Source organism: Amblyomma mixtum, chromosome 1 (assembly GCF_055824585.1).
Source record: "Amblyomma mixtum isolate Tamu chromosome 1, ASM5582458v1, whole genome shotgun sequence".
In the NCBI taxonomy this organism is placed as follows: Eukaryota; Metazoa; Arthropoda; class Arachnida; order Ixodida; family Ixodidae; genus Amblyomma; species Amblyomma mixtum.
This window is the reverse complement of record NC_143012.1, coordinates 83,390,631-83,644,990: the sequence shown is the minus strand read 5'-3', so window position 1 is coordinate 83,644,990 and position 254,360 is coordinate 83,390,631. Positions and strand designations below refer to the sequence as shown.

Genomic DNA, 254,360 nt, shown 5'->3' with positions numbered 1-254,360 from the left:
TTTGATTTTAACCAGTGGAGAGGCGGGCACGGGAAAGGGAATGTTGCTGGGTGTCAGCTCTTGTAAAGGCCACGACCGAAGGTCGGTCCGGGGGCCACTCATCATGTGTTCACAAGTCGCTACAAACATGTTCGGCGATCGGCAAGTGGGCACGGCGGACCAGAAAAGCCGCAACGCATTGGTCGAACGAAAGTTGGAAGGCAACTTTAAAGTGGTTGGCAACGCTGGGAAGCAGGAAAAAAAAAGGATACGAGCTTTTGTCCGCACCTGTATACCGACCCCGTCTTTCCAATTTACCACTTCACCTTTATAGCCGCATATAACTCAAGAATGAATCTGCAAATGCCGTAAAAGGTGCCCATTTAGTCGATGGCGTCTACTCAATCACCCCCCTGTCGATTCTTTCCCTTTCCCTGTTGATCAGTCACCTTGGGCCTCCTAGTGCCAAATCGGAACGGGTGGGAGTAGAATGGGGAATAACTAGGACTTAATAGATTAACAGCGGATTCATGGAAATTGATCAAAGTGAGAGACATTTAAGGCAGCCAAAACAATTGTAGCCACCCTACTGAAACGCTGAGAAAATTGGGCTGGTTGCCAGACCTAGCGCGCACAGCTTGGAAGCTAGCCGCAAAATCCCGCTGAGAAAAGCCCGCTTGGCATTCTTCTCTTGACCTTTCCGCGGAAGACAGTTCCTGGCATAGTAGGGACATGTGAACACGTGATGCGCGGACCGACCGTTCAACGTGTGAATGGGCCTTTATACTATCTGTCAGCCTACAATATTCCCTTTCTAACGGCCGGTCGGTCGATGTCCGCCAGTCCGCAAGTTAAATTCAAACCACCACAGTTCTCAGCGCACGCGCTAACGACCAAAAGCTGTCAAGCAGGCAGACTGTATGACCTCGCTGAACCGGATCTCAGCCTGCGTCTGGTTTATGGGGGTTTAACGTCCCAAAGCGACTCAGGCTATGCGGGATGCCGTAGTGAAGGGCACTGGAAATTTCGACAACCTGGGGTTCCTTAACGTTCGCCTCCACCGAAATTCAGCCACCGAGGCCGGGATCGCACTCGCGTTTTTCTGGTCAGCAGTCGAGCGCCGTAACCACTGAGTCACCGTGGCAGCTTCCACATCAGTTACCTTTCAGCATGTTCTCTCGGTAGCAGACGAGTTTTCGCCCATTCCTTAAAGGTTCACCCATCTTCGGGAAACGGCCGACTTTCGACTCTCCCTTCCGAGAAAATCCCACTCCTTCCCTCTCTTGGACTTTTGTCGACCTTCTTGCTGTTGCCAATACAACTATACAACCATGACGGCTCCCACATAAGCTAGCTTTCAACAAGTTCTTCTTGGTAGCACGGAGTTTTCGCTCATTCCTCAAAGCTTCGGTCATCTTGAGGATACAGCGGACTTTTGACTCTTGTAGGACCCCGTTTATTGTCCCTTCGGGGAAAATCCAAGCAGCCACTCCCCTTTCTCCCTTGACACCGGATATAAGCACCTGCATAATCCCTCGCTCTCTCCGACTCTTGTCCACCTTCCTGCTGTTGGTACCACAATTCTATGGCTTTGTCCCTGACCTCATTTCTTGGCTTTTCACTGTTAAGCTTCTTGCAACTACTCCCCTCTTTATGAGTCACTTTTTGACAGCTGCTCGTGATCCCGGCTACCCAACCTATTTCTCTACATTGGCCAAGTTACCCAGGTCATTGCCCATTCCGTGCATATGTTCTGCGCTGGCATGTCCGCCATTTTCATTTATAATCTCCCTAGAGGGAACTTTTTCCTACATTTCTAGCCAGCTTTCCCCAGTTTCCTCTTCCGTCAGCCTTTCCACGTCAACGACACGCGTCTCTGTGTGGAGTTTTCAGCTCTCGGCAATCAACACGTGCACACGAATATTTCGCAGTCCCTGCATAGAACCTGCTTTTAAAGTGCGTACTGCAGATCACTGATGCTCGTCGATTTTTTTTTTTTCTGGGGGTGGGGTTACATAGAGGACAACAGCTGCTCGTGATCCCGGCTACCCAACCTATTTCTCTACATTGGCCAAGTTACCCAGGTCATTGCCCATTCCGCGCATATGTTCTGCGCTGGCATGTCCGCCATTTTCATTTATAATCTCCCTAGAGGGAACTTTTTCCTACATTTCTAGCCAGCTTTCCCCAGTTTCCTCTTCCGTCAGCCTTTCCACGTCAACGACACGCGTCTCTGTGTGGAGTTTTCAGCTCTCGGCAATCAACACGTGCACACGAATATTTCGCAGTCCCTGCATAGAACCTGCTTTTAAAGTGCGTACTGCAGATCACTGATGCTCATCGATTTTTTTTTTCTGGGGGTGGGGTTACATAGAGGACAACAGCTGCTCGTGATCCCGGCTACCCAACCTATTTCTCTACATTGGCCAAGTTACCCAGGTCATTGACCATTCCGCGCATATGTTCTGCGCTGGCATGTCCGCCATTTTCATTTATAATCTCCCTAGAGGGAACTTTTTCCTACATTTCTAGCCAGCTTTCCCCAGTTTCCTCTTCCGTCAGCCTTTCCACGTCAACGACACGCGTCTCTGTGTGGAGTTTTCAGCTCTCGGCAATCAACACGTGCACACGAATATTTCGCAGTCCCTGCATAGAACCTGCTTTTAAAGTGCGTACTGCAGATCACTGATGCTCGTCGATTTTTTTTTTTTCTGGGGGTGGGGTTACATAGAGGACAACAGCTGCTCGTGATCCCGGCTACCCAACCTATTTCTCTACATTGGCCAAGTTACCCAGGTCATTGCCCATTCCGCGCATATGTTCTGCGCTGGCATGTCCGCCATTTTCATTTATAATCTCCCTAGAGGGAACTTTTTCCTACATTTCTAGCCAGCTTTCCCCAGTTTCCTCTTCCGTCAGCCTTTCCACGTCAACGACACGCGTCTCTGTGTGGAGTTTTCAGCTCTCGGCAATCAACACGTGCACACGAATATTTCGCAGTCCCTGCATAGAACCTGCTTTTAAAGCGCGTACTGAAGATCACTGATGCTCGTTGATTTCTTTTTTTTTGTGGGGGTGGGGTTACATAGAGGATAACAGATAGAAATGACGAGTGTACTCAAAGTAAACTTAGACGAAACAATCTGAAACAGCAACGCTGTGTTATCCGTCTTGCTCGAGAGCGTAATCTTCCCTACATTTTTTTTTCTTCACAGGTGAATATTTCACCAGAACAATTATAAGCATACGGACAGGCTACGACACCGCGTGAATCAACGTGTTGAGATAAAGTTTATCATCTGGAAATGGTGACTCCCGCCTGTAAACGATTTACTATTTTTCGGGCACGGAATTTTCTATTGTAACTCTATGGCAGGAAATCGTGACTCATGGGTTAGGAGCAAACCTGACGCTGGCTGAGATAGTAGACTTTTCGCGGTACCCCCTCGAACTTATCTGGAAGCGCATGATTTGTCACCCCTCGCAGCTGACAGTGCTGGTGGGTTCCAGTGAAGGTGTGTGGAGATCGCGGAAAAAGATTAAGCTTCTGAATAGCCCAGCCGCCTGAATGACCTGCAGGCGGCCGGTATCTAAAGCGCTTATTCCCTGAAGAAGGTAAGGGAAAGAGTTTCTAGGGCGTCTACAATAGACGAACAATCGAAATTCCCTTGACTCAGAGGAGGGCCACTGCCCGACTAGTGGCCACTGCCCACCTATTCGCTACGGGTGGCGCCAACCAATACCGTACATCTCTTTTCGTGCTCGTGGTACTATGAACGCAGCTTTTTAAAGCAGTCGTGCACCGGTCGGAGACAGCATCGTCCAGCTCAGACGCTGCTGCTTTTGCGGTAGTGTGCATTGCAGAGCGTGGAATCGCGGTCGCGTTTTCTCTTTTTCGTGATGACTTCTGCCAGAGAGACGTTGTCCGGCACTGCGAAGATCAGAGACGAATTTTCCGCCGTTGTTATCGACGCGAAATCGCAGACAGAATACACCATTGGCAAGTTTCTCGGCAAGGTATGTGTCCTCAGAGAACGGGCGCGGTGCGTTCCATACAGCAGAACGTGGTGGTATACGCTTTTAGTCTAGCCTGATTGTAACGACATCCCTTCAAAGAAACCAGAAAGTTAATTGCTGCTGTCGCTTCGTTCGTTGGGTTAAATGCAATAAAGGCGTGAGGGCCCGTACACCGTGGGAATAGATTAATGTACAGTTTTTGCGAAACGTAACCATGTCACAGACGTTAGCAAAGTAGGGCAGAGCTCGAACGGCTCTCCATAAGCTCTATATACGGGGTGTCTCACCTAAGACTTTACACATTTGTTAAAAACAAGCCTTTTGATTTAGAAGAGCATTTTTTTTTTTCAGAGTATCGTCAGCGGTGTACTAATTACGCCAGAATACAATCAAGAAAAGTGAACTAGCAGACTAGTTAATCACAACTGAATAGTTTACTTTTTAACTATTGCTAGCAGGTCCTTAAGTCATTGAGAGACGAGTAGCCGACTGTTAGCAATATCCGAATGAGTTCTTAGAATTTCGAAAACGTGTTTACCCGGCGCTGGAGCTCTAAAAAGTGTGGCTACATCGCGCCAAAATAAATTTGCTTTCGAGAAGCTTGCAGGAAAAGTGACCTCTCCAGTGCGCGTAACTCGTTGAAATACCCAAAATTTGTTGGGCCACAGCGGCGACGGTAACGGCATTTTCGAAATCCTAAAAGCTGATACGGATATTGCTTACGGTGGGCTACACACCTCTCAATAATTAGGGAACATTATTATAATACTTAAAAAAGTTGACTAGTCAATATCAATCGACCAGCATGCTAGTTAGCACCTCTTAGCTGCACGAGCGTCTCCGAGCCTTTCTAGACAAGGAACTGATCATAGTATGCCGATACTGCGGGCTGATGCCGACAGACGTTTACCCAATGAGAAATCTTTCGTACTTGTTTATCACACGAACTATTAAGGCTTTACTGGCTTATACTGTCGTCCGTCTGTTAACGAATCGTGTCACACGCGTTTAATTCGGGAACTAAGAAAGACAGAAGAAACGAATCGTCGCTTCTGATAGAGGAAGGTAAAATGATTCTAGAATCCAAGTTTGATGACTGTAGGTTAATTAGTTTATTATAGGCAAAATGGCGGAATAGCGCGGACGACTATATAGCCACGGGAACGGTGTGACGGCATAGCCACCGTAAGTCCTCACGGCATAGTGACAATTGCCACAGAATGATCTGAAAACCGCCGGATTTGTGTAAAATTAGAAGGAGAAATGTGTAATTAAGCGTAATTAACACTTCAGATCCCCGAAAGGGGTATAATTTGGTTATCGATATAGAAGTCGTCACGCCATAGTGTCCTCGGGTTTCGCCTCTAGACACTTTAGTTGCCAAAGTGTCCTCACAATTTTACCGACATTGTAGACCGCTCACAATGTTATGCCTAAAAAAGAGCTTGTCTAACTTTTTGGTGCATGTACTCTCTCCTCTGCCTTCCTCTTCTTAGTTGGGGAAGATTGGTTACCAGGAAGTCAAATGCGCTGTAACTGTTTCACATGTTGGTGGACACCTCAACCGCGCAATACGGGAAGGGAGGAAGGTAGGAGTGAAAGAAGGAAAAGATAGAGAGGTGTTGTATGGGAGTGCTACAGACATTTCCACCAGCTAATGATTTCGTCCAGTTGGGATTTTTAACGTGCACTAACATCACATACACACACACATGCGCGTTTTGCGTTTCGCCTCCACCGACACGCGGCTGCCGCAGCCGGATTCGAACTCGTGTGCTCCAGCTCAGCATGCAGCAAGGGCGCTATAACCACTGAGCCATCGCGGCGGGTTCTTCGTTTGGGAGATTTACAGAGTATAGCACAGCATGTAGACGGGACCACCAGGACTGTGCAAAAACGGGGAAACTCGGTTACAGATGGTGCTGTAAAAAGTTGTCAGTTGCAAGTCATGTTGCTCAGTTTACCAGTTAACGCGATTCTCCTGTTTTCTAACGTCCTTCACTACAGGCATTATTGTGCCAATAAAAGGCATCTTTATGCCTCAAAAAGCCTATGGTGAACAATTACTTGCGAATTCCTCCAAGGCACTATATTTCTGCACTTTTCCTGTCTGGTTGCATACGACAGCCTCCAAATATACTGAATGGTAGGGAAAACAGCGCTGACGGACGGGACAGAAGAAGGCGAGACAGACACATGCGCTCAGCCCTCTCCAAATATACTGTGTCTGTGAAGAGACTATCAGTCATTTCCTGTGTGAGTGCCCTGTCTTCGTGAACGAAATACGTAAGCTGCGTTGTGCTCTGGACCGCCTTGATCCTCGCCCTTTCACAGAGGCTAAGATCCTCGGTCCGTGGCTACAACAGTCGACTGCCACCAAGGCTTACAAGGCACTGTTTTGTTTTTTGGGAGAGATTGGTTACCAGGAAGTGAAAGGCTCTGTAACTGTCTCACATATATCGGTGGAGACCTAAACCGCGCAGTACGGGAAGGGAGGAAGGTAGGAGTGAAAGAAGGAAAAGATAGAGAGGTGTTGTATGGGAGTGCTCCAGACATTTCCACCAGCTAAGGATTTCGTCCAGTTGGGATTTTTAACGTGCACTAACATCACATACACACACACGTGCGCGTTTTGCGTTTCGCCTCCACCGACACGCGGCTGCCGCACCCGGATTCGAACTCGTGTGCTCCAGCTCAGCATGCAGCAAGGGCGCTATAACCACTGAGCCATCGCGGCGGGTTCTTCGTTTGGGAGATTTACAGATATAGCACAGCATGTAGACGGGACCACCAGGACTGTGCAAAAACGGGGAAACTCGGTTACAGATGGTGGTGTAAACAGTTGCCAGTTGGAAGTCAGGTTGCTCAGTTTACTAGTTAACGCGATTCTCCTGTTTTCTAACGTCCTCCACTGCAGGTATTACAGTGCCAATAAAAAGCATCTTTATTCCTCAAAAAGAGTACTGTGAGCAATTACTTGCGTATTCCGCCGAGGCACTATATTTTTGCACTTTTCCTGTGTGTTTGCAAACGACATCCTCCAGATTATTCCTGTCTGGTATGCTTTGTAAACTAAACCATAGTTTTGAAACAAATTTCGGACAACTTTGCCAAAACTTACCAGGCTGAACGGTTTGCTTCTCAGTCGCATATTAAAAGTTATTATACCAGCCCTCAAGCTATAAATCTGTGTATGGTAAAGAGGACCACTCTCCTCACCTACAAAGAACTTTTTGATCTTTAGGGAAGCCTTGAGGGCTCTACTATGCGAATGAGAAGCAAACCATGCATCCTGGTTACTTTTGGGAAAGTCTGTACCTATGCCCTTCTTCCGTTCGTTCCGTCTGTCTTGAATTTCAACTAGTGCGTATTTTGTGCACTTAGGCGCCAAGCTCATTTTGCCTTCAGGTGAAGGGATCCTTCGCTGAGTGTTTCAGTCACACTGTGCGACAGCAATTGCCGCGCATTCGTTTGGAGAACCGTGCAACAAGGCTGGCATTGCTTTTCCAGGGCGGACACGCGCATTGCTTCGAGTTTGTGGACAAAAAGGCGAACGTGGTGTACGCAGGGAAGATCGTCTCCAAGGCTCATCTTACATCGGCGATCGTCAAGTTTTGTGTGAGTTCCTATATCACTGCACATCGTCTATTCTCCTCCTTCCCTTTTGGTAGAAATTTTGTTGATGGGACACTGAGGACAGAATAAAACGATTTTCTGGACTTGCTGGTACATCGTGCCGATCCACGAATAATTCAAAATGACGGCTTGTATAAGCGAGCCAGTTCCAAACCCAAACGTTTAATGGATTTTGGCCCTGGGGATACATTCTATAAGGATCCATTATCCACTTTCGATTCAGTCACTGTTTTTCAGTCGTGCTGCTGCGGCTTTCAAGCGTCAGTAGGAAGCAACCGTGAGATCCGGTCCCATGTAAGTCAATGCCGAGGTCATTTCCCAGGGACGCTTGAAAGATGCGGCAACATCACAGAACAACAGTGACTATTGCGATAGGGCCGCATATATACGAAAGGGATAGTGGATCTTGATAGGTTACGGCCCCTGCTTGTAGTTTTATGGCCTTCTCAAAAGCTTACCTAACCACAGATTTCGTTGACAGTAACACCTTTCACACGGTAGCCTGTCGAGACAGACGAACTTCAATCTCTCCATGTCCTTTTAATGCTTCTAAACATTTTCTTTCAACTTTTTATCTGCAGAAAGGTGTCACTAGCGGGGGACAAAATTTACACTTGATTCTTCCAACACAAATAAAAAAACAGTGATATATGTCAAGATTGGCTTTTGTCATCTCCACGTACGTACGGCTTTATCAATCATAATTATCAGCTTCTCAGTCCACCACTTTTCCTTCATTTGTTTGCGCTTACTACAACCTTTCCGAGGTTATTAATTAATTTGTCTTCTGCAGCTTGAAGGTGAAATCGACATCCACAAAAGCCTGCGTCATAAGCACGTGGTTGGTTTCCACAGTCACTTTGAGGACGACAAGAACATGTACCTCATCTTGGAGCTGTGCACAATGCAGGTGCGTCAACGTTCCTGCTCTCGGTGCTTCCCATTTGCCCTGAATTTTTTTGCGTTCATTCTAAGATGCTTCTAAGGTTATCAAGGTTCGTTTTTAGTTTGTTTAATGGTGCTTAACGTCCCAAAGCAACTCAGGCTAGGATCGAGGGACGCTATAGTAAAGTGCTCCTGAATAATTTCGACCATCTTGGATTCTCTAACGTTTCCTGACTGCAAAATGCTAACCATACGATGTAGTCAGTGTAGGAATGCTTGAGAATTTGTTTTTGAGGAATAGCGATGGCGCAGTAATCGTCTCACATCCCCGCGGACACCTGAACCGCGGCTTGAGGGAAGGGATGCAGGAGGGAGTAACCATACGGTCTAGTTGGTGTGTATGAAACCTAATGAAACCAGAGACAAAGAAGTTCGGCAGACACTGAACTATTTTAACGTGTATAAATGCGAAAGCATTACTATCCCTGGGTGCTTAATCCTGTCCTTTACCAACTGCGTGGCTAGGGACCCCGGAACCTTTTTGGGAGGGGGGGGGAAGCAAGTATTGTATTTCCTTCATCATCATTATCAGCCGGGCTAGACCCACTTTGATGAGAGGTGCTTCCCGCTGCCAGCCAAAATACAAATACGAAGGAGCATTAGAAACACATCAATTATCAAGGTGGTGACAAAAAATGTGACGCAATATACCTTGTGCAACCACGCGTCCATGGCCTAAACGTTTCGTCCCAGCCGCGAATAAGTTGTTGATCTTCTTTTGAGACACAGATATCTTCCTAGGCAAGTATTAGTAGTGTAAATCTTATTTTCGCAAGATGGGACGGGGTTTAGGGGTTGGGGTCTTGAGCTGCATGTGGTGTCCCTAGGTACATGATCCCATTGGTTCTTGCTGCCTCCTCGGCCCGCTCAACCAGCGCCAGCTGACCTTGCGGGTCGGAGCTGGACAGAAGCTCCTCCCACTGCTCGACTGACGGGTTTGTAACTTTGGGCTCCATAGGGCTCGCCCGACAGCCCCATGTGGAGTGGTAGAGGGTGGCTATCTCTCTGCACCACACGCATTGTGGAGTGTATTGCGTAGGCCAAATCTTACTGTATATGCAGCGACTTGGGTATGAGTTTGTTTGCAGCGACATTGTAAATCTGCAGTTATTAAAAAATACACTCAAGGGATGAGAGACGTGCAAGTAGACCGCGTTACGTTTCGCCACGGCCTGCGAAATCAACGCGGCTGCAGTGGACGCAGGAGTATCATTCCGAGCAACGGACAATTCTCTTGGCCGACTGCCGCCCATGGAGCCGTGTCGGGAATCGTGTCCAGGCAGATCCACTGGCCACGTGTCGTCGTGTGCGTGCGTGTGTGCAAACGCTTGTGCGAGCACGGCGCTCGGGGAGAGAGTGTTCGCCCCGGGGCCGGATGGATCCGGATCACGGCCCCGCGGGGTCTGAGTCAGCGACACTTGCCATGAACATAACCGCTGGTTCGACACGTGCGCGTCTTCGGAACCTTCCTCCTTTCCCTCTGAGGGATGCTCCCGCCGCTAGGTCGCCGTCGAGACACCTCCTGTGTGGGCGTGTCAGATTTCTCTCTGGGGCCAGCTTCTCTTGCAGTTCGTACGAGATGCAGTATTAAACCTTGTTCTTGCTAGACGATGCCATCGTCCTTTGCCGGGACCTGCCGATGCTCTCCGTAGGACACCGGACCGCCAGGTAAACGCTACCCTTGGGGCTAGCGTGCGACAGAGGTGGGATGTCGCAGGCGAGCCTCATGTAGCATCCGGTATAAGTCTACGTTTGTCACGTCTATGTGACCGAAGCGGCGAGCACCGCCGATCGGGCGAAACCGCATCAACTATCGGGAAAGATCGAAAGGGGGGGGGGGGGGGGGGCGCTTCCTTCACTAGAAAAAAGTTGGGGGGGGGGGGGGGGGGGGGGGGGCGGCCGCCCCCTGGTTTTGGAGTCCCTGACTGCGTCCACCGTATCCCCGCTAACTTCTTAATCTCATCCTCCCATGTAACTTTCTGCGGCCCCCTGTTACACTTCTATTCCCTTGGGATCCGCTCCGTTACCCTTAAGGACAAGCAGTTATCTTGCCTTCGCATTGCATGTCCTGTCCAGGCCTACTTCTTCCTCTTGAATTGAACTATAGGATGTCATATACCCGTGTTTGTTCCCTCACCCACGCTGCCCTCCTCCGGTCTCTTAACGATACAGCCATCATTTTTCCTTTCATAGCTCGCTGCGTTGTACTTAAGCTGAACCCTATTTGTTAGCCTCCACGTTTCTGCCCCGTAGGTGAGCACCAATAAGATACAACTGTTGCATGCTTTTCTCTTGAGGGATATTGCTAAACTGCCATTCATGACCTGAGAGAACCTGCCATATGCGCTCCACCCCATTATTATTCTTGCAGTCATTTCGCTCTCATGATCCGAATCAGCGGCCAAAATCTCCGCATCCCTCCCATTCCCAAACGGATGCACCCGGAACACCATGCCGAGAGACGGGCCGACCGTGCACGTCAATTCGAGAAACGCTTCAGCGGACGTCCGGACGTCACGTATACGGACGCCTCTTACCATCCCTCGAAGCCAGCGACGGTGGCGGTAGCTCTCGCCCCTCACCGCAGCTGGTACGCAGCCTGCAGCATTCGCAATGCAGAAACAGTCACCGCAGCAGAGGAGGTTGCCATTGCGCTAGCGCTAGCTGACCCTAATACCAAAGTCGTCATCAGTGATTCTCAACAGGCTATCCGCAACTACGATGCTGGCCGTATCTCTTGCCAGGCGTTACACATTCTCCTTTCTACTGCACCCTCTTCCAACTCTCGCTTATTTCTTTGGGCCCCAGCCCACGAGTCGCTCAGCGGAAACGCCCAGGCGTACACCCTCGCCCGAGATCTCAGCTGCCGAGCAGAGTGTATGATCGGCCTCCCTGCTTCCTCTGACACTAATATCTCATGCGCTTCTCTACTCACCACTTACACGGACATACTACAGCACTACCGGCTCGAAAGATGTCACACCGTGATCTAACAAGACGCGAGGCCGTCCAATGGCGCAAACTACAAACTGGCAGTTTTCCATACCCCCTCTTATACAGCAAGATCTTTCCGCAACAGATAGACCCCATGTGCAAACACTGCTCAACTCCAGCCACTCTCATACACATGGTGTGGACTTGTACACATTACAACACAAACAATCCAAACACCCCAGAGACGTGGGAGTCTCTCCTGCATACTTCCGAGCCGGCAGACCAACGCCGGCTTATCCAGCGCGCGGTGGAGGCCGCGACATCCCAAGGGATCCCCGCCGACCTCCTCTAAGCCAGCGCAACCGGTCCTTAGACTGGTCCCCTGTTTTGGGAGTAATAAAAGAGATCACCACCACCACCACCGGCTCATTCATTGCTTATGCCAAAAGGAAACTTGAGTGCGTGATGCTGGCGTGGCAATATCAGCGTTTGCCAAGAGCGGGTTACCTCACCGCCGGCGCGGCAGTAAGTGTGGAGTCTTCATGATTTAGTCGATCGGCAAACTTGTGGACCGTAGTGCAAATTTGTACAAAGCGAAAATGAACACTGCAGCAAAAATGTGGCGTCGTTTCTTCTTACTTTTCACCTGTTAGACAACTGACAGTACTTATCTATTTTTCGAATTCCTGACACCACGATATTAGGGTTGTCTATCATCCAAACCGCTCTTATGAAATTACGTTATGCCAGTATCTATTTGGGCCTTTAGTTGTCACGGCATTTTTGCGAGAACGGCCACATTGTGTCCTGGAATCATAATATAGGACGCAGCCAGACTGCAAACTGTCTTCGTTGTTACTAAAACTGTCACTTTATACTGTGGCGCACTATTGTGGACACTGATTTCTGTACCACGAAAAACAATTATACCCGCCGCGGTGGCTCAGTGGCGCTCGTCTACCGAGCCGGAGTACCCGGGTTCGAACCCGACCGCGGCGGCCGCGTTTCAATGGAGGCGAGACGCAAGAGGCGCCCGTGTGCTGTACGATGTCAGTGCACGTTAAAGATCCCCAGGTGGTCGAAATTATTCCTGAGACCTCCACTACGGCATCTCTTTCTTCTTCCACTCCCTTTCCTTCCGGCGCGGTTCAGGTGTCCGCCGGGATATGTGAGACAGATACTGCGCCATTTCCTTTCCTCAAAAACGAATTCAATTTAAAAACAATTACTTATGTCAAGCTACTGGCGTGATTTGAACGAGCGTGCTAAAGTGGACATGTCCCAGTCTAAAACCTGAAGGAATCCTCATTTTCTCTGCCATGTTCTTAAGCGTTTCTCACGTTCATGCGTCGTCCGCAGGCTTCATTGGCGCATTTATTTCGCAGTCTCTGGAGGATGTCCTCCAGCACCGCAGGACCCTGCCCGACGCAGAGGTGCGGTACTTGATGCGCCAGCTGCTCCTCGCCTGCCAGTACCTGGTGCAGGAGAAGGTCATCCACCGGGACCTGAAGGTCGGAAACCTGCTCCTCACCAGGGGCTGGCAACTCAAGGTGGCCGACTTCGGGTTCGCCACCCGCCTCCACTTCAAGGGGCAACTCAAGATGTCCATTTGCGGTACCGCCAACTACATGGCCCCCGAGATGCTGAACCTGAAGGGCTACAGCCACGAAGCGGACATCTGGGCCGTTGGATGCATCTTGTGAGTCTCACTCGATTGCGCAGAAATGTCTTCAGCTGTTTTAATGCTTCCTTCGACACCTCGCAATGCATATATCGTACAGGTAATAACCCGTCCGTAAATGTATTAAAGGCATAGGCTACTGTCCCAAAATGTGAATATAAAAACTGACAAATTCTTGCCTATATTGACAATAACGTGTGAAGAACTCATGGCCGAGGCATTTACTTATATTTTTATCTGGCGAAGCAAGTCGGGCCTGAGTGGACGGCGGTGATGAGTTCTGATCAAACTCCGCAGCTTTGCCGGCAGTGGGGTTAAAATAGATGTGAATTCTGCGGATGAACTAGGAGCTATTATAAAGGGTTAATTTAATTACAGCAAATTTCCGGCACCATATTTTTTCGTATTTCATCTAGTGATCGTATCCAGCAGAGTTAATTATGCTTGTTCATTCCACTATATTGACAGGTGTGCTTTTATCGGGATAAAAAACTTGCGCATATCTGTGATAGACATCATTACCCTTATTTTTTTATGGCTTTCGAACCTTCATAATGCGTTAATGTTTGGTTGCGAGAAAAGTTGAGAATCAGTAAACGGGGCGCTCATTATCATAATGGTGGGAAACAGTTCAGACTGGACGAGAGACAAAGAATGAGGCAGACGTGAGATGCGCTTCTTCCTTCATTCCTGTCTCATCCAATCCAGGATGTTCGTCATAATAATCAAATAACGCCACTATCCCAAACTCCTCTTTACAACCCTCATTACCACCAACTTAATTGGCGGGCAGTCGTCTGCAAAGTCCTTCCGCTTTCATGCCTCGGCATGAAGTCGGGATTCGCAGACGCCGGCTCAGACGGGAAGAGACGTTCAAGTGTCGAGAAAATGAGTTTGAAAAGTTTCTATCGTGATTCCGAGGTATGCAACCGGGTATACGTATCTTCAAGCAAAGAACTTACGCATGCCAAAGAGAAAATATTGTTCATAAAAATCGCTGTCCGCTCCCTCTTGATGTTAAGAAATGATGAGATCATCCACTTCACGTTCAGAATCGGGCACTTCGGTGCATCACGAGCGTACGTTTACGCGCACTTACGTTACCATTTGGTGGGGATACTAGTTGGAAGGGGTCTCCTGCAGCATTGCTGTGCCCGCACTCCTTCGAGCTGTGTCGTGCTGAGATGACAGACGGTGCGGACACTGACAGGCCGCAAACTGCTCTTCGCAGGTACAAGCTGCTAGTGGGGAGTCCCCCCTTCAGTTCGTCGTCGAAGGCGATGATTTACGACAAAATCAAGAGGAACGAATACAGGATCCCCGCGACTGTATCTACAGAAGCGAGCCCCCTCATCCGGTGGATTCTCCAACCGGAACCCGCAAGGCGGCCCAGCATCGAGGCCATCATGCACCACGAGTTCATGACAAGAGGTAGGCCTCATCTTGCATCTCTGTATGCTGTGTGCTGTACTGCTTCCATCATGCTTTCTTTCTTTTTTGAGCGCTAGAGCGTTCTAGCTGACGTTCGGCGAAAACGCCGCGCTCGTTGTCACTAATTTAGGATTGTTCGGCAGAGGTCGTGACGTCACACCCTAGTCAACCAATGAGAGTGAGGCATGAAGTCTGACACGGAGAGCAGAGGGGTAGGCGGGATACCAGACGCGCAGAAGTCAGAGCATGCGGAAAGTTTCCCCTGCTCTTTTTTTTTTTTTGTTCGCGAGTCGAGTCTTGTGACAGAGTGCATGACGTGGCTGTCGGGGTGGGGGTGCAGCGATGAAGCGCTTCTAAAAAAAAAAGAAAATAAAGAAAGGCGGGGGTTCGCGTTGGACGGATGCGTACCGTAAAGTTGTTTGTGGAGTTTCGGTGGAGCGCTGCGTCAAGGGTAGGAGATTTGCCATATATACCAATGTCCGATCACTCTTTACTCTCGTGCAAGCTTAATTCGAAAGAACACAGAGTTATGTCACTGATTGTACTAGTTCGTGTTAAAGCGAAACATTGGGTCTTCCGATACAAGTCGTTTCTAGAACGACAAATTTCTCCTTTAGTGTGTAACCACTAATCCGACGGGAACCAACCTCGCGCAAAATCGTCCGTTGTCTGTTCCCTTGTCAGTTCGCAGCTGGCCCAGCGCGAGCACTCCGTCCCGCGGCACTGCCCGCAAATCGTCGTCTGCTACGTAGCAGAAATCAGCGCTTACGCTCCGGTTCTAATGTACCGCGTGTTCCGTATTTATCTGTCCCTGTTACGAAAAATTCCGCTGCGCAATCTACTGAACTATATGGGCTCAAAACGCCGACTACAAGGTACCTTATGATAGTCTTCGTCTTTCGATAAGTAATTTAACATCTAAAATTGCCTGCATTTTCGGGAATCGGCGAAAAAGTACATTCAGCTGCGGCAGAACTTTTCGTCCAGCGAGCGAAGAAGCCACTTTGACAGGCTGCGCCATCTGGTGAGCGGTGAGGCAACCGATGTCACGGCTTGGGGCTGGAACATTATTCTTACACCGTGGGCTGGAATGCTCACCTCACGCGGTTTCTTCGGATGTGCGTGTCGTCTGCTCCTTGAAATTAACACCGCTCGCCAGATGGCGCAGTCTGTCACACTGGCTTCCTTGCTCGCCTGGGCGAAAAGTTGTGCCGCAGCCGAATGCAGTTTTTCGCCGATTCCTGAAAATGTAGGCAAGTTTAGATATTAAATTACATATCGAAAGACGAAGACTATCATAAGCTACCTTGTAGTCGGCGTTTCAGCCTATACAGTCCAGTAGTTTGCGCAGGAGAATATTTTCTAACACGGACAGATAAATACGGGACAGGCGGTAGTAAACATTCTCTGTAGTTTTCCCTTTTGCCAGAACTGCTAACCACCTCGGCTATAGTTTCTGGCATTGATCCACCTGCACAGCCCCTGAATGCTCTTCGCCCTCTCCTTCCAGGCCTGCTTCCTGCCCACCTGCCTGCATCTCGTGTCACAGCGGAGCGGAGCCTCGCACGGACGCCGTCGGCAACGCCTCGGACACAACCCAAAGGAAACCCATCTCGGAGGAGAACGAAATCCATGGAGGGTTGGACTGTGTCTCCGACTGAAAAGGTCCACATGGGAACGGCTGCACTTATTTAATGCTTCAACAGCTCCAGTTTTTTTGTGTGTTTCTGCAGTTGTTACCATTGTTTTATTTGCGCAATACAAGTTTTAGGAAACGTTTCTTTTCTTTCAAGCTTGAAGGCATCCTGTTTCTTGTTGACATGCACTGTTAATCCTTTGCCATTAGAGTACATGTACTGACACTATTTTTGATAATGCTTCTGTCGTTACTGGCAAGCCTGTTATTGGGCTCAAAAGGTGGATTGCGGTGAATGCTACGGCTGTGATGCGATTTTAATTTTTATGTGTCGGACTTTTTAATAAATATTTGTACCCAGTGTGTTGTATCCATTTGCACTTTACGAAAAATACTCGTTATCCTCTTTTCGACCATACCAACTGGGAACTGTGATTCAGAACTATGCTATCCCAGGTGGCCACTTTGTGGAGGCTACTAGAGTTACTGTATACATATACAGTAACTCTAGAGGCTGCCAGATGGTAGCGCCACCTATGAACGAGCGGGCCAGCTATCGGTGGTGGCCTATAACTTTTTGTTTAATGTGTTGTTACTTATTTTTAATCCTGTGGGCCTCTTTACGAGGCCTTATAGCAGGTGGGCAAACACAATTTGCACACTCAGTCCGAAGCTACGACGAGACAAGAAGCATAAAACGCAACCACACGGCGGCAAGAACAGACACATGATCAGAACAGTTACAAATAAACTGTTAGACCATGTTGAATAGGGGTAAACATTTATTTATTTATTCAAAATACAGGGCCCAGAAGGGCATCGAGTAAGGAGGCAAAATGGCGGATCAAGTTTGATAGGAACAATTAAATACAGCGCGCCATACAAGCAGTGGCGCTTTACAACTAGCCCAAGTTTCCGCCTTAATAGGTGTCATTTCTTGTACAATGGGCCCTTTCTTTCATCCGGTCCCAGAGGTTGGTTTTAGGGAGGGGGTCCGGAAGGACTTTTGTATACACGAAAAGAAAAAAAATGGAAACAATTTTTTATTTACATCTCATTTGTACAACAATTTTTGTGCGTTTTTTTTTTGAAAAATAAGTGGCGAACGATATAGATGTTGTACCATAACTTGAATGCTAGCGGTTACGTGAGCAATATTCAATTGGATGCCAGGGGAAAACAGGTTGTTGGATAAGGTATTCGGCCTCGGTGGGTACAGCAAGGTCAAAGCACCTGTCCGGTCATTTCACGAGCCCGGTTGGCGGCGTTCATTACTCAGTTCAGGGAAGGCCGCTTTCACCTTCTAAGGACCACCTTCCAGCCAATGGCATCATACCCAGCCGCGGTGGCTCAGTGGTTACGGCACTCGGCTGCAGGCCTGAAAGATGCGGGTTCGATCCCGGCCGCGGCGGCCGAATTTCGATGAAGGCGAAATTCTAGAGGCCCGTGTGCTGTGCGATGTGAGTGCATGTTAAAGAACCCCAGGTGGTTGAAATTTCCGGAGCCCCTCACTACGTCGTCCCTCATAGCCTGAGTTGCTTCGGGACGTTAAACCCAAATGAACCACATGAACCAAGCCAGTGGCGTCGGCCGATTCTCATGACTCTGCTAGCCTGGCAATGCAGGGAGCTACGCGACTATACAGGAAGGAGACCAACTCGTACAATGGAGGGAGGGGACTGTCAACTTTTATCTGCCCCTCCATGCATTGTCACTCTATAGTATGCTCATGGGAGTCTACCGACGCTATTGGCTGGAAGGAATCCTTTAACGGGGAAAAGCCACTTCGTCCTTGAGTTTGATCTGACTGTAGAAAAATCCTGTCGCATGTGTGAATTTTCAGCTTAGACAAAATAAAAGCATCAAAGTAATCATCGAGAGTAAATCCAACTGATTTTTCAAAATTGTTTCATACACTGTAGGAAAAAAACTGACCCAGGCGGGAGCAAAAACAACTATAGTCCTCAAAAGCCCGTTAGTCCTAAATTTGCACATGGCACACTTCTTGCCACAAATGCACGCCGTGCGTGAACTCAAGGGACTAACTGCTCAGAAAGGGACGAACGGAATTACAGTATAGCAGAATCGCAGCATAGCAGCACGCGAAAATCGCGCGAGGAGACCTCGACTGCAGTAGTACTCGATTTTCAACGCGCAGGATGTCGTCTAAGGTCAGTGAGCACTGTCGCTTCCCGTGACGAGGCGGACAGAGTGTTTTGCGTGAGAAAAAGGCCAATGGTAACGGTCGGTAGCTGTGCAACTGCATAACCAAGTACTACGAGCTTCGATACGTGTCGAATGTGAGTTGTATACGTAGTTTCATCTCGTTGCCATTTGTTTACGAGCTTATGGGATGCTGTGTAAATATCGGCGACGCTTAGCGAAACGACGAGTGGCAAGCAGTAAATTCTCCGTCACCACTGTCCGCCAGTAACAAAAAACGAAGTGACCACGGCCTTCTATATTTGTTTTCAGCAGACTGTAATGTGCAGTTGACAGAAATAAGACCATTTTATCCGCAATAAAAAAGGAAACAAAAAGAAAATAACTGTTGTGGTCGTGAAGTACCGGTCGTAATGCATACACGGCTTAGCACTTCTTTTTTTGCCAAAAAGCGATTTAGACCGCTGTGCGTACGCATTAAGGCTTACCGCAGCTTTCTGCAATAGCATATGACAGCAAAATCACCATACTGTGCTCTAAACAGCAATACGCTTGATAACAATGCGAGCGGTAAACTCAGGCGAAGTATGTGCTTCGCATTAAGGCCTTCACACCGTCTTTTGTGGTGGCCCAGTCATATCCGTGCCCGGTTTCCAATGCAAAGGTTGTTGGTGCGATTACTGGTGTTTTCATGTGTGTTTATACCTTTTTCTTTTATTGTTATATGTGTCAACTGCTGTCGAAAACTATCCCGCACTAAATTACGCTGTGAATCATGCTTCATTTGCATTTTTTCTTTGAACGGCTGCTCCCGGGGACTAACTGTTGCACCCTTTTGCAAGGGGACCAAAAGTTCGACCCTTTAGAATAAATCCCGAAAAGGAAGAACTGCAGTGGCAAGTCAGTTAGTCCCCAAAAAGACTAACCTCTCACCTCCTGTTAGTCCCTGTTAGAGCAGAAAGCTCTACTCCTTCTATTTTTAGCCTGAAGGTCATCTGGCTCTTAGATTTGACCTCTAATGGGAGGCGCGCCGCATGTTCAAAATCGCGCGTGACAGGTGCCTTCATCTTCTTCATCGACGCATAGCTGCGCGCTTGGCAGCCACGTGAGCAGCTCTGGACGCTCGGTATTGCACCTGTGGCACGTGATGCATCACGTGATTTGCTCTCGCTTAAGTCTTGAAAAAAAAAGTAACCAAATCTAAACCACGTGTAACCATGCTTAACAGAGTTTTCACTCTGTATATCCTGGCTCAGCTGAGTGGAGCCACAACCACTTTTTTGCTAAGCCACAGCAACTTTTTTTTTGAAGAACCGATATAAAAGCAGAAAAATTTTCACGCTGAAAATCGTACTCCTTTGCGTGCCATTGCCTTCCTTAAAACTGACCTTCCTTGAACGCATAGCTTTTTGAAGAATGTGATATTTTGCTACAAAATTATAAGCGGCACGAAAATTGTTTTGCTGCATCACGCAGAAAAGTTTTCACATAATTAGTCAAAAAAATTCTGGGGGCCACTTTGTTGACCTGAAGTGCGGTGAGGCGAAAGCCTTAGGCGCGGTGTTGCTGCTTGTGTCACTGATGTGTTGTTGAGATGTTAAGCTTCGCCTCTAAGAGAGGAACGCGACAGCGTCTTGCAACGCGGGGAGTCCACAAAACGCCATCGCCGGTTCGGCTCTACGCCTTGCTCGTCGGTAAATTGGTTTTTGAGGAAAGGAAATGTATCTGTCTCGGTGGACACCTGAACCTTTCCGTAACGGGAAGCGAAGATGGGAGTGAACGAAGACACCGTATTCACTAGAAGCGCCTTTGTTCATTCCAAACCATCGAGCTGTCATGGCGGAGTGGTTAGCGTGCTGGTCTCGCACTCCGGAGACCCTGTTCGATTCCCCAACTCGACCAATTTCCCACTCGTATTTGTCTGTGGTCTGACTGGAAAGGTTAAGTAGGCTAATTGGTTAATTACTCATTAACTCAACTTAGTCCCATACTTGCAGCATCACTATACCATCCCTTTAATTGGTTGCATGGTTACTAGCCAAAGTACAATTGGCCCCGTTTGAAATTCGCGCACAGTGACGTCACGAGCATTTTGACCAATTGAAAAGCGCGACATTTCTGTCGACAACGCCTGCTTACAACTATGAGGCATAGAAATTGAAGTTGGCTTGTATCGACAGAATACCAGCTCCTGATTACAAAAACGTCACTCATACTGACAACAAAGCTCTTGTAACATAGAAAAGAGAGAGAACCAAAATGCAGGTATCGCCGCCACAGGCCAAACTCGCAAGTACGAGCGTGATGACGTCATAGGACAAAACAGTGTTGCTAGAACAAAAACTGGGACACGAGAAGCCACGAATCACTGAGGCGCAGCTAATGCATGCGCAAATCTCCTTGACGCCGCCAGATTGCGCCACGTACCCAGCAGCTACGCGCGCGCCTGCAGCATCGGGACCAATCAACGCCTGCTCACCGGCGGTAGGCGGGCTCCCGGTATTCCGCTAACGGTAACAAGGTACACAGTATGCTAAAGGTGTCTATTTGCGAGAACTTCGTTGACGACTTCGAGAACGAGATCCATCGTCACGCTGGCAAAACGCCGGTGCAAACGTAAACGAAGCGACGGTAGCGACGGCCGCAAAAGAAGATAGATGCCTTCAACGTGCGGCCGGCGGTAGCTTCCTTTTCGGCTGCTGCTGGGCCGCTCTGCTGGCCGCCAGAAATCACGGAGTCTGCGTTACGTCATGTGCACGTCATGTTTCACGTCACTTAGTCCTGTGTCGTCATAAGACAATCCCAAGTTTGAATCAGAGCGGCGGGAAAAACATTTTGAACTTCGCATCCAAATTTCTTAGAAATAAATGCATCTTTCGCTGCCGGCCAACTGGCAACAAAGCCATGAAATGCCGAACTATTGGGTTTTGCTATAAAAAAAATATTAATAGAGCTCTTCTCACTGTCCCTTTAAAATATCAGATTCCACAAAATTGTTGGAACCAAGGGAGCTAAGGTGAAACAATATAATTAGTAAATCATTCAATCAGTAAGCGAGCCCATCTTTCATTCAACCTTCAGCCAGTCAGTCATTCAGGCTGTCAGTCAATTAGTCAGTAAACCAGCCTACCAGTCAGTCAATCAGTCAGCCATTCATTCAGTCAAGAGATCAGCAAGCCATTGAGTTAACGAGTCAATGAATCAGTGGTCAATCAGCCAGTCAATCCCACAGCCACTCACTCAGTCAGCCAATCAGTCAGTCAGTCATCCATTCATTCAGTCAGTCAGTCAGTCACTCAACCAGTTAGCTAGTCAATCAGTCACTCATTCAGTCAAGCAATCAGCCAGCCAATCAGTTAGCGAGTCAATGAATCAGTGGTCAGTTAGCCAGTCAATCCCACAGCCACTCAGTCAGTCAGTCAGTCAGTCAGTCAGTCAGTCAGTCAGTCAGTCAGTCAGTCAGTCAGTCAGTCAGTCAGTCAGTCAGTCAGTCAGTCGGTCAGTCAGTCAGTCAGCGGTTTGGTCGGTCGGTCAGTCAATCGAACAAACATAAACACTCATACGCCTTTCACGGGCGTCGACTCGAGCGTTCTACAGATTCTGCTGGCGGACGCTTAGCTGTTGAAGCCCGCGGCTTCAATTCCATGACTTATCGGCAATGCGTAATTGTAATATTAATATTATCCCCCTGAAGTACGCCGACAAGTCGCGTCTTTTATACGCGAAAATAAAGTATACGCACCCGCAAAGCCATTTGAACATGTCAACTTTTGAGACATGTCGGTCAGCGCCGACACTGGCTGGCATGCTCTGCATTGCTAAATTTTAGGCCGTTTCGTGCCGCGTTTCGAGTCCACGTTTTCCTCACATAAGCCATGTGCACAAGGTCACCTACGCGCTTTCTGCCCTCCGAATTCTCCCTCGCATTCGAAATCGGCCATCTCTCTCGTCACGAAGCGTCAGCATAAAGGCACGACGTATTTTCTTTTCAAGGACTCGCCGTAAACAAGCACGCACCGTGAGCTGGCGCGACTAAAACGTCGCTGCTTCGGAGAGCACGGGCTTCCGAATTTGCCTGCCTGCCTGCTTCGAGGTCTTTGAGGCGGTCCAAGTGCAGTTTGCTGGCAATAGCTGTGAGAGAAACACTTATGAAGTTGCTATACAATCGAACTCCTCTTTGAGCCATTTGGTGCATGGTTTTTACGGAAACAGGTGGGCGCGTACATGAGACAAACCACCAGGAACTCTTGCCTATTCTGTCTGCGCATTCCTGAAGAATGCAAAGACGTATAGCATTCCTATGGAATCGGTTATCAGATAATCATGTGTGAATCAAATGCAGGAAAGCTCCGACTATCTGGTGCGCTGGCTTTTGACATCGGGTTTCTCTGTGTCGCTGTTGACAGCTATTTCCGAAGGCCTGTACCAGAAGTGAAAAACTGGAACGGTAAGTAAAAGGATGATGGCCGAGCCAAATAAAGCAGATCCTTATAAAAATGGTCTATAGATACTCTATAGACTGCTTATAGACTCTATGCATTCCAGTATATAATACTTTTTGTTTATTCATGGCCTATATAGACTGTCTATAGACAGAATTCTACTAAAAGCGTAAGGCCATAAATCTGTAAACTGTCTACGCCGCGGTGGCTCAGTGGTTATGGTGCTCGGCTGCTGTCCCGAAAGACGCGGGTTCGATCCCGGCCGCGGCGGTTGGATTTCTTTGGAGGAGAAATTCTAGAGGCCCGTGTACTGTGCGATGTCAGTGCACGTTAAAGAACCCCAGGTGGTCGAAATTTCCGGAGCCCTTCACTACGGCGTCTCTCATAGCCTTAGTCGCTTTGGGACGTTAAACCCTATAAACCAACCAACCAGACTGTCTATAGCATTTGTATTGCCTATAGACTGTTCTCTAGGATTTGTCTACAGAGAGTCTTCATAGACAGAAGTCTATGGAGAGTCTATAGACCGTCTAAATATTTTTTTGTAAGGGGAGGCGGCCTACATCACATGCTTCATTGGAAGGGTGTATGCCTCTTCTCTGTCATGTGGGAAGATTTACATCGGACATACCGGTAAATGCATTAAATCAGAGAACATGCACGAAAAGCAACAAATAATGTATGAGTATGATTCAGCGTCCCATATTAATGCTTGCCGCAATCGTGCTCTACGTTTTTAAAAAACTACGCTTCCCGGCAGAAGTAAAGACCAACACCACGGCTGACCTTGTAAGCACAGGGGGGGGGGGGGGGGGGGGGGGGGGGCATCACAAGTGTTTTTAATGCGATAGCATTAGAGTTCACCTTCCACAAAAATGGCGGCGTGTGCATGATACTCGCTGATTGGTCGAGAGAGGTCACGTGAGCTTGTGATGTCGCCGCAGCCTGCCCACCGCCGCAGCCGCAGGTAGGAGATAAATTAATACTGGCAATGAAAGTTGAGGTAAACAAAGCCTTAGGAGCAATGCAGAGGGGGAAAGCAGCTGGTGAGGATCAGATAACAGCAGATTTGTTGAAGGACGAAGGGAAGATTGTGCTAGAAAAACAAGCCACCCTGTATACGCAATGCCTCGTGACCTCGACCGCATTGTAATCTTGGAAGAACGCTTACATCATCTTAATCCATAAGAAAGCGGAAGTCAGGATTTGAAAAATTACAGACCGATCAACTTACTCTACGTTGCCTACAAGGTATTTACCAAGGCAATCGATAACAGAATGAGTTAGACTTCAATCAACCAGATGAGAAGGCAGGCTTTCGGGCTTGTGTTAGGCTGCTTGACTATAGATTATATTCCCACTATATCATCTATCAATCAGGCGATGGAGAAATGCGCAGATGTGACTAGTCTCAATATGTAGTTTTCACAGATTATACGAGACAGCAGTTGATTCAGTCGAAACCTCAGCAGCTGTGCAGTTACGGAATCAGGGTGTAGTAGAGCCGTGTGCAAAAATACTGAAAGATTTTTATAACGGCTGCACAGCCACCTCCATAAAGATGGCAATAAAATTCGAAAAACGAAGAGTGTCAGGCAGGGATACACTATCTCTCTGTCACTTTTCATCGTCTCTTTACAAGAAGTATCCTGGATTGGGAACAGTCGGAGATAAGAGTTAATTGAGAATACCTTAGCAATCTGCGATTCCTTGATGAGATTGCCTTGCTAAGTCACTCAGGGGATGAACTGCAAATATGATCAATGAATGAGACTGGCAAAGCAGGACTGTGGGTCTAAAAATTAATATGCACAAAACTAAAGATAATGTTAGAAAGCCTCAGAGTGGAACAATGGTTTACAATTCGTAGCGAGGCGCTGGAAGTGGGAAGGGAATACACCTTAGGGCAGGTGGTGACGGCTGATCCGGATCATGAGAGGGAAATAACTAGAAGAATGAGAATGATGTGGAGCGCATACGGCAAGTTCTCTCAGATCATGCATGGCAGTTTACCAATATCCCTCGAAAGAAAAGTACACAGCAGCTTTATCTCACCCGTACTCACCTACAGGGTAGAAACGTGGAGGCTAACGAAAAGGGTTCAGCTTAAGTTAAGGACAACGAGGCGAGCTATGGAAAGAAAAATGATAGGTGCAACGTTAAGGGACAGGAAGAGGGCAGGGCGGGTGAGGAAACAAACGCGGGTTGAGAGCACCCTAATCGAAATCGAGAGGAAGAAGTGGGCTTGGGCAGGGCATGTAATGCGGATGCAAGATAACAACAGCTGGTCCATAAGGGTCACTTCACTTTATTCACCTTAAAGACCCCCTTCAGGGGGTATTACATAAGGGGTGGGTTAGTATATTCAACAATAATAAATACATGTCATTGCAGTATGATACAAGTGGTTACAGCAGATAAGAATGAAGGTGGGCACGTGATGGCGGCAACATCGGCGGGGAGGGCATTCCAGTCAGCAATGGTGCGGGGAAAGAAGGAACCTGAAAAAGTTGCAGTGCGCGATAGAGTACGTTGACATAAATGGCAGTAAATCTTCCGTGCTGGCTGTATCAACTGGAGTCCCGCAAGGAAGCATACTTGGGCCACTGTTATTCATTATCTATGTCAATGACATTGTTCGATGCACAGACAGCGCTCAGTTTGTCTCGTACGCAGATGATACGACGCTTTTTGTTAAGGGCAAGACAGAAGCAGACATTGAATTGCTGTCGAATAAAGCGCTTGGCGATTTACACCAATGGGTTAACGCAAACTGTTTAAGGATAAACCCGTCTAAAACACAAGCAATTTTATATTCACCAAAAGGAAAACATCAGCTGGCTTCATTGAATCTACGTCTAGGTACAGATCGCATCCAAATAGTCGATACAGTGAAAATACTTGGTGTTCATTTCTCAAAGCATTTAACTTGGAACAAACACGTTGAGTACCTTCAATCGAAAATATCCAGTGCTGTTGGTGTTATTGCGAGACTGAGAGAAATTTTGCCTACCAAGGTTAAAATTATTCTCTATAATTCCCTAGTATTATCTATTCTTCAGTACTGTATTATTGTCTGGGGCACGACTGGTATGACTGACTTAAAAAAACTGCACTTACTTCAAAAAAAAGCAGTTCGGTATATCGCTAATGTGTCTTTTTTGCACCACTCGGCCCCCCTTTTTGAGAAATATAATGTTCTCCCAGTGTTTTGCCTATATAACTATAGGTTAATGCTAATATATAAATCTTTTGTGAAAGAAAAAAGTAATTTTTTAATATCTTTAGCCCAACTACAAGAAAACGCCAGACCTCGCCTTACGAGGCACAAGGAAAAATGGCTTGTACCTACACCTCGCACCTCATACCATACGCAATCTTTGAAATATATTACTCCCACATTACTCAATAGTTTAGAGTCGTCGAATTTCGATCCAGCATACGAACCTAAACATACCATTAGTCTGTTCTGTCGGCAGAAATTACTATAGTTGTCTTAGATCTTGTAATGTGAGAAGTTTTCTGCGCTGTAAATATTGTACCCATGTCCCTTGTAGAAATTTACTGTCGCTTCAATTCGTTACATACTGTGTCCAGAATGTCCAACACATTGTACTTCATCTATTTTTTTTTCTTTGTTTTCTTTTTTTCTGTGTTTGAAGCGTTACAAACTGTTGTTTGCCTTGCAATGTTGAATTTGTATTTTTTGTTGCGCTTGAACTATATTGCCTCTGTAATATGTATGCGTATTTATTTTTCCTTTGTTATGTTTATGTTGTTTCCGACACGCTGCAGTGCCACCATGTAGGGGGCCGGGGCCCCTGTCAAGCTGTTCTTACAGCTTTTAGTCCCGGCTCCTACCTTTTCGAAAGGAAAGGAAATAAAGAGAGAAAGAGAAAAGAGAGGCCGGGCGATCTGAAACGGGTGTGCAGTGCGGTGAGATATGCGGGTCGGATGAGAAATGTAAGGTGTTTGATGCAGAGTGCTATGGAAAAACTTGTGGAGCAAACACATGCAGGCGACGCGACGGCGAGTTTCAAGGCTTTCGAGACCGGAATTATTCTTTAGAGATGAAGCGCTGATAGTATATGAATATGCAGAATGAACGAAGCGAATGGCGCGGTTTTGAACTGATTCAAGTGCATTTGTTAGGTATATTTGGTGTGGATTCCAGATGGGACTGGCGTACTCGAGTTTAGGTCTAATAAGGGTTTTGTAAGCTAGAAGTTTCACTTGCTGCTGTGCACGACGAAGATGACGTTTTAGGAATCCTAAAGATCTGTTAGCAGATATGATTGTGGTAATGTGTGTTCGCCAAGAAGCCTACTGAGTGTTACATCGAGGTACTTGAACGATTGGACGCTTTCTATGGATGAGTTGGCAGCTGTATAGGAGAAAATAAGAGGGTTGCGTTGACGGTGAAATGAGACGAGTTTGCATTTTTTAGCGTTTAGTGTCATTAGCCAGAGGTCACACCATTCATGGACGCGGTTGAGGTCATTTTGAAGAGCCTCTTGATCAGTGGATTCCAAGAAAAAGCAAGTGTAGCAGGGGCTGGCAGAAAGTTAGGTGGGCGGATGAGATTAATAAGTTTGCGGAGATACGGTGGCTGCAACTGACAAAGAACAGTGTTAATTGGAGAGACATGGGAGAGGCCTTTGCGCTGCAGTGGGTGTAGTCAGACTGATGATACTGTCATAATATAATTTGTAGGAAACGTGTATTCTAGCTATATACCTATTTCACAGATTTAGCGCCCTTTCTGCCATTTTGGCAATTCAAACTTGCCGCCAAAGTGCTCCCCTCCTTTCTCCTGACGGACGCCCGTTGCGCCATCTATAGGGAGTTGCAGTAGACCGGTATGGTGGCCCTGAGTGGCGGGAAGGACAACCCGCCGACAGGTAGAGCAGTCGCAACAACTTAAAACAACTTGGAACGAGTGTTATCCTACTGAAAACCGCGCAGTTTAGCAGCAGCGTCGTTTCTCATCGTCGGTAAAGACCAATGGACATACTCGAAATCATTATCGGATCATTTATTTTATAGGAGAGTAATTTCCGGTCGCTAGATGTTCGAACTATTTCTAATTGTTACTATGCTTATGATATGATCACGTCACTACGAATTGTATTTTCTGGCTCATGCCAAGCGCTAGTTTGTTCAGGTTTTATACAGGTGATGCACAGCCACCCTGATTAAGAAGTTAATATAGTGCGTGACTGTGGCGATTATATTCATCTGCATTCGGGGTGCATTGCATGAGGATCTGTACCAGCAGAATTAGGAATTAAACTTATGACTGAGTGCACATTTTCTGGGGTTGGGTGCGACAAAAATAGCACGCACTGAACGTGCACTACGATTAGGAGACACTTTGTGTCCCCCGTCATCATGAAAAAGCATAAATGAAACTTCAAAAAGCATTACTGGAGCTGAGATTCGTTGCCATTTGATACTAATATATTCGAATATACTAACCGAGTTTTTAGACTGGGGTTCCAGCTTTCAAGCTCTTGTAATCAAAACTGGAATATATTTCAGTTTTGATTTGTTGAATGAACAAGGCGGCAGTACAGGGGACATCGGGTTCAAAAATGAAACGAAATAAAATAAAACAAAATAAAAAGCATCATTATATGTTTGAACAGCTCTTGGAGGCAATTGAAAGCAGGTTTGCGTTAAGCTTCTCTTTGGCTTCAGCTTAGTTTTTGTGACGTCCAGTTTCATTTTTTTTTTTTTTTTGCTTTGATTGGAGCAAAATCAAGAAAGTTTCTCACCACTGTCGGAAGAAGCTTTGCGGAGCAACAAATTAAACGTTTTCAATTTTGATTTTGTGGCGAAGGAAGAAGTGCGGGTGGGGGTCTTCATATTGTTGGTGGCACAGCGCGAAAAAGACAAAATACAAAAGAGGGCACGCGGACGAGCGCTGATAGGCAACAGGGCGCTGCGACGACAATGGCCTCCGAGACTGGTTACCAGCGAACAGCCTCCGAAGTCGATGAGCACGAACGCGATTGCGCGCGTCGCCCGCGCTTGGTTGGCTCGTCCCGCCCACACCCGGCGGTCTGCCTCATCGGCCGCGGTGACCAATCCTCACCCACGCTTCTCGGAGCGGCGTGAAGCCACCGGAGGAGGGAGCGCATCGTGACATGCGCGCATATTTTACGACCGAGCCCGCGCGGACAGGCGCCGACGGCATTCAAAAGGCGTTCATTTATCGCGACTTCCACATGCCTTCACTCAAAATGAAACACTCGATCGCTAGGCAAGCCTCTGCGAATATTTCCTTGGCTAGCCACTGATCGCATTTTCTCGGTTTCGTTCATCGTTATTTTAGTTGCATTTCGCAGTAGTCGTTCACACGTTTAAATAACGTCACCACGTTTCATAAACCCCCAGTCGCTCGGAGTACAATAAACTTCACTCTTGAACTTTGTTGAACCATTGTACGAACGATCTCTCTATCGTTCCTTCGTCCTTTTCTTCGGGACAACAAACGGACCCATGTGATGCCGTTCATAGCAGCTCTCACGTATGCGCATCCCTCCTGCGTCGTCGCTTCGGGAGCTCGCACCGCGAGCAGCAACAGAAGGGCGTGTCGCCGAAACCGAAACCGCTACCGGTTTGCGCTCCTACGTGTCGACGTCTGGGTTCCTTTGCGCAAGCGGCGGCGGCCAGCGTGCAGCTCCGTCCGCGGCGGCTACCCCCGCATAATCACCGGCGCGTGTGCGGCGGCCACTCGGCCACCGCTGCCACCACACACACCTGCGCGGCTTCTTCCTTTTCTGCCGCGCTGCTGCAGTCGGGGCTAATGGCGGCCTGAAGAAGGAAGAGCGCGCGCGCCTCCCGATTGGCCACGCCGGGTCACGTGGCGGCCGCTCGAACCCGCTCACGGGCCCTTTGAAAATTTTTCTGATGACGGCGGGTGAAAAGATGGCCGTGCGCTGAGGGGGCCCAGCAGCTGAGCCGCCAGCGACGACCATCGGCGGGTGACAGGCCGTCCCAAATTGGCTGCTCGGCGTGGGCGGCCGCCGCTTGCGCCGCGTCGAAAATCGGCCGCCGCCGCCCCTCGAGCTCGACCCCGCCAGGCCCCCGGGGGATGCGCGCCCAGGCAGCAGCCGTCAGCTGAGCGCACACCACGACGACCCCGCCGCCGCGGCCGCCGCCACGGCCCCGAGCGCCATGGAGGACATCAAGAGCGACGCCGTCCTCCACATCGCCGAGATCATCGCCGGTGAGTCGAGTAGCCGTTGCCCGTCGTTGGGACGCGTCAAACTTGGCGGCGCTGTGACGCGGTTGCGAGATAGGGGCTCGCGCACGCCCATCGGGACGGCGCGACGCGGAGGGGCTGGCCGTTTTGGGACGCCCGCAGCGGCGCTCAGGTTTCGCGGCTTGCCGCGTTGGCCGCCGTGGGGTCGCGTTCGGGCGACGCGGACACGCGGCTGCCGCGCGTCTAGCCCGCTGTCTTGACGGCTATCATCCAACGTAGTACGAACGCGCGGTCGCCTGGCTGCCGTAAGCCGCGCACAGTTCCGTGCTCGGACGTGCGTTGTGTGACATTTTTTGTTTGTTGTTTCTTTGCAAAAGGCAGTGTGTGTAGGAGCTGTGCACTGGAGCGATTTCCGTGCCCAATAAGAGCTGCACGCATGCGAAGAGAAAACGGCGGGGAAGCTCGCGCTCCGATGCTCAGGCTGCACGGCGGGACCCCGCATCGAGGCCAGGTCCTCGTTCAGTGAATCCGCTCGCGGCGTGCACGATCATGTAGCGCCAAGGCCGGCGATGGGAAGATGGGGACCTGTATGACATTCACGAAACAACCTTTCTGGAGGGCGGCTATTACGGAGACCGTCGTGGCTTGGCGCAGTCTGGGTGGTCGAGTCCCGCGCTGTGTGTGTACTCTCAGGTGTTGCTGGCACTCCGAGAGCTCGCTGAGGATTGTACGCTCTTAGGTATCTTTAAAGAAGGCTAGGAACTCGAAAAACGTAGTAGAAGGCAGCTTGTGGAGCAACAGTTTTGCGTTTTTTAATGACGGAAAGCAGGGATCTATCTGGGTCATGCGTTGTTATGTTGTGCGTGTGAGGATTCAGCATCATTCCTCTGCTTTGTTGCTTGTTTATGTGTACTGCTTGCATAGCTATCTCAACTTATTTAGTATTGATTTTAACATATTGGCGTAAACTTGGTTTATTCCATAGGCAAAATGCATTCTGATAATAGAAGTGCCTGCAGACTTACGTATGCACCCTTGTGCACATGTGTACCAATGAAACATATTGTGTCATCTTAGAAGGTTGTTAAACGAAGCAGTTGTGCAACAAGAGAGGCACACTGTCTGGAGTCAGGCAGTTTGTCCATTGAGGGCGTGTAGTTTAAGCAGCACACAGAGTACTGACAAATTTATGGGCCGAGCACTGCAGTGTCATTAATTAGTCTAGCACTGCAGCGTCATTAATTAGTCTGGCAGTGTTTGCCTTGAGCAAATATTTGCCGCTGTGGCTTTGCAAGACTTTTTTTTTTAATCACGTGACCAGAGGTTTCAGTGAAACTAAAATTTAGGCTGGTTTGTTGTTGCTCTGAGGATATGTGCCACAGGCTTAATGCCTAAATTTATTGGACATCTACAGTTCACAGTACATACTGTACAGAGTAGAATAATTATTCAAATAATGAAGATGTGATAGGAATGATACACCTGCTAGATGTTCAGGATGTTTGGTGGAGGTTCTAAACAGAATTATTAACATGTGGCTTTGTATGACATTCATATATGTAGATATTTAAGGCCACGTTTATATGTCGGTGGACTTGCACAACAACATGACTTTGGGTAAACAGTAGGCAAGTGTGCCAAAGGCCAACCAAATTATAATATATGCTGATGATACGAGTTTATTTTTCACCTCTAGCAATATACATAATCTGACTGAACAAGAAAACACGTGTTTACATCTTTTAAATCATTGGTCGATCGTAAACTCACTATCTATAAACATAAATAAAACAAAAGTCGTGCTTTTCAGGCCAAGAAACAAAACAGTATGCGATAGCGACATTTCACTTCGGATTAGGTCTGTGCCTTTAGAAGTTGTCCCTGTCGTAAAAAGCCTTGGAGTATATTTTGAGAAGCATTTATCGTGGTCAACACATGTCGATAAAACAGCGGACAAGCTGTCAAAAATAACTGGTGTGTTAAGTAAACTGCGCTATTTTTTGCCACAAAAAGTGAAACTAATTCTTTATAATTCCATGTTTGCTTCCCTTTTAAACTACTGTTTCACGGTATGGGGAACTACCACACTCTCAAACTTAAACAGGTTACATGTAATCCAAAAACGAGCCATAAGAAGCATTGCAAGCATCCCCCGCGACGTTACAACAAAACCCCTTTTTAATGCCTTCCACATAACTCCAATACACGATCTATATAATGTCAACTTAATAAAACGATATAGGAGAAGTAATACCTACCGTAATTTTCTTGAAACTTTGTCTCAACTAACACCTAGAGAACACACTCATGCCATAAGAAACCGCGATAAATGGTTCATTCCCCAAATACGTACTAACTATGGACGTCAAATGCTCAGCTACCACTTACCATTATTGCTGAATGCTTTGTGTTAGTCTTACAAACCAGTATTTTTGCATCTTATTTCTTTTGCTGTTTTTGTCTGTTTTTATCTCGTTTATTGATTTTTTCCGAGTCAGTTGTGTCTCGCTTATTTTTCCTCAAACGCAATTGTTTTGTTAGTTGCTGCCAATATATGCAATCAAACAAACCTTGAAACCTTGTACGGGGGCGCAGGCGCGCAATCAAGCTCCAGTGAGAGCTTTTTGTCTGCGCCCCTAACATCTGGATGATGTAAATAAAGATTTGATTTCATTTGATTTGATTGATTTGAAATACCACTCTAGGCACCTGATTCAGATGACTGAATATGCTTGTATGGTTATCAAGAAGAAGGTCCTTTGGTATGTTGGTGGAGAACCATTTATAAGCAAAGTTATCGACATATAACTTGTGGCTTTTATTTGTCCTGTGTTGCAAACAGTTTACTTCGTCGACCTGCACTGTTCTGTTAATGAAAACCTTGATAACTTCCTAGACAATAGGTGTAAAGACTAACAGCATTTGTTGTGTACGACTGGTTGATCACCTTGACTAATACAGCACTATTAGTAGACAGCTTAAGTTTCTGTATGAGCAGGTGAGGTAATCTGTGTGAAGCTTGTTTTGGGGATTAAAAATAGTTACCTTGGATGATTGAGCAAGTTCGTAGTTGTAGATGACTCACACTCTTGAGTAGTTAGATATATCAGTCATAAGAAATCAGTAGAAACAGATACATACTATTGCTCAGATGCAAGTCTTGTGCAGTTAATAATAAGGTACAGTGGATCAGCAGAGAGTAATGTTGGGGTTTGTGTGTTAAGTAATGCAAAAATTTAACATTACATCAAGTAAAACAACTCTGGGGAAACAAGTAAGCTCACCATTAGACAAAGTGTAAGTTTGGGCTAGTTGGTAAGGCATGATTTGAAAGGGGGGCTTGCATCAAGAGAAACAAGGACATGAAAGGAACACAGAAAGAGCCCTCACTTGGAACTGAAAGAATTGAAAGTGAAGTGACTTGAGGAATCAAACACGCACGACAGCTATCCACTGATTTTAGGAGGTGGATAGGTATCGAGGTAAACTGAAATAAGATAATATGGGGACTTAAAAACGATCAAAGGAGCATGGAAAAAAAGGGAGCACCTTCCCCACCTGCAAACGGAAACACCAAAGAGATTACTCAGCATTGTCTCCTCATATCGGTGGATCGTTGGGCATGTGCGTTTGATTCCTCGAATGCGTCATTTCGCTTCCAGTTCCTTCAGTTGCTAGTTAGTGCTCGTCCTGTGTCCCTCTTAGGTCCTAGTTTCTCTCGCACTAAGTCCCCCTCCAAGTCATCTAAGGACAAGCAATATTGCTCTGGAACAAATCAAACACGGATTGAATTTTAATATTAATATTCGATACTTGTGCGAATACTCGTGCAGAACGAGCACTTGTGTGAGACATTGAAGTGCCAGTGGTGGCACTGCTGTTTGGTGCTTATCAAGTTAGTGCTATAGCTGCTGAAAGACTCAACACTAATCACCACTAACATGTCGCAACATGATGTCATTATATTAATTCCAAGACCGTCAAGTTATATTATAGGAAAATTACTACATGCTTGGCTTGGCCAAAGACCCGTTTCCCAAGCATTTTCACCCCTGAAAAGCTGAGCTCTAGGCTGGAAGAAGCCTTGTACCCATTAGAGAACTGGTGGGCACCTGACAACACTACAACCACACCGCAGGAAATGAGACTGGTGGCACCTACATATGAGCCGTGGCCTCTGAGATCGAGCATCAAGATAGGGTTTTCCTCAATTTGCCTGAGCCGTGCTGCATTGTCCAGTCTTTGAGGCCATGTACAAGCATTTTGAATGCCACCACATAATGGACTGCGTCGTAACACTGAACCCTTCATCTTGCTCATTTTTTCCATGGAAGGATGGTGCATGGTGTCAGTGTGGACCATTTTTGGGACATTTGTCGGAAGAAAAATACGGCGGGCCACCTCCTACCATTGTTCGAAAACTATTTGGTTGAGAACACTTTCCACTTGTTTCGATAAATCTTGAAAATACTCTTTTCGATTCTTTTCGAACAGAAGGATGTTAGGTTTGCCGTTCGAAATTTTTAAATATTCGCACACCCGTAGCTTTTTTTCATATGTGAATGTATTTCAAATGTCTGCGCATATATATCTAAGGTGATTGTTTCTGGACATAAATTTACTTCTGGCATTGGGTACTGAGAACGTATGTGTGTCCGGTATGAATATCTACCCAGATGGATGTGTCAGTTTTTGGCTATTTGGACCAACGTTCTTTGACTAAAGTCAGTTTTGCAGCTCTGCTTGAAAGGTGGTCAGCAGGACAGTGCAAGAGCTAGTGACGCTGTGACCGAGCTTTGCTTCACGCTGCGCGCATTGTCTGTTGCTGTGCAGTTGCTGTGTGCAGGGGTGGAAGTGTTGTGTCAATTGCGTCATGCTGTGCCAATTTTATCTCCTGCGCCAAGCTGCGCCTAAACGCAATTCATGCTCATTGCAAGTATACAGAGCCGAATTTAGCCGAGTGTTATTGTCGGCTGGGCAACACTGGGTGCTTGCTACGAAACGGACGCAACCCCATTTGCATCAGCAGTTGGGTTCGCTTGTGGTGTGGTCCCTGCTCGTGGTGGTGGGCACGGCTGTCACGAAAGACTTGTACTGTACAAGCATGAGTAAAAATAAGTACTTTTAACTATTCTCTGGTAATATAACTTCAGCGCGGCCGGTATTGGGAACTGCCCTCAACATAGCAAGCTGTATTTATTGTGCGGACAACAGGATACCAGGTTCACTCGCATAATTTGTGCACTTTTTTCAGCAATATAGGGCTCCAAAAAGAGATGCGGAGATTTCGCGAACGCGTCCTAAAAAAAAACTTCGTCAAGGTCATAACGCACATATATGCCCTACATTGTCGAGCGTACGTTGACCTCCCACTCGCACCCCTCGCTGGTAAAAAAAAAATTCCATATACAGGTCGACGCAACGCCCGTCCCTGCGGGATGGCATGACGCCGCGTGCGCAGCTCAACGCGCAACGATACAATCACAGAGCCAGCAGTCAGGAGCCAGTGGAGATAAACGGCGCTAAAATGGTGTCCTCGCGATAGGCCTGGCTGACTAGCGGCAAACCAAACCGCCAGCGGTTTGGTTGTTTAGGATTCCGGACACCTTGTCCTAGAAAGCAACCGCCAGCGCGAGTGGGCCGGGTTAACGGCGTGCGAATATAATTTTTTTTCAGTGAAGTGCTCTGGGTTTGTTTAATACAAATAAGACTATTCACATTGTGTTGCTGTTTTCTTTTTTTTTCTGAACTGAAATTAATAACAGCTAATGTACTGCAACTACCGTTTGTAGTAGCTGCCACATGTCTTTTTTCATGAATCCTAGCAAATATCTTCAGAACAATTGCAGTCCTTTTAATTAATTCTGGCCTGTTGGATCCGTGATCAATATTTACGCAGTTTTTGGACTAGTTGTAAACAAATTGCTTTCAGTCGCATTTAAATGTCGCCAGCCTGCTGCAAAAGTGCTCTGAAATAGCTTACAAATTGCTCCAAACCTGCTCCAAAATTGGACTTTCGCTGCTCCAAAGCTGGTCCAAAATGAGACAAGCTGCTCCTAAGCTGCTTCAAAATAAGACTTTTCTGCTCCAGTGGCTGCTCCAAAAAGCTGGAGCCTGCTTCTACCCCTGTGTGTGGGCCATTTCGTTGGAGGCGAAACGCAAGAGGCGCCCGTGTGCTGTGCGATGTCAGTGCACGATCCCCAGGTGGTTTGAATTATTCCGTAAAGCTCCCACTACGGCACCTCTTCTCTCCTTTCTTCTCGCAGTCCCTCCTTTATTCCTTCTTTACGGCGTGGTTAAGGTGTCCAGCGAGATATCAGAGACAGTTACTGTGCCATTTCCTTTCCCCAAAACCAAACCGCTCTATATAAATGTCCAGCACATTCTATCAATGATTGTTATTTCGCTGCAAGCTCAAGTTTTTGTGAAATTGGGTACGCTCGAGTAAGCTGACATTTTCAGCGCTTGCCTTCACTCACTGCTTGGGCACGCTGCATGCTGTCTGCTCCTGAGGCTACGTCTTCGCTTTGCATTGTTGCATAAGTGCATCAACTATTTTACAGAATATTTCTTTGGCAGTGCATGAAGATATTGCAGTCGCGAGAAGCTGCTTAAGCTGACCCGCTTTTAAATGGACTGCACTGACTGGCTTAGAGACGATGCTGGTTACTTCTTTGCATGCAGTAATCTGAGAGCTGCATGGTGTAAGAATTTTTTTTTTAACGCGAGAGTGTTAGGACCTCTATTTCTGCAAAAAATTGTCCGCATTGGCAACCATTGGCATCGGCATTGGCATGCTGTGCCATCATGGTCCGCTTAAAGGTGTCATGGGAGAGTGGTTAACAATCGTACTGGAAGCCACTAAGCGTGTTTTCGCCCATTATCACGCTGTGCGCCATTTGGCGGCAGTTTTTCCTTCATACAGCAACATTTGCAGGGAGTTCAAACCGCTGAAAACTTAAGATACTTGAATAACTGTTACCGAAGGCACGATTCATTCTCCACACTTTCGTTACCCTTATTGGATGCTGCAGTACAATCCTCAGGGCAGTTTGATCAGAGTAGAGGCTGAATATTGGTTACTAGAAACACTGGCCCAAAGCAGTGAAATCAAATGACACAGCAAGGCTAGGCTTCCACTGGGAAAAAACCTTTTGATCTCCAGTGTTGCCAACAGCAAAATACTCAGCTCCTGTTTGGACAGAACTCGCACACTTCAAGTGAATATTTTGAGCAAAATACGGCACTGTGCTCCGTAAATATCTTTTTGGCATGTAAAGGGTTTCGCCTGAATGGTTTTACTTTTCTCCGCGTTATTCTTGGTGTGCCGATTGCATTTCTACCACATGCAACCGTCAGTGACGCGTATATCACGCACTTACTGTCACTCCAGTAGCCGTACTCTGTCTCACAGTTTGCAACGTTGCGGAAGTACTAGTCCGCATGAAGAAAGTAAAAAGAGGCATGTTACTTTGCACTTGTTTTGTGGCACAGTGGTGTAATGCGCAAGAAGCGACAACGGATCATCAGCACTAAGAGCACATTTAATCAAGTTCACAACAAATGGATTGTGGGATAAGCCTGCAGGCAAAGGATTTGTGATATTTTTTGCTCGGCACAAGGAACACACTACTTTTTGAACGCCGACATAGGCAGCACTAACAACACTGCTAGCTTTGATAGCATTGCACCTGGTGTATGAAAGGGAGTATAGAAGAAAGCTGGTGTTGAGACTAAGCGGTGTGGTTTGAAAATTGGTGCCACTCATTTCTAAAGTCAAACCTGAGCAGTACTAGGGATGCACGTTGTGCAGGTTCTGCCACCCTAGGGTACCCAAGCTGTGCAAAAAGTTAGGCTCAGAAAGTGTTGGCTTACTTAAGCTTTTACTAAATTGTCAAAAAATTGTGTTTCAAGTGAAATGGCAATCACCGACTGAGCGCTCCGACCATTTGTGTAAAACAGCATGTGCAGCCAGCGTACAGCAGCAGTACAGCTGATGACATGTGCAGTGTGAAGCAAAGCTCAACTGTAGTGCCACTAGTTCGTGCGACCACCATATTGTTCACTTCAGGGAGTGGGCACACAAAGGAAGTGAAACTGACCTTGTTCTAAGAACATTCACCTTAGCCTAAAAGAGGAGACTTAGCTTGCTACCTTTTACTGATCCTGCAATAACAGACTCCATTTTGATGGAGGTGGGATGCAGTGACGGGTGTGTACTATCGGGGACAAAAGTGGTATACTCCATGTGCCCGGAGTTGGAGCAACGGAAAACATTTTGGTGAACTAAAGTATGAAACATTGAAACGAGCCAAGTGACATGCCTGCTGATGATAAAGATCACGCATTGGCTGTCTCAATCCCAGATGCTGCCTGTAGATGGCATTGCAATGCAGTTTTTCGTTGGTCTCCCGCCGCGTGGAGTATACCACTTTTGTCCCCGATAGTACAAACGTGTTTGTGTGGGTATGAGAACCTCCATTGGTCAGTATTGAACTGGAGCCACATCTACATGTCCTTTTTAGCCCATAGTGTAGTGTTGGCACGTGTAATTTAATAATCATGATTGCTTAGGTTGCAGGGATTGAATAATGTTTTTGGTAGTTTTGGTTTCTGACTAGGCTTTCTTCAATAGATTTCAGCAGTGGAGCTACCATAATTGCTGAAATGCAAGCACTGTTTCAGCAAAGCCATGATTACTAGAGAGGCTTTGCTGAGCTGCGTTAAAGGTTTTCAGTGGTTTCTTTAATTATGATCTTTTCTTGCAGTTGTGTTCAGAAGAGTGGAAGCAATTTAGTTGGCTTTCAGGAAACATGGGGATATGGCGGATGAGCAACTTAACGCTATTCAACAGCCTCTTTACACATAAAAACGCAAACCATGGAACTAGAGAACTGAGTAACAACTGAAAGTACTGTGTTTTGTAAAGGATAAGGCTTGCACATGGGGGAATTAGCGGGTTGGGTGCATTGTTGCTTTTCGGACTTCTTCTTTCTGTTGACGTTTTTGTTTTGCTTCCACCAGAGTGAATGGTGGAACCATGTATCTTCTTAAACATCAGTGCTGGTCCTGTCTACTTCCTCTGTCCCTTGTCTCTGCACTGTTATTCGCAGTCAGTGTGCACTACCAACTAGCTCAACTTTCCATCTTACTGAAATATCGGCTCTCTCCAGCTTGACTTTTTACTTATTTTACAGTAGCGTAAAAAATAACGTGCGGTGCACAGTACCTTGAACATCTAGAGTACCGGTGACTCATGTACAGGTTCGATGGCCTTTGTTTTATTGTGATATTCCATTAACTTGTTGTTCTTCCTAAATCTTGTTTTCTTCCAAATGTATAGTGCTTCGTGAGAGGGAAGCACAGCGGCAAGCCGGTAGTCAGTCATTGGCTTCGTGACTCTTGAATAAATGGCCTTTGTTTTAAAGTTATTCTGGTGTGAAGGGATTATGTTTGTCTCATTCTTAAACCACGTTTGCTTTTAAATGAACAATGCTTGGTGAGAGCAAGGCTCAGTGCTAAGCCACTAGTAAAAGGGCAGAGTAGATTTTAATGCACATAAAAATTGTTTGGTGGCAGCAAACACAAACCTGTTCGGCGGTTGCAGATACGGAAAACTTAAAAAAGCAGGAAACATTAAAAAAATTTGATTCAGATTTTATTTTTTTCTGATATTTTGTAAAACACATGGTGCCCACTGTGAAATATTGTCATACTTTGAGTGAACTGAAGGCACTGACATGCATAATGGCATTCAAGCAGGCAGCTAGAACTGGCTGCCTGCCAATGACAAGATTGGTTCAGCAAATTTCTTGGACAGCGGGCATCCCTGTTTGTTGAGGGCACTGTGTGTTTGCATGAATTTCTGAGTTGGGCAGAAATTAAACTTTTTTTCTTACTGCAGAGAGACCAGCAAAAATTAAAAAAATTTGCTAGCAGTAGGGCAGAGTAATCTAAACCGGTAGGTTTGTAAGCAGTTCTTGCGCACAGCTGGAAAAAACTTGGGAAAGTGCTTGGACAGCTTTGTGACAGATCTGTCATGTGTCCTAGTTTTCAAGACAAGCTAAGAATGAATGGTCCGCTAAATATGGGAATGCTGTAGCTTGGAGTTGTCGTTTGGACTGTAATGCACCATTTCGTTGTCACCTTTATAAAAAAAAGCAGAATGGAGGTCTTTCAGCTCTCCCTGTGCAGACCAAATGTATTAGCCATGGCGCTATTTTAGCCAAGCTGCTTTTGCAGTGTGAAAATCAAATTCCACATCATCATTCGTATCTTCATAGTAGTACAGTGCTGCTGTTAATAATCTTGTCAGCAAAAACAGCACTGGCCCAGGTGCTAAGGCAGTTTGCAATGTAATAGGCCTCTCTTGTTTTTCTTATGGGCAAATGCTTGTTAGAGGGAGCCCAATGGACATTAAACTCCCATGAACGTCCTACGGACGTCCAGGACATCCAAGAGAGTTCTAGTGATACCAAATCAGTCGCTGATACCAAATCCAGCATCATATTATGCGGCACCGTATCATGCAAGGCCTCCGTTTTGGTGAGACTGTAGATATTGGGATAAGCAAGAGTGGATGGCAGAGGGTAGTGGCTGCAGTGTGGCGGCATGCCGGAGGGCATGTGTGTTGCATTTTCAGGTGTCCTGGACTGTTCATGGTGTAGTGTTGGGCTCAGTGGAGTGCCAGGATTGGGTCAGTTTGAGCCTTTAGAGCTGCCATTCTGTAGCTTTTGAGCTCCTGCCTGCTGAACTTAGTACCTGGTGGGGAGAAGGTTGTCTTGAAAGTCTGAATTATGTTCTCTCACAGGCACAAAACTAAGGGTGTGCAAAATGAAATATATGAATTTACACAGGAGTGGCACCTAAAAATAACATGAATGGATAGTAAGACCTGCAAATTCGGACTTGGAAAAAGCTCAAAAACTGAAACTCGTACGTGGCCGGGCTAGTTTTTGGCCTCGCGACAGTGGGCCTCCGATCATCATCACACCTGCTGAAATGTGGACAGGAGAGGTGTGCGGATTACAATGCATCATGGAATAGGCGGCATATTTGCATGACGCTTGCCTTGCTGGCGATGCCTTGGCTCTGCCCCCTTCGAGAGCCGCATGCATAAATCTGCAAGTGGGCTTCTCCGCATGTTATGGTTGGCCAAAACGAGATGGCGGAGCTCAGGCAAGAAGAGTTGTGAAGGCGACGGGACGAACTCCATAGGTCTGGGAGTTAAGTGTGTAACACTTCGTGGAAGGATAAAAGCAAAAAGCCGAGCATTTCAAAGTGGGTGCTTGGCTACCTTGTTCGAATAACATGTGATATGGGGGAAAGCCACACGCGGAATTACGCATGAGGTCAAAACGAGCAGTGTTCGAATGGGGTCGGTCCATGCGATAAACGGCGAAGAAAGCGAAGAAAATGCCTGTGTACTGTTTCCCGGACACTTTAAACTTTGTCTTTGGATAATTTGCCCTGATATTGTGGCTTTGCTATGGTCGGATATAGAAAAGCCTGTGTGGCATATGATTGCTGATGGACTTTCGGAAGTTTTCGAATATTTGGAAATTCTTGAATATCCCTTTCTTGAATCGAATGTGGACTGACTAACTAACGCATTCGATTCAGTATTTGAAATATCGAATATTCACACCTACGTACCTTCTTAGGGCCGTAACTTCTAGTTGCGCCTCACAAAAATCGCGATATTGGCTTAGCAACATCCTGCATCTGAACCTAAAGAGTAGTTACACACTTGGGAGATCATAAATAGTTAGCACACTGCTAATTTCGAGCATAAAGAAGGAGGAAAGTTAATTGCTGTTGAGGTGATTTGGATAGTCATCTTCTGCATCCAAAATTGTTGAGCGTATCCGCCACGGTGCACATCACCAACATGCGGTCTTGTGTCTAATGGTGGTATTGTAGAAGAACAGTAGATTGGGCGAGTTGGTGTTCCATGGCGAAAGTACATATAAAACAGCGCTAAACGACAGGACTAGAAGAGGAGTAGACAAACACGGCGCTCTTGTCAAGTCATTGCAGTGTATGCAAATGTGTGCCGTTCTTTGACGATACAGAATTGTTATTTTTTCATACTGACAAGATTACAAGAGAAGTCGCCGAAGCATTTCATATCACTAGAAAATCAAAAGGTTGCGTTAGCAATACTTCTTTAGCTTTGTCAAAGAAAGAAATGACATTGTTGCACAAAGGGTAGCTTGAAGGCAGGTACAACACGTGTGACCAACGTGGCTTGTTGATTGTATCTCCACTTTGATGTAGTGACTGTGCGCACGTGTGCGCGTTTTTTGTATGTATAGTATATTGAAAATTTTTCCTTCCAATAAATTCAGTTGTAAGTCAGCGCCGTGTTTGTCTACTCCTCTTCTAGTCCTGTCGTTTAGCGCTGTTTTATATGTACTTTCGTAATGGTGGTATTACCTGTTCCCATGAAATGCATCTTTTTTTTTTACCTCTTGGTGGTGCTCCTTCTCTGGAAACCCTGGTTTTGTGCCATTGGGAGAAAAAAAAAAATCGCGTTTACTGACCCCTAAGAGTGTGCTGTTGGTTTGCTAAAAATAGGCTATGATTTGTGTTTATTCCTTGAAGCAACAGGGAATCCCAGTGTGTTTAGTCCAGGTTGAGTGCTTCAGCCCTGTGGTTCATTCTGTTCTCAGCGTGTCCTGGTAGTGGAGGGCATATATCTTAGCTTGGCTGCCATTTCTGTTTGGAAAGTATCAGAAATGTGTATGAGAGGGCGTACTAGTATGAGCATATGTGCATGAGAGAAATATGTGTGAGAGAAGGGAAATGCTCCTCACTTCCCGCAATTTGCTCAAGGACTTTGTCTGTCGCATTCTTGCAGACCGGCTGTACTTTGCAACGGTGCGGAGCACGGTGAAGCCGGTCTCGGGGGGTCAAAATCACTTCTTCAGCATCGACGATGAGCTGGTCTACGAGAGCTTCTACGCCGATTTCGGACCTCTCAACCTGGCCATGCTCTTTCGCTACTGCGTCAAGCTGCAGAAGAAGCTGAAGGTGAGTGCTGGCGTTGTCCTTTGCAAAGCGGTGCGAATATGATGGTGTTTAACCCTTTCACTGCCAGGTTTTTTTACTCACATCTGCACACACCTTGCCGGGTTTTTTTTGCATGTTAGTTTCCTGGAAATTTTTTGCTAGTAACGCCCTAAAGTGCTCTGCAGGACATGTAGACATGTTTATTCAGGATAATCTTATAGATATTAGTTGTAATGAATCAAATCTTCCAGCACCAATCTGGCCTGTCGGATTTCCTCTTCTTACGCGGATTTTTCGGTGGCAAGGGGACTTCATCGCCGTCATCACTCGACAAGGCACTTTGATGGGCTCCTTCCTCATTCTCATTATCACTGGACTCCGAATTCACAAGCAGTTTTGAATTTCTTCGTCCGTCAAAGCGCGGATGAGTGTGGCACATAGCCTCATGGCTGCTGTGCGCAGACCAAAACGAAGTGACTCGGATGTGGAAACATGGGTGGCATCTGTTGTGTAAAATTTACCCTACAAGAACTATGAGTTTATAGCGTCTCTCCATAGATGGCGCTGCATGTTTGCATCGTTTTTTTTTTCACGAGTATTATCGGGAGCGGCAGGGGGCGAGTTAAAAAGCCAAAACGAGTTAACTCGGGAGAGGCAGGGGGTGTGCATATGTGGTAGCCCGAGTTATCTCGGGAGTGGCAGATTAAGGGTTAATGATGGTTACTATAACAAGCTCTCGTATTTTTACTCAAGATTTTTACAAATTGCTGGCCTCCCAAACCCAGAGAATGGCTCGGAGGGCAGTGCCCAGAAGCTAGGCCCATCCAGATAGCTGTAGTTACACAGGCATGGTTATGTGCTAGTAGGAAACAAACAAAAAAACAAAGGAAAACAACTAGTACTGGAGTTCACAGCAATTCAGAATATTGTGTTTTAATGTTGTGAGGCTTTTCAACAGAAAAAAAAAAAATCGCACCATAGGATGGGTGAAAAATTTAAATATTTTTTGCACAGCCACGAGTGGAACAGCTGACATGCTAGTATGTGTTGTAGAAAACGTTTGTACCCAAATAGTAATTGCAGCGGCCGTTTCAGTGAAACTGATTTGTTTGCATTGCTTGTAACAGGCACTGTCGATGTGGGTCTTCTCTGCATGCTCTTGATCAAGACACTGGTGATTAATACATCATGTTTTGAATGTGTTGCCTAGTTTGGGGGATTTTTTTTTCTGTTTAGTCTTTCATCTATTAACTTAAATTCAGAGCATGGAACATTCAGTCAAGTAAGGGCATTGAGGTTCGGTTTCTTCGAATGCATGAAAGTTCCATTTGGCTTCGGCGTAATCACTAGGGCATGAACTGACAGGAACTGCTTGAAGGTAAACACACTTTCTGTGCCTTCTGTTGAGAAAAATACAACTCTTGTGGTATCTGATGTGCGCAGAAACTTCGGTCATGTCAAAATGTCAAAAGAAAGCGCTAATCATTTAATCTACTCGTGAGGCCTGTCAGGGAGAGTTAATAAAGGAAAGGGATGCAAGACATCAGTTAGCTAGGAATTAAAAAACGTAAAGGGACATTGATAATCATTTAATCTACTCCTGAGGCCTGTCAGGGAGAGTTAATAAAGGAAAGGGATGCAAGACATCAGTTGGCTAGGAATTAAAAAACGTAAAGGGACATTGATAATCATTTAATCTACTCCTGAGGCCTGTCAGGGAGAGTTAATAAAGGAAAGGGATGCAAGACATCAGTTAGCTAGGAATTAAAAAACGTAAAGGGACATTGATAATCATTTAATCTACTCCTGAGGCCTGTCAGGGAGAGTTAATAAAGGAAAGGGATGCAAGACATCAGTCGGCTAGGAATTAAAAAAACGTAAAGGGACATTGAGGACAAATTGAAGCTGCCCTGTATTAACATCAGAGCATTAAGGCTCCTGTTCTAGAGAAAATCTGGCGACATGGTTGTCATTGGTAGCGGTGGTGTCGGCGTTGTGAGTGAAAAATTCCCGGAGAAGCAACTTAGGTGGGCCACCTATAAGGTCACGTGACCTTGTGGTGTCATCACAACCTGCCCACCGGATTGTGAGCAAACTGCCCACTGTGGCAGGTGGCAGTTATTGATTGGTCGCTCGGGAAGAGCAACCTGGGCCGCACTATGCCCCACAGGTGGCAGCACCTGCCACCAGAGGGCAGTGGTGCATTGCTTAACCGATGCACCACTGCGCCATAGGAGGTGTATGTGGACACTCCCAGAGGTCTATGAATGTAAAGTAGAGAATGACCAAGTACGCATATATATGGCCATTAACCCATTAACGCTGTTGCGTTACACCCTTGACGCGGAGCTTAAGTGTCTCCTCCAGTTTTTGTTAAAATAATTGTGTCGTTATGACAGCCAAGCTACTTTAACTACTTTAACTTAGAACAGAGCTTTTATAATGTAGAAATGGCCAAAAAACGAAATATAGGGGTCGCCACTGTCAGCCGTTCTTGTAAGCAAACTGCAGCAGTGCCAGGATGGTTTTCTGAAGCGATAGCTTCACTCTGCTAGGTAAAGCTGGGTGTCACCGTGTGTGCAACAGCATGAGCATGACTGGCAGGTGGTGCCCGGAGAGCAACCTGGGAGGCAGATGGGCCACTTGGGTCACATGACCTGGCTGCATCATCATCATAACATGCCCACCGGACAGTGAGCAAACTGCCCTCTGTGGCAGGTGGCAGTTGAATTAATGATCGGTCGCTCGGGAAGAGCAACCCGGGCCGCACTATGCCCCACAGGTGGCAGCACCTGCCACCAGAGGGCAGTGGTGCATTGCTTAACCGATGCACCACTGCGCCAGGAGGGGTATGAGGACTCCCAGGCATCTATGAATGTATAAAATAGAGAATGAACTTCTGCATATATGGACATTTACCCCAATACATTATCGCGTCATGCCCTTAAAGGTGCACTGAAGAGGAATCTGAACTTGTCTTTTTGCCGCGGGAACTCGATCTACACGTTCCGAGCTTTCTTAGAAACTGCGACTTATTGCCCTGTATGGCCGATTTCCCAAATTAAATCGAATTAACGGCCGGCTCCCGCCCTTTTTTTGAATTCTGCCTCGTACGGTGGGCGGAGTCGACCAACGCGTGGAGTGCCTTTCACCCAGTCCCGTGGCGGCTTGCCGCTCTGCCATCGGCGGAGTAATACGTAGTAGTCCGTGGTAGCAAATAATCCGCGCGTATTTTTTTTTCTGCGGGCTTATTTTGCGGCTATATTATCTGCGAATGAAATTATTTATTCATGGAAACCTAAAAAACAAAATAAAGCGAAAGCAAAGCCTCCATGGAGCTGGCTGAAAGGAATTTCACGCGTTGGTCGACTCCGCCCATCGTACGAGGCAGAATTAAAAAAAAAAGGGCGGGAGCCGGACGTTAATTCAATTTAATTAGGGAAATCGGCCATGCAGGGCAGTAAGTTGCAGTTTCTAAGAATGCTAGGAGCGTGTAGATCGAGTTCCCGCGGCAAAAAGACAAGTTCAGAATCCTCTTCAGTGCACCTTTAAGGCAAAGCTTAAGTGTCCCTCCCCCTTTTTTTTTCTTTTGTCGCACGGGCCACATCGCCACCCACTACTTGTCATTGATCACAGTGTCCCTTTCGTTGGTGATGCCGTGAGTTAGAATTAAATGGTGAGGGGAACAAATTTTTCATTTTTAAATCCCATTTTCTGCAGGTGCTGTGCAGTGTAATCTTTGTACAGGGCTTCATAGTAGCGCAGGTTTTGCTTCGAATTTAAAAAATGTTCAGCACTTGTGTTGATGAGCTGAGTACACAAACCAGTCTCGATTTGAAGTGCTTTTGTAGCAGTGGCCGAGTTTTGGGATGGCATTGCTCTCACATTCAGTGCGAGGCGCTAGCGATCAGATGAAGGTACTTGTCTTCTTCTCTTCCTTTGTTTGGCCATTGGTGAGTGGAATGTGTGAAAGCATGCGCTTCTGAGTGGCTTGGTACCACAGTCACTGTTGTGTGTGGAGCCACGGTTGGGAACAGACCTAGCTTAACACACAGTCGCCCGAAAAACATAGATTGAGGGGCCTCAAAGCAATTGAGTTGAACAGAACCCGATGCGTAAACATGCAATTTTTGCTGTGTGTATGGATGATGAATATTAACTGGAATGGTTTCTCACAGTGCTGAGTTTCTTTTCACAGTTAAAGGGACAGTGAGGAGAGCACTATTAATATTTTTTTTATAGCAAAATCCGATACTTCTGCATTTCATGGCTTTGTTGCCACTTGGCCGGCAGCGAAAGATGCATTTGTTTCTAAGAAATTTGGATTCGAAGTTGAAAAAGTTTTTCCCGCCGCTCTGATTCAAAGTTGGGATTCTCCTATGACGACACAGGACTAAGTGACGTGAAACATGACGTGCACATGACGTAACGCAGACTCCGTGATTTCTGGCAGCTACCAGTGCAGCCTAGCAGCAGCCGAAAAGAACGCTACCGCCGGTCGCACGTTGAAGGCATCTATCGGCTATTGTGGCCGTCGCTACAGTCGCTTCGCTTACGTTTGCACCGGCGTTTTGCCAGCGTTACGATGGATCCCGTTGTCGAAGTCGTCAACGAAGTTCTCGCAAATTGACACCTTTAGCATACCGTGTACCTTATTACCGCTAGCGGAATACCGGGAGCCCCCCTAACGCCGGTCAGCAGGTGCTGATTGGTCCCGATGCTGCAGGCGCGTGCGTAGCTGCCGGGCATGTGGTGCCATCTGGCCATGTCAAGGAGATTTTCGCATGCATTGGCTGCGCCTCAGTGATTCGTGACTTTTGGGTCCTAGCGTTGACACTGTTTTGTCCTATGACGTCACCACGCTTGTACTTGCGAGTTTGGCCTGTGGCAGCGATACCTATATTTTGGTTCTTGCTCTTTTCTACGTTACAAGAGCGTGTTTGTCGGTATGAGTGGAGTAAATTTCAGGTTCTTCTTCTTCTTCTTCTTCTTTGCACCATAGGTGCCCCGCCAGAGACGGGTGGTTTCAACTTGAAGACTTGAAGACACAGGGATAACAAAAAGGGATACTTGAAGTTTTATATACAAATATTTACAGCGTATAGAAGTTTAGACACTCGAGACAAATTAACGGCACAAGGACAAACAACAAAAAGGGCGGAACTGGCTAATACTAGGGGAGGCCCCTACTCGGCGTTGCCGAAGATGCGTTGCATCTCACCTTAGCCCAGAACCCCCGCTTCCGGCTCCGGGGCCCAGTTTTAAAGCCCTAAAGGCCCAGCCCACATTCGGTAACTTCCAATCATGTTGCGCTCTTAACATGGTTGGTTCATCCAGGGCATGGCCAGCCCTCCAGCTTCCGTAAGGCAGAGCGCTCTCTCCACCACAAAATAAAAACAAACACAAACAGACATCCGTGCCAGCACATGTGCGAATCAGTACCGCGGGTGGGGGGACACCCGTATACCTGCCGGCGCGTTCGCGAGCGGCCGCGTTCCAAGAAAGGAGACGCTTCGCTTTGAGCACCCCCAGCCGCGTTCCGATGACCCCCGCGAACGCTACCGAACCCTTACACGCCCTTCCCAAGATTCTACAAAGGGCTCAAATGCCACTTTTAGAATTATAACAAAGGGATCGGTACGGGTCACAAAACCACCCTGTGGGTGACATACCGCAGCTACACAAACACTGGCACGAACAAAACCAAAAACAAAAAAAAATGCACACGGGCACCAACACAACACAAGCAAATTGCACACTCAAATACACGCGGTGACACGCTTGCTGTGCGCCGTAAAACGGAGTCCAAGTTGACAGGCTACTCAGTTCACTTGCATGCACACTGTCGTCCTGCTCGCGAATGAGCACACATACGCACCGACACTCGCGACTGGAGCGTTCACTAGCACTCGTACGATGTCCGTAAGTGGCCACGTGAGCCTCCTTAGTCGCACCGAGCGTCCCTGTGTCCATTCGAGCCACCACGTGTTGTCAGTAACACAATTAACGCCTAAACGGTAACTCACTCATTAGGCTGGCGCCACAACGGGGCGTGAACTGAAAAGCCGGTGCCCTCCAGGATCAAAAACCTCGTGGTACTCGAAGGGTCTAAATCCCTGACCACGCAGCGCCCTTGAGGGCACGCTCGCTCCGGCGCGCCAGTACGAGCCGTGTCCTGCGTAAGGGGCATATCTCCTTCTCAGTCTAACCTTACCAGTGAGGCCGGTTTTACTACACTTGATCTGGCGTACTGCGGCACGGAACGTACTATTCCACGCGCCGACTTTCAGTGTGAAAGCTACCCACCTGCCTCCTGCCACTCCACCTCGCCCGGGGCCATCTGCACCTTTACTGCACGAGCAAACTTCGAAACCGCCGCTCCGTGCCTGATCGGCGCTTGCCGGCTTCGTGGCATAGTCTGAGGCTGCATGAGCTCTCTCGCAGTCGCTTGATCCGAATATGTTTTGTGGCAACTCGCCACGCATCTCCTTGTCCTCCAAGGACCTGGTGGAACACACGTCGAGTGCGTTCAACAAATGCGTGGCGCTCGGTCCCGTCGGCCCATCAGGCCAACCTTCGTTCTTTGCCTCGGATGGAACGCTCCTGCCACTATCAACGCTATGGGGCATTTCATACCCTATGCCCGACACAGTGTGCGGTTGCGGCGACGCCAGACTTCCTCCTTTCACTCGCTCGCCGATCTGACGTCTGTCCTCACCGACCGTTTCCTGCTGCACGAAATGCTCTTTTTCACAGCTTGCTTGGGACTGCGTTTTCGGAATTGTCAGAGTGACTTGCAACAATCCTGAACTCGCGTCCGCGTCCCTGGTCTCATTAGGGGTTGAGCTAACTTGTGCAGCTGGATCGTCGGAGTGCGCGTTCACCGCCTCTAACACCGCGACGCTGCGTTCCGTCAGGATACTTTCTTCACGAGAGATTCCAGTTTCGCGGAAAGCTGGCTCTCTTTTTACTTTTCTCTGGCTGTTTTCTTTTCCTGTGCTTGACAGGCATATGCCTTTGCCTTCCAGCACTGGCGACCTCTCTGCTCGGGACTCGGAGCAGTTCTCCCTGGCTAGTTGGCTAGCTCTCCTAGACTCCTTGATCTTAGAAATCTCGAGCTCTACCTGCTGGCGTCTGGCTTCTATAACCTTCAAGACATACTTTACATCCTGAGGTTCTTCCTCGCGAAGCAGCGCCTTTCCGCCATTTACTTTCGCAAGTTGAGCCTGAAGGTCCGCTAAGCGCGCCTTCGCTAATTCAACCTGGTACTTCACATCAAGTGAGGGCCGGCTTGGATAACTCTCCATACCGCCTTCCGTACCCCCAGCTGTCCTACCGGCTCGAACACAGGGACGTGAACAATGCGACCAAGGAAACTCACGGTTTTGATGCGTCGATCCGCATTGCCCGCTCCTTGGCGTCGGAGTACACCGCCACTTTCCCCGGACGCTGCGATGAGCTGTCGCACGTCGTTGCTCCGCCGCCGGTGACCGTCAAGTTATCGACGCGCTGCTTTTCTGGACCATATGCAGTCCCGCGTCGCTTGACTACTGCCGTGGTCCTTGCATCCTTGCCGCTGTCTCTCTGCAGGTCCTTTCTCGAACGCTGCTGTACCGTCGCCTTTCTCCCTGCGTTCAATCTTCTTCCTGCGCCGTCTTCCGATGGCCGCAGGATCCTGTCGACTGCGCCAGTAAATTTCAGGTTCTTCTTCTTCTTCTTCTTTGCACCATAGGTGCCCCGCCAGAGACGGGTGGTTTCAACTTGAAGACTTGAAGACACAGGGATAACAAAAAGGGATACTTGAAGTTTTATATACAAATATTTACAGCGTATAGAAGTTTAGACACTCGAGACAAATTAACGGCACAAGGACAAACAACAAAAAGGGCGGAACTGGCTAATACTAGGGGAGGCCCCTACTCGGCGTTGCCGAAGATGCGTTGCATCTCACCTTAGCCCAGAACCCCCGCTTCCGGCTCCGGGGCCCAGTTTTAAAGCCCTAAAGGCCCAGCCCACATTCGGTAACTTCCAATCATGTTGCGCTCTTAACATGGTTGGTTCATCCAGGGCATGGCCAGCCCTCCAGCTTCCGTAAGGCAGAGCGCTCTCTCCACCACAAAATAAAAACAAACACAAACAGACATCCGTGCCAGCACATGTGCGAATCAGTACCGCGGGTGGGGGGACACCCGTATACCTGCCGGCGCGTTCGCGAGCGGCCGCGTTCCAAGAAAGGAGACGCTTCGCTTTGAGCACCCCAGCCGCGTTCCGATGACCCCCGCGAACGCTACCGAACCCTTACAAGTGGCGTTTCTGTAATCAGGAGCTGGTATTCTGTCGGTGCAAGCCAACTTCAATTTCTCCTCAGTGTCCCTTTAAGAACTAGAATTTTTGCCTCTGCATCAGATTTGAAGAAGTGTTACTTGAGTTTTCTGTCCAGAGGGAAGCTGCTCTGGAAAAAAAAAGGAAAAAAAGGCATGTTTCTTGCATATACTTGATGTAATTTGGGGGTGATTGTGCAATCCGCTTGTGTGTGCAGTCATATGCCCTGGCTCAGAAGAAGATCATCCACTACACAACCAGTGATGCCAAGAAACGCGTCAATGCGGCCTTTCTGATGGGCTCCTATTCGGTAAGTGTGCTCTCGACTGGTCTTGACAACTAATGTGCATTCGGCTCTGTTGGCTGTCAGCACAACAACATACAGAGCTTCAGAGTGTTGTCTGAATGGAGTAATTGGCAACAAGTTGAACAATTTGCAAGAAAAATTAATGAGTTGAAGGCTTTGCTTGATTGTGGCATGCACATTTGAAGCGTTGCATTTTGAGTCACGTTAACGTTTACTTTGCTTCCGTACTTTATCATGCCATCTACATTTTGTCGAGAGGGGGGGGGGGGGGGGGGCACCCTCGTCTGTGGTTTTCCTGAATAGTTTGAGATTGCGGTATAATTGTAATATTATTTATTTTCAAAATTCTAAGCTCTGGCACTCCTCCCTTGCATTATATTCGGGCAAATGTGGTAAATTCTTCATATACCCATCAGTCTGCTGTTCCTAGGGATGTCTAATAACATTTAAAAAAATGAAAATGTGGTTGCTAACACACAGTTGTGAGAAAAATTCCAAAATGCACAATTTTTCTCAGAATCTTTGGGAACTAGGTTTCTTAGGCATGTCTCATAATCATGGTGTGCTTTTGGGTTTTGATATGATGGATGTGCTACATTGCTCAGAGTAAATCTAAAAATTCTTTCAGCTTAACCGCTGGCTAATTTAGATTAAAAATTTGCTCAGAGTGGCACTTGCTGGTAAGTTTTGTTTTATTCTGTGTTTTGTTTGGGCAGTTGCCTGAATCAGTGAGTATTGAGAGATTGCGTTGCATGTGGAGCCAGATATGCCAGATGCCAGTTATGCCAGACCCCAAAAAAAATTAACGGTTTTGCAACAGTACCATCTCTTTCCCCTTAAAAGAAGGTTAGAGACTATTGCTCGTTTCATGTCTTGCATTCGTCTGCTTTTGTCATTCTTCTGCAGACAGTAGCTGGCGCTGACAGTACAGCTGTTGTGAAACCGTTTTTTTTGGTTCGGGACTGCTTCATACTATGGGCAGTGTTGATTTAACTCTTACCGATTCATGCAAGTACCTGACATGGACGTAGGATAAAACAAAACTTAACGCAGAGTTCCACCTTTGTGCGAAATCTCAGCCCAAACAAGCTAGCGGTTCGACCGAGAGAATTTTTCTTTGATTTTCTGAGTGATGCAACGCACAGTTATTGGTTTTTATGTCAGCCGATAGTGTCTGGCGCCTGCAGAAGTGCAATACCCGCCTTTTTTTTGTGTGCAGATAATCTACCTGAAACGGACGGCTGAGCAGGCGTACAAGTCCTTGTGTGCTGGCATCATCACACCTTACATTTCCTTCAGGTGAGCAAGAACGTTGAGTACTTGCTGCATTGTTGCCAGCATGTGTGCAACATTGCTATTGGACACACACGTGACAAATATTGGTGAATTGGGCATCTAAGTGCAGACATCCTTTCCCCTAAGGCCTCCACACATGAGAGTACTGATCAGTAGAGACATGGGAGGAATGACTGTCATAAGCCAGTGGAGCTGTTGAGTGTTTTTTTTAGTGCGGTAACTCTAGTAGGCGCATTTTCAGATTTCGGGCATATGTAGATATGTATCTGAAGCCCGCTTTGTGGCAGGTGCTCACCTTCCCACTGGGTTGTGGTAAATCTGCCAGGTGTGTCCACCTGGCAAGCCTTCACCTGGGGGAAGGGTACGCTCGGGTGAAGGCCTTCAAGCTAAATGCATTCGGGGTAAACGACTTTAGGTCTTTAGGGTAAGACCGTTAGATCAAAAGCCTTTATGGTAAAGGCCTCTAGGTCAAAGGCCTTTAGCACGTAAGGACCCTAAGTGCCCACCGTAACCAGTGCTACTGAACGATATTCCGCACTTAGCCATGTTAAACCATCTGCTGTTAATGGCTGCCAGGCCCAGTCTGAAAAGTAGCCTACCAGAACTCATGGGGTGCTCTGAAAGTGTTTCACCACTCTGTGTGCTCATGTGCTTGTAAAGAGAGGTGCAGACAAGTTGAATATGAAAAATGCAACGATAGAATCATAAAAATCTTGGAGGTGGCTGTGGGAGGCAGATGTGACATGAAATGATTGTTTCACGATTGGTTGTTACTATGCAGGGATGCGTCCTTCGGACCATGCACATACAACCTGAGCCTGCTCAACTGTCTGCGGGCTATCGACAAGGTAGGTGGACAGTGGAGCCTTGAAGGGAAGCGTTTTCCTGGCCTGTCCCTGCCGCGCATGTTTTGTTGGTTAGCTTAGCTGGTGGACCATTTCTTTGTGTGATCTGCGACGGTTGAGAAAGTGTGCTTGCTTGCTTCCCCTTGCTGTGGCAAATACACTTACCATGCACCACCTGAAATGGTGGCCAACGAATCTGTGTGCCTTGTTCTATGCAAGAGAGTTCGCATCTCTGATGAGCAGCGAAGTTGAACAAAACAGAGAACACCTGTGAGGTGAACTACTAGTTAAAGACTGATGGCGCAGTGCACTGTGCGATTGTCGCTGCTCTTTAGCTCATAGGTTCTCAAACTGGGTTCTGCATGAAGCTTTGGTTCCTTGAAGTGCCTTCTGGGTCTGTGTATTTCTATCCATGCATGCCTCAATCCATGCATGCCTCAACCCCTGTTTCTTTTCCCCACAGTGTTTTTTTTTTTACTAATGGCTTCTGTAACTGCTTATAGCAGACTGTTTCACTCTACAGCCAGCCGTGGTTGATTGAACTTAGGCGTTATTTTGAGACCCTCTGCATCTGCCTACTCTTTTTTTTGCATCCGTGTCAAGCAAGAAGGTACAGAAAGTCACTGGGGTTCCCTGAGGCTGAAGGTATTGAGAACCTCTGTTTTAGGTTACTGGTATACCCTGTTACTGTAAAATAAAGCATTGATTGTTTCTGGGGTGTTTTTTTATGCACCCGCTCTTCTTCTACGGGTATGCACTCGGGAATAAGCATCGGGTCACTGGTTGCTGAGGAGACAGTCTGAGAACAGTACTATTTGAGGAAGATGGTTTTTTTTTTTTTAGGAATCTAATGTTAATGTTGGTATTTTTTCTTCCTGCATTTTTCTTTTTTTCCTCTATTTGTATAATATTTGTGCTGACATGTAAAAGTGAAAGCTGTAAAGCAAGCCCCCGTACATGATCTTCCATCTCCATGTGAACAAGCTAAAGTGGGCCACTGCCACAGGAAAGATAAGCGCACACCTGTAGTGCCTGCTAGCAGTTACGGCTATACAGGGAACAGGGCAGTACAGCAGAGGACCACTGAGGAGAGGTGGCTGGAGTTTTTTTTAGTTATGAAGGATTCCCAAACTCTGCTGGAAATGAGAAAACTAAGGCTGTGTCCCATGAAGTCCTTTTTTTCTCTTCCTTTGTGTTTTTCACGCACTAGTTACAAGTTCTTGGCCTGCAAAAATCATGAAATAAGCCAACTTTGTTCTTCAGTTTCAAACCTAGTCTCGTGTATAAATTTGTCTGTGCTTAGTGAAGATATTATGAGCTTTCTAGTTGATCCTAGTCTCATTGGCTTTATTGAAATACTAATTTGTCATCCTGACCTGGTTTCCAAACTGATTTGATAATAATAATGGTAACCATTCATTGAGGCAACAGGAAAGGCACAGTACCTGTTTCACTCGGGACGGGCGCCGAGACCTTGCCTTGAGGGAAGAGATGAAGGAGGCTAAAAGGAGTGACATTTTAGGTAGCAGTGTTGGAACGGCTTTGTAAAATCTTTTTGCTGCTTTCTTGACTGAATGTGTGAAAATGGCTGATGTGGGGCTGTGCAGGCGGTGCTTCATAAATTCCTCGATTTCGAGACCTTTGACCTGGAGGAGTACGAGTACTACGAGCGGGTGGAGAATGGCGACCTCAACTGGATCGTGCCCAACAAGTTCATCGCCTTCTGTGGGCCCCACCCCAAGAGCAAGATTGAGAACGGTATGGCCTGGGAAAATACTCAGCCGTACATCCTTCGGACATACACCTTGTTTCTCATGGAGATATACAAAAGTGGACACTGTTTATACCTTCAGCGGACGTACGAATAAGGATATCCGAAACTGGATTTTGTTGGTATGTCCGACGGACATCCGATCTTGGTGCAGGATGTTAGGATTTAGCTCGGATGTACGACGGATACCTGTTGTTGCTCGGTGTGCTTCTCATGGAGAGAGGCCAAACAAACTGAAAGCAAAGGGTCGGTGTCTTGCATAAATGCATTTGCTTGCCCTCGTGTGTCCATGTGACTTTCATCCCAGTTTGTTAGCCTTTTTTTTAATCTGTTTAGATTTACTGTACTACTGTCTCATTATAATGCATCCACTTTCAACAAATATCCAGATATAACATACCAATCTGCTATGTTTAGTATTATTTCTTCCACTGGCTTAATATCATCTGAAACAAGACGACTGAATGTAAATGAAGCTAAGGAAAGCATAAGCGAATGTCAATGATTGTTTTGGTCAATTGTAAATTTGCACTGTAATCATTTGTGTCTGAAAGGTAATTGACTGGAAAGTGCTTTCTAGTCCCGTCCTGCACTCTGCCCGCAAGCAATGCTGATTCTGTCCCGGCCGCTGTAACTCAACTTTTCGTTCTTTTTCTGTCACTGGGTGGTTCAGGTGTCCACTGAAAAAACGAGCCAGTTATGTGACTTTCCTTTACTCAAATCTGGGGGAGGGTCTCTACTGCCAATAAGGTTGGACTGGGAAGTGTACAGTCTTATTTGCTTCGTGCAACTGGGCCCTCGAAAGTATGCAGGGAATGCTGTCGAACAAGGCTGAGTATGCTTGTGAGCGAAATGACGCCCAAACGAACCTGTAAAATGCAAAATGGGCTTATGGCTCCAGACTTCTCGGCCGCTAATGCCAGTCGACTTTCACTGATTAATGTGCTAAGCCGGTAAGCTTAGTTCCACTAAGTTTTGTTCTGTTGTTGCCAGAAGGAGGGAAGGTGGGGGTTATGAACAGAATTTGCTACATTCAGCTCTTGCTGGGATTTTAGCATGGAGAAGCCCTCATCTGGTCCGAGCATTATAGTGAATTGTAGAAAGTAGCTGTTCCAAAGGCTGTTGTAGTCTCCTTATTTTCACTTGCTCTTTTTTTTTTTGTAGAAGAGACTGGCTTGCACGGTGTGTGAACTTTAGAGCGTTTCAACATCAACAGAAACTAGTATCACGACCTTAAAAACAAGTCACCTGTGCCAGAAATAGCACTGGTACATGCTATTTCGGTCAACACCTGTTTTGTGATAGTGTGTATGTTTCAGTGTGACTTTTTCTTGGGCTCTGAAAAGACATGATCAACTTATATTTATTCACAGGAGGTTTTAGTTGGGCTGCCTAATATATTTCTAGGCTAGAAATGTGTGAATATGGCTACACTGACAGCAGAGAATTAACTCCAGCCTGACTAGGTGTTGACACAGTTGCTTCTGTATTCACTGTTTCTGCGTCCCATTCGGTTTGCTTATTGGAAGGGTGTAAATACCGTATTTACTCGCATAATGATCGCACTCGCGTAATGATCGCACCCCCAAATTTTGTTCGCAAAATTCAATTTTTTTTATTCCCCGCGTAATGATCGCACCCTGAACTTGCCGCTGCAATTTGTCGACGATGTCGAGTCTAGCTGACGATGATCGTACTTGCTATCTGTCTGAAAGATGGCACGTGCAGATGACCATCTTGCTCTGTCAGCATTGCAGCTGACAGAGCAAGATGGCCTGTTGGCGGGCCTGCAGTCACACGGGAGTCTAAATGCGGTTATGCTTAATCGTTGATACCAAACTTATCTGCAGAAATCTCGAATCACGGTTTGCCGTTGTCGCAAGGCTCGCCACCGTTCAGGGTTGCGGTGCAACGAAGTGACGCGGTGATCCGGCTGAACTTTATTGTTCTCGTAAATAATAAGCCCTGGGATACGGGAACGTCAAAAATGAATCCGCCTTGAGGATCGCTGGCCTGTACAGAGTTGCTGGTAGGAGTAATAACTGCAATACAAGCTAGTTTTACGTTCGCAGCCGCGTAGCAGCTGCCGCCGTTGCAGCGCGAGTGACCCGATCTGCTGCTCAGCTGCTCCTGCTGCAATGTGTTCCTGCCAGCTCCTCAGCTAAGGCATCGCTGAAATTGATCATCTATATTTCTTTTAATACGAAGCAATTAGGTTGTCAGTAAGGCAGCATTATAAGTAGAACATTCATTATAGCGCTGGTCAGTTCAAAAGCGCCGTCCACTGTGGCTTCGATACGAAACAAGTTAGGCCTAGTGACGACTAGGGAGTACAGAGCGCCGTCGTCCGCCGCGCTCGCGGCCGGCATCATTGCGGTAAGCTCGCGGAATCTGGTGCTGCGAGCGTTCCGAATTTGTCGCCTACTTCAACGATGCGGCAGGGACCGGACATTTTTCGGGGTAGCGGCGGTAAAATGCGTAACTTGAGCGCCGCGGGACGTTGCTGTTACGCTGTTGCTGCACCATCGGACGAGATCGAAGGCTGCATAAAAGTGCCCGTGGCGCAGAACTATACACACTGCCTATTTTGATGCGTTGCTCTTGGAACGTGATTTAGTGCGAAGAAAGTACGTTCTTGAAGCAGGCCAGCTCGTGTGCTCTTCGCACGATTATCTTATTGGTTTTCGACGTAAGCAGAGATCGCAGAGCTCGGTTCGCGATAACCGCGTCTGGCGGTGTCGCAGGTAGCGCGCCCGAGTTACCCGAGTGACAAGGGTAGTCTGGCCTGCAACTTGTTTGCGTTTTCGGGGCTCAAAAATTTTTTGTTAAAAATTTACCCTGCGTAATGATCACACCCCTAAATTTGCGTCAATTTAAAAAAAAAAAAGTGCGATCATTATGCGAGTAAATACGGTAGCAGTGACATGGTGAATTTGTCCATTGGAAACCTTGCAACTGAATGGGAATAGCAAGTGGAATTGTGTAAGAACTGAAAAAGCTAAAAAACAAAATCTTGGGATCAAGAGACATAGCCAGAGGTTTTTACAATACAGACAGAGCGTGTGCAGTGGAGAGGGCAGAGCAAAAGGGCCAGCCGTAATATAATGTGCGTGAATGCAGGCCACCCGTTCCACTCGCCGGAGACGTACTTCCCGTACTTCCGCGAGCACAATGTGAGCACAGTGGTGCGGCTGAACAAGAAGATATACGACGCCCGCCGCTTCGCCGACCAGGGCTTTGAGCACAAGGACCTCTTCTTCGTGGACGGCTCGACGCCCAGCGACGCCATTATGCGCGAGTTCATTGAAATCAGCGAGAACACTCCCGGTGCCATAGCAGTCCACTGCAAGGTAAGGTGGCTCGCTTTGTTTTGTTTGCAGCAGTAAAGCAATAAGTCTCGGTAGCACTTCAGCTGTGCGCCCCATGGGTCAGCGGAGAACTGTTGTGGCATGTCTGAATGGCGGTGCGTGTGCGCATATCAGGGGTGCGAGAGACAGTGTTATATGCTGTTCAAGCCTGTGGACAAATATCTCGACAATCATCTGTCGAGTGCATCATATTTCGACATGGCGCCCCGTTGGGGGCCTGTCCAAATTCCGAATAAACGAATAAGCCTGTCCTGTCCGAATAAACGAGCTTCCGACGCCATCGACCTGCATGGGTGTTTGGCGGTACTCCAGCGACAGTACGAATTATCAAAATCTCGGAATTAACAGGGGGCTGCATTAACGAGGTTTTACTGTATATTCCATAGCTGCTGCTTTTACGATAACTGTATGGAGGATTGTCTTTGGAATAAGCGGCATTGGTGTGATCATAACTGTTGCGTGTCGCAACCGAGTACTCCTGTGTTGGCTAGTTGGCTGATGGTTGTACTATCCTGTGTGGGTTGAGGAGTGGCTGCTTTGAGGAATATGCCTGGTGTGATTGATGTTGGCTTGGCCAGGTGGCACATGGAAGAGGGCACACTAGTGTAATGTTGAGGTTGGTGAATGCTTGACAAGTGAGGCTTGTGAAGAATGCAAGAGCCATTTCTGAGGCAATTTCGCATTAGTCTTACGGCCTTTTCTGTTTTAAAGGTGGAGCATTTTTGCCAAGAAGGAATTGGGGGGGGGGGGGGGGGGGCTGCATTATGACATTAATGGAAGAACCAAATCGAGCTGATATTCAGTGCTTCATAATATGCTGATTATCTTGCAGTGTTGGGCTGAGTCTTCCAGTCTAATGTGTGCTTACATTTGTCTGTTCGAGATAAAACCTCTGCCCCTGCTGTAATTTACAGGGAGCTGTATTGTTGAATACCCTGAACCTGTGTGCAGTGTTTAAGTAGGTCCAGGATGGAGCTAAGGCAACTGATGTTTTCGTGATGCCAGATTGGCCTGCCTGTGTTTCATGCATTCATTTTATTTGGATGGGGATGGGGAGTACGCTGTCAGCTTTTATGTCTGTGGTAGTGGCAAAAAAGAAGGAAACTACAGCAGGTGTTCTAACCTGTAATCCCAGGGCTGTTGCAGCCGTCACTGTTCTCTGTTTGGTTAGCCTGTCAGCTTAATTCACATGGTTTACTAAACCGCATGAATTAGCCGAGGAAGATCACCGGTAGGTGCACCATGAGTGGACATGCAGCTTCGTTTTTGCCTGCAGTACCAGTCGGCAGTGGTAACGCTTTGGTGGGTGCGGCTCCTTGCAGGCGGGCCTAGGCCGCACGGGCACCCTCATAGCGTGCTACATCATGAAGCACTTCCGGTTCACGGCGGCCGAGGCCATCGCCTGGATCCGCATCTGCCGCCCGGGCTCCATCATTGGCCACCAGCAGCACTGGCTCGAGGAGTGAGTAGTGGCTCTGGGGATTGGCTTGGAATCCGGTGGCATTCCTCTCTTTAAATCGACTGTGTTCTCGCTCGTCTGTTGTTATCGTTATCTAGCCGTGACTAGTTTCAGAGCTGATGGTATTGTTTTTCTCATTTTGATGTGCCACACTCGGTAAAACAGTGTTTTGAGAAGTAGTATTATGACTTGATGTGGTTGGCAACTAACGGCATACCTAGTTTCATCCGTTAACCTGCATAATGTCTGACAGGTGTGGTTCAGGATATGCTTTAGTTTGCTTGGGACTCACTGGAAGTGTTTTGAGTTTGGAGGAGTACTAATTGCAAGGCTGGCTTTTTACTGCCCATATGTTTTCGGGAGGCTAATGATCCATGCTTTTTATTAAAAAGACACTCAGGACACCTCCATCCAATTTTTGTCCTGGTTGGGAGGCTAATGATCTATGCTTTTTATTGAAGCAACACTGAGACCTCCGTCCAATTTTTGTCATGGATAAAAATTGATTGCTGGGATTTTTGTTCCTAGTGTTGATATTTGTTCGGCCATGAAAAACTCATTTATTATGGAGAAAATTGCACTTTTTCTTGCACGACTTGATTTAAACTTGCGGCGTCAATACCTATGAGGACTCCATGATCACCACATGAAAGTGGAGCCTAGCCTCAGAGATCCATGTAGGAAAAAACTATCGACATCATTACAGTTAGCTTATAAGAAAAATGCCCGGTGACAGGCAGTACGTGCATTTCTTGTGTTTTTTTTTCTGGCCTATGAAAGCTGGAAGCACTCTGTCAGTTCGTCTTCACTGATGGGCCAAAAGCTGTGAAAAAGTGCTGAGCATGGCATAAAAGGCTGCTCTTTGCTGTAGGACTGTGCAGTGGCCTTTTCTACATAGTGGCTGTGAGTGATGTGCTTGCCTGTACACTGCAGGAAGCAGCACTACCTGTGGCTCCAGGGCGACCTGTTCCGGTCGCAGCTGAGCAGCGGTCAGCAGCTGCAGCAGCACGCCAACAACCTGAACAACAACCAGGCTGCCATCGGCAACACGGGGGCGGGCGGCATGACCCGGCGCTCGCTCTCGCCGCACAACCGCAGCGTGTCGCCGCCGGCCGCCACCAGCAACAACCGGCGGGGGTCGCCGCGGCGCGCCGTGCCGGCAGATACTGAGGGCACGGTGAGCCACATACTGGGCCGCTTCCACCTGACCGACAAGAGGACGCAGCAGCAGCAACAGCAGCAGCAGCAGGTGACTGGCCCCGTTTTGGTGTTAAGGCGAAAGCCTTTAATGGCTCATACTCGCGGCCATGACTCTGTCAGTCCGTCCGTTACGTCTGAAGTGAAAGTCATAACTAGTCATTACTAGTTACAAGTCATTAGCTAGTCGTTAACTAGTCATGACTAGTTAGTCATTCACCAGTCATTACTAGTTAGTCATTAACCAATCATTACTAGTTTGTCATTACTAGTTAGTTATTAAACAGTCATGATTAGTCATTGACCAATCATGACTAGCCATTCCAAGTCGCCTCGTGTGAGCCTACGGCCGTTGTCTCGTTAGCAGCCAAAGTTGCGTAGCAAGGCTTTCGCCTCGCGCAGTGCAAGTGTCTTGAGAACAACCGTCTGCCCTGAGGATTTGAATTCCTCATGTATAAAGTTTCCACCCCTGCTTGGGAGACGCATTTGGCATAGTATAGAAAGACTGGTGCAGAAGGTCTCGAAAATAATAGTAGTGCACTAAAGTCTGGCCTGTGATTTCTTGTTTAGAGGGTTTTTTCAGTGGTGGAAAATTTCCCTCGCAGCCATAATTAGCGTGCACTGTAGATGTCTTTCACTGTGTAGTTGCCACTGCTTTGCACGTAATTTGGACCTTGAAGATTGAAATTCAGTCTCTTAACCTGGAATCTGCAAACCTGTTTGGGGGCATTCGAAAAAATCTGAAATACAAAAAGAAAATTCGCGCCATTGTTTCCTATCAAAATGACACCCATGGTGTGAAATCTCTGAACAGACGTAAATCTTTTATGAATAGACTTCTTCATTTAAATGGCTTCAGTTGTGACCGCAGTTAGTTTGGCACCTAATGGCACAACTGTGCATGTGAAGGTGGTGCCATTATGTTTGGCATTTCTTCTGCTGTGGACTGGACTCAGATGATTGGGCCAAATTATGAGAGATGTTATGTATATCTGTCGTCGTGTGCATAGGCTGTATTTAGTGCACCGCGCTCAGCTGTGGTTTGAATGCCTGAGGCCTTGACGGCGCTTGACTCCTGCCTCTCAGGTGGACCGTGCCAACAACAACACCGTGGTGGGCGAGTCGGAAGAGGACCTGACGCAGGGTGACAAGCTGATGCGCATCAAGGCCCAGCGGAGGCACCCACGCTCACTCACGGCCGGTGCCGCCCTCGGGTGAGTGGCCGGCCAGGGCTGGTCGACCTACTCTCCAAGTGCAAATACGCCTGTGTGGGAGTAAAAAGGGAGTAAGCTGCCCTCTAGCTGTAAACAGACATGCGCTAGATGACAGCTTACTCCCTTTTCATTCCCTTTCATTTTACTCCCCTTCATTTCACTCCCTTTTTATTCCCTTTCATTTCACTCCCTTTTTATTCCCTCTAATTTCACTCCCCTTCATTTCACTCCCTTCTTATTCCCTTTCATTTTACTCCCCTTCATTTCACTCCCTTTTTATTCCCTTTCATTTTACTCCCCTTCATTTCACTCCCTTTTTATTCCCTTTCATTTCACTCCCTTTTTATTCCCTCTAATTTCACTCCCCTTCATTTCACTCCCTTCTTATTCCCTTTCATTTTACTCCCCTTCATTTCACTCCCTTTTTATTCCCTTTCATTTTACTCCCCTTCATTTCACTCCTTTTTCCCTTTCTTTTTACTTCCTTCTTATTCCCTTTCATTTCACTCCCTTTTTATTCCCTTTCATTTTACTCCCCTTCATTTCACTCCCTTTTCCCTTTCTTTTTACTTCCTTCTGATTCCCTTTCATTTTACTCCCTTTTTATTCCCTTTCATTTTACTCCCCTTCATTTCACTCCTTTTTCCCTTTCTTTTTACTTCCTTCTTATTCCCTTTCATTTTACTCCCTTTTTATTCCCTTTCATTTTACTCCCCTTCATTTCACTCCTTTTTCCCTTTCTTTTACTTCCTTCTTATTCCCTTTCATTTCACTCCCTTTTTATTCCCTTTCATTTTACTCCCCTTCATTTCACTCCCTTTTCCCTTTCTTTTTACTCCCTTCTGATTCCCTTTCATTTTACTCTCCTTCATTTCACTCCCTTTTAATTACCTTTCATTTTACTCCCCTTCATTTCATTCCCTTTTTCCCTTTCTTTTTACTCCCTTTTATTCCCTTTCATTTCACTCCCCTTTCATTTTATTCCGTTCTTATTCCCTTTCATTTCACTCCCCTTCATTTCACTCCCTTTTTATTTCCTTTCATTTTACTCCACTTATTTCACTCCCTGCACATTAATGAAACCCAAGTGGCTGAAGTTAATCTGGAGCCCTGTACTGTGGCATCCCTCGTAGCCTGTGTGTCGCCTTAGGACGTTAACAGATCAGAAGCAGGCGGAGAGGTTGAAGGAACACACACAGGTTAATGACATCCTAGTCGAGATAGAGAGGAAGAAGTGGGCTCCAAGAGAAGGCAAGCGTAGCAGGGGGCGGCAGAAAGTTAGGTGAACACGGATGAGATTAAGAAGTGTGCGGGGATACGGTGGCCGCAACTGGCGAAGGACAGGGTTGATTGGAGAGAGACATGGGAGAGTCTGCCCCGCAGTGGGCGTGGTCAGGCTGATGATGATGATGCCATACCAGTGATCAGTGTGCCGAACAGTGTCTTGCTGACCACATTGGCAAGACAGCAGTGGGTCATTACAGACAGGTGCAGCAGCGGGGAAACGTGTGTCAAGAACCCGACGACAGCAGAGCGGAACTTTAAATGGCCGATGGGTGCAGTGAAACAGCAGCCTGACTGGCATCGCCGCCGGGCTGAACTTTCTGTGCTCCGTGCCCGCAGGGTGGATGATGGGCGTCCGCAGCGGCGGGCTTCCTCCCAGCCCCTGAAAGGGGGCACCACGTTGACCCCTCCGGGGGGCCCCTTCCCTTCGTCGGGGGGCTACGCCTCCCCCGTCAAGTCCCTGCGTACGGGCAACCGCAGCCCAACCGTGACGACGGGCACCACGGGGCGTCGCCGATCGCCCACTTCGCCGCCTGCTCGAAGGTGGGTTTCTCCGATTGGTTGTGCAGTGTGTGCTCCACTTGAGGGCTGTAGAGCAGAAAAGTCGAGATCATGGTGTGTTCCAGCAAAGGTCTCATCATCATCACCGTCTTTTGAACGTTGGGAGAATCCCAACGTCTTTCTAAAGGGACTCGGAACCCTTCTGTCCCTTGCTACCTAAAATGCACGCAGAAAGATCATGGCCCCTTAAAGAATACCCTAATGCTATTAATAATGACTAGCCCTTGTATAACGAAACAGTCGGCTACAAGCAGTTGCAGTTATGATTAGTCCCAAAATAAAGTGGTTAATGGAATGGTGGGGTGTTTGAATAATAGATAGATTTAGGTGCTGCGGTAACCAAAAAGGCATGCCAAGGAACCCAGAGGTTCTTGTCATAACCAACAATTCCTGCCTAAACTTGCTAGCTTGTGGAAATGTCCTTTAGGATCTGTATTCTAACCTTGGTCTCTACGAGAAGTCATCCCCACAAATGCTCACTGTTGGGCTGGAACAGTGGTAGGGATTGTGGCAGTCCCTTACAACGTAAAATGCAGTGGTGAAGCCTCAGTGTCTGCACCTCTTTCCACCAGTTGTAGAAAACCGGGATCTCAGCGCACTTGTTTGGACTGCTCTTTTGTTAATCAGAAGCTCAATGCACTCAAGGTTAAAATATGTTCCTGCAAAGATTATCACTGTCATCACCCCTATAAACCATCTGAGGAAGTTCATGTCCATCGGTGAAAAGAAGCAGTTTTGTAGTCGCTGCGTTTGAGTACGGCTGCTATGCAGTTGCAACTACTGCAGGCCACCATACTTCGATGCGCTCAAAAGAATGACCTGTTGTTCCAGAAATGGTGGGTGTCGGAGGCCGTTAGTTACTGTAGCTCCATTGGTAGTGCCGGAAGGCATAGAGTGAGAAATAGTCACCAAAGTGGAACGCGGCCATTTTGATGGCCAAGCCAATGGCTGTCAGTATTAGACAATTTCATGTATTCGGTTAAAGAGTTAAGTATTGGATATTTGATTCGATCCGAATGTGTGTTGCTTGAAACCTCAGAAGTACTAGTCTCAAGGGAATAGTGTTTCCAGAACGTTCGCTTTGTATGGTTTCGGTTCAGCGTGCCTCCTGTGGGGTGGCATTGCCGCGTAACTGCATGGCAGCACTGAGAACAGGTCGCTTGAGAGTCCAGCACTGCGATTCTGACGCTGCCTCTTGCCTTTCGTCTCTGCCCAGCCATGGCCACGTGTGACGCACGGCTGCAGTCTCCTCTCTCCTGTTCCCGCTGCCAGTCTGCACCATTTCCTTCTCCTCCTCCTGCCTAAATTGCCTGTCTCGCCCCCCTTCATCGCTCCTGCAGTGTGGGCTTTCCTCAGCATTGCCCTGCGGAGTAAAAGAAAAAAAAAAGAGAAAGCACATGCAATGTGGACTCTGTTGCCTGCCCAGCCTGCTTGCCTGTCTGTCTGTCTTTCTTTATGCGCTGTCTTTCTTTCCCTGCGGTCATGTCTAGAATAGTGTGCATGCCACATCAGTGTGCATGACCTGTCAAACATTGTGCCAGCCAGGCCTCCACAAAAGTGGGCAGCTCCTTGGGTGACATAATGAAGTTGCGTGTCAACCTAGTGGCGATTCCGTCAAACAGTTGCTGTCAAGGTTTATTGGAATCTCTTCTCTGTGAATGCACATTACATAAAACGCCTAGTTTAAGCAGCGGTAATGTACTCAACGACATATTAAGTTTATGGCTGCAGCTTTTTAAACCGTACACTTCCCAGTGAATGAAAGTCGCGATTGGTGCATAGTGTGGAGTTTTCACGCATTGAAAAGCTGTTTACGTTGTGTAGCGGACTTTCAACACTGGTAATCAGCTTAGTAATGTCTTCAGTGCAGCTTAGCTTGGTGTCTTACTGCAGTCTGGGTTATGTTAAAAAAACTTCAAGAACTGGCGGTGGTGCTTCGCCACAGCTTTCTCCGATCAGAGATGGCAGGCAGGGAGAAAGGTAGGAAAGTTTTAGTGTGCTTTGCTGGCAGCAAATGCATAAATTTAGTGTTGTGATTCGAGAACCATGTAGCAACTTGGTTTTGTTCTTCGATGAGTTGATATGCTTGATATTAGAAGCCATGGTTAGTATGGTGGTCATTCAAGAACTATGCATGTGAAAGCCATGCTCTGTTTATGCGATGGTAGTGGAATGGGGCAAAGTAAATCTTAGAATTGCTTTTATTTCAGCAAAAGCTTGCCAAAGCATGCTTGCCGCAAACGTGTTACACATTGTCGTGGCATTTTTCTCCGCATATCTCAAAACTTCGTTTATCTTACCGTTTTTATTACTTCGAGTTAATGAGATTTTACTATATTAATAAGCAAGCAAATAAACAAGTAGATCGGAACAGCATTGTTGTGTTCCTTTGTGCTGTTTGCATGGCGATCTTTGCATTGTAAACACAATATATCATCCTGGCCACTTTGTGTGTCTTAAAGGTGCACTGAAGAGGAATCTGAACTCGTCTTTTTGCTGCGGAAACTCAATCTACACGTTCCGAGCATTCTTAGAAACTTCGATTTATTGCCTTGTGTGGCCGATTTCCCAAATTAAATCGAATTAACGTCCGGCTCTCGCCTTTATTTCTTTAATTCTCCCTCGTACGGTGGGCGGAGTCGACCGACGCGTGGAGCGCCTTTCACCCAGTCCCCCGCGGCTTGCCGCTCTGCCATCGGCGGAGTAATACATAGTAGTCCGTAGCAGCAAATAGTCCGCGCATATTTTTATTTCTGCGGGCTTATTCTGCGGCTATATTATCTGCGAATGAAACTATTTATTCACGGAAACCTAAAAAACAAAATGAAGCGAAAGCAAAGCCTCCACGGAGCTGGCTGAAAGGCACTCCACTCGTTGGTCAACTCTGCCCACCGTACGAGGGAGAATTAAAAAAAAAAGGCGGGAGCCGGTCGTTAATTCGATTTAATTAGGGAAATCGGCCACGCAGGGCAATAAGTCGCAGTTTCTAAGAATGCTAGGAACATGTAGGTCGAGTTCCCGTGGCAAAAAGACGAGTTCAGATTCCTCTTCAGTGCACCTTCAAAAGCTCGATGTCTCTCTTCCTAGTTTTCATGATGGCAGCCTCAGGCCACTAACTTACACCAGTCACCCAGATGTGGAGCACGAAATAGGCGCTCCCTCTCTCTGTTGTATCCCAGCATGCCTGGTGCTTGCATGTATTTCAGCTTGTGAGAAGAGCAGACTGGAATTGTTGGCATCCCTCTTGTTAAGGCTTTCCTTCTCATCATCTTCAACACCTTGGCAGCCAGTAAACTTAGATCTTTTTTCTTCTTTGACTCAGCCCAAAGGTTCTTGAAAGCATTTGTGTGCACAGAAGTGAGATCAGTGAGGACTGTTGTATTTACTTGCTTAACCCTTAATCTGCCACTCCCGAGATAACTCGGGCTACCACATATGCACACCCCCTGCCTCTCCCGAGTTAACTCGTTCTGGCTTTTTAACTCACCCCCTGCCGCTCCCTATAATACTCGTGTAAAAAAAAACGATGCCAACATGTAGCGCCATCTATGGAGAGACTCTGTAAATTCATAGATCTTGTAGGGTAAATTTTAAACAACAGATGGCGCGCATGTTTCCACATCCGAGTCACTTCGTTTTGGTCTGCGCACAGCAGCCATGAGGCTATGTGCCACACTCGTCCACGCTTTGACGGACGAAGAAATTCAAAATTGCTTGTGAATTCGGAGTCCAATGACAGCGATGAAGTCCCCCTGCCACCGAAAAATCCGCGTAAGAAGAGGAAATCCGACAGGCCAGATTGGTGCTGGAAGATTTGATTCAGTACAACTAATATCTATAAGATTATCCGGAATAAACATGTCTACATGTCCTGCAGAGCATTTTAGTGCGTTACTAGCAAAAAATTTCCAGGAAACTAACATGCGAAAAAAACCCGGCAGGGTGTGTGCAGATGTGAGTAAAAAAACCTGGCAGTGAAAGGGTTAATGAACTCAGTTCTTTTCCAGAGAAGTTGACATCAATTTGAGGAGAGGGTTCATTGTGCAGGAAAAAAAATTTCGACTTGCGATATAATTGTTAAAATTTCTGTAAATTTATGAATTTTGACTGATATGAGCCAAAATTTCATGTCATACGCCTGCCCACTCGTCCATCGATCTACAAAAGTTTGCGGTTGACAAGTTGCGTTTCCGCGCCACTTATGTTCATGAAACCGGTGTTTAGCATCATAGCATCATTTGTTTCAAAGATTTTTGCGGTATCACAGCGCGATCGGACGACTTTGTGATACAGTCAAGCCCACTTATAACAATACTGGTTATAACAATATATTGGATATAACAATGGTCAGTCATGGCACCATCAGCTTTGCCACATGTTCTATAGTAAAATAAACTGCTTATAGCAATGCTGTCAAGGCACATTATTGGTTATAACAATTAAATCTGGTAATTGAGCGTCAACCGTTATAGAAAAAAAAGAAGGGAATGCTACAACCACACCAGCAAAACCATGCTTACAACACAAAAGCGTGCATGTGTGGGGCCGACCAATGGACTAAGCTGGCGCAGCAACGCCACGAAAGCAAAAGAGGCAGGCGTCATCGCCTCAAGAGAGCTGCTGCATTGCTGCATTGGCTACGCGCATTGTGCGTACCCCCAATCAGTCGGTGCAGTGCGCACGCATGCAGCCAGCACGGTCTTTCTCTTGTCAGCTGTCACTGCACCCTTAGTTCTGCATGCTTCTTGAATTTCCCATAAGAATATCTTCCGGAAAGACGGCTTGATTCCTGTGACGTGGAGGTGCGCGAAGCTCCCAGTGGCGCAGTGATGGCGGTGCTTTGGTCATCGGTGAACGGTGAACATTGTTCCGATTCCCTGAAGTTCAAATTAACGAGCTTTTACAGGCATTAGAACAATCAAACCCCTCCGGGTATTTACTGCCAATAAATGCGGTGAAGTTTGTCATCTTTTCTTTTTTTCAGCACAACCCTGTTATAACAATTATTGGATATAACAATGGTATTTCCATGGCACTTGAATATTGTTATAAGCGGGCTTGACTGTAGTTGATGGCGCCGATCATTCGCATTGAGATAACGCGAACATGCTGAATAACGGCCCTGAAAGTCAGGTATGCATTTTTTGGGGGCGAGGTTAAAAAAAAAAGGTAAATTATCAACTGACAGAAGTGAACGGTAGGTTCATTATGTGAGTGGGTTCATTGCATGAGTAAGTACGGTATTAAAAAAAAAACAGCGAAAATGAGATTGCTAACAGTCGCCTGAAAGACACAGAATGAAGGGCATAAGACACACAAAAAAGATATTTGAATATGTTTGTGCAAGCACTCGTGGACTTTGCTAGGATGTTTAGGAAAGCTCGGATATAGATTCACAGTTGGGGTGCTCTTTTTCAGTTCTTGGTGATTTGTATTCTAAAACTTTGCCACGGAGTATCTCAGACATACTTGATGTAGATCTGCCGTTAATGTCGCTATACTGTTGTGCTGAGTCGTAGCCGTGTCGAAAATGAGGCGAGAGCATAGTGACGGAACAAAGGAGGCAGACAAAGTACAGTAGAACCCTGCTGTTACGTTCCTCACTGCTGCGTTTTCCCGGCTGTTACGTCGTTTTCTTCGGGTCCCGGCATAGCTTCCATAGGATCCAATGTATTGGGAACCCCGCTGTTACGTCGTAGCCGAGGAAACGATCCCGCATGATACGTCGCAACCGGGCTCCCCGAACCCGCCCGGGCAATGCGCGCCAACCGCCATTTTGATTTTTTGACTAGTCTTGGCCAGGCTTGGCTACGGAACTGGTTGCAAGAAGCCGCACGCGAGTTGGAGAGGCCGCCACTAGATGGCTATCTGCCTCGCACGCCGAACGCCGCGATCTTTATCGTGGGAGGTGGTGACGAGGAGGCGCGCGAGGAGGCGCGCGGCTGCGGTCGCTTATCAGTTTTTCTCAGCCAGCGTCCGCTTCGGGGGAGGCAGTTGTTGTGACGCGCGTCTTTTCTTTTCTTTCACTCTTTCTTTTTATCTTTTAACTCTCCTCTATCTGCAAGTGACAGCGGTGGTGGCTCGGCTGGAGCCAGTCAGCAGGCCCGTGCAATTTCCTTTTCATCCTTCTCTCAGTTGCAACAACATCTTTATCGTGCTTTGATGGCGTGATAGCGTTGAGTAAGCGGAAGGGGCTTCCCCTTGAGGAAAAGCTGGACGTACTAAACGCAGTCGACAGGCAGTCAGGGTGGCTTACGCGGAGCAGCGCGGCGAGCAGCCTACGAACATTTCAGTGCTTGACGCTGTGCACAACGTCGCTTCAGCGTGGACTGCAGTGAGCGCGTGAACTGCACAGCACTGCTGCGTGCGGTGTGGCCGCACCGCAAAGCGACGCTGACAGCAATGCGGCCTTGGCTATTAAGAAACGCGTTGTTCTTTCCAGTGAGCGAAAGAAACTGCAATCCACCATTCTCGATTTTTTAAAGTCCTAGGGTCAATTTGCGGAAATAAATTGTTTCAAGTCAAAGCTGCACTGTTTTCATTAATTTTCGGTGCTTTCCTCACTGTTGCGTTTTCCCGGCTGTTACGTTTTTTTTTCCCTGTCCGGTGAAAAACGTATGAACGGGGTTCTACTGTATGTGTCATCTCTCTCACTGTAGGCAAGTCTAAGGCATGTACTAAGCTATTAAGCTTGGTGGAATTAGCAGGTCTGTGGGCATAGGGTGGCCGTAGCTGGCAAAGGACAGGGTTAATTGGAGAGACCTGGGAGAGGCCTTTGCCCTGCAGTGGGCGTAGTCAGGCTGATGATGATGATGATGAGCTGCGGACAGTAGCTCTAGGGCATATTGGAGACTTTAAGATGATGGCGTGGCCTAATAGAGGAAACATAGAACTACCACACGTGCTTTGATTTCTCGCAGCCAGAGTAAGAATATTCTTACACAAATTTGCGAACTACTCCTGTTGGGAGCACTGGTTGTCTGACACTAGCAGTCTTTGTATTTAGCTGACGTAACTGTACAACGTAAAAGATGTAGCTGAAGTAAAATCATTGGATACATTTTGAGATAGTATTTTTCCGGCCGCTAACTGTTTGGGTCCTAAAGTGCCTCCTTTCTTGCATGAGAGAAGCCAACAGCCACAGAGACCAAGGAGCAGAGGGGATTTTTTTAAATTTATTTATTTATTTTGTGGTGTTGATCAAGTAAGAATATTAATGAATATGTTGTCGCTTAAGGCTAATTGATTAGAAAAGCAGAAGAAAAAACAACCACATGCCGCCGGTGGGATCCGAACCCACGACCTCCGAATTACGCGTCCGGTGCTCTACCTCTGAGCTACAGCGACGGCTGTCAAACCTTCTGCTTTCGGGGGTATTTATGTTTACAAATAACCTAAACTTGAGAGTGTTCATCAGCGCCACCCACGTTCGGAAGCGGCAGACGTGGAACGTCCTGAGTTACCGCTGGTGTGATGTAGAACGCCATCGAACGGCGAGGGTGGAAGCTCTGTGTGAACCCTCTTATTAAAAAAAAAAATCCCCTCTGCTCCTTGGTCTCTGTGGCTGTTGGCTTCTCTCATATTTATAACGAGCCCCTCATTCCCCTTCCCTTGTTTGCTTAATTGCTTAGCGAGGGCCTCGGTTCTGGCAGCCTTGACGCCATAGGAAGCATAAGAGGGTTCACACAGAGCTTCCACCCTCGCCGTTCGATGGCGTTCTACGTCACACCAGCGGTAACTCGGGACGTTCCACGTCTGCCGCTTCCGAACGTGGGTGGCGCTGATGAACACTTTCAAGTTTAGGTTATTTGTAAACATAAATACCCCCGAAAGCAGAAGGTTTGACAGCCGTCGCTGTAGCTCAGAGGTAGAGCACCGGACGCGTAATTCGGAGGTCGTGGGTTCGGATCCCACCGGCGGCATGTGGTTGTTTTTTCTTCTGCTTTTCTAATCAATTAGCCTTAAGCGACAACATATTCATTAATATTCTTACTTGATCAACACCACAAAATAAATAAATAAATAAATTTAAAAAAAAATCCCCTCTGCTCCTTGGTCTCTGTGGCTGTTGGCTTCTCTCATATTTATAACGAGCCTCTCATTCCCCTTCCCTTGTTTGCTCCTTTCTTGCATGTTATGCAGGCCTGACTGTTAAGTTGATCATTTGGGCAGTACAAGCGACTGGCTGAAATTTGCTGCAGGGGATCAGTTTTCATGGTGTTCGGTTGAGGTCGCAGGACCTATTTCCTGTAATGCCTTCCATTCTTTTCCTCATAGCATGATTCAGGTGCAGCCTTTTATTATTACAGTTGAGTCTCGTTTATGCCATTCGCTTAACTTGAACTGCCAGTTTATTCGAAGTAATTGTTTGGGCCATTTGGTATCAAGTGTGTCAGAAAGGCTCTGCTATATTAATCTTTGCTAGGGGCTTGAGAATGTTGAAATTTTACGGTATGAATTGAATGCAAATATGACAGAAAAATGCATTCAAATGTCAAATAGAATATTTGTCCAGCACAAAAAATATCAGAAAAAGATATGCAAACGTTGCATTTACTATTTTAAAGATAGTTTATGGACTTTGCAATTAAAGTTATCTATACTCAATGCTGTACAAAAAAAAATGCACAGGATGCACTTGCACAGGATGTATCCTGCTTTATCATACAGCATAACAGAACGCAACCTGTGATGTGATCACGTAAAACTTGTACCAAAATGAGGTCCATGAATTGGCGCAGCTGGGAAGATAACGCATGATGGCTAGTAAAATTTAGTTATTAATGCACCCAAAAGGCCCTGAGTGGCCATTGCGTTTTCAGTAATTTGAACTTGAAGGGGCTGAGCAATATTCTCTGATTATCTGAAGGCTGCATTATTAACATTCTACTGCCCTTTCCTCCCCTAGAGAAAAAGAAAAAAAAGCAACTAAAAAATGTGAAAAATGTGGTCCAACCTTGTGAGGCGACCACCATTGCATAAACAGCTTAAAGTGCCGTGATGAGCACGTAGTTTCGGTAAGGTGGAAGAACAAAGCAAACGTAAGTAGGGCTGTGCCTCTTTGCATCGGAACAGTGAGACTGCTTTTGAAAAGGAGAAAAAATTTAGGAGTGATCAACTGGATTGGCTTGGGGAAAATGTGCATTCTTCTTTTCCTCACCAATCACGTCACTACTGGTTCTGTGCTTCAATTCTGATTCTCTTCCAATTCTGAGTCCTTCATCTTTCACCCCCAGATCTATTCCAACTCTGATTCTATTCAAATTCCGACTACACAACTATGGAAAACATGTCACATTGTTAGATTGCTTCGAATCCTTACACCACTCCTAATGCAGTAGTGTAGTGGTTAAGCGATGCGCCAGTGCCCCCTGCAGGTGGATGTTTCAAACACAGCGACTGATGCCCAATGGGCACTCTTGGACGTCCCTCGGACGTCTGCAGAATGTACATGGGAGTTTTGATGTCCATTGGAGATGGGGCTTGTGACACCCAGGTTGCTCTTCCCAAGCAATGGGAGGAGGAATAGCTCCCGCAAGCTTCACTTTTGCACAGTTCTTTGGGAGGCTGTCTATTTTGTATGTAGGCATGCTGTTGTCGGAGCTTTTTTGTTCTTAGTAATTTTTATTTCTTCTGAGACAATCTTTGTCCTGAGCCTCTCTCCTCTGTCCTGTAGGTGGAGAGGGGAATGGTTGATAGGTGGCAGGTGGAAAGAGGGAAATCCTCCCAAACACCACCTGAGAGGTGGAGGCTTCATATAGATGTGAACGCTGCCAGAGTGTTTTCACCTTCAGGGCCCTCCTAATGCGATCACATTAAAGGAAATGACCAGCGATGTGCCATTTGGCCCCCAAAAGCGGCATGCAGCTGAGTTTGGACGATGGTGGAACGCGAGGGCTGGCGGCGAAGCTCAGAAAGCGATACTCCCAGCTCAGAAATGAAAGTCCAGGCTATTTCTGGGCCTAGTAAGAGGGCTCATCCTGTCGTTGTCATGTCTGCCATTATGCATATATCAGAGGTGCTCAGCTACAGTGCAGCAGAAGGCGGGATTTTCTGGAGCTCCATGCGGGGTTTCCGCTTGTCATAGTTGACCAAAATGGTACGGCAGAGCTCACGCTAGAGGAGTTGTATCGGTGACATAGACAAGTGCCGTGGTGGGTGTGGGTGTTAAGTGTATGGAGTCAAATAGACAAACCACATGCTTTTGCATCGGGATTGTTTGAAACAGGTGGTCGGCCATCTTGTTCTGATCGCGTGTGATGGAAAAGCCCATGTGCGGGATATCGCGCAAGGTCCAAGCCTAGCAGCGTCTGGATGTAATTGGCCCTTGCGATAAACGGCAGAAAAGAAAGCGAAGTGAACGACTTTGTACTCTTTTGTCGGCACTTTAAACTCGATCTTCAAATAATTTGCCCATATATTGTGGTCTTGCCACAGTTCGGATTTATGAAAGTCGGCATAGTATTCGATCGCCTCCGAATATTGGGAAATTTTTGAATATTCAAAAATTCCCGAATATCAATTTCTCAGATGGAATATGAAGTGAATAACAAACACATTAGATTCATATTCTAAATTTTGAATACACACTCCTTATTTCTGCATAATGCGAATGAATCTTTGGCATTCTTTCAGTTTAAGTTATTGAGAGTATCCTAATTTCCACTTAATTTGAATGAATTTTGGTATTCTTTGAGCTCAGATTATTGAGTTTTGGTTGCATTATTAACAGGTAACAGACATTTTGGCAACATGTTTTCTTGTTTGAAGCGATGCATAGGACTATTATACATTAATCACCATGTGAAATTCACCTCACCGTGGTAAATTATTTGTAACTGAATTTCTACTCTTTTATCGGTTTGATTTTGGCTTAAAGAGTGAAATGGTGGCTATGACATCAAAATTTAGTTTGTATCACATGATAAAAAAATGCGATATAATTGCTCGTTGGTCATTTTAATTCACTGCAACTCTTACACCAGCCTACACCAAGATTTGCAGTAACATTGAAGAAATGGCCGATACCCTGAACTGAATTGACATCATAGTCCCTGTTCGGCTGTTGAAAGTGGTAATAGCTTGAAAAATGAATATTTGATCATAAATTATTTAGCCCAATGTTTAGGGGAATCCTTCAAGGTGGAGCAGATATGTAATAAGGAAGTAATTACTTATTAGCTTTCTTTTATAGCCGCATGGCTGCACTTGGGTGGACGCTAACATGTAATTACTCCCTTATTATAAATTGCTTACTTAGGTTACATTTTATGTTTACTAATGTCTTGTGTATCATTACTAAGAAAGAACATGCAACCAAGATTTGTTGCCTGTGGTGCTTTAAAACCAAGACCTACTGAACTACAGACCTGCACAGATGACGAAGTCCTGTGGAGCAGCGTGCACCAACTTTCGTAGGCTTTTTGGCCGTTGAGGGCGCTTGGTTGCCCTGTTCGTCTTGCTATGATCATCATCATCGTCTGCCGTTTCATGCATGCTATTTAATACGTCTATTTTGTCTTTCTCTGCTATCTTAACGTCAGCAGTGAAAATAGCCTTAATAACGACTTTTTGTGTCCATGAAGAGTATAAAAAGCGTTTTCCTTTTTGGCTGCTTTCTTTTCAGCAGCACCACCGTGCCTAGCATAGATAAATTTATGATAATAATTATGTGGATTAACGATAAAACTGCCCTGTTTAAGCAAAGGCCATTTTCTCAACAGGTATATATTAGCGCCACACCGCCTGTAATGTTTCTATCCTGGTGGCAAAAGGCATGAACTAGAACATGCGCGCTGGCACAGCGCTATTGCGCAGGTCTGTGCTTCACTAGGTCTTGATTTGATTTGATTTATTGGGGTTTAACGTCCCAAAGCGACTCAGGCTATGAGAGATGCCGTAGTGGAGGGCTCCGGAAATTTCGACCACCTTGGGTTCTTTAACGTGCACTGACATCGCACAGCACACGGGCCTCTAGAATTTTGCCCTCATCCAAATTCAGCCGCCGCAGCCGGATCGAACCCGCGTCTTTCGGGTCAGCAGCCGAGCGCCGTAACCACTGAGCCACCGTTGCGGGGTTTCAGTAGGTCTTGTTTAAAACAGCATGTCAGACGTGTCCCAGCTTGGCAACATTGATGTTGAGCTTATGTTCCTTGCGGATGGCTCTGTTGCAGTGTTGCAGGCCGCCAGGCGTCGGGCAGCATGCCCAGGTGACGAGGGGGGCCGGCCCTCCGGAGGGCGGCAACGGAGGCGCCCCCCGGCCCCCCTAGCAGGCGCTCCCCCCGGAAGAGGCCCAAGAGATGCCCCCCACCAGCCACCTGCCGCTGACCCCACCCTTCTTTCCTCCTCTCTCCTCCACATCCAGGCGGGGAGAATGGCCCACTCGGCAGCAGGGTGGCGATGAGCGGACGTTGTTCCAACCAGCCCCAGCAGCACAGTTAATCGGCACGATATTGGAAATCTATTGGCGAAGCCCGGTGATACCATTGATTTCCGATAGTGGGCCGATTACCTGAGCGGACATTGTTCCAGCTGACTCCTTCCCTGTAGAACCCACCAGAGTCGTGTGCTTAACCTCGGCTGGGAGTCGAGCGGATGCTGTGTTTGCCACACGGGCAGGCATTTGAGCCACTGGGAGAGGTTTTCCCCCCGGTTTTTATTGCTGCGGCAACGTGTGCAGCCTTGGCTCAAAAGCCTTGAAGCCGCAGGGTTTGCTTTTTCAGCTGCGTGGTGCAGTGGAGCGTCTACGATGCCCGTCAAGCTCTAAATTTCCGTCAGGTGAGGAGAATCTTTGTTCTCGGCTTTAAAAGCGATTTCGGTCTTTAGGGCATGCCGTGAGAGCTGCACTGTACAGCTCAGAAGCAAACTTTGTGGCCTGAAGACCTTTGAGCTAGGCGTTACTTCAGCCTAACCTAAGAGGTGGTAACTTACGCTTCTGCGTGAGGAGACTGTTCTGACAAATTTCGAGTCTTGTGCTCGTACCGGTGCTTTCATTTTAAGTTTGCCAGAACACACCTGCTGATCTCTCTGGAAGCATGCAGCCGTAACACGTTCTCCTCGCTTGAATGCTGCATTTCTTGCTCTGTCATCTTTTGGCAGCATAGTAAGGTTAAAATATTTTTGACATGGATTTCATGCCTGTTGCGCACAGAACTGTCGCTTTGACGCACAGTGACCAGTCCCAGATGCACCTTTCAAACTATACGGCATCTTTCAAATGTTGAAAGCCCCGTACACTTACAGTGGGCTTTAAGCATTTGAAAGTTCGGGTTGAGATAGACCTTGAGGTGATGCACCTTTAGTCTGAGCTCGTGTGATGACGTGAGCCTCGAGTTGACAGAGGCCTGAGGCTGTGCCACAAGGGTCAGACACTCTGCCTCTGTTGTCTCTATTTCTGTTTTAGATGAAACGTAAAGCAGGGTTAATGTGTGCAAAGACTTTGGTGTGCATTGGACAGCAGGAGCTGTACCCAAGTAGCCATACATATTTATGGGACATCCAGACGCCCTTTCATACCTTCTGGATATTCATGGGATGTCCCTAAATATCCACAAAAAGTTTAGTGGACGACTATAGGGGAGTCTAAGGGTAGGAACTTGGATCTCCGGTGTGTTTCTGAAGTGTTCTTTCTTTATTCCAGTGGCAAAACTAGTAGCCCACCGATGTGCACAAATGGCATTATAATTTGCATGTGCCATTGCTTTTATGAATTTTTGGCACAGTCAACATATGCTCTAAGTGTTCAGCAGACTCATTTGAACACTTTACAGCATTGTGCTTTGTTCGTTTTGAACAGCCTTAATTGAAGTGAAATTTAAGCATTCTATTAGAATCAGTTGATCAAAATGTAATCATAGTTTCTGCAAGCTAATTTTTATCTGCTTATTGCTGTTGAACACATTGATCTGCAAAGGCCTCTAATTTAGGCTTGCTTAGTTTTTGCTTTTTATTTGGTACTTTGATCCCGGTGATGTCCACACGAAGTTAGTGGATATGCAGTGGAAGTCTAGTGGACACTGATTTTCTTCATCCAGATCAGGATTTTTTTAGCATACAGGTGTTTGTAATTATGGTTTTAAATTGGACATCCTGAAAGGATTACATGTCCACAAGTGAATATCTTGGATATGCAGATTTGACATCTGCAGAGTGATAGTGCTAACATGGAAACGACCAGTATGAATATCTGTGTAGGTGGATATGTAGAGTTGTAGTGGACATCCCATGGATATTCTTGGTTACTTGGGTAGTTTATGACGCAAATCAGCACTGTGCGGCACAGCCTATTGGCCAGTGTTTCCTAGTGAGGCTTAAACAGCTATGATCAGATTTCCTCTTTGCAAATCCAGTTGAACCATGAATGGATTTTGCAGTGGTTTCGACCCTGTGTGGGCGCCAGACCTTCGTTAGTGTAACTTGCCCATCAGAAATGAATGCGCTGTTGCGTCATAGGCTGTGGCAGGAATCTTGCCAGTAGATCATTAAGCTGTGCCTTGCTTTGGCGGTGTAATTCATGAAATTTATTTGTTACTGATTGATTGTGAGTTCTGGCTGTGAAAAGTTGTGAGACACATATCTGCTGTTAAGCAAGGCAGCTCAGAGATGGGCGCTGGATAGACAGTAGACAAAATCAGCCAATGAATGTCGTGAAGGCAATGGCCATTATCTGTGCAACCTATGCATTTGTGCTGGGAGATAAGTTCCACCAGCAGCAAAGGGTTTGATAGGGAGATGAATGGCTTGCCTTGTCGCAAAGCTTAGCTTACTTTTGTGGCAGTGATCATGATAGCTGGTCTACAGGGCCTGGCTAAGTACATTGAAGAAAAAATCAATTCATTGGCAAGGAGCTTGTTTTGTTTCTAAGCAGTGTCTCTGCATCGTCTCAAACTGTCCTGCCGGACAACTCCAATGGACTTTCATTAGTCAGTTGCCGCAGCAACGAAAAGAAATCTCACCGGGTAAGCCTTGAGGGGGCGCCGGCAAGCACTCTGCACCGATATGATGGCTCAGCTGCCAGCGTCTTGTGGCATTTTGTAAGCTGGTTGGCCTACATCAGACATCTTCACATCGCACGGAGACACATTCAAGTACAGGAAAACTGCAGCGTCACTTCTCATTTGCCTGAATGTGTCTTTCTGGCGACGCTCTCCCGGTTCTTCATCCTGTGAATTTGTCGCCCATATTCACCCCTCATTCCCATCGACCTGGCGAGAGTGGTGCCCCCATCCCGTCCTCGTAGTTGGCAGTGACAACCTGTCCACTTGATGGCACCACTGTGGCCGTGGGCCTGTCGACAGCGAGGGGCACTGTCTTTAAACTGTCCTGAGTGGTTGGTGTTTCCGGTAACTGCATTAAAGGTGCCCCAAACTTCGTTTTGGAGCATAGTGTTCGTGTCCATTAAGACGCGTTCACACTTGGGAGTCACGAAGGTTGCGCGACTGTCACGTGGCAGTCGCGATCGCATTGGTCGAAAAGCGACAGTTGCAGGATGGTCACTCGCTGCTTGGTTTTCCAGCGTTGCGACGCCGGTCTTGTCACCCTGCGTCGGGAACCACGAAACTGATCAGCGGTGCCTTAAAAGTAATCTCCAACTTCTCATTGCTAGTAGCAGCAAGGCCCTCTAGCCAGTAGCATTAAGTTATTGCCCTGACACCAGTTACACCAGATACACGTGAGTGACCGTAATGCTTGAGAGCACTGCTGGCAGCAGTAGTGTACACATTTGCACCGGTTGGTTTCTGCTCTATTGAATCCCTGTTTTATGTGCGAGTTGTTTCGAAAAGAGTTTGAAAGACTTGCGGATCTCGTCATCTGCTTTGCACCTGCCACGGCTGCTAGCAGGTGCAAGCCAGCAGGCATGGCAGGTGCAAGGCAGTTGACCGCAGCGGCGTTGCAGTAGCTCGATGCCATTGGCTAAAGGGCCTTTCTTGACGGGCATTTGCCGGTACGGACTTGAGTTCCCCCCCCCCCCCCCTCTCCAAAACCTTGTGTGAACACTGGTATTGTTGGCCTGCTCTTTGGTAAAAAAAATCACAGCTGGCTGCTTACCCTTTGTGACTCGCATGTGTGAACGCGCTTTTACTGTCCACCCATGCAGAATGGGTGGCTGCGAAATGGCAGGATGAATTTGTGCACCTTGAAACGATGCAGCAAGATTCAGTGTTGTGGATTATTGACGTGCCACTCACCACTTGTTTTGTTCCCGCACTGCGACTACACAGTAAGTTGGTGTGACTGCGCCCGATGCAGGCGCACGGTGCAGCTGGGCCACATTGTGACTGTCGCATACTGTGCCGCTGTTGTCCCCGCAGCGGAAGACCATGCCTTCCTTATCCACTGTCGGCCGCTTCCTCCATTTGTCAACGAGATTGTTGTCTGATCTGCAACCTGGGGTGGTGGATTGCCGCCGTAGGCCAAGTGTCTGAACAGCACAAAATGTGGTGCCACTTTGTTTTTTGGGGGGCATTGGATGATGGCGAGAACCAAACGTGGGTCTGCGCAGTGCCCCCGCCCGTTCATTTCTGTGCGAAGGCAGCCCTTTGCATTTATTTCTTTTTGTTTTCTGAGAAACAGTGGAGTTGTCAAACACACCGTGCTGAACGCTTGGCCGTTAACGGTAGTGAGAAACCGCCTTCTCAGGTTGCCGGGGAACAGATGACTCGGGGTTTCATGTAATGTCGGGTGTTTTTGAAGAACTCCTGCCTCCGGAATTTTTTTCTTTTCTTTTTGCCTTTGACCTGTCACTTGTTGACCGCGTACCCGCACATTTGTTCTTACTGTACGTGAACCATGTCCTTGCTGTCTGTGTTGTTCCTTGGAAAGGCGAGAGCAGGGCCAGGGAAACTGCATGGCGAAGTGCGGAGAGCCATGGCTTGTGTAGACGCAACCAGTCCCCGCCCCCGATGATGACACTGCTCCAAAGGGCGCAGCTGTGATGGCTAAAGCATTGTTCGGTTCATGCCAAAGTTACATGCCATGGCTCTGGCGCTCTCCCTTTTCCTTTCAACTGGATGTTTGGTGTCTCGAGTCTCTGTACAGCAGTGGTGTTTGTTTCCATTGGGCTGCAGCGAGCACAAAACTGGTAACCTCGTTCACTTTTTTTTTCCTGCTTACATCGAGAGATTAATGTGTGATTTGTGCAAATGCAGAGTGTTTTGCGATGCTGCGATTGGCCACTCACTTCAGTCGGGCCTCGTCAGAATCTGTTGAACCTTGCCTTTGGTTACGTGGGGGACTTGCAGTGGTTTAGTCAGTGGGTGGAAGATTGCCTCTCACGCTCGTTTCAATTTAGCGATTTTTTCGTTATTATAGAAAGCAATGAATTCGCTTGGAACGTTGGTTGATCGCGGGGTTGCGGGCATGTAGTCAGTCGAGTGATGACTGCTATAGGAATATGAGATTCTGTCATTGCCAGCCTCAGCCAGGAGCCGTGTTCTTTGCACAGCTGCTGTTTTAGCAGTGATCCTTTTTACTGGAGAGGATTTATCATTACCGCGCCCATTTGCAGTTTCATACCCGCTGACGGTTTGTGTAGAGCGGATAGACTTGCCCTCTGTCAGCATTATTGGTCACAGTCAACCCCGTGAAGCAACATATCCATAGTTCTGCACACATTCACGGAAAACGTACAGGGTTTATCGCATTACCTGTGGCATGCTGCTGCATCTGCTTCAGCAGCTTGCCAAAGTTTTGTTACAACAGAGTCGGCTCAGCCACTTTAGGACTTGTGCTGAGTGCCTCTAACTTTTTTTGAGGCCGGCATGAGCTCTCACGGTTCCTTGCCAGTGCAAGTCGCATTGTCACATTTTTACACATTTCCTCGGACGCTGGAACACAGAGACAGATTTTTGGGCAATTCTGTCCTTGTACCGAAATTTGCATGTAGGGCCGGGGTAACTGCAGTGATTTTACCGCATGAGAGTACCCAGTGGGCACTGAACATCCCATGGACATCCTGTGGACGTTTAGGACGTCCGTGGGATGTCCAAGAGAGTTCCAATGCCTATTGAGTATTGCTAAAGCACAGCCCACAATGGACTAATGATAATGCAGTATTGCCACAGCTCTGCCCCAAGTACTGGTGAAGTATTGCCACAGTAGTTGGGGCAGTTCTAGCACAAGGTGGTTGGCAGGGCAGCACTCACAAAAGCCGTGCCTGCTATCACAGTGAGTGGCACAGGCTCCAGTGCTCCGTTTTTTTGTGGTCTTGGAGTATGGAAACAGGGTCAGTAGTAGCGTTCATCACTTTTTGATGTTGGCACCAAATCTCACTGGCTTTTGAGTTTTTTGATGGTAGCTGCGTGACCACGAGGGCGCATTTTAATTTGACCGGTGATTTACCTTTCTTTGTTCAACTGTCGCTCGTCGTGACTGCCTCATGTGTACATATCACTCATGCGATGATTCCATCAACATTGCGTGCCCATCCGGTTAACACTTTTGTATCTTGTGCTCGTCACCTGTTATCTGACCTTTCTTGTCACATAGACCAATCACTCGTCCTGCATTGGCCATCACCTGTTGTTGTAGCAGTTTTACGCTAGTTGATAGCAGGTTCAGTTGGGTCACATAAAGACATCTGCACTTGCTTTTACCTGCAGGTGGACTTAATAGATATTTATTACGTAATGCTACACCTGATCTGTAGTGTAGTAAGAGGGGATGGTGGTGGAAGCCTCTGATAAGTAGCTATCTTCTCCATTGTCGAAGGTATTACCGATTACCTGTAATGCAGCTGAGATTTAATGCCTAATCATAACTGATAGAAAGGCACAAACTTCCTGGCAGTTAAAGATCATGGAACTGTAGGAAAAGGACAAAGCATTGCAAGCAGAATTCAATAGTCTGATGTCTTAACCTTGCTGAATCGTGCAGCAATCACGATTTTACAGTTACTACGTTTGGGTCAGATAGTTTGTAACTGTAATTTCACTGTGTGAGAAGCTGAATAAAAGCAAAAAAAGTGTGCTTTTCTGCCGCAGGCAAAGGTGAATGACATTCTGCACCGGTGTGATAGAGTAGCTAAGGTGTGCTGCGATTGCTAGAGTGGTTCATAATCCACACTTAGTGCCCGGTGCCTGACATTCTAGGATTTTGGTCTCATTTCTCTTTTTGCTTCTTGTCTCCTCTTTCTTTTTTTAATTTCGTCTTCAACTTTTCATACTGTTTCAGTCTACCGGTGTTAAGTGGTTTTTGGACTACAGGAAAGGCACAGATGAATTGGTTGGCTGGGAGTCTCAATTGTGCCATTATGGAAGTGCACAAAGTGCTGCTTGTGAATTGAGATTTTCCTGGGGGGGGGGCATCAGAGGCACGGCGTTCTGACGAGGCCTGATCTGATCCGCGAGGGAGGGGGAAGGGGATATGAGGCGGATGTTCTCTCTATAAGAAGTGTTTCTCCCGAAACTGTTGTCGTGTGTGCATGCTGTTATCGTGAATTTCATAGTCACCATCATTTTGAGTGCACTCGCCTGTGTTAACAGTGCTCTGTGTAGGTCCATTTCTTGTCACTAGTGGCATGTACGCACATATTCTGTTTATCCTATTGTGTCACTAACACGGTGCTTATGTCAGTGATGACAAATGAATCCACGCAGAGCACCATAGGAAAGCAGGCGCCTTCAAGAATTCAGTTTTCTGGCACGGAGAATTGTCTTTTCCTTTTTATTTCATTGTTGAATTTTTCGTTTTTTTTTTAGTGCATCTAATGCTCGTTCCGGTGTTCTTGTGTGAAAAAGCCAGTGTCTGTGTCATGCACTTTTATTTTCGTTTTGTGCCCCTATGAGGGCTTGCACAAGAGGTGTAATTCTTGGTGTAGGAAAGGCGGGATGAACAGCATGTCTTGAGGTTCCCCATATCTCCCGCCTCCCTGGTCATGTTCAACTATTGCCGGATGCAGTCCAAGGTCCAAAGAACGCGGCTTTTTGAAACCCGTATGTTGGCCGTCAACAGGGATCGTCACCCTCAGCTGCTCTTGATTTCATTAGCACCAAGTGTTCAGAGCTTTTCTGTTGCTAGCAGTCGGCAAGCGTTTATAATCAGCTCTAAGGTGAGGACCTGGGAAGTGGTTTATGAAGTCAAGAGTACTGGGGAGTAAATGGCGATCGTGATCGCTGTTGAACATTGACATTTTTTTTTGTGTGGCATTCAAGAGTGTAATAATACTTGCACGCCATGTAGTAATGGCGGGTCTGCTTGTGTGCTGGGTCTTTTAGCGCATGCTGTTACAAAGGAGTGTTCTTCCTGCCAAGAATGTCCCGCAGCCATGCAGGCTCTTCTACACCCTTCAAAAATTTTCTTTAGCATTCACTGGATTCCTCGTGAAATAGACTGTTGAAACAGTCTGTAGGAAGTCTGCGGAATGTTGACGAATACTTTTGTGAGGATAACCTCGCTTCTCCGCCCGTTCCCCTCTCTTTTGTGTTGTGTGCCAAGCTACTTACTCATTGCTCGCAGCTGGGCCGCTTGTCTTTGCGGCTACGTGGTTTTTCGTGTTTTATTCTCCTCACTATACTATAAATATATGCGTGTACGTATACGTGTACAATGTTTGTAATGGAGGCATCTTGTCTTGTAATATTGTGCATACAGGAGGCGAGCGACAGAAAAGTGTACTATTTTAGATTCCAAGTCCTAGAACTATAGCGTGTAATAAATTTTAGTTTTTTAAATAACACAACCTGCGGGCGTCTTGTCTGCTTCTTCCTGCCCGTTGCGAGCGCAGACACTCGTTGCAGTGTCAAGGCAGCGCTCATTCACTCTCATACATCTCTGTTGATGTGCATGACAGAAAAAGTAGAAGGCATCTTGGAGAAGAAAGAAAAAAACTGATAGGAACAAAAGTTTTTAGCACTAATCGCTGATTTATTGCTTGTGTCAATCACTACCTTAACTTAAACATGAGCTACCTTTATATAGCACGAAAGAATTTGGAAGTTAAGCAGGTCGTCACATGCGTGTTGTTTTCTGTCTGAAGTTTGCCGTCCTGTCTTGGTGGATGTAAAATCATACGTCGTGCCTTTTACCTCCGGGGCTATGCCATGGCATTGGGCTGCTGATTTGCCTCACCTCTCTCGGGGTATTGAATGTGTGCTGACGGGCATTTTCGCATCTAGTACTGATCGAAGTCAGTGATCGCGCTGAGTGGCAGCCGCAGAGTCTCCCATTTAAGGTATGTTTGTCAGAAACGAGCACTGGTATTGGTTACCAAAATCAGATGAGAACATCACTTGTTCCGAGATGTTGAGTGTGTTGTCTTGTCAAGAAAGTTTTCTATATTCGCTGCACGATCCACTTTATTTTTTTTTTCCAGATGTATCATGCACACATATCCGATGGAAGTCATGAAATTGGTGGATAAAGAGGAGGAGTGGCCAGACATTCGCAGTGCCCATATGGCTACTACAACAAACCAAGTTCGCGTTTGCGGAACTCTTCACGCGGCACCGCAGTCATACAACTGATAATCAGATCAGATTACAAAATCACAAAAAAAAAACATGCATCTTTACACGAAGTATTTTTAGTCGGACTCGACGAAGATGGTTTATGGTGCGCACAAAACGTGCCTCGGAATGACTACACATCAAACTGCCACATGTCGGACAAAATAGAAGTCCCGAATCCATTCAGACCGGCCCGGCTAAAGGGGACGGGGAGCCTTGTCTCGAATCCCTTTGTTCAGGGCCCGGCGTTTTGCATTTAAAGGCAGCCGCGAACTCCGGCAGCACCCTAACGGGCGCGTTGCACCGGCGACTTGCGTCTCCATAGAGTTCGTCCACGTAGTCAGCGCCCGAACAAAGCGCATAGCAGGAGGCAACGAAGAACAGCCTGTCATCGGCGAGGCTCGGCGTTTCCGGGAGGTCGCCTTTCGAGCGTCGAGTAAAGGCAAGTCTGTGGGCACTCAGGGCAGCTAAGAGTGCCTTGATGTCCAACTGATAGGGAGATAACTCTGGCAACGATGATGTAGATGCGCTTGCGTTGTCGTAGCCAACACTGTGACTGATTTCTAGCTGCTGGTTGTAAAGTTGGTTGTGTAACAGACCCCTCAGCACTTCGTCAGCGATGAGGCGTCCCGCACTGCCGTAGTTGACGGCCGGAGGCAAGTCCGGATGATAGAGGGGGAATACGAAGTAGTCTTCGGCAATATAAAGCGGAGCTTGGAAGCTCCATATATGGTGTCCAGGCTTGACGACATTTGCGAGACCTTCCGTCTCTAGTCGCCAGGCCGCGTTCATCAGGTTCAGCCAGTAGGTGAAAAAGCGCGACCTGGCAGTAGATCCCCCGAGCACGTCGGCCAAATAGTTCTCTTTGTTCCATACGGTGGTGTCCCACTTGACCCGAAACTCGAGCGTGGTTTGGGAGTGACGTGCAACTACGTCAGCGAGGACATCGCGCACGTTCTGGACAAGCGCATCCGATCCACGATGCCTAGAAAAGAGGCTTAGCCAGGCGACGCCTAAAGCGGTTTCCACCTGCATAAGACAGCGGTGCTTGTGCGCTGATGATGGCAGGCCCATCAGCTCCAACGTGGCGTCCGCGATTTCCCGGTCAGCCATCCAGCCCAGCTCGGTCGCCAAACGGAGGCCCAGGCTGAGGGTCAGCGCCTCCTGCGTCTCCGGCTTGAGCCCCAGCAGGTAAACAATGGACCGTAGCAGGCTGGGGACCTCAACTTGTACGATGTCGTCCGCCGTAAAACGCCGTGCCCAGATGAAGTGCTCATTGAGTAGCAGCAGCAGGCGTCCGGCGGCGATTCCGGGAGTCGCGGTATTGGTCATATTTCGAATTGGAACCCGCAGAACTCTCGGTTCACTCTCTGTGAGGGCCGGCCCCAGTGATTCCAGTGTGAGCAGGTCCATCATCTGGATTCTGGTGAGCACCTCACCAATCCGCGACTCGGGAGAGCCGAAGATGCGCAGCATCTTCAGGACGTACTGCGGGTACCGCAACGACCGCGTCTCCGCTGCCCCCTGAAGGGCGAACGTCCTCATGGAAGCGACCCAAGCAAGGAAGGCGGCGCTGTGACTGATCTTCATAACTGGCTCTCCTCTCCGGCTGGCGGCAAGCTCGAAGGTCACTCGGAACCACAGGTGCACGTTCCAATTTCCGGAGAGGTCGAGCAGAACCTCGAGCAGGTCCCAGCTGGACGTCTTTGGCCATGGCAGGTGGCGTTCGGCCATGAACCTTTTCAAGCCTTCGATGCTGCTCTCGGAGAGATCTATGCAAGACCTTGCCAAAGCGGCCACTCTTTCCTGGACGCTCCACTCCGACGACGCTACAGCGACCGATCTGTTGTTATTACTTGGCTGCCACTGGATGGTGTTGAGTGCACGGATGCGCATTGCGTCTTCGGCAGCGTCGACGACGGACAGCATGCGGTGGTGGTGCTTCCATCCGTCGCAGACATACCGGTAGAAATCCTTGCAGGGATCCTGGGACACGTTCCTGGAAGATTCAATGGCGGCTGTGTACTCTCGGCAAGCAGTCTTGTAGCAACCGGAGATGAGTGACAGGTTCGCGGGATTTGTGGTCGATCGCCTAAGGCGAAAGCGCAGCGAAGCTTGTTTCCCGACACGCATCCACAGGATCACCCCCATGTAGAGCATCAAAGCGATGGTGCAGAAGATGGCTGTGACGAGTACGACAACCTTCGACCTCTGGTTGATGCGCCAGTTCGTCTGGTGAATTACCACGTGGACCACGTTGCGTTCCTGCCATTGCAAACAAAAATGCCGACATCATTTAGACGGTCGCGTTAATTTGGCGAAGGGCGGTAGTTTGACATCTGCCGCTATGGCGGCATGGAGTTCACGTGCAAAGTTGTAACAGTAACAAAGTACGCTTGCCACAGCTAGGGAAAAGATTGGAGACGCGGGCATTACGCAATTTTTCACGCCCGGGCATAGTAAAAGGAAATATTAATGTGTGCTGAAAGGAAGGTGATCTTGTTACGATAATTAGGCTTGACAGCTATTTGTGGGGATCGTGGTTGATGACGATGAAATCTGATTAATCTGCGCGCACACTAAACGAAGGAGCTTAGAGGCGGAGAAGCGTCAGCAAAGGAGACGCAAAATGCTCATAGAAACACTAGTATTATTTAAACAAATTTCTGCGAGCTCCGTTAATGGCCTTTCATGTGCAGTCTATTAAACAAAAGGTTACATAGGAAAACTTCTCTTGCTTTGAAAACAAATTACGAACAAAATCAAGCCTGTAAGCTGTGTGTGTGGAAAAGACAAACTTTCTTAACATCTGATCTGTTATTTGAAGAATGAGTTCAAACTTGGGAAGATAGCAAAGTGGCAGAAAGGGGTGTGCGGGTCACAACGTAGCAAGCCGGCAAGGTCGGCGCCATATCATGTTACGCTGTAAACATGAATTAGCCCATATAGGAGTAAACATGGAGTAGCTAGCTCTACCCCAGACATTCCTCTTTAGGGGTACGCTCTGCTGCTCATGCCAAACCCTGAAAATGTTTTGCTAATAGGTGGCTCGTACCTTCGCCAGTGATCTCAAAGCCTTTCTGCGACTAGTTTGAGAGATCAGCCACGCTTAAGCGTATCCCGCTACATATAAACCTTTCCAACCTGGACGTCACCGTATAGCTCGCTGGACTGCTCTCTGCACCCAACGTTACTAGATTACCTGTGGTAACGTTGGTCTGCACCCGGCGCTAAGGTTTCCATCGTGCATGCTTCCTGCAGGTGCAGACATCATCATCGTCATCGGCCTGAGGACGCCCATTGCAGGGCAAAGGCTTCTTTCATATCTCTCCAATTAAACTTGTCCTTTGTCAGCTGCAGCCACCGTATCTCCGCAAACTTATTATCTGCCCATCTAACCTTCTGGCATCCCCTGATACGCAAGTCTTTTCTTGGAGTCCACCCCGTTACCCTTAAGGACCAGCGAATATCTTGCCTTCGCATTAGCTGCCCTGCACAAGCCCAGCGAGTATTCGGAAATGTCTACAACCCGGCATCGTTTCCTGGTGCTCACCTGGTCCATCGACCTCGATCCTGGCTCCATTGGCGTCGGCGAGATGTCCACTGCGACGTGTGCTGCGGCGCCGTCACCTTGGGCCGCGAACTCAGGCGCTGGCCGCAGAGCCCTCTGCATCTGGCGGACGTCGAGCAGCTCGATCTGTCGGAGGTGCTGCAAACTCGGCTGCCTCGACGGCGATTCACTGCCGCCCAACGTATCCCGGTGGCCCAGTTCGGAGGCGGTGCTGGCCGTGTTGTTGCCGCTGCTGCTGCTCGCCCACGAGGTGTCGGGCTCGACGTCGACCACGATGGCCTGCTCGAAAGCCACGGTGTCGTCACCGGTGCTTCCGAGCATCGCTCTTCTTCGTGCTGGACCCGCAGCCGATTACGAACGCCTGAAAATGACCAGAAAGAGCTTTCGAACCGTCCAGTAGATCAGTGTGCTCTTTCGGAACGGCGGCTGCACCACGCGCCACGTTCGAAGCGCAGCACGGTACACACTTCTTCCCCCTCAGTAAAAATGGCACATATACACGCGGGGGGATCGGCCAAGGTACGGCGATGAATGCCAAGGAAGTATTTGTGCAGGAAAAAAGGCATGAGGCGGCGAAGTAGAATAGTGGAATGACTGATGATGATGTCCTCAGGCTTAACAATCATCATCACCACAACTACCACAATCATCATCATCATCATAAGTCATTCACCTGTTCTACAAAAAACGTGAGGCGGCGAAGTAGAATAGTGGAATGACTGATGGTGATGATCATGATGTGCTCAGGCTTAATCATCATCATCATAATCAGGCGGAATGACTGAAACGTTCTTCCTCTTCTGCCTCCACGGCACAGACTACGGCGCTGGATCGGTTATTAGTTCATGTTTAAAAATATACCACTTTATTTAAATTCATCCGAGGCCTTTCCTGAGTCTCCTCTTGTTATGAGAATCAAAATTAATTTAATACTCTTGACAGTGATGAAAAGTAATAAAATTCTTCAACGCTTTTCCCCCCAATGCGGGTGAGGTGTCCACCATGAGTGAAAATATCCGGCTGTCCAGCTAGCTAATATGCTATCCAGCATGCACCGGCGCTGCGAGTAGCTCAGATCGCACCGTTGGTCTTCACTCCGGTGCAGGACTTGCTCGTGCCCCAACACGATAAGTTGCGTCAATGTCGGGAATTCTTCCGCCGCAAAAGTCAGACCCTTCATTGAGACCAAGGAAGGTGTAACCACCTCCGCCCCGGCCCCGGCCTATGCTGGAGTGGCTCTGTTGGACGACGACGAGTCAAGCTCTGCATCATATACCGATACCCATGGCTAGTTCCAACACACGCAGTCAGTCAATCAATCAATCAATCAATCAATGAATCTTTATTTCAACATCGTGATGTTGGGGGGGCACATCACAAAAAGCCAAAAAGAGGCTTGCTTGGGAATGCGCCCCCCTGTGCAAGGCATAAGCGGTTAAATTGGAGTGGTGAGAAAAGAAAAAAAAAAGGCTAAACACTGGAACTTCAAACTTAATAAAAAATAAAGAGGACATTAAACGTCATATGACATCTTCGTAGATCAAAATGTCTATAATTACATGGGAGCATTATGCAGGCTTGTCAATGAACAGAACAGCAAAAAGATCTTGTAAAAAGGCAGACGTATCCGTTCAAATTAGTGGAGATGGTAATTAAGCGACACAGGTGTTATGTATACTGTTAAGCATTCGGGCTACCAGAACTCGAAGCATTCGGCGACCATAGTTAGTGCGGGAGCGATATATGTACTAGTCATCATTAGCTCGTATTTTGTAAGGTTTGTCTTTCGGGGTTAAGGTCAAGTGAGCTAGAGTGTCGAAAATTGGTTCTTGTTTTTCCGGTGGTATTTATAACGACGAATTAGTAACGTGTTGTAGAGTTCGTCAACAGGTGTCATTCTTAATGAGTCAAAAAGGGGAGACATGGGGGCTTCATAAGCTACGCTGCAATGATGCGAATAAATTTTTCTTTGCAGATTTTTCAACTTTATTGTGTTTGAGAATGTTTTTGTGCCCCATACTAAGTGACAGTATGTTAGATTGGAATAAAAAAATGAATTTTATAACAACACCTTAAGCTTCTGCGGCAGTAGGTAGCGTATACCCTAGATATAATCCCTACTACTCTGGAAAGTTTACCGATGAGATAATTGATATGATTATCCGAGAGCATGTTCTCATGAAATATAACACTGAGATTCTTTATTGAAGAATCAGTTTCTAATGAGTGGGGACCAAGCGTTAAAACAGGACTAAAATTCCATCCCAAAGCCTGGGAAGCCACCGACAGACCTTGCAAATTTCCGGCCTAAATCCCATACGCCCGCTTTGTGCAAGCTTACCGAAAAATGCTTGCCACACAGCTGCCGTTGTGGTTTGAGCACCACGGTTTCTATCACCCCGCTCGAATTGGCTTTCGGACGTCCATAGGTACAGAAGATGGATTGGCTGTCTTGACGTCAACAGTTCTAGCATCAACTCGCATGGACGTTGAACATGGACGTTGAACATGGAACTCCCATGGACGTTGAAAAGGCGCACGGCAATATAAGTCATGCTCCTATCCTGGAATCCCTTGACATGCTGCATTTCCCCTTTAGAGTGTGGAATTCTGTAAAATCCTTTCTGCAAGGCTGACACTTTCCCATACCCCTCAATGGTGAGGCCGTCGGATCCTTTGTACCTCTTCGCGGCGTACCCCTGGGATCGGTATTATAGCCAACATTATTTGATATTGCTTTTATCCCCCTTTCTTAGCGCTTACATGATGTGTCTGAAATTAGCTAGTTTTTATTGTACGCTGATGACAACACTCTGCGGAGCACCCACCACGCACTGCTGTCTCAAGCCTCCGCCCTACAATCAGCCATAGATATCACGTCAATTTGTGCTTCTTCAATTGTTCTTCAGCTTTCAGTGAGCAAAACTATACGTATGTGTCAGTTGCCAACCGCTGGGGACGCCGTAAACTCGCTGCGACACCAATTCGTCTCCATCTATCCGGAACTCCACTTCAAGAAAGTTCGACCGTAAAAATCTCGGCCTGAATGCACGAGTCAGGAACAGGGACTGCCGCGGCTTTCTCGAGCTTTTTTAAAAAGCAAGCGATTCAGGCGTTGGGTCTGATTAGACGCATTGCTCCTAAAATAGGCGGCGCGAGCTCTCATGTTGCGGTTGGTGCGGGCGGTTGTGCAACACGCCTTGTACTACCAAGCCCAATTCCAGCATTTGACGAGGGCTCAAAGGGATCGCTTTGAAGTTGTTAATCGAGAGGCAATGAGAGTCATCACTTGCTTTCCCCGCATCACTCCGATCGCGCGCTCCAATAACATGCGCAGCCGAATACACTAAACGAGCTGGTGCAGCAACGACGTGCTGCACCAGCTACACACACACACACACGTAACGTGTGCACTCAGGGCATATGCTTCATCGCACTCCATTCTACAGCCGCCTCTGCTAGTTTTCCCGCAATGGCGTTTTGTGCGGCTAAGCGACAACCAACCCACTGATCTACGTCGGCCATCATCTACCCTAGCGGCGGCGCTGTTTCGCGACCGAATTAAACAACAAGACGCCCATTTGCCGCATGGCTCTATCGTTGTATACGTTGTCGCAAGCATCCAGGCCTGCGAAACAACGACTTCAATTTACTGCCCTTGGCAGCCGGCCCTGAACAAAGCGTCCAGGTTTCGCCTCCGAAAACCTCCTTCCTCCTTCTGCGCGGATATGCTCATGGTTCAAGAGGCACTTTGCTCTGTGGTCGCCATTCCCCTGCTACCTACGGCCCGCATTGTAATTCGCACCGATGCCTTTCGCGTCATACACCTAATACGACGCGACAATCGCATCCCAGAAATTTGCCAGGACATCCATCGTCTCGCTGCACGCATCCCGCAGCCAATAGGTATTGAGTGGGTCCCACGAGACCTCCTGAGTTCGCAAACCCGTGCAGATTCTGCGACCCGCCTTGTGACCACAACTTCGCCTCGAGTCCTGACTCTGGATGACACCACCCTCCTTTAAACAAGAAAGGAACACCTCCGGCGCCGCACACGTGCTCTAATCCCTCCGTGTGCGGTAACCCTCCCCCGCGGTCTTACCCGTGCAGAGGGGGTTGCGCTTCAGAGGATCCGGATCGGGGTTACCCTAACTCCAGCCGTGACACAAAAGTGGCCGTAATTCGACGGTTTATATCCCCGCCCCGGGTGCCCAGCCTGCAAGAACCGAAATCTTGAGGCCGAGATATTCACCACCGAGATATTCCCGCGGTGCTGAAGCCGACAAGAATTCGGCACCTGGTGGCAGCGGGTCTTTCATCGAACAATAGTGCTTCATACACCGCTTGGACACAGGGACCACATCATCGTTCTCTTCCCGATTGATGAGATGATGATGATGTCCTCGGGCTGAATGGCACATACCCACGGCGGGGGATTGGCCAGGGTGCATAGCGGATACAAACGCACTCATGTACAGGGAATGGAGTATAATTAAATCTAAAATTTGGGACGCAGAGCTAGAATTTGTACAATACAGAAAATACGGAGAAACAAAAGTTGTGAATTCACATTCTAGCAGAGGAATCTACCAGATGAAATTATATAATTGTGAATAGAATCGAACACTGGTTTCAGGGCATATCCCTTGGCGCTTGCCCCGAAGGATAAGAGAATCGGTATAGATAGAGGAAGCCCAAGCCGAGCGGGGGGGATCTCCAAGCAAATTCTACGGAGAGCAGCGAGCCGCCGGCAGGAGAGGAAAAAATGTTCTATAGACTCAATTTCGCCACAAGACTCACATAGGTTGGATATCGAAAGCCCCGATCGGCATAAATAAAGATTTAGCCGCGGTATCCTGCAGCGCAAAAGGGTCATGGACACCTCACATTGCCTCGAACTGCACATCCGCACACTCCAAGGAAATGCCAGGTGTTGAAAATCCGCTGCAGCGAGGAGAGGCTCATGGCTCAAGGTGTGGAAACGCTGGAATCGCTGAAAGCGTGCTAGAGTCAAGTAAATAGTATTTGGGACGAAAGGGACAATAGGACCATCAAGGGCAGACTTTGCTAAAAAATCAGCCCTCTCATTAGAAACAATGCCACAGTGCCCAGGGACCCAGTGAAAGCGAACTTCTGAAACATGTGGAGGAATAAAAAATTGAAGGGAACGGCTCATAGGAGTATCACTCGAGGTTTCGAGCGCTGCCAAAACAGAAAGGTTGTCTGAGAGTATAATAACCCGAGTGATACTGCAGGGAATCCTTATTAAGGCCAACTCAATGGCCAGAAACTCAGCTACAAAAATAGGGGTATAGTCAGGGGCCCGAAATGAGTAGCTCCAATCAAGAGCCCTTGAGTAAATACCAATAGCGGCCTTTTCATTTTGCTGGGAGGCATCTGTATAGACGGCAATATGGTTAGGAAAATTGTCTAGGTACTCCTCTATGAGCCCATTTAACATATTGGCGGGCAGGTTCTTTCCTTGGGAGGTTGTTGTCAAAGAAGACCGCCGTGTCAGCCCGCTTGTGGTTGACCAGTACTAAAGATCTCACTGATACAGAAATATTTGACAGCAGGGAGTTAGTGAACACCACCTGAGGGAGCTTATACCGAGGCCAGGGAGTACCAAAGAAGAGAGTTGGGTTCGTTGTAAATATAGGGTTAGCCAATCCAGGAACAGGCTCCAAAGACCTTAAAAATGTCCGCACAGTGATAAGCTCAAACTGGGAATTGAGATCAGGTATCCGCGCCTCCAAGTACAACACAGCATTAGTATACTGATTTAGGCAGACCTAAGCAAAGGCGCAGAGCGCGTCGCTCCATAACAAACAGGGGTTCACGCTTGTACTTTGGGCACCCAGAAAAGAGAACGGAGCCGAATTCAAGGATTGGCCGTACATAGGTCTTATAAAGAAGTAGTAGAGTGTCTCGTCGCATACCGAATTTTGTTGCTGATCCTCACCAACCGGCCGAGGGCACGCTCACCCTTAAGCGCAATGCTTCTAATGTGTGGCCGCCAGTCTAAATGCGGGTCATATATTATACCCAAGTATTTTGTTGAATCAACTTGCGGGATGAGGATAGAGTGATACGACAGAGAGATGTAAAGAGGGGTTGCTTGTGGGAAAACAAGGACGGCACACTTGTTCACATTTAAAGTTAACTTTATGCTGTCTAGCCAAACTTCCAGAGCATTTAAATACTCTTGCAGTAATTGGTACAGGATATGAATGTCTTTGGCAGAAGCGAAAAAAGCAATATCATCCGCATACACATAAACTTTGACGGCAGGGTGAATAGGGATATCACGCATTAGTATGTTAAACAATAACGGTGAAAGAACAGAGCCTTGTGGGACACCTCGAGACTGGGCGTATGTTGTAGAAGTTAACGCACCCTTAGAACAAAAGAACGCTCTATTCTTTAAGAACTCTCCTATCCACGCAAATAGGTACAATGGAGGTTGTACATTAGCCAGTTTATGTAGCAAAATGCTGTGTTCAACGCTGTCGTAAACCTTTGCAATATCTAAAGTAACCAGAGCTGATACCTCATTTTGCCTCATACCAACCTTAATACGGCTCTCCAAGTCTATGTGCGCGGTCCAAATCGAACACCCCCGGCGAAAGCCAATCTGAGCCTCGCTAAAACCTTGAAGACTCAGAATATGACTCGTGAGGCGGCTGAGGACTACCCGCTCTACAAGCTTAACCAAATTTGATGTGAGAGCAATCGGCCGAATATTGTCGAGATCAAAACCCTTCCCCTGCTCTTTCAGCAGTAAAATAATTTTCGCTGTTTTCCAATTTTGTGGAATCCAGGCTTTTTCCAAAGACCAGTTCACAATCTGCAAGAGGTACGGGGCAAAATCTTGCATTAGGATTTTAAGCATGCCAACTGTTACTCCGTCAATCCCAGGGGCAGCAGATTGCAGGCAATTAACTACGGACGCTAAATCCGATACAGATACCTTAGTGAAGTCTCCACCCAAATGAAACGGAGTTGATGGAAAGGTAGTGCGAGCTCGAAAACGCACAGCAAGGCCTTGAGCTATGGACTCTAGTATATCTTTTTCGTCCCGAGGTGGCAATACTGTGGACTGAGAGATGTGAGAAGAAGGCAGCAAATGAGTACGTTCCATGAATCTATAAAGAGACTTCCGGTTGACAGGATTAGACAGATAGGTGTTCAGGCTGGCATTGTACTCATCCTTAGCCTTAGATATTGTTCTTTTAAAAGAGGCTGCAAAGAATTTGTAATTTATCCAGTTCTTTGGGCACTGGTTGTGCGTTAGACTCTTCCATGCAGCTTTCCTTCGACGATAGGCTTTTTCGCAGTCGTCATTCCACCAACTGGAAGAAGTCTTATTTACAACGCCTGACCGGACTGTAAAGACTGCTCGCCGAGAGGCGTCTAACACTGAATTTAATACCAAAGGGCCCCCGTCAGATTTATCGGAGGGGGAAACAGATGAGAGGGCCTCACCTAGGAGGTTCTTGAACAGTGTAGTATTTATAAATTTTTGTGGCGAACCAGTCGCCCTGACTGGACTGCATGCAATAGTGAAAGTGATTGGGGCGTGGTCACTGGACGTACCGCAGTCAACTGTACACCACGAAGATACCGCTGTACCATTAACTGCTAGCGTTAAATCAATAGCTGATCGAGAATTAGCCCTCATGTAAGTTATGGCGCGACTATTGTAACAGCACACGCCGTTTGCTGACATCCAAGACCAAAGTAATTTCCCGCTAAAGTCTGATCTGAAACCCCAAATTACATGATGAGAATTGAAGTCCCCAGCTAGAACTACTCGTCTGCTGATGCGCAGTAACGCATCGAGCTCATCCGTCCTACGGACTCCTGCGGGGAAGTAGATATTTGCCACCGTAACAGGGGCGCACTGCGGAATAATGATTTCAACGGCAAGTATCTCACAATCAGGTCTCATAATTTTGTGAGACACTTTAGCACGATGATAAAGTTTCGTTGAAATCAATGTTAGTAAGCCCCCACCCCTGCCGTTTGGGCGATCATTTCTAAAAACGGAGAAATTTTTAATTGCAAATGGGCGATTAGGATTGAGCCACGACTCCTGTATTAAAATAATGTCTGGACTATGTTTTAGTATAAGCTGCTGTAAATCGGGGAAAGAAGATGATATAGAGCGACAATTCCACTGTAGAACAGATATTCCCGCCATGATTATTGCTTTAAAAACGTAGCCGCAACAGCCTCTTTCAACACATCTGTTTTCTTTGTAATTCCAGGCGAACTTTTCTTAGTCTTACCATGATGATGGTCAGATTTCGATGGAGAAGAGGAAGCACGACGCTTCTGAGATGGAGTAGTCATTTCAACATCTGACTCACAAGCGTTACCCTTATAAAAATGGTCTATAGACTTTCTATAGACTTTTTATAGACTCTATAGCCATCCTATAGACTTTTCCTTTTGTCTATAGACAGTCTATAGAAAATCTATGGACTAAAGTCTATAGCTGCTTCAATTTCCTTTTGTCTATAGACGGTCTATAGACTCTCTATAGACTAAGGTCTATAGCCGCTTCAATTTCCTTTCGTCTATAGATTGTCTATAGACACTTTATAGACTAAAGTCTATAGCTGGTTCAATTTCCTTTTGTCTATAGACGGTCTATGGACTCTCTATAGACTGAAGTCTATAACTACCTCCAGTTCCTTTCGTCTATAGACGGTCTATAGGCTCGCTATAGCCTAAGGTCTATAGCCGCCTCAATTTCCATTTGTCTATAGACTGTCTATAGACTAAAGTCTATAATTGCTTCAATTTCCATTCATCTACCCAGACAACACACCTACATCCTAAGGACGTCCTTGGGAAGTCCACGGCAGGACTTTACGCACATCCCGCGGATGTCCCGAAAAAATCCTGCAAACATCCGAAGTGAAACGCCGAAAGAAGTCCTTCGGATGTTTGACGAGTACATTTTTAGGACCTTCGCAGGACTGCAATAGGATGTTACTATTTTTATTTTTTCCTTCGCCAGGACCCAATATAACCTCATGTCCTTTTCAAGTGTTGCTACTGGTCACGCATGACTGACAAAAATACCAGAAGCAGTGCCTCATAGCCGCAACAGAACCAGCTTCCGCTTCTGGCATTTCGACCAATAGCATATGGCCGAGAGCGATGCTATAGTAAAAACGACACAAAGTTTGAACACAGGCCTGGATTATGCTGCACAGTGATTTAAAACACAAAGCTTTGGCTAAAATAGTTTTATTCAAATATATGGGGCATGCTGGTGATCAGGCCGAATGCTGATTCACAGCTGAATTTTATTTTTTAATAACAGCACATGAAACAGAACAACTCACATAAAGGAAGCACTAACACAGCTTTAACAGCTCCTCTCAGGCATTTCTCATTATTGAGAGCAAGGTCATGGATGGTGTGCACATAGACCTTCCTTCGCAATGTGTGTAATAGGCTTCATTAATTTTGTTTAGCTTGTCTGGTTATTATGAGCCAAAAATATGACGTTTTCAAACTTGAAGCAGTAGGATTCCAATACAATAAGTAGCCAAGCCAACCCCAGATGCAGAGTTGCAAAATAGAGAGATGCAAAATAACTATACGGCTAAAACAGCGGGTATATACATATAAGTCATGTAAGGTCTAAACAGGCTTCGGGATGATTATCTTGGTCAGAACAAAAAATATTAATTGCACTGCAAAGGAAATGACATTAAAACAAACAGTAGCGGCATACTGTAAGGCATAAATATTATATGACTGTCTTATAAATAATGAACGCAACAAAACACAAATATGCCACTCAGTGCCTCATTGGTCATATGGTGCTCGGCTGCTGACCCAAAAGACGCGGGTTCGATCCCAGCCATGGCAGTCCCATTTCGAAGGAGGCGAGAAGTTGAGAGGCCAGTGTACTGTGCGATGTCAGCGCACGCTAGAGGACCCCAGGCAGTCGAAATTATCTGGAGCCCTCCAATATGGCATCCCTGATAGCCTGGGTCGCTTTGGGATGTGAAACGCCAAAAAACCAAACTAAAAACACGAATGCAACTTTTTTTACTGAAACAACAATACCAGCATACGCAGCAGAGGTGAAAAAATCTCGATCACACTGCACGTAGCCTAGCTAAAATGAGGCAAATTATGTGACTGCAATAAGGCATAGGAACTATTGTTTTATTTAGAATAATCAATGTTCTTAAAAGACAAATGACCCTTTCTTGCTATAACAGCAATACAACCCAACTATGCAGATTAGAAATTAAAATAATAACATAAGCACTATCTGTCAGGATCGAATTTCAGCAAGCATGCAACTAAAGATAAAAGCAGGCATATAGCTGTGCATAAGTAGTAGATGGCCTTCACGGCAATTAGCATGGTCAGAAGATAAACATTTCAGTCAAGCTGCATGTGGAATGACTAAAATAAGACGGGTTGTCTGACTGCTACAAGGTACAGGAACTATACTTTTCTCACTCAAAACAATAAAGATTATTAAATCACAAATGAACCTTTTTTTTGCTGTAACAGCAATACATGCACACAGATCAGAGGTTGAAATATTGACACAAGCACAACCATTCAGAATCACATTTCAGCAAGCACAGGACAAGAAATAAAAAGCACGTATAAGTGTGCATAAGGAGTAGATGGGCTTTAAGGCAACTAGCACGGCCAGAAGAAAAAAATGTAAAACACGCTGCATGTAGTATGATATTAACATTAACAAGTTATAAGACTGCTACAAGCCACAGGAACTATGGTCGTCTCTTACATAGACAATAAAAGTCATTAAAATCCACATATCCTCTTTTTTTTTGCTGGAACAGCAATACAAACGCACTACGGGGGTGAAAAATAACTCCAGTAGTAGCAGTCAGGAGCAAATTTACACAAGCATAGTGGGACTAGAGACCATAACAGCAAGTATAGCTCGATACAGGCAAATTTCAGATGGGCAACAAAATGCCCAGCTTGGTCAGACAAAAAGAAATTGTTCATGCACAAAGCATCGCATTTCTAGACAAGTATACTACAACTGCTAGGTATCAATAAAGTGACACGTTTTCAAGATATTGCTCGGCTTCTCATTCTAGGCAGTCTTCTTTTCGGTTCTGCTATAGTGTCATCGAAAAGAAGAGTCACATATACATGTAAAGCAGAAATCCTGCCACCTGGGCCAATACTGAAATAGGCTGCCTTGCTGGAAGGAAGACAAAAAAAACCCAATACATATAGACACTTCTTTCAGTTCACCTTTTTTTTCAATCACTGACTGCATTTGAAAAAAAAAAACTTGCAGCACAATATACAAATTGCGGCACCTTCACATGGTGTTGGCACCAAATGGTACTTGCGGCAAGGAATTAATCCTTGCACAAGTAAATGTACATACTTCCAGGAGTAAAACCACCACAAACAGACAGCCAAGTAAAGAGAGGTGCGTGAGCACTTAGCAGGCTAAGAATACCCAAGTTAACTTAAAGATACATTTCATGATTCTACCTAACTACACAGGCTGATATGCAGAAGTTTTCACAATATCTATTGAAATAATCTACTGAATTCTGTGCTCTCTCAAAATCAATCATCTCTCAGCACAGTGTCACAGGAAAAATATCAACAGTTTGGAATGAAAAATCCTCAACCCAAGATGTTAATATAAATAAAAAAATGTAGCACACTAGCAACACACTCACCATTCAGTTTTCTCAGGAGCACAGCTTTGTTCCCCAGTTTTCTTGCACATTACCCGTTCAGTTGCATGCCGAAACCATGACATGGCTGCCTTTTTGATTTCTTTTAGCGTAGTTTGCTGTGCCTGAGTTGAGGTCTGCTGGTCGGTTAGGCAACCTATAGGAGGTATTCACATGACGTCATCCGCAAGGGGCGCTAGCTGCCGGCGCGGCGTTCGCCATGTTGGTGGTCGCGCGCGCGTCCGCCGCAGCCAGCTGCAGCGTTTAAGTAGCTGGTGATGGGTGAAATGTGAGTGTATTTCGCGTCTCGCCGCAGATAATTTCTGTCCGACCTGTACCGCCACGTGACTGAGTGAATATTCCGTGAACTGTGCGAAGCAGAAAAGAGCGGGCACGCTCAGAAGGTTCTACTTTGTGAAAAGGTCGACCCCCCGTAGGAATGCGGAGGCGCCGGCATGGTGTGCGACGTACAGGACTGCTGCCGCGCGTTGAATTCACCGGTATCGAGGCCCACCTTGTGCACGGCTTAAGTTTGCTTACAGGCCAAGGAATTAAAGCATACAAACCTATGAGAGGGTGCAATTACTTGACAAGCGGGTGAGTCCAAGAGCCGTGCTGAGGGTGCCGAAGGCCGAGGTGCCGAAGTGCCGTTTTTGGAGAGGTGAGTAATTCGAAGGGTCTGTTCGCTTAGCTGTAGCTTAAATTGTCACCTCTATCTGCTGAAAGTGACGTGTTGCTACGGCTTGAAGCAGCGCTACGTAGATACAATCAAAACTGCAAAATATTCTCGCTGGGTCTGACGTTCGTGCTGCGAGCATTTGTTTGACCGTTCTGCCGCTGGAATTATCCGTTTCTGCGGCGCTAGTTTTGGAATTTCGGTAGTTAATCGTGCTGTTTATCCACGATGTGCCCTGCATGACTAGCTGACAGTTATCAACTGATATTAAAAGGTGTAAGTCGTGTACATTTTTGCGTGCAGTGCAGCCAGCCAGTTTTGCTGCCGAGTTGAGGCAGCTCTGTTTTATCACGGCACAGAGAAATTGTGCTGCAAACTTCATGCACAATAAGTGTACGCGGTCGCTGATGCATTTAACAACGTGCAAATGTGTTACTGATCACTAACAGTTCAGGCCGGGTACCTCACGGCGTATGTGTTCACTGCGCGAGCTGGCGTGAAACGACCGCAAACATGGCGCGTTTGCCGCGGCGATGCTCGCGCCGTCTGGTAGCGCGGCCTCAGTGAATACCTCCTATATACAAATGAGAGGGTATATGTTATGTATTTTTTATAGAAAAATATACCCCACCTCTAAAAATTTCTGTAGCCAAACTTTACTGCATTTCCTTAATTTTGAACCAGCAGGCAAAGGGCATGGGTTTGAGTAACAAAGGATGGCATATTTCTACACATCTTATTACCAATTCCATTGCTGGGCCATGCCTTCTATGAAAACAGTCCCAAATGCACACTATGAAAGCTGTAATTCTAGCTTGTTCTAACCTGTGGTAATATTCGTGGCACTGCAGCCATGAGCCAATGAACCAGATGACAACAAAACTCCATGTGGCTAGTTGTGAAGTGCGTGAATGTGCAGATCTGAAAATAAACAATGAAAATTTGGCATTTTTTTTTTCGAAGCAAATATCACTGGTCTTGACGCAATCCTACCAAGAGCTACAAATTCAATTATAAACACTTAATGTAGATATTGATTCTGTGATCTTATTTATATTCGAAGTCTTAAAGGGATACAGACACAGTGTTTTGGGGTGTTCATTTTTCTGCTTTTAATGAGACGTAAAAGCCTATTAATCATGGAAATGAGCTTAAATATCTAGTCCACAGTGTGAACAGTTAAACTGTTTTATATGAGTACTTTTGGTCTCTGTCAGGTCAATGCCAGTGCTGGAGTCCATTATGGCATCATGTGATGGCACGGTTAGGACATACCCCATGTTTTGCTAGTGGCTCTGCCAACCAGTCCATATATAGATGATAGATGTCAGCATTGGCTAACAGCTCCTCTGTCAATGATTTTTGGCATGTGGAATCAGTGAAATCAGAGAATTTGGAATAGTAAAACCCTTTGTGCCCAGGACACAGATCGGATCACTTATTTGAGTTTAAAATTTTATATCTGTGCTCCTTTAAGATTTGAAATAGCTTCCTCCAAATAATACTTACTGCACATGATTTTGCATATATTCAGCTCGCAGAGCCTGTTCTTCCCTTGGCACCATACCAGCTGTAGCTAGAAGCCAGTTCAGATGTTAGAATACTTCACAGAATGTGAGATGTCTTTTCTCTTGCAGTGTCTCCATCTTGCACAGTCATGTGATTTCTAGATCAAAACAGAATTAGGTTCGAAATCAGACCAAGAAAATAAAATCAGGATTTCTCAAGTTAACAGTGGGGAACTCTATTGCTATAGTCAGTTTTTATCATATTGAAGGCAGCTGGCATGCTGTTGTGAGGTATCCCTAGGTGGTACAATTGAACATGCATATGCCCTCCATCATGAGCCGTCCATATGACACAGGGGCAGATTTGGCCCTCGCCAGCAAAAAATTCATATGTAAAAACATGCATGACCTCATTTTTTGGATGCAAAAGGCCCAAACAACACACACAGTTCAAATGAAATTGCAATAGTTCTCTTCAATACTATATATATCTAGGTTACAAACCAATAAAAGAAAATCTATGCGCATGCAACAGGTATAAACAGAATACAAAACTAATACAGCCCCGGCCCGGCTCAGTGGTTACTGCGCTCGGCTGCTGTCCCGAAAGGTGCGGGTTCGATCCACGCCGCGGCGGCCGAATTTCGTTGGAGGTGAAATTCTAGAGGCTCGTGTACTGTGCGATGTCAGTGCCCATTAAAGAATCCCAGGCGGTCGAAATTTTCGGAGCCCTTCACTACGGTGTCCCTCTGAGCCCGAGTTGCTTTGGGACGCTCAACCCAAACAAACCAATAAACCAAATCAAAATTAGAACAGGAACTTTAGGCGCATATTCAGTCGAATGTTGAAGGCACGGAACATGCGACGAGCTAGGGTCTAGTTGCTCTTGCGACTTTGCAGCAGCACACGGATCAGGAAGGGTCGTATGCAACACCATCGCCAGCAGCCGACGCTATACCGCATTGTGCGTTTTTATCGTAAAGACTTTAAAAAATTTTCCCGCCTCAACCGCTCGCTCGTTTGCGGTGAAACTGCGCACAGAGCTTGCGCAATACGGTAACTTTTGTATCGTAGCAAGTTTTACAACGGTACTTACTTAGTTGAGCCGTGCATGATGCGAAATCGTAGTTGTCTGCGTAGAGATCGTCGAACCAAAACCCGCAGACGCCGTTTTTTCGCTGAAGGGCGGCAGTGGCGCCATCTGTTTTCAGCAGTGAAAAGCGTCACGACAAGGCGTCGAGGTAGCCGAGGTGAGCGTTGCATGAAGCGCGTGCCTACGCTGTACGCGTGCCGTTTGAATATGCCGTTTTTTCGGCCAACTGAGCGAAAAAAATTATCAGAACAACTGATTTAACGAGGCTTTACCTTTGAGATGATATTATTTGCAAAATCGCCGCGGCGCCTTGTCGTGACGCTTTTCACTGCTGAAAACAGATGTCGCCACTGCCGACCTTCAGCGAAAAAACGGCGTCTGCGGGTTTTGGTTCGACAATCTCTACGCAGACAACTACGATTTCGCATCATGCACGGCTTAACTAAGTAAGTACCGTTGTAAAACTTGCTACGATACAAAAGTTACCGTATTGCGCAAGCTCTGTGTGCAGTTTCACCGCAAACGAGCGAGCGGTTGAGGCGGGAAAATTTTTGCAAGTCTTTACGATAAAAACGCACAATACGGTATAAGCTCAATATCATGACGTGCCTCTCGGCGTGCACGCCTGTAAGTAGTACTACTCGGCACCATAGCCATTATACTGTCACCAGATTAATATACTGGCCCCCAGTAAGCTTCTCCTCATATTCAGCCAGCATCAGTCACTGAACTTTAATACCGCCGCTAAAATTACTTCAAAAGGTAGAAATCACGCTACACGGCTCACACACCAGGCGAGGACTACCGACTGCCACTTACTTTCACTTGCCACATGTGCCATCCGTGTTTCCCGCTGCTGGAACCTTGCTGAATACGTAAAAAAAAATTACACTCGTTACGCAACCAACATGCAGTAGGAGCGTCAATAATTACCTGAGGTTTTGGTCCAAAAAACAGAAAACTGTCTAATACACGCCTCAAACCAACGTTACTAGAACCTACTCAGTTTCGCAGCTCACCATACCGCCCAGCGGAGGAGAGTGTCCCAAGCGGCGGTCACGAGAACTAACGGCGCTGCAGTCGAGTCTTGCTCCCTGCCGGGCGCGTCGTCTGCTACACGCAGCGCGGAAGCGTGGAGCGGCCGGCACATGAGGTTTTGGCGAGCTGCATTCGCACTCTACATGGCTGCAGTAAAATAATACTTCCATTACGGCAGCTTTTACTTCGAAGCTGCGTGTTATCTTGGAGAAAACGTTTGTGTGATGCGAAGGTAGGCTGTTAATATTGTGAAAAAATTGCAAAAACGCTGAAATGACTGTCCGTGGAGTCGTCGTTGGGATGCCCGCTATTGCATCCCGGTGCAAAGCAGGTCAGCATGAAGAGGCCCGATGTCACAAAATACTAAAACAAAATTCAGGGGCCACTTTGACGATCTAAAGTGCGCGAGGCGAAAGCCTTTCCACGCAACTTTGGCCGCACGGCCGTTGGCACACACGAGGCGGCTATGGGGCGACTTGGTTTGGCTAGCCATGACAAATTTGGTCGAGATTAATTAGCCATGACCCATGAATAACTAGTAATGATTGATTAATTACGAACTAGTTATGTCCGGTTAATGACTGGCTAGTCATGACTAACCAGTCAACTACTAATGACTAGTTAATGACTAACTTGTCATGACTGCTTAATAACTAACCAGTCATGACAATTAGTAATTGGTCATGGTTAGTCATGATTAATCCGTCATGACTAACCATGACTAATGGCTAACCAGTCATGACTAGCCATGACTGGTTAATTACCAACTAGTCATGACTAACCATTAATGACTAATGGGGTCATGGCTTGACCCATGACTTACTAGTCATGATTGGTTATTGACTAACTAGTCATGATTGCTTATTGGATAACTAGTCATGTCTGGTTAATGACTAGCTAGTCATGACTAACCAGCGATGACAAACCAGTAATGACTAACCAGTCATAACTAGTCATGACTGGTTAATGACTAACTAGTCATGATTGCTTAATGACTAACCAGTCATGACTAATCAGTCAGTAGTCATGGTTAGTCATTACTAACCATCACTAATGGCAACAAGTAATGACTGCTTAATGACTAACTAGTCATGACTAACCAATCATGACTAATTGGGTCATGACGTGACCAATGACTTTCTAGTCATGATTGGTTATTGACTAACTAGTCATGATTACTTATTGACTAACTAGTCATGTCTGGTTAATGACTAGCTAGTCATTACTAACCAGCAATGACAAACCAGTCATGACTAGTCATGACTAATCAGTCATAACTAGTCATGACTGGTTAATGACCAACTAGTCATGATTGCTTAATGACTAACCAGTCATGACTAATCATTGACTAACTAGTCATGACTAACCAATCATGACTAATTGGGTCATGACTTGACCCATGACTTTCTAGTCATGATTGGTTATTGACTAACTAGTCATGACTAGTTGGCTAATGACTAGCTAGTCATGACCAACTAGTCATGATTGGTTAAGGACGAACTAGTCATGTCTGGCTAATGACTAGCTAGTCATGACCAACATTACTAGAACTTGGTTCTAGTAACGCTGGTCATGACAACAGTCATGACTAACCAGTCATGACTAGTCATGACTGGTTAATGACTAACTAGTCATGATTGCTTAATGACTAACCAGTCATGACTAATCAGTCATTAGTCATGACTAACTCATGACTAAGGGCTAACCAGTCATGACTGCTTAATGACTAACTAGTCATGACTAACCAATCATGACTAATTGGGTCATGAATAACCAATCATGACTAATTGGGTCATGACTAATTATTCATGACCAATGACTTACTAGTCATGATTGGTTATTGACTAACTAGTCATGACTAGTTGGTTAATGACTAGCTAGTCATAACTAGCTAGTCATGACCAACTAGTCATGATTGGTTAATGACGAACTAGTCATGTCTGGCTAATGACTAGCTAGTCATGACCAACATTACTAGAACTTGGTTCTAGTAATGTTGGTCATGACAAAACAGTCATGACAAACCAGTGATTAACCAGTCACGACTGGTTTGTCATCGCTGGTTAGTCATGACTAGCTAGTCATTAACCAGACATGACTAGTTAGTCAATAAGCAATCATGACTAGTTAGTCAACAACCAATCATGACTAGTAAGTCATGGGGCAAGTCATGACCCAAATAGTCATTAATGGTTAGTCATGACTAGTTAGTAATTAACCAGTCATGGCTAGTCATGACTGGTTAACCATTAGTCATGGTTAGTCATGACAGATTAATCATGACTAACTATGACCAATTACTAATTGTCATGACTGGTTAGTTATTACGCAGTCATGACAAGTTAGTCATTAACCAGCCATTAGTAGTTGACAGGTTAGTCATGAATGCTTTGTCATGACTAGCCAGTCATTAACCGGACATGACTGGTTCGTAATTAATCAATCATGACTAGTTATAACCAGTCATAACTAGTCGACTGCTTAATGACTAACCAGTCATGACCAATGCGTCATTAGTCATGGTTAGTCATGGCTAACCAGTCCTGACTAATGAATAACCAGTCATGACTAGTAATGACTGGTTAATGAATAACTAGTCAATCATGACTAACAGGTCATGAGTGATTAATGACTGACCAGTCATGACTGGATACTTAGTCATTAACCAATCATGATTAACTAGTCATGAGTTAATGGCTAGTTTAAATGCCAAATGAGTGACTTCAAATGCCAAAGGCCCTGGTTCGATTCTCAGCCTCGACAGTTTTTTTAAGTAGTGACGCCGAAACGAGGACACATGTGCCGACACGGCTGCTAACGACAGTATGAGGCATTAAAGGCTTTCGCCCTAAAATTAACCGAGAAGCAGACGACACGTACAAAACGGCTGTCGCGAGCGCTCTCTTTAAAAAGGGCGCAACAGGGCCAGCGAGCCGCACCGAGCGGCGACGAGGAAGCAAGACTCGATCGCAGCGCCACTAGTTCGCGCGACCGCCACTTGGGACAGCTCTCCGGGCAGAGCTTTGAAACCAGAGTTTCTTACTATTACCTAGAGGGAAAGCTGGCAAGCCGTCTATGGGAGTTTGCATGGAGACCCCACGTGACCACCTCAGCCACCATGGGCGCTCAAAGCATCATGGGGCGGTGAGCTACTTGTTGCGGAACTGTAACTTTTGGCCAAAAAATAATAAAAAAATAAAGCTGTTTGATAGCTACAAACGTCCTAACATTCAATATCTTGTCTAATGATTGCAACAAACGAGCAGAAAAGCATTTAAGTGCAAAGTTTGCCTAAAATAAGACATGACTAGCTTTCCTATTGGCCAAGTGATGAACACTAAAAAAACTAATATTTCGTAATTAACAGGCGCACTTTTAAAAGTAAATATGTTTTCAAAAAAAATGTTGTTGTTTAGATACTTTAAGAGGTTTTTTAATGGCATTTCGGAAGAGTAAAACCTTTTATTGGCGTCGTGTGTCGTCGCGTCTTCACTACTATGGCTTTTGCACACTGCGTTCGCGCGAAAGTCGTCTGCGCACACACGAACTACGTTTTCGGAATGAAACGCCTTAGTACTGCCACTCTGTGTTCCCGAAAAACTACGACTGTGCCGCAACAAGTAGCTCACCGCCCCATGATGCTTTGAGCGTCCATGTTGGCTGAAGTGCAGCGCCGCCAGCTTTCCCTCTAGGTAGTAGTAAGAAACTCTATGTTTGAAACTGAGTTTGTTCTAGTAACGTTGCCTCAAACCTTCAGTAGTGCGATGACGATGGTGGTGCCATTGAGCTAATGAGCAAAGAGCCTTTTTAAGCAACATGCACCTAAGACAAAAAAAAAACTGTGATCCTAAATGAACAAAAAAATAACAACAAAAAAAGATGTGTGTTATTAATTTTCATGACCACTGCTCTAAGAGCACGACCAAGTTGCCAGTTGTTGTTGCTGTGGTGTCACTGTCATCGTCAGTGGCTGTTATGGTCGGAAGGCGGGAATACAATTTTGCGTCAAGGTGGTTATGTTGTGAGCTTGGAGGAGAAGAGTGTAATTAAGCTCACCCTGGATAGCTATAACAAAACGGGAATTAGACTATTTGAGCCAGGTTCAGTTAGAGTAATTAGGTCGCCCTTCCCTAATTTCGAAGTTTTAAAGTTTAGGGTTTCTGTATTTAGCTAATGGCCCTTTTGGAATTGCTTATTTTCGTCCTGCTTTTAACGGTTTTTTGGCTCTTTCAAAAAATAAGCACGGGGTTGTGTATTACTTTGTGACATCTTGCGCTTATACATCGCATGGATTATTGTTTACTTGTTCTAAACAGCTGTATCAAGCCCGCTAGCCAAAGACGTCGGAAAAGGACAGTGGAGCGTGCCACTCGAGCGCTCATGAGAATTGTATGGCCATCTGCACGATTCAGACCATCTGAATATAAACACTTCCTTATAACAATCGATCTGCGACTGTTTGCGGGATGATCCCACCGCGGCTTTTATACGGACGTCATGTCCGTATAACGTTCGAGCCGCGACTGTTCCCGGGATAATCCCACTGCGGACTTGATACGGATGTCCCAGGGATGTCCTGTTCGGGATGTGGGACGTGCGTACATTTTTGGGACGTCCTACGGATCTTTGGTGTTGTCTGGGTATAGACGGTCTATAGACTCGCTATAGACTAAAATCTATAGCTGCCTCAATTTCCTTTTGTCTATAGACTGTCTATAGACTAAAGTCTATAACTGCTTCAGTTTCATTTCGTCTATAGACGGTCTATAGACTCGCTATAGACTAAGGTCCATAGCTGCCTCAATTTTCTTTTGTCTATAGAGTCTCTATAGACTAAAGTCTAACTGCTTCAATTTCCTTTCGTCTATAGACGGTCTATAGACTCTCTACCCAGACAACACCAAAGATCCGTAGGACGTCCCAAAAATGTACGCACGTCCCACATCCCTAACAGGACGTCCCTGGGACATCCGTATGAAGTCCGCACTGGGATTATCCCGGGAACAGTCGCGGCTCGAACGTTATACGGACATGACGTCCGTATAAAAGCCGCGGTGGGATCATCCCGAAAACAGTCGCAGATCGGTTGTTATAAGGAAGTGTTTATATTCAGAGGGTCTGAATCGTGCAGATGGCCATACAATTCTCATGAGCGCTCGAGTGGCACTCTCCACTGTCCTTTTCCGACGTCTTTGGCAAGCGGGCTTGATACAGCTGTTTAGAACAAGTAAACAATAATCCATGCGATGTATAAGCGCAAGATGTCACAAAGTAATACACAACCCAGTACTTATTTTTTGAAAGAGCCAAAAAACCGTTAAAAGCAGGACGAAAATAAGCAATTCCAAAAGGGCCATTAGCTGAATACAGAAACCCTAAATTTTAAAACTTCGAAATTAGGGAAGGGCGACCTAATTACTCTAACTGAACCTGGCTCAAATAGTCTAATTCCCGTTTTGTTATAGCTATCGAGGGTGAGCTTACACAAGCTCACAACATAACCACCTTGACGCAAAATTGTATTCCCGCCTTCCGACCATAACGGCCACTGACGATGGCAGTGACACCACAGCAACAACAACTGGCAACTTGTTCGTGCTTTTAGAGCAATTATCATGAAAATTAATAACACACATCCTTTTTTGCAGTTATTTTTTTGTTTATTTAGGATCACAGTTTTATTTTTGTCTTAGGTGCATGTTGCTTAAAAAGGCTCTTTGCTCATTAGCTCAATGGCACCACCATCGTCATCGCACTACTGAAGGTTTGAGAGTTTTCCGTTTTTTGGACCAAAATTTCAGGCAATTATTGACGCTCCTACTGCATGTTGGTTGCGTAACGAGTGTAATTTTTTTTTTATGGGTTCCAGCAAGGTTCCAGCAGCGGGAAACACGGATGGCACATGCGGCAAGTGAAAGTAAGTGGCAGTCGGTAGTCCTCGCCTGGTGTGTGAGCCGTGTAGCGTGATTTCTAGCTTTCGAAGTAATTTTAGCGGCGGTATTAAAGTTCAGTGACTGGTGCTGGCTCAACATGAGCAGAAGCTTACTGGGGGCCAGTATATTAATTTGGTGACAGCATAATGGCTACGGTGCCGAGGAGTACTGCTTACAGGCGTGCACGCCGAGAGGCACGTCGGCTGCTGGCGATGGTGTTGCATACGACCCTTCCTGATCCGTGTGCTGCTGCAAAGTCGCAAGAGCAACTAGATACTAGCTCGTCGCATGTTCCGTGCCTTCAACATTCGACTGAATATGCGCTTAAAGTTCATGTTCTAATTTTGATTTGGTTTATTGGTTTGTTTTGGTTGAACGTCCCAAAGCAACTCGGGCTCAGAGGTACACCGTAGTGAAGGGCTCCGGAAATTTCGACCGCTTGGGGTTCTTTAATGGGCACTGACATCGCACAGTACACGAGCCTCTAGAATTTCACCTCCAACGAAATTCGGCCGCCGCGGCGTGGATCGAACCCGCACCTTTCGGGACAGCAGCCGAGCGCAGTAACCACTGAGCCGGGCCGGGGCTGTTTTAATTTTGTATTCTGTTTATAACTGTTGCATGCGCATAGATTTTCTTTTATTGGTTTGTAACCTAGATATATATAGTATTGAAGAGAACTATTGCAATTTCATTTGAACTATATGTGTTGTTTGGGCCTTTTGCATCCAAAAAATGAGGTCATGCATGTTTTTACATATGAATTTTTTGCTGGCGAGGGCCAAATCTGCCCGTGTCATATGGACGGCTCATAATGGAGGGTATATGCATGTTTAATTGTACCGCCTAGGGATACCTCACAACAGCATGCCAGCTGCCTTCAATATGATTAAAACTGACTATAGCAATAGATTTCCCCACTGTTAACTTTAGAAATCCTGATTTTATTTTCTTGGTCTCATTTCGAACCTACTTCTGTTTTGATCTAGAGAAATCACATGACTGTGCAAGATGGAGACACTGCAAGAGAAAAGACATCTCACATTCTGCGAAGTATTCTAACATCTGAACTGGCTTCTAGCTACAGCTGGTATGGCGCCAAGGGAAGAACAGGCTCTGTGAGCTGAATATATGCAAAATCATGTGCAGTAAGTATTATTTGGAGGAAGCTATTTCAAATCTTAAAGGAGCACAGATATAAAATTTTAAACTCAAATAAGTGATCCAATCTGTGTCCTGGGCACAAAGGGTTTTGCAATTCCAAATTCTCTGATTCCACTGATTCCACATGCCAAAAATCATTGACAGAGGAGCTGTTAGCCAATGCTGACATCTATCTTCTATATATGGACTGGTTGGCAGTCACTAGCAAAACATGGGGTAAGTCCTAACCATGCCATCATATGATGCCATAATGGACTCCAGCACTGGCATTGACCTGACAGAGGCCAAAAGTACTCATATAGAACAGTTTAACTGTTGACACTGTGGACTAGATATTTAAGCTCATTTCCATGATTAATAGGCTTTTACGTCTCATTAAAAGCAGAAAAATGAACACCTCAAAACACTGTGTCTGTATCCCTTTAAGACTTCGAATATAAATAAGATCACAGAATCAATATCTACATTAAGTGCTTATAATTGAATTTGTAGCTCTTGGTAGGATTGCGTCAAGACCAGTGATATTTGCTTCGAAAAAAAAAATGCCAAATTTTCATTGTTTATTTTCAGATCTGCACATTCACGCACTTCACAACTACCCACATGGATTTTTGTTGTCATCTGGTTCATTGGCTCATGGCTGCAGTGCCATGAATGTTACCACAGGTTAGAACAAGCTAGAATTACAGCTTTCGTAGTGTGCATTTGGGACTGTTTTCATACTGCCTGCACAGAAGGCATGGTCCAGCAATGGAATTGGTAATAAGATGTGTAGAAATATGCCATCCTTTGTTACTCAAGCCCATGCCCTTTGCCTGCTGGTTCAAAATTAAGGAAATGCAGTAAAGTTTGGTACAAAAATTTTTAGAGGTGAGATATATTTTTTTATAAAAAAATACATAACATATACCCTCTCATTTGTATATAGGTTGCCTAACCGACCAGCAGACCTCAACTCAGGCACAGCAAACTACGCTGAAAGAAATCGAAAAGGCAGCCATGTCATGGTTTCGGCGTGCAACTGAACGGGTAATGCGCAAGAAAACGGGGGAACAAAGCTGTGCTCCTGAGAAAACAATGGTGAGTGTGTTGCTAGTGTGCTACATTTTTTTGTTGATTTTTTTATCTTGGGTTGAGGATTTTTCATTCCAAACTGTTGATATTTTTCCTGTGACACTGTGCTGAGAGATGATTGATTTTGAGAGAGCACTGAATTCAGTAGATTATTTCAATAGATACCGTGAAAACGCATATCAGCCTGCATATCAGCCTGTGTAGTTAGGTAGAATCATGAAATGTATCTTTAAGTTAACTTGGGTATTCTTAGCCTGCTAAGTCCTCACGCACCTCTCTTTACTTGGCCGCCTGTTTGTGGTGGTTTTAATCTTGGAAGTATGTACATTTACTTGTGCAAGGATTAATTCCTTGCCGCAAGTACCATTTGGTGCCAACACCATGTGAAGGTGCTGCAATTTGTATATTGTGCTGCAAGTTTCTTTTTTTTTTTTTCAAATGCAGTCAGTGATTGAAAAAAAAAAGGTGAACTGAAAGAAGTGTCTATATGTATTGGGTTTTTTTTTGTCTTCCTTCCAGCAAGGCAGCCTATTTCAGCATTGGCCCAGGTGGCAGGATTTCTGCTTTACATGTATACATGACTCTTCTTTTCGGTGACATTATAGCAGAACCGAAAAGAAGACTGCCTAGAATGAGAAGCCGAGCGATATCTTGAACGTCACTTTATTGATACCTAGCAGTTGTACATTTAAGTGTCTAGAAATGCGATGCTTTGTGCTTGAACAATTTCTTTTTCTCTGACCAAGCTGGGGATTTTGTTGCCCATTTGAAATTTGCTTGTATCGAGCTATACTTGCTGTTATGGTCTCTAGTCCCACTATGCTTGTGTAAATTTGCTCCTGACTGCTACTACTAGAGTTATTTTTCACCCCCGTAGTGCGTTTGTATTGCTGTTCCAGCAAAAAAAAGAGGATATGTGGATTTTAATGACTTTTATTGTCTATGTAAGAGACGACCATAGTTCCTGTGGCTTGTAGCGGTCTTATAACTTGTTAATGTTAATATCATACTATATGCAGCGTGTTTTAGATTTTTTTCTTCTGGCCGTGCTAGTTGCCTTAAAGCCCATCTACTCCTTATGCACACTTATACGTGCTTTTTATTTCTAGTCCTGTGCTTGCTGAAATGTGATTCTGAATGGTTGTGCTTGTGTCAATATTTCAACCTCTGATCTGTGTGCATGTATTGCTGTTATAGCGAAAAAAAGGCTCATTTGTGATTTAATAATCTTTATTGTTTTGAGTGAGAAAAGTATAGTTCCTGTACCTTGTAGCAGTCAGACAACCCGTCTTATTTTAGTCATTCCACATGCAGCTTGACTGAAATGTTTATCTTCTGACCATGCTAATTGCCGTGAAGGCCATCTACTACTTATGCACAGCTATATGCCTGCTTTTATCTCTAGTTGCTTGCTTGCTGAAATTTGATCCTGACAGATAGTGCTTATGTTATTATTTTAATTTGTAATCTGTGTAGTTGGGTTGTATTGCTGTTATAGCAAGAAAGGGTCATTTGTGTTTTAAGAACATTGATTATTCTAAATAAGACAAATAGTTCCTATGCTTTATTGCAGTCACATAATTTGCCTCATTGTAGCTATGCTACGTGAAGTGTGATCTAGATTTTTTCACCTCTGCTGCGTATGCTTGTATTGTTGTTTCAGTAAAAAAAAAGTTGCATTTGTGTTTTTAGTTTGGTTTTTGGCGTTTTACATCCCAAAGCGACCCAGGCTATAAGGGATGCCATAGTGGAGGGCTCCAGATAATTTCGACTACCTGGAGTCCTCTAGCATGCACTGACATCGCACAGTGACATCAACTTCTCACCTCCTTCGAAATGGGACTGCAATGGCTGGGATCAAACCTGCGTCTTTTGGGTCAGCAGCCGAGCACCATATGACCAATGAGGCACTGAGTGGCATATTTGTGTTTTGTTGCGTTCATTATTTATGAGACAGTCATATAATATTCATGCCTTACAGTATGCCGCTACTGTTTGTTTTAATGTCATGCCCTTTGCAGTGCAATTAATATTTTTTGTTCTGACCAAGATAATCATCCCGAAGCCTGTTTAGACCTTACATGACTTATATGTATATACCCGCTGTTTTAGCCGTATAGTTATTTTGCATCTCTATTTTGCAACTCTGCATCTGGGGTTGGCTTGGCTACTTATTGTATCGGAATCCTACTGCTTCAAGTTTGAAAACGTGATAATGTTGGCTCATAATAACCAGACAAGATAAACATAATTAATGAAGCCTATTACACACATTGCGAAGCAAGGTCTATGTGCACACCATCCATGAACTTGCTCTTAATAACGAGAAATGCCTGAGAGGAGCTGTTAAAGCTGTGTTAGTGCTTCCTTTATGTGAGTTCTGTTTCATGTGCTGTTATTAAAAAATAAAATTCAGCTGTGAATCAGCATTCGGCCTGATCATCAGCATGCCCCATATATTTGAATAAAACTATTTTAGCCAAAGCTTTGTGTTTTAAATCACTCTGCAGCATAATCCAGGCCTGTGTTCTAACCTTGTGTCGTTTTTACTATAGCATCGCTCTCGGCCATATGCAATTGGCCGAAATGCCAGAAGCGGAAGCTGGTTCTGTTGCGGCTATGAGGCACTGCTTCTGCTTTTGGTATTTTGGTCAGTCATGCGTGACCAGTAGCGACACTTCTGAAAAGGACACGAGGTTATATTGGGTCCTGGCCAAGGAAAAAATAAAAATAGTAACATCCTGTTGCAGTCCTGCGAAGGTCCCAAAAATGTACTCGTCAGACATCCGAAGGACTTCTTCCGGCGTTTCACTTCGGATGTTTTCAGGATTTTTTCGGGACATCCGCGGGATGTGCGTAAAGTCCTGCCGCGGACTTCCCAAGGACGTCCTTAGGATGTAGGTGTGTTGTCTGGGTATAGACCAAGGTCTATAGATGCCTCAATTTCTTTTCGTCTATAGACTCTCTATAGACTACGGTCTATAGCTGCTTCAATTTCCTTTCGTCTATAGACGGTCTATAGACTCTCTATAGACTACAGTCTACAACTACCTCAATTTCCTTTCGTCTATAGACTGTACACTATAGATAGCCTACTGCCTATAGACCAGTCTATAACAATCGTAATTATATCTATGTTCGATACACTGACTTTCGGCTAAGTCCAGAACAATGTCAATTTCTTTTTGCACTGCATGTTGACGGGATGCATCTAGTGACCGCAACTATTTCGGGAGTCCCCCACCTCCTTCGTTATTACGGAAATTAAAAAGTATTGCGTACGGCCATTACAACACCCTCGTGTATATTGTTTTCAGGAGCATTGACAAGCTCCTTTTCGTTATACCATGACGTATATTGTCAATAGAATTAGATGTTTAATGCTAACAAGTAAGCCGAGGAAAGGCAGCCGTTCAGGAAGTAAGGGCGCCCGCAAACTGTACTACATCGAACGAATACGCTGTCCCGTAAAGGAATCGCTCTACACAATTCCATTCCATCTTTCGATCGTTACTGTCCAACGCGCTGAAATCAGAAACATTTCATCAACAGGTCTACATTTCTCTTTTAAACGTCCTGAAAATAAAGGGGGAAATACGGGTGCGAGAATTCAAGGAAGCGCCCATCCCTTAGAAACATCTTAAATTAATCTCAAAGAGCCTGGTCCTCTGTGCGATTAACATCTGCCATTTCTACCTTTGCAGTTTGTATTCACGTGAATAAGTGCTGCGACGCAACAATCACAAAGCCAGTATTTTTTCGTTCCTACCCTTAGACCTGTTGCTTCGGAGCCGATGAAACGCTGATGTGGCGCATATCAGTTTTCTAAACACGAACACACGCAAAAAAGACGTTATGCTATGCAATCTTATAATTATTATTTGAGAATTGTACCACATACTATTCGGTGGGAGATGCGGCGCGTATACCGACAAGAAGTTAGATTTCGGTTCTGTTTTCACGAAAACAATAAGATTTTTAGAGGGTAAGCGAAGAATTTAAGCTTATAAACCAATTTCCTTCTGTGGTCTTGGATATCCAGTTCAAGCTGCACGCGGCAAGAGTGCGAGCGATAAAGATACGACCGTGAAATGGGTTTCTGTTTCACGTTTTACACATTTTACCGCGAGACGGCGGAAAATCATTCGGGCTGCAAACAACCCTGTGCGTGGCTGCATCAATGGCGTTGGCGTGTTGTTCGCGGATTACGTTTTCTTCAAAATCCAGCTTCATCGTCCGCTTACGGTAAGTCTACACGTTTATATTTTATTAATTTGGTCTCCTAAACCACTCTAAGCAGAGCTGTGTGTGCAGAACAGATTATGTGCGCAGTTACAAACGTCCTATCTTCGTTTCTAAGGCGGAAGCCATCGGGTTCTCGACTAATGCCGCTTATCTCTGTCCCGCTGTCTTTACTAACGCGCGGAAAGGCAGTGTGTGCGATGCCCTTGATGATAAGCCGCTCCTCGCGAGCTGTCTACTAGATTTTTCGTGTTTCAAGATAGATGCGCGGCCAGAATGTCGTTTAGCCTGTGAATAACGGCCGAAATGGAACTGTGTGTTAGTTAGCGCCGTGTGAGCTCAATTTACTTTGCACCTCCGAAAACGTACTTACATACAGTCTCGTTCAGTGGTGGATTACATTTATTTTCTTATCTTTGTGTTATCGCCTGTCTGGGCCATGGAGTGCTGTTCTTTTTGAGGTGTGCATTGCTTGCTACGTATGGACGCTCGCTCGGTGCGCGTCGTGGACGCCGACGTTTCAGCAAAGGTGTCTTGTAACGGTATAGACTGGAGCGCGAGACGTTTGTCAAAGTTGTATTCAAGCGGCGCTGGAGGAATGCTTGTAGTGTGATGGGTGAATAAAATTCGTTGCCGGCGCGAATGGCCGGCGTGCTCAAACACCGCGAAGAACCCACGAGCTCCATCCCATCTCCCCTTCGTTGCACACGTATGGATTCGTCCGTGCCTGTCATCAGAGCCGTTGGCCGCCGCCGCTGGCTTGCGGGCACTTCATTTTGAAAGCTGGGTAAAGGTCGGCTCGACAAGAGGTGGCTTACATTTCGTTCCGAGTGGTTCGTTCATGAATTCCGCTCACGCGTGCACAGATTTCTAGAATACCATTTGCGCGAGAGGGAAAGTATGTGTTTCTGATTTCAGACAGCTACGTTACGAAAGCGCCGATGTGACTCGCCGCTTATTTACGCCTAAAATTAAATTAAGCTCTCGTGTTATTATAGCTGCGCCTGTTGAAGGCGTTAATTGTTTAATTGAAATACTTCCTACTTTGAGCACGTTCAATGCTTTCGCTGATTTTTCTAACAGCGTTGGGTTAGGCTGCCTCCATGCAAGAAACACACCTCTTTACTGCGCTGTTGGAGCTGCACTTGAAGGAAAAACTAAGTGAATTTCAGGCGGTATTTTGTCGTGACAGTAATTTGCTGTTTCAACCTCGCCACTGCTTTTGAAACGGCGCAGCTGCAGCCTCTGTGTGCTGTATTAGTTTTCTGAATAATGAGCGCGGCATGGAAGCGCTGCAACCCGCTTGTTTCTAAGAGCGCGCGCAAATGTACGAGTAGGCTGTTCCGTCTTTGTGCTTCAAGTTATAGGCGCAAATCTGTGGTGAACTGGTTGCTTCTGCCTGCTGGTTTTGTATAGCTTGTGCCCGTTTGAGTATCGGCTTACGTACACTCGGCCAAATCTTTAACTGGCTTAGGTGTGTTGCATCGCTAAATGCACCTTGTAAAAAGGTGCCTTTTGGCTACACTGCTGGCATATTCATGTTGTAATTTGACGCGTGAGATGGCATTTCATAGTTTCTGTTTGTTAATATAATGTTTGAGTGGAGTAGTTGCATGTTTAGATCAAAGTTATCAGAAATATTCATCCTCTGCCGCTACGAAGAGCCGAAACAAGCGGAATACGCAGCAATGGTTCTGGTAGCGCTTTTGCACTAATCTGGGTAAACGATTTGTCCGCCATGAAAGGAGTGGTACTTTACCCAGAGGATGAGGCCATATGGACCAAATCCATTGCTGCGTATGCCGCTTGTTTCAGCTGTTCGTAGTGGCAGACGAATGGTACTGATAACTTTGATCTAAACACGCAAGTACTGCACTCAAACATTATATGAACAAAAAGGAACCACGAAATGAGATTTCACTCGTTAAATTACAGCATGAATACGCCAGCAGTGTAGCCGAAAGGCACCTTTTTTACAAGGTGCATTTAGCGATGCAACACCCGAGCCAGTTAAAAATTTGGCCGGGTGTACCAGGCTTAATTCACGCAGGGTATTCTGAAGCGCTTCTTCTATAGCGGTTATAAGAATAAATGCTGCAATATTCTCCTTTTTGGATCCCTCTGTAAGGTGCACTGAATCTGTATTTTATGGAGGTGACATTCTTAACAGCTCCTTGCGAGTCAATGCAGATATGTGGCACAATTGTTCGAAGTCTTCTGTTACAAATATTGTAAAAGGATTGCCATAAAGAGATCAGTATTGGCTGTAACAGTATTGCCATACAGAAATCAATATCAGTACTGGATTCAGAGTAGAGTGTCCAGGGATTAGGGGTCTTTGTTGCAATGTTTTATGACGACACTTATAATCTGTCGTGTATTTACTGAAATGATTGAGCCGGCGTGATAGCTCAGTGGCTATCATGTTCGTATGGCGACCTGAAAGATGCAGGTTCGATTCCGGCCTAGGCGGTCGCATTTTAATAGAGGCAAAATGCTAAAGGCCTGTGTACTATGCACAGGTGACCGAAATTATTTCCCAGCTTTTAACTTCAGCGTCTCGTAGCCTTTGTCGCCTTGGGTCTTTGAACCCCCATAAAACCAAACCAAAAGATCAAGATTGCCTTTCTAGAATGGCATAGCCAGGATATGCCTTGCATTGTAAAGCACATGTGTCGAGATGGAATGGGAATTTTTTTTTTTCAGTTCCTCTTATATTATTTTTTTCCTTTTTGCTGTACAGGTGAACATGCCCGGATGATTTACTGCAGACAACAGGCCACAAGAATGCTTCTGAGGACACTAGCCGGACTGTTACTTTCAACTTTTATGTTACTGTGGTGCATTCTTATGGTGCATGTATTGCATATTCCCAGCCTGGATAGCTTGGAAATAAACTAAATTTGTAAGTATATTGATTGTTTCATGTGTGAACTCGGTCTGGTGACCTTTTTCAAGGATTGTGGACAGTCTATAGATAATGGTCTACCAATAGTTTAGTAGACAGAGGTCTATAGACTGTCTATAGACAAATGTCTATAGCACTGCCAGGCCACACACCTATGGAATGTCTATAGACAGTCTATAGACATATGTCTACTGGACCAGTAGACTTTTGTCTGTAGACTGTCTATAGACAGTAATCTACAGGATGTCTATGGCCATAAGTCTATAGGTCGTCTATTGTCCGTCTATAGACAAGTGTCTATAGACGGTCTATAGACAGCTCTATAGGAAATCTATAACCATAAGTCTATAGATCGTCTATAGACTGTCTATAGACATGTGTCTATAGACTTCCTATAGACCTATAGACTTTCAGTAGACATTTGTCTATAGACTGTCTATAGACAAGTCTACTAAAAGTGTATGGCCATAAATCTATAGACTGTCTATAGACCAGTCTAAAGGATTTGTCTATAGACTTCATAGACTAAAGTCTATAGACAGTCTATGGACTGTCTATAGAAATTTTTATAAGGGTAGAGAGGTGGACTTGGTCAAAGTCATTTACATCCACGGACGTGGAGGTAGAAGGGGTGGTGGGCTGAATAGCAGCAGTGGCAGAGGAGGAAGGACAGGTAGACGAGTTGAGGTTACTTAAAGCCGATGAAGCAGCCTGCGCGGAAATGACCTGGGACAAGGCGTCACTGAACGTACTGATCATGCGGTCAAGTACGCCAGCAACAGCCTTCTCCACCGCAGCAACAACGGACTTAGTTAAGGCTGCCTCCACATCAGCAGTGGACGTGCGGGCAATACTTGCGTATGAGCACTGCCGTCTGTCAAGGCGGGCGTATGCATCAGCGCGCGGGCACCTGTCACGCTGAATAATGTCCAAGACGTTCTGCTCATCGGCACGCTTGGGGCAGGTGGGGTCGTCAGCTGTGTGATCAGAGTGGCAAAGACAGCAGCTAAGCGACTCAGAAGTGCAAATATCGTGTGCATGATCACCGCCACAAACGCGACAGCGCGTTGCGCACTTGCAAGATTTGGCACTGTGACCGAACCGCCAGCAATTCTTACACTGTAAAGGACGGGGCTGCAGTGGGTCTACACGGTACACAATAGGCCAAACTTTGATCTCGGACGGACAAGAGTACCCTGCGAATGTTGCAATAACCGACTCCGTTGGTGTTCGAGAGCCTCCAGCCTCTCTGCTGCAGCGGTAAACTGAAAGGATGCCAACACCGGCGTCATGAAAGTCTGCAAGAATTTCCCCTGGTGTAGCGGAAGGATCCACACCGCGTATAATTCCTTTTACGCAGGCTAGCTGCTCATGAATGAATACCTTCACCGGTAGTGAGGCGAAAAAGGTGCACTGCAGCAAATCAGCAACGCAATCCAAGTGAGCCGATTTGCATAGAATTCCTCTCTTGCCAAATGGTCGCACCTCCGGAATCTCAAGATAGTGGCTGGTGGCTGCCTTCAGCTGCTCCTGGATCAATCGAGAGTTTTTTATTTTAATTACTCCATCTCCTACAGGGACCAGCGCCACAGGGATTAGCTTTACACCGTTTTGGCTAAAAGATGGTAACGGCAGATTTTCAGCCGGTAAACTGGCGAACCAGGTTACCGGACCTGAGCCCGGGGAAGACATAGCCATGGCGGAAAACCTACAAATCCTTCGAACCTACATCCAAAGGGGGAAAGACCTGGCCAAATCCCCCACTCGCGGAACGGCCTCACCAAAATTTGAAGACGGCCAGAAGACGCAGAGGCAGTCCGTGGTAGAAGCAGCTCCAACGGGCAGGAGAGGGAACAGCAGGAACAGGCAGTTCTTGACAGCAGGTTTTGACAGCGCGTAGTACAGCTAGCCTGAAGCGATTTCATTAGATCAGCGATCCTTTTCTTATTTATTTAGGCATCCACGTCATCTACCATTATATACCGGTTTTTTTTTTGCACTGAGGCAATAAACATCGCATTAAAAAAAAACTGCGTATAGAAAAAGGCAACAGGTTTTCGGACACTTGGCTATTCATAAATTAGGACCTAGTTGGTCTGTGTTATTGATTTTGGCAGACTAGTGTTGGACCTACTACTGATATTGAGCTTACAGGTGTTGGGCCTACTGGCATTGGCCCTACAGGTGTTGGGCCTACTGGCATTGGCCTTACCGGTGTTGGCCTACTAGTGTTGTCCTGCTGTTGTACATGTTGCCTTTAGTTTCTTGAGCATGGAGGTGCGGCCGCTTGGAGACATTTATGCAATGTGCAATGCTATGAGCTAAGACAATTCTCACTTTTTAAACCAAAGTTTTAAACCAGAGGCTTAGAGAAAATGTGCACCTCTAGAAAACGTTCACAGACGATATTACAGGAAGAGCTTTATTCAGGTCCGACACTACTTGCTCTGCAGATCCCTTGGCTTCAGCGCAAGGTGCTTGCGCACCGTGCTTGCGCGGGAACAGCCGCTGACCCCGATGCTCGTTTGCATCCGGCCCATTTTGAATCTTTGCATTTTTTTTAATGTTTCGGCTCATTAATACTTTGCTTTCAGTGAAAGTATCCTCAGTGTTATTAATATTGCGCAGTAATCAACAGAAAAACGCAAGCTTCAATTTGTCTTCGGTGTCCGTTTAAACTCAGCCAAGTACTAACGTGCAATTGTTTACTGTTAAAATTGGCAGCGATTATGCACTAAGGTTTGAAACCATTTAGTCATCTTAGAAACGACACCACACATTTTTAAAATTAAATTCACATCGCACTCACTCCTGAAAGCATATGAAATGTCTACTGCAATTATACAGGTCTATTTACTGACAGGATTTATTTGCTGTTGCAGAAGATAGCTATGTAGTGTTTCGATCAGCTGCGTTACTGTCGACAGGCCCTTCTTAAATCCGTGTTTTTTTTTTCAGCAATACAGATCATTGTTTTCTAGATATTCTACTAAATATTTTACAATCACATGTTCTAGAATTTTGCACGCCATACAAGTGTTTGAAATTTAATGGCAGTTATCCTCTAAGAGCTTATTACGTAGTTACCAGCAGACGAATGCTGAAGCCACTGACCCTCCGCACCGGGTAGCAAGCAACATTCTTCCAAGTTTTGCTGCGCGTTGTATCAAAGCCGGGACTGCTCAATTTAAGAGAGGTAAAATGAAACGTAAGGAAAACAAGAGCTAGAAAATACAGCCCATTGAGATGCAGTACGGAAGCAACAGATAGCGGGTTGCGCTGCCGCGGAGTACTGACCTAAATAGAGCGGAGAAACAGGTATCTCGACGCTGAAATGGGTGGCACTCTAAGGGGTCCCTTTCCATTCCCTGTGGGATGGCCGTGATCGCATAGTGGTTAGTACCTTGCGTTGTGGCCGCAATAACCCAGGTTCGAATCCTGGTCACGGCACTGTTTTGTTCAGTTTTCTTCCTTCGTTTATATTTAAGGACAGCGAAACTACAGCGTCGCTAATTTTTTGCAAACACGCTTCTCATGTATAGATCGCAATTTTAGTGGTCGTTTTGGTATTTTGTTCTTCCGTCACTGTGCTTCCTTTTTTTTCTCCCATGATCGTAACGGATTATGATGCCACCTGGTGTCCGTTTCTTTCCTCAAAAACGACCGAACGATTTCGCGGGGCCGCCAGGGCGCGTTCGGAAGATGTGTGATTGACGTCATTTAAAATTTGACACAGCCAGGCACACTTCTGACCGCTTACAAGGTTATGAAAAAAAAAACCAGGTTTATAGGCCGAGACTGCAGACAACCTTTTTCAGATTTGTTAAATGCGCGTTGCTTCCAAGGAATTAGCATCTTAGCCAGACATCTCAAGCTGATAAAAGTATGCCTGAACGTCTCCAAAAAGCCTGTAAGAAAGGCTTATACCAAAAACCTTCCCAAGGAATGCACAAAGCGCGTAGCACATGTTATGTACAAAATTCCATTACCTGTCGAAGCCTGAATATGCGGCAAACAGGAAGATGCTTCAATGAACGGCCTTGAGAGCATTCTTTCTTTCTTTTTGTTTCATTTTTCTACAAAGAAAATGGGACAGGAGCTAAAAAAGGATTCAGGAAGATCTGCAGCCGTGCGGTGTATATTATTGATGTTTATATGTTTTATAACTTGTATTGAAATATTTGTGTGCCTTAATGCATCTCCATAACAATGAACTGCAAAGCATGATCAATGAGCTAGACAGGCAGAGCTGAAGGGTGAGGCTAAAATTAACATGCAGAAAACCAAAGTAATATTCAACAGTCTAGCAAGGGAACAGCAATTCGTAAATGGTGGCGACGTGCTGGAAGTAGTAAGAGAACATGTCTACTGAGGGCACGTAGTGACCGCTGATCCAGATTATGACGGGGAAATAACTAGAATAAGAATGGGGTGGAGCGCATATGGCAGGTTCTCTAAGATCATGATTGGCAGTTCACCAATATGGAAAGAAAAATGATAGGTGTAACGATAAGAGAACGTAAGCGGGCGGGGTGGGTGAGGGAACAAACGCGGGTTAATGACATCTTAGTGGAAATCAAGAGGAAGAAGTGGGCTTGGGCAGGGCATTTAATGCGAAGGCAAGATAACCGCTGGTCCTTAAGGGCAACGGAGTGGATTCCAAGAGAAGGAAAGCGTAGCAGGGGGCAGCAGAAAGTTAGGTAGGCGGTTAAGAAGTTTGAGTGGATACGGTGGCCGCAACTGATGAATGCATTGTATGTTTGAAAAATAACTTCTCTGTCAATAAAGGATATGGTTTACCATGGTAGGTTTCCAATAATGTTAACAGGTTTTCTACGATTCCAACAGTACTTAGTAGTGCTATAGTGTTCTAGAACACTGTAGTAGTGCATCACAATAGGGAACAGTTTGTTAACTTAAAGGAGAAAAGGTGTGATACCATTTTTTGTTTTAACCATGTGGTAATAAGTTCACTGGCCCTGCTTACACATGCCAAAGCTTTGCCTAACTCTGCAGCTGATTTATTTGAACCTGTGTTCCATGACATATCGTTTTGAAACCATGCGCCCCAAAATTTTTGAGCTGTGACTTCTTGCGATTGTCTGATGCAGAAAGGAATATCAATGTTAGCACGAAGTGGTTTATTTAAGGATTTAAATATACAATATTTTGTTTTACTGATATGTAGCTGCAACTCATTCATCGGCAACCAATCAGAAATGCTGTTTACGTAACAATCAACTGATTTTTTGTAGAGACGCAGTGATGCATTAGAGAAAAACAGGCTTGTATGTTGTAGGAAGATATTTATCTACATAATAAATAACAATGGTGTCAGTACTGATGCTTGCGGAACGCCATTTAAAGCTATATTGGCGAGGACTGTTAATTGAAAGGTGATCTTGACAGATGACGTTTTATTGAAAGACGAACGGAGATATTCTGTTGATCACTTGGGATACACTTTCTCTGGTGTGCTTGTAGGCTAAACCTTGAAAATGCAATATATCTATGCAGAGGCCCTGACACCGCACACAGAAAAGTCATTGGTGTAATATTAATTGATTTAACAAAATAATTGAAATGGCTTCGTGGTCTTCTAATTTGCTCTCATCAAAAGAACTTGCCTTTATGATGAACACCGAGAGCAGATGTCGCCGCAGCCAATCACGACTCGTGATAAACTGCTCCCGCTCGTTCCCACAATTGATGCAAGCCATCTTTACACCAATTTCCTCGCTGCCTTCTGATCCGTGAGGGAAGGGGAAGGGGGGGGGGGGGGTGAGGCGGATGATTTTCTCTCTGTGGGAAGTGTTTCTCCGGAAACTGTTGTCGTGTGTTTGGCCATGCGGTTATCGCGAATTTCATGGTCACCATCATTTTGAGTCATATGCTTGCCGTTTTATGGTTTCGAGGTTTGCCGTCCCGTCTTCGTGGACGTAAAATCACACGTGCAATTTACCTCCTGGGCTATGCCATGGCATTGGGCTGCTGATTTGCCTCGCCTCTCTCGGGGTATGGAATGTGCGCTGACGGGGATTTTAAGTCAGTGATTTTCGCATCTAGTCCTGATCGAAGTCTGTGATCGCTCCGAGCGGCAGCCGCATGAAGTCTCAAATTTAAGGCACGTTCGTCAGAAACGAGCATTGGGATTGGGTATCGAAGTCGGGTGGGGAAGAACACTTGTCCCGAGAAGTTGAGTGTGTTGTCTTGTTGTAGCATAGCCATGCCGTGCTCACCGTAACGCGAGGCCAGGGAAGCAGCAGCATAGTCAGTAGAAGAAAAAAAAAATGTTTATTCACAGGTGTAGCGCGTATTTATAGCTAGTCGAGTGGCAGGAATATAGAAAAAAGCACGTGCTAGCAGTGATAGTCCGAAGCCCTGAAGGATCGCCAGACAAGGCGATAGAAGGTGCGCGAACTTCGAAAACACACGTGAAGTTCCAACACTTGTCTAGAAAATTATTTTTATATTCACTGCACGATCACCTTATTTTTTCGAAATGTATCATACGCACATATCCGATGGAAGTCGTGAAATTGGTGAATAACGAGAAGGAGTGGCCAGAAATTCGCAAAGCCCATATGGCTACTGCAACAAAGCAAGTTCGCGTTTGCGGAACTGCCCACAATTCGTTCAAGTCTTTATGTGGCACCGCAATCGTACAACTGGTAACCAGATCAGATTACAACATAACACTAAAAGCATATATCTTTGCACGATGTATTTTTAGTCGGACTTAACGCAGATGGTTTATGGTGCACACAAACGTGCCTCAGAATGACTGCACATCGCACTGCCACATGTCGGGCAAAAGTCCCCAATGCATCAATACTGGCAGGACTAAGGACTGTTACTATACCTTAAAGCGGAAGGGGACAAAAATCCGTGTCTCGAATCCCCTTCTGGGCGCGGCATTTTGCATTTAAAGGCCGCCGCGAACTCCGGCAGCACCCTAACGGGCGCGTTGCACCGGCGACTTGCGTCTCCGTAGAGTTCGTCCACGTAGTCAGCGCCCGAACAAAGCGCATAGCAGGAGGCAACAAAGAAGAGCCTGTCATCGGCGAGACTCGGCGTTTCCGGGAGTTCCCCTTTCGAGCGCCGAATAACGGCAAGTCTATGGGCACTCAGGGCAGCTAAGAGTGCCTTGATGTCTAACTGATCAGGAGATAACTCTGGCAGCGATGATGTAGATGCGCTTGCGTTGTGGTAGCCAACACTGTGACTAATTTCTAGCTGCTGGTTGTAAAGTTGGTTGTGGAACAGACCCCTCAGCACTTCGTCAGCGATGTGGCGTCCGGCTCCGCCGTAGTTGACGGCCGGAGGCAGGTCCGGATGGTAGAGGGGGAATACGAAGTAGTCTTCGGCAATATATAGACCTTTTTCAGGTGCGCGCGGCCATCTTTCGACAGCAGCGCCGTCTTGCGTCTGGCCGATTTCTCCGCCATGTTGGCTTGGGCGGCCGCCGCTGCAATACAAGTGGCGTGTACTCGCCGCGCTGTTCAGCCTTATCCGAGTGTTGATTTTTGCATGATTTTGACCTGCAAAGTGTTGCACTGTATGCACTGAGCAACTGTGAACAAAATGGCCCGTGCTTCGGCTAGCGGCGACGCGAATGTTTCCCTGCAAGTTGTGCCGAAAATCGACATTGGAGGTGCGCTTGTACGCAAGTGTGCCCAATTCATTTAACGGCTTTCCGGTATCTATAATGGAGACATTTATTAATGCGAGCACGAAACTTGCTGAGCGCTTCCATGTTGTAGTTATAATTGTAAAAGAAAAACTGCTCCATTCCGAGCTAACAGCATTGTTGCTGTCAAGCGCTCAAGCGGTCTGCTCTGCGTTGCGCCGGTGACACGAATAGATTGAAACTGCGTTCGACCGCGTCTTTCACTGCATGTTCCCTCTGCACTGTCCTAAAGAACGGTACTTTCTGTAGTGCTACACGGAGGAGCACCGCTGGAGCGCATAAGCGCACAGAATTCGGATGCGGCTTTTGGCTTTGCATAAATTCCTTGATTACTTCGTACTAACGGTAAAATAACTGGTGAAGCGTGCAAATGTAGGGTGTTTCACTCTTAGCGTGAACATGCGAGTGTGTGGCAGCGCTCTTCGGAGCGCCAGTGCATCCGTCGGCGCCGCGCTTCGAAGCAGTGCCGCAGAAACAGAGGAAACTGGATGTGGAGCTTCGCGTCGTCTGACATTTCGCTAAACTCGGAAAAAGATGTAGTAGAGAGGCACCTGGCCTTCGAACGCGATGTAATTTATACACTCGAAACTGGTGCACCTGCTGTGACAGTCCTGAGGGGCGTATCTCCTTCGTCCGTCTCGGGTGCGGCCGCTGATTAATGCCGAAAGAGCGAGAAAGCGCGTTCGTTTGGTCGGGTGGGCATCGCGTGCCTGCTGATTGCACGATAGGCACATTTTTTTAAACAATCGGCACTTTGCATTATGGCGTCGGTTGAAAATAGTATTTGGTCGAAGCATGAGGTGTCACGATGCAAGGTGGACACGTCAAAGCTGCGGCCTTCAGTTTTTTAAGTACTGCTGGTTTATCGGATATTTACTGCAAGCAAACAACTGTGGCATTTGTGCAATGCATCACGGTTTTCAAATAGCTGTCAACTGTCAAATAGCTATTTTTACAGTGCCGTTGTCGTTAGTAATCAGTCGCCAGTGCCGGCAGTTATAACAGATGTTTCACGTAACCCGCCGTGCTGCTGCATCATTTACCCAAATTATTATGTTTTGATTTTGCAAGGGTCACAGACGACACATATCTTAGCAACATCAGCAGCAGGTGCTCGCGTGTAAGGTATGTGTAGCTGAAACAGCCCGCAACCGCACTGCCGCCGTGGCTCTCTGTGTTCTTCTCACTGCTCCGCTTCAAGCCGCCTTCGCTTCCTGTAGTTGTTTGAACAGCAGACGACTGCTCAGTGGTTTCCCGTAGACCTCGTTGCAGCTTTCATCGCACATACACCCAAATCGGGCTACTACAGCTAAGCAACCGCATACAGTAAACACGAAGAACCGCAGAGAACGCACGGGACGCACGGACACCGCCTTCCCGAACCAGCCAGAGAGGAGGAAATCAACATGGCGGTGTTCGGCGCGCTGGGAGCGAGGCTAAAACTGAAAAAGGTCTATAGTGGTGCTTGGAAGCTCCATGGCCGGCTCAGATGGCGTCCCGGCTTGACGACATTTGCAAGACCTTCCCTCTCGAGTCGCCAGGCCGCGTTCATCAGGTTCAGCCAGTAGGTGAAAAAACGCGACCTGGCAGTAGGTCTACCGAGCACGTCGGCCAAATAGTTCTCTGTTCCATACGGTGGTGTCCCGCTTGACCCGAAACTCGAGCGTGGTTTGGGAGCGACGTGCAACTACGTCTGCGAGGACATCGCGCATGTTCTGAACAAGCGCTTCCGATCCACGATGCCTAGAAAAGAGGCTCAGCCAGGCAACGCCTAAAGCGGTTTCCACCTGCATAAGACAGCGGTGCTTGTGCGCTGATGATGGCAGGCCCATCAGATCCAACGTAGCATCCGCTATTTCCCGGTCAGCCATCCAGCCCAGCTCGGTCGCCAGTCGGAGGCCTAGGCTGATGGTCAGCGCCTCCCGCGTCTCCTACTTGAACCCCAGCAAGTAAACGATGGACCGGAGCAGGCTTGGGACCTCCACTTGTACGATGTCGTCCGCCGTGAAACGCCGCGCCCAGATGAAGAGCTCATTGAGTAGCAGCAGCAGGCGTCCGGCGGCGATTCCGGGAGTCGCGGTGTTTGTCATATTTCGAATTGGAACCCGCAGAACTCTCGGTTCACTCTCTGTGAGGGCCGGCCCCAGTGCTTCTAGCGTGAGCAGGTCCATCGTCTGGATTCTGGTCTGTAGCTCACCAACCCGCGATTCGGGAGATTTGAAGAGGCGCAGCATCTTCAGGACGTACTGCGGGTACCGCAACGACCGCGTCTCCGCTGCCCCCTGAAGGGCGAACGTCCTCATGGAAGCGACCCAAGCAAGGAAGGAGGCACTGTGACTGATCTTCATAACTGGCTCTCCTCTCCGGCTGGCGGCAAGCTCGAAGGTCACCTGGAACCACAGGTGCACGTTCCAATTTCCGGAGAGGTCGAGCAGAACCTCGAGCAGGTCCCAGCTGGAAGTCTTTGGCCATGGCAGGTGGCGTTCGGCCATGAACCTCTTCAGGTCCTCCAGGCTGCTCTCGGAGAGATCTATGCAAGACCTTGCCAAAGCGGCCACCCTTTCCTGGACGCTCCACTCCGACGACGCTGCAGCGACCGATCTGCCGTTGTTACTTGGAGCCCACTCGATGGTGTTGAGTGCACGGATGCGCATTGCGTCTTCTGCAGCGTCGACGACGGACAACATGCGGTGGTGGTGCTTCCACCCGTCGCAGACATACCGGTAGAAAACCTTGCAGGGATCCTGGGACACGTTCCTGGAAGACTCAATGGCAGCTGTGTACTCTCGGCAAGCAGTCTTGTGGCAACCGGAGATGAGTGACAGGTTCGCGGGATTTGTGGTCGATCGCCTATGGCGAAAGCGCAGCGAAGCTTGTTTCCCGACACGCATTAACAGGATCACGCTCATGTAGAGCATTAAAGCGATGGTGCAGAAGATGGCTGTGACGAGTACGACAACCTTCGACCTCTGGTTCATGCGCCAGTTCGTCTGGTGAATTACCACGTCGACCAAGTTGCGTTCCTGCCATGGCAAACAAAAATGCAGAGGCATCATTTATACGGTCGCGTTAATTTGGCGAAGGGCTGTAGTTAAGACATCTGCCGCCATGGCCGCATGGAGTTGGCGTGTAAATTTGTGACAGTAACAAGTACGCTTGCCACAGGGGGAAAAAGATTGGAGACGCGGGCATTACGCAATTTTTGACGCCCGGGCATAGCTACGGTCCTCTATAAGGAAATTTTAATGTATGCTGAAAGGAAGGTGATCTTGTTACGATAATTAGGTTTGACAACTATTTGTGGGGATGGTGGTTGATGATGATGAATTATGATTAATCTGCTTGCACTCTAGACAAAGCAGGTTAGAAGCGGAGAAGCGTCACCAAAGAAGATGCAAAATGCTCATAAAAACCCTAATATTTATTAAAAAAACTTCTGCGAGCTACCATTAATGGTCTGTGGTGTGCAGTGTATTGAAAAAATAAAAGGTTTACATAGAAAAACGTCTCTTGCTTTGAATACAAATTGTTTGAGAGAGTTCCCATGTCGGCATAAGGCATAGGAAGAGAGCCTTAAGTTGTGCGTGGGGAAAAGGCAAACTTTGTGAAGATCTGTTCCGTTGTTTGAAGAATGCGTTGAAACGTAGTGAAGTGGAAGAGGAAGAAAGGGGTATGTGGTTCACACTGCAGCAAGCCGGCAAGGTTGGCGCAATCTCAGGTTACACCGAAAACACGAATCATCCCACATAGGAGTAAACATGGAGTAAGCTCTGCCCCAAAACACTCCTCTTTAGGGGCAGGGTATGCTGCTCAAGCCCTGTGGTAGGTTTCCATCACAAAAAATACGGAATACTCACGGTTGGTAACTGAAACAAATTCCCTCTTCAATACAAGCAAAGTTCTTCCAGTTAAGAAAGTTTTCAACCGTGGTTTCAACCTCCTCTATTTGTTAACCTCAAGACCTCTGGTGCCCCATTCAAAGCCTTCTCCGATTGCTAACTGCATAAAATTACTGTGCTTCGCAGTGGGAATAAGCGTCCAGTGCCGAGAGTAAGCATTCCGTATATTTTGTGATCGATACCTACTCCGCGACTTGGGCAGCAAACCCTGCCCCTAACAAGGAGTGCTCTAGGGAATAGTTTACTCATTTTATTCCCATATGGGCGTAGTCGTGTTTAAAGGGTTATCCTAGAGGAAGCATATGTATACTACTATCTTTAGAAGAGTCGTGTTTCTGATCTGGAATAGTTTAGTGATTCTATTCCAACTAGTGTCCGTTTTGCCACGCTCTCTGATTATAGGTCCATCATCGGTCTGAAGTCCAAGGTCGCCCGCAGATAAACAGACCCCTGCTTTCTAGTAAAAGATTCCAAATTCCTCCAATATATGTCTCCCAAAACCTATGTAAAAATCAACCAGGTGGTAGCCCAGCTGTTATGAGCACATCGGCACTAATGGGACACAGTGGACCCAAGCCACTACCATTGCGCTCACACTATTGTGCTCCCAACCCAGTGAAAACTGTCAGAGTCCGTGCAGCAACGAACCAAAGGGAGGCACTTGGAATTCGGACGCGATGATGATAGTTGCAAGCCGGAGGCCAACAAAACATTCCTTTTTCAATTGTCGTGCTCTGGCGACGCCAGGAGTGTGTAAGATATTAATGCGAAACCACTCATCCAGCCGTCCTACTCCGAGGAAAAAAATTGTCAGTAATCTTGCTCTTCAGCCTAGCTGCCGGTGCAACAGCGACGCCTATGCTTAGCCTAACTTGGTATGACGTCATGCCTGACCATCATGATGCACAGTTGACTATAAATTTGGCGCGGCCGGCCCCCATGGTGACCGCGTCCAAACAATGGTGACGTCAAAATTTTGCCCGGTCCGACCCGAAATTTGTCCTCGGCCGATTCGCACTAAAATCGATTTCTAACTATAACTGACTGTACCCGACACGATGGTGACCTCCAAATTTAGCCCGGGCATCTCGAGTGCAAATCAAGCATAAGTCTCGTGTGAAAAAAAATGAAGTTCACAAAACAATTCAAAGATGATCAAGGAGATCCAAAAACCACTGTTTCGCACTATAATTGATTGAACCAAGTTAAAACCCTGAGAGGTTTTTGCTAATAGGTGACGCGCACATATGCCAGTGATATCAAAGCCTTTCTCGCGACTGGATGACTGATTAGTCATCCTTCATCGTGTCCTACTGCATATAAGCCTTTCCAACATGGACGTAGCTGTATACATCGCTGGACTCCTGTCTGCACCTTACCTTCATCATCATCAGCCTGACCGCGCCCACTGCAGGAAAAAGGCCTCTCCCATATCTCTGCAATCAACCTTGTCCTTTTCTAGCTGCGGCCATCGTAACCGCCGCGAACTTAATCTCATCCGCCCACCTAACTTTCTGCCGAGCCCAGCTACGCTTTCCTTCTCTTGGAATCCACTCGTTACCCCGGAATATCTTGCCTTCGCATTACCTGCCCTGCCCAAGCCCACCGAGCATTTGTCAAGGTTTACAAACGGGCATCGTTTCCTAGTGCTCACCTGGTCCATCGATCGCGATCCTGGCTGCATTGGCGTCGGCCAGGTGTCCACTGCGCCGTGTGCTGCGGCGCCGTCACCTTGGGCCGCCAACTCAGCCGCTGGCCACAGAGCCCTCTGCATCTGGCGGACGTCGAGCAGCTCGATCTGTCGGAGTTGCTGCAAACTCGGCGGCCTCGACGGCGAGTCACTGCCGCCCGACGCATACTGGTGGCCCATTTCGGAGGTGGTGCTGGCTGTGCTGTTGCCACTGCTACTGTTGCTCGACCGCCAGGTGTTGGGCTCGACGTCGACCACGATGGCCTTCTCGAAAGCCACGGTGTCGTCACCGCTGCTGCCGAGCATCGCTCTTCTGCGTGCTGGATCCACGGGTGATTACGGACGCGTGAAAATGACCAGAAAGAACTTTCCAGAGTTCCAGTAGATGAGTGTGCTCTTTCGCAACGGCGACTGCACCACGCGCCACGTTCGAAGCGCCGCACGCTACACACTTCTTCTCCCTCAGTAAACATGGCACATAGCCACGCGGAGGGATCGGCCAAGGTACGGTGATGAATGCCAAGGAAGTATTTGTGCAGGAAAAAAGGCGTCAGATGGCGAAGTAGAGTAGTGGAATGGCTGAAACGGTCTTCCTCTTCTGCCTCCACGGCACGGACGGTACGGCGGCGAATCGGTTAATGGTTCATATGTTTAACAATATATCATTTGCTGGGAAAAAAACAGCGCTGAGACGAGGGACAGAGAAAGAAGACGACAGTACCGGCGTTGTCTTCTTCTTTTTTTGTCGCTCGTCTCAGCGCCGTTTTTTTCCCAGCAGTATGTACCAAGTAGCTCAACTCTCCGTTTTACTGAATATACCATTTCTCTCCTGAGTCTCCTCTTGTTATGAGAATAAAAATTTTATTAATAATCTTGAGAGGAATGAAAACATCAATATGCAAAAGAAGGTCACATAATCGACTTCCTCAATGCTTTTCCTTCCAATTCGGGTGAGGTGTCCACCAAGAGCGAAAATATCCAGCTATCCAGCTAGCTAATATGCTATCCAGCAAGCGCCGGCGCTGCGAGAAGTCCAAATCACACTGATGGTTTTCACTCCGGTGCAGGACTTGGTCATGCCCGAACTCGATAGATAAGTTGCGTCAACGTCGGGAATTCCGCCGGCGAAAAAGTCAGACGCTTCACTGAGACCAAGGAAGGTATGACTACCTCCATCGCCCCGGCCCCGGCTGATGCTGGAGTGTCTCTCTTGGACGACGAGTTTAGCTCTGCATAATCTGCCGATACCCATGGCTATATATATTTCTCACGCACGCAATCAATCAATCAATCAATCAATCAATCAATCAATCAATCAATCAATCAATCAATCAATCAATCAATCAATCAATCAATCAATCAATCAATCAATCAATCAATCAATCAATCAATCAAAATCAATCAATCAATCAATCAATCTTTATTTCAACATCATGATGTTGTGGGGGCACATAACAAAGCCAAAAAGAGGCATGACGGGGAGTGTGCCCCCCAGTGCAAGGCGTAAGCGGTTACATCGGAGTGGTGAGAAAAGAAAAAAAGGCTAAACACTGGAAGTTAAAACTTAATAAAAAATAGAGACAATATTAAACATCATGTGGCATCTGCGTAGTGCAAGATGTTTGTAATTACATAGGAGCGTTATGCAGGCTTGTCAATGAACAGAACAACAAAAAGATCTTGTAAAGAGGCAGACGCATCCGTTCAAATTCGTGGAGATGGTAATTTAAGCGATACAGGTGTTATGTATACTGTTAAACATTCGGGGAACCAGAACTCGAAACATTTAGCGACCATAGTTAGTGCGGGAGCGAGGTATTTACTAGTCATTATTAGCTCGTGTAGTGTAAGTTTTGTCTTTCGGGGTTTAGGTCAAGTGAGCTAGAATGTCGAAAAATGGGTTCTTGTTTTTTCGGTGGTATTTATAAGGAGTAAGTTGTACAGCTCATCAACAGGTGTTATTCTTAATGAGACAGAAAGGGGAGACGTGTTTGTACCATAAACAACGCTGCAGTGATGCGAATAACTTTTTTTTGCAGATTTTTCAACTTTACTATGTTTGAGAATGTTGTTGCGCCTATACAAAGTGACACTATGTTAGATTGGAACAAAATAATGAATGATATAAGAACACCTTAAGCTTCTGCGGTAGTAGGTAGCGTATACCCTAGATATAATCCCATTACTCTGGAAAGTTTGCCGATGAGATAATTGAAATGATTATCTCAGAGCATGTTCTCATGATGTATAACACCGAGATTCTTTATTTGAAGGAACAGTTTCTAATGAGTTGGAATCGAGTGTTAAAACAGGGCTAAAATTCCATCCCAAAGCCGGGGAAGCCGCCGAAAGACCTCGGAAATTTCCGGCCTATATCCCTTACGCCTGCTTTGTGCAAGCTTACCGAAGAAATGCTTGCCACACAACTGTCGTGGTGGCTTGAGCACCACGGTTTCTACCACCCCGCCCAAACTGGCTTTCGGACGTCCTTATGTACAGAAGATGGATTGGCTGTTTTGGCGTCAACAGTTCTGGCATCAACTCGCAGCCACAATCTACGTACCGTACTCGCCATGGGCCTTGAAAAGGCGCACGACAATATCAGTCATGCTGCTATCCTGGAATCCCTTGACATGTTGCATTTCGCCCTTAGAGTGCGCAATTTTGTAGAGTTCTTTCTGCAAGGATGACACTTTTCCATACGCCTCAGTGGTGAGGCCGTCGGATCCTTTTTGCGCGTTGTACCCCAGGGATCGGTATTGTCGTCAACATATTTGATATTGCTTTTATCTCCCTTTCTTGGCGCTTAAATGATGTGTCTAAAATTAAGTTTTGATTGTACGCTCACGACATCACTCTGTGGAGCCCCCACCATGACCTGCTGTCTCAAACCTCCGCCCCATGATCAGCCACATATATTACGTCGACTTATGCGTCTTCACTTGGTGTTCAGGTTTCAGTGGGCAAAACCACGTAGTACGTGTCATTCGCCAACCGCTGGGGACGCCGTAAACTCGCTGCGACACCAGTTCGTCCCCATCTATCCGGAACTCCTTATCAAAAGAGAGTTCGACCGTAAAAATCTTGGGCTTGACAATACACTAGTGATGAACAGGGACTGTTTGGCCTTCTCAAGCTAAAAAGCAAGCGATTCAGGCGTTGGTTCTGATTGGACGCATTGCTCCTAAAACGGGCGGCGCCCGCTCTCATGTTGCACGGCAGCTGGTGCGGACGGTTGTGCAACCGCGCCTCGTTTACCTAGCCCAATTCCAGCATTTGACGAGGGCTCAAAGGGATCGCTTTGAAGTTGTTAATCGAGAGGGAATGAGAGTCACCACTTGCCTTCCCCGCATCACCCCGATCGTGGTGCTCCAAGATCATGCGCAGCCGAATACACTAGATGAGCTGGTGCAGCAACGACGTGCTGCCCGCCTGCTTAAGTCTAACGTTACACACGCAACGTGTGCACTCAGGGCATATGCTTCATCGCACTCCATTCTACAGCCGCCTCCGCTAGTTTTCCCTCCCTGGCGTTTTGTTCAGCCAAGCGACAACCAACCCACTGATCTACGTCGGCCATCATCTACCCTAGCGGCGTCGTCGTTTTGCGAAGGATCTAAAGAACAAGACGCACATCTGCCGTTTGGCTCCATCGTTTTATACGTTGTCGCAAGCATCCAGGCCTGCGAAACAACGACTTCAATTTACTGCCCTTGCCAGCCTGCCCTGAACAAAGCGTCCAGGTTTCCCCCCCGAAAACCTCCTTCCTCTTTCTGTGCGGAGATGCTCGCGGTTCAAGAGGCACTTTGCTCTATGGTCGCCGTTCCTTTGGTACCTACGGCCCGCGTTGTAATTCGCACCGACGCCCTTCACGCCACACGCATAATAAGACGCGTCAGTCGCACCCTAGAAATTTGCCATGACATCCTTCGTCTCGCTGCACGCATCCCGCAGCCAATAGGTATTGAGTGGCTCCCTCGAGACCTCCTGAGCTCCCGAAGCCGGGCAGATTCTGTAACCCGCCTTGCAACCCCAACCTCGTCTTTGCCTCGAGTCCTCACTCTGGATGACACCACCCTCCTTTAAACAAGAAAGGAACACCTCCGGCGCCGCACACGTGCTCTAATCCCTCCGTGTGCGGTAACCCTCCCCCGTGGTCTTACCCGCGCAGAGGGGGTTGCGCTTCGGAGGATCCGGGTCGGGGTTGCCCTAACTCCAGCCGTGACACAAAAGTGGCCGTAATTCGACGGTTTATATCCCCGTCCCGGGTGCCCAGCCTGCAAGAACCGAAATCTTGAGGCCGACATATTCACCTCCTGCTGTGGGTTTTCCCGCGGTGCTGAAGCCGACAAGAATTCGGCACCTGGTGGCAGCGGGTCTTTCATCGAACAATAGTGCTTCATACACCGCTTGAACACAGGGACCGCATCATCGTTCTCTTCCCGATTTCATTAGATCAGCGATCCTTTTCTTATTTATTTAGGCATCCACGTCATCTACCATTATATACCGTTTTTTTTTTGCACTGAGGCAGTAAACATCGCATTAAAAATAAATCTGCTTATAGAAAAAGGCAACAAGTTTTCGGACACTTGGCTATTCATAAATTAGGACCTAGTTGGTCTGTGTTATTGATTTTGGCAGACTGGTGTTGGACCTACTACTGATATTGAGCTTACAGGTGTTGGGCCTACTGGCATTGGCCCTACAGGTGTTGGGCCTACTGGCATTGGCCTTACCGGTGTTGGCCTACTTGTGTTGTCCTGCTGTTATACATGCTAGGGGCCTTTAGTTTCTTGAGCATGGAGGTGCGGCCGCTTGTAGACGTTCATGCAATGTGCAATGCAATGAGCTAAGACAATTCTCACTTTTTAAACCAAAGTTTTAAACCAGAGGCTTAGAGAAAATGTGCACCTCTAGAAAACGTTCACAGACGATATTACAGGAACAGCTTTATTCAGGTCTGACACTACTTTATCTGCAGATCCCCGGATTCAGCGCACCCTGCTTGCGCACCGTGCTTGCGCGGGAACAGCCGCTGACCTCGATGCACGTTTGCATCCGGCCCATTTTGAATCTTTGCGTTTTTTTAATGTTTCGGCTCATTAATACTTTGCTTCCCGTGAAAGTATCCCCATTGTTATTCATATTGCGCAGTAATCTACAGAAAAACGCAAGCTTCAATTTGTCTTCGGTGTCCGTTTAAACTCAGCGAAGTACTAACGTGCAATTGTTTACTGTTAAAATTGGCAGCGATTATGCACTAAGGTTTGAAACCATTCAGTCATCATATAAACGACACCACAGATTTTTAAAATTAAATTCACATCGCACTCACTCCTGAAAGCATATGAAATGTCTACTGCAATTATACAGGTCTATTTACTGACAGGATTTATTTGCTGTTGCAGAAGATAGCTATGTAGTGTTTCGATCAGCTGCATTACTGTCGACAGGCCCTTCTTAAATCCGTGTTTTTTTTTTTTGCAGCAAAACAGATCATTGTTTTCTAGATATTCTACTAAATATTTTGCAATCACATGTTCTAGAATTTTGCACGCCATACAAGTGTTTGAAATTTAATGGCAGTTATCCTCTAAGAGCTTATTACGTAGTTACCAGCAGACGAATGCTGAATCCACTGACCCTCCGCACCGGGTAGCATGCAACATTATTCCAAGTTTTGCTGCGTGCTGTATCAAAGCCGGGACTGATCAATTTAAAGAGAGGGAAATGAAACGTAATGGAAAACAAGAGCTAGAAAATACAGCCCATTGAAATGCAGTACGGAAGCCGCCGATAGCGGGTTGCGCTGCCGCGGTTTACTGACCTAAATAGAGCGGAGAAACAAGTTTCCCGGCGCTGAAATGGGTGGCACGCCAACGGCTCCCTTCCCATTCCCTGTGGGATGGCCGTGATCGTATAGTGGTTAGTACCTTGCGTTGTGGCCGCAATAACCCAGGTTCGAATCCTGGTCACGGCACTATTTTTGTATAATTTTCTTTCCTCGTTTATGTGTAAACAAATCGAAACTACAGCGTTGCCGATTTTTGACAAACACGTTTTTCATGCATACATCGCAATTTTAGTGGTCAGTTTGATATTTTGTTTTTCCGCCATTGTATTTCCTTTTTTTTCACCCAAGATCGTAACGGATTATTACGCAACCTGGTGTCCCTTCCATTCCTCAAAAACGGCCGAACGATTTCGTGAGGCCGCCACGACGCGTTCCAACGATGTGTGATTGACGTCGTTTGACGTTAGACACAATCAGGCACACTTCTGACCGCTTACGAGGTTCTGAAAAATCAAGGTTTATAGGCCGAGACTGCAGGCAACCTTTTTCAGATTTGTTAAATGTACGTTGCTTCCAAGGAACTGCCATCTTAACCAGGCATCTTAAGCTGATAGAAATATGACTGAACGTCTCAAAAAAGTCCGTAGGAAAGGCTTATATCAAAAACCTTTCCAAGAAATTTGTAAAGCGCGTATCACACGTTATGTACACAATTCCATTAACCGGTCGAAGCCTGAATATGCGCGGCAAACAGGAAGATGCTTCAACGAACGGCCTTGAGAGCATTCTTTCTTTCTTTTTGTTTCATTTTTCTAAAAAGAAAATAGGACTGGAGCTAAAAAGGATTCAGGAAGATCTGCAGTAGTGCTTTATAATTTATTGATGTTTATATGTTTTTTAACTTGTAATGAAATATATGTTTGATAAATAACTTCGCTGTTGAAAGGGAACATGGCTTACCATATTAGGTTTCAAATATTATATACAGCTTTTCTGCGATTCCGACAGTACTTATACTTAAGAGCTTTAGTAGAGCCTGACACTAGGGCTCAGTATGTTAACTTTGTGTTTGTGTTCATACCATTTGTGTTTTAACCAAATGGTAATACGTTCACTAAACCTGCGTACAGATCCCAAAGGTTTGCCTAAGTCTGCAGCTGATTTTTTTGCACCTCTGTTCCATGGCATATCGTTTTGAAACCATGCGCCCAAGAATTTTCCAGCTATGACTTCTTGTCATTGTTTGTTGCGGAATAGAATATAAATTTCATCACGTAGTGTTTCGTTTAAGGATTTGAATACAAAATATCTTGTTTTGCTGACATTTAGCTGCAACTCATTTATCGGCAACCGGTCAGAAGTGCTGTTTACGTAATCATTGACTGATTTTTTCTAGAGATGCAGTGACGCATTGGAGAAAAACAGGCTTGTATGTTCTGCATACATGATGATCAGGGGTAACAAAGATGTTGTGGGAAGATATTTATCTACATATTAAATAACAATGATGTCAGTATTGATGCTTGTGGAACGCCATCTGAAGCTATATTTGGCGAGGACTGTTCATTGAAAGGTGATCTTGGCAGCTGACTGTTTTTTGAAGGACGAAGGGAGATATTCTAGTATCACTTTATGATACACTGTCTCTGGTGTGCTTGTAGGTTCAACCTTGAAAATGCACTATATCTGTGCAAAGGTCCGGACACGGGACATAGAAAAGTAATTGTGGCCATTTTAATTATTGAACAAAATAATTGAAATTACTTCCGGCGCCTTCTGATTTCCTCTCATCAAAAGAACTTTCCTCTATGATTAACACCGAGAGGAGATGTCGCGGCAACCAATCACGACTCGTGTTAAACTGCTTCCGCCCGTTCCCAGATTTAATTCAGTTCATCTTTACACCAATTTCCTCGCCACCTTCAAACGCCTTAAGGCTGTCCGACACACATTCCAGACTAGAGAGTCCATTCATCTTCTCTGCGAAAAGTAGACTGGATTCGTGGCCATGCACACGATCCACTAAATATTTAAACGGATGCTGTGGCACATCTTGACGCATCAGACGACCCGCCACCTTCACCTCTTTGCCCTGACCTGTTCTTGTTACATGTTTCCGATTCCCAAGTTCTGCGCCAGTGAACACGCGCTCTAATTCCTCCGTGTTCGCACTCTCTTCCCCGTAGTCTTAGTCGGCAGGAGGAGTTATCCGTGCGCCGGATTCGGGCAGGGGCGGCTTTGACCACATCTGTCCGTCGTCGGTGGCGTTATAAAGATCTGCCAGCAACTGACAGGTGCCCTCACTGGGGCGCTGCACCGGACATTTGTGATGTGCGGCACTTGTTGTGTACTTGCCAGCAACGACCCCTATTAGAAAACGGCTCCTCGGGGAGGCTAGCCTGCGATGGAATCGTGAAGGACACTATGTGAAGTGGACAATGGACAACGACTACGCCGGCGACCTCTGCGACTGTCTCATCGAGACTGGACTTCACTACTTCTTCTTTCTATCGCCTGCATTCCTTTCCCCCTTTGTCAACATGTCTCACGGCACACTTCTCGAATAAAAAAAAAAATTGCCGACGATTACGGTACTTCTTAATGCGAAATTTGAGCGCAGCTCATCAGCTGTTTCAGCTTTTCGATAGAGTGAGGCAATGAATTCGAGCAAGACATGTATATACAATTACAGACAACTTGTTATTTTTCACACATTTTCCTTCTTCAAGAAACACTCCACTAACAGTTCTTGACTGTCATGAAGGAAGCCTTGTGGTCGGAGAAATGGGTATATGCTCGACTTGCTGCACCAATGCCTGGTTCTCAAAGACGAGGTCTGCACAAATATTTCGCGAAGTTGTCACAGCCCTAGGAGGCGTTACGAGCGAGAGGAGCGGAATGTTCTCCCGCATAAGTGGTAAGAAATTCCCGCTTGTCTTTACATCTACATTAAAGTCCCCACCCACCCTGCCACCTTGGAAGGTGTTTAATGGTTGATCGCGAGAGTTTGCTCACCCTTGTCAGCACTAACGCATGCAACCCAGTAGTAGTAGTAAAACACTTTTAATCAACCATAATTTATAGGCCGAGCATGTCGACCGCCTGGGCGACCAGAAGCCGCTGTTCTTCTTCCCCTTCAGCGCCAAGCCAGTCGAGCCAGGTGGTGATGGATATAGAGGGTGGGTGGAAGGAACCCGACTGCTGAACAGCCGGGCAATAGAAGAGGCAATGGGCCATGTCCGCATAGATACAGGGGCAGTTGGGACAGGAAGGGTCCGAACGATAGCGATAGAGGAAGAGGCGGGACGGGGTGATAACTGCATTCATCTGAATCTCTCTCTCATCACCCCACGGGCCGATGAGCACAGTACAGGCGTCCACTGACCTAGGGCGCCATTATGCGCACTTCCTTTCCTTAAAATGATCGGAGTGTAAAACGTGGTCAACGCCAACGCCAATGAACACAAGGAACGCCGACGGCCTATGACTTCAGAGCCGCGTTTATGGCACAACGTTGTCAATGCCAACGCAAGTAGCGCACATCTGTCACTGCCTCCACGTAGCTTAAAGCACGATTGAGGTGTCCACTGTTTCAAAAGGGCCGTTATGCGCCTTCCCTCTGGTTCAGGTGTCTACCGAGATGTGTGAGACAGATAATGAGCATTTCCTTTCCTCAAAAACCTATTTACCAATTTTACCGTCTGGTTTCCAAGCTCCCACTCCATTGGTTTCGCAGTTTAAATTCTAGTTCACTATAGTTTAAAGTGTGTCCACTGCTGGTTACAACGGACAACGGCGACGCCGCGAAACGCAGAAACGGGCGCCTATGAGCTGCGCTCTAAGGAAGGAAGGAAAAACTTTATTTTACTCTAGTCCTTTTTCCTGCGGTTTGGGAGCATCTTCAGAGACGTTTTCTCCTTGATTTTACCCCCAGGAGTCTTCTCTGTCGAAGTCGTCCGCCTCTAATCAGTGGTCGGTTGCCCTCAGTCCAGGGCTCCGCTGGCCACTGCCGCCCGTTGAGCTCGCTGTACCAGACCTTCTTGGTCTTCACAGCAGTCGCTGGACAGCAGAGTCTCCCACTGCTCCGCACTCGGGTTTTGTATTTTGGGGACCACGTCTATCTTTTGGCAGGCCCATGTGATGTGATAGAGAGTAGGTTTTCCGTCGCACCAGGGACATTTGTCCGCGTATATGGTAGGGTGCATTTTGTTTAGTATATGTAGGTTTGGGAAAGAGCCTGTTTGTAATTGTCTCCAAGTGACAGCTTCCTCTCTGCTGAGAGATTTGTGCGGTGGGGGATACCGCAATCTAAAAACAACTGGCGACACAAATGTTCAGGGGGCACTTTGACTGTCTAAAGTGCGTAGAGGCGAAAGCGTTTTCCGCACCGCTTTGACTGCCTCTGTGGCACTGGTGACGTCACACATAATGGATGACGAAAAAATGACAAATTAATAATTAATGACTAATTACTTATTAATCCCTTAGTACTAATTGAATACCTATTAATGTATTAATGGCGCTTAAGCTTCGCCTTTAGGAGTGGAGCGCGACAGCGTGTTGTAGCGCTGCTAGGGAGTCCACGGAACGCCACCGTCCGTTCGGCGCGATGCCCTGCCCTTTGAACGCAACGCTTTTTGAGGAAAGGAAGTGGCGCTGTAATTCTCAGCCATCTCGGCGGGCACCTTAACCGCACCGTACAGGAAGGGAGGTCTCAGCACGTCGGGGCACAATCATCAGCAGAAAAATTTAGGAAGAAGTGTTAGCTCTGATACTAGTTACAGTCGAGGTCGCGTCAGTAGGAAACACAAGGCCATGCAAGTGGGACCAGTGCGTGGTACCATTGCTACACAGATTGGGTTCCAGCTAACTGGCACAGAATATTCGGAGTAGAATCAAAAGATTCAGCGCGCTACGGAGCACAATATTTTTAGTCCACTCGAAGCGTAGCCGAACAAAAGGATTCGCACTGACGACCTTTGGTCACCCAAACAGTGATTTCTTGAAACTTCAAACGCCAATTACGGCAAAACTAATGGACGTATGATATTCGAAGTGGTGTCAAACGACTTGTCTTCTTGCTGGTTTGGTTTGGTTTGGTTTATGGGGTTTAACGTCCCAAAGCAACTAAAGCTATGAGAGACGCCGTAGTGGAGGGCTCCGGAAATTTCGTCCACCTGGGGTTCTTTAACGTGCACTGACATCGCACAGTACACGGGCCTCTAGAATTTCTCCTCCAAAGAAATTCTAGCCGCCGCGGCCGGGATCGAACCCGCGTCTTTCGGGTCAGCAGCCGAGCACCATAACCGCTGAGCCACCGCGGCGGCTTGTCTTCTTGCGCTGTATGCGTTGGCAACAAAAAAGTAGATATCTAACAATGATTAGAAATTTGTTCCGGATATAGCAAGGATGGCTAATAACGCAATATTTGTTCGATATTGCTAACTCTCGGTAATCATGCGCTGCTTCAGCGTTTTGCTCTTTAATTTAAAAAAAAAATATACGGCAGCAAATTCGTGAACTCGAGCGGCGCGCGAGGATTCTTAGGGCTTTGGAGGCATTCGTATTATTTTTGTGAAATAAAGAGTGGAGGATATACACACACAAATTTTAAGGCGAAAGCCTTTAATGCCTCATGCTGTCGTTAGCAATCTGTGTCGGCAGCCGTGTCTGCGTCCGTGTCGGCAGCCGTGTCGACAGATGTGTCCGCGTTTTGACGGGCGTCCACCGAGATATGAGAGACAGTTACTGCGTAATTTCCGTTCCTCAAATACAATTTTCAGTTTCTTCATTAAGGCCACTCTTTCTTCTTTCACTGCCACTTCCTGCCTTCCTGTACGGTGCGGTTAAGGTGTCCACCGAGATGACAGAGAATTACAGCGCCATTTCCTTTCCTCAAAGAGCGTTGCGTTCAAAGGGCAAGGCCGAACGGATGGTGGCGTTCCGTGGACTCCCTGGCAGTGTTACAGCACACTGTCGCGTTCCACTCCTAAAGGCGAAGCTTAAGCGCCATTAGCAGTCAATTAGCGCTGAGTGATTAATCAGTAATTAGTCATTAATTAGTAATTTGTCATTACTTCGTCATCAATTATGTGTGACGTCATCCAGTAGTGCCGTCACCAGCGCCACAGAGGCAGTCAGAGTGGTGCGGAAAACGCTTTCGCCTCTAAGCACTTTAGACAGTCAAAGTGCCCCTTGAATTTTAAGTTTTTTCTCGATAGTAGAATACGTGCCTGGAAGAACTAATATTCAAAACGAACTTTCGAATCCAATTGAACCACACAATGCCACCTAATCTTGGTGGCATTTTTTTCTTCTTTATAATGATGCGGAACCCTGCTGAAAAAAGTTCTATGATGCAATAACGTCATAGATCATTCATCATAGAATATCATACTATCTGTATGACATATCATACAATCTGTATGATATATCGTACAATTCGTATGATATATCATACAGATTGTATGATATTCTATGATGATCTATGAGGTTATTGCATCATAAAAATTTTTTTCAGGAGGGAAGACACTACTATGCATGAATCAGCATGTCGAACTGCGCGCTACGCACCTCGAATCGGCGTTTCACCTAAATGCCCTGTTCGATCGCTTTTGGTGATCGGTAACGGGTCGACTAAGAGGCCATGTCGAGCAATGTCGGACCAAAATTTTGAAAATTGAAAAACTGCGAGGCACTCGTGTGGAAATACTGAAGACAATGGTCCATTTTTCTGATATTGAGCAAAATCTTTAAAGTGTGTCCATCGATCGCATCGTACAGTTTAGGCTGCCATAGGAAACCAGTTTTGACGATATCCGAAACGTTCATAGAAGAAAAATACAAGATTGCCGTCGGAGTGACATCTTTCATCATATCAAAGAATTCCGTTCATTCGATTAAAAAAAAAGCTTGTTTGAGGATACTCGAAAAACAGATCTAATCACACCGAAACTTTATTGAATAGTGCCCCAGGGCGGTAGCGGGCGGAGTGGGTGAGGGAACAAACGCGGGTCAATGGCATCCTAGTCGAAATCAAGAGGAAGAAATAGGCTTGGGCAGGGCATGCAATGCGAAGGCAAGATAACCGTTGGTCCTTAAGGGTAACGGAGTGGGTTCCAAGAGAAGGCAAGCGTAGCAGGGGGCGGCAGAAAGTTAGGTGGGCGGCAGAGATTAAGAAGTTTGTGGGGATAGGGTGGCTGCAACTGGCGAGGGACAGGGTTAATTGGAGAGACATGGGAGAGGCCTTTGCCCTGCAGTGGGCGTAGTCAGGCTGATGCTGATGATGTTTGCTTGAGGACACTCGTGAATCGTATCTAATCACACCGAAACTTTATTGAATAGTGCTCCAGGGACCCCTTAAAGAACCCCAGGTGACCTGGACTAATCCGAAGCCCGCCTCTGCGGCTTCTTTCAGGAACAATGTGTCACTTCGGAATGTTAAGCCCCACAATTAGTAATTTATTTACTAATCTTCATCGCTTGCTTAGGCTTTGAAATCAATCGGACTGCTGTAAGGATCTCGCCACATGCCATACAAAGATGCATAAACTTGCCCGTCGCGCCAAAACACAGCCGCAGAGAACTGTTTTCTCACAGCCTGCGTTTCTTGGATCTCAGTTCTGGCTTCGTTGCTGAGTCACGTGACGTATTCCTGATGTGTACGAGTACTTGTCCTGCTCGGTCGAATGAACCGTTGGTATGCCTGTGTGTCGTCTTTCATGTGTCGTTGCCTGAGCAGCCTTATAAGGTGCACTGAAGAGGAATCTGCACTCCTTTTACCGCGGGAACTCGATACACACGTTCAAAGCGTTCTTGGAAACTGAATTATTGCCCTGTGCGGCCGATTTCCCTATTTCAAATCCGATTAAACGTCCCGGCTCCCGCCTTTTTTCTTTTTTTTTTTTTTAAATCCCCGCATACTGTGGGAGGAGTCGAGCAGCCTTTCACCCATTCCCGTGGCGGCTTGCCGCTCTGCTATCGGCGGAGTGATGCGTAGAGCCCACGCGTATTTTTATTTCCGTGGGCCGAATTTTCAGCTATGCAGACTCTGACTATAGACCTATTTATTCACGAAAACCTAAAAGAAACAAAATAAAAGCGAAAGCAAAGTCGCCGCGCGACGCCTAAAAGGCACTCTATGCGTTGGTCGACTCCTCTCACCGTCTGCGGAGAATTCAACAACAACAACAAAAGAAGGCGGGAGCCGGACGTTAATCCGGTTTAAATTAAGGAAATCGGCCGCACAGGGTAATCATTCGAAGTTTCTAAGAATGCTCGGAAGGTGTAGATCGAGTTCCCGCGGCAAAAATACGAGTTCAGATTCCTGTTCAGTGCACCTTTAACGCTTAGCAAATAGCAAAGGTTCTCCGCAGGGAAGAGCCGACACAACTCAGAATGGACAGATGCCTTCTTCAAAAGAATCAACAGGTAACTTTATATAAGTATATAGACAGTATGTGTAGGCTCTGGGCATGATAAGAGCGGACGCATACGCTTTGTTATGGGTCCGGACACACGTTCTCTGCTGAAGAATCCTGCAGAGACATGCTTCGCTGGTGCACTTCTTGCGAAATAAATAACCCGATGAGCCACTAGTGATTGGCCCCCACACCAGCGGAGAATCCTACAGAGACATGCTTCGCTGGTGCACTTTTTGCGAAACGAATAATCCGATGAGTCACTAGTGATTTGGTCCCACACCAACAGAACCAGTGGAGTCGCCTTGAGCGGCCGATCCTTGCTGCCGCTGGACGCCGCCCGGCGACCGTCGCCACTAGGCCTAGGTCGGTTGCACTGGAGTCGAACATGCGTAGAGAGAACAAGAAAACAGAATGTCACTCGGAGGACAGGTGGTTGAGCATCGTGCCATACCGATGAAGAAGGGTGGCCCACTTGTGCTTGGACCCAGGAGAGTGCCACCATTCACCAATTCAAGAGGAAAATGAGCCATCTTTTGAACACCCCCGAGTGAAATTTTGTTATGCATACCTGCTGCATTCATTGCTACTCCTAGTGTTCTGTACTGTTTGTATTTTGTTCTGTGCGAATGTTTTTCTTTTCTACACCGCTTACTATCGTTCATTGTTGATTACTTCTTCAGTGTTATTTCCTGCCTGACCAGTGCTTGTGTAATTACATTATGTTGAATTCCTGTCCCGCTGTGTTTGATGTATCACTGTTCTCACTGATATGTTACTCTGTACCATCTGCACCGACGTGTAATGCGGGCGTGTTAGGCCTCGTCAGGGGACATCTTAGTCTCTTTTAGCCGCTCAGTCTCCTTTAGTGTCACTGCTTTTTTTTCTGTGGAACAGAATCAGCGGTCTGTCCATGGTCACATTGGTACTCCAACACAGGGTGGAGGTTACATGCTGCTTAATTTCACATGTCTAGAAGGAAAAGTAAGGGAACTGATGATGGGCCAAATAATCTTGCAGCTATGACACTGTAACACACCCCCGTTAGATTTCACATCTCAGCGACGTTGCTACTCCGCTAGCTCACTGTTTCGGGAAATATTATAGATATATGTTCGATATATGGCATAAAAAACAGCCTATTCTACACATGTGAAATTGACCTGAAACAAAGAGCTCACTGCAAGGCTCAACGCACTATCGGAGAAAGCTGCGAGTTCCCTTTGTAGACAATTGGGCACATAACGAGTCAAAGGGTTAAATGACCAGCTGCTTACCGACACCAGTCGCTACAATCTACGCCGGCGGGACATGACTTACAGGTCAAGTGACTGGGCGTGGCTACGAACTCCGACTGAACGCTGACGGCACAGTGAAGAAGCACTGCGCCGTTATGTCGGATTTTATAAAATAATGTGACTACTCTGCTAAATTATTAACGAGCTCATTCCCAATTGCTGGATGTATACAGCGAGAGCACGCGAGGATATCAGTTATGCGTGTTTTGCGACAAAATTAACACTGCGTCTGACTGCTTGCGTGCTAATGCGTCTTTCGACAACATTCGGTAGCGTCAGATAAAGACATATTTTCATGGCGAGGGACAGTTCGCTCCTCAGTGACATACCAGTCGCCTAGCTGGCCGCGACAGGAAATGGCTGGAACGTAGGCAATAACGAACATATTTCTCTAGTCAAACAGCCCAGTTTTTTCTTTTTGCTTGATTCCATCCGTAGATGCGTACACACGTACGGTGGCTGCAGTAATATAAAGGCGTGCGCTCTTCAATACGCATAGTTTGCGTCAGAGCCCGTTCTTTTGTGTCTGAGTCACTGCGGCAACTCGCACTGAAGAAATGTGAAAACAAAAAAGCCCACGTATTATATCGACGTCCGTGGCTGTTCTGACGTCCATATACTATATCGACGTCCATGGCTATACTTTGACGTCTTAGCGTATTTCTTTTCGCGCTTAATTAATGAAGTTAATACACCTCATCAACGAAATTTTTCCCACGGTAACACTTTATCACACACTATCTGTCACAATCACACTTTCACGCATTTATCTTCAGAGAACGGCGTGATCGTGCGGACACGTTTTGCGGACACTTCTTGCTGACGCGACCGAGCCATACAATACTGTCGCATTAAAAAAAAAAAATGACTGAATTTGTTTTCTAATAAGCACCTTCTGCACATGCGTATGCATCGAAAACCTGAGCAGAAGGTTGCAAAGTGTAAGACGTTTACAGGAACTTGGTCACTCCTTTGTCCTAGCCTATAGCGCTGGCCGAAACATGAACGACGACTAGTCTCGTTTAGTGAAAGATAGGTCATAATTGGTGAGCGTGTTCGGTGCTGACAGCACGCCATCATGCAGGAAGGTCACTTACGTTGCTGGGTGCTGCAAGACAAAGAAACGATTAGAGCTACTGGTGCGGGCAGGGACGGTGCTGTATTTTACAAAAAACAAAACAAAACAAAACGAAAAGAACAGAGTAAGGAAGAAAAAAGGCCGGCAGAGAAAGTATTACTGTCCCTGGGTGCTTTGTTTGCGCGTGATATTTTTGCATGCATTAAAGTTCTTTTCTACGACTGCGTGTAAGAAACCATCCGCAACGATTTATGAAAAATGGTTGCATCATAATTTTGACACAAAAATCCATGCCGCAAGCTAGCCTCCGACGTGACTAGCACATGCAAGCTATATGCAACGAGCAATCATACTGCACAAGCCGGAATACGATGAACCGCTGCGTCACAATTTTGGTACGAATGTCATCACACGAATAGCGCCAAATAGAAGTCGGCCAGTGAGGAGTATATAAGGAAGAAGGAAATGTATAGGATAGTCTGAGTGGCGGTCATCGTCTTGCTGTGCAAGTCATACGGCCGCTTGATGACGTCACCGTATTTTTTTTGCCATCGCTGCAATTTTCTGCACCGAGTACACATATGCTCACACGCACGGCGCCGCATTTCTAAGGGGACTAGCAATGTTTTCGCATCAAAAATCAGATCCGGGCTCAGCAACAGCTACATGTACCTAGGACATCTGCTCACCTTTGGCTGCAGGCGCGGATAAAGACACAAGGCAGAGAGACGGGACACTTCGCCCCCTCTTTCTTCCTTGTGTTGTGTCTTTTATCCGCGCCTGCAACCAAAGGCGAGCAGTTACCAACTTACCCAGCAAGACGTTCTTTTAAGCTAGAACATGTGACACGTGGTGCGGAGATATAAAGGGCCAGACAGTGTTACAGGTAGCGCAGAAACAGCGATGGGAGGGAAAAGAAGAAGGGAGGAAAGTGACGATTTGTGATTTGTGCCAGAAAGCACAGGCGATATGTCACACTTGAGGGCATGGTTCTAGAACAAGCGGGTGTGGAAAGTAAACAAGAATAGACACCTTTAGCATACCGTGTACCTTGTTACCGTTACCGGAGTGCCATGAGGCCGCCCACCGCCGGTGAGCATGCACTGATTGGTCCCGATGCTGCAGGCGCGCGCCCATGGATGGATGGATGGATGGATAGGAGCGCCCCCTTTGAAACGGGGTGGTGGCAATTGCCACCATGCTCAGCTTTTCTTCTTTATTTTTTTTGTTTACTGTGTTGGGAATTCTCATTAAGAATCGCCACCATCTTTACCTACGGTTTCCTACAATTCTAACCTTATGCCAAATCTCTGCTTTTCAGCCACCAATCCTCCAATCGCTTTTTGCTGACTTCCACTGCAGATTTATTCACATGACCATTGTTATCTTTAAACCCTAGGGCCTCAGAAAGAGTGACTGTGCCTGCATCGACATCCGGATGGATACCATCACATTTGATTATGAGGTGTTCAATTGTTTCCACAGATCTACCACACACTGCACATGTGTCTTCTTCGTTAAATTTTTTTTTGTAGCTGCGCGTTCTAAGACACCCTGACCTATCTTCAAAAAGTAGGGCACTGCCTCTTGAGTTATCATAGAAAAATTCTTTCCTGATCTGCCTTTTCCAGCATCGATATAGATCTGCACTATGTTCCTTTTCCATTGAATTCATCCAATTTTTAACTTCCGAGTTTTTAACCTGTCGTTTAATGCTATTTCTTTCTCCGTCCTCATGACCTGCATACTTACTGGTTAGTTTTCTAGTTCTTTTCCGCCACTGTGAGTCAACGCTCTTTCTGTATAAATATTTAAATACCTTAGCTGCCCACCTGTTATCGTCCAATTTCCTCAGGCGTTCTTCATATAGTATTTTACTCTTAGCTTCCCGTGCTTCGAACGATGCCCAGCCCATATCCCCTTGTACTGCCTCGTTTGTGGTTTTGCCGTGGGCACCTAGTGCTAATCTTCCAACAGCTCTCTGATTTACGTCTAATCTCGACTGAACTTCTGCCCTTAAGCACAGAACCGCATTGCCGAAAGTAGGTCCCGGCACCATTGCCGAGTACCGAGTGCCCAGCTGCCGAGTACCTGGCGCCATCTGGCGCCTTCGAGGCGATTTGCGCATGCGCATTGGCTGCGCGCTGGCGCCCGGTACTCTGGTACCGGTAATTTTAATACGGTACACGGTATGCTGAAGGTGTCTTATGACGACTACACAGAACGCTACCTTTCAACCACTGAACGCCAGGCGTTTATGTCGCCGTTCTTCATGCACAGAGCGTGAACTTTCTATTTTCATGTTAAAAGTTAGCGTTCTCTGTCGCCGCCGTTCTTGTTCACTGTTGTCATCCGCTCTGCTTGCACCATTCCTTTTCATCAAGACCAACTGGCATAGCCGATGACTTTGACAGATATATGGCCGTCCACAGCTGCGCCCGTTGTCACTGAGTATACATACAGTAGCCACTCGCGTGCCCTGTCCTGCCACGTCGCCCACGGAGTGGCTCACTGTTCGGCAGCAGTCGGGGGAGGGCATATCCCACGCGTGCAAGAAGGGCTGCGTCACCTTGCTGCCGGACCCGCGTCCGCCCTGCGTATAGAGTGAGAATGCACTCCGTTTCAGGACGGTTTTGAGGCTTGAAAAATCACTTTTCTAGAAGGGCCCCTTCTCAATACCCTCGGGCACGTCCGAAAGTAACAATAACCGTCAACAAATATGACACTATGAAAATCGTTCGCAATGAGATCAAAGAACGGGTTCGTCTAGAGTATATAGAACGAACCCTTCTGGCGAGGGGTGTGCTATCCATTGGAACGAATGGAAAGTTTCTTGATGGCAAAAGCCAACTGCATTGAAAGGACACTCGGGACAGCTTCGTACAACTTTTGTTTTGGTAAAAATCAAATTAATTCTGTGCATCTTTCTCTGTTTGTCGACGTTTGACTGGCCTCAAAAGACGCATTCATTATTGAGCAAACCGCATTTAAAACTTTTGCCCCCGCTAGATTCGAACTCATACGTACCTACCGAAAGTGACTTCATTACCACTGTATTGAAATTAATGGCGGTGTAGCGTACCCTTTGGGACCCGTGAGAAAAAAAAAGGAAAACTGTGTCGTCATGCGTAATTGGTGGTGATGGCGACGTGAGTACTTCGTTTCTTGGCCTTTTCTAGCAAAAGAAAGCACGGTTTTCAGGCAAATTAGCACACTTTTCGTTAGAATGCAGTGATCTATAGATACAGACCTCTGTGTATAAGAAGGGTAGCTGTGTGCTGCTACGAGCAACTACGGGATCATCCAAGAGCGTTCGGAATTCAGATGGGTGTTTGGTAGACTACCAGTACCACAACATTTAGTCCATCGGTACGAGCGTGGGGAATCCATACGAACTGAACCGGGAATCATCGAGTCAGCGTGGTTGGCTGGTGTGCGGTCCGATATTTGCCCACGGCTGAAACCAGGTATTTGTGTAACGTATTCTTCAGCGCTCGTCTGCAAGCTCTTAACACTCGTTGAAGTTTACGGCAACTTAGCACATCACTGAAGTATTTAATGGGCGTAAAGACTACGTAAGGACTTATCGGACTCCCAGCTGACTGGACAAAGCATTGTCGAATTCCTGGGCCGCCAGCTAAAACTTTAGAATTATTTCTTATCAAGCTAAACACTGGTACAACGACCGCATTTATTTTACCGTCAAGTGTCATGACTTTACAGAGGGCATTGACCACTGTAATATTGTTTCGCGTGGTCACGTGAAGCTTTTTTCTATAAATTACACAGTGATCAGCATACAGGTGCATAGGAGACGATTAAATTGGGAAATTACGGAAACCTCATTTCCGTACAACTTATAAAGTGCAAGCACTTAAGCATAATTTTCCAGTCATCCTAAATAAATTCAAACACATAACCAATCCTACACTGAAACTGTTACTTGACCAATTCTTGTCTGCATAGCTGCACCTTTCTTTACAAATGATATCAGACGTGCACAAGTGTACTCAATTAGGTATAATTATTAATGTAGGTTGGAGATCATCTGTATTGTGTGTTGCCTTTTTTTCCTCGAAATATTACCAGTTAATTATTTGGTGAAGAGTTTGTTAATGCTACTGATTGCTTAACCTTAAGGTTTATTTTTGAATAGCACAAAATTGTATTCTAAAACACTATGTGTAAATTTCCTTTGAAGCTATAATCGATATTTCGTCAAATGCTGTTTGCTGTAGAACTTGTGTGAAATTTTAAATTTAACTCTTGTTAATGTATATTTTGTTACTTTGCTATTATGCATGTTTTTTATTATTATATTGTGTGCAAAACATATTCTATTTTTCTTTAATACTCTGCATCATCAAGCCATCGCCTACTGCCTCGTTGGTGATTTCGTAGGCCTTTATCAAGCTGTCAGGAACAGCATTTTGCCTATAAACTCGCCATAATCTTTCTGGAAATGAATTGAAATCAAATATAAAAGGTAGCTAGCACTTAGGACTGAACTTTAGGGGCCATGTGATGTTAATCAAGCGAAGTCATAGCTTTTAGCATTGAGGTATTGAGGGCGGATAATAAAGAAACATTCAACCAAGGTGAAAACTTAAGAATCAAGGTTTAGTGCTTAAACTCTAAGCAATAACAAAACGCGATTAACATTGTCGAAAGCTTTGGAGAAATAGAAAGAAAAAAAAAGTCGCAGTGCAGTTTCAATGAAAATAAGCGTCGGAAATTATGTTGAGCAGACGTGCAATATGAATGAGGTTAACGGAAATGAAATATGTGAGAATACAAAATATCCTCCATGAGTTTGCATGGACTGCTTGTTAACGACACGGATCGTAATTAGACGGCAAGGCAGCCGTCGAAGTGGCTCATCTCTTATCTTCATCGGCTGCTGACCTGAAAGACGCGGGTTCGATCCCGGCCGCGGCGATCGCATTTCGATGGAGGTGAAATGCTAGAGATTCAGTAAACAGTTTCAGCGCAAACAGTGACAACCACAGGAGGACGGTACACACACACACACACACACACACACACACACACACACACACACACACACACACACACACACACACACACACACACACACACACACACACACACACACACACACACACACACACACACACACACACACACACACACACACACGCGCGCGCGCACACACACACACACACACACACACGCACACGCACACGCACACACACACACAAGTGCTAGTGTATGTGTGCCGTCTCCCTGTGGTTGTCAGTGTTTGCGCTGTAACTTTTTACTCATTTACTACGCACCAACTCGCCCAAGAAGTTTTAATGAAATGCTAGAGGCTTGTGTACTGTGCAAAGTCAGTGCACGTTAATAAAATCCAGGTGGTCGAAATCACCCGGAGCTCTCCACTACAGCGTCCCTGACAACCTGAGTTGCTCCGGGGCGTTAAAACTACAAACAATTAAGAGCAAAAAGCTGTATCCCTGATTTATGTACCTTGCCTATTTTCCATTCTAAAGGCGTTGGTTCGGCTGCTGACGCGAAAGACGATGGGTTCGATGCCAGCCGCGGCGGCCGAATTTCGATTGAGGCGAAATTCTAGAGGCCCGGGTACCGTGCTATGTGAGTGCACGTTAAAGAACCCCAGGTGTCGTAATTTCGGAGCCCTTCACTACGGCGTCTCTCATAGCCTGAGTCGCTCTGGGACGTTAAACCCCATAGATCAAACCAAACCAGAGGCGGGGTACCGTTGATTAGCGAATGCTGAACAGTTTGGTTAGAAAAAAACGAGAACTACACTTTAGCTTCTCTGCCAGTGATCGGCAGTTGCTGCAGAATCCATTGATCGGCGCAATGGGATTGTTTGAGATCTAGTACTGTGTAACGCACTGGCGAACAGCCGTTGCAGCACAAAATGTGAGAACCGCCAATGGCGGGCACTTACTCGTCCTCGATCTGCATCCTCTGAAGTGTCGCGGCTCCAACACTGCAAGAAGGGCGCAGGTGATCAGTACAAGACGAGATAAGCATTGCCCCCCTCCCCACAGCTTACACTTGGCTCTTCCTGCGCAAAGAAAGAGAGAGAGAGAGAGAGAGAAAGTCAATTGAGGTTTTGTTCCAATTTTTTTTTTCGAAGCGGGCTATGGATGTTCAGTCGCGCAATCTAATGAGCGCAGTGCAAAGCCAGTACTTGAATCTGCACTCAACTCAGAGAAGATAGGCGAAAGAACACTGCAGGCAGTAGGCAGCGAACTCACTGTGGTCCTACTCAACGATTCCGGACAAAAAAATTTTTGAGCGTTAAACTATCTATAAACACAATTTTTTCACATAATGCAGGATTTCACTGTAACAATCAATTTATCCGCAGATCTTCTGACGGCAGTCTTGTATTTTTTTTCTATTAACGTTTTTGATATCGTCAAAGGCGTTGCCCATTGTTTTTTTATACGGCAGTTTTTGCTGCTCGTTGCGTTCGATGGAAACACTTTAAAAGATTATTTACATATGAGCAAAATGGACGGTTACCTTCAATACTTCCACAACAGTGTCTTACAAGTTATCAATTTTGTAAATTTATGTTCGAGAATGTTGCACATGGGCCATTTTGTGGTGCTTGTATAACGAACGGCGAAAGGCTGCAAGCGTATCCGATAGGCTTAACGTCACCTCCTCCGATTTGCACAGCTCTTGAAGCTGCATGCTGCTTCACAAAATGGCACCCGTGACGTCACGTGGATGCCTCGGATAGCGGAAGAAAACGCGCCATTTTGCTCACTGCCATAGGCAACAGCATCTACAGTCATCTACCAGTTCAATAAGGCGCGCTTTTAATATGACGTGAGGTATTCAAGCTTTCCGCTAAATTTCCGCTGACAAAATTAGAGGATTAACTGAAGTATTTTAGCTGTACCGGTATGTGCCACTGTCTCCAACGGGGGCTTCCCTCACATTTCGCATATAAATGGGTAGAAAATATGCGCGTCATCGGCAAGTACAGGGCGAGCGGCCGCAGTGTCTTCTACGTTGAGCTTTGTCACCTCAGTACTTTGCTCCAACCTGTTTGCGTTCCGCCATAATTATGTGGCACAGTCTGACGTCGTGTTATACAGAACGAGCGGGTTTGCTGAAAGATATGGTCCCTTGAAGGAGCTTTTAAGACAAAAGCCTTTAATGGCTCATACTCGCTGCCAAGGTCACGTCCGGTGTAACGCTGTCTTCCCCGAATAACGCGGCAACTAATCAGGACGGGAGAAAACGAATGGTAGCGTCAGATAGAGGGGACAAAATGTGACTCCGACGCCAAGTTCGATGACTGTAGAGTGATTAGTTAATTAATTATACCAATTATAGCGAACAAAGAAACAAAACAACCAAATGCGTCGATATAGCGCGGACTTCAATATAGCGACGGGAACGGTGTGAAGCCACATCCACCGGAAGTCGTCACAGCGTAGAGAAAATTATCACAGAATGAGCGGAAAAATGCCGGATTTGTGTCAAATTAGATTGAACAATGTGCAGTTAAGCGTAATTAGTACTTAAGATCACCGGAAGATCTATACTTTGGGTAAAAATTGCTCAAAAACGAGGATAAGTGGACGATGACGTCACATCAGACGAAAGGACGTCGAAGCAGTGTGATCCGCCGCCAAGCAGCAACTGCCGACGCGCTGCGCATGCGCAGCGTGACGTCACCGCTTCCTCTGGCCACGCTCTGCTCTTCTCTGTCGTGTAATGAATTCAAGCGCCGCAAATTCAAATCAGTGCAATGAGTAGCAAACGGCTTTCGCCTTCCCGCACTTAAGAGATATCTAAGTGCCTCCAACGAATTTTTTTATTACAAAAAATCGCGCAATGAAATCATTCAGGGATCGAAAATATTACTCCACAGAAAACACGCGCACTCATACGATGAAAGGCATCGGAGTGTCACGGTTATCATTGGGCATGCGGTAGTTCTAATGCGTATTCAGATATGTAATCGACAGCTCTTCGTAGGGATTGTTCAGTTTCCCTCTCAGAGTGCAGGTACGACAAAATAAGCCAGCGTCTTTTATAACAGTCGGTACTTGTGCAACTGTAGTGCAGTCAAGACCTGTGAAATTGAAAAGCAGCCGGGAAAGGGTGTGGCATCCAAACTTTGCAATTGTTTTTGGGGTGAAACGGTCCGAGTTGTATACACAGAAATGCACCCTAAGGGTGCTAATTTCTTTACAGTGTGCACAAAACGGCGATGCAGACTATCGTGACGCAGTTAAACTGAGTCGCCCAGCGCAGCTTGGTGTATCCGATGCATATTTACTACTGTTCTGAAAAAAAAAATTGTGAGGACACCTTGGCAACTAAAGTGTTGAGAGGCGAAAGCCTAGGACACTATGCCGTGACGACTTCCGGTGGATGTGACGTCACACCGTTCCCGTGGCTATATCGATACCCAAATTATACATCTTTCGGAGACCTTAAGTGTTAAGTACGCTTAATTACACATTTTTCCATCTAATTTGCCACAAATACGATGTTTTTCCGACCTTACTGTGACAATTTTCACTATGCCATGAAGACTTCGGGTGGATGTGACGTCACACCGCTCCCGTGGCTATTGGACGTCCGTGCTATTTCGACGCAATTTCGACATTTTTGCCTATAATTAACTAAATAACCTACAGTCATCACACTTGGCTTCTAGGTTAATTTTTTCCTCCTATATCTGAAGCAACCATTGGTTTTCTTCTATCTTTTTTAGTTCTATAGTTAAATGCGTGTGACACGCGTTATTAACGGACGACAGTATGAGCCATTAAAGGCTTTCGCCTTATGATGCTTGCTTGATTACACGCTAAAAAGCTTCCGCTAATGACTGTCATCAAGATCATAGCATTTAGCGCGTTTCCTGCGAGTTAACGGGAAAGGCGCGCCCAGGCGAGAGCTGCTTTTCGGAGCGAGCGCCCATTGCTGAACAGCTGCGAGGATGGACGCCACTCTCCTCCTCACCGCCTCGGACAACCGCCGCTACACTCACCGTCTGCTTTTCGTCAACCTGCGAAGAAGAAGAAGAAAACAAAAGAGGGCTTTCTGATGATTCCCCGTCGGAGATTTGCGCACTGAGTCAACCTACGCCATAATTATTTACCTTACAGGCAGCTGGGCAAAAAACAAGAAACGAGGAGAGACAGAGGGCGCCACTCACCACTTTGGCAGCGCCTTCTTGTCCTGAGTCAGGCTGATCGCTGAAGCGGTGGCTGGCCTGCACGTGAGTCAGCAAAAGGAAGCTGCTTATTTGTTCAAGCCAATCGAAGCCAAGCCGAGCGCTTGCACAAGCCAATCCAGCCACAGCAAGAAGTTCGATCATTGACAGTAACAACGTAGTGTCTAGCACGATTCGAAGGTTATAACTTTCGTTGCGGTAAAACGGACCAGCAATACTTTTGTGCAGTGGCGGTCACTTAAACCGTAAAAAAAACGACTGTGCAAGATAGATGAATCTTTTGGCGAGCTAAGCTCACGTATTCGCTGAAGTCTTCTTGCTAAAATGAACCACGTTATAACACTGTAATCCGAGTTGGTTAACCCTGAAGTGATAAACGCTTTAGACTGTGCACCGAGCTTTGAAGTATCAATCGAACGTTGCCTTATAACAACGTCTTTCGGGTCTCATACAATGCTCCTTCAGTGCATGACTGCCGCAGTGCAAATAGGTCTGAGTCCTCTATGCGCATTGGAAATATCAAAAAGCAAACAGCCATGGATAGAAAAAAGATGAGTTGAATTCAAAATAACAGTTACTTATAAGCTTTATATGCTTATAAGTGATTATGAAGTGATTCATATGAATTTAACAACTTACGCAGTATAGCGTAGACACTGCGTAATTTTTTTCCACCAAATGGATTCATCTGAGCTAGCTGGGTCCTTGCCTACAGTTCTAAAGTCCAAGGCGGAATGACTCTCCCACTGCACTTGTTCACAGAAGAAACGCGAAAGGCCCCTCGAGAGATGACAAAAATAGAAGCAGGGAGTTCGACGAAGTCGTTCCTTATGTTCACAGAGTTTCTAACGAGGATCTCACAAACTTTGATGTCAAGGTCGTTCTTTCGGCTCCGGGGAACCGTTCTCAACTTTTTTGCATTAGTGCGCAGAATATACCACTACGCACGGGTATTAAGACGTTGGCTACTAAACTGCTGTGGTGTATGAGGTCCTCTTCAGTTGTGGGAAAGTTTATGGGGGCTAGACTCTGTGCGGCAACAATGACAGTCAATGCAAGCACGCCGTAACTTTGAACTCTAGTCGTGGCCCAAGCAGGGCAATTAATCGGTCCGATATTGGAAATGTATCCCAGCAAACCAAAAACCTCTCAGAGACGTCTAGCTAGACGTCTCTGAGAGGTTTTTGGTTTGCTGGGATTGGCAAACACCGCTCCTACAAAGGACCAGAGTAAAAACCACCTATTTGCCTGCCTTTGGTCGATAGAGGCTGTGTGCTTTGACGTCCCAAATACAAGATATAAAGGGTATCATTGAAACTACGCAGATAGCATGATTTCACAGTTAAGGTTTTGTTAGTCTCTCCAGTGCGTATATTTATGAAAGGATTTAAAGGTGCACTGAAGAGGATTCTGAACTTGCCTTTTTGCCGCGGGAACTCGATCCACACGTTCCTAGCATTCTTAGAAACTGCAACTTATTGCCCTGTATGGCCGATTTCCCTAATTAAATCGAATTAACGTCCGGCTCCCGCCTTTTTTTTTTAATTCTGCCTCGTACGATGGGCGGAGTCGACCAACGCGTGAAGTTCCTTTCAGCCAGCTCCGTGGAGGCTTTGCTTTCGCTTTATTTTGTTTTTTAGGTTTCCATGAATAAATAGTTTCATTCTGAGATAATATAGCCGCAAAATAAGCCCGCAGAAATAAAAATACGCGCGGACTATTTGCTATTACGGACTACTACGTATTACTCCGCCGATGGCAGAGCGGCAAGCCGCCACGGGACTGTGAAAGGCACTTCACGCGTTGGTCGACTCCGCCCACCGTACGAGGCAGAATTAAAAAAAAAAGGCGGGAGCCGGCCGTTAATTCGATTTAATTTGGGAAATCGGCCATACAGGGCAATAAGTCGCAGTTTCTAAGAATGCTAAGAACGTGTAGATCGAGTTCCCGCGGCAAAAAGACAAGTTCAGATTCCTCTTCAGTGCACCTTTAAGGTTCGTCGGTTGGAGTCTAAAGCTTTTTCCTGCGTTTTATTTCTGTGCTACCTTGCATAAAGTAGACGTGCGTAATGTAGATTACTCGAGGAAAAAATGCCTTTCGATCAAGTTCAGCCCAATGGGCACTGAAACTCCCTTAGACGTCCATGGAACGTCCAAAGAATACTAGTGCCTATCGGGCAGTCCTCATCCTTTCCTCTCCTCGTCACTCATCCGTCGTGTCTTTTAGCTCAGCTCCCCTCATTGAGGATATCAAAAACTCGCGTTTGTTCTCCAAGAAACTCGGCTCTCTTCCTGTTATTTAGGGTTAGCCTTGCCGTTATCCTCTCCCTAGCTTGTTCTCTCCTCCACAATTCAGTTCCAAGCCGCGTTGTTATCCTCGATCTTTGGGCTCTGAAGGTTAGCACTGACAAGAGAAATCTTTGTAAGGTATATTCGTAAGCTGCTAATCATGACTTACGAGTACCTGTTAAATACGACCGACCCCATTTTTATTCTCCAACGTACTTCCACTTAGGTCCTACTCTGCGGTCAGAATTTACTCTGCATACATTCATTTGACAGTTGCAGTGCCTTGCAGCCTATCGAAAATTGGTCATCGGTTCCCAGACTGTATAGCAATACTTTATATTCGTTTATATTAATTCTTGATGGCACCGTTCTGCTTGGAGACTTTGGTTCAGAAATCAATTGCAAGTTATTTGGCAGCCTTGTTACATCAATACTTTGGAAGTTAGTAAGACCCTCACCATCATTATGTCTAACTATGCCCACTGTATGAGTATAGTATATTCTAGGCACTATAGTACGAGAAAGGAAGCTGACATACAAATAACCCTGATTTCCCCAGCTACAGGAACCCTATCCCCGCAGTCATTTAAATCTCATGCGTTCCGACCCCTACTATGACTGCCTTCGATTGGATTCTAGTGCGTTGCTCTTACGGATCATCGGTTACCTTCCCTTCTCGTTACTTGCACTGTCAATGCTCATTTATCCATCCTGATTTCGACTAGAATACCATTAAGCCAGGCTTGCTCTCTGATCTCTCCTTGCTCTCCTGTTTTCTCTAATGCTGATCCTATAATTTTCCTTTCAATACCTCTGTGCAATGTTTTCAGTTTGTCCTAATTTAATTACGAAGGTGTTTTCCTTCAGTAAGTCTTCATAAGGTGTCCCCGTAAGGTGTTCTCCACTAACTCTTATCCCAGCTCTTTCCAACCCTACCCTTTGAAACCTTTTGCAAACACAGTGAATAGTATATTGGACAGGTCGCTTGATCTCGCTTCGGCGAGCGCGGCTTCGGCCGCTTATCTGTTTTTTGAGCAGCGTCCGCTCCGGCGGACGCAGTTGTTGCTGCGACGCGCGTCTTTTCTTTCCCTTTTCTCTTTCCTCTGATCTTTTAACTCTCCTCTGTCTGCACGTGGCAGCGGTGGTGGCTCGGCTCGAGCCAGTAGGCAGGCCCGTGCAGTTTCCTTTTCATCCTTCTCTCAGTCACAACAACAACAACAACAACCTCACCTGGCACGCTTCCTGATTAAGAATTTATTACTTTCTCTAAGGAAGACCTTGGTATGTGTGCTGCCGCTATAGATAATTCCCAGTACTTTTACACACGCCTCTTCTACACCTGGTTTGGTTATGCTGACATGACTGCTAATGTTTCGAATGAATGGCACGCTTTGTTAACTTATGAAGGCTGCAGAGGAGAACCTAATGTACAGTGCAATTGTATATAAAGTTATTTGCGGTGCGAATGTTGCGCACTGTAGATTAAAGCTTTAATAAACAAGCCCGTGTCTTTGGTTATGAAATTGTCAAGTTACTGTGATTCTATTAGCAGTTATGTTGGTAGTACCCTATAAACAAAGGATGAGCCCAGATGGTCTACACTTTCGGTATCTGTCCCACATATCTCAGTGGACACCCTAACAGCGCCGTAAGGAAAGGGATAGAGGAAGGAGTGAGAAAAGAAAGGAAGAAAGAGGTGCCGTAGTGGAGGGCTCCGGTCAAACCAGTTCTCGGTATTGAGGAAAGGAAAGGTGCGGTAACTGTCTCACTTCTCGGAGTGTGCGTCTTTGGTGGCCCCTGGCTGCGGCGCAGCGGCGCCCGGGGCGGAGCTCGGGGACGTGACCTGTTGCGCTGGCTGGTCCGGTGACGTCTTGCCGGCCGTCTCCGTGCTGGTGCTACTGCTGCGGCAATAGAAAGGATGAGATGAGTGCGATTTGGCACGGCGAAGAGTTAATTTACTTACTCTAAAGCGAAAGGAAGGTTCACGCGGTTATGCCTAATCCGCACTCTGCCTCACCCATGAGGCAACCAATACGACTAGGCTTCAGGTACGCGAGATCTCTCGCGAAGGCTCAAGTGACGGCGGCAAGCGAAAAACGGCGTCGCTGTGTGAAGAGGTTTAGAGCGAGATCTCATCTCCTCGGTGTAAAACTTCCGATTTCGATGCGGATGAATGATTGACCTTCAGGGGCTCACATGGTCAAATCGAACTTAACTGCGTGGTGGCACTGCCCAAGCTATGGTAGCATGACCATGCCATAATATGACTATGACCATTGGGTACCCCTCGACCACTGACCTTGACATTTGATCTGAGACAGAGTTTCCGCTCGTATAAGTAGGTTCAAACGACGATAAACCCCAGCCATTTTTTCGCGCATTGTCTCGTCCCTCCCTTCTACCCTTCATAAAAATTTCACTCCCAGCCCGGCACTGTTTCTCGTGATCAGCCGATCTGGACCCGCTGGCCGTACCCGCATGGGGTTGGTAACGATGCTGCTTCTCTGTGATGTCCTCGCCGCAAAAAAGCTCGCCGCCCGGCTCTTCCCCGACGCCGTTGAGCTATGCCATAGAGAAAACAATTCATTTGGCGTGGCTGTGAGGCACAGACACAAAATTAAGAAGAGAACAATCTGGTTGTTGCTAACGGAGGGCAGACGACATCTGCTGCGGGCTACGGGAGGAGGTGGTGGTGGTGGTGAAAAACTTTAATCAAAGAGAGCTTGAGGGTTAAAAAAAAATAAATAAATAACCCTGCTGCATGGTCGGTATCCTTAGTCCGGGACACCGCATGACGAGGCCCCGTCTCGCGCCCGCTTGACCAGAGCCCTTTGGGACTCCAGTGTGGAGCAGTTGAGGAGGGCAGTCTCCCATGCCTCTCGGGTGGGGGTGGGGGAGGGGGGAAGGTGAGGATTCTGAGTACATGCCCACACCATGTGAAAGATATCGCAGAGGAGCACTGCAGTGCGAGTCGTGTGTCGAGCCAGTTTGTGTTCACTTCAAAAGAATGCCACGGTAAAGAACAGAAGTTTTGGAACACGCCGCGCACTGCACCTTTGCCGAAGTGGTACACAAGTTACCCATTCTTATGGCGATTACTATCTCGATCAGAAATGTCCGCTTGTTTGAGAGCAACAATTCTTGATTGGTGATAGCGTTTTCCAATTAATCTTGACACTGTGCCAAATGCAAATGTCACACGGGCATCCGCGAAACTGGGGTGCTTGGTTAAGGACGCGACCAGCGCACACGGGACATCATAGAATCTTATGGGGTAGCAAACAATCGTGGTAATTAATTGTGTGGGCGACCCATCTTTGTCTTCTACAAAAGAAGTGTGCGCGTACCTTACGAGAGCGGTGAAATAGGCAATGTACTCTCGCCATAGCAGTGGGAGTAGCAGTCGGAGGCGATGCTGCTCAGCGATGATCCTAACCGTCAGCACTGGCTGGGGGGGTGGGGGGGCAGCGCAGCAGCAATAACCAGCGGACTACCGGTCTAGGCGGCCCACCCACATGTTCTACGAATATTCAGCAGTTAAAGATGTTTTCACTCAATCGAAGGCGACGAAGGTGAAGATGAAGATCGAGGCACCTTCCACGCGCGATTTTGCACATGCGGCGCACCTGCCATTAAGAGGTCAAATCTAAGAGCCAGATGACCTTCAGGCTCAGCATGGGAAGAGTACAACTTTTCGCTCTATTTGACACCTTTTGCGAATTTAAACGGCCACAGCACCACTTTTTGAGAGTTCCGCAATATTCAAAGATTCAAACCTACATGGTGTTTCACTTAAGACTTTACACAATTTTTAAAACAGGCCTTTATAGTTCGATAAACGCTTTTTTTCGGCCTAAAATTGTCAACAGTGTAGTACATGAGAATACAGCTAAGATGTGCTAACTAGCAGGTTGGTTAACTAACACTGAATAGATAAATTTCTAACTTTTATGTGTCCTTAATTACTGAGGCACGTATTCCCCACCGTAACTAATATCCATATCTGTGCACCTTAATACTGCCAGGCTTTAATCTGAAGTTTATGAAGCAGCAATGGGTGAGATATACCACCTTGAAAGCCTATACTTGAAATCATAAGACTGCAAATACTTCTGACGATAACAAGAGACAAAACACAACGGTTTGCATGAAAAACCCTCACGAAAAACAATTCACACAAATACTTGACTCCATCCCAGTTAAATATTCAAGTTTTGCTCTCATAAAAAACGCTCAAAATTACGCAAAAGATTGTGGCATCAAACTATGCTCTAATAAATTATACAATTTCATTAGTTCGGCTCTCCAAACAGGGTGACAAGCGTGTGCCATTATACAGCGTTTTGAAGTCCACCGCGCAAAGGCAAGAGAAAATCGACCGGATACAGCGCTTCGCTATGCCTCGTGCACACAAAGAGTAATTTATTGTGTACAAACCAAACAAATAATTCAGTACACGCATATATACACTGGGGAGCCTGCTCCGAACAAAAGATCATACAGTGAGACAAATTACCCTTTTGGGGTTGAACATAGTCCAATTCACAAAGTATCAGAAAGGCACAGTGTGGTGCCTACACAAAAAAGGGGGAGTCCACACAAAGAAAAATTTATTGTGTACAAACCAAAAAAAAGGGGGAGTTCAACTCGATGTTGTAGCAGTGCTTTAGTATGGTACTCTCATGGTTAGGTAGGGAACCTTAACTCGGCTAAAACGCGCTGTGGGTCTTCGGGGAAACGTATGGGTGAGGCACGGGCGCCGAACCCTTCTCTGGTTGAGGGTACTAAGGCCGAGTTGCAGGGTGGATTGTGTACAACTGTGCACAAAGTTCTAATTCGAGTGCAAAGCTTGCCTGGAATACGACTCGACTTCTGAGCCGTCGTAGGTCCAGTTGACCATTCGGAGGAAGTACTTGGAGAGGAAGTGGGATACCGTGCCCAGCACCAGGAACATCCACAGACAGAAGCCGAGCGCCGTCCAAAAGGCGTTCTGCGTGACGTGGTGAAATGAAAATTAGTTTTGAGGACAGGAAATGACGCAGTAACTGTCTCACATATCTCGGTGGACACCCCAACCGCACCGTAGAGGAAGACAGGAAGGTAGGAGTGAAAGAAGATAGAGAGAAAGAGGTGCCGTAGTGGAGGGCTGCGCAATACTTTCGACCACCTGGGGATCTTTAACGTGCACTAATATCGCACAGCACACGGGCGCCTCTTGCGTTTCGCCTCCATCGAAACGCGGCCGCCACGGTCGGGTTTGAACCCGGGTACACGGGCCCAGTAGATGAGCGCGCACACATTTCCCGGCTGTTCAGTCATATCGTGTTCGGCAGTTCTTGCCACAGAGTCCGTGCCGTCTAAAACGTTTTAACACAGTATATGCGACAGCGTATAGAGCTCGTTCGGTCAGAAAGCCGTCGACGTCGTAGTTGTCGGCACCGCGCAACGGAAAAAAATCGTATCATGCCAACCGCTTGCTGCAGAATGTTCCGTATGGTGTCATACGATTCAGCGCTTCGTGCAGCATAAACTTAATAGAGCTCAGCTCGCGGCAGGGATTCGGAACGGCGACCTATAAGTATCATGCGAGGTTTGGGTGTCACCAAGACCACTGAGAATTACTGCGTTATTACCTTTCCTCAAAAAACTAATTTTGGATTTACTTGGGTTCGAACCCGACAGCGGCGGCGGCGTTTCGATGGAGGCGAAACGCAAGAGGCTCCCGTGTGCTGTGCGATGTCAGTGCCGTTAAATCTCCCCAGGTGGTCGACATTATTCCGGAGACCTCCACTACGCCACCTCTTTCTCTCTTTCTTCTTTCACTCGTACTTTCCTCCCTTTCTTAATGCGCGGTTCGGGTGTTCACCTAGATAGGTGCGACAGTTACTGCGCCATTTCTTCTCTTCAAAAAAAAAAACAATTTTTTAATTGGTCCAACGGGCAAAGTGTCGCGCCGAACGGGCGATGGCTTTCCGTTGGCTCCCTGGCAGAGAGAGAGAAAAACTTTATTGTAAGAGAGAGAGAAAAAAATGGCTGAGGCTTAGCTAAGGTTAAGCCTAGTCAGATGCGAAGCATATTGATGGCTAGGCTTGGTAATACTTGGCTTTCCTTGGTTGAATACTTGGTCATTTTAATACAACCACTATAGAAGCCTTCGTCGTGGGGGAAGACAACGGCATGGCTACTGCGGAACGCCGACTAACCCCGAGACGCGCGTTGGGTGAGCGCCTGGATTGCCACGGAAGCCGCGTCCGCCTGCCCGGTGGAGCCAGCGTTTCACCTACACCGAGTGTGAACGCGCGTTCGAAATGCGCGGGAGTGTGACGTCACCATACCACGTGATTCACACGGCGTGCAACCGCAGCGACGGCACAAGTTGGAGCCCTGTCTCTCATCTGTCGTGACGTCATTGTGTCACGTGGTGTGACGTCACCATACCACGTGGTCTGCACGGCGTGCAGCCGCAGCGACGGCACAAGTTGGAGCCCCGTCTCTCATCTGTCGTGACGTCATTGTGTCACGTGGTGTGACGTCACCATACGACGTGGTCTGCACGGCGTGCAACCGCAGCGACGGCACGAGTTGGAGCCCCGTCTCTCATCTGTCGTGACGTCATTGTGTCACGTGGTGTGCACGGCGTGTAACCGTCACGAATGGCTTCGGTTACCTATTGTAATATGCTTCGCATAAAAAAACTTTATTGTACAAGGAATTCGGGGCACGACCCACTGCACTCAAGTGTTTATGTTCCTAAGGTCCATAACACTGGCAGCACGGCCGGTGGCGATGGTCTGCACGGCCGGGTCCTCCGAGCGCAGCAGGCTCTCCCATTCCTCCCAGGTCTTGAGTTTCTCTAGGTCCCGCGGGGGAGGGTCCGCCGGGCAGAGGGAAAGGATGTGGAGGGAAGAGGCGAAGGGTTCTGGGCATAGGGCGCATGCCGGAATGGGGAAGGAGGGATGATAGTGGGTTAGGGTAAGGGGTGAGGGAAGAGAGCGTGTCTGTAGTCTGCGCCAGAGCGTTGCTTGTTTGTTTTCTAGGGAGGGGTGGGGCGGGGGGTAGAGCTGGCGTGAGGCTCTGTAGGCCTGCGTCAGCTCGCTGAACGAGTGCATGCGCTCCTTCCTGAATCCCCGATCCGAGGGCACCTGAGCCCGGTTTAAAGAACCTCGGGCTAAAAGGTTGGCGTCCTCGTTTCCGGGATTCCCGGAGGTCGCGGGCACCCCTATCAGCTCCACTTAGCGGGGCGGGGGTGCATCGGGCGAGTCCAGTATGCCAAAAGCAGGGACATGGACTCGGCCTCGAGCAAAATTTAGAATCGCAGTTTTAGAATCACTTAAAATTTACCGGGCTTCCGTGCGGGTGATAGCAAGTGCAATGGCGGCTTCCTCTAGTGGAGGCCTCCAGAATAATTTCGACCACCTGGGGAACTTGCACTAACATCGCACAGCACACGGGTGCCTTCTCCGTTCCGCCTCGCACTTCCCGATTTCGGGCATACCTATGTATACCGCCGACAGCTGGCAGCTTAACACGAAAGCACGAGCGCGCATCCTAGAATGACAGAGCTGCTGAGCGCCGGGCGCTGTGTCGCAGTCCATGCTGCACGGTGTGTTTGCGGTGGTTGAAGACAACTGGTGCTCTGCTTCCATCCTAATATTCAGAAGAGGGGCGGATCGGGCTAGTTGGTAAGTAAAATGGTAAATTGGTTTTTGAGGAAAGCAAATGGCGCAGTATCTGTCTAACATATCTCGGCGGACACCTGAACCGCGCCGTAAGGGAAGGGAGGGAGGTGGGAGTGAAAGAAGAAAGAAGTGCCGTAATTGAGGTCTCCGGAACAATTTCGACGACCTGGGGATCTTTAACGTGCACTGACATCACACATCACACGGGTGCCTCTTGCGTTTCGCCTCCATCGAAACGCGGCCGCCGCGGTCGGGTTCGAACCCGGGTACTCCGGCTCGGTAGACGAGCGCCTTACCCCCGAGCCACCACGGCTGGTGGCTAGTTGGTGCACGTTTGACATTTTGCAGCGTGAGCTAAACTTGTCGAGATTGAGCAGTTTCGCGTGGCTCTTGGAGAGCCGTGCTGCGCATACGTGACGAGCAGTGACGTCGCGCGGCGTACAGCTGGCGTGCCTCGCTGCGCGCGCTCGCCTTGTTGTCAACGCCAACGCCTATGAACACAACGAACGCCGACCGCCTATGGCTTCAGCGCCGCGTTTCTGGCACAACGTCGTCAATGCCAACGCATGAAGCGCACTACCGCCACTTAGCTTAAAGCATGGTTGAGGTGTCCACTTTTCCAAGAGGGCAGTTATGCGCCTTCCCTCTGGTTCAGGTGTCCACCGAGATGTGGACACCTCGCCCTCACCTCCCACTACGTATATCCTGGCATAGCAGAGCTAAGCCACTGCCAATTTTTTCGAAAGCGCTAAATCAACACGAACAAGGTATGAGTAGACAGGGACGAGCGCTACTTCGAACTGTGTATTTCGTGAAACCGCAAGTGCTTTATACAGTGGTCAAAGGCTACTATGACACGCCAGAATATTGTATGTGCGCGATGAAAAACTTACGGGGCAGAAGATTGTACATGTGCGATGAAAAAGTGTAGCTGCCGAGACTGACAGAAACCAGATGACACGTGCAAGATTACGTTGACACACTGCGGAATGCGAGTTATTTTCTTGACAGTGAAATGGAAGAAGTGCTGCCACAAGTACTTCCCAGCGATGCTATTTTCTCTGCTTCGATAATCTCTCGGATAAGTTGAAGCACGACTAAGTACTATAATATGGCACTGATTTAACAATAGCACACAGTTCTGCCACTTACCGCAGCGAATGGCTAGGCCGCTTCCGGACGAATCTCTAACATTATTGTTGTGCTGGCGTAGCCGGTCTTTGAGATAACAGCTTGTTTCTCCAACATACTTTTTGCCACAAGATAGAGGGATGCAGTAAAAAACGCAATCAATACACTCCACGTGCGCAGCTTGGTGTTTGATGCCACATATTTGTTTGACCGAGGAGTCGAGCTTTGTCAGCTTGCAAAGTTTGTTAAGCTTATGAGGGGCTGTAAACACTACTGTCACGTCTGATTTCTGCGTTATCTGCTTTTTTTTAAGTTGTGGGAGACCCAGTGTGCACGTAAGAGAGCTCAGCAACATTTTTCTTATCACTAGACTTCTGTGCGATATCTTCACGAGCGTTATAGTTTCTAAGTATGCGTTTTGCTACCGAGACCTGTAGTGGAACAAGGTAGCCAGCGGCGGATAACCGGTTGACTTGTTTGTGGAAGCTGCGGGGAATGAAGAGGGGTAAGATTTTGTGAAGGCGTTTCTAAAGCAAAGCGCAATGACTCCATGCTTTGCAAGTTTTGAGTGGGCGGAGCGAAAAGCTAAGAGGGGCTTATTGCAATGGTGGGGCTGGCCTGACGTTCACGCACTAACTACTCGTGGATCAATGGTCAGAATTTCCCAACTGGGGACTTTTTAACGTGACAGCGTCAAAAGCCGCGTTACCCAGAAAATCCGGCGACGGCGTTGTGATCGAAAAAATTGACGGTGCTTTAGCTTTGGTTAAACCGAGTGAGAAGAAGTAGCTTTACGATGTTTTAGCCTGGCAAAGTCTTGTTATGCTTCTGGTTAAGCGGATATTTGGTATTTTGCATGCTAAACCACTGTCAAGCTACCGCTTCTCACTCGGTTTAAACCAAAGCGAAAGCACCGTTAATTTTTCCTAGGCCTGCCGACGCTCCTTCCGTCATGTACTCGGTCAAAGATGGTGTGACGTCACGCCCTGTCACGTAACGCCTCGTTTAGGCTCCTCAGAGAGCCCAAAGTCAATCACGTGACCAAATTTTTGTTGACCTTGACGCCCCTTGTTTGACCTTCACTTGACCTTTGCCCTTGACCTGTCTATTAGCTCGACCATTGACCATCTAACGACTCTACAAAAATATAAACAGAAGGTTTGACCTTGGCTGAGCCTTGAAGGTCATCGGCAACGCACGGCGATTTCTCCCGCGACCTCTAATATGTGAAGCTACCGCTTCAAAATCGCGGGCATGTCTCTGACAAGAGGTGGTGCCCAGAGAGCAACCTATGTGGCAGGTGAGCCACATAGGTCACGTGAGCTTGTGGCGTCATCGCAACCTGCCCACCGGATAGTGAGCCCACTGTGGCAGTTGCCAGTCAAATTACTGACTGGTTGTTCAGGAAAAAAACATGAACCTCCCAAGCCCCACCGTTGGCAGAACCTGCCATCGCAGGGCAGTGGGGCATCGGTTAACTGCTGCACCACTGCACCAGGAGTGGTATGAGGACACCAGCAATTTCTGACTACATGTAGAGACGGTCCACTGTGTGCGTTTTTCTTATACTCACTGAACAAATCGGAATGCTAATATTGCGCTGCTGTAAACAATATCCATATTCCGCTTTACAATATAGTTAGCTAGCTACAAAGGAGACAACAGGCGTCTGAGTTGCCAAAAAAATGGCTAAGGCCTCTCAACGCTCCTCGCGTGTATACAAATGGCGTTCATTTATTTCAGCAGCGCATTGTTACGTGACGGCAAGCCGATGTAGACAGGGCTACATGACATATGGCGATGGAATGATTTTAATGGCGGCGGGCCAAGCGCGAGCGCTCCGTGCCGCGCCACTGCCCAATTTGTCTTCTAGCCCGTGACAGTGTGTGGAGTTACCAACCAAAAGCAACGGCAGTTAATATCGCTCACGAAAAATAAAGTGTGCTTGTTTTTTCTAGCCTCACCATTGTCGGCTTTCCACGCGCCCAAACCTGTGCCAATAATCCGCACATCCGATGGCACTGACTCAACGCAATAAAAAATAGTTTCAGCATGAAGAAAATAAAAATGTACCTGCCACAAATTCATGATAATTTTATTATTTGCGTAAACGTCTGTCTAGCCTCCTTAGCAAAATTTTTAGACAGTCTTTAGACTGTCCATATACTGTCTATAAAGTATATAGACTATTTATAGACATATCCTGGAGAACAGCTTATAGACAATATAAAATGCTATAGACAACCTAAAGACAATCTATACATTTATGACCACACATTTTCAGTAGACTTTTGTCTAAAACAGTCTATAGACAGTCTATGCCATGGATATACCATGGATCGCAAGCAACTTATCTGGCCCATATAGAATTTCTCCTCCAAAGAAATTCGACCGCCGTGGCGGGTTCGATCCCGGCCGCGGCGGTCGAATTTCTTTGGAGGAGAAATTCTAGAGGCCCGTGTGCTGTACGATGTCAGTGCACGTTAAAGAACCCCAGGTGGTCGAAATTTCCGGAGCCCTCCACTACGGCGCCTCGCATAGCCTTAGTCGCTTTGGGACGTTAAACCCCATAAACCAAACTAAACCAAACCAACAGTTCAGCCCGCCGGCCAGAAATGGTTGGTGGATTGGGCTTTACGTGAAGCACAAGCCCGTGGACTCCTGGACCAGTAGGGGACTACCCTGGAAATTTTTTTTTTGTGTAATTAAGTTGTTTCCATCTATCCATCCAGTGCTCTTGCAATGCTTTAGGAACGCTTGGTGTGTACAAAAATGATAACGGCCCAGTAAGCTGCTAACACGTCGAGCACATGCCCACTGTGATACAATTTTATTTCCTAGCGCACTTTTTTTTCTGCGCAAACAACTGCACGGGATGAGGAAAAAATTAGCTGAGGTTTAGCTGTGGTTAAACAGGGCAAGTTGCGTAAGCAAGCTGCAACTGTTGTTTTGCCCGTTGTTGTTGTTGTTGTGACTGAGAGAAGGATGAAAAGGAAATTGCACGGGCCTGCTACTGGCTCTAGCCAAGCCACCACCGCTGCCAACGTGCAGATAGAGGAGAGGTAAGAGATCAGAGGAAAGGGAAAAAGGCAAGAAAAGACGCGCGTCGCAGCAACAACTGCGTCCGCCGGAGCGGACGCTGCTGAAGAAACCAGATAAGCGGCCGAAGCCGCGCTCGCCGAAGCGAGGTCAGATACTCCGTTGTTTTGCCCGAGGCGAACGCGCATATTTATTCTCCGTTCCCCCCCCCGCTTCATCTCTCCTCTCTCCACATTTTGTGCGCGCGGCAGCGGCGGCGGCGCAGCGACGATCCTGCCACCTGGTGGAGCGCGGCTGAAACGGTTGCTATGGCAACGGCGCTCCATCTGTTTGACCTCGGCCAACGCCGGGAGCTACGCGACGGCTCGAAACCTGGCGCAGTATTGCTTACGCAATAATAAGAAAAAGCAAATGTGTTTACATTGGCCATATTAGACAGTGAAAGCAATAGCCGCCGAAAGCATCTGGACGCGCATCCAACGACTCCGACTAGGCAGCACGGCTCTGGGCAGCCCTAGTCGCGCCTAAGTAGGCGGGTCACAAGGCGTAGAAGTGAAAGTCGTTCTGCGTGTGTGTAATTATCTTATCCCGTCAGGCTAAATACATACATCGCAAAACTCTTGCATCTCGATAAAACATGCTTGCACGTGATGAAAAACTGCCTGATGTTCAAGTCGGCTGGCTGAGCCTGGTGGACGAGCGAGAGCAAAGCCGGCGGTATTTATAGCAAGGAATGGTGTGACATCGTTGTTGTCAACGCATGACATCAGATCAGGCAATGCAAATCTCAGCTATAAAGGTCAAAGTCAAAGGTCAAGTGACCACTGGTCATCAGCCACGTGGTTGCTGGTCATTAGCTATGGCCATACCATACAGGCATATCATGTCTATGTGCAGCAAGACTATCAGTCATACATATAGTCTTGGGGGTGTGTGCTTGGTTTGACCTTGGTCGGGATTCAAGGTTAAACGCGCGAAGCCAGGCGAAACTCTGAGTTGTACCTTGAGTAGTAGAGCTTTCGCTCCAAAAGAGGTTATCAGGCGTGACCAGAAAACATAATAATGAAGAAAGAATACAACAGACGACAGCACTTTCCTCTTTCTACCTTCCTTGTCTGGTTGCTCTTCGTGCTACTTACTGTCACTGAAAACCAAAGCGACCAGGCATCGATCCCTTTGTTCTAATACCTTGTCCAGATCACGAGAGAGTCACCTGCACATAACTCCTGTGATTTTCTTTGTGGGGAGACTTCAGAAATTCTTTTTTTTTTGCTGCTGGGAACGAAGAATGTACATGGGTTCTCACCAGCGGCCATCGCAAAGAAGCTGCTGATCTGCCCCATGCAGGTACAAGTGGGCGAGACCTGCTAGCCTTCCTCTCGGGTGTGGCGCCCTCTACTTGGATGGATGGATGGATGGATAGGAGCGCCCCCTTTGAAACGGGGTGGTGGCAATTACCACCATGCTCAGCTTTTCTTTATTTATTATTTTTTTTGTTTACTGTGTTGGCAATTCTCATTAAGATTCTCCATCACCTTTGCCTACGGTTTCCTACAATTCTAACCTTATGGCACATCTCTGCTTTTCAGCCACCAATCCTCCAATCGCTTTTTGCTGACTTCCACTGCAGATTTATTTACATGACCATTCTTATCTTTAAACCCTAGGGCCTCAGAAAGAGTGACTATGCTTGCATCGACATCCGGATGGATACCATCACATTTGATTATGAGGTGTTCAATTGTTTCCACAGATCTACCACACACTGCACATGTGTCATCTTCTTCGTTAAATTTCTTTTCGTAGCTGCGCGTTCTAAGACACCCTGATCTAGCTTCAAAAACTTCAAAAAGTAGGACACTGCCTCTTGAGTTATCATAGAAAAATTCTTTCCTCATCTCCCTTTTCCAGAATCGATATAGTTCTACACTATGTTCTTTTCCATTCAATTCATCCAATTTTTAACTTCCGCGTTTTTAACCTGTCGTTTAATGCTCTTTCTTTCTCCGTCCTCATGACCGGCATACTTACTGGTTAGTTTTCTAGTTCTTTTCCGCCACTGTGAGTCAACGTTCTTTCTGTATAAATATATAAATACCTTAGCTGCCCATCTGTTATCGTCCAATTTCCTCAGGCGTTCTTCATATAGTATTTTACTCTTAGCTTCCCGTGCCTCGAACGATGCCCAGCCCATATCCCCTTGTACTGCCTCGTTTGTGGTTTTGCCGTGGGCACCTAGTGCTAATCTTCCAAAAGCTCTCTGATTTACGTCTAATCTCGACTGAACTTCTGCCCTTAAGCACAGAACCGCATTGCCGAAAGTAAGTCCCAGCACCATTATTCCTTTAAGTCGAAAGTAAGTCCCGGCACCATAGGGCCACGATGCCAGTGCCATCTGGCGGCACTGTCTTATCTTTCTGATTGTTGGTCTTGCTAATCCCCGCACTCGCGAGAACACACCGAGCCGACTGCTTTGCGAGACTGGGGGCTCTCACCACGTTGCGTATGATTCCCCTGCAGAGAAGGCCGAGTGCCCGCTCGTAGCCCTTGTAAGCGGCGAAGCAGGGTGGGTTCCCCTGCAAGACGTATAGGGTGATTAGATCATCTTTCCAAGTTAATCTAATCAGGTAGATCAAATTTACAGCTCGAAAGCCACATTCTTTGGAATATGACAGGCCATGCAAATGATGTCATTGAAGTACATAGAACTACTGCGCAAAAAGAATGATAGATTAGTTGTTGATCTCCAGCAGAAACAGGCAGAAATCACTGAAAATAACAAGTAGGCATAAGAAACCTTCTTTCTTCGGCAGCATCTTAACACAATAAAGAAAAACAGCCGCTCGCTTAACTTGGAAATTGATGGAATTGCTATTTTGCCTGGTGAAGGCGTGTTGCTGAAAATCAATGAAGTAGCCAGCACAATGTCTGTTCGGGCAGAGACAAAACCAAGCGTTGAGGCCGTCCATAGGCTCCTGGCAAAAGCAAATCAAACCCTGACGTTCATAATGCGTTTTGCGAGCAAGTACTCGTGCACGAAAGAAAATTGGTTAAGAAACAGGAGTGAACTGGAAACTGTACGATGCACACAAATGCATCTATCTATTTTGGCTTTCTACTTCATGGACACGAGATAAAGGCTGCAGATTTGCGTGGAAAAAAGACGGCTTTGTAAAGAAAAAATCGGAGCCTCTGCTTTTCTTATCAGGGATGAGTGTGAAGTTGAACATATGTTGCGAAAATCAGAAAGAAAAATCAGTGCTCTGTCTCCTTTGTCATGAGTGGATCATTATTCTATATTTCAAACTAACTTGAGCAGGCTGCCAGTACAACTTTCTTCAATAAATTCACATATTAACTGATTAGCTCATGTTCATTAAAAATCTTGAGAGATGAGTGAACTTTTCACTAGTTATGATTTTTAATGCAATGTTGTGTTTATGGTGGCGTCGCTGAAGACAACGATGACATTTTTTTTGTACCATGCTACAAAAGCTAACTTTTGAATTGTGCTACTCATCGCTGTGGAGGTGCTTCCTTGTTTATAAGTAGGGGTTAGACTTTATGGTTATTAGTGATTGATAAGTTCAGAAGAATTTTTTCTGTGGTCATTTGAGAACGCAATTTTCCTTTCTTTTGTGATATAACCTGCGATGGAAAGTCGCTGTTTTCTTTCGTTGGTGTATCGGGCACCCTTGCGGGGTCAAAAGTCGCATTTGATTGATCTGGGCCTGTTTGTTAGCCAGAGCAGTTGATGTTGGTTTAGAGCATGGTTTCAATACAGACTGCTGTCACCCTTAGAAGATGTAACACTCTATGGAAATAAACTGTTCGCGCCGTAAGATCGAAGTGTAAACAGAAGTTTATTTCTGAAATATTGGTTATGCAAGCATCAAATAACCAAATAAACGAGAAAAAAGAAACAACCGCCAACAACAGGCGAAGCCCACGCATGTGCTCCTGCTTCGCCTCTGGAAGTGGAAGCAGCAGGCATCTCTTTATACTCGCCTTCATATCGAAATAACCTTACCTGGTTGTAGAAAAATCAGAGTATTTCATGCTTGCCACACACTCCCTTTACAAAAATGTTTTATAGACAATCCGTAGAGTTTTTATAGACTCTATTGCGTTCCTATAGATATCTATTTTTTCTGTTCATAGTCTATAAACTGTCTATACAGAAAATACTACTGAAACTTTATGGCCATTAATCTATAAATTCTGTCTATACTCACTATAGCATTTGTATTGCTTATAAACAATCGTTTAGGGCTTGTCTATAGAGTCTTTGAACATTAGTGAGAGAAGTACATGGTCAGTCTATAGACTGTCCATACTCACTCCTTCATTGACAGAACTAAGAAAGCGGCAAATGCTCCACAACAAACCCTCTGATTGAAAAGAATTAAGAAGAAAGTGACCACAGCAGACATCCTGAACATACCCAACCATTCTGGACAAAAGCATTTTTGAGCGGAAAACATTCTATGAACTAAGTTTTTTCATACAGTGAAAGATTTCACTATAACACTCAATATATCCGCTGATCACCCGACAGCAGTTCTGGATTTTTTTTCTTTTAATGTTTTTGCTATCGTCAAAAGCGTTCGGCATTGGTTTCCTATGGCAGTATTAACTGTTCGATACGATCGATGGAAAGACTATAAAAGATAAATTTTGCTACATATCCGAAGAATAGACCATTGCCTTCAGTATTTCCATACGAGTGCCTTGCAATTTTTCAATTTTCAAAATTCTTGTTCGAAATTGTTGGACATAGTAGCCATAGGGCCTCGAATTATGTAGTCCACATGACGACAGCAGTGATGGGAGTGCCGCTGAAGCGTCGCGGAAGCCAGAACATGACACTTTGTGGAGAGGCTTGTGCGTGGTCTAACGTTATCGGAGGCACCCTACGGGCGCAAACGTTGTCAATGCCCTTAAATGCATACTAACAAAGTAACGGCTCCAATTTAGTAATGGTAGTCAAGAAGGCGCTATGGTATTGAACGCAGCTGGATGAGCTAGTGGGGTCTATCGATCTGCTTCTACTATGTATCTAATGCAGTGGAGCAATGCCTGAAAATGCTCAATTGCGTGCTTAATTCAATATTTATATTGCATCATTCGCTCCCAGCTCCTCGCCTTTATATTCTGTCACGTGACTCAATTGTCACTGAGTGATTTAATTCGATTAGAATGTAATTTAAAAAGATGAATCAGGCTTAGTTTAGCGTTTCTTTTCGCGTTTAAAACAACAAATCTTATCCTTATTTATGAAAGCCTACCACAAAAGGGAAGTCATCACGCACTTCTGCTCACAATATACATGCGATTTTTTTTAAGTATCAGAGGAGAAATTATATCTTTGGCGATATACCAGGCACCAAAAAAGAAATTTATAATTTCTTTCACTTCACTGATTCTTACTTCGCCTTCATTCATAAAAACAAGGATTTTTCGTGGTGATCTCCACGTAGATATGGTGAACAGCAGCTTTACTACAAAACAACTGGATGTCACTTGTTGGAGCAATGCTTGGAAGAATGTGATTTCTTCGCCAACGTGTAAAATCCACTATTGTGAAGAAATTTGGAGGTGTCTATAACTATTGTCGATCGCGCCTTAGTTTCTAGTTTCTTCCTCTGCAGTTGGTGATATTAGTGGTCAATTAATCGTTTATATTTACGCAGAAAAGGAACAAAAATACAGAAGGTATATCAGTGTAAAATATGCGCAAAATGGTCTTGAACAATCTATGATTTTAATGAGGCATATGAACAATTTTTGGGTTCAGTGATTTCAGTTCAGTGAATAGCACACCTAAACAACGGAGGTTCCTTTAGGCTTCCGCTAACACATATCCACAGAAGTAGAAATTCTTTTACGAATAAGATAATATTTTACGCTCACGGGGGAAAAAAAGCCGCGGAAACGGAGCACCTTCACGAGAGAAGAAATGCTATCGGCCGACCATGGAACACACTGATTTTACCGCTCGAAAAAGCTGGAACAGAGCACGATGAACATGCGCACAAGAGTCACGAACCCAATGAAATAAATTCCAAAAGAATCAATGCACGTGAAGAAGCAATGCTGGCATGCACGTGTGTGCGAATGCTTCCTTGCATAAATTAATCCTGCTCATTTTTTCCCTTGGCAACCGTGAACCAACTGGTCCAAGAAGCCACGCATATTTTTGCGTAGATTCGAAGAAAGAAAAATTGTGCGGAGATTGTTCGTTGATTTTTCAAAAGCGCTCGACTGCTTGAATGGTAACTGAACAAGGTGGCATCACAGGCTTTTCCCAACTTAATTAGTCATATGTCTGTCATCACGAGCCTTACGCAAGCACACTGATTTGATCTAAGAACCAAGCATACTCGCTGCGGCTTTCCTCTTGGTGGCAAACTTCGGTCGATACTTTTTACGTTCATATTATTGATAGAGCAAACATAGATGACAAGACAGTTTTTTTTCATGTATGTCGAAGATATCAGCCTATTTGTTTCAGCTAATAACTGCGCTGACTTTACAGATAAAGCCATTATGTGGACTTGCCTGACTAAGCGTTCTTAAAATACAGAGCTGTTAAATTTCGACCCTAACATAAAATCCTAGGTGCTATGAAGAGATTGAAGAAAAATGAATTAATCGAGTTCGTAAGCCGCTTAAAGTAACTTGCTGTCGTCTTCTATGAGAATATGTTATTGGAAAATTATATCGACAGTGTTATACCGGTACTAGCCCAGATAACTGGGCAGATCGATCGGCATAAAACCATTTGCGCTCACCAAGTCTCCTCCACGGTCCAGTTCGTTGAGATCCTTGAGCTTGTCCAGAAAGAACATCTCGGTAATCTGCGATTCACAGAGGCAGAGTGTAGCGAGGTTACAAGTTGGGCTGATTGCTGTGTGCTCAACACGCAACCCACGATAAAGCAAGTAAACAGGTATTGAGAAGCACACAACAAACACCGACCTTCAACATAATTTTAATGAAGACAGCATGTTAAACGTACCAGGAAGGATCTGCAGACTGCGTATGCACCCAGATGTGAAACGTGAAGAGAGCCAGACACGTTATTACTTTTCTTGCGAAAGCAACACTCCGCGAGGCACCGAGCCATTTCGCGGAGCGGATGAAAGGCCATACTGCGCATGCGCGAGGAGCAGTGACGTCACATGGCACACAGCTGGCGCACCGCCGCCGTCGCTGTGTGGTTTGGTTTGGTTTATGGGGTTTAACGTCCCAAATCAACTAAGGCTATGAGAGACGCCGTAGTGGAGGGCTCCGGAAATTTCGACCACCTGGGGTTCTTTAACGCGCACTGATATCGCACAGTACGGGCCTCTAAAATTTCTCCTGCAAAGAAATTCAACCGCCGCGGCCGGGATCGAACCCGTGTCTTTCGGGTAAGCAGCCAAGCACCATAACCACTGAGCCACCGCGGCGAGTCAGAGGTGCCGCCGCCGCGCTCGCCAGTTGCGCATGCGCAGTAGCGGCGCATAGCTAGCGTGCCGCCGCCGCTGCCGCGCGCTCTCCATCACCTCTCTCTCTCTCTCATCGTTGCTTTCGCAATCCTACATTTTAACCAGAGCTAAACCACTGCCAATTTATGTGTGTTGCAATGAAATGGCATTAGTAACTGGTGATGCCTTTGCCTGAAGTGACGTCACTTGCAGTCTCGTACTCCAGCCAGTGGAAATGAAAATGTCTGTGGACGTCAATTCCCTCCTGCTAATGGGAAATCAGCGACGATATGCTAGCAGGCACAGCTCAAGAACAGCCCTATTCTTTACACACGAGTCAGCCAAACAAGCAGAACGGATATAGCACTTGGAACTTGTCTCGAGCACTTTCATGGCTGCTACTTGGTGCTAGCTTCACGTGTATAGTAGTTCCCGAGTATTCCACTTGTTGCTTTGCATGCACGACAATTCTGTACACAAGCATTTTTGAGCGGGAAACCATTTATGAATGCATTTTTTCCTGTAACTTAAGATTTCCCTATAAAGATCAATATATGCATACCATCAGACGGCAGTCGTATTTTTTTCTATTAACGTTTTTGTTATCGTTAAAAGAGTTCCCCACTGATTTTCTATGGCAATCTTAATTGTTCGATGCAAGCTACGGAAACACTCTAAAACAAAAATTTTGATACGTATCGTAAGAATGGACCATGAACTTCGGTATTTCCATAACAGTATCGTACAATTTTTTACTTTAATTTTTTTTTTGTCTCAGAATGCTGGGCATGGTGTCGTCCACGAATCCGGAAAGAGTGACCAATTTTTTCACGAACCTTGTCGACGTGGTCCCAGAGCTGCGCGCTCATCTGAGCGAAGAAAGGCTGCTCCGGGTGCTCCACCTGCGCACAAAAGACACTGTAGCAACCCTATCGAAAAACAGAACAGATAATTCCCCGTTGTCAAAACAGATTTCCCTGTACTATCTGGGAATCTGGGAACCCGACAACAGAAATTCTTTTAGTAACAACAGGACTTCCTGTAGCATTGAGCAGTCTCCTGTCGTAACGACAGAGCTGCAGTTCTGTCGCAACAACAGACAACTTCGCACTACTACAGGAAAATCTATCGCAACGACAGGACGACAGAAATTTCTGTTGTGTTTTGGCACCGGCTCTGTCGTATTTTTCGACTGGGAGTGGGACTCCGATTTAGTTGTCATTTCGGCGAGTCACCGCGCTACTTGCTTATTCTCTCAGCTCGCTTCTTTCTGCCTTGGTTTCTGCCTTGGTTGACCGAGGGCCTACCTAGTTTAGAGGCCACTCATCGTCTCAGGGTAAATCTATTCAGAGTTATAATTAAAAATCAGTCTTTATCTGACGACTACGACGAGTAGCAGCAAGCCGGAGTAGAAACGGTTTGGTTTATTGAGGTTTAATGTCCCAAAGTGACTCAGGCTATTAGTGGACGCCGCAGTGGAGGGCTCCGGAAATTTCGACCATCTGGGGTTCTTTAACGTGCACTGACATCGCACAGAACACGGGCCTCTAGAATTTCGCCTCCATAGAAATTCGGCCGCCGCGGCCGGCATCGAACCCGCGTCTTTCGAGTCAGCAGCCGAGTGCCGTAACCACTGAGCCACCGCGGCGGGCCAAACAATAATGTATTGCTTAGTGAAGGTTTCTGTAGGCTTTTGCTACGCACCAACAAACATGGCGTCTGTTGCGATTGATAAGGACGTGGAAGTTGTTAGCAAAATCTGGAATAACTCATTGCAATACGAATACAAAGAAATGTCGCGGTTGCGAATCGAATTAATGGAGTACATTGGTTTAGCGCCTCCATTCCAAAGGAGGCTTACTCACAAACGCATATTTTTCTAATCCGCTTAGTGACTCTCTTTGAGTCTTGAATTCTTTACAGAAAAGGAGCAGCCGATTACAACAATAAATACTTCGCATGAAATTTCACCGATTTAAGCGGGAAATTACAGCCCATGAAAAGTAACAATTACAGAGAGGTAATCAATTGCTCTTTCTTCTTTTCTTCTTTCACTTCCTCCTTTATCCATTACCTTACGGTGAGGTGCGGGTGTCCACCGAGAAATGAGACAATTATTGCGCCATTTCGTTTCATAAAATACTAATTTTCTTTTCTTTTGTCGCGAAAGCTACATTGGCCACGAACTTGCGATTTCGCCGTGGCGGTGCTCCGAGGAGGCACAGAGACCGACCTTGAGCCGTCGCCTAGCAACCGCCGCAGCTGGCGGACGCCGCGCGCTCGCCGCGCCATCTGGCATCACGTCACACAGCGCGCCTCGCCGCGGAGCCGCCGCCGCCGTTCGGTATGACGTCACACCGCTGGCCTCGTCGCTGCGCTCGCTTTCGTTACGTATATCATGGCATGGCCGAGCTAAGCCACTGCCAATTTTTTTTTATATCTACCCCACCCTCTAGTCTCCAAACTTCAGATTCTGCGCTGGGCAAGCAACCCTATCGCACATCATGTGGCCTGCCCTATTGCCCCTGCCACCTGATCGCTGCCGATAAGCGGTGGGAGACCGCGCTGCGCTGCGCAGCTCGGAGCCGAGCCTTAGTGCTCGGCTCATCCTACAGGATGACTGGGCCTCCGAGGCACATAAACTCTGGGCCATACAGCGGGGTTAACCTGCTGAGTTATGACTCAGGTAATACAGTTTGTTGTCTGTCCTTCTGTCAAACACCGCAGAAAATGGATCGCTTGATAATGGATGCTCTAAAGCAGCCTGGTGGCGTCAGACGTAACTAAGTGACACGGCGCGTACCGGAGGCAAAGAAAGGAAGAATATGAAAAAAAATCAGCATAAAGTTTCGCGGCAGTATTCCAACGTAAGGATGGTACCCTTCAATCGGAAGTAAAAAAAATTATAAAGTTTCAGACTCTTGTACCGCGTGAAATTTGGGAGCGCGCCTGGCAATTTGATTAAATAGGTTTTGAGATGACTTCCTTCAGGTAGTCATATAGGCGGTAGGGAAAATTACTGGCGGTTTTTAGAGGAAATGAGATGGCACAGTAACTGTAGCACTTCTCGGTGGATAGCTCCACCGGGCCGGGGGGGGGGGGGGGGGGGGAGTGAAAGAACACAGAAAGAAAGAGGTGCCGTAGTGGAGGTCTCCGGAATAGTGTCGACCACCTGGGGATCTTTAACGTGCACTCACATCGCACAGCACACGGGCGCCTTTTGCGTTTCGATGGAAAAAAAGCTTTAATTTCTTCAGAGAATCTGCTAACCATTCCGATGCTCGATTACTGCAATACTTCGTTCGTGCTACCGGCTAAGAACGCGTCGTATTAAGTTATCCGCACAGTAGTAATCTTCAGTTCTGCTTCCATAGGAAAAAACAATGTCAAACGCGAACAAATTTGGGCACGACTGGGCCCCATTTTCTGTCTCATTGCGTATCCGCCTCCGAGAAACGCTGTCTGTGAGGAGTACTTTAGCGTAGAAACATCGGTATTAGAATTGACGGTGTGATACGTACAGTAAAGATGAGGCGCGGGTCGACGGTCAGGGACAGCAGAAGATGCCGAATGGTGTCCTGCGGAGCATAGGGAAGATCCGCTGAGCGCTCCTTGAGAACCACGTTAGGGCAGTAAGAATAGCAAATAACTAAAGTGGCTGAATTAAAGCTTCTTGTTGGCCATTGTGTTTGACACTGGTACAATTATAACTGCGGAAACACGGTATATAGATGAGCGCACACTGGACGAATATTCTTTTTATTCCGGCAATAATTATAATAGAGGCAACATTAAAAACGGACTAGCAAGCAGAAAGCACACATAAGGCACAAGATAGAGTCTAACATTTTCTTAGTTTTGCTCCTCTACGGCTTCATAGTTACGGTACATTTCAGCTGCAGAAATAAACCTGATCTGCCTTTTCCAATTTCTATATAGTCTGCTTCTTTTCCATGAATTAGTCCCGTTTTTACCTTAAAAACCTTTACGCTCTCTACTTCTCCGTCCTAGTTTCCTGCACACTCACCGGTTAGTTTCCTAGTCCTTTCCGCCACTGTGAGTAAGCATTCTTTGCATACAAGTATTTAAATACCATAGGTGCCTATTTGCTATCGTACAGTTACCTCAGGCGTTTTCATATAACATTTTACTCTAAGCCTCCCGTGTTTTGAACGATGCCCAGCCCAAATCTTCTGTACTGCCTCCTTCGTAGTTTTTCTGTGGTCGCTTCGTGCTAATCTTCCAACAGCTCACCGATTTTTTCCTAGTCCCGACTGACCTTCTGCCCTTTGGCACAAAACCGCATTCCTTAAAGTAAGCCCTGACACCAGTATTCCTTTCCATATACGTCCTAGTACTCCATACTTGTAGCCGCCGAATGCCCCACATTTCATTATCGCGGCATCTCTTTGCCCTTTCGCATTAACAGACTGTCCGTCTTTCGTTTACCGATACCCCGATGTATTCTGTCAGTCTGGGTACTTTACGGCCTTTTATTGAAGTACATGATGAGTGGAAGCTTTGAAAATGGTCAGGCCTGACTGATTGCGCTAGAAGTGAAGCTTATAGCCTCTCCTTCGTCTCCACAAGAATTAACAGTCTGAAAATGTTCCTGGCTATCAGCTAGGAGTACAGTATCGCCCACATACATGCATTAAATAGGGCATCCGCTGCCCGTATGTAGACTACTTTCTGTATGTAGATTACTTTCCTGCAGCCTTCTCTCTTTTTGCACCTCCTCATAACGACAGCACCCACATTCCACGAAAACGGACCTCCCTTCCTCCCCCCACTTTGACGTTTTAAGGCGAAAGCCTTTAATGGCTCATACTGTCATCCATTAGCAGAGAGTGTCACACCTTTACAGCGTTTAACTCGTGTTAACTAGGTAACTAAAAACGATAGAAGAAAACGAATGGTAGCTTCGGATAGAGGAGGAAAAAATGAACCTAGAAGCCACGTTTGATGACTGTAGATTAATTACTTGTAGGAAAGAATGTCAAAACTGCGCCCAAATAACGCAGACGTCGATATAGCCACGGGAACGGTGTGACGTCACATCTACCGGAAGTCGTCACGTCACAGAATTGTCGGAAAAACGTCGGATTTGAGCCAAATTAGATGGAAAATCTGTAATTATGCGGAATTAACACTTAAGATTCCGAAAGGATGTATAATTTGGGTATCGGGAACAGTGCCACGGGAACGGTGTTCCGTCACATCCACTGGAAGTCGTCACGGCATAGTGTCCTCGGCTTTCGCCTCTCAACACTTTAGTAGCCACAGTGTCCCCGCAATTTTTATGGCCGCCCGCACCAGCCGTGCACATCTAGAGTTGCGCCTCGTAAAAGCTTCATATGTCCATAACTTATATTCTGAATTTGCCGATTACCTGGTGAGAGGTCCCTTGTTGCGGACTGGCTACTTGAACCGAGTCTAGAGCTTTTGCCAAGGGCAGATGTTACCACGAAATTTTAGGTCCAGTTGGGGAAGCTTGCACTAGTTTTGGGTCGTACTGAGTTCGCTGACTTGGCGAGTCGGGTCGGTATGTTGATCAGCAAGCATTATTTAACGAATTTTGCCGTTGCACTATAAATAATAGCGCAGTATATAGCGTCAGCGTCTGATGTCGTCATGTGGCTTCTACAAGACCTCTTACAAGGGGCGGAGTTTTGGATGGAACAGGATTTCTGCAGGTCAGCTTTGTGCTGTCATATGCCAACCACGACGACACAGTGCCTACGTGACGGCCGGATGTGGCAGCTGTGTGCGGGTGGAGCTACGGAAGTGTCGGAGGAGGAATGGTGTAGCACGTCGCAGCTTCGTTTGGTTTAGGCTTAGCTCATAGCGATCACTTGACAAGGACCACTTTTGCAGGTTGCATCGGTTATGCGAAATATGAAGAATCAACCAGAAATCGACGCCCCAGTTCTGCTGAGTAGTGACCTAATAATGGCACTGCTCCTAATTTCAAACGTCACAGCACGGCGGTTATCTTGCAGACACGCTGTCGCCTATCCATCCCACCCCCCTCACCAGCCCCATTGGTTGCTGTGTTTGAAACAGCCACCTGCCAGTGCAGTGGCACTTTTGGTTAGCCGCTCCACCACTGCGGCGGTAGTGGTGTGAGGACTCACCGATAAATGTGACACGTTTTGCGTAATTGCGTAGTCGCAATTTGAATAGCAAAGGACTGGAATAGATTGGCGAGTGAAATAAAGTTATTTGATTTCTGCGCATCAATCCCATCGATAGTCCCTAATTTTTTTCTTAACCCTTACCCCTCAACAATGCCCCCTCCCCTTCCACCGTAGCGCCTTCGGTGCATTCTAATGTGGAATAAACGTGGTTTCAATCAATCAATCAATCAATCAATCAATCAATCAATCAATCAATCAATCAATCAATCAATCAATCAATCAATCAATCAATCAATCAGTGAGGCATAGTACGAAGAATAAATGAGTGTCATGAACGTACGAATCGCAGATTGCCGAGACAATTTAAGGGGATACAACCTTCGTATATGTTGACAAGGGATGACTGAAAAAAGAGGCCGCCACCGTCTGGATGACATTGAAGTAACGAGCGTTAGCTGTTTGGTTTACTAGAATTGATATGAATGAGATTAAAGGGAGGTACACAAATGGGAACACGAATTTGTACGTTTATTTCCGCATATGATAGATATAGTCACAAACATTTCACTTCTACATATTGCAAGTAACTACCGCACAAATCACTGCTTAACATCTTCACTGGCACCTTCATCAAATACTCACATAGTTCTACCTCTATGCACCATATTTGACCGTGACGTCATCACTGACACATGGCAAGTGGTTGTTTCTATAATGCTGTTGTAGATGGCGCTACAAATCTCAGTGCGAGATGTGCTGTTTTCTACTTGCTGCCACAGATGGCACTGGGATCTCAGGGTGGTAGTAGACCCCACGAAATCTCTAAACGTGATGACTAGTTGCTACCACAGATGGCGCTGTGATCTCAGGGTGGTAGCACACCCCACGAAATCTCGAAACGCGATGAGTAAGATCTAACATTCACAAATTCGTCGCTGAGGGATGGCTGGCAGTAAATTGCACGTGGACATGTTAGACAAGTTAATACCTATAGACGTATGCTCCATGAGGGCACAGGGTACTGGTGAGCTTCAGACCGCAACAATCTTGCACACTATGGCAAGCGGATTAACGCACCCACGACGTAATGGGAAAAAAGTCTCCACACTCACCGTCAGCTTGAGCAGAGTTCTGACCGAGTCCACGTAGTCGCCCTGAATGACCTCGAACAGCCGACCACCGTTGCACACCCTGATGGGAAAAAGAGGGAATAGGTAATGTCGCTCAACATCCTGCCCGGCTATTATTGAAGCGATGATGTCTGACTTCGCGTGCGAATTTCGGAGAAACAGGTAAGTGCACATCCGTAGAAAATGACATACCGCGCCACTACCAGTAAGCCGAGCAAAACTATCTAAAGGCGGCACTTTGGCAGCCTGAAGTGAGCTAGGCGAAAGCCTCGATCGGCTTGACGCTGTTCACGCCTTCGTTCGGCCTCTCTATCTTTCCTGCCCGGCGACGCGTTCAGCCGCCGCTGACGCATGCATTCGTTGCTCTTTCGCCGTTTCGTGTTCGGAGAGTCGCCCTTCCTCTGCTGAGCCGAACCACCTGGCGCGGAATCGCAGCACCGCTTGGGAGCCATCCTCCTTCACTAGCTGCCGCTCACCGACTGACGACGGAGCAGCGCTCCACGCCGCCGCGCCGACAGCTCCACCTGTCGACGAAGATTGGCAGCTGCGCTCGTCGATGAGTCACCCCAGGCGCTGGATGTAACGCCGGGCGGACGGACGGGAGAATGAGCCATTAAAGGCTTTCGCATTAATGGTCAAGGAGTGTAGACTACACAAATCAGTTCCCAGGTGCTACTAGTACTGCTCTTGACTTTCAATAAATACGCCGTGGCTTCTGGCACAGTAACGAATGGAAGCAGGGAAGCTGCATCATTGCCGGCAAGAGAGCAGGCCACTTGGACCGCAAGAGGTGTATTACGCAAGTATTTTGCAAGCATACTCGCGCTCAGAAACGTGGACGAAAGCCGAATGAGATGACGACAAGCGCAAGCTGACCATATAGGCTCCTTCAGAAAGAAGGTCGATCGTATAGCCAAACACATGCAAAGACATTAGCAGCTGTATTTGGACACAAGAGATCACGATGGTCACAAAGTTCACGTGGCGTCCAGAGACTGGATGCACTCTTACAAAATTTCTTCTTAAGTGTGCCTCGGGGAATTTTCGTCTCAACTTACCCACTTTGCCAATCAACTGCTGACGTACGACGAAACCAGTTGGTGCTCGCATGTTATGCAGCATGCAGCGCCACGCAAATGTGCAGTGGCTGAAAAAAGCATGAGCAAACTCTCTAAAACATCCATGGTGGATAGAGGGCAGGCAGATGGTTTCTTGATACGCACAAAGTGAACAAGGGAGGAGAAAGCCTCAGGATGCTTGCCGACGTTTCGGCGAGAGGACTGTTCTTCGCCGGGGCAAAGCGTTCATCATAGGTGGGATTTAAATAGGGCCTTCACTCCGATGAGGATGGCCTTTATTTAAAAAAATTGAATTCAACTGAATTGAATTGAATTTATTTCTTCAGAACAACTCGAAGGATTTCCAGGCAAAAAGCTGCTTTCGCAGCTTGACTGGGCCCGGAAAAACGTTAGATAGCAGCGGCTTCGACAAATAAGGTGATGGAAATAAACATAAGAAAGATACAACAAAAGGAGAACAAAAGTGCGCACTATAGAATACAGACAATGAAATACACGTAATAAATACAATTGTGTGGTCAAAACAATAGCTTCTAGGCTCATCTAGTGCAAAATGATACGTAATCAAGAAATACACATGTAATAGAATCACAAAGATGTACTTAATGTTCACTAATACATATTTTGAACACATATACGAACATTAAAGCAGAATATACTCATCAATTTCTATGAAATATTCAAAATTTTAGAGAAATGCACAAAATTGTCTCTGTAGATCATAGTGCACCTAGAGAATCAGAAGTAATGAATGAAAAAAATACTTCACATATCAACAAAATACCGTCGCAATTGTTTGGATCTGAAATTTGTGGTATGTTTATATTTGTTGAGTACTTGCGGAAGATTATGTTGCAGTGTTTGGAGCTTATAATTAGTCCTAAAATGAGGAACAAACCAAGTATCCGTGCTGCGGGTATATATAAAAGCGTATATTTAAAAATTGCGTAGTGTCTTATGTGAAACACCCTGTATACCAATTCTACCGCAGCTCCATTCATGGCGTTGTCATGGGGCCATGCAGTCACTCACGTGAGCGTTGTGCCGGCCAGGAACCGCCCGAACCATTTACCCCGCTTCTCTCGGGGCCAGATGACGCGCATGGTCTGCGTGAGGGGGAACATCGCCATTAGCGCTATTCTTTAAAGGGCAACAGCATAAGTTTCAGAAATCGACGAGCTTAAAAAGGGTCGAATGTGTGAAACTTGCAGGAAAAGCATGCGTAGTCCTTTTGGGCTAGCTTTTGAAATGGTGACGTGATCGGCGATTAAAATCGCGATGCCCTTCAAGCTTCTCCCCAGCGCACAACGCCAAGTGGGGGGCACATGATGACGTCATCGAAGGTATGAGTATACTTGCCGCGGTGGCTCAGTGGTTACAGCGCTCGGCTGCTTGCCCGAAAGACGCAGGTTCGATCCCAGCAGCAGTGGTCGAATTTCGATGGAGGCGAAATTCTAGAGGCCCGTGTACTGTGCGATGTCAGTGCACGTTAAAGAACCCCAGGTGGTAAAAATTTCCGGAGACCTTCACTACGGGTCTGTCATAGCCTCAGTCGCTTTGGGACGTTAAACACCAATAAACCAAACCAAGGTATGAGTACATTTACAGTGCATAAACGCCTGCTTTGCAGGAAAAAAACCAACGCCACCGAGGGCAAAAACCGCTGAGCGCTGTTTGGCAGCTTCCAACGGGCCACGGTATGGCTTGTTTGACGGCAGCTGTAATTTCAAATCATGCCTTCCGTGACGTCACAATAAACTTCCCTGCGCTGCTCCGGGACTTTGAGTAGAAGCATAAAATTCAATAATCGATCTCTTCACTATTTTAAATGCGAGTGCAAAAACACTTGGCATGCTTTACCTTCAACCTATATAGATTTGAATCGTTGAATATCGCGAAATTCGCAAAAAGTGGTGCAGTTGCCCTTCAAGCACAGTGCACTCTCAAGAACCGACCAGTGCTTCCGATAAATTGTGTCTTGCGTAAACTCATGTAAAATGGTAAAAACAATTGTGCAAAATCGCAGATGTATCCGTTTTCTAATTGCGTGAATGTATTCAACCAGCGCGCCGTCATTGGACCAATCTTGCCCGGTAATTAGCAAATCTAGGGCAGAACTTTCAGCAGGGCGTTCACTAGTTAGGTCCATTATAGCGATCAATCCTTAAATATACACACGCGCACAATCACCCATTTCTTGGGCCGTACTATGTTCTTCCAGTCACACTGCCATCTTTCGGCACTCTGTTTCAGCTTAAGGTCGAATATTCTTGGTTTTAAATGCGGAGTTCCAACAACCTTACGTTCAAAGCCACCTTCCAGCGTTTCGCTACTGATGCCCAAATTTCTCGCACAAAAAAAAAAAAAATTGGAATGGGAAAATATAAGACACTGTCTCGGAAATATTGAAGGCAATGATCCATTCTTCTCATATATAGCAAAACCTTTATTTTCAAATATTTGCATCGACTGCATAGAAAAGTTAAGACTGTCATAGAAAACCAATGGGGAAGGCTTTTGAGTATAGCAAAAAAGTTAATAGAAAAAAAATGTAAAACTGCCGTCGGATGATCTGCGCATATATACTGATTGTTATATTGAGAGTGATAAACGGTTTCCTGCTCAAAAGTGCTTTTTTTCAATATTGCAGGTTATGAGAAGCATATCTATATTCCCTGTGCCCAGAATCGGCTTTTAGAAAAACACTTGAAACAAAATATTCAACATAGGTTTAGTCCTGTGGTTACGTGAACTGCGGAATAGCTGGTTGTCGCAGCGTTGGAGTGAAATGATGAGGCGAGTGATATTAGCAGAATGGTTTAGCTGATTGGTTTATCAGGGTTTAACGTCCCAAAGAGACTTAGGCTATGAGGGACGCCGTAGTGGAGGGCTCCGGAAATTTCGACCAGCGGGGATTCTTTAACGTGCACTGGCATCGCAGAGTACACGGGCCCATAGAATTGGTTTGGTTTAGTTTACGGGTTTGAACACCCCAAAGCGACTTTGGCTGCGAGAGACGCCGTAGTGAAGGGCTCCGGAAATTTCGACCACATGGGATTCTTTAACGTGTGCTGACATCGCACAGTACACCGGCCCCTAGGATTGGTTTGGTTTGGTTTATGGGGTTTAACGTCCCAAAGTGACTCAGGCTATGAAAGACGCCTTAGTGGAGGGCTCCGGAAATTTCGACCACCTGGGGTTCATTAACGTGCACTGACATCGCACAGTACACGGGCCTCGAATTTCTCCTCCAATGAAATTTCAACCGCCGCAGCCGGGATAGAACCCGCGTCTTTCGGGTCAGCAGCCGAGCACCGTAACCACTGATACACCGCAGCGGCTAAATAGTAATTTGGATGAGTGAACATAATGGCCTCGAGAAGTGCTGACAGGGCGCACTCACGTCGTCGAGCAGCGATATCTGGGTGACGTCGGCGGTGTCGTAGATGATGTTGTCGAAGGGCCGGCAGATGTAGTTGGTGAGGGTCAGGGCCACCAGCATCACCGCCAGCGTCACCAGCATGAGCAGTGAACAGGCCGGGAAGGAGAGTACCACTGCCAGCAGCATGGCGAGGCCCGCGTAGTTGGAGGAAGCACTGTGCGAGTTAGTAGCAACGTTAGTCGAGTGCGAGTTAGTCACAGCGAACAACACAAACGCTGTAACAACAAAATTTTATGTGGTATTATTCTGTTCCTTGTCGTCAAGAAAAATACTACAAGAAATAAAGCTCGACAAACTACAGAAATACCAGCCGTTAGACAAAACTTTTGGCGCAGTTTTGTCACGATTCTGTCTTGTTGTTATTTTTTTCCTCTGAGCTACCCTAAATAAAAGCGAGCAAAGCACACTGCCCGTTTTGAGGAAGGCGGTCTCCTTCAAATTTACGCGGATCATATCTGCCATTTCCCGCTGCGCCAGTCGTCTCAAAGCATATTTGATGAAATTGCTGAAACGTTTAAGCTTTTTAGCTCGGCGGGCGATGAAAACGTTGCATTACAATTTGCAGTTTTGCTTAATATACGGTGACAACAATATCGGTGCCGAGTAAATACACAAGCAGCCTCGATGAAATTTGATGAAACCTTGATGAAATTTCCATCGCATAGTAGAGCACTTTGGTTTGGTTTTCACATTTGTTTGTTTTATCTCACCGTTTTTTTATCGTTCGTACCTATTTGTTATTGTGTCTCTGGATACCCAATTGGCTCCGCGGAATAAAATCGATGTTTTTGAGATCACTGCCGCTTGCATACTTAATCTGTTTCTTTAAGACTAATCTGTTTAGGAGAATCCTCGAAAGTGGAGTGAGTAAGATTCGAAATAATCCAGGCGCAGCTGTAAGGCTACAAAGACAGTTGTATAGCTTTCGCAGAAAATTCCCAATTCTTGAAAAATTCATCCTGGCCCGAGGACGAGGTTATCTGTCTTCTTCGTCTTGCACTTAGCACTAATTTTTATATCAAACTGTGTGCAGCCTCCTGAATTCTGGTTCTATTGCAGGAAATTTAATTTTTTGCACACGCTTCAGTGGCAGTAGTTCAGTAACTCAACATCCTAACACTGTCCGCGTATTCAAGCGAAGCGCTGCGCTGACGGCCGCAGTACAAACACCTTTTACTTTCCCTACAAAAACCGGCACCTCACCGGGACGTGTCCTCGACCAGCGCCAGCGACGCAAAGGCACATGATGCAATACTGCAGCGTGTTATAATCCTTCACCCAGCAGGCGCCCCTCATGCAGCTTCGGATGCATTGATGCAATTCGAGATTATCATGTCATAATTTCCTCTTCCCGGGAGCATGTTGGAGGACTACATAGTGTATAAAAGTGAGAGCGGAGGCTGCAAGAGACGAGCAGAGGGAAATGTGCAGCCAGGTGATCTTAGGCCGCTCTTATCCGAGGCAAACTGCGTCTCAAGAAGACGCAACGCTGTCTGTCCGCGTGCCACACTTGTAAGAAGCAAAGGTAAACACCGCTCATGAAGGCGCTTGACCTTGCCCCGCCATCACCTTTTTTTTTTGTTGCGAAAGCAATACTACTTGCACTTTCACACCTTTGCCGTGCCGCGGCGGTGACCACCATTGACCTTCATTTGCGAAAGCAATACTACTTGCACTTTCACGCCTTTGCCGTGCCGCGGCGGTGACCACCATTGACCTTCATTTGCGAAAGCAATACTACTTGCACTTTCACACCTTTGCCGTGCCGCGGCGGTGACCACCATTGACCTTCATTTGCGAAAGCAATACTACTTGCACTTTCACGCCTTTGCCGTGCCGCGGCGGTGACCACCATTGACCTTCATTTGCGAAAGCAATACTACTTGCACTTTCACACCTTTGCCGTGCCGCGGCGGTGACCACCATTGACCTTCATTTGCGAAAGCAATACTACTTGCACTTTCACGCCTTTGCCGTGCCGCGGCGGTGACCACCATTGACCTTCATTTGCGAAAGCAATACTACTTGCACTTTCACGCCTTTGCCGTGCCGCGGCGGTGACCACCATTGACCTTCATTTGCGAAAGCAATACTACTTGCACTTTCACACCTTTGCCGTGCCGCGGCGGTGACCACCATTGACCTTCATTTGCGAAAGCAATACTACTTGCACTTTCACGCCTTTGCCGTGCCGCGGCGGTGACCACCATTGACCTTCATTTGCGAAAGCAATACTACTTGCACTTTCACACCTTTGCCGTGCCGCGGCGGTGACCACCATTGACCTTCATTTGCGAAAGCAATACTACTTGCACTTTCACGCCTTTGCCGTGCCGCGGCGGTGACCACCATTGACCTTCATTTGCGAAAGCAATACTACTTGCACTTTCACGCCTTTGCCGTGCCGCGGCGGTGACCACCATTGACCTTCATTTGACCCTGATTGCGTTAGATTGGATTAGATTGGATTAGATTGGATTGTATTGGACTGGATTGGATTGGATTGAATTGGATTAGATTAGATTGGATTGGATAACATTGGATTGGAATGGATTGTACAACCGATGCTTCACCACAAGTCTAACCACAAGCACCACCACCAGCTACACTACCAGCTGTACCATGGCGTAGGTACGGATATTGCTTTCGCAATTACCGGGCTTAACCAAGCTCAGCCACAGCGAATTTTTTCACCTGGCCTGCTCCTGAGTGGAAGTCGCGCCAACTGCCAGGAAGTTCGGCAGCACTAGCGTGATCACCATGACGTCACAACAGCGGTGATGGCGGGATGCCCGGTCACAGAAATGGGTCGGTTGAAAAGAACGAGAAAACGATAACAGTGCGGCCTTCTCAAAGCCTCTTGTGTAACCACAGGCGTATGGTTATTTATCTGTTGTAGTAATAGTAGATGTATGGGGTTTTATTCGGCCCCCAGACATAGGCACCTGAGACGCCGACGGCCTGCTGCACCAGCAGACGCTGTTCGTCTTCACAATCTCAAAGCCAGCCAAGCAAAGTCCCTACAGGTTAAGGGGGGTGGGGTGGGGGGAAAGAATCCCGACTGTACAGAAACCGGGGAGGAGAAAAAACAGTGGAACGTGTTGGTACAAGGGTCAGGGCAGCTTGAACATGAAACAAAGCAACAGAATTTGTACAGCTGAAGCCCTGCAGATGTGACAAGAGTGTTCAGTTGTGCCTGTCGAAGGATGTGGGCCCCACAGACAGAAAGACCAGGATGAGGGTCGGGGTAGAGTTTACGATCAAGGCGAGAGCGTTGTAATACTCTTTGACAGCGCCGCGAAGAGACAGTCGCTGCCCGCCCTCCGAGGGCTTAAGCCAGAGGATTAACGGTGTCGGGATAAGTGTTTCATGGGCGAGCTGGTTAGCTACGCATTCCTATTAATCCTCAACCCCGAGTGCCCAGGGATCTCAGACGGGAAAAGACGGGTCAAGGCTGCAGTGACGCAAGTGCGGCATCGATTTCAGTGGACAGATGTGGTGGGAGTGTTTTTGATTGAATGTAACGAATGGCTGCGTGGGAGTCAGTGTAGATGGTGTGTTATGAGGCACAAGTTAGACCGCATAAAAATGTAAGTCGTACGAATGATTAACAGGACCTTAAGCGAGAGAATGTCCAGGGTGGATAGGAGAGGTACGCAAGTGTGAGTGACAGAGATACAAAGAAGAGGACGAAATAGGACTTGGTTATCGGAGCCGATAAGAGCCACGTAAGAGACATCCGCGTACGCCGCTCCTTGAGTAACAAAGGAGGGACTATGATTACAGGTAGCAGCATTTAGGAGGCCAGAACGCAGGAAGAGGAACTACAAGGAGGTTAGAAGCATTCGGCGGGGAGAGAGTAGGAAGAGAGGCCATCTGGAGATCAGAGATAAAGAACGTCATCATAAGGCACGCCAAAATCTCGAAGAACGTGTCGCGCAACTTTCGGCCATCTAGTAATGCTACCAGATTGTCTTAATACAAGATTCCTTTAGTTTTATGTAAGTGGCGCGAAAAAAACCACTATTGTCTTGCAGCAACGTGCTTTTATTACTCGATTTTGGTGCTACCGTTTGCGTCTTTCGGCTCCTGAACAGATGCTTTGTTGGTCACTAAAACAACCTAGCTTGTAGCGAGCGCGCCTGTATGTCCACTTCTTAAAGAGAAGCTAAAATGGATTTCTGAGAATTCGAGGTCATTTAAGAATTCAAATCTACGGAGATTCTAGAGAAAGAGTGCGAAGTATTTTTGCACTGGCGTCTAAAGTGGTGACGTAATCATCGGTTAAAACCGCGACGATGATCAAGCTTCTCCTCACTGTGTTGTGGAAATGCGAGGAAGCTCTTAGTGACGTCATTACCGCCAAAACTTCAGATGTGCGCTGTCTTCGCTGCATGCAGCTCTGAGTCTTCCGATGCCGCGAAACAATGCTGCGTGAGCTTCACCTTCGGTGGCATTGGTTTTCTTCCATGAAACAACTGTTTCTTCGGTGGAAACGCAGCACCGTCGTATGTGGCGTCATTATGGGAAACTCCGCCCATCGCTGTACACTGCAGAGAAGCCTCAACGCCGACTCCGTTTAATTCGGCGATTACGCCGCCATTTCATATGCCAGGGAAAAACAATTTCGCAGGCATTAAATGCATGTTTCACACATTCGATCCTTTTAAACTCATCGAATTCTAAAACCTCTTCAGTTGCCCTTTAAGACCCTGTTTTCCGGGCTGTACTTTTTAAATCAATACACAAGACTCCAGGGTTAATGCGAGCTGCGTAGATTGTTTTAAAAATACCTAAAGCCACAACGAACTGTTGTCCATGAAAGAGCGGGTGGTGAATTTCCTTCCTGTCAAAGTACAGGGGGGGGGGGGGGGGGGTCAAAAGTTCCCAGTCCACAAGGTCTGGTCTCGAGTGCTATAGCCAGGGTATAAGAAGCAATCTTCTAACCTCTTACAATCTTGATAGCTTTATGTGTTTCTTATGTGCCAGGATGTGCCGAAGAAAAGCATAACCCATGACCTGGGAACTTTTGACCAACCCGCACATCATACACACTTGCACAAAGAGCCCTGTCACTAAGCATGGAGCCTTTCCCGTGTTCCGCCCGCGCAGTTGGGGTTGCGGAAGAATGAACGCTTTCAAAGAGACAAATGCTCACCTCCTCTTGGTGGGTGCCACCCCTTCGTTGTAGTAGAACATGCCCATGATGAAGCTCCCTGCGTAGAGGCAGAACAGCACCGAGAAGCTGCCCACGATGGCCGCCAGGTACGAGCTTCTTTGGCTGCGCAAGGTCTGCAAAAAGTGAAAACACTTTCTATTTGTAGTTGGTGTTCTTAGTTCGATGTTAAGTCATCAATTAGTATAAAGTTCTGGTGACGTAAAGCACGTAACTGTGATAGCTTCGAGCGTAAAGACGCGGGTTCGATCCCGGCCCCGGCGGCTGAATTTCGATGGAGGCGAAATTCTAGAGGCCCGTGTACTGTGCGATGTCAGTGCACGTTAAAGAACCCCAGGTGGTCGAAATTTCCGGAGCCCTTCACTACGGCGTCTCTCATAGCCTGAGTTGCTTTGGGACGTTAAACGCCAATAAACCAAATCAAACCTTTACTTATTTTGTGTGTGCCTCAGAGAACAGGCAGGATCATTTTACTCCGTGTTGATGTTGCTTATATATGCGTGCATCTAAGCAGGAAATGTACATCAGAAAATCTGCCATCTTAAATGCCCTCAGTAATCATCCTTTTGAGGTGGAAGGCATCCATCACAAATAAATTACAAAAAAAAATAGCCGGGCATTAACTCCGCTTAAACCGACGTGTGACGTGCGAAAATGCGGTGACGTAAATGGTGACGCTACAGGTGACACCATACAACGAGATGGCGCAAATCTCAAATCTGTGAACAACTTTTTTGGGGTTGGCCCGGACTCAATTTTTGGAAATAATCCGGGTCAAATTTGGAGGTCGTCATTGTGTCGGGCACGATCAATTATAATTGGACACCGATTTTGGTACAAATCGGTCATGGAGTTATTGATCAATGCGCTCTCGCCCTACAATAAGCTTGACGTCCCGGTGGTCCCGGGTTTGAATCCCGGACAAGGACAAATTTTTCTTTCAACTGCGAATTTTCTAAGAAAGCTGCATAGGTTTCCTTCGCAGCCGTATGACTGCGTTTGGGTGGACGCCAACCAGTAATTAGCGAAGTTTCTGAGAAAGCTGTCCAGCTCTCTTCTGTAGCCGTATGGCTGCCTTTGGGTGGTCGGCAATCAGTAATTACTCCCGTATTACACAAATCCACTCCAGCATGGGGGAATCCACTAAACATCTGACCAGAAAAAAATCAGGTTGCAGTAACACTCGAACCCACGCCTTTTGATTACCAGGCTGCCTCTGTAACCTCGCGGTTAGTGCTGCAAGGTTGCTGTTGAGTTTTCTGTCTGCATTTCTGTCCACCTAATAAGGAACGAGTGAATGAGGATGCGCTTTACAGAACTTCACATATCTCAGCAGACACCTAACACTGCTTACTTGCAGGAATGCGAGAGTATTACTATTCATGGGTGCACTGTCACCCACCCTCGCACACCCACGAGCGTAAGACTCCCCCCGAAATTCTGTAAGAGGAACGGTCGCATCCTAATTTTGATACGAAAATTGTTTCTTCAGCAAAAGAAATGGCGCATTAACTGTTCAACATCTCGGTGGATACCTCAACCACGCCTAAAGAGAAGAGGTACATAATCTGGAGAGGCATACAATTGAAGGTGCGTATGTCGACGGTTCGAATCCCTGTCCCAACCTGACTAGCGCATGCAAACTATGCGCAACGAGAAATCATACGACAACACCTGGAGCGTTCTACGACAAACGGTTGCGTCACAGTTTTGGTACGAATGCAGTCGGGAAGAGTGGCGCCGCATTGAGGTCGGTCAGTTGGAAGCGCAGACATTTTCACGACCCTCGGGAAAACCGGTTTTCTGGGCTGTGCAGAGAACGTGGCGGTGCTTCATCCTCAACTCTTTCCTGTACTACACCACAGCCCAATATGGCGGCGCCCATGAACCGCTTTTTGAAAAGCTCTATATATAGACTAACGACATCTATATGATTGTCTGAAATGGCGGTGCTCGGTTTGCTGTATGCACCGCTTGATGACGCCACTCTATTTTTGCCCCCATCGCTGGGTTTTTCTGTGCCATCTACGAGTACACACACACACACACACACACACACACACACACACACACACACACACACACACACACACACACACACACACACACACACACACACACACACACACACACACACACACACACACACTCACGCACGCACGCACGAACACGCACACGCACACGCACACGCACACGCACACACACACACACACACGCCGCCGGTTTTTTTCTTAATGGGACATGTAACGCCTCCGCATTAAAGCGGTCGGTGGAGAAAAGAGATGAGGAGAAAAGAAGGAGGGAAGACAGTTACTAAGTAAAACACTAAATGCTATAAAAGCGCCTGCATTGACGTGGAGCGGATCAGAGGACTACTCTCAATGCTGCCCAACCCATGGCGCATATACCTTAAGCACGCCTATGCTGTCCACCGCATCGACGGCGGCCGGGAAGCCCTCGAAGCCGGTCGCTGTGTGCTCGGCGTCCTGCAGCAGCATGTGGCTGAAGTCGCCTGCCAGCTCCGTGGTCTCCGTCGCCAGCCTCACGCACTCTGCTTCACCAGAGCGGAATTCAGAAAACATTCAAATCTTCAAATACAATGGACGCTCGTATGAACGGACTCGCATAATGCAGCAAAACAAGCAGTTTGTATTCGGAGTATGCTTTACGGGAAAGAAGTGGAGAGGCAAAAAGAATTAAAATATTCATTTATTCGAAAAAAAAAACAGTCTTCAAATGAGCCGGGAGCAACTTTGGATCGCATATTTACTGCGTAGTTGCAGATAATCAGCATAGTAGTAGATGTGCTTCTTTAGAATCCCTTGATTGTCCTGATCGGCTGAAAGGGTTCCTGCGAGAACTGTAAAAAATTTGAATCTTTTGCAATAGTACTTAGTTTATTTATGGCTTTAAAAAAACTCAGTAATGATGGTCTGCCGTGATCACTTCAGCAAACCTCAAGTAACCTTCCTCTGAATTTTACTACCTGTAGTAGAGGAGTCGTCTTGCTGCTGGTGAAGTATTCTTTGACAGTTTCGTTTCGTCAAAGGACGTCGCACGAGATGAGCTTGGCCAGGGACTCATTCTGTGCACAGCAACCTAAATCGTCTCGGCTGTCTTCATCTGACAAAGACACTGATTATGGTTACCATCTCCTGATCTGGGAGCTCTTGGCTGTACACAACTTGGTGTGCTGCCGTCAAAGCTGCGTCAAAAACAGCGAGAACTAAATTATCATTGTTTAATGGAAAGGCATTAGCATGGATGCATGGATGGACGGGCGGACAAACGGATGGACGAACAGACAGACGGACGGACGGACGAATGGATGGAAGGATGGAAGGATGGACGGACGGACGGACGGACGGACGGACGGACGGACGGACGGACGGACGGACGGACGGACGGACGGACGGATGGAGAGTCCCCTTTGAAACGGGGAGGTGGCAGATGCTGCCATTGCCGGTGTTCGTTTTCGTTATGCTTGTTTATCCAATCTTTTATATTTAATTTTATTATCAAAAATTGTCCCCTTTTGTTTGCATATCAATTCTATTCATTTTTCGTTCGACCTATTTTTAATGGCTGTGGCTAGAGTTCCGTCCAGACGGAACTACAATTTGCGCTAGAGTTCCGTCTAGACGGAACTACAACTTGCGCCAAAGTTCCGTCCAGACGGAACTGCATGTAGCAATGGGGTTCCGTCCAGACGGAACTGTATCTGACACCAAACAACTGTATCTGACACCATACAGTTCCGTGCAGCATTATCTGCCACAAGAGTTATGTCAAGACGGAATTAAAGCTGGCGTTAGGGATTGGGAAACCAGTTTGCTTGCAGACTTTTGCATGTCCATCTAAAAAAGTGGCAATCTTGTTCCGCCTAATGTGTGACAGAATATTCTGCTGCATCATTTTATTTTCCAAGCAGTCAGTGAGAAATGGCAATAGATCAAATTTTGGCTTGGGTTTGTTGGTGCGTTCGCATGATGCTTGTTGACCGTTTGTGTACGTCTTAGTCTTTTCGCGCTACGTCATCTTGCAGCATAAATAGCGGCAGGGCTTCACATCACTTCGCGAAGAGTTTCTGCACTCTGCTTCTAACAGTGTCATTTTCCCGATCCTGCATGCATGCACGGAAGTTATACCTTGGAGGATGTACAGCCATGAAATTTATGAGTGTGAACACGGCATCGCGTGGAAGATAGCCTCGAGCCCTACTCGTGGCGATACGCGGCGGCCGCTTTCGTAAACAAAGTGGAAAGGGAGGTCTGTCCTTCGGCTTGCCGGAAGCTGGCAAGGCGGCATAACCCTTTCCACCACGTTGCGGAAAGCAGCCGCCGCGTATCGCCACAAGTAGGGCTGGAGGCTATTTGCCACGCGATGCCGTGTTCACGCTCATAGATTTCATGACTGTACTTAACGCAGTTCGCGGACAGATATTTTGGTGTCGTATACATGCGTAGAGAGAACATCTGGATACAGTTTGGTCAACTGGTTATTCCAGACCCAAAGGAATGCTTTGTGTGGGTAGAAATCACCCATATTGAATAGTATGGGCCGTACGGACATTAGACAGTTTTAGTTTTACGTACAGTTAGACAGTTTTAGTTTTACGTACAGTCTTTGTCAAAAGTAACCAGGCTGCACGTTTTTCTTCTCAGTCGTATATTAAAGCTATTATGCCAGCCCTCAAGCTCTAAGTCTCTGTATAGTAAAAGGAACCCCTCTTTCACCTTCAAAGAACTTTTTTATATTTAGGGAAGACGTGCGGGTGCTGTTCTAGGAATGAGAAGCAAACCATGGAGCCTGGTTACTTTTGACAATGACTGCACGTAGAACCTTCACGCACGTAAATGTGAGCAGTCTACGCAGCGTACGCTCGTGTCGCTTCGTACAATTTAGTTAGACATTAACGGAGTGTCTAGCATTCCGTCAAGACGGAACATTTGCTGCTGCTGCAGTTCCGTCCAGACGGAATATTTACTGCAGCTAGAGTTCCGTCCATACAATAGACAGTTTTAGTTTCACGTACACAGAAGCTTCACGAAAGTAGAGCGCTTACGGGTCACCAGTGCGCATGCGCAGAACGTGAAGTGTCTGTGTGGGTCGCACGGACGTACGTGAGATTCGGTTCTTTGTGTTGTGGTCTTTACGTTGCTTGCGTACGTGGCGTTGCAAGATGGCGGCGCCCTGCCCGGCCGCTTCACAACGATAACAGCTTCGTCGCTAATCCCTCGACGTGGTATCGTGCTGCAAGCTGCTGTATTTGCCCTCAGTTGGTCCATTCTTGCTCTCGCATGACGTTTTAGGTGAGAACTAGCTTTTGTTTTCCAGATAGAAATCCGTTTCAGCAGCTTCTAAGCCTGACGGAGAGGCGTTTGTGGTCGTCATAGCAACGAGTGTGCCGACGGTCTCGCGAGACCACGCGAAGCTCAAAACCTAGCAGGATATCGCGAGACCTTCGGCACAGTCAGCGGGAAAAGCAAAACGGTGCACGTTTTGGCTCCATACGCAGACGTCGTCAACATGAGTGGGACACCAGCGCGCCTTCGCTTCTCGAAAAACGATGATTTAAATGTGATGCGGGGCGTGAAAGAATGCAATCCCTTTGAAGATAACATGCAACATACAGTTCGGTGGAATAAAATCGCTCAACGTTTGTCAGAAGACAGGGGGAAAGTGTTTACCGCCCGCACCGCGGCTTGGCCTGGCTCCGCTCCAAGCAGCTCGACTAAGCAAAATTAGTTTTCTTTATCTGTACTATATGGCACGGATCAACATGATAGCGCATTTTTTAGGTTCTATGGCAAATCTACACAGTCTGCGTCCCGTACGTGTAGCTAAACTGTACGAAGCGACACAAGCGTACGCTACGTAGACTGCTCACGTTTACGTGCGTGAAGGTTCTACGTACAGTCTTTGTCAAAAGTAACCAGGTTCCATGGTTTGGTTCTCATTCGTATAATAGAGCCCGCACGTCTTCCCTAAAGATCAAAAGTTTTTTTAGCTTCTTAGAGTGCCCCGAGTCGATCCAATAATCCACGTCATTCTTTTTGCCGGAAACTACGAATGTACCTTGCCACTGCATCAAGAGTTTTTTGTGGCAACGGGGCAAAAGAAGAAGATTAGATTGGATTGGATTGGATTTGATTGGATTTTGATTGGATTGGATTGAATTGTATTGTATAACCGATGCATCACCACAAGTCTAACCACAAGCGCCACCACCAGCTACACTACCACCTGAACCATGGCGTAAGTACGGTTTATGGGAGTACCGAAATCCGGCTAAGAACTACCGTTGCCTTGTCACGTGATGGTCTATTTCCCATGATGCTTTCCATTATATTTTTATGACTAGGCTTCAAGATTATGACGTCACGCTCCCTCCTAGGCGGAACAGAATTCCCACTTTTTTAAATGGACATGCAAAAGTCTGCAAGCAAATTGGTTTCCCAATCCCTAACGCCAGCTTTAATTCCGTCTTGACGTAACTCTTCTGGCAGATAATGCTGGACGGAACTGTATGGTGTCAGATACAGTTGTATGGTGTCAGATACAGTTCCGTCTGGACGGAACCCCGTCGCTACATGCAGCTCCGTCTGGACGAAACTTTGGCGCAAGTTGTAGTTCCGTCTAGACGGAACTCTAGCGCAAATTGTAGTTCCGTCTGGGCGGAACTCTAGCCACAGCCAAGAATTAAATGCAGAGCGGCCGTCCATGACGTCATTCTGATGCTCTCTGAGCCTTCGTCTGAAGTTTCCCATGATTACAAAACATAAAACTGAGCAAGAGACAAGACACAGGAGAGAAGCAAACAAGACGAGCTCCCTCGTTCTCGCCTGTGTCTTGTCACCAGCTCAGTTTTATGTTTTTTATTCATGTCATACCAACTGGCCCGTCATCGCTCACTCTTGAAGTTTCTCATTTAGCCAATATAGGCAGCGTCGCAGCCTTCACAAGGTATCTTGCACACCACGACAGGGTATCTTGAGAGATCTGGATGGCCTTTTGCACGAACCAGCCGTTGGCAGGCACATAATGAATGTGCATGCGTGTTCTCATTTAACGTAGTGCACTCGGCCAGAGGAGGGAAGGTTCGTACCCGTCAGTGTGTGGTTGTACACGGCGGCCATCCTCTGCGCCATGTACCGCGCCATGAACTCCTCGGGCTGCAAGGAGAAACAACCCGCCAGTTGCAGTGGATGCAAAAGATTCAGCCGCCAAAAGCAGAACCACCCTTCTCACCAATGTTAACTACATACACTCCAAACACAAACAAGCCGCTGTGGGAGTAAAGAGGGAGTAAACTTTCCTGTAGAGCACTCCATTTTGGGGACAGGGTGTTCTGCTTAGGTTCCACACGTTATTTGCACAGCTATGCATGCTATTAGTACGTATAACATGATACGTCTTGATCGTATATACGAATTTAGATTACTGCAGGTTATGTATTTTTCTACATCTGGTGCTAAAAACTTTCTAGAAAATATCGGGTCTTTGGGCCACGGAAGTATAGATATTAAAACCCAGAACACGGATGTATTTGAAATGCCGTATTTCAGAACAAACTAAAAGCTGCAGACATTGGCTTATAATCTACTTTACGCGGCAAAAAAATATAAACACACAGCCGTTTATAGTTCCAAGAAGCTGAAAACTTATTTTGTGCACATACAAATGAAAACTGCTAATCTAAATGTACCAGACTAGCTAGGAATTTTCAATTTTGCCTTATGTGTTTTTATGTTTCGTGCTATTGTAATGATTGTCTTAATTTTTGTATGTACTGTATTGAAGTATGCAATGCCAAAGTGTTGTTTCTCTCTTTTTCTTTACTGTAACGATTGTGATGCGAACCTTCTATATTGTTTAGTGTACCTTTGATCTCTTAACGTATGAACTTGCTTTTTTTTCATCACGTTCGCTAATGTCATGTAATGGTCCCCTGGGCCTTTGTCAAGCTTTTGGCACAGCTTTTAGCCCAGGGTGACCACCCAGATTGTTCTGGTGAACAAATTACCTTGATTGTTTGATTAATTGATGGATGGATTTCAATCACCAAATATACCGAATGCTTACTATAAACGCGGCACCGGAGGTGTTGAGGTTGCAAATAGAGGACGTTGAAACCTTGGTTGAATTCCTCGTAGCTGCTAGAAGTTCGCATGTTTTGGAAGAGGGACTTGATTCCGTTCATGCCCAACATCATCATGATCATCATACCCAACAATTCTCGACAGTAACATTTCTGAGCGGGAAACAGTTTATGAACACACTTTATTTCATATAATATAACACTTCGGTATAGCAATAAATATATCCACCGAACCCCCGACGGCAGCGATGATTTTTTTTTTTTGCTATTACCGTTTTTGTTATCGGCAAAAGAGTTCCCCATTGCTTTTTTATGGCAGTCAACTGCCCGATGCGGTCATTATTGCGGACTTTAACGCGGACTTTTAATGCGGTCAAATTCTCGATGCGGACTTTAAGCACTTCCTTTGCGCTTACGCTCAGTTTAATCCCTTCTGTTTAGTGTGTGGACTGGCATGTTTCCTTGAATGATGCCAGTTCTCCCTTTTAGGCATAGTGCCAACAAAATAGCAGTCTCGCTGATGATTAAATGAAGCTGCTCGCGCAGGAATATCCTATAAGCGTGCACAGTATAATCCACTAGAGAAAATTAACATGAAAAAGGAGCAGTTGTACAAAGACGTACAAAACTTACGGGTTGTGAAAATTAAACACGCAAACTTGCCAGGAAAAAAACCAATGCGCTCCTTACATTCGAATGAAAATCCTTCCTGGAGATTGGCCGCTTAGCTGGGAGAATTTACTCAGCCTTTAAAATAGAACCAAGACTACAGGTTGAGCTGGAAATATCATTAAAGAGAAATGCTGTGAGCATTCATAGCGTAAACACGGCAGCTCATATAAGATATAGGAAGCCAGTCAAAACACCTGAAAGCACCGTTGATCATCGGCCTGACTACGCCCACTGCATGGCAAAGGCTTCCCCCACATCTCTCCAATTAACCCTGTCCCTCGCCAGCTGCGGCCACCGCATCCCCGCAAACTTCTTAATCTCATCCCTCCACCTAACTTCCTGCCGCCGCTAGTTACGCTTGCCTTATTTTGGAAGAATAGGCTTACGCCTTAAAGGTGCGAAAATATTGTCGTGGACACCTCAGAAAATACATGGCTTTTTTAATGACTAAAACATCTCGAAGACAAAATGAATGATTCCTTACGGTATTTTGGCTTGGAAAGCGACTATGGAATACTTCTTTTCTGTTAAGTACAATTCACTTCCTGTCTTTCTCTCCTGACTTTTCCCGCCAGGCGGGAAAAGCTCACCGTGACTCCAGGGTTTTTCGGCGGGTCGGGGTTGTCCTGGGCCGCGACAAGAACGCTGGGCTGCTCCGCTGCTTTGTCCGCGCATGCGATTGAAAGGGAACGGGGTCCGCAATGAAACATCGGCTCTCTACTTCATACCGAGACAAGCAAACGCGAAAATAACTTCAACTGCCTTCTCCCTCAGTCTGTAAATGAATACACCACTTTGTAAATAAACTGACGTTTTCTCCAAAACATTTCACGTCTGCAGTGCACGTTAGAACCGAAGGTAGTCGAAATTATGCGCAGCATAAGCCGCGGGATGCCTCATAGCCTTATTCGCTTTGGGACGTCAAGTTGAGCAGTTGTGCTATTTTTCTGTGCGACCTCTGCGTCTTTTTTTTTTTCGCTAGTAACCAAAAATGTCGGAAGCTTCCTGGCACACCTCGCCTCGCCCTCACACCTCCATCTTGTCTTCCCGAACATGAGGACCATACTGACCATCTACTCAACCACGACTTCGTCAGTATAGAGACTAACAAATGTCGCTTCGATAAGAGATGAGAACGTTCGGAAACAGCTTCCCTAAGCCGAGGATGGCTGTAAGACAACTAAGCACAGTGTGCATGGCCTAAAATTGTACTCTATTAGCACGTATACTGTATTGCATTGTGGCCAATACTGGCGCATGGGCATCGACCTCAAGGCTGTGAGGTCGGTGGGCTTCAGTCTTTCGCTGCTTTGACTGGAGACCTTCCACAGGTACAAAACAGTTTCCGCCTTGCCCGTGCCATCAAGGTTTAAGACGGAGCACCGAAGTAATTACGGCCAATGCATTTTGCGTGACGGCGCTGAATGCGACCTCAGAGTCTATTTGTCCCGTCACATAGGACGGTACAGGGCTACGACGCTTTCACTCGCAAGGCGCTCACCGATCAGCAGGCCACTCGCCACAGCTCCGCCCGTGGCCGACTTGACCAGAGGAGCGGCGTAGGCCGTGTAGGAGTCCTCCAACTCTGCGAGATGGCGCAGCCACAAATTGCACTCTCTCTCATGCGCTCTTCTAGTAGCTTAAACGGCGCATTGATGACTATATGAAGTAAGCCAGAGTCGACAGATTATCTCATTCTTACGCAGACTGTGCCACTCTATGTTATAGCTTCACTGTCTTTCGTTAATAATTATTGGTGCCAATTACAAAATATCTGCTCCGATCAACCTTGTTCTACATATGCGCACCTGTATTTACTTTTTAGCAGTGGTTGTTTTTTTTTCTCGTGCCAACTGCTGACTTGTAAGGATGGTGAGGCCCGTGAAGCGGTGTATCATTTACTGCTTTTTTCTCACCATCCCCAGTTTGCATGTACAAAGTGAAATAAAAGATTTATTGATTAATGGCAAGAAGGCTGCTTTTGCTGAAAACGGAGCGGTTAAAAGATAGATAAGAGGAAAAAATAAGCGAAATACAGGTACGGTCAACCCCAGCCGTTTTGGCAAGAAGACTGCGCAGTAGTTGACCGAGTTGTCTGCTGGCAGATCGACGAGGCTGCCTACAGTGTCATTCACTTGCAGCCGGTTATCACCTAACTTGTAACGCTTGATAACAGGGAGCTCGAACTGAGAGGAGGGGAAATTTTTAACCCCTTGTATCCCAGGTGCCACAAACGTTGCAGTTTGTTTTATTCTTAAAACGTATAAATATGCTCAAGGGACCCCTTATTCCTAGCTGCCATGAACGTGGTAGCTCCTGCTCGCACTCACGGCCAATAGGGAGAGGGAAAGAAATTTTAGTGAGAGGAAAAGTAGAAGAGGTTGGCCGGTGGTAGCATGGCCCTGGCCTGCTACTCCACACTGGGGAAATGAAAGTGGCGGAAAGGGAAAGTGCGAATCACGGTCAATGGATAGCGCCGGCGGGTACCGTGAGCAGTATGTGGTGGTGAGAACAACCCCCCCCCCCCCCCAAAAAAAAAGCAAAATGTTTGGCACTGCGTTCTTCGAGAAAAAGCTCTTTCGCAAAGACACTTTTGTGTATTTGTGCTTTGATGCAGACAAAATGAACTGCTTCGACAAAATTCATGCTTCCTAAATTTTCATGCGATTTCTGCGCCGCATTTCAAGCGGCAATGTTGGTGGCACCATAAAATTGCCATGAAAGGGTCAGATATCGTTCTCAGCAATAACTGTCTAAAATTGTCAGTTTCGACAGCCTTCATCACTTGCCACGAGTGTAGGATATAAATGGTCAATGCTGACATCGTCGGCAGCGAAGCCAGCAGGCTGATTTTACTGAGACCAAAATTGTGGTAAATTGTTTAGTTTAGTTTAGTTTAGTTTATGGGGTTTAACGTCCCAAAGCGACTAAGGCTATGAGAAACGCCGTAGTGGAGGGCTCCGGAAATTTCGACCACCTGGGGTTCTTTAACGTGCACTGACATCGCACAGTACACGGGCCTCTAGAATTTCTCCTCCAAAGAAATTCTAGCCGCCGCGGCCGGGATCGAACCCGCGTCTTTTGGGTCAGCAGCCGAGCACCATAACTGCTGAGCCACCGCGGCGGCTGTGGTAAATTGACCTTGGGGCTCCTTCTAAAAGGTAAGTTATGGCACTTCAATAAAGACTAGTTACTGGCGGTTTGGTCCTTGCTATAGGTACGAGAGAAGAGGGCGATGCATCATACGGCCGTAAAATAAAAAAAAGAGGAGTAGCACCGCGGTTAACGCTTCGCCTTATGCATCATGCTCATCATTCAATAAAGTATGGCGCACATTAGAGATCAAAGTGTTCCAGTTAGTTACCGAGTAATGGCTTTCCGTATACGCATGGTATGCGCATGGCTTGTATCCGAATGCGCGTAAATTCTTCCTTGTCGCTTCACAACGCAGACAAAAAGCAGTTTCCTACAAGGGGTTCTGTCCCAAGACCCCGAAAAAGTTACTCAGACATGCAAGCACGAACAATGTCCATTCACGCATACAAAAGGTTAACAGACGGTTCGAAGCTACTGTGCCTTTATAGGTGCGTAAGCACTACTCCGATGCCTCTGACCTAATCGCCTAACGTTGGTCTTTGTGTCTGTTTGAGAGGAACCTAGATCGCGAAAATTCCAGCACCTGCCGTCCGATGGCAGTGGCTCGGGAAGAGCAACCTGGTAAATTGGTTAATTGATTTTTTTGTGAAAGGAAATGGCGCAGTATCTGCCTCACTTATGTCGGCGGACACCTGAACCGCGCCCTAAGGGAAGGGAGTAAAGCGGAAGTGGTTTGGTTTGGTTTGGTTTGGTTTATGGGGTTTAACGTCCCAAAGCGACTAAGGCTATGAGAGACGCCGTAGTGGAGGTCTCCGGAAATTTCAGTGAAAGAAGAAAGTGAGAAAGGGGTGCTGCAGTGGAGAGCTCCGGAATAATTCGACCACCTGGGGATTTTTCGCTGACATCGCAGAGCACACGGGTGGTGGTGGTGAAAAACATTTATCGTCTATTAAAGTTTTACAGAAAGGTGATTGGGGTACAACTCTATTGGCCCTTTCCCCTCACAATACTAGGTGGAGCCCCTATTCCTGGGCCCCATTGGTAAGCAACCCCGCCCGCGTCCGTTGAACCAAGGCCTTTTGGGTCTTTAGGTCGTGACTGGCGAGCAGGGCCGCCTCCCAGTCTTCTCTGGTGGGGTTGGGGGGGATAGATGGGTTTGATTGAGACGCCCAAACCATATGGAAGATGTCAGCAACCTCGCAACAGAACTGGCATGCACCATCAAATGATGTGTTCAAATGTTTAAGCACCACCGGGCACAGTACAGTGTTAGTGAGAATTTTGATGAGGAGGCGCTCGTCAACGCGATCCAGTCCCTTACAAGGGGCCGGGTAGCGCCGGTGCTCCTCCTTGTAGTAATCGGTGATGTGTTTGAATGTAAGGGCCAGATTGTCTGATTGGGAGTAGGCTTCCAAGGACAGGGAGATAGCCAGGGGAGAGAGTGCGCGGGCAGCCTGATCGGCCTGTTCGTTTCCTTTGAGTCCCTGGTGACCGGGGGCCAGTGGAGTTGAATCTTCGCATCGGCTGCTATATTGCAGTATGCGCCAGGCAAGCGGGGGAGCCCAGCCCAGTTCATAGCTCCGACAGGCCCCTCGCGAGTCGGTGATGACGTGTTTCCACTTGGAATTAGTAAGAGCCAGAGCAATGGCAATCTCCTCCACGTGTGTTGCGCTGTAGGCTTTGAAGGTGAGCCCGTTAACTGTGTTTGCATTGTGTACGACTGCGGCCCCGTGGTGTGGGCCGGGAACGTCCACGTAATACACGTGTTTATATCACGTTCGGTCTAAAATCTATGCCATGTATTCCAAAGGTTGATTTAATCATTCTTGGCAGAGTAATAGAGTGGAAGCAAAAATAACAAGAATTAAAATTTGGTTTGTTACATGTCCCCTGAGAGATTCACACAGGAGTTGATGTGCCTCCTGATCAGAGAGCACGCACCACCTCTGAGGTGTTCTTGGCAACATGTCAAACATGAACCTGGTAAGTCTCTACATCTGCTAGGTCTACACCAGTGGCCAGTAGGTAGCCACATGCATCTACTGGCCACTGTTTTAGACCTGGCAGATGTAGAGACTTACAAGGTTCATGTTTGACATGTTGGCGAGAACACCTCAGAGGTGGTGCGTGCTCTCTGATCAGGAGGCACATCAACTCCTGTGCGATACTTTGTTGGTTACCATAGCATCGCGCCAACGCTTCCGCGCGCGCCTGACAACAACCGCTATGGTATTCTCTGGACATGTTGCGGGGAAGGGGTCGGATCCTGAGGGCGCGTCTCCAGGGCTCTGGCACTCTCTCCCTTTCCTCAATGTGGTAGTCGGGTTTGATGTGTAGCCGGTCCAAGAGGCGGCGACCGGACGTGGTCTGTGCAAGACGCGTGTATTCGTTGACTAAGTGGGCTTCTCGAAGCTCCCGGATGTGTTTACCACGCCCAAGGCCAGAAGTCGCTGGTTGGACGTGGTGACCGGGAGGTCGAGAGCCCGCTTGATGACTTTCCGGTGGATGACCTCCAGTTGGTCATCATGGTGTTTGCGCAGGTGCAAGTAGGGGGTTGAGTAGAGGATTATACTCGTTACGAAAGCATGGGCAAGCCGCATTGCATCCTTGCTTCGTAATCCGCCCCGCTTGTTGGAGACCCGGCCGACCATGCGGCCCACCTGGTCTCCCACCGTGCGAAGTTTGGCTAGGGTGGTGTCGACTCTGCGTTGGTGGTGTATGAAGAGGCCAAGGACGCGGATCTCCTTGGCCTCCCGGATCGTTCCCGAGGGGAGACTGATGCGAAGCGGTGTTGTGTCCCGAGGGGAGGGACGTAAGTGCACAAATTCTGATTTAGCTGGGCCGCACTGGAGTCCGCAGTAGTCCGCGTAGTCATCGACTAGGGTCCCCGCTGCTGGCAGGCAGGATTCAATGTGGCCCAGGTTACCTTGTGTGGCTCAGATTGTAATGTCATCCGCATAAAGAGCGTGATGTATCCCGGGCAAAGAAGACAATTTGAAGGGAAGACGAAGCATTGCACCTTAAGGTGTTCCCCTCGAGCCGATGGTGTATGGCCCGTGTTCTGCATCTTGTATGCGTATATAGGCTTAACGGTCTGTAAGAAATTGTCTTGTGTTTTGTAGCCACAGTTGGTGTTACTGAGGCGGTCCAGGATTACTTCATGTTTCACGTCGTATCCAAGGCCAGGACCACCTTGTCGTTGTGAGGACAATCGAAAGGATCTAAGATGTCGTGGTGGAGCTGCAGAAGTATATCCTGTGCGGACTTGTGAGGGCGAAAACCGAACATGGTGTCAGCGAAAATGTGCTGTGTTTCGAGATAATTGTAGAGTCTGTCGCGCACCATCGTCTCCATCAGCTTGCAACCACAAGACGTGAGGAGATGGGGCAGAGGTTCTCCACATCAATAGGTTTGCTGGCCTTCGGGATGAAGGTCACGAGAGCCGATTTCCAATCGAGAGGGAGAGGAGTCTTTCCGTCCCAAATGCTATTGATGCATTTGAGGAGCGCGGCGTAGGCTGCGTCGGGAAGGTTGGCCAAGAGCTTGACCATAACCTTGTCGAGCCCAAGTGCAGTGCCCCGCTTCATCTTGCTTAAGGCCGCCCGGAGGTCGTGGAGCTGGAACGGGGTGTCCAGCTCCGTGTTCTCTTCGCCTGCATACGAGTACGCCGCCGGGCGGAGGTCCTTAGGGGTGCACAGGCATCGATTTCTGAGCCTCTTGCGTTCCGCCTCCATCGAAACGCGGCCGCCGCGGTCGGGTTAGACCCCGGGTACTCCGGCTTGGTAGACGAGCTCCTTAACTACTGAGCCACCGCGGCGGGTCAACCGCGTTTTAGTTAAGGTCCCTTAGTTTTAGTGGAGGCGAAACATAATTATTACTCGTTATAAGGAAAGGTGTTAGGCTCAAGTTTCTCTCTCTCTCTCTCTCTCTCTCTCTCGGAGCGCTCCTCGACCGCGACGTGGTGGAAGGGAAGGAAAGAAGTGGCCTCATTAGATCATTCGGCTTCTCAGATTTAACTAGCATCTTCGGGTTCAGCAGCCGAACGTGCTAACCACTGAGCCATCCTGGCGACGACGGTGGCGTTTCGATGCAGGCGGGACGCAAAACATGCCCGGGTGCTGTGCGATGTGATTGATTGATTGATTGCAAAATTACCGCAGACACTTTGGAAATTCTAAAGCTAGCTTGGCGAAAGCCTTGTGGCCAACCCACTGCCGCTTCCCCGAACCGCTTAGCGCGGAATTACTGGGCCGTTTCGGAGCCATGCGTCTCACTCACTAGACTGCAACGAGACGTCTGGCGAAGAAACAGCGGTGTAGCTGCCACCGCCGACGCGCGCGCTCTCGTTCTACCGCTATTGTGTGACGTCACTGTCACTATGCACAGCTGTGCCCCCCACCGGTGCGCCGGTTGCTAAGGGGTGGAGGGTGGTTGCGCCGCTGCGTGGAGGAGAGGCCACAGTTGGCACGATTCCAGCGCACGGACGGACACCGCGAGTATGAGCCATAAAAGGCATTCGCCTTAAAAGTGTATGGCAGTTATCGGAGCCTGGGGTGGTCCACCTATTCCTGCAGTCCATCGGCCTGTGCCGCAGCGTGGGCGTTTCTCTCTCATAAGTGGAGGCTAACATAAAAGACTCCTACTCAGTGGTTGCTTGGTTTGTGAACTGGATTGTTCGAACCTTAAGCGTCCAGAAGTAAGGGTAATGAGGACGCTGGCCGCTTTAGCATGTTATAATCAGCGGGGTTGTTTTCTGTAGAAATACCTGTTTCGTTTTCTTAACAATAGACGCAGGAGTGAAGAAGTAAAGTATGCATCCCCTGGGTATCAATACATCCCATTATTGCAAGTATGAAATCCATCATCTCTAAGCAGGAGGAAATGAGAATTTCTAGTAGTTTTGAATTAAAGTCACAAATTTTGCTGGGCTTCTGGAAAACTACTTTTTGCATGGACATTTGGGCTACTATCAACATTTTTAAAGAGCAGTAATTATGATGTGCAGGCAGAATTATAACGAGTGTGTAATGAAAGGTGTGGTCTGTAAGGTGAACGGTGCGAGAAATCCAGCTTATAAATTAGTTTTCATAGATCTGCTTAAAGTTAGCCAGTAGATGCTCTTACCTTCCTCCAGTAATTTACTCAATGCTCCGAGTACCTTCCTGCGGCGTGCATTGTTTGCGGCTTGGTCCTGCATAATACCACAGGCACATCAGTGTAAGCAAGAGAAATTTTTAACCTCCGAAGTCGATAGGTACAAAAATGTTTACATAGCGATCTAAAAGCTTTTACAGAGTGTGCTATACTGAGCCCTGCTTTCTTTCTTTGGGGCCGATTCAGCAGCATTCGTATCTGGTATGGAGCGAGTTCGTATCTAGTATGGGACAAGCTGATGCACCAGAGCTTTGTTAGAGCTGTGAAACGGTATTATTTATTATTTTTACTGGGCATCATTTCTGTACAAAGGTATCCGTAATTAGTTTTGAACGGACACCGGTATGGCACAAACCGTCTACTAAAAAGCAAAGCTCAGAACTGCGTGAAGAAAGCCGCCCTGAAGCTTTAACAACCGAGCTGAAACACTTATCACAATGGATATGCGTGCACGTCCCTTCAACCTGGTTTCTTCATGTTTACCAATAAAGTTTAGAAACTCCCCCGACTGTGCACCGGACTGTGACTCCTCTTAACGCCTATACCGACAGCCGCTCCCTTGGCGAACTTTGGTAGGAACTCCTTGAGGTCCTCTCGTTTGCCTAAGAGAGTAGGAGACTTACAGAGGGCTAGAGGAAGTCCACTTCAGCTAATCCGCGAACGTGGGACACTGCTCCGTTTTGCAAACATGATAGACCTTCACGATAACGATAACAACCCTTCTTCGTACCTTTTTGTTCATGACGAATCTCGCCCCCACTTCCTTAAATGCAAATTCTCCGCCGTGCCCACTTAAATACACTTCTAACCCTTGCCTGTTCCTTCTCCTTCTTTCTCCGACCCCCCCCCCCCCCCTTCCGTGTGCAAATTTCCCCGATTCCTATGCTAATCTCCAGCATTCCCTTTTCATCAGTGTCATTCAATAACATCCACTGAATTCATTCCTTAATTCTATTCAATTCGAACGGGACCATTCATTGCTTCGTTGCCTTGCATCCCTCCACTGCCCACACTCCTCTTTCCTACAGTGGCGGGCCTGGCTAACCGCGGACCATCTGTCAAAGCAGCTGGCTTTAGTGAGCCAGGCGCAGGAGATTTTGGGCGCTTAATGCAGCGTCGTACCACAGCTGTTTCTCTATCTCTCTTTCAGAAACATATTGTTACGTGCTTAGCACGCACGGGGGTTTATTCGCAGAGGGGATCGGTCGGAGCAGGATGGAAGCAGGAAGCCTACCAGCGTCCTTCAGCTCTTTCTCTTCCTTTTTCTCTGCTGGTCAGTCCATCTTCTGCTTCTTCCGTCGAGGATTCGCTCCGAGCCGCTCGGAGCGAATGGACGTGCCTGTTCTAATACATTACACCATGGCCACTTCGATTCCATTCTTTGGCTATTTTTGAAGTACACGCCGGCCTGCTCTTGGCAACATTGTGCTCTAGGCAAAGAGGTGCAGAACATGGATGCCATATTACTGCTGCCGGGCCCCGTCAGAGGCGGGAGAATGAGGGGGGCTCTTACGACCGAGGCGTTGCGTATGTAATACTGGACGTCCATCAGGTTCGACCGGAAGTTCGCCTCGTGAGTGGCCACTTTCTGGCCCAGCTCGAACAAGCTGGCCAGCATCAGCAGCGAGCCCAGCCTGCATCGAAGAGGAGCGCAGTGTCTGCTTCAGAACTCTGGGGAATAGGCCTAGCTAGATGGCACCGCTATTAAGAAAACACCTCAGCAAAAATAGCGAGGCAAAAAAAATGGTGTCAGTTTAACTCAGCTAAGCGTGGTTTAGCGAAATCGTTTTCTTAATAGATGGCACCGCTATTAAGAAAACATTTCAGCAAAAATAGCGAGGCAAAAAAAATGGCGTCAGTTTAACTCAGCTAAGCGTGGTTTAGCGAAATCGTCCTGACGATGTAGACGGCTCCGACTGACTCGCTCCGCCCGTAGCGAGAACTGCAATGCGAATGTCGCGAGAGTGGCGCCGGCTCCTTTTTCCAGCAAACGGCTGGTCACGTGGTTAGTCACGTGGGCACAGCTGGCAAGGCGGCGGTCGGCACACAAGCGTTTGCGGGACGGCAGGCTGGAAACGCTGCTTGGTCAAAAAAATATGACGTCATACGCGTGACGTCATATGTCACGTGATATTTAATGACGTCATGTCCGGTTGGGGACAGGCATGTTTTCCCTAGATTTTCCCCCGCCACCGCTCGTCAGCGGACGGGGCTGCTCGCGAGGAGCCGAGAGGCGAGGAGGCAGCGTGCACTGCAGCGTTGCCTCCTCGGCGTGTCCCCGTCATGTCTTTCGACCCGCCGCGGTGGCTCAGTGGCTATGGCGCTCGGCCGCTGATCCGAAAGACGCGGGTTCGATCCCGGTCGGGGTGGTCGAATTTCGATGGAGGCTAAATTCTAGAGGCCCGTGTACTGTGCGATGTCAGTGCACGTTAAAGAACCCCAGGTGGTCGAAATTTCCGAACCCCTTTCACTACGGCGTCCCTCATAGCCTGACTCGTTTTGCGACGTTAAAACCCCAATAAACCATAAACCCATGTTCTTCAGTGCGCGCGCGAGATTAAAAAGCGCACCTGTCGCGCTGCGCTGTCACACTGCATGCCTGCTTCCGTGCATTTCTTGCGGACTCCTTTCAGTCATACTTAGCTATACTTTGACCAAAAGGCTTCTTAAACAGTTATTTCAAGTTTTATTGCTATGTATAAAGAATATGTTTGTAGCAGGTGCGTGAGCCCGAACAAAAGAAAACTGTTTTTATTCCCCTTCAGTATTCCTGCTTATCGAGACTTGAGTATTTATATGTTGCAGTACATCTTTTTTCAGGCATCACAACTGATGTTTCGATGTGTTTGGTAATTGACTTCATTGTAGCTTCATACTTGCACCATTTAAACTCTTACATAGCTCTTTTTTCACAAAAGGAAATGTGATTAGGTTTCTGAATAGAGCTGTGCACGGGTCGCAATTTCGAACCCGCGCCCGGCCCGGGACTTAACCTACCGACAGGAAGCCCGGCCCGACACTGAAGGACCCTGAGCACGCTCGTGCTCGGCCCGACCTGCAAAGCGGCGACGACACAAAAAGAGAATTTCAGGAAAATGAGTTTATTTCAATGACATTCAAATTTTGACCTCGCATTCCAGATCACAGTTTGGGATTATACACAAGACACAACGCATAAAGGTATAGATTTATCACTCTAAATATGCAAGTTGTTCATTGATGATGGCTTGATCGAAACAAGAGCGGCGCTCTTTCATTACGAATCCTGCGGCGCTGAAATTTTTCTCGCTGCTTGAATTGGTGGCCGCAACGGCTAATACTTCCATAGCAAGAGAAACGCTTGAAGTATGAAGGGGAATGACAGACGTGGTGTCGTAAACCATGGATGGCGTGCCACAACAGGAAGACTTTTTGACTTGTTAGAGGATAAGCGAGCAAATAAGCGACAGGGCGGCGCTATACTGCGAATGCCGATGTGGCCGCGACGTCCCTGCTTGTACTATTCACGGGAAGGCACGGTGCTGTGTTCACTTTGCTGACAAGCGATTACGGCGAAACGCAGCTATGCGCCAGAATAGTACAAGCTGAGCCGTAGTGGAGGCGCCAGTGACATTCTTCTAATGCTTTTCATGTGGTGCCCCCCCCCCCCCCCTCCTTCGCTCTCGCCCGCGACTATTGTCCGTCTCCCCGGCCGGAACCTGCCGGGTAGGCGGACAAGAGAGAAGGCTGCCGGCTCTGCGGTGCGCTGCGAGTGGCGAGTGGAAGAATTTAACCTTTTCCCGATGTGCTGCTGCAGCGCTACTCCGTGACCCCGCGACCTCGCGTGCGCCGTACGCAGCCCTGCCTCCGCTTCCCAGAACCATCCTTTCTTCTTACAAGGCGCCCAAAACTGGTTGCTTTGTCCCAACGTTGGTACTTGCTAGAACGAAAAATGCGTTTCTAGCCCCAGCTAGCTTTTTTTTTTTTTTAGCGTTTGTACTATCTTCCCGTCCTTGTACATGCCCTCCTGGATGGTCTAGACACAAATCACTTCCTGCTGTGCATGCAAGACGCCCAGCGCACCACAGCCATATTCGCACTTCCACATATATGATACATGCTTTGCCCAACTTAGAGCCTTGGGCGTTTGGTTGTGAGTAACACCGTATGGCGCGTAATGCATTCCCATCAGGCAGAATTAAAATATGAGAAAATTCATCGCAAGATATATTTCCTTGTATTCTCCAAGTAAATTACTTCTATACTAACTCCTCCCTTCTGAAGTGACCAAAAGATAAAACAACTCAGCGTGTAAAAAAGGTGAATGCAAAAATACACTACTTTTGTGCAAAATTCACAGGAAGTGCACTTAAATTGCCACAAGTGCATGGCCAATTAAGGAAAAAAAAACAAGGGCAAAGGACGGAGACGCACAACAGGAACACAGGACGACGCTGTGTTCTGTGTTCCTGTATTCTGTGTTCCGAGTTCTGTGTCCCCGTCTTTTGCGCTGGTTTTCTTTCTACAATCGTGAACCAATTAACTCGCCCAGCTCTCCACTCTACTGGACCAATAAGGCATCAAGCTTCACAGTGCATTAGTGTTATATCTTACGCTACATATTTTCGAATTGTTTTTGCTCGGCATACACGTCTTTCATTTGCTTAGGAAGAAAGCAGCGCAGTCAAGAAAGTTACTCCCTCCTGCCAGCGAAAATTAAAAAAATGCGGTTTTTTCAGCGCCAGTATAAAATCTTTGCATGCTGACGGCATGTTGAAATTTTCGTTAATGCACCGTAAGAATTATCTCATGAAGCCCCAGCTCTTGTGGCCCAGGACGAAGAGTACGATGATTTATGGCAATATTTGAGGTGCATTTATGAGCCAAGTTCTTAATGCTCTAACGTTCTCCTAAGCAAATAAAACTGAAAATTGTGATAATTTTGATAATGCTTTATGGAGCTAACACTACCAGGACGTGGTAAATAAACAAAAAATAAATTCTTTGATAAAGGCCTGTACGCTGCACTTGTGCTGCTCATTTATTTCATGCTGTCCATTTTCTCAGTGCAGTGTCTTCTTTGATATGCATATTTCTGGCTCATTACATACTTTGCTTCGATTCACAATTCTTCTTTTAGCTATATTTCATCCACTTTCCTGCCATAATCTCTATTCAAACGTAATTTGTGTAATTTTGCTTTGTCCGGGCTCCTGCAATGTTCTTTTTATTTTTATTTTATTTATAACATACTGCAGGCCTACAGTAGGCCCAAGCAGGAGGGGCGAATACATAATATATGCAAAAAAGAACAGGTTTAGCAAAATTGAAAAATGTTAAATACAAGTTGTAACACAAAATACAGCAATAAATACAAGGCTCAGATGCAAAAGTATATATGAATGATGTGAAGACCTGTTTCAAGCTGTTGCACTATAATTCATCTAACCTCCTCGATCACGATCACCTAAGCCTTTCCTTATCTGTTGCCATACTTTTTTATGGAAACACTTAAAAACAAAGCACCATGATCTATTTCAGTATTGTTTTATTTGCCGATCTAATTTTTTCGAAGATAACATGGGATACCAACTCCCCTTTAATGTCCCCGTTCTCGTCTCGAAGTCGCGAATTTTTAGATGTGCGCTCAGTATTCTCGTTAGTGCATTTGTGCTCACAAGGGACTATAACAGCCAACGCGGCTAATACGCTAGATTTAATCCTGACAAATCGATCTGACATAGTCTCACCTATTACATACCTGCCAGGCATCAGCGACAACTTTTGCTAATGCACTATGACATTAATCTTGCCACTCCGAACACTAACAAAAAGAAAAAAAAATAATAATACGAGACTACAATGGAGCAAATTTTCAGGCGATAAATAATGAACTATTTTTTTTTATCGATGCTTTCCCATAGCTTTGGTGTCCGCAGCATTCAAACCAACTGGAGCATGTTCACAGCTATAATCACCCAACTCACAGAACAATACACTCCTGAACGCACGAATGCGGCATGCCCGCTCACCACGCACGCGCGGCGCGGCGGGTGCACCTAGCGATTCCCCAGGCGCTCTAGGGAGAGGTCGAGAAAGGCGCGCTGACGCCACGTCCGGTTGAGAACGAGGGCGAAGTCAAAAAACGTCACGGAGAAGCGCATCCCATCGACCAATCAGCGTTTCCAGCCTGCCGTCCCGCAAACGCTTCTGTCGGCACGGCGGCGGCGCGTGGTTGCAGCTGCGGCGAGTGACGTGAAATGTCACGTGGCTGCCACACCTCCACCCCTCCTCCATTTGAAGGTCAAATTGCGGCGCCGATGACCTCGGCTTGAGTTGGCCAGTAAAGCTTTCACTTTAAAATGCATGCGCTGTAACGCTGTCTTCTCATCCCTTAAATGAACTTCTGAAAAGGCCACGCGGAATGTAACTTTAAAATGCCTCACACTTTTTCAAGCCGTAGCTTCTCTAGTAGAGGTCTCGGGCTGAGATCACCGTGCACAGACGACGACTTTCAAGGCTCAGCCAAGGTCAAACCTTCAGTTTATAAGTTCTGGATCACTGACTAATTGTCAAAAAACAGCTAGTTGACGTTTCCGAACCCCTACGGGTTCGTTGTTCACAATGAAGAACTGGCGCGTAAGAAACAGCTTAAGAAGCTTTGAAAACTCGACGTATTTTTGCGTAAGCCGGGTGAAGATCCCCCTTAGTCCTGTTGACAGTGTTCGGCGTTAACTGTGTGATCAGTGATTCCAGGTGCAACCATGCGGAGAGGCTTCTTTCGGTAACAATGATTTCTACATCATCCCAAGCGATTCCATGCCCTTCTTTTCGCGCGTGTTCTGCCACAGCTTATGACGCGGTCTGGTCAAACGCGTCAAACGGTGTGGCAGAACACGCGCAAAAAGAAGCGAATGAAATCCCTTACTTGGTCAGTTCTTCATTGTGAACAACCGAAACATCAACTGACTTTTTTGACAATTGGTCAGTGACCCAAGACTTGTTCAACCATGCTACTAACTGACCAGACGGCGTTCTGTCAAACCCTGGATTACTTCAGTTTATAAGTTTGGAGAACAGGCGGATGGTGAATGGTCAAGCAACTGGACAGGTCAAGGGGCAAGGTCAAGGTCATTTAGAGGTCAACTCGAAATCAAGCCGGGGCGTCAAGGTCATGTCTAGGTCAAACAAAATTTGGTTACGTGAATGATTTCGGGCTCCTTGAAGTCTCGGGCTGAGATCGCCGTGCACTGACGATTGAAGGCTCATCCAAGGTCAAACCTTAGAGGCCCGTGTACTGTGCGATGTCAGTGCACGTTAAAGAACCCCAGATGGTCGAAATTTCCGGAGCCCTCCACTACGGCGTCCCTTATTGCCTGAGCCGCTTTGGGACGTTAAACCCCCATCAAAACCATACGGTTCTCTGAATACTGTACAGCTTTTCTTTGCAGCCGTATGGATGCGCTTGGATGGATACTGACAAGTCTTTACCCAAGCAGCGCAAGTAATTGGCCCAATATTGGAAATGGATTGTTTCACTCTGGTCCTTTGTAGGGCCAATCTTTGCCAATGCATATCCAATACCGGACCTTCTTCTTCTTCACCATATAAAAAAAAACCTATTAGCTGTGCTTCTTTTTCTTCTTGGTTTCTGAGGAAAGAAAACGGCGCAGTATCTGTCTTACATATCTCGGTGGACACCTCAACCGCGCCGTAAGGGAATAGAGGAAGGGGGTTTAGAAGAACTTTTTGTTGGGCTAGATGGTGCATGTTGTAAGAAAAGAACTGTAGCGCAACCAAGACGTACACCAGAGAGGACCACACAGGACTAGCGCTAAACTTCATCTAACTTTATTCACTAACAGCGTAGCAAATATAAGGAAAGCCAGGACGCGTGCAGAGAGATACCAGTTTCCACACACTATCTACAGAACCGTTCAAGATACACCATTTCCGATTTGAAGAGGCTCACCGACGTATTACTAACACAAGATACACCTCTCTTCCTTATATGAAATGCTTCCAATAGTTCCCTTGCCCTTGTGTCTTTGCTTTTGCCTAAAATCTTTATCTCATGAAACCGTGGTTGACACTTTTTGCAGTACTTGCATCTTGCCTGTGGCAAATGTTCTGCCGCTCGAGGGCAATCATGACACTCAGCGCAGTGTGGTCCTCTCTTGTGTACGTCTTGGTTGCGCTACAGTTCTTTTCTTACAGAGGAAGGTGGGAGTGAAAGAAGAGACAGAGGGAAAGAGGTGCCTAATTAGCGGTTCTGCAGGGGTACTCTCGGTGCCGAGCGCAGTTTCTTTAAACCGTGCGCGTAAAAGGTCCGCCGTGAGACAGGCGAAGGGCCTCACAGGATGGCGGCCAGCACGACGATGTAGGCGGCGGTGTACACCTGCAGCACGCAGCGCAGGTTCTCGTTGATGTCCTGCGCACGGTCTCCGCCACACTGCTTGCGGCGCCGCAGCTGCACGTACGCCACGCTGCCCAGGAGGCCGGCCACGATGTACACCATCCCCGAGACGGCCACGAGGAACGCCTGTGGCTCGTACTGCAGGTACTGCACGCCGTATACGCCACCCCTCAGTGAAGCTGATTTTGTACGGAAGTGAAAAAAAAATATATCTGGGCGGAACTTTGCTCTTAATTTTGATGAGGCGAAAGCCAACTCCGTCTCGGTTGCTGTTCCTGTTGCTGAAAGTAAAGGGCATTACACACTTGTCTCAGTGACAGTTCTAGCGCCGTGACAACTAGTCTGTAAAGCGCATGCGCAGTACATTTCCGGTTATTTCATGCTACGCCATTTGATGTCGTCATCGGTTTTTGTTATTTATTTTCCAGAATTTTTGAAGACCTATCAATTCCTTAACTATAATTAAATAATTTCGCGTTACGACATACTACGCAATGGCGATGACGTCATTAGTTTTTATAATTTATGTTTTATTAATTATTGTGATCATTTTTAATTAATTGATTTCGTGTTACCCCATAGTATGCCACGGTAATGACGTCCTCGGTTCATAATTAACTGACAACTAAGGTGTGACAATTAATTTCATGTTTCGACATACTACGCCTTTTTGTTGAAGTCATCATAATTAATTGACAACTAAGGTGTGATATTTAATTTCATGTTCCGACATACTACGCCTTTCTGATTACGTCATCGATTTGACTTACAGCTATAGTGGGACTTCTGCGGACGCACACGCAGGCGAGTCATGGGCCTGTAAAGGCTTTCGCCTTAAAAAAGAAGGGTGAAATGAAATGCACGAAAAAGAACACATTTGTTTTAAATTTACCTTTATCGACAATGTCGACCCAAATGTCTCCGCAGTGCATCTCTGAATCAGTATATTTTCGTCAGGGTTTCGGAAGGATTATTTGGAAGCCAGGCTTTAACACATGATTACTTACCAAGTCCATTGCCTCGATCACGTCCGTCTTGTTCAGGAGCCTCAAAAACACTGCGAGATAAGCAACGGTTTAAGAGAATTAGGCGAGACTTGTTTTCAAGGTTATATATACAAAAAGAAACACATCATATGAACACTCTTTGTACGGACAAATTTTACAAGCACAGATTCTGGTAAGTTATACAGAAACTTGTAATCAACAGTTAAGCATAAACAAGGTGCGCAGACGACGGACAAATTCCATGATTTACAATAACGCATTTCTCACAATAAACTTTATAAAATCCGTCATTCAATAATGTATAGAAAAAATTGATACAGCGGGGTACGGGCCAGTGCTTTTGCATCCACATCTACTGCTTATTATCGCAGTTAGCTTTGGGGCTTCATATCTGACTGATCTGCGTTCAGACTATACCCCTCCCCCCCCCCCCCCCCACCCAGAAAATTCCAAATCTCTTTTATCATATCATGGCACAGAGTGGATGCAAGCGCATCCACTAATAACTTTTAGGCGATCCTCGGTGGAGCGTCTGAATGTGTTAGCAGCCAAACATTTGCTATATCGCACGTTGACGAAGTAAAGTTATGCACGAGGTGGTACAATTAGGCTCGCTATATCCGAGATCAACACACTAAGCTCGTTGCATGCGAGGTCGAGACAAGAAACTTCGTTATACCCGAGGTGGCATTGTTGAGTTCGTTATATCCGAGGTAAGACACGAAAGTTCCTTATATCCGATGTTAACCCACCATAGTTATACCCGAGGTTTGCACACGAAACATCGTTATATCCCAGGTGGCACACTAGTGTTTGTTATATCCGCACTAGTATACTAAGTTCGTATTGCCACTGGCTACTGACTGGCAGAGGTCGCTAATTTCGCATGCCCAGACCCTTTTAATTATTTCGCATTAATAAGTGGCATGTAATTAAGTTCATATCTGAAACATAAGGGGTGCAGAGAAACATTCAAGGAAAATTTTCATCTCGAGGCAAGTGACGCAAACAGAGCACGCAAGATGTCGCTTCAGCGTCATCTTTTACAGAGTCTTCTTCCAAGGCCATACTGTCAACTCACAGACAATCGCTCCTCTGCTTCGACGCCGATATCAGCCGCGCATCTTCCTTCAGGGTGCGTAATATACACTGTTGCATCACACACAACTCTACAGGGAGTCACCGCAGTTTACAGTCCCTCCCATCCTCATCTTAACTCCCGCGCTACATATAGCGCGGATACTTGTTCGCCATTGCTTCCCTTCCACTCGTACCCACTTTCGATATTGTTCACAATTACACCGACTCCCTTGCCGCCCTTAAGCAGCTTAAGGCTGTCCGGCGCACATTCCAAGTTACACAATCCATTCACCAACATTGCACAAAATACCCCTGTCTTGTGCGAATACACTGGATTCGCGGCCATGCCCAGGATCCCCATAATATGTATTCATGTGGATGAAATGACACACCTTGACACATCAGACATCCCGCCACCTTCCCCTCTTCCCCCAGATCCGTTCCTGCCCCATGTTTCCGAGAAACAGGCTTTGCGTCAGCGAACACGCGCTCTAATTCCTCCGTGTTCGTACCCTCTCCCCCGGAGACTCACTTGGGAGGAGGAGGTATCTGTCCGCCGGATTCGGGCAGGAGCGGCTCTGACTCCTTCTGTGCGTCATCGGTGGCGTGACAAACGTTACGAAGTGACTGACAAGTGTCCCCATTGCGGTGCTGCGCCCGACCAGTGTGACGAAAAACACTTTCTGTGGACTTCCCCGGCTACAGCTTCCGTGAGGCGACGCTTCCTGAAGAAGGTAGGCCTGCGATGGCACTTTGTCGGCGACTATCGCAAGTGGACTCATGATAATCGCTTTATCATGAACTTTTGCCACTTCTTAAGCGAGGCTTGTTTGCAGTCCTCCTTATAACTTTCTCTCCTTTTTGCGTTATGCCTAATGGCAAACATCTCGTATAAAAAAAAATCATCACACCGGATCAAAAAAATGGCCCTGTGTATTAGATACCAGCTCCAAATTACTCCTTTTATGATGGAGCAATTTACTCTTTTCTAATATTATTCATAGCTCCGTTTTAAAAGTAACGTAAAACCATCAATACCCAACCAAACCTTTCTGATTTCTGATTGATTGATGTCAGGAACAGCGTGTCGTGATATAAAAGAGCGAAAAATGCCAGAAATTTTTTTGCAGTGCAAATAGCACCAGACTAAAAATAAAATCAAGTGGGAGGTAACTTATGACAAGATCTGGTTCCCTAAAATCTTCGCGAAGTGCGTAGGAGTATTAATAACTAAACCGCAACCCAACACAAGAGTCCGTTTCATCACGACGATGTATTTTCTTCAGATGTCGTGCAGCCATTGTTTCGCGGATTGTCGCGTTTCACCGTAGCGAATCGCCATGACGTAAAACAAAAATACCGGCAAAGCAATTTTTCCTCCTGTTGGTGACGTCGGGCTGCGTGCCTGTCTGGCCTACGTTCCGACACATTACACAAGTAATGTGTGTACACATTACACACATTACTTGTACACATTACACATGGTAGAGAGAGGGTGTGGTAGATGGTCCTTGGCGATCACAAAATGAACAAGGGAGGGGAAAACCTCAGGTTGCTTGAGCCAACCTTTCGACAAGAGGACTTGTCTTCGTCTGGGCGAAGACAAGTCCTCTTGTCGAAACGTTGGCTCAAGCAACCTGAGGTTTTCCCCTCCCTTGTTCATTTTGTGAACACATTACACATGTAATTTGTGTGAATGTAGGAATACCACCACACCAGGGACATGTATCTGCGTATAACGTTGGGTGAATCAGGTGTACGTGGCGGAGATTTAAGAAAGTGAGGATGTCTACAAGGGAGCAGGGGAAGTAGACACTGAAACACTCTGCTTCTGGGAGCGGTTGCGCGGCGTGTGTGGGCGGGCACTCACTCGCCTCCTGCGGGCTGGAGAGGAGGAATCCGAGGAACCAGCGGATGACCTCGTGCCAGCCGGAGAGCAGAGCATCGTCCTCCTCCTCCGTAAGCGTCTCCTCGCCAGTGCGGTCCCACGTCTCCACGCCAGCTCCTGCTGCTGTTGCGCCAAGCCAAGATTGATGGCAACACTTAAAGACTACCGAAGACACTTTGGAAATTAGAAAGTGTGCTTGGCGAAAGCCTCGTCCGTTCTACCTGGCGCGGAATCACTGGGCCGCTTCGGAGCCATGCGTCTCACTCACTCGACTGCAACGAGACGCCTGGCGAAGGAGCGTCGGTGCAGCTGTCCCCGCCGACGAGCGCGCGCTCGTTCTATCGCTACTGTGTGACGTCACGGTTGCTATGCACAGTGCGCCCCCCATCGGTGCACCGGTTGCTAAGGAGGGGAGGAGGTTGCACCGCTGCGTGGAGGAGGGGCCACAGTTGGGCCGATTCCAGCGCATGGACGGACACCGCGAGTAGGAGCCATAAAAGGCTTTCGCCGTAATGGTGCTGGAATCTTGACGGAATCCAAATTTTTAGTAGAATGAAAAGGGACAAGTTGATTGTGATTACTCGAAAACGCGGTCTAAAGAAAATGCCTTGGGAATTCTACGTTACGCTTCCTCGCAAACCACGACCACCTGCCAGCTTATGCCTACGTCGCGGGAACCTACCGTAACTAAATTTCATCAGACACATCCAGTATGCGCGGTTTTCACATTGTCGAATGTAGTTTTAAAATACTTCCTAGAAAAAACTCTGATTCAAACCCCAATCAAAATTACAGCAACAAAAATTACTTTCCTTTTTTCTGCTAACTGTCCTGCAAATGTTAATCACGAGAAATCGTTTCTTGGCATGGGACTACAAGGGAAGACGTGTAACTGTGTGCGATGTTACCGTTTACTTTGGATTGAATTGTGATCATATTAAGGCCTCTTGATCACTCAGGCGTTTTAGGGGAATGCTGACTAGAAAAAGCGGAAACGGCTGCACAAGGACAGCTCTCTCTTGAAGAAGTTCACGGCGGAGCTGTACGCGGCGATATTTCTTTCCCATGTTCTCAGCTTATACTGAGCGCCTAAGGTAGGAGCTAAAGACGCGGAAACTGGGAAAGTGGTTCAAGCCTTGTTGTCCAGCTGCTGGCAACCTCGCAGACATACAGAGGATCTGTTGATGAGAAAGCGCTCTCGAAAGACCGGCGAGGATGGGCGTAAAGAGAAGCGCTGTCGCGGTGATTTCGAGCGCCGCTGTACGCACTCGCTGTACATGAAGAACAAAGGGAAATGCATACCTGTTACGGCCGTTGCCGCCATGGTGCTTCTTCTTCTTCTTCACCATATGAAAATGGCACATACCCACGCGGGGGGATTGGCCAAGGTACGGTGGTGAATGCCAAGGAGGTATGAGTGCGGGAAAAAAGCTAAGTCGCAACAGTGCAACTCTCCTGGAATAGGCAAGCAGAGAGAGACAGACAGAAATTAGTGTGAGCAGAAAAAAGAAATGAAAATAGTATTGCCGAGTCAACACCAGAGAGACAGATAGGTAAGTAGGTACAAATAAAGAAGGAGAGAAAAAAGAAAGAAAGAAAGAAAGAAAGAAAGAAAGGAAGGAAGAAAGAAAGGAAGAAAGAAAGAGGGAGATAGAAAGGAAAAAAGAAAGAAAGGAAAAGATAGGTAAATCGATTACTATCAGGAGCATTGGGTTCACAATTAACAGAGTAACCTAGATACCAGAGACATTTAGAGCAGGGTTTCGTGCATAGGGGAACAGTTGGGGCAGTGCGCAGGCGCAGGACAATAGAGCCCCTCCTTCCGGTTATTGTTCTGCGCCTGCACACTGTCCCAACCATTCCCTCATGCGCCTAAACGATAGTGTTACCCCATTCTAAAGGTCCCTAATTAACAGTAAAAAGTTTGTTTAGAACCCTGCTGTGGAAACTACAACATCTTTCTATCTTCAATATCACTTTTGCCCTGCTCCATCAATGTTTCAATTTCCCTCACTGCTATTTTTTTTAAATTGCAACAACTCGGTAATTCATCAAGAAATGAGCATTTCATATCCTTCTGGCTCCCTCATGTACTAGGCGCCTCAAGGCCATGCACTTGGTTATAAAATGATTATCCATATCCCTGCTTTACATGCGGTATTCTCAAATATCGACAGTGACGTCTACTTTTAACCAGTAGCCTTTTTCCCACACGCATCGAGAGTTAGCCTCTGGAAGTAAAGAGCTTCCGTTGAAGTGGATCCATTTCAGCGAGCACCGTGCGCCAGTACGGCCTTAACGGAAATGGCCAAACGCTATCTCAGTTACGGACCTCCGGGACATCGCCTTTGCGACATCAAGCATAAGTTGGTGCATAAAATGGCATTAAAGCTACTGTTAGTCGGTCTCCATCGCTGCGTTAATTCTCATCATTATCACCAACCTCAATACGCCCACTTCAGCACAAAGTCCTCTCTGCTCTTCAATTAACTTGGTTAAATGCTAAATCCACCCACCTTTTCTCGGCAAACTTCGTCAAAAACACAGAGGTTACATAGGGTTGGAATCGTAGGTCTGACAACATGTTTAAAGAAGATAGCGAATTTTAACGCGAATTTATAACACAGTTAAATAACAATAAAACAAAGAAAGCCGAGCATGGTGGCACTCGCCACCACCCCATTCCAAAGAGGGCGCTTTTGTCTTCCAACGGTCAATAACGATGGTCGTCGACCCGGTAATGGCGGTCTCCCACGGAATTTCGTCTAATGGGGCTAGTAATGTTTGCGCCGTAAAATGTGAATTACCGCCTGCACAATGGTGCCATCACAGCAGCAACTTACGTTTAGAGATATTGCAGGCGGCAAGTCATCAAGGCGTCGTCATGATTCACCATGACAGCGAACGGCCATTGTTCAGCGAATGAATGCACTCCACAAATTTTTCCGCCGCCGAGGTGGCTCAGTGGTCATGGCGCTCGGCTGCTGACCCGAAAGACTCGGGTTCGATCCCAGCTGCGGCGGTCTAAATTCGATGGAGGTGAAATTCTAGAGGCAGGTGTACTGTGCGACGTCAGTGCGTGTTAAAGAACCCCAGTTGGTCGAAATTTCCGGAGCCCTTCATTACGGCGTCCCTCATACAGCCTGAGTCGCTTTGGCACGTCTAACCCCTATACACCATACCAAACAATTTATCCTCTCCGTTCCTTTTCTCCCTAAAGAGAAATGGCAAACATGGTGTCGTGCGAACAAGCTAACTGTCTTTTAATTACTCTATTGCGGCTGCAGCAACCGCCATCTGTCACTGCAACAGTGCAAGAAAAGTACCTCAAAAATATTATTTTTGTTTATTGAACTCCACTGAGTTAATGAAGCAGTTTTGGTTTGCCTCTCTACTGCGACATATGACGCGCAACTAAAACTGCGGCCGATTTTTTTTTTTTTTTTGGGGGGGGGGGGGGTGGCAATGATTCATTTCTCGGCAATGGGCAATTGTGCCTTTGGATGTTTCGCTGCGGCAACCGCTAGGCACTGACATTCGCTTCCGGTCTTTCGACTAATTAGGGGAGGCTGAAAATGACGGTTTCGATTATGACACAAACTAGTGATACCGATCACAATCCATTTATTTATTGATTTATTTACCCTCAGGGCCGTTAGGCGTTACAGAGGGGAGTGGGAATAACATGCAAGTACAAAAAACAAAACAGCAGCTAGAAAAATTGAATATAGTTACAGCACACACGAATTAACAAAAGGTAGCATTTCACAAAACAAAACACACAAGAGAACAACAGCTAATAAATTAACAAAGTTATGGACACATACTTATATAAAATTAATAACAGTGTTACGAAATGCAGCAGTATCAGTAATTACAGCAATATTGTGGGGAAGGTGATTCCAGCTGACACAAGTTCTGGGTATGAATTAATCATGAAAACATCTTGTGCGACACGGAGGGATCCAAACTTTGTGGCGGTGATCAATGCGTGCTGAAATATAGGGTGGTCTTTTTAATAACTTCTCTTTAAGATGAGGATTATGATAAATTTTGTGAAATGTACATAATGAAGCTATTGACCTGCGATGGGAAAGAAGCTGTAGGGAAAGGTGAGCTTTCATGGCACTTACACTACTAGTACGATGATAGTTGGAAAGAATGAAGCGACAACCGCGGTTTTGAATTGATTCTAAGTCAGAAATGAGAGATTCGACCCCAGGGTTCCACACCGATGAAGCATATTCCAATTTAGAGCGGACCAATGTTTTGTAAAGTAATAGTTTTAATGAACTCGGTGCACATGAAAAATTTCTGCGAAGGTATCCAAGCATGCGGTTGGCGTTATTCGTAATGTAGTCAACATGAGTTTTCCAGGACAGGTTAGAAGAGACGTGAACACCCAGATATTTATAAGACGACACAGTTTCAAGAGTGATGCCATTAATGCAGTAGGTAGAGGGTGTATTAGATAGACGAGAAATGGGCAAATGCTTGCATTTAGTAATGTTTAGCTTCATATTCCACAGGTTACACCAATCCAGTACCGAAACAAGAACCAAAACCACTTATACAACACTTGCATCAATTTTACTGGGTTTAAACCAACAAAAGCTGATCCCTGCATATGATTCAGTTTGAATCATAACGGAAGTAATGATGAAAGCGCGTGAAAGCGGCGGTCAGACGACGAAGACGAAGAACCTCACACCACGAGCCGGCCCCTGCCGCGGGACGTTGAGACCTCAGCTGCCCCAGCGTTCCAGGACTCGGTTCCTCGACGCGTACGGGTCCTTGTTCCTGTGACTCTGTTCGAGGTCCTCCGGTCGCCTGGACTGTCGAGCACACTCTATCCCGGAGGCACATAGAGGCACACCAGGAGGTACGTAAGAGCTTGCCCACCTCGGACCACCTTCGGCTCGGTGGTTTTGCTCTTTCCAGTTTTGGAATTTGGAGTAATGTACTCGTTAACACCCGCGCGGTGGCTTGAAGACACCACGTTTCCGGTGGTTAGCTTAAGTCGGCGAATTTCATCCCCTACTTGCTCGAACAGACCTCGGAGGAAGAATAGGAATACATCCCTTGCCTACACCCTGGGAGACAGGAGCACAACAGGTTGTCCAAACTTACCCTTGTTGCCCTTACATCCCACAGGGTTGATATGAAGCAGCCCATTGAGTTCCCGCTGCTCGAAAGTAAGAAGACACAGGGAGCCGTTTGTGCCAATCCGCATACCAATGCACATTAGCAGGGTGCGAGGAGCTCGATAAGAATGTTGGGAATCAATAACGTAACATCGACGCGTTTCTCTTATCTAGTTAATTTGCACAAATCATTTATCTGCCTAATTAGACCTAGTTATTCCAGCGGTCAGCTTCTGCTCTTTGTGTTCAACCTCTCCATTTCCTGTTCACCGATAGCTTTCAAAATCAGCCCTCTGCTGGCTGCTGTCCTGGAGAGTAATGCCCGTTCTGGTGCAATGCCTTCTTTGATCGATTTGTGAGTGGCTACCATTACAGTTACAATTTTATGTTGTTATTGTTTCAAAGCTGTGATCAACATTTCTTCTCGACCTTGTTTCAGCTGACTGCCCTGCTGTCAACCTCTCTGCACTAAGAGACCGAAAACCGGCCGAGCCATGGGTGAGTACGTCGTGGCGACGTCAGCGCCCTTACAGAAGTTTCTTTAGACAATCTATAGAGTGTCTATAAAGTCTATAGGCTGCCTATAGACAAATCGTAGAGAACAGTTTATAGGCAATAATAATGCTATAGACGGTCTATAGACAATCCATAGATTTATGGTCATACCTTTTAGCAGACTTTTGTCTATAGACAGTCAAGAGACTATGAACAGACGAAAATAAATATCTATAGGAAGGCAATAGAGTCTATGAGATGTCTATAGAGTGTCTATAGACCACTTTTATCTCGGAATAAGTGAACACAAAAAAGCGCGATGTGCCTGCTGTCCATAATCTTATCTTATAGCCTTTTTTCTGGCAAGAGACACGTACCTAATAAGGTGATAATTGGGTGCTGCTTGTATGTAGAAATCTTGACAGTTGTAAGCTGAGGACAGAAACTCCCGCACGGAGTTATATTGTTGCAGGTATACGTAGCAAACAAAACGCGTTACATATCTGCCCAACAAAAATATTCACGGGCGATCGATGCGCTCATCGGACGGAAATGCATTCCCCTTTTCGTAACACGACACATCACGCACTTATCTTTACATTAACCTCACAAGCACCACACAGCATAGTCAAACCGTGAAGGGCCGCTCGCTCGCAACCATTTCACCGTCCCACCTCTTCGCCTTAAAGGACAGATACACGTGCTTAGCTATCATTCGGAGCTTGATGTGCACGCGAACATGCGGATGGATCGGTCTTGTTCCACATTCCAATGCAAAGCATTCAGAATTTCATCTCCATCAACTGTAACGCTTACAGGCCGTTCCATATCATACTGACTCTGCTTGCACAGCCGCCCACACACCTAACACGAATGAAGGACAATATGGCTTACACTGACACCAGCGCCATGAAGTTTTTGCCGCCTAGTGCAAGATCAAGCTCTCAGCGGGTTTGCGGGGAATGATGATAGCTGGGGCGCAGTTCGATTTGACTGCTTTTTCAGCTGGCGGTGAAAACATCTATTCATCATGAAAGGTGGCGCGAAAAGAACAAGGACAAAAAGAAGCTCGGCAATACAGGACAACAGCGCTTACAATTTTTCGGTCTGCCAGAGAGTTCCCCCCCCCCCCCCCCCCCCCGCCGTACACGGAGTAGGCCAGGGCCAGACCACTTCCCCAGAGCGAGTCCCTGATAATGGTGGACCCCCACACCAGAGACTGCTCGTGTGCCAATTTAGGTTTTGTCATCCTCGGGCTCGAAAGCCCTCCCATAAAACGTCGTGGGCTCGTCCGGCACGCTCAATGGGAAGGCAATAGCTCATGCAGGGACTTCATGAGTGGGCACCCGGTCTGTTCTTATTTAAAAAAAAAGGCTGTCATTCCTGGATGTGCGAAGGTAAACTGCGATTAAGGTTGACTGCAGCCCGTATCTGATTCGACCTGCTTGTTTTTATAGTGAGACCTCTATTTCTCAGGGTACAACATCCAATTTAGATGTGGATGAGACAATGACCTTTATGCCTCAAGCTTAAACCGAATTTAATTGCCTGGTAGTACGGCCCAAGCTATGCTAGTATGACGACGGGATTATATGACTATGACCACTGGAGTACTTCACCTTGACCCTGTGGCCTTGACCTTTGACCTTGACATTTGATTTGCGAAAGTGGCAATGACTACACTGGCAATGACCCTCAGTGCCTCACAAGGTCAGACCGAACTTAACTTCGCTCGTAGTATGAACACGTGATCATATGCCTATGACCATTGGTTACCTGACCTTGACACTTGAGAAAATGAAGCCCATGCTCAACCGAGCTCTCGGTCGTATAACTAGGTTCTAGCCACGCTGAACCCAAGCCCTTTTTGTTGTGGGGTTGCACCGTATTAATTCTGACACACTCCTGAACAAATTTAGTTGTAAGTTCAGCTCTTGTCTCCTTCTTCCTACCTGTTTTTCTGGTGCACTGCTCCTTAATTACAGAATGTGGTGCAACCTGTTGTAAAGTTCTGGCAGGCCGCCTCGATCCACGTCGTCCTTTCGTGGTCCGGTGTCTACATGATGCGCGCGCTCAAATTCAGCAATTTCGTAGCGAAAGCTACATAGCCACGAACTTGCGATTTCACTGCGGCCTTGGTCCGAGGAGGCACAGAGACGCATCTTGAGCCGTTGCCTAGCAACCACCGCAGCTGGCGGACGCCGCGCGCTCGCCGCGCCATCTGGCGTCACGTCACACTGCACTCCTCACCCCGGAGCCGCACCGCCGTTTGGTGTGACGTCGCACGCTTGCCTCGTGTTTGCTCTCACTTTCGCTACGTATATCCTGGCATGGCCGAGCTAAGCCGCTGCCAATTTTTAGGCTGAAAGCTGCCGCCTTTTCCCCACACACCGTGAATACGTCGCAGGTTGTGTCACGTGTATGGTGCGGAGAGCCTGTGGGGTGTCGTTATACGAGTATAGTGCTTCGACAGGTTGGTGGGAGTCGCCTTGATTCACCCACAATATAGTCGACAGAAACGTGCAGTTTGAGCACGACTTACCCGCACACATTCTTTGCGAAGTCAGCGAGGCATCGTAGTGAATGCTAGGCGCGTTTCCTTCAGTTAGTAGGAAGACTGCCTTATTCTAGCCAGTAGTCGAAGCATGGTGGGTGAGCTGAAGTTGCACAACAATCCTCGGCATGTTCTTTAATGTCTTCAAATAAAGACGAACTGTATCTCCAGTCTGCCTCTGGCTCAAATGAATTCCAGGTGAAAGAAATGAGCATTAGAATTAACCAAAGAAACAAATTGATACGCTCTTTTAAGAATGACACTTTTAAGAATGACAATGAGTACTGACTCTGTTACTGTTTTTTCTTTTGTTTCCATCAGGTGAGCAGTCGCAAATGTCGGAGATGTCTGGTAAGTTTCGAAGCTGCTGCAGCAGCTTCCTTATGGGTGCTTCCAGCCCCGTGAATTTCTGTCGGTTTTTTTACTTTATATGCATATGTTATGTGCATGAGTTAAGTGTAGGTTATGCATATGAGTTATAGGTCATCATTACCATCAGCCTGAATACGCCCACTCCAGGGCAAAGGCTTATCCCATGTCACTCCAATTAATCCTGTCCTTCAGGAGCTGCGACCACCGCGTCCCCGCAAATTGCTTACTATCACCCGCCCCCTTAACTTTCTAACTTTCTGCCGCCCCCTGGTACGCTTGCCTTCTCTTGGAATCCACTCCGTTACCCTTAAGGAGCAGCGGTTATCTTGCCTTCGCATTACATGCCCTGCCCAAACCCATTTCTTCCTCTTAATTTCGACTACGATGTCATTAAGCCATGTTTGTTCCCTCAATCGCTCTACCCGTCTCTGGTCTCTTAACGTTACACCTATCATTTTTCTTTCTATAGCTCGCTGCATTTTCCTTAAGCTGAACCGTTTTCGTTAGCCTACACGTTTGTGCGCCATAGGTTAATTCCGGTAAGATACAGCTGTTTTATAATTTTCTCTTCAGGGATGTTGGTAAACTGCCATTCATGATCTAAGAGAAACTGCCATATGTACTCCATCCGATTCTCATTCTTCTAGTTATTTCCCTCTCATGATCCGGATCAGCGGTCACTGCAGCCTTAAGTAGACGTATCCCTTTACCACTTCCAGCAGCCCACTACCAATTGAGAACTGCTGTTCCCTTGCGAGGCTGTTGAACGTTACATCGGATTTCTGCACTTAAGTTTTAGACTCACGTTCTACACTGCCTGTCTAACTCATTGACGATGTTTTGCAGTTCATCTCCTACTGATTTAACAAGGCTATGTCATCAGCGAATCGCAGATTACTTAGGTATTCTCCATGAGCTTTTAAAGGGGTGTGTGTAGGTACTCAGCTAAAATCTGGCGGAGTTCGAATCTTAATGAGAAACTCATGCCTCGACAACGATGTGTGATCTCCGTTTTGTCTTGAAAATTTCGCTTTATTCTCTAAACCTTGCGCATCCAACTGTATAAAAAGTACCGAGCGCATCCTGGAAAAACTTCAGTTAGTGAAGCTATGTCATATTTCGTTAGAAAAGCAAAAATTCTCGGTGTCATTTAACTCCGGGAGAAATAGTTGCTTTATTGAAGTCAAATTATTTGGCTTTGTATAGGAATGTTCGTTGTGGTTTGAGCCATGGCCTTTGGTCTTCTTCTTAATCAATGTAACTGAAACGTTGAATTCAAATGAAAGCGGAGTATCTCCTCTTCCCCACGAGCGCATCACTGTTGGGTATAGGCTGCACCACTGACGATGCACTCCTAATCGGTGTCCTAGGCCAAGATTAGGTTACGCTCTCAATCTGAAAACAGTCTCGAAACACCTGTCCTGTTGGCCGGCCATGACCGTCGGATGTATCGACCAATACGAGCGCGGCTTCGAGACTGCTTTGAGACATTTTTCACATTGAGAGCTTAAGGTAATCCAGGCCCTATACTTGCAATGTGTCGTGGCAGAACGCGGGGTCCTCTTCTGCCTCACGCATCATACAGCTAGGATCTCGCGACATCCCGAATTCTAAAATTTTCTCTCAACGCCGCATCTGTCATCTCCATCCCTTGCTAGTAATAGTAAAGATACTGGCACGAGCAACTCATATCTCAAAACATAACTAAATCTCGCTTAGAGTTTGCGGTTGATCAGGAAAATATTCGAAAAGGATGAACACTGTTCGCGTCTTACGAAATCCACGAATGGCAAAACATGCGGAACGATGCATTTGTTCCACAATTTTCGCCGTGGTCTAAGCACAGGATTCGGTCTCCTTTGTCCCATCGAAAGCGACTGCGAGCGAGCGCGGCTTAGCTGACGTTCTCTACCACAAAATTCTTTCAGTGTGTGCCCCGAAAGATCTTGCGAAAGAAAAGGATGGAGAGGGAAACATAAAGAAACATTGTCGCATATATTAAGGTAAAAATTACGAGGACACTTTGGCAGCTAAAGTGTTGAGAGGCAAAAGCCGAGGACACTATGCCATGACGACTTCCGGTGGATGTGACGTCACACCGTTCCCGTGGCTATATCGATGCCCAAATTATACATCTTTCGAAGATCTTAAGTGTAAATTACGCTTAATTACCCTTTTTTTCGTCTAATTTGACACAAATCCGACGTTTTTCCGTCCATTCTGTGATAAATTTCATTATGCCGGGACGACTTCCGGTGGATGTGACGTCACATCATTCTTGTGGCTAAATCGACGCCCACGCTATACCGACGCAATTTCGACATTTCTGCCTGTAATTAATTAACTAATTACTCCCCAGTCATCAAATTTAGCTTCCAGGTTCATTTTTTCCCTCTATCTGAAGCAACCATTGGTTTTCTTCTATCCTTTTTAGTTACCGAGTTAAACGCACATGACACGCTTTGTTAACTGACGGACGGCAGTATGAGTCATTAAAGGCTTTCGCCTTAAAAGTGCCCGTCCAGTGCACCCGTTGGTAGATGACACGCATTAATAATGCGCGGAACAGTAATGTCTTTCCTGTCTTCGTTTTCAGGCATCGAATCAAGCCAAGTATCCAGTGAGTACTGCATCTTCGTCTTTGTAGCAAAGGCAAGACGCACTCCTGGCGCACGCGCATCCATCTCCGGCGCGGATTTCGCGCCGTCGTCTCCCGCCCTGAGTAAAAGATAACATCAGTGTCGTTTAAACCACTCTTATCCCATTAAACGTTAGACTGCTCTGCTCAGCTGCCATTTACGCCTAGACGAGAGGGCCGTTTTTTTTCTCTACTCGACCAATTCTTAGGCTGCTTGAACCGAAAATCTATGGGATCTAGATTCTCTAACTATGCCCCTTAACGAAGCTGAAGCGTTATTAGAAACCAGATATATTTCTCTTTATTACATTCATCTCACGGTATTGTTTTATTTCAGCCGCTGATGCAGGGTAAGTTTTACTGAACCCTGGAGACACTGCGAAAAGCAGGCCAACTACAAGGGCGCGCCTGTAACCATTACGCAACGACGACGATGCCATTGAGATAATGAACCACTGACGTCAAGGGTATGGAATGATCCTGATGCGTCACGAAAGGGCATCTTCCTCTACAAACGCCGTCAGCAGTTGACAGAAAGTGCAGCAAGCCTTGTGTGACCATCCCTTCCTTTTGCTGCCGTCCCCAACGCTTTGCCCCTTACAATATGCTCTGTTTTTTTTTCCCTCTTCCTTTTCTTCAAGTGCCTTAATGTGACCACGAGGTGTATGAAATGGCAAATAGTTTTTCTTTTCCTTCATAAGTCAAATTTCTGCGCATGCGCAATGCTTGGCCTCGTCGTTGAAGGGAGCAGAGTTTGGGAGGTTGTAACTATCACCGTCTCTCCCTTATTCTAAGGGAAGGCAATAAATCTGCAGTAAAGACACCTCGGATTCAATGCGCGCTGCTGCCAGAACGATAGTAATCAACAAGACCTGGCAACCCGTAGATGTCATCCTACAAGGTGGTATATAGTATTACTACGATTTTACGGATCATCCCTATCACAGATATAGGAGCGGGGAAGGGATCACAATGGCTACGACACCCGTCTCGTCTTTTCTTATCATCGTTCCACTTTTTTTCTTCTGACACTCCCAGCCCTCCTATCTCCGCTCTTTGCACAGGGCAGAGATAGTAGCCACTCTGACGCCAGTGAAGCCTCGTGCTGTTTGCTCCTTGATTACCAGTAGCCGCTCAGATCTACACTCTTAACAGAAATGAGTAAAAAGGGAGTAGGCTGTTTTCTATCCCACTACCTTTTATGAAAAGAGAGTGTGCTCAGAGCAGCTCTTTCCCTTTTTACTCCCCTAGAGGCGCACTCGTGTTTAGTTTACTCTATTGCAGTGACGAATAGAGTAAACTAAACACGAATACGCCTATAGGGGAGTAAAGAGGGAGAGAGCTGCTTTAAGCGCACTGTCTTTGCAGTGACAAATAGAGCAAACTAAACACGAATACACCTATTTGGGAGTAAAGAGGTTAAGAGATGCTTTAAGGGCACTCCCTTTGCAGTGACAGAGTAAACTAAACACGAATAGGCCTATAGGGGAGTAAAGAGGGAGAGAGCTGCTTTAAGCGCACTCTCTTTGCAGTGACAAATAGAGCAAACTAAACACGAACACACCTATTGGGGAGTAAAGAGGTTAAGAGATGCTTTAAGCGCACTCCCTTTGCAGTGACAGAGTAAACTAAACACGAATAGGCCTATAGGGGAGTAAAGAGGGAGAGAGCTGCTTTAAGCGCACTCCCTTTGCAGTGACAAATAGAGTAAACTAAACACGAATACGCCTATATGAGAGTAAAGAGGGTGAGAGCTGCTTTAAGCTTATTGCAGTGACAGTGAATTGTAAGAAGGTATTATGCGGCGTTCATGGCGACGCTCTAGTTTGTTGCAATTGAATATTCCCTTGCGCACTAGTTTGACAGTGAAGCCTTTGCCAAGGAGCATTTTGGGAGCAGGCGTTTTCGATTAATGGAACCTCAGCCTGTGATACGGTGAGCTCAAATCATGTGGGCCGTGACGTCATCATGAGGCACTCACGGTACGACCATAGTTGCCATTTATTCGACAGGCTGGAAGAGCATGCTGAAGGCGAAAAATTTCATCTTCATCTGCTAGCCAGCGGTTCATCTGGACAAGGGAGCAGGAAGCTGCGGCTCTTACAGACACGCTTTTTATATGTCGGGTTATCTTCGCGTCTGTGGTCTTCGAGAGTCTAGGAATTGGTTCTTGCATGAGCTTATTTTAACGTACGGACCATACAATCTTCGCACACGGGAAGAAAACTCAATTGTGTAGCTAGCGTTTACCTCTGCTTGAAACTCGTTCCACTTCAGACAGCTCTAAAATAGGCAGCGCAACTAGCGGTAGCGGTTTAAGTGCGTTACCACAAATACTCCTGGAAAGGTCAACAATCGCTTCCTCCGATACTAAAACAAAGTGACCACCAGCCAGTCATCGCAAGGGCAACCGTTGGTAAAGTGGATCAAGTTACGCATTTGTTTCTAGTTTTGGCTTTGTTTCCCGTTTCGGTTCAGAGTGTAGGAAGATTTTAGTAGCTATTTGCAATACCTTGGTCTTTATTAAGACGATGGGTTAATAGGCGCTATAAGCAAATGCCTCCCCTTGAATGCTTCGCGCCTTTCTACACGCCGACTGCTTTCAATGAACGATACGCACGCCAGATGACCGTATTAATCTCATTAAAGTTACATTAATGTTACAGTTTCTTTGTAGAACCGAGTATATTCAAGTGTTTGACTACTCTTGGTGTTTGATGATACTCAACTGCTGTTCGTTTTCTCCAAGGTTTTGTTTTGTTTTCTTTCTAAATATATTTATGGCCCTGTAATTTGTTCTCTTTGCGAGCTGCCCTGTATCATCATTATCATCGTCATCAGCCTGACTAAGCCCACTGCAGGGCAAAGGCCTATCCTATGTCTCTCCAATTAACTGTGTCCTTTAGCAGCTGCTGTTGTGAAGGTGAAGGTTGCGCAACCAAGGGACGAACCACAAAGAAAGACACAAAGACACACACAAGCGCCATCGACACATCGATGAAGACTAGTGTGTGGCCCCCAGGCCCACGCCCAAAGGAAAAAGCCTCGTTTATTGCAACCTGACAAGTATATATACAGACACTGAGTACGTCACGCATGCGCCGAGCATCACAAGAGTACACGTGCACTTGCTACGATAGATACTATCACACGAGGATCGATAACGCCACATCTTCCCTTTCCCTTTGAGAAAACTAAAGCAGCAACATGCAAAACAAAATACAACAACGATTCAATGGTTCCATGAGTGTCATTCACAAACACCGTACCGTTCCGGCTTTCTTACTATTCGACCAAAGCGTGTGACATGTTCACCCTGTACCGCAGGCGAAGAGGTTTCTGGCGGCGGCTGCAACGGATCACTTGGGAGAGCTTCCGTTCCGTTCTCCTCGGGACCGTCTGGGACAGTTTGTGCAATAGAAACAGAGTTTCCGCTCTCCTCTGTACCGTCTAGGCTAGACAGAAATTCATACTCCCCGTCCATGGAATCCGAGACTGTTTGGCGCCTGCTTGATTAGCGCTCGCCGGTTTCGTTCAATCTGGCCCCCGCTCTCCAAAACCACAATATACGAGCGTGGCCGCTTTGCGCGCTGAAGCACCACACCTTCCCGCCTGTAGTCCTTGACCCAAACAGAATCACCTGGCACCAACGGTAACATATGTCGGGCAGCATGCCGGCGATCATAATTTTGCCGCTGAGTCTCCCTGAAAGCTGCGTCTTTTTCCCGTGCTTCTTTCAGATTGGGGGTCCTGGGTGCCAGCTTCTTTGGGTGGAGAGGCAAAGTAGTGCGAAGGCGCCGCGCCATGAGTAGCTCTGCTGGCGTTTTTCGTAGGGGTCCCGGCGTGTCCCTGTATGCTAACAAAGCCAGATGTAGGTCACCAGATTTTAGCAACAGCTCTTTCACAGTTTTTACCATTCTTTCTGCCTCCCCATTTGCCTGCGGATACCTAGGGCTACACGTCACACGTTTGAATCCGTAATAGTTCGCGAACTGGCTGAACTCCTGGCTGACAAATTCAGCACCGTTATCGATTACCAGCGTTTCCGGTATACCGTGGGTAGAAAACACCTTCTTGAGATGATAAAAAAACTTCTGTGCTGTTAAGAGAGGTCACCGGACACAATTCTGGAAATCGAGATAAGTAATCAACTATGACCAAGTAGTTACAGCCTCTCACATGGCAGATATCAGCGGCAACCCTTTGCCATGGCCGAAAAGGTGTCTCAGTCGGGATCATTGGCTCGCACGGCTGGAAGCGAAATTGGGAACACGTGCGGCAGTAGGCAATGAATACCGCAAGCTGAGCGCTTAAACCTGGCCACCACACGGATTCCCTTGCCCTTGCTCTACACCTTACAACACCCTGGTGGCCCTCATGAAGCAGTTTTAACATTCTGCTTCTAAGGCAGTGTGGCACAATGCGAGTGCCGTGCATGAGGACACCTTTACATATGCTCAGAACGACGCGATCCTGCCAATAGGGCCTCAAAACGGCCGATAACGAATGTAGACTAGGCCACCCCTCACGGACGTAGCGGCACAACGTACGACAAGTCTCGTCCTTCGCCTGTTCTTCGGCTACTAGCCCGAAGTGCTGCGACTCGCTCAGCTCAGATAACACGCCGGCAACGTAACAGTCGACTTCTTGGACCGAAAGAAAGTTCTTCTTCTTTTGGCCTGCCACTGGTGCTCTGGAGAGTGCGTCAGCTATTTCGAGATTTTTGCCCGGGACATACTGCACCTCAAATCTGAACCGCATTAGCCGCATTCTGAACCTTTGAATGCGAGGCGGAACCAGGTCAAGTGGAGTCTTTCCTAGCAAAGTAACCAACGGTTTGTGGTCTGTTTCTACAGTAATGTGCAGTCCACGCACATAGCTTTAGAGACGTTCCGCGGCCCATGTTATAGCTAAAGTCTCCTTTTCAATTTGCGCATAGCGCATCTCAGTTGGTGTCAATGACCTTGAGACGAAAACAACTGGCCGCTTTTCTTTATTCGGTTGTACTTGCAGTAAAACTGCTCCTACGCCGTACGACGAAGCAACTGCACAAAAAATCGTTGGACGTTGTGCATCAAACTTAGCCATACACTTATCTGAGCAGATAGCACTCTTCACGCTATCAAAAGCTATCTGCTGAGGCACTGCCCAGACCCACTCAGTGTTCTTTTGCAGCAGTTGACGCAAAGACGTCGTTCGCTCAGCCAAGTCTGGAATGAATCGTGAACAATGATTAGCAAGACCTAAAAACCTGCGCATTTCTGCAACGTTCGATGGCAGCTTTAGATCTGCAATTGCGCGAACCTTCGCTGGATCCGGGCGTATGCCATCTTGGCTCACGCGGCACCCAAGAAAACAAAGCTCTTTTACACTGAACTGACACTTTTCTTTGTTTAGGGTCACACCGTTTTCGGCCAGGCGTTCCAAGGTGCGAAACAACCGTTCGTCGTGTTCCTTCTCCTTGGTTCCGTCGTGTTCCGTCCCTTGGTTGCGCAACCTTCACCTTCACAACATCATGTACCAACTAGGCCCAACCCAAGTTTTATTGTAGCAGCTGCGGCCACCGTGTCCCCGCGAACTTCTTATTCTCGTCCGCCCATCTGACTTTCTGCCGCCCACTGCTACGCTTGCCTTCTCTTGGAATCCACTCAGTTATCCTTAAGGACCAGCAGTTATCTTGCTTTCGTATTACATGCCCTGCCCAGCCCATCTCTTCCTCTTGATATCGACTAGGATGTCATTAACCCGCGTTCGTTCCCTCCTTACCACCTCCGCCCGCTTCCGATCTCTTAACGTTACACCTATCATTTTTTTCTTTCCATAGCTCGCTGCGTTGTCCTTAACTTAAGCTGAACTCTCTTTGTTCTTCTAGTTATTTCCCTCTCATGATCCAGATCAGCGGTCACTACCTGCACTAAACAGACATAATCCCCTACTGCTTCCAGCACGCCGCCACCAATTGCGAACTGCTGTTCTCTTGCTAGACTGTTGCCCTATATTGCACCTTATTATTTATTTTGCCTCTGGTCTGGGTCACAAACATTTTCAATCAACATAGTTGTAGCTTTTCGTCTGCGATTCATCCCGTTTCAAGTGCGAAATAAAGTTCATTCATTCATTCATTCATTCATTCGTTCATTCATTCATTCATTCATTCATTCATTCATTCATTCATTCATTCATTCATTCATTCATTCATTCATCGTGCAGGGGTGGCGGCGGCGGCAAGGGATCGATGCTTGGTGTTATCGCCCTTCTGTTGTGCTTGGCTATAGTCGGAGCTGTCGTCTTCAGTACTCTGGGAGCCGCCAGCGGTAAGAACCACTTCGCGAATCACGTGACCAAATTGGAAACAGCAGCTCCAGGGCAAAGGGCATTGACCAGCATCGGAAGACCCAGTCCTAGAGCACGGTACATTCTGATGTCCGGGAACCAAAGGCAGCCCTGCGTTGACCGCGCCGTGTGCAGCACGGAGAAAGGGGAGCTTCTAACTAGATAATGCAACAGTAGGTCGACTATTGTGGCGAGATTGTGGCTGCAACACTGTGCTCGTAACTTGCGCCTTCGTCGTCAACGTTTTCTGGTTATGAAGGAAATGCGCTTTGCACAAATATTAGCGGTATTTGGAAGTAGCAAACAGCGTACGTGAGGCATTGAAGTAATCGGGAAATGGGCAAGGCCGGAGATTGTACTAAAGAAGCAAATATTCTGTGCAAAGGTTTATGCGTGAATCTGTTAAAACTCTCTTCCCCCCCCCCCCTCCCCCCACTGCAATGCCTTACAGAGGCCTTCTGGGTTATAAATAAAGATGCGAAAGCGTGTCACTGCTTATGGCCCATTGTCAGTATATATTGTGCGCTCAGTGGGTTCACTTTCAGAAGACGCAGGTTATATGAGGAGCAGGCGGCATCCTGCTGAGAAAAATTTGGGTATACCTCTCTCGTGCTGTGTTCATCGTAGTATATGCATTGATGGGGATATATGTCCAACCATCCTTATAAAATACATCATATTCAAAATGCTTGAGCAATATCTTTGTTTCTTGCCCATATACACGCTCTGTTAATTTTGAAAGCTTAAATCCAGATGTGGCTCCGAGTTACAAAACGTAAACGCGTTTTTTTATTTTCGCTTCAGAATGTCACTTGCTCAAATTCTTAATTTTTTTTATAGAACCAATTATGAAAACTTATTCAGTGAATAGCTTTAGCGTGTTAAGTTTCAATGAATTTTCCATCGATGTCGACCGGGCTGTACAGAACCATATCGACACTGAGAAAGAACTTGACGAGAGAAGGAGATGCTGATGAGGGGAACTTTAGGGCTACACCACCTCGTAGAGTCCCGCAAACCATAGTTGCGTACCTTTCAAGAACACGGGACGACATGGTCACCCCATATTTGCAGGCAACGCCGACTTCTAAAAGCAATTATAATAAAACATTCATACGGTATACAGGGCGTTTCACCTTAGACTTTACATAAATATAAAACATTCTTTAGTAGCGATAGCTACACTACGCCAGCCGCTTCGCGAGGTCAGCGTGGCCGCGCGCTGAGCCGTGGCACCAGCTGCACGCATGCGCGGATTGACGTCATAGCCCGCAGCTGGTGTGCTCGCCGCTGCGCCGACGGAAGAGCAGACGCCGCCCTCCTCGTCAGTTGTGCGCATGCGCGGAGTGACGTCAGAGCACGCGGCTGGTGTGCGCGCGCTGCCAGGACGTGCTAGCTAGCAGGCTTGTTAACTAATATTGAATACTTCACTCTAATTTTTAATCTTATGCTCTTTCATTGTTAATGTATACGTGTACCCCATCGTAATTAATATCCATATCAGTTTTTTTAATTTCGAAAACGCGGTTACCCTCGGCGCTGTTTCCCGACAAGTTTTGGCTACATCGCGCCAAAATACATGCGGTTTCGAGAAGCCTGCAGGCAAAGCAACTCTTCCAGTGCGTGTAACAAGTGAAAATAGCCAAAATCTGTTGGGCCACAGTGCCGAGGGTAACTGCGTTTTCAGTATTTTATAAACTGACATGAATATTAATTGTGGGAGACTACACGCTTCCTAATAATTAAGGAGCCTAAGAGCAATGGTTAAAAGTTAGCTATTAAGTATTAGTTAACCAACCTCCTAGTTAGCGCGTGTTTTAGCTGTATTCTGACATACTAGATCGCTGACAATGTTATGCTGGAAAAGAGCTCCTCTAGCTCAAAACCTCATTTTTAGAAATTGTTTATAGTCGGGTGAAACACCCTGTACACACATCTTGGCAATCGTACTGAGTGCAGTGTATTTACTGGGATGTTTTCTTGGTCTTGTACGCTGCTCCGTTGAAGTTAGAAAACAAGCAATCAGAGTCTTTGCGCTTGTGTACAGTAGCATTTCACTAAACCCGGCCAGAAAACTCGGAATTAGTCTTGTAACGGCCGTCAGTGGCTAAGGAAAAATTGATAGGGGCTTAACGTAGTTAAACCGAGTAGACCTGCGAAAGCAGGTGTTCATTCTTCAATTAGAGGAGGCACTTAAACTCCGCCTTAGGGGCGTGGCATGATATCGTTAGTGGGTTAATGCCATGTATGCTTAATTGGTAATTCCTACCTAATATTCATAGATGGCGGCGAGTCCTCATATACTACTACTAGAGCAGTGGCGCAGCGGTTAAGCGATGCACCACTGCACTGGCAGGTGGCTTTTTCTATCCCAGCCACCCGTCTGGATTTTACCACCCATATTGCTCTTCCCCAGCATCCTCTCGCGCAGATGGCATGACGCTTGTCCGAACTTACCCGAGCTTACCTGAGTTACTACCCGAGCTTACCCGAGTAACTCGTTTAGGCTCGGGTAGTAAGTCGCGTTGCTAGGTAACGGCACAAGATCGTACGTGCCATTTTTGCCAATACGCTCGTGGTGTTAGCTTGTGGTAAAGCGTTTGATTTAGCTCGTGCCGGCTCCCGGGCCGGCACGACGCCGTCATGAACTGTGAAACCCAGCGCCTGTGCGAGGTTGGTGCCCTCTGGGTTTGTAGGCGACAGGGGCCAGCGGTGCGGCGCCATCTGTTGGAGCGCAGCTGAAGCGGTTGCTAGGCAACGGCGACTCAGGTCGTCTTGTAGCCGCACCGCCACGAGCATACGAGTCGAGCTGGGCTCCAGTAGTGTTGCTTTCGCAACAAAAAGATGATAACATTAGGTTGCTGCTTGTATAACATTTGCGAAGTTATTATCAAGTGAATAGAAGCAGACGGCGCAGTCCTTGTAGACGACTAGCCGTGTTCTTGCAGCGCACACTTTGCAAGTGGTGACCTTGGAGGATCGCCTGACGGCAGCTGAACGAAGAGCTCGTCAGAAGTCGAAAGCAATAAAGGAATAATGCAATGCTTACCAATAAATACTTCGGGTATTCGGCGTCTTTTTTTACTCTAAATTGCGACGACATTAAAAAAGCCCGTATGCTTTGGCACCTGCAAAATTGGAAACAAAAAAAATGAGATCACTGCGGCGACTCGCATTGGAGCAATGCGAAAGCAAAACGTCCACATACTATATCGACCTCCGTGGCTATTCTGACGTCCATGTCCTATATTGACGTCCGTGGCTCTTTTGACCTCCCAGTGTAATTTTCGCTTTAATTAACTAATTACAACTCATCAACCAAATTTTTCCCACAGCAATCTCTCACGCAATATCTAGCACAATGAAAGCTTTGCGCATTTATCTGTACTGCACGACACAACAGTGCGGACAAGTTTTGATGACGCGACATAGCCGTGTAATGCCCTCACATTAAAAGAGCCTGCGCATGCTCCGAAACGCAAGCCAGAAGGTTCTACATTGGCGTGCATAGGTCGCAGTCAACACAGTTCGCAAAAAAGGCGTGTCTATAGCGCGAAACAGCGAATTTGTTTGTCCAAAAATTAAAGTTGTACATCTTGCTGCATACGCTTGTTCCAGCGAGCCATGACCTAAATTTGGAGTTTTACGGCGCAGGTGACGAAGTTAACCCGGACGAGGACAGCTCCGGAGGGGGCGGAGGGGGCGGAGGCGGCGGAGGTGGCGGCGGAGGGGGCGGCGGAGGAGGCGGCGGAGGAGGGGGCCGAAAAAAAGACCCGGCAGCTACGGAGGCTACTACGGAGGCTGCAACTTTGGCGCCAGAGCCGCCCAGTGAGTATATTTCCTTTCGCGCTCCCGGTGCCCATTGCAAAGAGGCAGCTTCTTTGACAGCGCTTTAAATACGACCTCATAGTAGAGACCTGCTCATACGCGGGCCAAGGCATGTGAGAAACAGCACACGGTGTTGCATATTGTAACGATTTACGTGCACATGACGTCATTCATGACGAAAGCTAGAAAAGGTAGGAAAGCAAACGACCAATCAGAGGCACCCGTTCCATACTCGCCCGCCATTCTTTTCCCTTCGAATCCTTTAGTCTGGACGAGCCACATGGACCATTCTGGGCCAACTGATCGAGTAACCATCACATAGCTGTTTTTTCGGAAGCGGAACTGACGTCATAAATTCTCGTCGTGCTTCAGAACGCGACACCGTCTCCTCTCTTAGCCGGTACCGCTCCGCCAGTGCAGCATTGCGCGGGGCGTGTGTATTAAAGTAGCTTGTGCGTGTACAAGGAACCCTCTGACGTCATCCCTCAGAGCCCACGTCACCGGGAGCAGTGACCAATGGAGTGGCACGAAATGAAACGTCATAAGCACGGTCCCTACGCCGCCTTCAGCTTAACCGGCTATGCCTGTCGCCGGAAGCAAAGATCCCCATTCCACCACTTCGAAAATACGGGAAACTCTCCTGACATGTTGTCATTAGAAGACAGAATAGTTGTTGAAGTGCTCCCCGGCGAAAATATCAAGCACTGGCATGTGAAACCACATCAGAAAAGAATTTGCACGATCGTGTTCAGTGATGGTGCCGTGCCCTGTAGGTCCGGTTTTCCAGTTATTAGGCTTTCTTTAGCATCACTCAGAGAACGCAAGATCGACAGCAGGCGACCGGGAAGCCTCGATCCACTGACCAATGTCCTCTTGTTGAAAGCTCGGTCATCCGACCCTTATAAAAATGATCTATAGACAGTCTATAGACTTCTTATTGACTCTATTGGTTTCCTATAGATATTGATTTTTGTCTATTCATAGTCTGTAGACAAGTCTATTAAAAGTGTATGGCCATAAATCTATAGATGGTCTATAGACTGTCTATGGCATTTGTAATGCATATAGGCTGTTCTCTAGGATTTGCCTATAGACGGTCTATATGATTTATAGACAGAAGTCTAAGACAGTCTTATAGACTGTCTAAAACTTTTTTGGTAAGGAGACAGAGGCTTCTCATCCACCCGTTATTAATCTCGCGTTTTCTATGAAGCCAATCTCCTCTGCTCTCGGTCTAAAAAACCATTTCTTCAAATACAGGACTATTAAGTATAATTTAACTAAAGAATTATTCTCGTGTATGACTGATCCCGATTTCTAACATATCTGCAAAAATAATTTTTGGGCTTCAACTCTGTCTCCTTTAAACCTTTGGTTCAATATTTACCAGAGGACTGGACGGTCTCCCGGGCCGAAATTTGCAGGCAGGAAGACTACGAAACTTACGCAAGTGTACTAAATCTAACGTAAAAAATCTGGAAAGAGTACAGAGAAGAGCTGTCAGGTTTATTTTTAATAAATATGCAAGGACTGACTCCCCAACCACTTTAATGGAGATTAATAAAATTGAACTACTTGAACATCGGAGAAGAAAGTTTAGGTTAGAATTTATTTCTCTCTTACTACATAACAAACTTTGTTTGGATCCATCATCATACTTAACGCCAGCACCAACCCGGCAAATTCGTCAACACCATCCCAGTTCTCTAACCCCTATATTCGCTAGAATAGAAACTTAGTTTTCGTTCTTTCCACTCGAAATAACAGATTGGAATCAGCTAATTAAACCATTGTCCCATGAATTTTAACCAATTATTGCTATATTGCGTTGTTCTTTTTTAAAGTGTTGCGTTTTTTGTGGTTTGATTGACTTGTTCGCCCACCCTGCTTGGACTCAGTGTCCGCAGTATTTTGTAAATAAATAAATAAGTTACCATAATTCCGAAAAAAAAAACTAGGCGACTGGCGGTTGATATCAACGCCGAGATGCACGTTAAACATGATGCCATAGAAAGAGTAGGTCGCGTGGTCGTCCGCGGCTGACAATTTCGTTTTTCTTACCACCTACTCTCTCCGCACTCGTATCATCATTGCTAACAAGTTTGACATGTGCACTGGCGCACGTCAGACTAGCAGCAGGACTTATTACATTTACTAATAGACTGATTTTTCGTTGAAATCACCAACATGTAAGGCCTTTGTCAGAAGTAACCAGGCTGTATGGTTTGCTTCTAGCACGCACAGTGGAGCCCTTACAGCTTCCCTGAAGCTGATACGGTCGTTAAAAGGTAAGGACTGGGGGTCTTCTTACCTACCAGCACCTTTTGATCTTCAGGAAAGCCACAAGGGCTCCACTATCGAAGCTAAAAGCAAACCATGCAGCATGGTTACTTCTGACAAAGACGGTACCAGTAAGAAAGCCTTCAGCGTGTTTTCAAAGGCATTCTCAAACACACCTCCGGGCATTATTCTTCAGTTTCACCCGCGGATACAACCCGTCCTCATAGCACGCGGCTTTCCAGACGCCTCTCAGGATTCGATCCATCCCCGACCTGATATAAGGCAGGCGCAACCCATTAGCCCTGTGGAAAAGAGCATTTAGAAATATTTAGCCGCCCATACGCCTATGATCAACCATCGTCATCAAGAGACTGCTTAGGCCCACTGCAGATCGAAGGCCTCTCCCAACGTTTACCGACTCTGCGCCTGCAACGACTGCTACGGCCAGCCTATCCGCGCCAACTTCCTACACTCTAAACAAAAAAGGAGTTAAAAGGGAGTAAAGTTATCCTTTAGCACTCACCCTTCTGTCAAAGGGAGTGCGGTAGAGGACAGCTGACTTCCTTCTTACTCCCACATAGGCCTATTTGTGTGTAGAGTGTAATCGGCTCTGCCATTGAGGAATGGAACACTTTAGTAGAGGCCATTCCCTACTGCACCTATTTTGAAGTTCAAGGAGAGGATGCTGTCATACCAGTCGGCCATCAACTCGACCAATGAGGGTGCCAAGAGAAAATGGAGTCTCAATTGCTACAACGGCGCTCGAGCGAGGCAAAACAGTTTATGAACTAAAGTGGCTGTTTGAGCTTGTTGGTCAGTGGTCATGGTTAAAGAACGCAGCGCAAAAAGACAAGGACAAATGAAGAAGTGGAAAGGACTGGCGCTGGCCCAGTCCTGTCCTCTTCTTCGTTTGTCCTTGTCTTTTTACGCTGCATTCTTTAACCATGATTAAAGTAGTTAGTGACCCAGTGTTTAGTCCCATAACTCAGTACACAGTATACATGAGGTTTGCCTCTGCAAGCATGCTTTGGAGCCGTCGATATGAGCGAGGACATTCTGACAATCTTCATGGTACTTAGGCATAAATTAATCTTTTTCCGTACTACGCCATGGTCGTTGGCGTAGAAATCAATTATAATTAGTTTGTTGATTTAAACATCAATTATTACCCTCTCGGAGACGAAGGTCAGACTTCAGTTCATAAAATAGATGCTATTTATATAATTAGTGTTTACAGACTACACTTTACTTCGCCACAAAGGGTTGTCTTCAAACAACCACAACATTCAGAACTGCCACTGTTAGTAAAGTCATACCACGCGTAAAATAGTCCATTTGCTTTTTTGCTGCTGCCGTAAATGGCGCGCTCACACACAAGTCCTTTTCCTTTGCCGCTGCAAAGCGTTTCCAGTATCTCGCTTTTTTGACGCATGTGCAGCACATGACGATGGAAAAAAAGTAACGTTCTTGAGGTATAGGAGCAAATTGTAACGGTAGCGTCAGTCCTGTGCTCTTGCGTTCTGTGCCTTCCCAATGGGCACTGAAACTCCCTTGGACGTCACGTCCCATGGTCGTCCCATGGATGTCTTGGACGTTCACAGGACGTCTAAGGCAGTTTCAGTGCCCATTGGGATGTCTTTAAAATTGTGAATCTCAGTGCAGTTACCTCGCACTGTTTATTCCGCTCCATTTCAGCGCCAGCACGTTCATTACGGCCATTACTGGTCAGCAGGCATCAACACCTACAAATCCCGGGCAGTTCTGCCTAATTGCATGTATCGAGATTTTAAAAACTGCTGCCTTATTATGCGTAAATGGATAGCGACAAGCTAAGTAGAGAGAGCCATTTCAATAAAATCAGCACCAATAAGCTTTTTACATCGTGATATTACAGTAGGAACCCCTTTTTTCGCTATATTACTCAAGTCCGTCTATAGTGTTATGGTGTTCATTACTACAAAGGTAGTATATTTTTTGATTGGCTTTGGGTTTTAATCTACATAACCTTCTGCTTATATATGTTGCGACGGCAGCAAAATGTTTGATCTGTAGCGTATTTTCGTTCTTTGTGTATTGCATACATTTCTTGTAACGGTCAATTCGGAAATTTAAACATTGATATATAAACAAATAAGAACGGAGACGTCAAAAACACTGATATTAAATTACGTTCCATTGAAGGCACTCCTGCCGCATTTCTGTCTAACGCTGTCAAAAGTATTCACTGTAGCTTTTTAAAACATGAACTCAAGGTGCCGGTTTTTTCGGAAGTTAAGAACCTGTATAGTGCAGCTTTTCTGGCATGGGGGGAGACCCTTCCCAATGGACAATGAAACTCCCATGGACGTTCCATGGACATCCAAGACATCCATGGAACCAGATTGTCTCTTGCCTTCAAGATATTTCAAACTGTGGTGACGCATAACGATCCCGAATGCAGGACCTTCAAGTAAAGGCTTTGGATTTAAGGACCTTCAGGAAGGCTGCATCTTCGTCTCTCATTGCAGTCAAACAGCTGGTGTGCACGGTGGGCCATTCTGCCGCGGTGGCCACCGTGTACCCGCCCGATAAGTTCTGCGACTTTCTCTACTACT

The 254,360-nt window shown here is 46.7% G+C and overlaps 3 protein-coding genes, 3 long non-coding RNA genes, 1 other non-coding gene and 1 pseudogene across 9 annotated transcripts; 4 read left to right on the top strand and 4 right to left on the bottom strand.

Annotated features, from left to right (window-relative positions):
• Nucleotides 1–3,879: 3,879 nt before the first annotated feature.
• On the top strand, nucleotides 3,880–16,284 carry LOC149367010 (serine/threonine-protein kinase PLK1-like). The gene is made up of 5 exons (XM_089572517.1): nucleotides 3,880–3,996; nucleotides 7,507–7,614; nucleotides 8,426–8,542; nucleotides 12,897–13,210; nucleotides 16,134–16,284. The coding sequence occupies exons 1-5, from the start codon at nucleotides 3,880–3,882 to the stop codon at nucleotides 16,282–16,284; spliced, it is 807 nt and encodes a 268-aa protein (XP_089428643.1).
• A 13,270-nt stretch (nucleotides 16,285–29,554) lies between these two features.
• On the top strand, nucleotides 29,555–85,389 carry LOC149367009 (dual specificity protein phosphatase CDC14C-like). Its single transcript, XM_089553597.1, has 12 exons — nucleotides 29,555–30,098; nucleotides 42,937–43,109; nucleotides 51,628–51,720; nucleotides 52,937–53,016; nucleotides 53,795–53,861; nucleotides 55,466–55,616; nucleotides 58,750–58,979; nucleotides 60,320–60,459; nucleotides 61,390–61,705; nucleotides 62,740–62,867; nucleotides 64,491–64,694; nucleotides 76,886–85,389. The coding sequence occupies exons 1-12, from the start codon at nucleotides 30,047–30,049 to the stop codon at nucleotides 76,923–76,925; spliced, it is 1,674 nt and encodes a 557-aa protein (XP_089409723.1). The 5' UTR covers nucleotides 29,555–30,046; the 3' UTR covers nucleotides 76,926–85,389.
• Nucleotides 85,390–86,338: 949 nt separating this feature from the next.
• Nucleotides 86,339–89,738, bottom strand: LOC149367008 (endothelin-converting enzyme-like 1). The gene is made up of 2 exons (XM_089572509.1): nucleotides 89,709–89,738; nucleotides 86,339–88,420 (listed from the first exon to the last, which is right to left on the bottom strand). Exons 1-2 carry the CDS (start codon nucleotides 89,736–89,738, stop codon nucleotides 86,339–86,341), a joined length of 2,112 nt encoding a protein of 703 aa, XP_089428635.1.
• Nucleotides 89,739–98,971: 9,233 nt separating this feature from the next.
• Nucleotides 98,972–105,704, bottom strand: LOC149367007 (uncharacterized). Of its 2 annotated transcripts, XR_016284447.1 has the most exons (5): nucleotides 105,654–105,704; nucleotides 105,540–105,587; nucleotides 103,629–103,785; nucleotides 102,945–103,040; nucleotides 98,972–100,950 (listed from the first exon to the last, which is right to left on the bottom strand). It is a non-coding gene; the product is annotated as an uncharacterized LOC149367007 (long non-coding RNA). The 2 variants fall into 2 exon arrangements; XR_016284446.1 differs by having other exon boundaries at nucleotides 98,972–103,040.
• Nucleotides 105,705–111,540: 5,836 nt separating this feature from the next.
• LOC149367006 (uncharacterized) lies at nucleotides 111,541–116,413 on the top strand. Of its 2 annotated transcripts, none has more exons than XR_016284445.1 (5): nucleotides 111,541–111,675; nucleotides 112,681–112,839; nucleotides 113,426–113,521; nucleotides 113,784–113,935; nucleotides 114,453–116,413. It is a non-coding gene; the product is annotated as an uncharacterized LOC149367006 (long non-coding RNA). The 2 variants fall into 2 exon arrangements; XR_016284444.1 differs by having other exon boundaries at nucleotides 114,449–116,413.
• Nucleotides 116,414–127,922: 11,509 nt separating this feature from the next.
• On the bottom strand, nucleotides 127,923–134,664 carry LOC149367005 (endothelin-converting enzyme-like 1; annotated as a pseudogene).
• A 5,605-nt stretch (nucleotides 134,665–140,269) lies between these two features.
• Nucleotides 140,270–140,341, top strand: TRNAH-GUG (transfer RNA histidin (anticodon GUG)). Its single transcript has one exon. It is a non-coding gene; the product is annotated as a tRNA-His (tRNA).
• An 8,329-nt stretch (nucleotides 140,342–148,670) lies between these two features.
• Nucleotides 148,671–156,916, bottom strand: LOC149367003 (uncharacterized). Its single transcript, XR_016286948.1, has 3 exons — nucleotides 156,890–156,916; nucleotides 153,521–153,544; nucleotides 148,671–148,951 (listed from the first exon to the last, which is right to left on the bottom strand). It is a non-coding gene; the product is annotated as an uncharacterized LOC149367003 (long non-coding RNA).
• Nucleotides 156,917–254,360: the final 97,444 nt, after the last annotated feature.

Excerpts from the sequence above, each read along its gene's own strand:
- LOC149367010 (XM_089572517.1), top strand. The coding sequence starts at position 3,880 with ATGACTTCTGCCAGAGAGACGTTGTCCGGCACTGCGAAGATCAGAGAC. Across the intron at positions 3,997-7,506 it reads TTGGCAAGTTTCTCGGCAAG|GGCGGACACGCGCATTGCTT; the intron begins GTATGTGTCCTC and ends TTGCTTTTCCAG. Across the intron at positions 7,615-8,425 it reads CGGCGATCGTCAAGTTTTGT|CTTGAAGGTGAAATCGACAT; the intron begins GTGAGTTCCTAT and ends TGTCTTCTGCAG.
- LOC149367009 (XM_089553597.1), top strand. The coding sequence starts at position 30,047 with ATGGAGGACATCAAGAGCGACGCCGTCCTCCACATCGCCGAGATCATC. Across the intron at positions 58,980-60,319 it reads CCATAGCAGTCCACTGCAAG|GCGGGCCTAGGCCGCACGGG; the intron begins GTAAGGTGGCTC and ends GGCTCCTTGCAG. Across the intron at positions 61,706-62,739 it reads AGCAACAGCAGCAGCAGCAG|GTGGACCGTGCCAACAACAA; the intron begins GTGACTGGCCCC and ends CCTGCCTCTCAG.
- LOC149367008 (XM_089572509.1), bottom strand. The coding sequence starts at position 89,738 with ATGGAGCCAGGATCGAGGTCGATGGACCAG. Across the intron at positions 88,421-89,708 it reads GATCGAGGTCGATGGACCAG|GAACGCAACGTGGTCCACGT; the intron begins GTGAGCACCAGG and ends TTGCAATGGCAG.